Source organism: Bubalus bubalis, chromosome 13 (assembly GCF_019923935.1).
Source record: "Bubalus bubalis isolate 160015118507 breed Murrah chromosome 13, NDDB_SH_1, whole genome shotgun sequence".
Lineage (NCBI taxonomy): Eukaryota > Metazoa > Chordata > Mammalia > Artiodactyla > Bovidae > Bubalus > Bubalus bubalis.
The window spans coordinates 57,876,720-58,165,077 of record NC_059169.1 but is presented as its reverse complement, the minus strand read 5'-3'; the positions used below and the strand labels follow the sequence as shown (position 1 = coordinate 58,165,077).

Sequence of the window (288,358 nt, the reverse complement as noted above, 5' to 3'; positions counted from 1 at the left end):
GAATGATGATTTCAAAAGTATATTTTACTTATCATTTATGTTCCCTGCCAAAAGGGACATAAAGACTAGAATTTTGTCTCTGTATCTTTCATCTAGGGTAATGCCTGGCTCAGAGGAGGATTTTAATAAGTATTTGTAGAACAAGCTAATTATTGTTGAGGAAATTCTTAGAATTTTCAGTAGTCTCATTCTTGGAAGCAAAATACATTTCAAACTTAATAATTTTATATCCCAAAGAATATGATTCTTCAGGCCTATATATGTTTTTTTAATTAAAAGTTATATTTGTGCTGAGCAGGTCAATTTGTAATCTGCTTTTTTAAAAATCAATGACACTTAAATGTTTCTTTTATAGCATCATTTTTCATGGTGATGTGGATATATGATAGTTTATTTAACCAATTCCCTGTGGTACATGTATTGAGAAATTCTGCGTTAAAGGGCCATTGATAAATATCTCAAATTTCCCTCCAGAAAGACTGTGGCAATTTACATTTCTACAAATGGTATAAAAGAGATCCATTTATTCTGAACAGTTTCCAATACCAAATTTATCATTAATAAAATAAACAAAATGCTCATTTGATCAGTGAAAATGTATCCCATTGTTGCTTTAGTGTGCATTTATTTAGTTACTTGTGAGTTTAAACTGGTTTCCTTTGCTTTTTATCATGTTATATTTCTTCCCTATGAATTGTTGCCCCATCTGTGTGTGTGCTTGGAGGGCGGAGTTCATTGCTGTTACTGATTTTCTACTGTGGTGTTCATCTTTTATTGATTTACAAGTGTCATTTTTTTGACCTGGGAGATTTTTGCAGAAACTGTCTCCTGTGGTCAGTGATTTTTATTTTGGCCAGCTAAAATTTATTTCTGTTATTTTACTAACACTCTGCAGGTTATTGCATCCAACAGGTATGCCTGATACACCTGTGAAGTCTTCTCCAGCACTGTGCTTCATTTTCGATTTCTATATCAGAATCAATCACTAAGGTTGGTCTAATATTCACATCATCTGAATCAATTATCTTCTGAAGGACTAACATCTTAGAGTGTGTGTGTGTGTGTGTGTGTATGTGTTTAACTCAGACAATCAGAGAAAGTATCTGCACAAAATTTACCAAAAATTCTTCTTCACTCAAAATTTTGTGATACATCATTTTTGAAAATTTTATGGTAATAAACTTGCGTTTATAATGTATACAAAGTTGGAACAAAAACCTAATGGAGCAAAATGCGAATGATAGCGGCAATCATAAGTTGCATAATGAATCCTTTATCAATTTTAAGCTCTAACAACTTCACATGATGATTTAATTGTATTACTCTCTAAAAATGCATTGATACTTCTCCAGTGAAAAATATGTTAAGGCAATTAACCTTTATCACAAATTGCAAATATTTCCTCCATCTATTGCTTGCCTTCTAATTTTCATTTTGTTCCTGAGGCCATATAAATCTCTAGTTAGGCTTATGTCCCAGAACCTCAGCCAGCCAGAAGGGAATGTTTACCTCGGTGACACTTAAGTCCCAGTCTAGGAGGCCTGGCTCCCTGGACAACACCAGGTCGGGCCAGGGCATGTGAAGCATCAAAATAATTCAGAACTAAAGAACAGGGCTTTGCTGGTGGTCCAAGTAGTTAAGAATCTGCCAGCAAATGCAGGAGACACAGGTTCCATCCTTCCCCCAATAAGACCCCACATGCCACAGGGCAACTAAGCCCATGTACCGCAACTACTAAGCCCTTGCTCTGCAGGTACCGAAGCCCACAGGCCTGGAGCCCGGGCTCCACAAGAGAGGCCACAGTGATGAGAATCCTGCAACGCAGAGGAGCCCCTCTGTCCGCAACTAGAGAAAGCCCGGGTGCAGCAACGAAGACCCAGCACAACCAGAAAAAAATTAATTAGTTGATATCTTTTAAAAAAGATTCCCAGGACAATCTAAAACAACAGGCTCTGTTTACTTACTGACAGGCTTAGGGACTACCCTCTGCCACTGACCCAAGATATTTAAAATTTAAAATAGTAACTCTTAAAGATCCCAAGGAATGAAGGGATAATGATGAAATAACATGCAGTAGAATTTTATTTCAAAAATGTTTTATTAACTATTTTATCTACTGTTTTCCATAAAGCCATCTTCCTTTGGGTTTTCATAAGGCCAGTGTGCAATAGTGGCCAGATCTATGGAGAGAGGTTCCTGGTGAGGGATGTTCTGGTTGTGTGTGTGTGTGTGTGTGTGTGTGTGTGTGTGACGGGATAGGAGAGGACATCACTTTCCATCTCCAAATGCTAATTTTTGGCAAAATGCTTCTCCAATAAATACAACAGACATGAACGTCCTCACCCCGGTGAGACAGCCTCCCTGTGTAGGATGATTTCTAAAACCCTTTGCCCATCTCTTGTCAAAACCTCCAGCAAGACAGGTAAACCTTTTCTTAGCCCAGTCTAACTCCTCCCAGGATATAAATCTCTCTCTCATCCCCTCACCGTGGACAGCCCTCCCACTGCCCTGTTTTGAGTCCCCCCTGAGCCATCCCTCTTCTGGACCAAATGACCTTGACCTCCCCCACCTAGCCCAGGGCTTAAGTCCCAAACCTCTCCCTGGGCTGCTTCCTTTGTAACCTTGTATTCATGTTTTCTGGTTCTGCTCTGTGTCTAGAGTGTCACAGAAGAGGCAAAGAGATGAGTTAGAAGGTGCCAGGCGGGAGGAACTCAAGGAAACGAGCTGCCTCGGCCCAGGATAGAAGCTTACTGGTAGGATTCTGATGTCCCCAGCTCCCCGAGCTCTCACCAGTGTTTCAGGGAACCCCTGGGCACTCAGTGGGGGCCTTTCCAGGGCAGAAAACCTGGTGGCATCGAGACAAGGTGGGACCTCATGTGCCGAGGGACTGTGGCCTTTTCAGCTGCGTGAGAACACCTCGGGGGCAGCATCTCAGGCTAAACGTGGTCCCCTTCAGGAGGCATGGAGCAAGAGTCGTCAGTGCTTCATAAACAGGGTGACACGAATGCTCGACATGAATGTTTTATTAAGAACGTGCGCCGTGACGAGGCTGAGGTCTAACACGTGCCAAGAATGGCAGCATGCCTGCATAAATCCTTGTCCTCGCTATGCTGTTAACACGCCTACCGCAGCCAGCTATTTTAGGCTTGTTGTCAGATTTGCTGGGGTGCGTCTGCAAAGCAGGACCAGAGCTCCAGAACGCCAGACTTGTCATTAAACGATCTTTCCTCAATCACAAGAGTCATTTAAAAACACAGATAGTACTCACCCTTCACCATCCGTCCCCTCCTCTTACTTGTCATTTCCTATAGAATCCAGCCCATCAGCCCTTGTTTATTAGGTGTAAATGTGTTTCCATCCGTGGCCCAATAAAAACCCAATTCCAACACTTCATTGGCATTTGCTGTTTTAGCATCTGTCACTTGTGCCCTGGGGCATAGTGGCTTTTTTTTTTTTTAAAGGTAAAATGAGCTATGCTTTGTCTGCTCATATTTCTCTTTTAGCAGACACATAGCTGGACGTCTGGAAGAGAGACACAGGGACCTGATGGAGTCCCTCCATCACAAAGCTCTTCAGGGACTTCACTTCCCTAGCAGTCCAGAGGCTAAGACTCCATGTTCCCAATGCAGAGGAGCCTGGGTTCAATCTCTAGTCAGGGAACTTGATCTCATATGCCACAACTGAAGATCTTACATGCCACAGTGAGGATGAAAGATCCCGTGTGCTGCAACTAAGACCCAGAGCAGCCAAATAAATATATATATATATATATATATATATATATATATTTTTTTTTTAAGAAACGGCAAAGTTGTTCAGATCCCATGGAGCTGAAGATTTCAGAACAATCTTGAAAGTGAAACTAACCTTGCCCTCAAATGTACAAAACACCATGTCCCATGGCAGGAATCAAACTGAAGCCACCAGCCAGCACACACAACATCAGTGAAGTCAAAAGTCTTTTATTGAGAAACTACTGTGTGCCGATCATTAGTTGAAATTTCAATTAGCAGAAATTTGGCAAGAAAAGACAACCCTTTTCCATTATTCATCCTTTATATACGCAGATCCTACCTTTTTCAAGTTCTTTAGAATAAGAATGACCTGATATGGGCTTCCCTGGTGGCTCAGTTGGTAAAGACTCCGGTTCGATCCCTGGGTTGGGAAGATCCCCTGGAGAAGGAAGTGGCACCTCATTCTGGTATTCTTGCTGGAAAAATCCCTTGGACAGAGGAGCCTGGTGGGCTACAGTCCAGGAGGTCGCAAAGAGTCAGACATGACTTAACGACTAAGTCACCACCACCTAAGGGATAGTCCACGAATGTTTCCCCAGCCAGCCTGCCCTGCTTTCCAGATTTCTCAGCAGACTCTCTCATCTTCAGGGTCTGTCCAAACCGGGGGAAAGAAATACTAAGAGGAAGAAGAAACTCAGGCTCCAAATAGCACACTGTGCTGACCAAACCCCATCTGATGCCCCACTTTGCCTATTCTGTCCTCATTTCCTCTGTCCATTTTCCCTTAATCTCTAGTATGTTTTCCTCCTCGCGGCACTTCTAACAATTCCACCCCTCTTCCCTGCCAACAGCGTACTCAGTGTTTACAAGGTTGGCTGGTAATGCCACAAGGAAAATGAAATTATAAGAGTGTCTATCTTGACAAACCAAGAGATTTTGAAACCCTAGCCAACCAGACTGTCATATTAGAAGTAATCTTTGGTATTATGTATTTTAGGATCTCTCAGAGTTCACAGGGTTGGGATTTGACTTGTGATTGTCCTGGAATGCGGCATCAGGTTCTGTTTTATATCGTAAAATCCAGAAAATGAGAGACCACAAGATGTGGTTTTGGTGGCCTGCTTTCAAGAGTGACACAGACACTCAGGTGCTAAACGCATGCCATTTGAGGATTACGGTTCATGGGAAACTGGCTCAGATAATCTTTATTATAAAGCAAAACCAAAGACATCACTTTCCTAACAAATATCTGTACAGTCAAGGCTATGGTTTTTCCAGTAGTGATGCATGATGAGAGAATTGGATCATAAAGAAGGCTGAGCACAAAAGAATTGATGCTTTTGAATCCGAGTGCTAGAGAAGACTCTTGAGAGTCCCTTGGACTGCAAGGAGATCAAACCAGTCAATCCTAAAGGAAATCCATCCTGAATATTCACTGGAAGTACTGATGCTCAAGCTGAAACTCCAATACTTGGGCCTCCTGATGCAATGAGCTGACTCATTGGAAAAGTGACTCCTGATGCTAGGAAAGATTGAAGGCATGAGGAGAAGGGGACAACAGAGGATGAGATGATTGGATGGCATCGCTGACTCATTGGACATGAGTTTGAGTAAACTCCAGGAGTTGGTGATGGACAGGGAAGCCTGGCGTGCTGCAGTCCATGGGGTCGCAAAGAGTTGAACGCAACTTAGCGACTGAACAACAACAGCAACAAACCTTTACTCATCCTACTCTTGGTGGGTTAGTATAAGGAACTGTGTAAGGAAAAAGTACTTCCGTTCGTTTCTGAACACATTTAACACGAGCAGGGTTTCATAGTGACATTTAGCACAGAGCGAGCCCTTCAGAGACTGGGCTGTCTGCTGGGTGTTGACAGACCGGGAGCCTCAGTCCTGTGCCTGAGTGAGGACGGACTCGGGGCCGGAACACCAAGGTGGCAGGCAGAATGTAAACGACAGCAGCAGGAGAGGCCCCATAAGCTGGGCTGGGGAGGACCAGTTCTGCGGACGTGGAGGCAGGTCCCAAGCAGCGAGCTGTGAGGAGGTGAGCAGAGGAGGCCCAGAACCACAGAGGCCGAGCCTCGCACTGGAGGCTGGAGGGAGGCCTGTGAGATGACCAGACGGGACAGGAGCACAGATGGGAGGGCTGACCCAGGACTTGTCTGAGGACCCAATGCAGAACGAGAAGACCAGGGAGACAGCAGGACTCACTGAACTCAGCTCTCAGGAATAAGAACCATTGCAAGGACCCTTTATTGAATCTTTGATGTGCACCAGGCACTTCACCTTCCATACATTAAGTCTACACAAATCGTCCTGCAGCCCCAGGTGCAGGACGCTGAGGCCCCAGCCTCCCTGCTACAACACGTGCGAGCTAGGACTGAGTCTGCCAGGTCTGCCCCAGATTGTGTCTTCCTCACCACCTCCCATTGCCGAGGGACCGTCCACGTGGCAATTTCTGAGCAATGCTGCACCTGTGTTACAGCTGTTTATTCACACGTCCATTCCGTTCATCCTTTTAGGAATTCTCCCCAGCGATTTGGTTTCTGTGATGTTGCTGAGTCTCAGTGTCCTGTTCCTGCAGGTTGCCTGGTGGGCAATCTGAGCCCAGGGCTGCTGGCCCCACGCTGAGTCCATGCCGAAGTGAAGTGAAAGTGTTAGTCACTCTTTGTGACCCCATGGGGTTATAGCCCACCAGGCTCCTCTGTCCATGGGATTCTCCAGGCAAGAACACTGGAGCGGTTTGCCTTGCCCTCCTCCAGGGGATCTTCCCGACCCAGGGATTGAACCCAAGTCTCCTGTATTGGCAGGTGGATTCTTTACCATCTGAACCACCGAGAAGTCCATGCTGCTGTTCTCTTAACTGAGAATCCTTGCAGAGCATCAGCCGACACAACACGCTTTCTACCTTTTCCCAAGTGAGCCTGGGAGGTCTTTCAGTGCCAGGATTCTGCATCGTGGTTCCCACGTCCACTGAGCTGAGCGCAGGGCATCGGCGAGGCTAGAGCTCTGGCAGCAGGGCCCTGACGAAGGCTCTCTACTGTCCCCTCCAGCTCCCCTTTCTGTCTGCAGAGTGGACAGCCCCCCCGGGGATTCCCGATGGAGCCCCCGCTCAGGCAGGCCCTCTGATGTGGCCAGGCCCTCGCAGCTTGGGCGATACACTTTTCCTCGAGCCTGGATGGCTCCTCCTCTGTCCTCAGGCAGCGCCTGGCCGATTGCATCTCCTGGACACTGGGATGTACCCCCATCCTTCTATAATCTGGCTCCCCCCAGCACAGGAGCTCCTTAAGGGTTGAACTGTTTCTAATTTAGTTGAAAACCCCAGTCCCGGCACAGGCTTTGGCACTTAGCAGCATTCTGGGTATATTTGCTGGCAAAACAAGCATGGAGTGTTAGGTGAGGTGAGGGGACGTACTTGCAGGCTATTTGGATCTGGGCCATGGAACCTTTGGAGGGAGCTCAGGCCCAGGGATGGAGCTTTGCAAACACAAATATTGAGAGAACATTTGAACCACTGACGGGAAAGCGGGAGAGAAAACAAGACCCAGGACATCCCAGGATGGTACAGAGAGGGGAGCGGACACATAAACATTTCTGATGTTTTAGATTCAGAGGATTCCAAGGAGAGGACAACTTCAGGCCAAGGAGAGGTACTTTTTTTTTTTCCTAGTGAAATTCAGTGAATGTCACACTAGACACATTTGCTAGAGACCTGGAAATACAAAATGAGTTGGAATCCATGTGAGTCAGTGCTGGGGTGAAGGGGAAGTTTTTAAGTTCTTATTTCACCCCCTGACTCTTCCTGTGTCTCCTCATGTCCTCACCCTAACAACTGGGGGAGGTGACTCTATCATTCTCCTGTTCAAGACAAACAAATTTAGCCTCCAAGAAATTGAACGATTACCCAGCATCATCGAACGTGAAGTCTGGACTTCAAACAGTTCCATCCTCCGCATGTTAATCTCCCATCCGCTTGCTGTCTGCCCATCCCTTTGAGTTGCTGGAGAAATTCCAGCTCCTTTCAGCCCCGGAAAGAGACAGGACTTCAAAGTCCCCCGGGGACATTTCTCCCCTGCTCTTAGGTCAAATGCGTTCTTCCCATTATCAAAGCGATGTCAACTTGTGAGTCCGTTTTTTCGGCCCCAGCTGATGACTCTGTCTGATCACAGAGGGTCTGTCCCTGTATTTTCCGGGCTCCATGGGACTCTCAGTTTGCATATCCTGCTTCTTATCTTGGGCTCTGTAACGAGTGGCCTCTTGACCTTTCTCCAGTTCTCTTGCTTCTTGAGGGTGAAGCCATCCAAAAAAAAAAAAAAAAAAGGGCTTACTAATTTGAGGCCATATAAAAACCTCTTAGAGTAAAGTAGGTGCCTTTGATGAGTAGTCATATATTAAAAAGGAATTAATTTTATGGGATAGTAATTGCTGATAAGCTGACCTGGGGGTAACATAAAAATCAGGCCCACACGCCCCAACCACGAGGCTCTGTGGAGAGGGGCAGAAAGCCTGTGGTGCCGCAGTCCTGCTCACAGTGTGTGCACAGTTTGTCACTAACCAGGGAAGCTCACAGCAGCCTTGGTGTCCTGGGTTCTCACTAGGGGTCAGTCACTTTGACACTTTTGTTACCCGGGTCTTTGGTGTCATCACCAAGAAATCATTGCCAAAATCCATTGTCTAGTAGATTTTTTTTTTTTTCATTATTTTTGGCTGCACTGCATCTTCGTCTTTGTTCATGAGACCAGGCTTTCTCTAGTTGTGGTTCACAGGCTTCTCACTGCACTGGCTTCTCTTGTGGAGCACGGGCTTTAGGGTACGTGGTCTTCAGCAATTTTGGCTCCCTGGCTCCAGAGCGCAGGCTTGGTAGTTGGGGCACTCAGGCTTAGTTGCCTTGAGACATGTGGGTCTTCCCAGATTAGGGATCAAACCTGTGTCCCCTGAGTTGGCAGGGGGATGGCCACCAGGGAAGTCCGAGAAGCTTTTGACCTGTTCTCCTCTATGAGTTTTAGGTCCTTGATTTGTCTTGAGTTATTGTTTTTTCACCTTGAGTTAATTTTATATACTGAGTTAGAGAAGGCTTCAATTTCATTCTTTTGTGTATGGACATCCAGTTCTCCCAGCACCATTTGTTGAAAAGACTGTCCTTTCACCATGAAATGGTCTTGACACCTTGTCCAAAATCATTTGACTATAAATGTAAGAGTTTATATCTCGGCTGTCCCTGATTTTTATTTTTGCCTCTACGGATATGGAAATACACCATACTATGTCTAGTTCTTGAGTGGTTCTTGACCTTGAATGTGCACTGAATGTCCAAGAAACCTTCCCAACATACACGCTGGGCTCCTTGCCCAGAGTTTCCGACTTAGCAGTTTTGTGGGGGGAGGGACCTGAGAATGTGCATTTGTAATAAAGTTTTCAAATCATGCTGAAGATGCTTTCTCTTCACAGACCCTTGTTTCAGGGCAAAGATTTGTTAACCCTGGGGACTCGGGATATCTCTTGAGTTTCTGATGAAAACCCTTAAGCATCTCCCTCGCCAAACTACACTTACCCATACAATTTTACATTCAATTTTGAGACTTTGTAGTCCTTCCACTCCGAGGAAGGCAATGGCACCCCACTCCAATACTCTTGCCTGGAGAATCCCATGGATGGAGGAGCCTGGTGGGCTGCAGTCCACGGGGTCGCTAAGAGTCAGACACGACTGAGCAACTTCACTTTCACTTTTCACTTTCATGCATTGGAGAAGGAAATGGCAACCCACTCCAGTGTTCTTGCCTGGAGAATCCCAGGGACGGGGAAGCCTGGTGGGCTGCCATCTATGGGGTCGCACAGAGTTGGACACGACTGAAGTGACTTAGCAGCAGCAGTCCTTCCACTCAACCTAATCCATGGATATCTTGGAATTCTGGCGGACCTCCAGTTAAGATCCTCTCCTTTGGAGGCTGGTTGCATTATCAGGGGAAATGCTGGTATTAAGATGCAGGCTCTGCACTCTTAGAATGTTGCGAATAGAGCATGCAACTCTGTCCATTGATTGATTGATGTCAACCCATTCATTCATTGATATAGTCAGTAAGTATTTCCTGAGCACTTAGCATGTAGCAAGCACCATGTTAGGCAATGAGGGTAAATCCCAGCCACCACAGTGGGCACATAGGCAGCAAGTAGCAGAAATGTGTGATTGCCCATAGGCAATCACACCCCCTCGTGATCAGTGCAGCCTCAGGAGAGGGACAGGTTAACAAAGGCAGGGTCACAAATGCCTCAAACCGGGGCCCCACAAAGTCCGGGCCACCCATTAGGGGGGATGGCTGATGATCCAGTTCCCAGGCTGTGTGCTCACTGCAACCCTCATTCTAGGTGGGGTCTTATGGCTGGCTTTTCTGTGTCAGATTCCTTCTCTGTTTGATCTTGGTATCATGGGGTCAGATAAATAAGGTGCTCGAACAAGAGCCTCATGAGGGACTTCCCTGGCATCCAGGGACTAAGGCTCCATGCTTCCAATACAGGGGGCGTGGGTTCAATCCCTGGTTGGGGAACTAGCATCCCACATAGCATATGACACAGCCAACAACATAATTAAAAACAAAAAACAAACAAACAAAAAACCAAGTGAGTCGTGGAAAGTTTTTGGTAGAAAGGGTAGCCAAGACCCCATTGATGAGAATAGTTAAGCCAACGGATGCGGGGAGGGGGTGAATGTGCTCTGATCAGTGTGAATGGTGTGTCTAAAGGCCTGTGGGTAAAAGCCAAGCAAAAGCATTTGGGTGTTTTTTATTTTTCCCCTAAAGAAATGATGGGAGCCCCTGAAGGATTTGAAGGAGGGGAAGGAAGAAGCACAGCTGAAATCACAGACAGGTGTGCTCAGGATGGATGCACAGGTATGTACTCGGAGGGTTGAGTTTTAATGCTTTGCAGTGGCTGCCTTGGTAGGCTGCAGTCCATGGGCTCGCTGGGAGTCGGACACGACTGAGTGGCTTCACTTTCACTTTTCACTTTCATGCGTTGGAGACAGAAATGGCAACCACTCCGGTGTTCTTGCCTGGAGAATCCCAGGGACAGGGGAGCCTGGTGGGCTTCCGTCTATGGGGTCGCACAGAGTCAGCCACGACTGAAGCTGCTTAGCAGCATCAATGACTATCTGGACATCCTCAAGAACTTTGTCTTTGAATTGGTGTTCTGTGAGTGAGTGAAAGTTGCTCAGTCGTGTTCGACTCTTTGCGACCCCATTGACTATAGAGTCCATGGAATTCTCCAGGCCAGAATACTGGAGTGGGTAGCCTTTCCCTTCTCCAGGGGATCTTCCCAACCCAGGGATCGAACCCAGGTCTCCCACATTGCAAGCAGATTCTTTACCAGCTGAGCCACCAGTGAAGCCCATTCTATAAGTAAAGTTGAAGGAACTCTGGGTCTGAAGTCTGTAGCTGGTGAGTTCCTGCCCTGCCCTTTTGTCACAGGCAGAGGTCCTAATTGTGCCTCCGACTGCCTCAGCCTCCCCAAGTCTCACCAAGTTTGCATTGACTGCAGGCACCCGAATGTGACTGCAGGCACCAAATGTCCTCTGTTGGCCAGATCAAGGATTTCAATTCCCAAAACTCAGTCACGGAGCCTTCTGCAAAGGCTCATGGAAATCATTCCTTTGATCATTTGCTCTCTGGGGCCAGTATCCTGTTCTTTTCCAGACTGAGTCCCCTCAGGGTGCGCTATTGGGGATGGCAGAATTTTTCCCGTTTATTCTCGATTAACATGATTATTCTCAACCCTTGCTTAAGGCCCATATGGTAGAGGCTGTGCTGTGGTCAGATGCCCAGTCGTGTCTGTCTCTTTGCAACCCTATGGACTGTGGCCCGCCAGGCTCCTCTGTCCGTGGGATTCTCTAAACAAGAATCATAGAGTGGGTTGCCATTTCCTCCTCCATGGGATCTTCCCCATCTAGGGGTTGACCCTGCATCTCCTGCCCTGGCAGGGGGGTTCTTTTCCACTGCACCACCTGGGAAATCCTTAGGCTCCCTGCCGCCCTTCCTTACTCTCAGTCCCTCTTCTAAATGTTCCAAACAGGAAATATTTTGTCGGGCCTTATCTCCCATGCATTCAGATCGTTGAGAGCGTGCCCGTGCTGCCTGTGCTTTGAGAGCCACTCTGCCTCCTCCAGATCCATGCCTGTGCCTCCTGGACAGGACGCAGCATCCCTGGTAGGAAGCAGGCCGGGCAACAGGGCATGTGCCGCCGTGTCCCCTGCGGGGTTTAATCTGTAGAAGAACCATCAAAAACTTCCTGTTCCCAGGGGAAAGGATTTCACCCAACCTTCCCAATCCAACCTAGTAAATAGAGGCGTGAGTCACGTCATGGAGCACTCTGAAGAAACGGGCAATGAATAGAGAAGCTTTTGTGAGTCATGTGGCCAGATGAGAATCACCAAAAAGCAATTTCCACAAAGGCAATTCGGGAGATGCGCCCAGCACTTCCTCTTCCTTTAGAACATGTGTCAGAGGAAGTTCATGGCCCTGGTGTATGCAATGCCGTGGGGGAACCCTTGTTCCCAGCCCCACTGGGGCACCTTCATCCCTGTGGTTCCCTTCACTGTGTGGTCCAGGATCACACTGGAGCATCCTTTCATTCTTGGATTCTCTCTCGGCCCTGCAATGAGGCCCAAATTTACCCCTCCCACCTCCCCACCCATGCTTGACACATTGGGACTTGGTCATTAAATCTGGTTTGGCACCAAAGAGAGGAACCTAGTCATAACAGGGAAGTTTTTAAAAATTAATTTTTATTGGCGTATAGTTGCTTTATAATGTTTTCTTAGTTTCTGCTGTATGGCAAAGTGAATCAGCTCTACATATATTGTTTAGATTTCCTTCCCATTTAGGTTACTGCAGAGCCTGAGGAGAGCTCCCTTGCTATACAATAGGTTCTCATCAGTTATCTATTTCACACCTCGTATCAGTAGTGTATACATGTCAATCCCAATCTCCCAATTCCTTCCACTACCCCTTCCCCCCCACCCTTTGGTGTCCATATATTTGTCCTCTACATCTGTGTCTATATTTCTGTTTTGCAAATAAGATCATCTGTACCATTTTTCTAGATTCCAAATACATGTGTTAATATACAATATGTTTTTATCTTTGACTTACTTCACTCTGTACAACAGTCCAAAACATGTGTTTTTTTCTCTTTCTGATTTAATGTCACTCTGTACAACAGTCTCTACAAATGACCCAGTTTCATTCCTTTTTATGGCTGAGTAGTATTCCATTGTATGTATGCGCCACATCTGCTTTTCCATTCCTCTGGTGATGAGCCTTTAGGTTGCTTCCGTGTCCTGGCTATTTGTAAATAGTACTGCAGTGAACATTGGGGTACATGTGTCTTTTTGAATTACAGCTTAGGGTATATGCCCAGGAACAGGATTGTTGGGTAATGGGGGAGATTTTAAAGACACATATATATCTAAGGCTAGAACGGCCTTGGATTTTAATCTAGAGAGTGGCTAGGCCACATCTAGAAGGATGAAAATGCTGGAGTCAGAAAGAAAGGGAGCCTGAGAGAGAGGGGCTAAGAGAAGGACACTGCTCAAACAGGAGAAGATGCCAAGGCGAATGGAGCCAGAGCCCAGGAAAGAGCAGAAGCGCTGCAGAGCTGAGGGCGTGGGCTGAGGAGGAGAACGTGGCCAGTGCCTCTCCAAGGTGCGTCTCTATCCGGGTAGGGGCACGGCTGGCTTCACAGGCAAGCAAATTCACTTGCCCCAAGTCCCACACTTCCAAGGGCCTGCACTTGATTCCATGCTCTACTGTCATCTCCTTGCAATTTGGAAACAGGGGCCTGTCATGTTTATTTTGCACCAGGTCCCCCAAACAACAGTCAGTCCTGGGTGGGGGCCCTGAGGGTTTTGTCTGTGCAGAGGCAGAACAAGGCACCCTGACTTTCAAAGGGTGAGCTCCCCACCTCTCTGGTGAGCCAGGAAAGGGGAACCCCTCAGTGGTCACCATTCAAGCATGTCCTGAGGAAACATTTAATCGGTGAAAAGATGCTTAAAAAAGACACCACTTAAAGTGTTACACCATATCAAGGACCTTCTGGGAGTAAAGGATGTCTGTGTTGATGATAGAATCGATCTTCAGTCTAGATTAGAATGAGCTCATTTTTAAGAATTCCAAGGACTTCCCTGGCATCCCAGTGGTTAAGGCTCCGAGCTCCCAGTGCACGGAGCATGGGTTCCAACCCTGGTTGGGGAACTAAGATTCCACGTGCCAACGGCAACTAAGCCAGTGTGCCTCCACTAGAGAGAAGGCCCATGTGCCACAAGGGAAGATCCCGCTTGCCTCAACTAAGACCCAGTGCAGCCATAAATAAATAAAAACAAGCATTGCTCCTCTTTGGAATAAAATAACTGTATTCTCATAGGAAGTGCCAAACCTTTTCTTCCTTTTTACCTGCCTCAAATGAACTCAATGTAGTAGATTGCAAGAGACAGACAGAGAAAGAGAGACAGAAAGAGACACAGAGAAAAAGTAAGAAGGAGACACAGAGAGGAGCACAGGAAACTGGTGACTGATTTGACTGAAAAATCACATCTGACTTTCACACCCTCAGCAGTGGCTCTGTTCTCTTTTCAAAGGAGGACATGGCCAGGCCTTCATGAATCAAGGAATCAAGGCCGGGAGTGGGGTGGGGGGCCCTCATGGCTGTTTGACCACGCGGTTGGACCCTCGGGCCCAGTCCAGCACATTCCACCCCACCTCAATGGGCTCTGACAGTTGGACCTACATTTTAAATCAGTCTCTGGCTTGTCTTTTATCCTCAAGGTATAAGCTGCCAAGACAAGTCATCCTCTTGGTTTTGAAGGAAATGGCTGGGCCCAGCTGGCAATCGACCAACCAAGCCGTATTTATGGAGCCCTTCTGACATCCAAGGTCTCCCCATGCAGGGTCAGGGAGGGACACAGATAGAAAGAAGAAGAGCTGGCAACCCCGTGGGGCATCACGACGCAGGTAAACCGGGAGCAGGGGAACTGACTAGGAGAAACAGAGTCAGAGGCTCTAGCCTCTGCTGGGGGGGGGGCTATCTTTAGAGAACCATCATTATCTTTAGAAAGCAGTAAAATTTACTGTGCTGAAGACCCCACAAAGAAATGGTTCCAGATTTCCACTCATTCTTGGCTCGGATTTTGCATTTTATCTCAGGCAGTGTCACGGGGTTACTTTCAAATTATCCAAACAAGTAAATGACTTTAATACACAATGTGCACATGCTAAGTCACTTCAGTCACTTAGACTCTTTGTGACCCCATGGACTAGAGCCCACCAGACTCCTCTGTCCATGGGATTCTCCAGGCAAGAATACTGGAATGGGTTGCTGTGCCCTCCTCCAGGGGATCTTCCTGACTGGGGATCGAACCTGCACCTCTTATGTCTCCTGCACTGGCAGGCAGATTCTTTACCATTAGTGCCACCTGGGAAGCCCAATACACAATATGACATGTATGCAGATTTACTATGTGTATATTTACTTTCAAATTATCCAAGCAAGTGAATTACTTTAATACACCCTACAACATATACATATACTTTCTGTGTGTGTGTGTGCGCGTGCGCGCTCACCCATGAGGAAATACCTCTTTACCCCCAACAAGAATATTTTTCTTTGGTTGACATTGTCTCTTAAGACATTAAGAATCTTTACTTTGCAATTGTTGAACTTTACAATGCATATGTTTATCCACATTTCTCTTGAACGTATACATATGTGTGTGTATGCATAGTGCAGAGCAGTCATTACTCAGTCAAGGTATCGGTCATTATTATTATTTTAGATTTCATTATTTTAGATTTCCAACCTTTCCACCAGGAGGGGAATGAGTCCTCTTGGGAAAAGGTAATCACTGCCTTATAATCATTGCAGGGGCGTTCGTGTAGAGTTTAAATGTTATCGCTCTATTTTCTTTCTTTTCGTTTTTTCCATTTCCATCCCTCCCCTCTCCCTGTTCTCAGGTCCTGGACTTTTATCTATCTCATATGGTTCTCTCTCAATTTTCTGTTTAGACCCTTAATGTGAGATGAGAACAGGAGGCTGAGAGTATGTGTGTGGAGGGTGGGGTGAGAGGGGGTCTGGGAGGAGGGGACGCCGGGAAAGCTGAACCCTGACTCTGGCCTTGGGAACCTGGCCAGGGGAGCCCAGTGGCTGCTCCAACACTAGCCTCATTGCCGTTCAGTCGCTCAGTCATGTCTCTTTGCAACCCTATGGACTGCAGCATGCCAGGCTTTCTTGTTCTTCACCATCTCCCAGAGCTTGCTTGAACTCATGTCCATTGAGTCGGTGATCCCATCCAACCATCTCATCCTCTGTTGTCCCCTTCTCCTCCTGCCTTCAATCTTTCCCAGCATCAGGGTCTTTTCAAATGAGTTGGCTCTTCGCATCAGGTGGCCAAAGTACTAGAACTTCAGCTTCATCATCATTCTTCCAATGAATATTCAGAACTGATTTCCTTTAGGATTGACTGGATTGATCACCTTTCAGTCCAAGGGACTCTCAAGAGTCTTCTCCAACACCACGGTTCAAAAGCATCAATTCTTTAGCACTCAGCCTTCTTTATGGTCCAACTCTCACATTCATACATGACTACTGGAAGAACCATAGCTTTGAATATATGGACCTTTGTCAGCAAAGTAATGTCTCTGGTTTTTAATACACTGTCTAGGTTGGTCATAGCTTTTCTTCCAAGGAGCAAGTGTCTTTTAATTTCATGGCTACAGTCATCATCTGCAGTGATTTTGGAGCCCAAGAAAGTAAAGTCTGTCACTGTTTCCATTGTTTCTCCATTTATTTGCCATGAAGTGATGGGACCAGATACCATGATCTTTGTTTTTTGAATGTTGAGTTTTAAGCCAGCTTTTTCACTCTCCTCTTTCACTAAAGCGGAACTAAAATGCTCTTTATTTCTTCTTTGGTTTCTGCCATAAGGGTGGTGTCATCTGTGTATCTGAGGTTATTGATATTTCTCCCGCTATCTTGATTCCATCTTGTGCTTCATCCTCCCCAGCATTTCTCATGATGTGCTCTGCATAGAAGTTAAATAAGCACTAGCCTTAGGGCTCATTTAAGCTCATCTAACCTTCAGTTTTCTTAAGATCACGAGGCATCTTAAAAGCATTACCTGACCATTGAATGGGAGTTTTGATTCATAAAACTCAGAGATACAAAATCTGTATGTATAACTTAAATTTTTTAGACTGCATTTACTTTTGTTTTTGAACCCCTATTCTATGGGTGGCAAAAATATCATCACTCCAGAGTAAGCTGAATCAGGATTTCCTTGACTGATTCAGTTTCCCCCCACCTGCCCATGGACCTGGGATTAGGTCTGAGTGCTAGGGTGCCAATGCCACTCCCTCAAGGAGTCAGACCCTGGTGATCTTCATCTCCCCATCCTGGCATCTGCCAAGATGCTCCCTCTTCTTCCAGGTCCCTGGTTGCTGTCATCTCCCAAGGTTGACTTTAGCTAAGATGATCATATTTCTTCTGGTCTGTTGGTCCATATGGGTCATGCTTAGCCCTCACCTGCAGGTTTACTGACTCTTTCAATTATCTCTTCACACCTCCAGGAAGGAGAGATGGCAAATATTTGGATGCTACATACTGGGGACAGAGGAGGACCCTTGGTGGGGTTGTCTTAGGTCTTCTCCATGCATGTTGGCCAGGCTGCCAGTTTTACCTGAGTTGTATCTCATGCCATCAGCATGAGAGAAGTGAAGTGAAAGTCGCTCAGTCATGTCTGACTCTTTGCAACCCCAAGGACTATACAGTCCCTGGAATTCTCCAGGCCAGAATACTGGAGTGGGTAGCCTTTCCCGTCTCCAGGGGATCTTCCCAACCCAGGGATCAAACCAGGGTCTCCTGCATTGCAGCCAGATTTTTTACCAGCTGAGTCACAGAGGAAGCCCAAGAATGCTGGAGTGGGTAGCCTTTCCCTTTTCCAGTTACTGCATTGCAGGCAGATTCTTTACCAACTGAGCTACCAGGGAAGCATGGGAGAGCTTCACCCTAAACCTGATATCCTTGATATGGTAGCATATCTGTGTCTACAGTCACCTGGCATTCCTAGCGATTCTTTCATCCCCTTCCCTCCCCATGATGACTTCTCCCTTGCCCTCCCTGATTGGTCTGCATGACTCCTGTGGAGTGCAAAAACCCATTCTTATCTGCTCATTCATTCACCTGTGTCACTTATGGCACAAATGCTATATGCCCTAAATCCTTCAAGACCTTGCTCTTTTGAGACTCAAAAAATTTTTCTCTCTGCTGAGAGACTCAAGATCTATTTTGAAATCCAAAAGCTGAGTATGGTTTTCTTTGTTCTCTCCATATTTCTGCTTTAACCCCATTGAGTCCAAGGACAGTGAGAACAGAGCCTTTTACTATTGTCTGATCGGATTGAGGGGGTCACAGAAAATACCAGAGGAATAAAAGCACAAACAAACCCATTCAACAAAATGACCCCCTTCACACCATGATGATGTTGAAAGCTGCCTGTTGATGAACGCCTGTTGTTGTTGTTGATGTTCAGTTGCTGAGTTGTGTCCGACTCTTTGTGACCCCAGCAGACCAGGCTTCCCTGGCCTTCACCGTCTCCCAGAGTTTGCTCAGACTCGTTAATCAAAAGGAAACATTTAAATTAGTATATGAAAGATGACCAGTACTTTGAAGCAATCTTTACAGAAAATTCTAGTTTTACTGCTTGGTACTGAATGCTAAGGTTTCCACGTGTGTTTGTTCATTTAATCTCCTTTGATTTCTTTTTTTAAGCTAATATTTTTAGATGAGGAAACTGAAGCCCAAAGAAGTTAAGCGGCCGGCCAGAGGGACCCTGTGGTAAGGGAGAGAATAAGAACAAGGACCCAGGTGTGGTTTGGCACAGAGCAGCAGAAAACAGAAGTGATATGACATAATCATGTAGTTTAAAGGCTCTCTCAAAGCACAAAGTATCTACTTCAAATCTGCATTGTTTTGTTCCACTCTTTTCTCTGAGTTGTATGCATTTCATTCCTTCACACACATCATTTTTATGCATGTTATCTAAAGCATTTTGAGAAATCTGATACATTTTACCTGGTTGGGAAAGTTTATTTTTATTTCGGCTTTTTCGATACAGATATAATTCAACCAAAAAGGACTTTTTTTCACTAGATTGGTTTGGTTCAGAAAAAAAAAAAAGGCAAAATCTGGAAATGAGGATAGCTCAGATGTATCTACCAAATTGTGAGTACTTAAAATCATTATTAAAAAAAAATAAAACAGGGACCCAGGAAATGTCCTGGTTCCTATTCTGGAACCCCTCCATGACATGGACAGAGGAGCCAGGTGGGCTATATATAGTCCATGGGGTCACAAAGAGTCGGACAGGATTGAGTGACTTTCACTTTCACTTTCCCATGAGGTCACACACCCAGAGTGGGTGAAAGAAAAGAGGGATTGAAGTTGAAAGTTATTACTCTGGGGCAGCTCCCACAACTTGGTTGGCCGGCCTCATCAGAGCAGTAGTGAGGATGGAGTGATGTTTTTGCATTTTGGCAGTAGGACCACTTGCCTTCACCTGGGTTGTGTGTGACAGCTTTCGTGTAACAATTCCATTTCATGTGCAGAGCTCTGTCTGTAACTGAACCATGCGTGTGGGTGCTAAGTGCTTCCATTGTGTCCAACTCTTTGTGACCCTATGTACTGTAGCCCGCCAGGCTCCTCTGTGATGCCAAAATGAAGCCTCCTGGATGGAAATGTATGAGGTTAGAGAAGACAGCGCTAGGCAGCCAGACGCCCAGGAGACAGTCCTGAGGCTGTGACGCCCTCCAGGCAGGCCCTGCCGAAGTCAATCAACTGCATTTGGAAGGCAGGTCCCCTGAGCTGCACGGTTCAGAGGGAAATTCAAGACTTAGTGCAGTCCTGAACTTAACTTCTCTATTGTCTACTAAAATTAGCTGCTTCTGTGATCTTCAGATGAACCCAGAATCCATCCATCTTCTCCCAAGCTCAGCCCAGTCCCAGAGGGTAGTGAGGGGAATGGACAGACCAGATGACTCTTTCTTGGTCAAAGCTGGGTCTGGGCCGAGGCACTGGGGAGATTCTTGGTGTTGCTCTAACTCCACATTGGTGAAACTCCAAGCCCTTCTGCTGACCCCAGGTTAGCCCTGTGTGCTTGGTTGCTAAGTTGTGTCTGCTTTGTGACCCCATGGACTGTAGCCCACCAGGCTCCTCTGTCCATTGGATTCTTCAGGCAAGAATACTGGAGTGGGTAGCCATTCCCTTCTCCAGGGGCTCTTCCTGACCTGGGGATTGAACCTGGGTCCCCTGCATTTGCAGGCAGATTCTTTACCGTCTGAGCCGATAGCAGGATGGTGGCTTCTTGGCTAGGATGGGGTGGTTTGTAGGAGGAAGGGAAGGACTTGTTTGTATTTGCCCTGAGGCCAAGGGATTTGATCAAGAAAGCTTTCACCAGGCATGGAGGAAGGAAAAATGCTCTGGAAAACCGGTAGATCCAGTTACTACAGAGGTGGCAGGAAGGAGGACCCTGCTCCCTAAGGCAGAGGGAGAGTGAGTGTCACTGGGGGAGGGGGGGGGCCCCTCTGGTGTCTCCTGGGAACGAGAACCACACCTGGAACCGTAGGGAGGCTCTAACCAATGCCCACAACAAGCGGAAGAAGCTGGTTTCCAGTCCAGAAGACAGGACAGCAACCACAGTCTCACAGGTGTCAAGGGTAGTTGTGGGAGAATCTGGTGGCACGCTGGCAGAATTGCATCCAGTGAAGTGACCCATGGGAGTGGCCAACCACAGAGCATGGCTCCCAGATCCCATCCTGGGCACCTTAGAACCCACTTGGGCTTCCCTAGTGGCTCAGATGGTAAAGAATATGCCTGCAATGCAGGAGATGCAGGTTCGATCCCAAGGTCAGGAAGATCCCCTGGAGTAGGAAATGGCAACCCACTCCAGTACTCTTGCCTAGAAAACCCCATGGAAAGAGGAGCCTGGCAGGGCTATAGCCCATGGGGTTGCAAAGAGTCTGACACAACTGACTACCCTACACTTGTACTTTCTAGAATGCACCTGGCTGCAGTTGACCGCCATCTTCTTCCCGATCTCCTTGGATTCCCTGTCTTGAGGATTGTACCTGCATACCCTCAGTCTCTTAAGTTTCCTTTCCCCCAGATCTCCATAGCTGATCAGTCATGATGACCCATGGGCACCTCTTTGAATCTCCATCTGCATCCTCACAGCCATCTCCCTCCTTTCCAGACCTCATCATTTTTGGCCCAGGCATTGTTTCAGCCTCCAAGCAGGTCCAATGCTGGGAGCAGCTCGCCACACTCTTATTGGAGCCATCTTGTCCAAATGTCGAAGGGATCATTTCACTTCCTGCTTCAAACCCTCTGCAAGCCTCCTCACAGCCTTCAGGGTAAAATACACAAAGTGAAGAAGGAATTCACAGGGCCTGGACTCCATCTTAGGCCTGTTCATGCTAATCATGCTCAGCCACCTTTCCAATGGACTCTGAACTCTGTGTTTAGTGCCTATGAAAACAACAACAGAAGCATAAGACCCCCTCAAGACAGAGGAACCTTGAAGATTGTATCTAGGTTACTCATCACCTAAGAGAAAACATACACTAATCACCCCTTCCTCCACACAGGCCATAAATTGTTCTGTATCTATCAGAGTGTAACCTCAGGTTTATTGATTATTGGCTAATTGTTTGACTGTTTGAGCACATGAGCACATAGCACGTGAATAATGGGGTTATTGGGATTGTATTTTCCTTGGTTTATATAAGTCTCAAGGAATTTGGAGTGGTGGGTTCAGACACATACACATGGGGTATAAAAGATTTTCACAAATGCTGGTCGGGGTCCTTGGCTAAGAGGAGATTCTGCCTTGGGCCTGCCGGTGTAATAAACTGCACTCTGCTATCTGCATTGTCCTTCTGAGTGAGTTTGTTTCCTGGAACGTGTGGCTACAACATTTGATGCATTGGCTGGGAAACTCCTCACTTTGAGGAGACAGGTCTCATTTGAGGCCACCCCGCGGCTTTGTGGCTTGAATCTCCTAGAGGGGGGAAGGTGCCTTGCCCCTCTGGAAGAATTCAGCCTTTTAACGCCCAGTTTCTTCGCTTTGGCAGGTAGTGAACGGCAGAAAGGGAACTGAGCACTCAGGTGAGGAGGAACCCACCGGTAGGGTGGAAGAGGGGGCCTGATCACCCCCCTGGGAGGGATTAGAAGGAGCACGGACCCACAGGGGCCTGGAATAGGTAGGCAGCAGCGATTGCTTGGTATACAGGTCGACGAGCATGCTACGGTTTAGGAAGGAAATTTGTGAAGGTCATTTAGGAGGTGTGTCCACGCCGTCTCAGGGAAAATTGTTACCAGCGATCACCAGGGGATTTTTAGGATAGGAAACTGGTCCTTGTATGCTCATATTCTGCCCTCCCCCAGGAGGTGTCCCGTCTGCTGTGAAATTCTTGACTCCCTAGGAATTGGTGGGCTAGAAGGAAGGAGATACATAAGTGAGTATGAATTGGCTTTCCCAGAGATGGCCTGGGACATGGGATATTTAACCTATCTGTGTTTTCATCCGCACCTGATCAAGCCCAGAATGGACTTTAAGGGAGAAACTGCACCTTAAAGTCCGTTCTGCACCAAGGCAGAACGGACTTTAAGGGAGAAACAGTCTTGGACCACGTGGTGTTCTGGTTTGGCTGTGCTGACCGGCAGGTGAAGGCACGCCGATCCCCCTCCTCCCTCTGGGATCTGGCAGGTAAGGCTCTTCTCACCCCAATTAGGAAGGAGGCAGAATGGCTAGAAGGAAGGGGATACATAAGTGAGTATGAATTGGTTTTCCCAGAGATGGCCTGGAATGTGGGATATTTAACCCATCTGTGTTTTCATCGGCACCTGATCAAGCCCACCAAGGCAGAATGGACTTTAAAGGAGAAACAGTCTTGGACCACGTGGTTTCTGGTTCGGCTGTGCTGACCGGCAGGTGAAGGCACGCCCATCCCCCTTCTCCCTCTGGGATCTGTCAGGTAAGGCTCTTCTCACCCCAGTTAGGAAGGAGGCAGAATGGCAATTTAAGTGTCATTGAGTGGAAATATCAGCGGTACATAGGGTACTGAGAACTTCGTAGACAGAACGAAAAGGAAAAGTAGAAGAAGGTCCAAGAAGGTAAGCGAGATGGGAGGAAGTTAATCTAAGGCAACTGTATTGGAGTGCATGATTAAAAATTTTAAGAAGGGATTCAGAGGAGACTATGGGGTGAAGATGAAGCCTAACCGCCTCCACATACTCTGTGAGGTCGAATGGCCCCCTGTGGGATAGGATGGCCACCAGAGAACACCATGAACTTAAAAATAGTGGAAGTAGTCTATACAGTAGTCACAGGACAGCCAGGATTATATATGGACTCATGGCTAGGGTTAGCTCAAGACCCTCCTACTTGGACAAGGTTCTGTATCCAGAAGGGAAAGGGAAAAATATTAATGGCACAAAAAATGACTGTTGATAAAAAAGGAAATTCTACAGGATTTGGACGGGGATGACCTGACTCCTCCCCCATACTGGATAATGATGCTTCTGCCTCCCAGTGCTCCACCAGGACCGGAGGCCACCTTAATGCCCAATCCAGGGCCAGGTGAAGTCCTGCAGGAGCCGCTGCTCCTCCACCAGCTCTCCCCAGGGTCGTAGAGCCGCCACCTCGGCAGGCTCCGATCCCGGTGACAGAAGCCTCTGGCCAACACTTCCAGGATCCGGCTCCAGCCGAACCGCCCAAGCTATACCCGCCTCTCCTGGTGAGTACTGACAAGAAAGGGAGGGAGACGTTGGAATTAAGCAGAAACTGCACTCTGCCAGAGAGCCGGAGGGAACGAAAGAGAACAAAGAGATTTGCAATGCTAGCTGCTGCTCTGGGAAAGTCCATCTCGGGCCCTTCTGAAAACCTCCTCTGCCCCAGTGACAGGACAGTCCTTCAACAGGTCCCAACAGAGGCCCCGGGCCCTGTTACTGCCAAACCAGTGTACCCGGTGCCAAGCTTTTGGCCACTGGAAGAATGAATGCCCTAAGGCAAGGAAGGAAGAGGAAGCTCCCAAGTTGTGGGGCTTGCTGACTTGGAAATTAAATAGGGCTGCCGGGGCTCAGAGATATCAGGTCCCCAAGAACCTATGGTAACCTTAAAAGTGGGGGACCAAAACACTGACTTCATGGTGGATACAGGAGCAGAACTGTCGGTAGTAAAACCTATGGCACCACTGTCCAAAAAGACTACTGCTGTAACTGGGGTATCGGGAGAAGACATGATTAATCGTTTTGCCAGCCCAGAAAATGTCAGACGGGGGGGCACCAAGTGATTCATGAATTCCTCTACATTCCTGAGTGCCCAGTACCCCTGTTGGGAAGAGACTTGCTCTCCAAACTAGGAGCACAAGTGACTTTCTCCCAAGGAGAGGCCCACCTTCCAGATGGACACTATGACTTATTTGCTCTCTCTCTCAAGAACCCCCCAAGATGAGTGGAGGTTGCATGAGCCTCCGAAGGCAGAACCGGGTGGGCCAGAAGAGCACGAGAGAGAGCAAACTCAATTATTCCCTGAGCTCTGGGCAGAAGACAACCCCCACTCCCCGCAGGCTGGCTAAATATCAAGCCCCAGTGATACTAGAACTCAAACCAACACCATCCCGGTTAGAAAGCTCCAGTACCCGCTGCCGATAGAGGCCTGGGCCGGCATACTGCCCCACATCAATAGATTGAAACAAGTGGGCATTCTAGTAGAGTGTCAGTCGGCTTGGAATATGCCGATCCTATCAGTCAAAAAGGAAGGAGGACAGGACTATAAGCCTGTACAGGATCTCAGGCTAGTCAACCAGGCTACTGTGACTTTACACCCCACTGTTCCAAGCCCCTATACCTTACTTAGCCTCCTCCCGCCGAGGACTAAAGTTTATACTAGCCTAGATTTCAAGGATGCCTTCTTCTGCATACACCTTGCCCCAGCGTCACAGCCCATCTTTGCCTTTGAATGGGAAGATCAAGTCGGGGGCACCAAGCAACAGCTCATCTGGACACCCCCACAAGGGTTTAAGAATTCCCCAGCCATCTTTGGGGAAGCCTTGGCTTCTGACCTGAACTCATTCCATCCGGAAGAGTATGGATGTTGGTTCCTACAATATGGGGATGACCTGCTGCTGGCCGCCGAGACCAAGGAAAAATGCAGGAAAGGGACAAAAGCACTGCTCCAGCTGCTGATGGAAGCAGGTTACCGGGTGTCGAAGAAGAAGGCACAGATCTGCAAGGAGGAGGTAAGGTATCTGGGGTTTGTTTTAAAAAAGGACACAAGGTTCCAGACCCTAGTTGGGTCCTATATACTGATGGCACTAGCCTGATAAAGCAGGGCAATGGCTGTCAGGTTAGCCAAAGCGGAAGGGGCCATCAAGACTGAAAAGGGATGGTGGGAATTGCCAAGTGGCAAATTATTGGTACCAGAGGAGCTGGCACACAATCTGGTAAGCCTAACACACCAAGCGACCCACCTAGGCCATGCTGCCTGCTCACAGGTTAATGCTGCCTCTCGGGTATTCAGACAAAAACCTCCGGGTATTCAGCTGAAAGGCACGTTGCCCTTTGAACACTTGGGAGTGGACTTCACTGAAATGAAACCTCACCGACACTTCTGTTACCTGCTGGTCATGGTATGTACATTCTCGGGATGGGTAGAAGTTTTTCCTACCTGGACTGAAAGAGCATCAGAAGTAGCCCGGTGCCTGCTTAGGGAAATAGTTCCCAGATTTGGACTTCCTACCAGCATTCGTTCAGACAATGACCCGGCTTTTGTAGCTGATTCAGTACAACAAGTAAGCAAAACTTTAAACATCAAATGGAAACTGCACACTGCATATAGGCCCAGAGTTCTGAGATGGCGGAATGAACCAACCGGACATTAAATAGACTCTCCAAGTGGATCATAGAGACTGACTGCTCCTTGGTGGACTTGCTTCCGACGGCTCTGCTCAGGCTCAGGATGACCCCATAGTCCCAAGGCTATTCTCCATACGAAATTGTGTATGGGAGGCCCCTTCCCATAATAAAACAGGTGTCAACAAATTTGCCTCAGGTGAGGGGGAATAGGATTTCACAGCAGATGGAACTGCGTAAGGTTCCATCTAAGTTTGTACAAGAAAGGGTGCCATTCCCCCTTGGGGAACAGATTCATGAGTTTACGCTTGGTGACCAAGTATGGGTCAAAGATTGGAAACATGATTTGCTAGCCCCTTGGTGAAAGGGCCCTTATGTTATTCTAACTACCCCTACTGCAGTTAAAGTTGCAGGTATTTTCCCTTGGATCCATCATACGAGGGTGAAGAGACCCTACCACGCAGACCCAAAAAGCACTGAGTGGACTGTACAGAGAGACCCCACTGACCCTCAAGAGACTAAGACCATCCTTAAGAAGAAGGAAAAGAAGATCCTGGACGAGGCCCTTCAGGATGAAGCCACACAATCAACTCCTGCTGCTTGGCCTCATCAATGTAATTTTGAATTTAACTTCCGTTTCAACTCAGGACAATGTTTTCATCTCGTGGGCACATTCCTACGCAGACTTCCACAACACTTCCAACTGCTGGGTATGTAGGGCTATGCCTCTGTCAGTGATGGATGGACTTCCTTGGTGGGTGTCACCACTCTGCCAAGGAGATTTTAAACCACTCTGCTCTTTTCTGGGATGACAAAAAGAGACTTTCCTCTCTCTTGTCAATCATAACCTCTCCTTGCTCTCTTGGTGTAAGACCTACAGTCAGTAGACTCGGGTCATGGGGTTACATTTGATATAAATGCCAGTGTAACAAAAGCCTAACCTACTTGTTGTAAGTCTACCCCGGCAGCCCCGGTAAATCTACCTTATTTACATGCTAGGTGGGCAAGATCCGTGTTTCAGTGATATGAGTATATTGCTGCCTTATTTGTATCCTCTATAGGGACAACAGATATCATGATTAAAGTAGAGGCCTTGACTAATTTCACAAAACAGGCCCTCCTAAATAGAACAAAAGCCATCCAAGCCTTAAATGAAAAGCAAATCCAAATAAGAAAAGCGGTAATTCATAATAGAATGGCTTTGGACATACTCACAGCTGCTCAAGGAGGGACCTGTGCCATAATTAAGGTTGAATGTTGTGTATACATTCCTGACTTATCTGGCAATGTGTCGACTGCTTTAGATGACATGAAAAACCGGGTAAAAGTAATGTCAAATGAAAACATTCCTTTCTGGACTTTGATCCTATCTTAGGTGAAGGGCAATTGGTGGAAAACTATATTTACCACTGTTATAGTTGCCTTGATAGTTCGGCTTTGTGGACCCTGAATTTTACAATGTATTATGAACTTATTCACCCGACTCTAGTTCTCTTGCCTGGAAAATCCCATGGACGGCGGAGCCTGGTAGGCTGCAGTCCATGGGGTCGCTAAGAGTCAGACATAACTGAGAGACTTCCCTTTCACTTTTCACTTTCACGCATTGGAGAAGGAAATGGCAACCCACTCCAGTGTTCTTGCCTGGAGAATCCCAGGGACGGGGGAGCCTGGTGGGCTTCCTCTATGGGGTCACACAGAGTCGGACATGACTGAAGCGACTTAGCAGCAGCATGAACTTAGTAACCTGAAGGTTGATGTCATTCTCCCAAATTGGTGGTCAGAGAGCCAGGGTGCAATATATCCCTATGAATGATGCTCATAATGTGAGTTAAGAGCATCAAGAGGGGGGAATGAAGAAGGAATTCATAGGGCCTGGACTCCGTCTTAGGCCTGTTCATGCTGATCATGCTCAGCAACCTTTCCAATGGACTCTGAACTCTGTGTTTAGTGCCTATGAAAACAACAACAGAAGCATAAGACTCCCTCAAGACAGGGGAACCTTGAAGATCGTATCTAGGTTACTCATCACCTAAGAGAAAACATACACGAATCACCCCTTCCTCCACACAGGCCATAAATTGTTCTGTATCTATCGGAGTGTAACCTCGGGTTTTTTGATTATTGGCTAATTGTTTGACTGTTTGAGCACATGAGCACATAGCACGTGAATGATGGGGTTATTGGGATTGTATTTTCCTTGGTTTATGTAAGTCTCAAGGAATTTGGAGTGGTGGGTTCAGACACGTACACATGGGGTATAAAAGATTTTCACAAATGCTGGTCGGGGTCCTTGGCTAAGAGGAGACTCTGCCTTGGGCCTGCCGGTGTAATAAACTGCACTCCTCTATCTGCATTGTCCTTCTGAGTTTGTTTCCTGGAACGTGTGGCTACAACAAAGACACTTCCAGACTTTGCAACAGTCTGTCCCTGCCTCCCCGTCCAGGCTCACTCCCTACCTCTCTGCTGTGAATGCTGTGTGCTCTGCTCATTCTGAATGGTCTTCCATCCTCTCCTGCCTCTGCATTGGCTTTCACCCTGTCTGGCGTGTCCTACCACCCGCACCCCTCTGTTTAAAGTCCAAAACGCCTGTGGTCCTTCAGGACTCAGCTCATGCACCCTATCCTGCAGTCTAGGTTGGAAACCTCTGCTCCGGGCTCCCCAGCTTCCTGGTTTACCTTTCTAGGTACTCACGCAATACACACGAGATTCCTGGCCTTGACAACCCTTGTGGGTGTGAGGATCTTGGCACTGACGCCTGGTCCTGTGTTTTCACTGCAGACCCCCAGTACCAACTAAGTTCTACTTGATGACCATCCAGGGAGACAAACCCTTAATCGCCCCTAGGTATTACCGTCAGTGCCCACAAGCCCAGCTGTGGCAGAGACCAGGGATGGGGCCAGGCTCCCCAGGAGCCGAGAGGCCACTCAGGCTTCCAGGAGGCCAGTGACTGAGTCAGATTGCCCCTTTGAACAATGAGGACCTTGCCCTCTCTGGGAGGAGAGCTTGGCCTGGAAAATCCGCTGCTTGCCCAACCAGGTGTCTCCTTCCAAATCACTGACAATCTAGTTAACCACAAGTCACTCCTTCCCAGCAATGGGTAGGGGAATGCAGAGAAGTCAAACAGGCCTCTTCCTTCATTTCCTCCCTGGAAAGTGGAGGGCAAAGGCCCTCCCTTCTGGCGAAATGTGAAGAACAGCACTAAGTGTGTCTCCAACCCACCTGTGGCCCAGACCCTAAAAAATTTGCCGGCCATTTCAGGAGCCCTCGGTTTGATCCCTGGGCCAGTAAGGTCCCCTGGAGAAGGAAATGGCAACCCACTCAGGTGTTCTTGCCTGGGGAACCCCATGAACAGAGGAGCCTGGCAGGCCACAGCCCATGGGGTTGCAAAGAGTCTGACACAACTGATTACCCAACACTTGCACTTTCTAGATAGAATCTGGGTGCAGTTGACTGCCATTCTCTTCCCGATGTCCTTGGATTCCCCGTCTTGAGGATTGTACCTGCATACCCTCAGTCTCTAAGTCTCCTTTCCCCCAGATCTCCATAGCTGATCAGTCATGATGACCCATGGGCACCTCTTTGAATCTCCGTCTGCATCCTCACAGCCATCTCTCTTCTTTCCAGATCTCATCATTTTTTTCCCGGGCTTTGTTCCAGCCTCCCAGCAGGTCCAGTGCTGGGAGCAGCTCGCCACACTCTTGCTGGAGCCATCTTGTCCAAATGTCAAAGTGATCATTTCACTTCCTGCTTCAAACTCTCTGCAAGCCTCCTCTCTGCCTTCAGGGTGAAAGACACAAGGCGCTTCCAAGCGTTGCATGACTCTGTCCCTGCCTCCCCGTCCAGGCTCACCCCCTACCTCTCTGCTGTGAATGCTCTGTGCTCTGCTCATTCTGGATGGTCTTCCATCCTCTCCTGCCTCTGCATTGGCTCTCACCCTGTGTGGCGTGTCCTACCACCCCCACCCAGCTGCTCAAAGTCTAAAACGCCTGTGGTCCTTCAGGACTCAGCTCATGCACCCTATCCCCCAGTCTAGGTTCGGAACTCTGCTCTGGCTCCCCAGCCTCCTGGTTTACCTTTCCAGGTACTCACGTGTTACACGCGAGATTCCTGGCCTTTGGCAACCCTTGGGGGTGTGAGGATGTTGGCACTGATGCCTGGTCCTGAAATTTTAGTGCAGATCCTCTAATACAAACTAAGTTCTATTTGATGACCATCCAGGGAGAATAGACCCTTAATCACCCCGAGGTGTTCTTTCCAGTGCCCAGAAGCCCAGCTGCGGTCGAGATCAGACATGGGGCCAGGATCCCCAGGAGCCGAGGGGCCACTCGGGCTTCCAGGAGGGTAGTGACTGAGTCAGATTGCCCCTTTGAACAATGCAGACCTTGCCCTCTCTGGGAGGAGAGCCTGGCCTGGAAAACCCGCTGCTTGCCCAACCAGGTTTCTCCTTCCAAATCACAGACAATCTGATAAACCACCTCAAGCCACTCCTTCCCTGAAATGGGTAGGGGGATGGAAAGAAGTCAAACGGGCCTCTTCCTTCATCTCCTTCCTGGAAAGTGTAGGGGGAAGCCCCTCCCTTCTGGGTAAATGTGAAGAACAGAAATAAGTGTGTCCCCAACACACCTGTGGCCCAACCGTAAAGAATCTGCCGGCCAATGCAGGAGACCTGGGTTTGATCCCTGGGCCAGTAAGGTCCCCTGGAGAAGGAAATAGCAACCCACTCCAGTATTCTTGCCTGGAGAACCCCAGGGACAGAGGAGCCTGGCAGGCTACAGCCCATGGGGTTGCAAAGAGTCTGACACGACTGAGCACAGTACATCTGCACACCTAGGTACCAAGCACCTAGATTTTAATCCTCCCCTTATTCTCTGTATACCTGGAAGTCATCATGGTGCCAAGCATGTAGTCGTTGCTTAATAAATACAATAGTATTTACTTAGTATTGTATTTATTTACAATAAATACAATAGAATTTATTGTACTGATAGTACAATACATGAAGAGACAGCAACGTATGGAGTAAAGTGATTGAGAATGTGGAGCTCTGAAATCTGAGTACCTGAGTTCAGAGTCAGACTCCATCACTTATTGTGCAACCCAGAGCAAATTGCTTCACCTGACATGATGACTTTCTTACCTGAAAAATGAATTTAAGAACAGTGCCTATTGTTTTAGGGTGGTGAGAATGAAATTATTTAATACATGTAAACCAAGTAGACCAGGGCTTGGTGTGTAGTGCATACTCACGTGGTGTCAGCTTCCTGTAGATGTGTTGCACACAGGACCTGAGCTGATACCCAAGCCAGGCATTCGGAGAACTCCTCTTAACTCTTCTCAGTTCCTTAGTGAGAATTCTTCTTAGTGAAACTCTTCTCATGTGTGTGATGAAATCTACATGTAAACATACACACATAAGCAGATATATAGGTATGTGTGTATGTATACACATGTAATCAGATTTTTAATACTCTGATGTTAATGTCCTTTCTACTTTTTTTTTTTTTTTAATTTGACAGAGTCAGGTCTTAGTTGTGGCACTCAGGATCTTTGTTGAGTCAAGAGGAATCTTTTGTGGTGGCTCAAGGGCTTAGTTTCTCTGAGGCACCTTAGTTCCCCAACGAGGGATCAAACCCATTTCCCTGCACTGCAAGGCAGATTGTTTACCACTGGACCATGAGGGAAGTCCCCTCCTGTCTGCTATTTTGATATTAAAATGTTCCATGTTTCAGGAAATGACTCTGATAAGCAATGATCATTGTTGTTTTTACTATCTCGAAAAACCAAACTATACTTGGCTCCCCCAAGTGCACTTTGAGATGTTACTCCTGGTCTGTGAGTACAAAAGCCTGGGAAATACTTTGTCACTGGGGCGGGGGGAGCGGTTTCTCTCCCTCCTGATGCTGCAGACTTGATGAGAGTGGTTCCCAACCTTGGCTGCACAATTAGCATCGCGCTGACCCCTGGGTCTGGCCCCCAGCGTTTCTAACAAAATAGGTCTAGATGCCAGGACTTTACAAGTTGGCCACGGACAGCCAGGTAAGTGAGCTTGGACCAAGAGCCAAACAGTGACCATTTATTTCCTTTTGTTGTTCTCTAATCAAATACCCAAATACTTCAATACTTTGGCTGCCTTATGTGAAGAGTTGACTCATTGGAAAAGACCCTGATGCTGGGAAAGATTGAGGGCAGGAGGAGAAAGGGGTGGCAAAGGATGAGATGGTTGGATGGCATCACCAGCTTGATGGACATGAGTTTGAGCAAGCTCCGGGAAATAGTGAAGGACAGGGAAGACTGGTGTGCTGTAGTCCATGGGGCCGCAGAGTCAGACAAGACTTGGGGACTGAACAACTATCAGATACATGCTTCTTTTTCTTTATTATTCCCAGAGTGGAAAACGGATCAGATAAAAACAAACAGTAGTTTGTTGAAAGGGCAGAGAATGGAAAGAAAATGTCACAAAGCATTTGACTTATAATTGATTAGCATTTGGGAACCGTATCTCATCAACAAACTTCCCTATACTGCCTAGGTTTAGGAATCCCTTGATTCCAAATTGCGTTTGATAAGGTCTCATTCTCTTCCTTCTTGTTTCATTTGTAAACAACTTTTCTCTTTAAAAAAGTGAAACAACACAAAAAAGCAAATCTCTCAAAACATTGCCAAAGTGTCTTTGGTATTCCTCTTCATGCCATGATTCTGACATCATACATTTGGTCACCCAGAAATGTCCTTCCTCTCGGCTTTCAAAATGCCTTATATACTAAGATACATTTCTAATTATGTTTCAAATAAGAACCATATGTTTTAAACACTGTACATTGAAATCTCTTCCTGAATCTTGTTTAAAAACTCTTAGGAGTGGGTGGCATTTTTGGCTCACCCTTCCCTCACTCTTTCTGTATATTTCCCAAAGATTTTAACATCCTCAAATATTTTTCCTGGAAATTTGAAAATTTGCCTCTAACAGAAAAGCCTTGACATTAGTTGACTTTTCACAAGGCTCAACTGTGAGCATGAAGAAAAGAAAGCATTTATTTCTCCTTTTGCCACCAAGGTCCATATAGTCAAAGCTATGGTTTTTCCAGTATTCATGTACAGATGTGAGAGTTGGACAATAAAGAACTGAAGGTTTCAAACTGTGGTGCTGGAGAAGACTCTTGAGAATACCTTGGACAGCAGAGAGATCAAGCCAGTAAATTCTAAAGGAAATCAACCCTGAATATTCATTAACAGGACTGATGCTGAAGCTGAAGCTCCAATACTTTAGCCACCTGATGTGAAGAGCCAGTTCACTGGAAAAGACCCTGATGCTGGGAAAGATTGAAGGCAGGAGGAGAAGGGGGTGACAGAGGATGAGATGGTTGGATGACATCATTGACTCAATGGACTTGAGTTTGAGCAAACTCTGGGAGATAATAGAGGACAAGTAAGCCTGGCATGCTGCAGTCCATAGGGTTGCAAAGAGCCAACTTAGCCAATGAACAACAATAAATTTCTTAGGGAGCAGCATCACCTAGGGTTCACCCTTCTCAGAACCAGAAAATAGCTTGATGACCGATCCCCCACCTTTCTGCTCTGCAGAACCTTGGCTTTCATCTTTCTTGTAAATGGCAGAGGCCAGCTTTGTTTTAACAGTCTCTCTAACTCAGCCTTATCCTGCCTCAAGCATGCACTAGGCTGATGTCACAGGGAAGTGCAAAATAATATGGGAACAATTAGCCTCAGCTTAGAATACGAGATTCTTTCTCTCTTGGGATCTGGCCAAAACCCTACTGGCTGGAGATCATGTGTTGGTCTAGATCAAGTTCCCATGTTATGAACTATGTTGAGGCAGAGTGTCTAACCTGCCTGGGTGGCAATGGCTGGGGTCTGAGCATGAAGGGAGCCCAGCTAAGGAGAGAAGAATAGAAACAGAGGCTTCAGGTGTTTTCAGAGATCAAGGCCACTGCTGTGTTTCTTAGTTCCAAGGTTGCTGCAGAGGAGACAAGATCAGGCAAAGGGGTGGAGACCAATGGCCCTGACCTCTCTGGTCAGTTACTCTGCCAGAGGTGGCTACTCTGGGAGGCAGTCTGAAGAAGATGCTTTCATGTGGTCTTTTCCTTTATCCATGGGAGCGGCCTACTTAGAAAGGGTTCTGAAGATACACCATTATTCACTCCTCTGACTGGTGTGCAGAGTCAGGGAGGGTTGGGGGCAATGGTCAAGTTCAGCAGTAATTTTCTCCTGGCTGGACCGGTACCAAGTGAAGTATGGCCCTAAGGATATTTTCCATTTTCGTCTTCTGCCTGACTCCCTCTTCTCCCATGTCTTGTCATGGCTGGGATGTTCTGTACTTTTCCACCCCAGCACTGGTTCCCAAGGAAATCTAGAGTGACAAGGGAGTTCTGCTCTCATGAGTTGTGATTCTCTGTGTCTGCTTGTGTATCTTTCCACTTTGGGGAGGTTAGCGGTTTCCCTGAGTTCTCACTTCTCCTTCAGATTTAAGAAGAGTGCTTGATTTTTCAGTGTGTTTGGTTTTGTACTTGTTAGGATAGAGTAGGTCTTCTAAGGTTACATGCTGGTGTGATGTTTAGTTGCAAAATCTTGTCTGACTCTTTGTGACCCCATGGACTGTAGCCCACTAGACTTCCCTGTCCTTCTCTATCTCCTGCAGTTTGCTCAAACCCATGTCCACTGAGTCACTGATGCCATCCCACCATCTCATTCTCAGCCACCCCCTTTTCCTCCTGCCCTCAATCTTTCCCAGCATCAGGGTCTTTTTCAATGAGTCAATTCTGTATCAGGTGGCCAAAATGATGGAGCTTCAACTTCAGTATCAGTCCCTCTAATGAATATTCAAGGTTGATTTCCTTTAGGATTGACTGGTTTGATCTCCTTGCAGTCCAAGAGACTCTTAAGAGTCTTCTCCAGCACTTGGATTCAAAAGCATCAATTCTTTGGTGCTCAGCCTTCTTTATGGTTCAGCTCTCACATCCATACATGACTACTGGAAAAGACATAGCTTTGACTATATGGACCTTTGTCAGCAAAGTGATGTCTCTGCTTTTGAATATGTTGTCTAGGTCTGTCATAGCTTTCCTTCCAAGAAGCAAGCGTCTTTTAATTCACGGCTTCAGTCACCATTCACAGTCATTCTGGAGCCCAAGAAAATAAAGTCTGTTACTCATTACAGGAGATCGTGCTAAGTCACTTCAGCCATGTCCAACTCTTTGCGACCCTGTGGACTGTAGCCCACCAGGCTCCTCTGTCCAGGGCATTCTCCAGGCAAGAATACTGGAGTGGGTTGCCATGCCCTCCAATTGTCTCCAGTGGAGTTTTCTCCTGCCTGTTGTAGCTGCAATTCAGCCTCTGTACCCAGGTACCTAACTGAATCTCAGAGACAGAGTTTGGGGTGAAGTAGAAAAGAATAGCTTAATTGCTTCTCCAGGCAAAGGGGGCCACAGTGGGCTAATTCCTTCAAAACTTTTTGTCCCAACAGGAAGAGGGGGTAGCGAAGAATTTTACAGTCCTGGTTTTGAAGAGCAGAGCATGATCAGCCTGTGGATATTCTTCTGGCTGTTTGGTGGTGGGGTAATGGGAGTCACTGGAGAAGCCCCGTTGTCTATGAAGCCTCTGTTGCAAGATGGTGTCTCCTCTTTTCTTTGAACAGGTAAAGTAGACAGAAAACCCAGTTGTGGAGAGCTCAACTATTTTTATTCTTGGTTTTCCATTGCCTTCCTTCTGCAAGTATATTAGAGAACCACTGGAGAGAGAAAACTATGAAGCGTTGCTTTTTAGAAATGACTATGAAAGCTTTTATCACTGCTATAACCTTAAGAGCCTAAGCTCTATGCTTTTTGAAATTTTAGGGAAAGTGAGCCTGTTGCAGGAAGGGGGACCCCTTCCAGAGCCCAAAACTGGGCTCTTGTCTAACACTCAGAAATGAATTGTCCAAGGAGACACATGTGCTGACAAAGTAAGAGATTTTATTGGGCAAGGGTGCCCGGGGTGGAGAGTAGTAGATAACAGCTCTGCCACGTGGCTCGAAGTCTCAGGTTTTATGGTGATGGGATTAGTTTTTGGGTTGTCTTTAGCCAATCATTCTCACTCAGAGTCCTTCCTGGTGGTACATGCCTTGTTCAGCCAATATGGATGCCAACGAGAAGGATTCTGGAAGGTGTTCAGACATGTGGTGTCTCCTTTTGACCTTTGCCAAACCTTCTCGTTGGTGGTGGCCTATTAGTCCCGTGTTCCTTACCAGGACCTCCTGTCATAAAACAGCTCACGCAAATTGTTACTATGGTGCCTGGCCAGGGGGGGCGGTTGCAGTCAGTGTGCTTCCCCTAACAAGCCTGTAATTTCAAGATACGTTAAATAGGAAAATTTGAACCACGTCTTCCAAGTGCCCTTCTTCGTAAATCTATTTGGAATCAAGCTTTAAAATCACCACCAGCAAATCATTTTCATAGCCTATATGGCAACTGAACTTTCTTCTATTTAATTTTTCAGCACTGCTTTATTATAAGACATCAGTTGCAAAAAAATAATAAGTTATTTGTATTGTAAGCTGAAAAGAATGAGAATCATAGAGTAGATGTGCAGCAATCTCTTCTGAGGATGGCAAGAAAAACAGACATTTCAACTGCACCTTTAGAGTCACAGTCAGGTTGATGGAAACAAAGAGCCCCAGGTCATTCACCTTAAAACCTAGATAAAGAAACAAACAATCTGCCCACCAGAGGTATAGAATTTAAAGACTCAAGAGATACTTTTTTATAACAAGTTAACCTGGGGTATCCTCTAATGCACATTGATGAAGTCTCCTTTATGTATCATTGGGAAGGTCCCTTGGAGGAGGAAATAGGTATTTTTGCTTAGAGAATCCCATGGACAGAGGAGCCTGGCGGGCTACAGGCTATGGGGTTGCAAAAAACTGGACATGACTGAGCGACTAATACTACTAGTGGGAGTAGGCGTCATCAACCTGGTTCCAGCCTGTCTGGGGTCTGCGTGCTTGTGGGCGGCACGCAGTTAACCTTCTTTCACCTCATGGGAGTTTTAGTATCTGTAAAGCAGCTCAAAGATATTGTTATGTATATCCCTTGAGGGGGAACCAGGACCCTACCCCAAGGCTACACTATTGTCTTTTGATTGCCCCTCAAACCCCCTCCCTCCCCTGATTAGCAACTGTTTGAACCCGCCCTTTGGAACCCAGGGAAGGTCACAGAGGTGGAATGAAGCCTATTTCCTGCAATCAAAAAAAACGTGTGTGGGGGGATGGAACGCTCTGGGCACAGAAAGACTTTTGTGCCCAGGAGCCCTCCAAGGTCCTGCTCAGTTTCCCTATCCACAAAGCACTCTGAATAGACCCGAGAATTTGAATAACTGAAACTTGGTAGTTCACTTCAGATAGTCTTCCTGATCTTCAAGGTTCAGAAGAACTTTCTAGAAAAAGTTAATTGCATGTTTGAAAAGGGACTGAGTCCTCTAGGGGTTTGGGTAGAGATGAGGTCCCAGACAGGGGTGTGGGAAGACTTACTGGTGGTTGAACTTCCACTTGCACTGACTCCTATCCTAATTCCCACTTGGTGTGAGGAGGACCCCAATTCGAGAAACTAAGATGTTCCCTTCTATGCCCTAGGCCCTCAAATCCCAAATTCAAGTTCTTCTGGTTTGCCTTTGTTTTTTTGGCAACAGCAGCTGCAAGAGTCTCTGAATTTCTTCAAGCTCCACTTTCTTACAGAGTTCAACCTAGAAAATTCCTTCTAGGGTATCTGAGCTTTTAAGAAGATTTTTTTTTTTTTTTTTTTGGATGTACTTGGTTTTTAAAAAACGCATTGATCTGTAAGATCACATGGAAAAAACCCTAACGAACTTTTTTGGCCAACCCAATACTTGACCCAGCAGTTTTAGCTGTTATCCATGGAAGGGCTGTTTCAAATAGCCTACCCAACCCTGTTCCCGAAAGGGAAGGATATTCTTGGCTACGTCCATTCTTCATCAAGCCACAGGGGATTCCCTCTAGTTGTGTCAAGCAAGCTCCAGAGCACGTGGCCTCAGTAGTTGCGGTTCATGGGCTTAGCTGCACCCCTCCCCTCCCCCTGAATTTTGTTGTTCAGTCACTCAGTTGGGTCTGACTCTTTGTAACCCCATGGATTGCAGCACGCCAGGCTTCCCTGTCCTTCACTGTCTCCCGGAGTTTGCTCAAACTCATGTCCATTGAGTTAGTGATGCCATCCAACTCTCTCATCCTCTGTCGCCCCCTTCGCCCTCAATCTTTCCCAGCATCGGTCTTTTCCAATGATATGGGATCTTAATTTCCTGACCAAGGATTAAACCCATGTCCCCTGCATTGGAAGCCAGATTTTTAACCACTGGATCACCAGGGAAGTCCTTTGATTTTCATAGTACAATTTATTCATATGAAAATCTCCCTCCTCACTCTTGCTTATTATCTGATGACTCCAATGAGATTATCCACTCTCTTACATTCTGTCTTGACCCTCAAGGCTTGACAAGTGTTCCTGGCACATGTGGGCATATAGTAAATGACTGTGAAAGATGATGATAATGATATTAATAATTACAGTGAAATAATAATAGAGAAGATCTTACACATGGGACACACGCAGTGTCAGCTGCCGGCTCTGCACCACTTCAGATCATCTGACACACACTGCAGGATTTGACCTCTGAGAGCATCATATACCCTCAACTTAAAACTGGTCCGCATTGCCTTTCTCACAGAGACCATATTGCTTAGCCTGGTATCCACACGAGTCTGGCTGTAAACTAGTCTTTGTTCTTTTTGCATCCTGTGCTCTTCCTAAGGCAAATCTACTTGGTGTTTCCCAAACATGCCACACATCTTTGCTTTCACTAATTCCTCTGCCTTTGCTGCTCTTCCCACCACCTTTTGGAGACTGTCACGTATATATTGCTATATTTCAAATAGCTAACTGAGACTTCCCTGGTGGTCTAGCGGTTAATGCAGGGAGTGCAGATTTGATCCCTGCTTGGGGAGCTAGGATCCCACATGCCCTGGGGCCAAGAAACCAAAAAATAAAACAGAAGCAATATTGTAACAAATTCAATAAAGACTCTAAAAATGATCCACATCAAAAAAGCTTTTAAAAAAATAAAATAGATAACCAACAAGGACTCAGTGTATAGCACAGGGAACTCTGCGCAACACAGTGTAATAACCCAAATGAGAAAAGAATTTGAAAAAGAATAGATAGATGTATGGGGAGCTTCCCGGGTGGTGCTAGTGGTAAAGAGAACCTACCTGCCAAGGCAGGAGGCATAAGAGACACGAGTTCGATCTCTGAGTCAGGAAGACCCCCTGGAGGAGGGCACAGCAACCCTCTCCAGTATTCTTGCCTGGAAAAGTCCGTGGACAGAGGAGCCTGGCAGGTTGCAGTCAATCGGGTTGCAAAGAGTCAGACACGACTGCCTGACTGGGCACACATGCCTAGATACATGTATATGTATAACTGAATCACTTTCTGTACCTCTGAAACTAACACCACATTGTCACACTCCAATATCAAATAAAAGTGCTCCTTTCTGTAACTCCCCACACTGTTTGGGGTCTTCCTTATATCTTATCACATGCATCTTGCATTCAGTTCAGTTCAGTTCAGTCGCTCAGTCGTGTCCAACTCTTTGCGACCCCATGAATTGTGGCACGCCAGGCCTCCCTGTCCATCACCAACTCCCGGAGTTCACTCAGACTCACATCCATCGAGTCAGTGATGTCATCCAGCCATCTCATCCTCCGTCGTCCCCATCTCCTCCTGCCCCCAATCCCTCCCAGCATCAGAGTCTTTTCCAATGAGACATCTCTTCGCATGAGGTGGCCAAAGTACTGGAGTTTCAGCTTTAGCATCATTCCCTCCAAAGAAATCCCAGGGCTGATCTCCTTCAGAATGAACTGGTTGGATCTCCTTGCAGTCCAAGGGACCCTCAAGAGTCTTCTCCAACACCACAGTTCAAAAGTATCAACTCTTCGGCACTCAGCCCTCTTCACAGTCCAACTCTCACAACCATACATGACTACTGGAAAAACCATAGCCTTGACTAGATGGACCTTTGCAACTACTTATAATTTATTTACATGGATTCCCCTAAAACATTGATGGTGTAGACAATACATATAAACAGCAAAATGGATCATCAAAACAAGCTTAGGGACTTCCCTGGTGGTCCAGTGGTTAAGACTGTAGGCTCCCAATGCAGAGGGCCTGGGTTCAATCCTTGGTCAGGGAACTAGATCCCATATGCTGCAACTAAGACCCAGTGCAGCCAAATAAATAATTAAAAACAAAAACAAAAACAGGCTTACGTTGTAGACCTCAAACACTATCAAAACAAAGGAATCAGTCTACTCCAGACAGAAATACTTTATCTCTCAGGCTGAGATTTCTGAATATGGTCAAGTGGGGTCAGGAAGTTGCTTTATTTAAAATGATTATTCTCTGATGGTTGGACACCTTCTACAGAATGGTTGGGGAACCTGGTTTCCTTTTTTAAAAAACAAATTCGAAAGCACATGGAGAATTTCATCAGAGGACACTCTGTGGTGAAGGAGTGTAAAACTAAAAGTTAATGCTGGTGACACCCACACCGAATTGACTCTGACTCAGCAGCTCCTTTCTATCAGCAGTTCCGGTAACTTTCTATCAGCAGTTCCTGTAACCTTGTTGAATTTCTCATTTATACTGTTACTCCACTGAATGCCGTCACCCTGGAAAACAGGAACCCAACATAGCATTTCTCTTGCTTCTCGAAGCTGGGTTTTAAGATGGAAAATTCCAGGTTATAAAATTGAGTGAAATGCTATCTTTATCACTATGTGATACTTTTCCCTCTGAAATAGGAGTTGGCAGCTGTGTAACCAATTACATTAGTGCAACAAACAGATTGCATTATCATATTTGGTTGACTACTAAGGGTCTTCGAAGTCCTAGAATTCCCTGGCGGTCTGGTGGTTAAGACTCAGTGCTCTCACACCTGAGGGCCTGGGTTCAATCCCTGGTCAGGGAATGATCCCACAAGCTGCATGGTGCCACCAAAATAACAAAACAAAACTTCTAAGTCCTAGAAAAATACTTGTGATGGATGAATTCCCTCTGGTACTCTTTTAAAGGACATATAGAAACAGCAGGACTACTGCTGTATATATTCCTAATAATACCAGTACGTGATTTTATTCTATTTTATATTTAATTTTATTTTTGGATTTTGGGTTTAATTTACTTTTAATCTATAGTTTAATTTTATTCTAGAGTTTATTTAAAAATGTTGTGTTACTTTCAGGTGTATAGCAAAGTGATTCAGTTATACATGTCAGTTCAGTTCAATTCAGTCGCTCAGTCGTGTCCGACTCTTTGCAACCCCATGAATTGCAGCACGCCAGGCCTCCCTGTCCATCACCAACTCCCGGAGTTCACCCAAACTCATGTGCATCGAGTTGGTGATGCCATCCAGCCAGATCATCCTCTGTAGTTCCCTTCTCCTCCTGCCCCCAATCCTTCCCAGCATCAGAGTCTTTTCCGATGAGTCAACTCTTCGCATGAGGTGGCCAAAGTACTGGAGTTTCAGCTTTAGCATCAGTCCTTCCAAAGAACACCCAGATCTCCTTTAGAATGGACTGGTTGGATCTCCTTGCAGTCCAAGGGACTCTCAAGAGTCTTCTCCAACACCACAGTTCCAAAGCAACAATTCTTCGGCGCTCAGCTTTCTTCACAGTCCAACTCTCACATCCATACATGACTACTGGAAAAACCATAGCCTTGACTAGATGGATCTTCATTGGCAAAGTAATGTCTCTGCTTTTGAATATGCTATCTAGGTTGGTCATAACTTTCCTTCCAAGGAGTAAATGTCTTTTAATTTCATGGCTGCAATCACCATCTGCAGTGATTTTGGAGCCCCAAAAAATAAAGTCTGACACTGTTTCCCCCTCTATTTCCCATGAAGTGATGGGACCGGATGCCTGATATTCCTTTTCTGAATGTTGAGTTTTAAGCCAACTTTTTCACTCTCCTCTTTCACCTTCATCAAGAGGCTTTTTAGTTCCTCTTCACTTTCTCCCATAAGGGTGGTGTCATCTGCATATCTAAGGTTACTGATATTTCTCCCGGCAATCTTGATTCCAGCTTGTGCTTCTTCCAGCCCAGCGTTTCTCATGATGTACTCTGCATAGAAGTTAAAGAAACAGGGTGACAATATACAGCCTTGACGGACTCCTTTTCCTATTTGGAACCAGTACATCTATCTATTCTTTTTCAGATTCTTTTGCTATTTAGGTTATTACAGAATACTGAGTATAGTTCCCTGTGCTATCCAGTAGCCCCTTGTTGATTATCTATTTTGTATGCAGCAGTGTGTGTGTGTTCATCCCAATTTCCTAATTTATTCTCCCCCCCCATTTCCCCTTTGGTAACTGTAGTTTGTTTTCTATGTCTGTGAGTCTATTTCTCTGTTGTAAATAAGTGCATTTGTATCATATTTTTAGAGTCTGCATATAAGTGATATCCTATGATATTTGTCTCTGTCTGACTCCCTGTGCTAATCTCTAGGTCCACCCATGCTGCTGCAATTGGCATTATATTGTTCTTTATAGGGCCGAGTACTATTCCATCGTATATGTGAATCACCTTTTTCTTATCCATTCCTCTGTTGATGGACATTTAGGTTGTCTCCATGTCTCAGCTATTGTAAATAGTGTTGCTATGAACATTGGGGTTCATGTATCTTTTCAAATTATGTCTTCCTCTAGATATATGCCCAGGAGCAGGACTGTTAGATCATATGGTAGTTTTATTTTTATTTTTTTTAAAGGAAACTCCATTACTGTTCTCCCTAGTGATTGTACACATTTACATTCTCACCAACAGTGAAGGTTTCAACTGGTTATTGTTTTTAAACCTCCCTTTTGTTCAAAAGAAAAGTTTGAGGAATCAAACAAAATCCCCTTGGAAGAAGTATGATTTGAGTTAATCTGTCAACTGAGGGAAAAGAAATCCCATCAGAGAAACAGTTTTAACACATCACAAATGGATAGGGTTAGCAGAAGAACACTAAAGAGGACACACGAAAGATATTTGAAGTTAAATTTCAGAAGGAAAAACTCTCTAAGGCAGGAGTGCTGGGCCAAGAAATCTAAACTGTATGCCAGAAACCTGGGCAAGAGCCCCGGAGGTCCAAAGTGAAGGAATTAAGCGCTCCATGAGTGGGGGATGCTGAATGATGCTTGAGAGCCTGTCAGCCTGCTTAGAGGTTAAATCAGGCAACGTCTCAGGGGATCTCAAGTCTGGCATCTTGTTGATGATGTTGGAGGCATACTGGTGTGGAATTTGTTGTACTCAAATGAAGGCACATGTCTCAAATTCGTTCTTAACACAGCCACTGCCAGAAACCCAAGGCTCTGCTCGCCCAGAAGCACACCCCTGACTGCTCTGTGCCACCCTAGTCAGACCCAATCCCAGCCCCACCTCCCCTCCATCCTTCTACCCCTTCCCCCACTCCAAGGACACTCCACTTTGCCATCAGCAAACCCCGCAGCCCTATCCCATTCCTTCAGGAGCACCCAGCTCACCCCAAGAATGTTCCATGGCTGTCCTGGAAATGGGGGCTGTTGTGCTGTCTCACCTCTGGGAGCTCAGGACAACAAGCCCAAGCTGGGTTTTCCTGGGTCACCATCGCCACGCACAGACCACATCTCTCCCTCTCTATTGCACAAACCCCCTCCTCCTCCTCCTCCCCGCCGATGGCGGTCATGTACAGACTTCCAGAGAACCACCCCACCACCCACCACACACACTCTCACACTTGCCTCACATCCTGAAGGCTTTGGCTGCCCACTGCTGACATGCTTGGTCACTCAACTCGTGTACCATTTTTGGCCTCTTTCAATGTCAGTGGAGATGACGCATTTGCCTCGCTGGCCTCTCAGACTCTGATTCCTCAACATTCTGGGGGGCAGCCGCTCACCCCTGGACTGGGTCACCCTGTCCACCCGGGACTGTAACCCCACACCCCTGTCTCCCACTAGCCCTCCCTGCTTGCAGCTGTTCCAACACCACTTCCGTTCTGCCAGCACCAGCATCCCCGGGCGTGCGCTTACTTGGCAAGGACTCCATCCTGATGGGAACCTTGTCCCCACTCCCCCACCCCCGACTCTCCCACCCCCATCTCACCTCCCTCGTTTATGCTTCCTTTGTCCTGAAACAACACTCTGTCTCTCTCCTTAGGAGATGGTTTGCCCTGGCTCCTCAGAGCCAGTTATTAAGTTTTCAGGTATTTTGCAATCGTGTTGACATCACGATGGCATCTTTGACATCGTGTTGGTGGCTTGGAATTGGTCACGCAGAGTATTGTGTCGGTGTGCTCAGTCACCCAGTCGTCACCAGCTCTTTAGTAATGCCATGGACTGCAGCCCACCAGGCTCCTCTGTCCGTGGGATTCTCCAGGCAAGAATGCTGGGCTGGGTTACCATGCCCTCCTCCAGGGGATCTTACCGATCCGGGGATCGAACCCTTGTCTCAGGCATCTCCTGCACTGGCAGGCAGGTTCTTTACCACTAGCACCACCTGGGAAGCCCAGATAGGGAATTTATACCAAGTGAAGATTTTGGTTTCCAAAGGTGGGGGTTGTTAAGCACTTCCCAGCTCATCACTGGCTTCCCCAGCACCCTCCTACCACCACTGACATGAGATTCTCTGTTCTCCTCCGGCTTCTGCTCTCCTTTGAGCAAAATTTCTCAAGAGGTACCTCTCACTCACTCACTCCTCACACCCACTCCAACCTCACTTCTGTCCTTGTCAGAGTTGCCGGACTCCTCTTGACTCCCAATCCAGTGGACACTCTCTCTGTTCTCGTCTCACTTTGTCTGTGCATCCATCTTCCCGACCCACATCCTCATCTTCAAGCAGGCTCTTCTCCCGGTTCCTCTGAGGCTGCACTTTCCCGTTTTTATCCTGCTTCTCTGGCAGTTCTTTTGCAGAATCTATTACAGGCTTCTCCCTCCCCGCTTAGACTCATACACGACTTCTAAAGGTTGGCTTCCAGTGCTGTCCTAGGCTCTGCCCTCTCCTCTGTCCTTTCTCTCCATGTGACCTCCTCTTGTCTTGTGACTTACATACTCTATTGTTGTTGTTCAGCTGCAGAGTCATGTCCAACTCTTTGCGACCCCATGGACTGCAGCACACCAGGCCTTCCTGTCCCTCACCATCTCCTGGAGTTTGCCCAAGTTCCTGTCCATTAAATTGGTGATGCCATCCAACCGTCTCATCCTCTGTTGTCCCCTTCTCCTCCTGCCCTCAATCTTTCCCAGCATCAGGGTCTTTTCCAAGGAGTCAGCTCTTCACATCAAGTGGCCAAAGTATTGTATCTTCAGCATCAGTCCTTCCAATGAATATTCAGGACTGATTTCCTTTAGGACTGACTGGTTTGATCTTGCAGTCCAAGGGACTCTCAAGAGTCTTCTTCAGCAACACAGTTTGAAAGCATTAATTCTTCAGTGCTCTGTCTTCTTTATGGTCCAGCTCTCACATCTGTACATGACTACTGGAAAGACCATAGACTTGATATATGGATCTTTGTCGACAAGGTGATAGATATCTTTTCTCTTTTTAATACACTGCCTAGGTTTGTCCTTCAAACCTCTCCAGCTTCCTGACTCCTCCATCGCCCTGCCTACTTGAGGACCCTGATTGGATGCAGGCTCTGTTTTAAAGGTGACATGTCGTAGGGCAACTCTGGATTCCTTTGCCCTGGCAAACCAGTGCCTCTCCCAGTTTCCCCATCTTGGTACCTGGTGGTACTGTTCAGCCATCTGCTCAAGCCAGAAACATGGCCACCATCCAGGATTCCTTCATCTCAGCCCCTGCCTCTCTCCGTAACATGTTCTGAGCCACCCCCAAGTCTCGCCTGTATGTGCCCAGTGACCTTCTTACTGGTCTCATTTCCACTGCCACCTGTGCGTAAAATATTCTCTGCAGAACAGCCAGAGTAAAACTTGTAAGAAAGAAAATGCTGGTGATTAAAATGCCTTTTAACAGCTTTAGGGATACATGGAAAAACAATTATTTCACTATTGAAACTGTCCGTTGCAAAAAGATTATGGCAAATAAGTTACCCATACAACATTTTCAACTGCAGAGAAATGAACGAGTTTATATAAGATTTCAAGAAGGAAAGTATAACAGAAAACTTTGATGGAAATTAGTTTGATGGAAATTACTCATCTTTCAAATGGATAGAATTTGCATAGTCACCCTTTTATCTTTCATTTAAAGAATGATTTCTGTTATATTCATTTAGGCTTTGAAATAGTAGCTGTCATTTTAAAAACGGCAATATATGCAAGCAGAATTTCCAAATTCAAAGCTTAATGGTATTTTTGCCAAAGATCACCGAAGCCTTTTGCATATTATCTATCAAAATAAGCCTCCTGAATGTTAAGATCTGCCTGAAATTCTCTAATCAAATAAACATTGTTCAACTAATGTTCATCTTTCGCTAGAGTACAAAGAGAAAATTGAAATCTTCGAATGGCTTCATATACCTATGGACTTGGATCAGTTTACTTTTAAAATCAGACCAGCTACTCTCCTTAGCCCTTCCTGTACTAGCCTGGAAATTTAAATAGTTTTTTAAACAAAAATCTAATATTCATTTATTTGGCTGCATCGGGTCTTAGATGTGGCCCAATATCTTAATTGTGTCACACAGGATCTTTCATTGCAGCATGGGCTTAGTTGTTAGTCCCAGCCAGGGACTGAATCCACATCCCCTGTATTGCAAGGCAGATTCTTAACCACTGGACCACCAGTGTGTGTGTGTGTGTGTGTGTGTGTGTGCGCGCGCGCACACGCGCACTGAATCACTCAGTCCTGTTTGACTCTTTGTGACCTCATGGACTGTAGCCCGCGAAGAAAGTACCTAAATAGGTTTAACAATGTCAAAGATACACGGAAAAGTGCATCTCTTACCCTTGCAGTTGTCAATCATTTTTCTTTTGAACTTGCAGAAGCTTCCCTATTAACACAAGAAATTCCGGAATCAAATAACCTTATAAAAATGGAAAACAGATTGCGTTATCATGATCCCTAAAACCTTCACATTACATCTCAGATAAGATCCATATGCCTTTCCAACGAGGCCCTGTGTGATCTGGGCTTTACTTTCCTCTCAGCTTTACCCCATCCTCCTTTATCTGGGACTCCACAAGCACCAGGCACACTGGCTTCCCTGGGTCTCCAAGACACTCTGCTTTTCTGGTTAGTGTTGGATGCTTGGGGGGTTTTGGTTTTGCCTCAGAGCCCTTGAACAGTCTCTCTCCTCTGTCCAGGGACAAGTTCTTGTCCATCTTCTGCTGACTGCATCTCATCTTTCAGGGCTTATCCCTGACACACACACCTCTCTTCCTAAAAGAGCCCCGCAGGAAGAGGGTCTAATAGAGTAACATGGGTTGACAGGCAAACAGTCAGCAAATCGTCTCTCTTTAAAAGTAAATCAGGGACCTCCCTGGCAGTCCAGTGGTTAAGACTTCGTCTTCCAATGCAGAGGGTGCAGGTTCGATCCCTAGTCAAGGAGCTAAGACCCCCATATGCCGTTCGGCCAAAAAACCAAGACATAAAACAGACAGTATTGCAACAAATTCAAAAAAGACTTTTAAAATGGTCCATGCCAAAAAAAAAAAAATCTTAAAAAAAAAGGTTAAGCAATATCTTGCATTTCCTGTCTGGTTGATAAAGTAACACTTCTATACTGTCTCTTCATTGATCTCTTGTGAAATGGCTTTGGTTGAGCACCCTGGGGACAGTGGTCATTGGCAGAGACGCTCTGTGCAGACAGCTCACGTTCTTTCAGGGGCCAGGGCCTCGCTGGGTGTGGGTGGTCTTTCCAAGCTTTCTCCCCTTCGCAAGTATCAGTTAAGCCTGAAGTTGTGGGTCTGCTATCTGCAAGCAGAGCTGAGACGGGCATTCTGGTATAAGTGCTGTCTTGGGGGAAGACCCTGGGCAGGGGGAGGTTTAGGGGTGAGGGAAGAGGGGAGGCTAAGAAAAGATGTGCTTTCAGCTGAAGTCCCCCTCAGCCTCACCCCACTAGTGCTCTGAAACTAGAATGCCAGCACAGAATTGTCCTCTTTGAAGCAGGGTAGGTCCAGTCTCCTTTTAAAATGAGATGAATAAAACACAGATCATTAAAAATCATATATCTAATAAGGGGTTAATATCCAGAATGTGGTGCTAGAGAAGACTCTTGAGAGTCCTTTGGACAGCAAGGATATCAAACCAGTCCATCTTAAAGGAAATCAACCCTGAATATTCACCGGAAGGACTAATGCTGAAGCTGAAGTTCTGATACTTTGGCCAACTGATGTGAAGAACTGACTCACTGGAAAAGACCTGATCTAGGGAAGATTGAGGGCAGGAGAAGGGGACAACAGAGGATGAGATGGTTGGATGGCATCACCGACTCAATGAGCAAACTCTGGGAGATAGCAAAGGACAGAGAAGCCTGGCATGCTGCACTCCATGGGGTTGCAAAGAGTCGGGCACAACTGAGTGACTGAACACCACCACCCAGAATATATAAAAAACATCTACAAACTCAACAACAAAAACAACCTGATTTAAAAGTGAGCAGAGTGGACTTACCTGGTGGTCCAGTGGTTGTTCTTTAGTGGCTAAGTTGTGTCCAGCTCTTTTGCAACCCTATGGACTGTAGCCCACCTCTGTTCATGGAATTTTCCAGGCAAGAATACTGGAGTGGGTTGCCATTTCCTTCTCCAGGTCCAGTGGTTAAGACTCCACAACTAAGATTCAAGATTCTGTATGCCGCTAGGACCTAGTATAGCCAAGTAAATAAATAAATAAATATTTTTTCTAAAAAAGGATGGACAGGGAAGCTTGGTGTGCTGCAGTCCATGAGGTCACAAAGATTTGGACACCACTGAGCGACTGAACTGAACTGATGATATTTGTAGAGAAAGTTCAGTTCAGTCGCTCAGTTGTGTCTTACTCTTTGCTACCCCATGAATCGCAGCACTCCAGGCCTCCCTGTCCATCACCAACTCTTGGAGTTCACCCAGACTCACATCCATTGAGTCAGTGATGCCAACCAGCCATCTCATCCTCTGTCGTCCCCTTCTCCTCCTGCCCCCAATCCCTCCCAGCATCAGAGTCTTTTCCAATGAGTCAACTCTTCGCATGAGGTGGCCAGAGTACTGGAGTTTCAGCTTTAGCATCATTCCTTCCAAAGAAATCCCAGGGTTGATCTCCTTCAGAATGGACTGGTTGGATCTCCTTACAGTCCAAGGGACTCTCAAGAGTCTTCTCCAACACCACAGTTCAAAAGCATCAATTCTTCGGCGCTCAGCCTTCTTCACAGTCCAACTCTCACATCCATACATGACCACAGGAAAAACCATAGCCTTGACTAGATGGACCTTTGTTGGCAAAGTAATGTCTCTGCTTTTGAATATGCTATCTAGGTTGGTCATAACTTTCCTTCCAAGGAGTAAGTGTCTTTTAATTTCATGGCTGCAGTCACCATCTGCAGTGATTTTGGAGCCCAAAAAAATAAAGTCTGACACTGTTTCCCCATCTATTTCCCATGAAGTGATGGGACCGGATGCCATGATCTTCGTCTTCTGAATGTTGAGCTTTAAGCCAAAAAAGGGCTACAAAGTAACTGGTCTAGAAATACAAATGGGCATATTCTCCTATTTTCCTAAAGTCAGCTGTACTCGCACAGTACTTAGTAGTAGTATATTATTAATATTTAAATTAAGGGTTGTTTTATTACCTATTCTGTAATAAATTTTGAAAGACAGTTGCTAGATTAGAAACATAGAAGGAAATCTCGATCCTTGGGGGTGACATTTGCATTTTTAGAATCCTCGCCTGCCCTGCAATGGGAAGTTCTCCTGTGTGGGGCATGCCCAGCGCAGCCTTGTACACTCGGATCCTCCAAACAACATCTGCTTGTTTCAGTACTGGGTGTTTGCCAGATGAATGTTCCAACTCCAGACGAGTAAGACTTCCTCGGAAAGCTGACTTCATCCTCCGGGCGCTGCTTCCTCCAGAGGGTTGCAGAGCAGGCAGGTTCCTCAGGCAGAGAGCAGGGCACCAGAGGGAACCAGGGCACCTACTCTTTTCTACTTTCATTTCTGTACAATATACAGTGTAAAATGAAAGTCACTCAGTCGTGTCCGATTCTTTGTTGGAATTGGACTATACAGTCCATGGAATTCTCCAGGCCAGAATATTGGAGTGGGTAGCCATTCCCTTCTCCAGGGGATCTTCCCAACCCAGGGATCGAACCCAGGTCTCCTGCATTGTGGGCAGATTCTTTACCAGCTGAGCCACAAGGGAACTGTACAATATAACTTCATCAAAAGGCAGAACTTCCATAGAGACTCATTCTTTCATTCAACAAACATCTACTGAATGCCATCTCCCTGCGCTAGCCCCTGCTCATGGCTTCGATGGTGAAGAATCTGCCTGCAGTGCAGGAGAACTGGGTTCATTCCCTGGGTTGGGAAGATCCGCTAGAGAAGGAAATGGCACCCCACTCCAGGATCCTTGCCTGGAAAATCCCATGGACAGAGGAGCCTGGTGGGCTACCATCCATGGAGTCACAAAGAGTTGGATACAAATGAGCCACTAACACTTTTCACACTTTTACTTTCTTTTATCTCCCTGCAAGTCACTTGAAAATAACTATTAAAAATGAGGACAGAGCTTTTTCTGATCCCATTTTATTGAGGTATAATTTATATACAATAATATTTACCTTTCCGGGTGTACAGTTCTATGAGTTGACAAATGTATATTGCGTAATCATCACCACAATCAAGATCCAGGATATTTCTATCATCTCAAAGAGTTGTCTTGTGCCCCTTTGTAGAAAAACCCTCCCCTCACCACCAGGACCTGGCAACCATTAATCTGAATTTTGTCCCTATTTTGTTGTTGTTGTTCATTTGCTAAATTGTGTCTGATTCTTGGTGACCCAGTAGACTGTGGTGCACCAGACTTCCTTGTCCTTCACTAATTCCCAGAGCTTGCACAAATTCATGTTCATTGAGTTGGTGATGCCATTTAACCATCTCATCCTCTGTCGCCCCCTTCTCCTCCTGTCCTCAATCTTTCCCAGCATCAGGTTCTTTTCCAATCAGTTGGCTTTTCACATCAGGTGGCCAAAGTATTGGAGCTTCTGCTTCAGCATCAGTCCTGTTAATGAATATTCAGGGTTGATTTCCTTTAGGATTGACTGGTTTGATCTCCTTGCTGTCCAAGGGACTCTCAAGAGTCTTCTCCAGCACCACAATTCAAAAGCATCAGTTCTTCCATGTTCAGCCTTATTTATGGTCCAACTCCCAGTCCCTTAGTTCAGTTCAGTTCAGTTCAGTTCAGTCGCTCAGTCATGTCCAACTCTTTGCGACCCCATGAATCGCAGCACGCCAGGCCTCCCTGTCCATCACCAACTCCTGGAGTTCACTCAGACTCACGTCCATCGAGTTAGTGATGCCATCCAGCCATCTCATCCTCTGTTGTCCCCTTCTCCTCCTGCCCCCAATCCCTCCCAGCATCAGAGTCTTTTCCAATGAGTCAACTCTAGGCACTGCCCAAATTGTATTACATGAGATTTATTACTTTGAAATAAGGACTAAACCTAAAATCCAATTTCAGCTTATAGAGTGAGAAGTTTAAGATATAGTCACACATTACTAATGATATAATGATCGTGAATGTAACAGGTTTGAAGTAATTAAGATGTTGCTATCTGTGAAAAGCTTTATCTGGCCAGCAGGGGCGCAGAACAACTCGAACCTGTGTATATTGCTGGTAGGAATGCAAACAGGTACAGCATTTCAGAAAACAGATGGGCAGTTTCTTGTTAATTGCTGGTCTCCAAAGGAAATGGCAACCCACTCCAGTGTTCTTGCCTGGAGAATCCCAGGGACGGAGGAGCCTGGTGGGCTGCCGTCTATGGGGTCACACAGAGTCAGACTCGACTGAAGCGACTTAGCAGCAGCAGCAGCAGCAAATGACAATCCCACTCCTAAGTATTAATCCAAGAGAAATGAAAATTTATGCCCATACGAAGACCCATATACAAATGTTTGTAGCAGTTTTTTTTTCATAATGCTGAAAGCTGGAACCCACCCAAATGTCCATCACCTAGTGAATGGGTAAATAAGCTGTGATACATCCAGAAATGGAATACTACTCAGTAATAAAAAGGAATGAATTGCTGAAAAGGGCAACAATGTGGATGAATTTCAAAAGTGTTTGCTAGATGAAAGAAGCCAGACACAAAAGCCTCATACTGTGTGATTTACTTGACATTTGGAAAAGGCAGAACGATAGGGTCTTCAATATAAGGACTGATGCTGAAGCTGAACCTCCAACACTTTGGCCACCTGATGTGAAGAGCTAACTCACTGGAAAAGATCCTCATTCTGTGAAAGATTGAGGGCAGGAAGACAAGGGGGCAATGGAGGATGAGATGTTTGGATGGCATCACTGACTCTGGACATGAATCTGAGCAAACTCCAGGAGATAGTGGAGGACAGGGAGGCCTGGCATGCTGCAGTCCATGGGGTTGCAAAGAGTTCGACTTGACTGAACAACAACAAAGAGAATGATGGAAATATGGGTCTGAGGCTGGACTTAAGAGGTTCTGCTTGGGCTGTGGAGACTGGCAATCTAGGTGCTACCTGAGTTTTTGCAGGAAGAAGCGAGGAGGAGAAGAGGCCCAATGCCTTAGCACTGACTTTCAGAGGCCTGGACCTGGCTCCCTCACAGAGGGCAGTAGACTGTTTTGGGTACTTAAATTCCAGGTGGGAGAATGGTAAACCCTTTAGGTGTGTGTGTGTGTGTTTTTTTTTTTTTTTTTAAAAACTTATTGAATTATTTATTTTATTCTGTCAGAGTAGAGTTGATTTACAATGTTGTATTAGTTTCAGGGGTACAGCAAAGGGCTTCAGTTACATACACATTCAGTTACAATGCATATATATTCACTCTTTTTCAGACTCTTGACCCATATAGATTATTACAGAGTATTGAGGAGAGTTCCCTGTACTGCACAGTAGGCCCTTGTTGGTTATCTATTTTCATATAGTAGTGTGCATATGCTAATCCCAAGCTCCTAATTTATCCCTTCACCTTTGGTAACTGTAAGTTTGTTTTCCACGTCTGTGAATCTGTCTCTCTTTTGTAAATAAGTTCATTTTTTCATATTTTTAGATTACACATATAAGTGATATTATATGATGTTTGTCTTTCTCTGACTTACTTCACTTAGTATGATAATCTCTCAGTTCAGTTCAGTTCAGTCGCTCAGTCATGTCCAACTCTTTGTGAGCCCATGGACTGCAGAATGCCAGGCCTCCCTGTCCATCACCAACTCATGGAGCTTGCTCAGACTCATGTGTATCCAGTCGGTGATGCCATCCAACCATCTCATTGTCTGTCGTCCCCTTCTCCTGCTGCCTTCAATCTTGCCCAGCATCAGGGTCTTTTCGAATGAGTAAGTCCTTCACATCAGGTGGCCAAAGTATTGGAGTTTCAGCTTCAGCATCAGTCCTTCCAATGAATATTCAGAACTGATTTCCTTTTGGATGGATTGGTTGGATCTCCCTACAATCCAAGGGGCTCTCAAGAGTCTTCTCCAACACCACAGTTCAAAGGCATCAATTCTTTGGTGCTCAGCTTCCTTTATAGTCCAACGCTCACATCCATACATGACTACTGGAAAAACCATAGCCTTGACTAGATGGACATTTGTTGGCAAAGTAATGTCTCTGCTCTTTAATATGGTGTCTAGGTTGGTCATAACTTTTCTTCCAAGGAGCAACTGTCTTTTAATTTCATGGTTGAGATCACCATTTGTAGTGATTTTGGAGCCCCAAAAAATAAAGTCTGTTACTGTTTCTGTTGTTTCCCCATCTAGTTAACATGAAGTGATCGGACCAGAAGCCATGATCTTAGTTTTCTGAATGTTGAATTTTAAGCCAACTTTTTCACTCTCCTCTTTCACTTTCATCAGGAGGCTCTTTAGTTCTTCTTTGCTTTCTGCCCTAAAGGTGGTTTCATCTGCATATCTGAGGTTATTGATATTTCTTGCAGCAATCTTGATTCCAGCTTGTGCTTCATCCAGTCAGGCATTTCTCATGATGTACTCTGCATATAAGTTAAATAAGCAGGGTGACAATATACAGCCCTGATGTACTCCTTTTCCTATTTGGAACCAGTCTGTTGTTCCAAGTCCAGTTCTAACTGTTGCTTCTTGACCTGCATACAGATTTCTCAGGAGGCAGGTCAGGTGGTCTGGTATTCCCATCTCTTGAAGAATTTTCCAGTTTGTTGTGATCCACAAGGTTAAAGGCTTTGGCCTAGTCAGTAAAGCAGAAGTAGATGTTTTTCTGGAACTCTCTTGCTTTTTCCATGATCCAATGGATGTTGGCAATTGATCTCTGGTCCCTCTGCCTTTTCTAAATCCAGCTTGAACATCTGAAGTTCACAGTTCACATACTGTTGAAGCCTGGCTTGGAGAATTCTGAGCATTACTTTGCTAGTGTGTGAGATGAGTGCGACTGTGTGGAAGTTTGAGCATTCTTTGGCATTGCCTTTCTTTGGGATTGGAATGAAAACTGACCTTTTCCAGTCCTGTGGCCACTGCTGAGTTTTCCAAACTTGCTGGCATATTGAGTGCAGCACTTTCACAGCATCATCTTTCAGGATTTGAAAGAGCTCAACTGGAATTCCATCACCTCCACTAGCTTTGTTCGCAGTGATGCTTCCTAAGGCCCACTTGACTTCACATTCCAGGATGTCTGGCTCTAGGTGAGCAATAACACCATTGTGGTTATCTGGGTCATGAAGATCTTTTCTGTATAGTTCTGTGTATTCTTGCCACCTCTTCTTAAAATCTTCTGCTTCTGTTAGGTCCATACACTTTCTGTCCTTTATTGTGCCCATCTTTGTATAAAATGTTCCCTTGGTATCTCTAATTTTCTTGAAGAGATCTCTAGTCTTTTCCATTCTATTGTTTTCCTCTATTTCTGTGCACTGATCACTGAGAAAGGCTTTCTTATCTATCCTTGCTATTCTTTGGAACTCTGCATTCAATGGATATATCTCTCCTTTTCTCCTTTGCCTTTCACGTCTTTTCTTTTCTCAGCTATTTGTAAGGCCTCCTCAGACAACTATTTTGCCTTTTCCATTTCTTTTTCTTGGGGATTGTCTTGATCATTGCCTCTTGTACAATGTTACGAACCTGTATCCATAGTTCTTCAGGCGCTCTATCAGATCTAATCCCTTGAATCTATTTGTCACTTCCACTGTATAATTGTAAGGGATTTGATTTAGGTCATACTGAATGGTCTAATGGTTTTGCCTACTTTCTTCAATTTAAGTCTGAATTTGGCAATAAGGAGTTCATGATCTGAACCACAGTCAGCTCCTGGTCTTGTTTTTGCTGACTGTGTAGAGCTTCTCCATCTTTGGCTGCAAAGAGTATAATCAGTCTGATTTCGGTATTGATCATCTGGTGATGTCCAGATGATGGTGTAGAGTCTTCTCTTGTGTTGTTGGAAGAGGGTGTTTGCTATGACCAGTATGTTCTCTTGGCAAAACCCTGTTAGCCTTTGACCTGCTTCATTTTAATACTCCAAGGCCAAATATGCCTGTTACTCTAATCTCTAGGCCTATCCATGTTGCTGCAAATGGCATTGTTTCATTCTTTTTATGCTGAGAAATATTGCATTGTATATATGTACCACAGGTTCCTTATTCACTCGCGTGTTAATAGATATCTAGGTTGCCTCCTTGTCTTGGCATTTGTGAATAGTGCTGCTGTAAACATAGAGCTGCATGTATCTTTTCAGACCATGTTTTTTTCTGGATATATGCCCAGAAGTGCTTTGCAGGTGGTGCAGTGGTAAAGAATACCCCTGCCAATGCGGAGATGCAGGCTGGGAAGATCCCCTGGAGAAGGAAATGGCAACCCACTCCAGTATTCTTGCCTGAAAAATCCCAAGGACAGAGGAGGCTGGTGGGCTACAGTCCACAGAGTCATAAAGAGTGGGACACCACTAATCACTCAGGCATACAGGCATATCCAGGAGTGGGATTGCTATAGGTGTGCATTTTTAACAGCCATTTAATTGTACCCACTGAGCGTTTATAATTCTCTGGCCTGGATTTTGTCCCCATGTCAATTTTCCCCCCATCATATCCTCACCTCTGATTTGGCAAACTGTTTACAAAAAATCAAGATGGAGCCACAGATGCGAGGATGGTTTTGTAGCTGACAGCTCCAATCCTGAGGAGCAAACCTTGGGAAAAAAAAGTCGTTTCCTCAGGAAATTCTTCTTTGGCCTCCTCTAGAAAACCGAGGACATCTCAACCCCTGCTCTAGAAAGATTTCCTACTGTGCCCAGGAAACAGGCTCCTTACCCAGAAAGTGACAATTGCCAATCAGTTTAAAGGACAAAGTGCACCGTGTAGGGTTTATTTTGTTTCCCCCCACCCCCCCCAGAAGAAACCCCCATCAGGGAGTGCAGGGGGAAGGGCAGTGCATTTGATTTCTCTGTGGCCAAGGCTGGGGGAAACTCTTTTCGTTCTGTTGTTTACTTACTTCTCCCAGAGTTTTTATTCGGCCCCGGGAAGCTGCGACGCGGCTCCTCAGATGTTATTTATCTTTTCCTGCGAGGGACTTGTGACAGTCCAGGGTGTTGTGTATCCTGTGAGATTGTTTATCGCCCAGCCCATGCGGTGGCCGGAGCCGCCTCCTCGCCAGCACTTCACGTCCCCAAACCCCGGGCTACGTGAGCGGGCGAAGGGCGGGGAGGTTACATTTGGGCGCTGGGATGAACCCGCGTCCTTTTGGAGCCTGTAGCAACGTGTCCTCAGGCAGAGGCTCTGACCCCGGGGCGCCCAGGTGAAACTAACCAGACAGTGCGGGCGTCTTCAAGTCACCGCCGCGCCGTCCAGCCGGGGGCGGGGAGCGCCGGGGGGGCGGAGGGCGCCGAGCGGGGGCCACCCAGAGGCGCAGCACCCGGGGCGCGCCCGGAGCCCGCTGCTAGCGGGTCAGCGCTGCCCAGGGGCTCGGCTCTCCAGGGACATCTTACCTGAGAGTCTGCCCCTCGGCCTGGCCGCCCCCGTTTCGTTCTGCGTGGGATCACCCTAAGCTCAGTTGGCGGGAGGAGCGCGCTTGGCCTGGGGTGGAATTGAGTTGGGAGTTTCGGGGCTGCCTGTGACCCAGGCCTTGGAGGGTTTGAGATGAGCCTGTAGGGTGAGTTTGGGGTGGGTCTTGCCTTTTTCCTTCTCCTTTCCTTTCTATCGTTTTTTTCCTGTCTCTTTTTTTGTGCCCTGGGTGCTTTGAGGGGCTAGGTCTCTCTTGGCATCGTTGGAGACGAAGACAGGACGGAAAAGCGCAGGGCCCATCTCTACCAACCTAAGTATCTTTCTACCGCCCGCGCGCGCGCACACACACACGCTCTCACACTCGCACTTACGGGGGAAGATCAAACGCGCACGGCGGCCCGAGGTCTGTTTTCTCAGGCGTCCTCCCCCCATCACTACATTGTTAGCGGGACAATGGGCTCCTGTGTCAGTCTTGTTGGCACCAGTTTTGTACGATGCAGGAAACAGCATTTCCTCTCGGCGCTGGAAAATTAACTTGGATCGTGCTTTTCCCTTTTTATTGAGAATCCGCACACACCCCGGGAAACCCGAGCTCCCGGAGAGGGGAAGGAGCGGCCGCAATAGACACCCCACACTCCCGCCCGGTCCGTCCCCTTCCCGCTCGGCTCCCGGCTCGGCTCCGGGCCGCTGCCCAAGGAGGAAACTCCGGCGCGGAACAATGAGATGGGGCTGGATGTCTCAGCAGTGACCCTCCCGCTGGGGCTATCAGGACCCCGAGTGCCAGGCTGCCGGCCCTCCTGAGCCTCTTCTGTCTGGAAGGGGAACCTGGAAGAATTCGGTTTGTTTTCCGAGTACCCCGACTCCCAAGGCCCCAGGGGTCTGCTCCTAAGCTTGGGCAGTGGGATGCGTTGCCAGGTGGTCTCCAAATGTACAAATCTGAACAGTTGTTAGGCCCACAAAAAGTCTAGTATGCCTCACCCACTCAATACTTCTATTTGGGGGTAGTCCTCTCCCTCTGTACTGAATTGTGCTTCCCAGGTGGCACTAGTGGTAAAGAACCTGTGCAGGAGATGTAAGAGACGTGGGTTCGATCCCTGGGTCGGGAAGCTCCCTTGGAGTAGGAAATGGCAACCCACTCCAGTATTCTTGCCTGGAGAATCCCATGGACAGAGGAGCCTGGTGGGCTACAGTAAAAGGGGTGGCATAAGAATTGGACACCACTGATAGGAAAAGGAGTACGTCAAGGCTGTATATTGTCACCCTGCTTATTTAACTTATAAGCAGAGTACATGAGAAACGCTGGGCTTTAAGAAGCACAAGCTGGAATCAAGATTGCCAGGAGAAATCAATAACCTCAGATATGCAGATGACACCACCCTTTGGCAGAAAGTGAAGAGGAACTCAAAAGCCTCTTGATGAAAGTGAAAGAGGAGAGTGAAAAAGTTGGCTTAAAGCTCAACATTCAGAAAACGAAGATCATGGCATCTGGTCCCATCACTTCATGGGAAATAGATGGGGAAACAGTGGAAAGTGTCAGACTTTATATTTTGGGCTCCAAAATCACTGCAGATGGTGATTGCAGCCATGAAATTAAAAGACGCTTACTCCTTGGAAGGAAAGTTATGACCAACCTAGATAGCATATTCAAAAGCATTACTTTGCCAACAAAGGTCATGGTGGCTCAGACGGTAAAGCGTCTGTCTACGATGCGGGAGACCTGGGTTCGATCCCTGGGTCAGGAAGATCCGCTGGAGAAGGAAATGGCAATCCACTCCAGTACTATTGCCTGGAAAATCCCATGGACAGAGGAGCCTGGTAGGCTACAGTCCATGGGGTTGCAAAGAGTCGGACACAACTGAGCGACTTCACATGGTTTTTCCAGTGGTCATGTATGGATGTGAGAATTGGACTGTGAAGAAAGCTGAGCACCAAAGAACTGGTGCTTTTGAACTGTGGTGTTGGAGAAGACTCTTGAGAGTCCCTTGAACTGCAAGGAGATCCAACCAGTCCATCCTAAAGGAGACCAGTCCTGGATGTTCATTGGAAGGACAGATGCTGAAGCTGAAACTCCAATACTTTGGCCACCTCATGCGAAGAGTTGACTCATTGGAAAAGACCCTGAAGCTGGGAGGGATTAGGGGCAGGCGGAGAAGGGGATTACAGAGGATGAGTTGGCTGGTTGGCATCACCAACTCGATGCACATGAGTTTGGGTGGACTCCGGGAGTTGGTGATGGACAGGGAGGCCTTCTGGCCTTCTGGCGTTCTGTGATTCATGGGGTCGCAAAGAGTCAGACGTGACTGAGTGACTGAACTGAGCTGAACTTAACTGGCTACCCCTGCTACCATCTCCCACTGTTTGTAGCCTGGAAATACTAACAGCTGACTACTGAATGTACAAAGAATTTGCACATACAGGTAATTTACATGCTATTTTCTACACATTACACTGTGTACTGCAACATGCATTTAGTAACTGTAGTGCTCTTACCATTCAGCTCTCCACTACCCTCCCCTTGATGACCATCTGTAGAGAAGGAAACAGAAACTCCATTTCAAATCCATGAGAGGTACACCTCTGCCTCTCATTAACCTTTTGCAACAAACTCTTCAAACATTTGATGGGGTTTTTGAAAATGTTATTCCTCATCAAAATTTAAACTCTCACTTTTCTAAAATAGACTTTATTTTTAAAATCAGTTTTAGCTTCACAGCAAAACTGAGCAGACGTACAGATTTCTGGGACTCCTCCGCACCCCCGCCCGGTAACAACAACCCCCCAAGTGTGGTACCTTTGTTATGATCAGTGAGGTTACATGGTTGATCATCATCACTAAGGTCCAGAGTTTCCATTAAGGTTCACTCATGGTGCTGTACATTTTACAAGTCTGGCTGAATGTACAATGGCATATATCTACCGTGATAGTATCATTAAGAGTAGCTTGACTGCCCTAAAAATCCTCTATGGTACCTCTACTCATCCCTTGAACTGCTCAGTTTTTGAATTTATCATCATGCCTTGTTGATGTTAAGATTAAAATAGAGAATGTCTGTTTTGTGCTTTGAGGACTTTCTATCCTACATGAGCAGGATACGAATAAGAGTATTGGACTTATTGATCTACTGTTGGCCCTGCCTTCTAAACCTCCAGGTTTGAATCTGCTCTTTTCCTGACCACCATCTCTTCTTCCTCCTCCAGTTGCAAGAGTTAACGGTCTGTAAAACAGTACTTAAATATTTAAATCCCCTAGGGAAGCACTAAAAGGAGCCCTGGGACTCTTTGTAAAGTGAAAATCATCCTCTAATTGCTTTGCTCCTAGTTATTTCAATTCTTACTGTCCTCTGAGGTGAGCCAGGGCTGAAAGCCAAGGCTGCATTATGCTTCCTGAATGAATGAATGATGGATCATATATTCTATTCTATTTTTCATTTACATGTTATTCTATTTATACGCTTAGAAAAGGGATTTGTAGCTTGTGGTGTTTAGGAATAAATTTAGGGAGAAATAGATGGAGTGATCCCTGAAATGGGTGCTTCCAAATTGCTCAACAGTCTGTAATAATGAAGAAGTTGGCCTGTTCCTATGGCTAGCCAAGATGATGGAGTCCACTTCTTAGTAGGGTCCTCATGGGGGTCCACATGGCTTTCCCAAAATGCTCACTTCCCCACCCCCAACCCCACCCCCCACCCCCCCGCCGAGAACCGTGTTGCTGGGGCTTTTTGACAGAGTGTGTGCCACTCTGATTTGACCCTACCATAGTGGGGCTTCCCAGGCAGTGCTCGTGGTAAAGCACCCACCTGTCAATGCAGGAGACATCAGAGACTCTGGGTCAGGAAGATCCCCTGGAGGAAGGCATGGCAACCCACTCCAGCATTCTTGCCTGGAGAATCCTACGAGCAGAGGAGCCTGATGGGCTACAGTCCATGGGGTCACAAAGAGTCAGAGACGACTGAGCGACTAGGCACAGCGGCAGTTGTCACGTACCTTTATATATGTGTGTTCCCATTAGACCGAGAGCTTCTTAAAGGATCATCCTGAATCTACAGATCTATTTCTGTTTTCTGCACATGGACACAGATGAATAAATGTCTGACCATGACAATGAGAACAAGATAGTGATCCGTGTGAATCAAATGCAGAGGTCAAAAGTCATTGTGTAGCAAATTAAATGATGTCTAATGCCCTCCAGTGGCAGATGTCCAGTGGCATTCCATGGATGTGCTTCAGGGGACCAGGGAGAAGGGAAGTATCGAGGGACACTTCCTCTAGAGTGCTTTTATATTTGAAGGCCTGCTGCTCAGGACAGTTTTGCCAACATCCCCCTTAGAAGAATGACAGCAGCAGGTAAAAGCAGAACGCCACCCCAAACCTATGAATGGAGGAAATATTTAAGACTGAACTTTCCCCATCACCAACCAAAAGCCCAAAAAACCACGAAACTTTTTGGATTATGCGCCTCTATATTCTTCGAACTAGAAAGAAAAATTTTCAGAAAAGAAATGCTCCAAACTTGGAGAGAGTGAAGAAGGTTTTAATCCTCTATTCTCTTCGATAGAAATAGTTGCTGGCTCTCAGCAGCTCTGACTTACTAGGCCGCACCGATCCCCATGCTGTTGGACTGGTGGTGTTCCCACCTCACTTTTTTGCTGTCAGCAGAGAGGCAGGTGGCTCCCCCATCCTCCCTGTGCATCTCATAAAAGAATTAGCCTGAATTTAAACTAAACAAGTCAGGGGCTTCCTGAGTTGTGTGTCATCTTTGATAACCTCCAGTTGGGAGAATTTCAGGGCTCCTTGGCAGCTGGCAGATGCAGATGGTCACATCTCTTTCAATGGGCTGTTCATGTTGGCTTAACTTGTGGAAGTGAGTAGTGATGGATCTTTTCTTTTCTTCATGGATTGCTTAAACAGCCAAGCTGTTCCTTGGCTCCACTAAACGGAGTCTATCTGAAAGAAATTCGTTCAGGTTGCTAACACGAGCCCTCTGGCACTAGTGGTAAAGAATCCACCTGCCAATGCAGGATAAGAGAAGTGAACTGGATCCCTGGGTTGGGAAAGATCCTCTGGACAAGGGCATGGCAACCCACTCCAGTATTCTTGCCTGGAGAATCCCATGAATAGAGGAACCTGATGGGCCACAGTCCAAAGATGGGTCGCAAAGAGTTGGACAGACACAACTGAAGCGACTAAGCACACAGCACTCTCTGGCTCATACCAGGACTTCTGATCTGGTCCTTCCTACCCTGGGGTCCCGCCTGTGACCTTCTTCTTCTAGGACGGTTGCCAGGTCCCTTTACCCCAACTTGGGTCCCAATGCTGGGACCTGGCTGAGAGCCCCTTGCCCACTGCTTCCTATGAAATAGGTCCACCCTGACTTCCCCCTCTGGTCCTCTGCTCACATATTCAGGCATTCTTTCCCTTCATCCTAGGCTTCCTCCCTCTTTGCTGGCTAATTTCCTGGACTTGGACCAAAGATTACAATAACCTGTGGACGCCCCTCTCACGTGAGCATCCACGGCAGGTCAGCTCTCCTGGCCTCTGTTCCACCCCTTAGAGTGGGGCCTTCCTCTTCTTCACTTACTTCAGTTTATTGCAAACATCTGGCCATTTCTGCACTGGGCCCAGTGACAGCTCAAAATCTTTCTGAAAGGAGGCAGGTGTAAATTTTTTTAATTTTTTTTTTAATTTTGAGAAAGATCTTTATTTGCTTTACACAGCAATAAAAATTATATATTGCACATGTGCATAGTCCTTGTGTCTGACTCTGTGACCCCCATGTAGCCCCACCAAGCTCTTCTGTCCATGTAATTTTCCAGGCAAGAATGCTGGAGTAGGTTACCATTTCCTACTCCATAAAATAATTTTAGAAATGTCTTAACCTATTTATTTTATTTGGATGTGCTGGCTATTAGTTCCAGCATGTGGGATCTAGTTCCCTAACCAGGGATAGAACCTGGCCTGCCTGTATTGAGAGTACAGAGTCTTAGCCACTGGACCACCAGGGGAAGTCCCTGTACATTTTTAAAAGATTAATAGAGGGTCAGTGTTATGACACCCGAAAAAACAAGCAATATGAACCGCAACAAGACTTAAAAATACCCATGATGTTTGCAGTCGCCTTGCAAGTTTCAGTCTGCAAGCCTGGGTCCCCAGTGTGATGATTTTTTCCCTGGAAATTCTGCCTGCATCGTTAGCAAGCTGCCACCTGGTGAGCAGTGATGACTTCAATTTTCACATGGTTAGATTAGCCCACATTACAGTCAGTGAATCCACAGGAAATGTGGGCTTGATCAAGTCATGCATGTAAAAGAAGATACCTTTAATATGGAAATTCTTAGGGTAGTAAGCATTCTTTGAAAATCATAAAGAACAATATATTGACCTCCTAGGCTTCCCAGCTGGTACAGTGGTAAAGAATCAGCCTGCCAATGCCAGAGATGCAAGAGACTCAGGTTTAATCCCTGGGTCAGGAGAATCCCCGAGAGGAGGGAATGCCAAACCACTTCAGTATTCTTGCCTGGAGAATCCCATGGACAGGGGAGCCTGGTGGGCCACAGTCCATGAGGTGGTAAAGGAGTCGGACGCAACTGAGCAACTGAGCACATAGCACACACGTAGGAAATAAGCTTTCATTTCCAAATGGCTCTACCCTGTCCTAAGTAGTTGGGGATCTAGAAGTTAATTTAAACTTATTGTATTACTTTCAGCATGATTTAATTAAATAAAACATTTAGATAAAGATGGAAATAAATAAAATTCAGTAACTCTGACATCGGTCTTCAGCTGTGTTCAGACCCTGATCTTATGTATCTCTCTCTCTCAAAATCGCTTGGTTGTGTCCAACTCTTTGTGACCCCATGGACAGTAGCCCACCAGGCTCCTCCGACTACGGAGTTCTCTTGGCAATAATACTGGAGTGGGCTGCCATCTCCTCCAGGTGATCCTCCCGACCCAGGGATGGAACTCATGTCTCCTATGTTGGCAGGCAGATTCTTTACCACCGAGCCACTATACTTGATGTATATGTGAAAAGTGAAAGTGAAGTCACTCAGTTGTGTCCAACTCTTTGTGACCCCCATAGACTGTAGTCTACCAGGCTTCTCTGTCCATGGGATTTTCCAGGCAAGAGTACTGGAGTGGGTTGCCTTTGCATTCTCCAGGGGATCTTCCTGACCCAGGGATCAAACCCAGTTCTTCTGCATTGCAGGCAGATGCTTTACCCTCTGAGCCACCAGGGAAGCCTCAGCTGAGAACACCTTTTATCTCACCTGAAACCTTTCAGCCCTGTGCCTACCTTCCCACCAGCCTCTTCCCTGTGTTCACTCTGGGTTCTAATAACAGCAACGCTGTCCTTCCCCAAGAAAGATTGAACGTTTTATGTAAATGCCTCCTCCCTCTTTGTTTTCCTCTCAAAACCTCTGAATGAAGTAGCAGAAAAGGATGAAATGGTACATGCAGGCCAACAGTGTGGATACCATGGTCCTCGTCTTTCTAATCAGAAAAAAAATTTATACAGGGAACTATATTCAGTATCTTGTGATAAACCATAATGGAAAAGAATATAAAAAATAATATATGTCTGTATAACTGAGTCACTTTGCCGTACAGCAGAAATCAACACAACATTGTAAATCAACTAATTTCAATTACAATTTTTTTAAAAAAGAAGAAGAGTTTACATTTTGGCTACATTTCTTAACTAGGCCCTTTGCCACTGGAAGTCCGAGTTCACGCTCAGGCATCAAATATGCCAGTGCACACCTCTGCTCAATGGGCGCAGAAGTCCAGACACACACGGTCACACACAAGCATGTACACCTGTCACCTGGCCCAGGGTAAAACCAATCTGCAGGCTTGACTGAGCCGAAGAGACACAAGCTTGACAGTCTAGATCGTGCAGAGATGCAGGCAGAGAAGATCCACACGTGAGTCATTTCAGTGGGGAAGCCCCGCTGAGCGCAGTCCAGGAGGCTGAATCTGGCATAAAGCATCTCGTTGCCTCTCCAGTGCTAGGGCCTCAGGAGGCAGGCAGTCTCATCCCTGTCTTACAAACGAGGAAACAGGTTCAGAGCAGTTCTGTCATTTGCCAGGATCACGCTGCTGGCCGCTTCAGAGATGACCAGCTTCCTCCATCCCTGGTTGGACAAGAGAGCAAGAGCCACGCTCCGCTTTCTGAAGCAGACCGATCAGCTTTTCTTGGACCCTGGAGCTCTCTAGTTCCTGCCACCCTCACTTCCTCTACCTCCCTTTTTTGTTTTAACCTGATAAGTCATTTTGGTCTCAAAAGCATATGAAGCATACTTCACATCCCAGGAACAAAAAAGTATTCTTTTACATTCTCCTAAATTTTACAGAGAAAAACATTAAGCAAATTTAGGAAAGGAGCTGAATGAAAGGAAGGAGGTTCAGAAAATTCCCAAGATGAATGCGAAGGTGAGTAACTGTTCCAAACACAATGGAATTGGTATGAAAAAGAGCATGAATCAGGATTACTTCCGGGTCGCAGTGCATGTGCTCTGCACACAGAGCAGCTGTGTCTGTGGTGGAGTTGTCTTCCTCAAGTTGCCAAATTCATCACCACTTTTAGGTTAATGTTTTTCTCTTTTCATTTGTGTGACTTCCCACGTATGCCCTCTAATTTTTTTCTTTTTTACACGTAATGGCATTTCGTGACTTTTAATTATACAACAGTAATATCTAGTCGAACCTCTTTGTCAGACACCGGGAAATCTTGAGCAAAATTAGGCCTCAGATTTCTATGAATGCCAAAAATAGTGGAAACTCAATTTTGCAGTACTCACCAATTAGTGAAGCAAGAAGATGAAAATTCACTTTTCAAAAATAAGTTTAAAAATTTTAATAGGTTTACATTTTTTAACAGGCTTTATTTATTATTTATTTATTTTTAATGGGAAGATAATTGCTTTACAATATTGAGTTGGTTTTTGCCATGTATCAACATGTATCAGCCACAGGTATACATATGTCCCCTCCTTCCTCCTTCCTCCCACCTCCCACTCCATCCCACCCATCTAGGTTGTCATCAAGCGCAGGGTTGAGTCCCCTGCATCATACGGCAAATTCCCACTGGCTATCTATTTTATGTGGTGGTGTATATGTTTCAATGCTACGCTCTCAATTCGTACCACCCTCTCTTTCCCCCTCAGTGTGTCCACAAATCTGTTCTCTGTCTGCCTCTCCACTGCTACCCTGAAAATAGGTTAATCAGTACCATCTTTCTAGATTCCACATATATATGTTAATATATGATATTTGTTTGTCTCCGACTTACTTCACTCTGTATAATAGGCTCTAGTTTCATCTAGCTCATTAGGACTGACTCAAATGTGTTCCTTTTTATGACTGAGTAATATTCCATTGTGGGCTTCCCTAGTGGCTCAGACGGTAAAGCGTCTGCCTGCACTGCGGGAGACCCGGGTTCGATCCCTGGGTTGGAAAGATCCCCTGGAGAAGGAAATGGCAACTTACTCCAGCACTCTTGCCTGGAAAATCCCATGGACGGACATGTACCACAGCTTTTTTATCCATTCATTTGTTGATGGACATCTAGGTTGCTTCCATGTCCTAGCTATTGTAAATGGTGCTGCAATGAATATTAATGGGCTTTACTTTTTTTACGAGAAGTTTTAGGTTCACAGCAGAATTGGGTAGAAATTGTAGTGCTCCCACTACCCTGAGCCCCCACTGTGAGCATCCCCCACCGGCAGTACTGCTGTTACAACAGGTGAACCTGCACCGCACATCACCATCACCTGAAGCGCCCGGCTTACATCAGAGTTCGTTCTTGATGTCGTGCGTTCCATGGGTTTAGACCAAGGGGTGATGCCATGTAGCCACCATTGCAGTGCTGCACCAAGTAGTTCATTGCTCCAGACGCCTCCGCCCTCCACTCTTCACCCCTCCCTCCCCAACACCCGGCAACCACGATCTCTTTACCGACTCTATAGCTTGCCTTTTCCAGCATAGCATACAGTTGGAGCCATATGTATGTAGCCTTTGCAGATTGGCTTCTTTCACTTAGTCAAGGTTGACTGTTTTAAACCAGCAAAGGAGTTTCTTCAAGTCAAGCTTTTTCTCAAAAGTTACAAATAGAATTTTAAAAAACAAGGTATTAGATATACTGTGTCTTTAAAATTACATTAAAAAAATTTTAGGCAGTGTCAATGGACCCCCTGCCATAAGAGTATCTTACTTCCTGATGCTTTTCTTCCCCTCCTGATTTTTGCTTCCATTCACAACATTTACATTTTACTAAGGAGTGTAATTCTCAGAGTTATGTGAGTGTATGTATACATATACATGTGTGTGCTCAGTTGTGCCTGGCTCTTTGCAACCCCACAGACTATAGCCCACCAAGTTCCTCTGAATTTTCCAGGCAAGAATACTGGAGTGGGTTGCCATTTCCTTCTCCAGAGGATTGTCCCGACCCAGGGATCGAAACTGAGTCTCCTGTGTCTGCCACATTGGCTGGTGGATTCTTTACCACTGTTCCACCTGAGAAACGCGCGTGTGTGTACATATGCCTTCAAGTGGCTTTAGTGTTTACTTTACATCTTTTTACCATGGTTTCTTCATTCCCAAGTTCTTATAGTTGGTTAATTTTTTGATTGGTTGGATTTATTGTCAAGTCATGTGGCTTTCCCATGCAGAGTCATGGCTTTGTGTTCTCCGGATTCTTTCATGTCTGAGAGATGCCTGTCTCTGCCTTCCAACCTCAGCAATGTCCTGGCCTGGCCTAGGATCCTTTCCTTTGAAACTCACTCGTCTTCTCTCACTGAGGGAGAAATGTGTGGCCAGTCTAATTTCTCTCCCTTGCAAGCAATTTGCTTGGCTGCCTGAAAGTGAAAGTGAAGTCGCTCAGTCGTGTCCGACTCTTTCTGCCTGAACACCTGACAAATTCTTTCTTTATCCTTAAAGTTGCATAGTTTAATTAGAAGATATCTCCTCAGTATCATACTGTATTAAGTTTTCCTGGTATACAATTTGTTCTCGTGATCTGCACAGTCAGGTCTTTCACAGAATTTTTCTTTCATATTTTAATAAATATTCTCTTTAATTTTTAGATTCTTTACTTCAGGGACATCAATCATCTTAAGTTGGAATAACTTAATCTTTTTTCCATTTCTATTAGTATCTCATTAGTTGCTTTCACATCTTTGTCTTTTTCAGGTATGTTATTTCTCAAGACTTTCCTTTATGTCAGTAGTTAGATTCTCAGTGGTATCTGCCTGTTCTTTCTGCTCCTAATTAAAGTGTTCATTATATAATGATGTTGTTTGGAAGTTCTATTAGTTTCCTTATGTCTGCAAAGTCTTTAAATTTCATTTTGTTGTTTCAATATATTAGGATGGGCTAGGTTTTGCTATCAGGCTTCCCTGGTGGCTCAGACGGTAAAGCATCTACCTGCAATGCGGGAGAACTGGGTTCAATCCCTGGGTCAGGGAGATCCCCTGGAGAAGGAAATGGCAACCCACGCCAGTACTCTTGACTAGAAAATCCCATGGATGGAGCAGCATGGTAGGTTACAAAGACTCCGACATGCCTGAGCAACTTCACTGGGGAGGTCTAGTACTGGGGAAATTTTGCTACAGTAATTAGTTAATTACAAATTCCCAGTGGATTTTCACATATGGGTTTATTATTTCTTTCCTCATGCAGTGTCAGTTGAGGGCTCACTGAGAATTTCCAGGGTAATTTCTTTCCAAGAGATAATTCAGAGCCCAAGATATTTGCAGCTTCTTTTTCCCTTCAGTTATATTGAGATATAATTGACATACAGCACTTCACAAGTTTAAGATGTGTGGCGTAATGATCCGACTTACACACACTGCGAAATGATGGCCACAATAAGTTCAGTGAGTGACCATCCATCGTTTCCTAAAGATACACAGCATTAAAGAAATAGAAAAAATATATTTTTTTGCTTGTGATGAAAACTCAGGATTCATTCTCCAAGATACTCGCATCTTAAAGTTCTACCACAGGCTTCTAAGTTGCCGTGGCAGGAGGAAATGACACTGTAACAAACGCATACCTGCTGACCTGAAATTTTCTGGAACTGGCCAGCAATTGTCACACACCGCTAACATTTATTACTAGAATGTCCACTTTTTGCCCCGAAGTAGTCAGATGGTTAGTATTAATCACAAGGAAGGCAAAGAAATGCAAAATGGCTATATGTGCAGCAACACAAGATTTGTCTTTATTGTTTAATTCACTTTTAGTCAAGTACGCTATTGTGCATGTGTGTGCTCAGTCAGCAAGTCGTGTCTGACTCATTGTGACCCCATGGATTGTAGCCTACCAGGCTCCTCTGTCCATGGGATTTTACAGACAAGAATACTGGAGTGGGTTGCCATGCTCTCCTCCAGGGGATCTTCCCAACCCAAGGATCGAACCTGCATCTCCTGAGTCTCCTGCATTGTCAGGCATATTTTTTTTTTTTACCACTGAGCCACCTGGGAAGCCCAAGTATGCTGTTGCTTGCAATCCAAAGTGCGCCTAATTGGCATAGTCATTATTTTTGTTTGTCAAACAAGCACTTAAATGCCTAAAAACATCTTTTCAGTTCTCTATAGCATCTAAGGAGAAGGCAATGGCAACCCACTCCAGTACTCTTGCTTGGAAAATCCCATGGACAGAGGAGCCTGGTAGGCTGCAGTCCATGGGGTGGCTAAGAGTCGGATATGACTGAGCGTCTTCACTTTCACTTTTCACTTTCATGCATTGGAGAAGGAAATGGCAACCCACTCCAGTGTTCTTGCCTGGAGAATCCCAGGGATGGGGGAGCCTGTTGGGCTCCCATCTATGGGGTTGCACAGAGTCAGACACAACTGAAGCGACTAAGCAGTAGCAGCAGCAGCACAGCATCTAAGCAAGAAAGTACAAGAGAAAAATGCAGAACTGTACATTCTAGAGGTGAGCAGGGGAGAGAGGTCTGGCTGACTGGCATGCTTAGGGAGTCTTCAGAGCACTTGTGGCACTTGGACCAGGACGTGCATAGTGGGTGAGAGCTGAACAGGCAGAGGAAGGTGTCAGGTGCCTCTCGGACAGGTGGAAGGTCCCAGCAGGAGTGAACGATGTCAAGTCCTTCACGTGCCTTACAGAACAGGATTGCAGCCTGCATTTAAACTCCTACCACTGCTGGGCATACACACCCAGGAAACCAGAATTGAAAGTGACATGTGTACCCCAGTGTTCATTGCAGCACTGTTTACAATAGCTAGGACATGGAAGCAACCTAGATGTCCACTGGGGGATGAATGGATAAGGAAATTGTGGTACATATATGTGGTGGAATATTACTCAGCTATAAAAAGGAACGCATTTGGGTCAGTTCTACTGAGGAGGATGAAACTGGAGCCTATTATACCGAGTGAAGTAAGTCAGAAAGTGAAACACCAATACAGTATATTAACACATACATATGGAATTTAGAAAGACGGTAACGATGATCCTATATGCAAGGCAGCAAAAGAGACACAGATGTAAAGAACAAACTTTTGGACTCTGGGAGAAAGCAAGGGTGGGATGATTTGAGAGAATAGCACTGAAACATGTATATTATCATATGTAAAATAGATGACCAGTGCAAGTTTGATGCATGAAGCACTCAAAGCCGGTGCTCTGAGACAACCCAGAGGGCTGGGGTAGGGAGGGAGGTGGGAGGGGCATTCAGGATGGGGGGACATGTGTACCCATGACTGATTCATAACCATCACAATATTGTAAAGTAATTTTTCTCTAATTGAAATAAATAAAAAAAAGAAAAACTCCTGCCAGAATGTGGCCTGTTTCCCTGATCCCATGGAAAGTCATGCTCTCCATCTTCCAGGAAGCCCTATGGATGGTGGGTAATACATGGATGGTGGGTGATAGATGGATGGTGGATGTTGGATGTTGGATGCTGGACGCTGGATGCTGGATGGTGGTTGGTGGATGGTGGATGGTGGAGCCAGCCCAGGCAGAGGTTTGAGGCTCTGCCGTGGAGAAGCACCTAACACCAACTCTAGGCTTTGAGATGTGGCTTTGCTCTTCACTGGGATCCCTGTCTTCCTACTATATCTTCCTCCTGAGACTGAGATCTTTATCTCCTTTCTTAATTTTGTGTATTCTTTTTTTTTAATTTAGTTCTTTTTGGTCCTGCCACATGGCTAGTGGGATCTTAGTTTCCAGAATCGAACTGGAACCAAACCCGCGCCCCCTGCAGTGGAAGTGCCGAGTCCTAACTACTGGACAGCCAGGGAATTCCATGTCATTAAAAAAAATTAATGTATTTTTAAAATTAATTTACGTTTTATTTTATTTTTGGCTGCCTTGGGTCTTCGTTGCTGCTCGATGGCTCCCTCTAGCTGCAGAGAGCAGGGGTCACTCTAGTTTCGGCATGTGGGCCTCTCACAGCGGCCGCCTCTCTTGCTACACAGCATCGCTAGGGTGCCCCAGGCTCAGCACTTGTGGAGCAGGGGCCCAGGCGCCCTGTGGCATGTGGGGTGCTCCCGAGCCAGGGACCAAATCAGTGTCCCCTGAATTGTGAGGGGAACTCCCAGCCACTGGACCACCAGGGAAGTCTCTCCCTGGCCATTCTTAATTTTGGTATCAGGGGACCAGGCTGAGGGTCAGGAAATTTTCTTCATAGTCCTAGAGAGTCTCTTAAGCTAATGGCACTCCTGTTGTCCTGTTGTGAATGTCTCAGTTTCTAGGTGTGGTCAGGCTCCTCAAATCACCTAACTCTATCAATGACGGCAGATACCACACACGACAAAACATAAAACCATGTTTTCAAGTGAGTCTTCATCTGCGAGGCCTGACACCGTCGCTGTGGATGGAAACCCTGACTCTTTCTCTTGTACGCCTGTCCTAGGCTGAGTCCTAGGGCCTTAGCTGGATGCATCACCTAAAACTTTGAGTTTCATTTTCTTCATTTGTAAGGACTGAGTCACTGGGGCTTTCCTAAACTGAGTTCATATTTGAAGGGCTTGTTAATTATAACTGCTGTTCTTTCTAGATACTGAAATCACCGGATTCTTTTATCCTCCTCTTTGCCATTTTTAAAGGGGGATGTTTTAAGCCTAGAGAACAAATGTGGAAAAAAAAAAATTATCACTCAATCGTGTCTGAGTCTTTGCAACCCCATGGACTGTAGCCCACCAGGCTCCTCTGTCCAGGCAAGAATACTGGAGTGGGTTGCTATTTCCTTCTCCAGCAGATCTTCCCGACCCAGTGATCAAACCCAGCTCTCCTGCATTACAGGCAGATTCTTTACTGTCTGAGCCACCAGGGAAGCCCACAGGCAAAGGCAAAAGCAAGCTGCAGTTTGCCCAGTCGAGCAGAAGGAACGGTGGTCACTGGAGGGCCAGGCAGGCCAGCAGCTTTTTTCTAAGTCCCTTCCCTATGATTCTTCCTAGTCCTTGAGCTCAGCCAGGTCACATGGAATATCAGCATGGACAGGAGAACATCCTGTGGGGGGCTCAGGAGGGGGCCGCCTCTGCCATCATCTTATCCGATCCCTTCGTGGGGTCCCAATAACACTGACAGCCATTTTCAGCTCAGCTCATGGCAGGTAAGGGAAGCTTTTATCCACATGTGTGGGACACTGCAGGGCAGCGCTGGGCCCCCAAAGACCAGCTCCATGGTGGTAGTGGAGATTAATGGAAAATTCAGGAAAGGAGATCTTGGGATGAAAGGAGGAAGGAGAGGCTTCACCAAGATGTCTCCCATCACTGCTGACCTTCATGGACCAAGATTTTTGCCTATTAAAGGAGAGGTTTTCTTATATGAAGTTTAGGGGGTTATGCCAGAACTTCTGTAGCAGAGGCCCATGGAGAGAGGGGATGGGCAGGCCAACCAGGGCAGGATGGAGAGGAAAGAAAGCAGTGGAATGTGATGATATGAGCTGGGCCTAGGAATGGCTATGAAAGGTACCACTTACTCAGCAGGAGACTTTCCTGGCAGTTCAGTGGTTAAGACTCAGCACTTCCAATGCAGGGGATGTGGGTTCAATCCCTGGTCAGGGAAACTAGGATGCCACAAGCCGAACAGCATGGTAAAAAAAAAAAAAAAAAGTTTTTTAATTATAAAAAAACAAAACAGCTACTCAGCAGACAGGCATCTGAGAATCAGGCCAGCAACTTGAGGCCATCAGCATCAGAGGACACTTGAAGTCAGACAGGAGACAAGGTCTCAAATGATCCCCTAGGGTCAGACGAAGCAGGTTTGCCCGTTGGGACAAGCCTTGGACGTGTGGCCCGTGTGGTTGGCCATTCAAGGCCCAATCCCGTGGGAGACCTGGAACTTAGCAGGCGTGCAGTCCACCCCCTGGGGATACGTAGTAGAGGACTAGGGAGACTGCAGGGGGCATGCCAAACAAACATTACCCATGTCATAAGAGCTAGCACTTAGTGTTTATTTTGGTCTAGGCACTATTATAAGTGCTTAAAAGGATTTCTCTTTTAGTCATCATGACAACCCCATTATATCATCAGCCCTGCTGACATCCCAGGATAAGGGACTGGGGCCCAAGGAGGTTAAGTGGTTTTGCTCAAGGTCATGGGTCCAGGCAGAGGCAGAGCACCCCTGGCAGGCTTGCCCCAGGAGCTGCCCATTGCCCTAGACTAGCAGAAGTGCTGGGCTTTCTGTTTTAGATTGCTTTCTGAGTGCAGGTGGCCATCTGCCCAAAGGTGGTGACGTTGACCTGACAGATCTGAGCTGACCTGCAGGCAGGTCCTTCCTAGCATCAGCTGATTCATCAGATCATCTCATGCTCATCCAGGGGATGGAGCAGTGGGTCTTTAGGGACCAGCACTCACCTTCCATCTAATAGACTTGGTATTAAGAGACCAGAAGGGCTGGGGACTAGGGAAGAAGCCGGGGGTGGAGTCTAATCCATAAGCCCAAGGAGGTCCTGCAGATTCAGGTTCACTGTAGGCAAAGCTCATCACCTCTCTGCCTGTTTCCTTAAAGAGAGATCAAGTGTGTGGACATGATCTTCTCTGAGGTTCATTTGTACTTTGAAATTTTATGATTCCATGTTTTATCTTCTTCAGTCTTCTGGAATCTTTCTTTTTCCAACCTTTGCAGCTTCTTCACGTGTTCTAGAAAAAAATCGGCCAATTGTCTTACAGTATTGTCTTTCTGTTCCTAAATTGCCTAGGATGCTTGCCAAGAAAGCCTGTTTTATTTTGCATCTGATGCCAGCTTTGCTAGATTTTGCATCTTTGGAAGTTCCAGGGCCACTCTCCTGCCTTCTGGCTGACTTTTGGTTCAGATGGTCCCACGGTCCAGGGTAGAGAGTGACTCCTTGACTTCTGCTGCTGCTGACACGTATGAGAAGGACATCTGGGAGGAGTCTGGAAGAGATGCAGGAAGGAAAGGGATGGTCTTCCACGGAAGTGGCCAGCAGACCTGCCCAGAGGCTGTGTCTGGGGAAGGGGAACTTTGGAAGACGTAAGGGCTGAAGGAGGAGAGCTCTGCTGCTCACCCAGATGTGGGAATCCAACTCATGGCTTTTAGTAAACTTCCTAATTACAGCCTGGCCATTGCATAAAACTCAGACATTCTGAGTAAATAAGATTTTGGTCCAGCATTAGGATACAGCAATCGGATGATGAATTTCTACTTCCTTAAAATGTCTGGACCTGAGCCACTGGATCACTTTAAACCCTGTCTTGGCTCAGGCAGGAAAACAAAGTAGTCTGCTTTCAATTGCCCACTCACCTCAACCTGGCGGAAACTAACAAGTCTATCCCTGCATTTCCCACCCCCGCCCCTGCCCCCATCACAACAGCTTCCCCTTCCCAGCAATGTTCAGAGATCTTGGAGTCCTCCTTGGAAACTTGGGGTTCTCTTGGCTCCTCTGTCCTCTTCACCTCAACCTCGGTGTTAATTTCTCTCTCCATCCCGTCTCCGATCTACTCACCAGAGCCACCTGTCCTCTTGGTTTGTCCTTTCCATAACTGTTACAGTTCTATCCTATTGTTTCTTTTTAAAATTTATTTTAAATTGAAGGATAATTGTTTTACAATATTGTATTGGTTTCTGCCATATTCCAGTATGCATCAGTCATAAGTATACATATGGCCCCTCTCTCTTGAATCTCCCACCCGTCTAGGTTGTCACAGAGCCCTGGCTTGAAAGATGGTACCGATGAACCCATTTGCAGGGCAGCAACAGAGACACAGACATAGAGAACAGATCTGTGGACACAGAGGGAGAAGGAGACAGGGGGACGAATTGAGAGTAGCATGGAAACATACTCAGTACCGTATGTCAAACAGATAGCCAGTGGGGATTTGCTGTGCGATTCAGGGAACTGTTGCCTCTTAATAGCTTGTTTCTTCATAGGTTTATTTAATAGTTTATTCAGTTCATTTCAGTCTTATTTCCCTTTAATCCCCTATATGCTAGTCTAACCATCCTAAACCATCCCTTCCTAGGACTGGCAGGATGGGACACATTTAAATTTACCTATACAACTGACCCGGAGAAGGCAATGGCAACCCACTCCAGTACTCCTTGCCTGGCAAATCCCATGGACGGAGGAGCCTGGTAGGCTACAGTCCATGGGGTCGCTAGGAGTCGGACACGACTGAACAACTTCACTTTCACTTTTCACTTTCATGCATTGGAGAAGGAAACGGCAACCCACTCCAGTGTTCTTGCCTGGAGAATCCCAGGGACGGGGGAGCCTGGTGCGCTGCCGTCTCTGGGGTCGCACAGAGTCGGACACGACTGAAGCGACTTAGCAGCATACAACTGACCACACACACCGGGTGGTCCAGGTCCCTCAGCCTTACCTGCTGGAGCTTGTCTCCCCATTCCCTGGTCCTCTCCCTCCTCCACTGGCCACCCCTGCCCCACACAGTCCCCCCATCGGAGTTGGGTTTCTTCCCTTTTCTCCTTGTCAGGACGCCTTCCCATCTCTGCTAACACAAATCTGATACTACCATCAAAACCGTTTCCCAGTCCAGTGATCAGTAATTCCTTTTGTGCTCACAACTGTATCTTGTTCTTGCCGTAGAATTGCTTTAATTGCAGTAAACTGTTTCCTAATGTTTCATGAAATCTGGCTGTCTCAAACTGTAAGGCCTTTGAGGGCACTCGTTAAATCTTCTACGCTACTGTTTTCAACAAGACTGGCCCAGGATTGTGTATGGGTGCAAAAAAAAAAATTTTTTTTTCTCATTACTGAATGAGAAAATACATTTTCTGGATTATGCACCACAACACAAAGCTTTTCCTTCTGATCGGTTGCCAGATCACTGTTGGACTAAGCTGGTGCAAGTCTCAAGTGAGGCGAGAATATTAACTTGTGTGTGTGTGTGTGTGTGTGTGTGACTGTGTGTGTGTTTGTATATGAAAGTGGCTTGTAGGGAGGAGAGGAATGGATACGGAGTGTCTGTATGTGCCTAACTGACTAAAAAACATTCCAGTGTCAGATTAAATTCATTTTGGAATTATTTATAATGGTGAAAGTGAAGTGTCCAGCGGAAGGATAGTATTTCATAGCTATTAAATATAATAATTATGAAGGCTCTATAGAAACACAGAAAAATGCACTCTCTGAGAAAAGAGTAACATGAAATATACCAAAGACATCACAGTAGGTTTGCTGAGATGATGGGGTTATGATTCATCCCCCAGCCCTCTCATCTTTGCATTTGTCTAAAATGTTTTATAATTAAGAGTATATTAAAAGTGAAAATCAGTTGTGTCCGACTCTTTGCAACCCCGTGGACCATAAAGTCCATGGAATTCTCCAGGCCAGAATACTGGAGTGGGTAGCCTTTCCCTTCTCCAGGGGACCTTCCTAACCCAGGGATCGAACCCATGTCTCCTGCATTCCAGGTGGATTCTTTACCAGCTGAGCCACCAGGGAAGCCCAAGAAAAGTACAGTGGGTAATCAATCCCTTCTCCAATGGATCTTCCCGACCCAGGAATCGAACCAGGGTCTCCTGCATTGCATTTGGATTCTTTAGCAACGGAGCTATCAGGGAAGCCCTATATTAAAAGTAATGTCATTAAAAAAGATAAGTAAAAATCAGTAGCCGAAAGTTATAGACTGAGATAAAACTAATCTTTGGCAAAAGTTGTTCAATCTACTGAATAGATAACCATTATGTAGGCTTCCTTAGCCAGCTGCTTTTCCTTTAGGTATTTGTCCTTTTTCTGTTTTGCCTTTTCTCCTGCCCCAGTCTTCTCTGATTATCTCCTTCTGAGCTTTTTTTTTTTTTAACTTTCCTAAAATACCTTGAATAAAACTCACCTGTTTTATTACCTCTTGCAAGGACCATTCCTGAATAATAACATGGTAAATGGTTAAAAGCTAACACGCAGCCTCCCATGGTGAAGATGCAGCTGAAGATGCCTGCATGAGTGCTCAGTCTTATCTGACTCTGCGACCCCATGGACTGCAGCCCACCAGGCTCCTCTGAATTTTCCAGGCAAGAATACTGGAGTGGATTGCCATTTCCTTCTCCAGAAGATCTACCCGATCCAGGATCTCCTGCATTAGCCGGTGGATTCTTTACCATGTGCCACCTGGGAAGCTCACAGCTAGAGAAAATGACACAGAATACTTTGGTTTACTTAACTTCTGCAGACTCCTCCCTCTCTCCATTCATTGAACTTTGCCTTAGGCAGTGATTTTAATGATGAGACAGAAGGCACATTTATCCTATTTTTTGGATAATGTGAAGCAGGACGTATAGAAAATGCGCTTAATGGCGGAATTGGAGATCAGAAAGATTTCAACAGGCCAGAAAGATAGACTAAATGAAACAAGAACATTTAAAAAACTGTGTCAAAGTGTCTGCAATATGGGTCATCAAACACTATGACTGGCCCAGTATAGGGAGACCACACGGCTCCCGATGAAAAAGCCTTGGGTCTTTTAACCAAGAGCATGTCCCGAAAGCCTCCAGGGTACAAAGTGGCTGACAGAAAGGGCTCCTTTGATCTTAGGCTGCAGTAACAAAAGTATAGTGAGCTGGGAGACACAGGCGCTAAAAGAAGCTGCCTGAATCAGTCAAAATGAGATAAACAGCAGCAGCACCAACCTAGGTGAGGAACAGGTGGGCAGGGATGGAGTGAAGCAGGTGGAGCCAAAAGAAGAGTGGTGGGTAGGTGGAGGTTCCTTAAGGAACTCCATCAGAACTTATCAGCATTGGAGAAGTACCTGCCTGGTGAATTCAGCAGTTTCCCTACGGAAGATTGTGAGCATGTGCTACTCAGATCTCAGAGGCTGAGCTGTGAAGCAGAGATGTGCTGGGAGATGGGTTTGTTTTTGTTTTTTTTTTTCATATAACACAGAAGGGTTTTAAAAAGTCATTTGGTTCTTGTAACCAATCACACATAAGTATGCTACACAGTGTGTAGTGTGGAGCAGTTTTTCTTTGCTCTGAAGCCACCTAACCTACGAGGGGATGAAGAAGTCCTGACTGAGCCTTTGTGACTAGAAGCTGATTGGCTCCACACTTGGTCCACTGAAGGAGGACGAGGCCCTGGGTCCCCTCCTGCCTCTCACATGATGCTCCCATATCATTGTTCGGTCTTGAATATTAAAGCTGTTGGTTTTACCAACAGTCTGCCTCTGAATAGGAATCCTCAAGAGAATGTTTGTAGCTGATAACAAGAGAGAGTGTCTGGTTTTGCAGGAGATGAAATGTTCTTTTGTATCTGAGCAGGAAGCAAGCAGATAGTGTATTTCAATAGCTTTTTATACCCACCAGGCACATTGAAATTGATCTTTTCCATCACTATTATCTATAAAACCCCTTTCCTTCGTGATTTAGTTGGAAGAGCGCTGCAGCCTATTTTCATTCAAAAGTATTATCTGTTTTCAGTGGGGAGGGCTGTGAGCCATACCTTTATTTTCCATCATTTTAGCTTAGCTATTTGTTTTTCTCAATGCTAAAATTTATGAGCTAGAGTGAAATGAGAACAAAACCTTGTGACAACTTGTAGCATCTTGAGTTCTCTGTGAGGAGGCTAATACAAGTAACAAAATAAGAAATAGTAAATAAATTGCTGACTACAATTAGTTAAGTCGCTCAGTCGTGTCCAACTCTTTGCGACCCCATGGACTGTAGCCCACCAGGCTCCTCCGTCCATGGGATTCTCCAGGCAAGAATACTGGAGTGGGTTGCCATTTCCTTCTCCAGGGGATCTTCCCAACCCAGGGATCGAACCCAGGTCTCCCGCATTGCAGGCAGACGCTTTAACCTCTGAGCCACCAGGTGGCCATCAACTATAATTAAAAGCCTGCAATTTTCAAAAGGATAGTTGGGAAATTTGTGTGAGATCATTCAATGCAGAATGTTTTTGGTATAAATTAAGTTAGATTCCACTGGGACTCTTTAACCTTAAATCGCTGAGCAATATTCCAGGCTTATATGGGCTTTCAGGTGGCTTATGGGCTTCCAAGGTGGCTCAGTGGTTGCTGAATCTGCCTGCCAATCAACGCAGGAGATGGAGGAGATGCTGATTCCATCCCTGGGTGGCGAAGATCCTCTGGAAGAGGGCACAGCAACTCACTCCAGTATTCTTGCCTGGAGAAGCCCATGGACAGAGGAGCCTGGCGGGCTACAGTCCATGGATTTGCAGAGTGGGAACACGACTGAGCGACAGAGCATGTACAATATACTAGTATTGTTGATGGACGTCTGAGGTTATGAAATTGTTTCAGCTGTCCATCAAATAACCCTTCTGGCTTCACAAATAAACTCGACGTAGATTCATTTCTGGCAGCAGGCATGTGGAGGGCTGTGTCTCAAATAGCATTTGAAGGGTTGTAATAAACTTTTATATTGTCCTATGGACTGCTCCCGCTCCCCGCCGCCGCCACCAACACACACAACCCCACCCCGGAGTCAGCTAAGTGTCTTTCCTAAGAAACATTCCTAAGCTCTTGGAAAGACCGCCTCATCTCTGTGCCCATCTTGGACTCAAGCTCCCTCCAGCACTGGCATCCTCGAACTGTCATGTCGTATACTCTTGACGCATCAATCTCCTCTCCAGAACTAAGCCCCTGGGAAGACATCTTCCCATCTCAGCGTTTGGGGCCCTAACACGATGCTCGGCTCCAAGAGGCGCTGTAGAAGGGCGATGCGGAGCCTCTTCTGGGGATAGAGCATGGGACGGACAAGCAGCTCTGAAGTGAGGCAAGGGGGACACCTTGGCTCTGCGGGTGTGTCCCAGACTGTGACCGAGGGTGGAGGGATCAGTCGCAAGAAAGATCAGTTATCAGCCTCTAACCCTGCGATTCGTAATTAACGAAGTGTTCGCGGAATGATACTGCGGTTTTGAAGGAGTCAAGCTTGAGGGAGGAGAGAGAAAGAGCCAGGGAGAGGGGAGAGGAGCCCCGGAAAAGCAGCAAAAGTGGAGAAGCCGATAGGCGCGCCCAGGTTCCGCGGGGTCTTTCTCTCCTCGGAGCCGCGTGGGGCTCCGACTCCCGCGCCCCAGCGCTCGGTGCGCTGTTCCCGCGTGGAGCGCCCGCGGCGGGGACCTCTCCTTGCACTGCCACCCACAGGTGTGGCAACTCCAGGTCTGCCTAACCTTGCCAGGCGGGAGGCCGTCCAGTCCTTCAGGAAGAGTCGCTGGCCCCGGGTTTAGGAGCCTTCACACTCCTTTTATCGTGACTATCTGGCAGTTGCAATAGAAGTATTTTTCAAACCAGCGGTATTTACAGGGGCAAGACTGGGCTGCTCCGTGGAGCCTGGGACCATATCGGCCTATGAGGTAATGGAGACATAATTGGGGAACAAGGTGGAATTAGTGTCATCCCGAATGATTTAGTGCCTCATGTTAATTTCACTGGGTTTTGTTCGAAGAGCAGTGGAGTCACTCGCCTTGCGGAGCAAGCTGCCGTCAGAAAAGATTCTTTTCGAGCATTTAATCAAGTTCAAGCACTCGGCCCTTGAACGTTGCAGGAGCAGCTTCACGTTTCGGCCTTTGAAAAGGTATCGTGATGTTATTGCTTGTTTTGCTTCTAGAAGCGGCGGGTTTAGGAAATGACTTGGGCGGGTTCATCTGTGAGGCCGAAAAGACACTGACGCGCTCCCCAGGGACCCCGGCGGCTTCGCGGTCATCTCGAAGGTGCCAGCCAAGCGTCGGGTCCCGCGGGCGTTCCTGGCGCGGACCCCTGTGCCCAGGGTGTCCGGCGCCGTCCTAGACGTCTGGGGACAGTCGGGGGAGTCGCGGGCGCGGAGGGGGCGGGCGGTGGGACGGCGCGGTAAGAGCATGGAAACGGGGAGGGAGCCTGCCTGCGCCTCGCCCCTCCGTGCCAAGGACACCGTCTCGGAGGCGCGGCTCGCTTCCCAGGGTCGGACTTTCCGCCCCCGGAGCCGGGCAGTGGAGGGCCAGCCCCGTCCCCTTCCCAGCTTCGGGCGGCCCCCAGAGCTGAGTAAGCCGGGCGGAGGGAGACAGCAGGGATTTCCTGAGAGCGAAGGGGAGGAGGAGGGGAGAGGGGCGAGGGGCAGGAGCCCGGAGCCAGGACCCTGAACCTGCAGGTCGGTGCCCCCGGGGCGCCGCCGCCCGCGCCTCCCCACGCGCGCTCCCGCCCCCGCCCGCCGCGGCCCCCGCCCACTCCCGAGCCGTAGGGAGTCAGGTCCCGGAGGAAGAGGGTAGGTGGGGAGGCGGATGAGGGGTGGGGGACCCCTTGACGTCACTGGAAGGAGGTGCCGGGGTAGGAAGTGGGCAGGGGAAAGGTTAAAAATCGCCCCCGCCCTCGGCTCCTCTTCATCGAGGTCCGGTGGAGGCTCGGAGCGCGCCGGAGCGACACTCCTCCTGGCTCCTCCCAGGCGGCGGCGGCGGCGGCGGCTCGGAACCGGCTCCGGGGCTGGAACTCAACGGCCAGAGAACGCCGGGCTCCGAGGATTACCGGGGGAAGTGGCTGTCTCTCGCTGGGGCTGCGGAGAGGGGCGCCCGGGGAGCAGGGCCGGCGGCGGCGGCGGAGCGAGAAGGAACCGGCTGCGGTGGGCGCCAGCTAGGAGCGCGGGCACCGGGCGAGCAGGCCGCGTCGCGCTCACCATGGTCAGCTGCTGGGACACCGGGGTCCTGCTGTGCGCGCTGCTTGGCGGTCTGCTGCTCACAGGTGAGGCGCGGCCGGCCCCCCCGCCCCCGGGGGGGGGGCCGGACAGGGCTCCGAGGGGATCGGGACACTAGTTGCGGTTTAGCCGCCTGGGGCCGTGATGTCCTTTCTCCTCCCGCAGGCCGTCGGGGTGGGCGCCCCCGGAGAGCCGCTATTTGGGGTCCGCGAGCATCGCCGCGCTCGGCTCCGCGCTAAGGCGGCCCCTTGGCGCCTGGAGACCTCCCGCAAGCCAACTGACCCCCACCCCGGTTCTGGGCTCAGGGAGTGCCGTGAGCTCGGACCTGCCAGACATCCAGAGCCTGTTCCCAGAGGGTCTGGCCGGGTCCGCGGGGGTCCCCCCGGAACAGCGGCTCCGAGGATGCCTGCGAGGCTGCCCGGGGGCTGGGCGATGTGGGGCACTGACGGCGACGTAGCGTCTCCGAGGGAAGGAGGTGAGCCCTTGGGGAGGGGATCGCGTGCCCGGCGGGAGCACACAGATCCCAGGAGATGGCGACAGCTGGTACCCTTCGAGCCACTCAGGGCTCCCGAGCCCGCGCGTCTCGGGGAACGTTCCCCGGCGTCGACTCCTCGCCGCCGCTAGTTGCTCGCGGGGCCTGAGCGCGCTGCGCGCAGCCAACCGGAGTGGAGACTCGGCCAGGGGTCTACTCGCCCAGGTCGCTGACCTGAGTGACCTTGACCGCCGACGGCAGTCGAGGACCCAAATCCCGTTAAGTTTCAGAATTGCAAGTCTAGTTTTTTAAGTTCTGAAAGGAAACGATTTGGAACAAAAGATGCGATTTGAGGAATCTGTGAGGTCCGCGCCTTTGCCCGGTGTTGGGGAAACTGGCGGCGGGACCCGAAGGTTGCCCCCGGGTTAGTGTGGAGGTAGCCCCCAGCGGGGCGCCAAAACTCGAGGGCATTTAGGGGCTCGAACTCGCCGTTTCGGCTCAGTGGCCAAGATCCCTAGTTCAGCCTCGGTGGGCGCAGGGAGCCAGGTTTTGGAGCGCCTGGCTTTTAATCGTCCTGGGGCAAAGATATAGTATGAACTAAAATGCAGTAACATAAAATAAGTTATTGCAAAGATTCTTGAGAAGGAAAGCGAGAGGGCTGGCATATATATTTTTTAATGTTTGTTAAACTCAAAAGGTAGTAACAGTTAAATATTCTTTCTCAGTGGGAAGGCTAGTAATCCTTCAGTTTCTAAATAACAAGTAATGCTTCCAGTTAGATGGATGAAACTGTTAAACCGAGAGGCAAAACGGATTCGTAATTGGAGAGAACGCGCTCTAAACTGGAAGTGTTGCTAAAACAACTATATTAAGTGGAGTACTGCTTTTTTACCTCAAAAATACATTTGGGGGTTTGCAAAGTCACGATATTTTGAAATATAATTGCTTGGAGCATTTTAATTACATGAAGTCCATCTGTCTATTATGTAAAAGTAAATCTAGGTAAATTACTGTGAATCCAAAACATGGAGGAAAATGTATATGGTTTATTGGATTTTCTGCTTCACACAGATTTATTTTGTTTCAAAAACTAGCAAAGGATAGCTCGGTTCATGGTTAAAAGCAGCTTAGATCCGTGGAAGCTTTTCCGAACCGCAAGTGAGATTCTCTTATGATTCCTCTTCATTTTACTTAAATGAGGCAGAAATCTTGGAACTCTTTTGTGAATTAAAAAAAAAAAAACATTTTTATACATATGTGTTATAGGGAGAAAGCGGGAGAGAAACATTGGCATGGTGAGAATGTCTTCACCTGCGTGTACCGGAAACGTTTTATCAGCTGCTGGGGTTTCTAATTGCTAATGGGGACTTTGCAAACCTCACAGGCTTCTCCCCAGGGTGCACAGCTGTCTCCCTGTAAGATAATCAGCTACCTAATTTCTAAACTTCATCAGGGCTTTCAGACTGACGAAGGGGCTCCTGTCTAGGGAACGGTGTCTAGATAGGGGCCAAGTTTCTGTTCTGTGGATTTTTCAGGTCCCAGCTCTGCTCACTGTTGGGTGCTATGTAATTTTATGAGTTATTAATAGTGTGTGGGTGTGCACTGAGATATAAAATAATCAGAGGTTCTTTAATACAGAAGAGAACGGCCTTCCCCTGCAAAAAATATATTTACCTTCTTCCAAATATCCTGGGAAATAAAAACACATCAATAATTCAGATACTTCCAGGTCCTCTTTATTGCAAATTCTTCCTCTAAAGAGGATACTAGTCTTCATTTCTCCAGCTCACAATCTCATTTTCATATTTTAAGGCACCACACCTTTGCGAAAGCCACAGACCCTTTTGGTCAACTCCCCATTTTTCTTGCATTTTTGAGCAGCTAACATGTACAACTTGCTACAACTAATTGGAAATACCTCACTCGCAAATTCCTGAGGGGAGCTAATGATATAAAATCAAAATGTACATGACAAAAATTCTCATTTCCAAAATGAATGTAACCTTTCAAAAGCCAACTAATTTGCATAGCAATTTTTCTTGTTTTCACCAAAGTTTATGAAGCCACACTTTCTTGGTTTTGTTTTCCCAGAATTGCACGTTTGGAATGTTAATTACATAGCACCTTTGGTGTTCCAAATGATGGATCACATTGCAGATAAATTGTAGGTGGTCGCCTACTCTAGTTCCTGAATACTTTGACCTTGTTTATTTACTATTTTAAGTTTTTTCTTTCCCTGTTAAATTCTGTGATAGGCTATCCAGTTGCTTTTCCAGTGTCAACTACAAATTGGCACATGCCCTGGGTGCTCACCACCTACCTCCATAAGGATTAAATCATGTGCTAATGCAGCTGCTGACCTTCAACACCCCCTGAAGGAGTTCAGGGTGGGAAAGCATGAGTGAGGCACCCTGTGCTGGGGGAGAGACCGGCAGGACAGGTCTTCAGGTAGTTAGATATTCTCAGGAGCCGATTTTACATTCCCAATTCTTGTATCTCTCCATATCTAGGTAATTACTAAAATCCTTCATGCTGATGACTGTTCCTCGTGACCAGCAACAGCTTCGTGAGACTAGTCGAAACCTTCTGGAAGAATATGTGGCTGGTTTCATGTACTCCCCTGTCACCAAAATTCCATATATACTGACCTTCCGCCCTGCTTCTTGGGAGCAGTTTCTCAGAGCTGTCTGAGGTGCTGTCTCCCAGGCTGCAGTCCTCACTTTGTCCCAAATTAAACTTAAACTGGCAACTCGCATGTAGTGCATTTTTTAAGTCGACGTTAGCAATAAGTCGGTTTTGTGTTTTCCTATGTAAAATTCAGATGTTAGGATAGGTGATTACTTCTAGGGAAATTTCGCCAACTCTCAAAAATCAATGAATGATTCCAGGAAATAGACCAAACAGTGTCTCTTTTTCTCCTTCCCTTAACTACATTGCCTGTAGAATGGGTGATAAGCCCTGCGATGCCAGAGCTGGGGCTGAAAGGACGATCAGACTTTACTCTGCTGTTAGTAATCATGTTGGATTTGCTTAGTCACTAGTGAAACACACCTGATTCCAGCTGATTAGCTTTCTCTTTATCAGGTTTCAAAGAACTGAGCTGTTTAGAGGATGCCCAAGGCCAGTACTGATCATGATCTTGGGTTTTGGTTTTTTTTTTTTTTTCTGGCACTAACAGAATCTTAATGAAATAGAGTCTGATTCATAACTCTAGTTCCATGATCTCTTCTAAGGAGACCAGTCATTTAAAAACCCATATATATTTCTTGGCTTTTTAATTAATCCTATTTGCTCCCCAAATAACTTAAAAAGAGTTTCTGATTTCAACAAGGATGCTAAACCTCTTATTTAAGCATGAACCTATTTTATATGACTTTTTAGAACAGACCAAAGAATCGCTTGGTTTTTAATCAAGGAGATAGTCTAAATCTCCTTTGAATGTATACAGTATAGAAATTCAAAATGATATTGCCCCCAAAACAGTTTTATATCAACAAATGGTGTCCTTGAGGAAGGTTACCCAGTTGATCACAAAGTTTTAACCAGTGTTTACTCTGGCTTGGGAATTCTGCACAGCAAGAACAAATAACAGTGTAAGTAGCTTCTGTAGAGCTTTAAATTGAGATGTACATGCGAGTAAGTGTGAGAACAGAATGAAGGAAACTCTCTTGGCACCAGGGTGTTAAATGCAGAGCTGGCTGGCATTAGTCTGGTCTTGGTTCAATTGCACAGGTTAGGAGTTGGATATCAGGTAAATATCATAATTTTTCATTGTGGCTACGGGAGGAAGAACATTTGAAATAACACCGGGCTTAATTTTTGTTAAGTAAAAATGTGTCATCAGGAATGGTTAAAAACATCTGCTGGGTTTGGTTTAAAGGACCTCGTGGAACAGTCCGTTCTGTTCTGTTGGCCTCAGTCTTCTGGGGCGGCTTGCAAGGAATGACAAGATCTCCTGCCAGATGCTTTCCAGGTTCATTGTTGATTCCTCACACACTTGGGTGCCTTGGAAATTGCATGCTGCTGATGAAAGGACTGGATTTTTATACCAGATTGAGGGAGGGGAAGGAAATGGGAGGAATGGGGTGATGGAGGGAGGGCTTGAAAGGAAAGCCTCTGGCTTAGTATCTGGGACTGCAGGGGGGTTTCATTAAGGAAATGGTCCCATTGAGTCTGCTGAAGATAGTGGACTAGATTTCCTGCATTGCTGCTGGGCGGATGTGGGGGGATGTCAAGAATTCCTGGGGATTTCCCATCAGTCTTGGTAAAGCTGGCTGCCGGAGAGCCATGTCTGATTATTGCTCCTTTCCTTGATTTTGAGCTCCTTGAGAGATCTGCTCTCACTTCACAAATGCATGCACTGTGAGTGCTCGGTGGGACCATCTCTTTCAGAGATGAGCAGTTTAATGGGTTTTTTTTCAAGGTCAACAGCTGGCTGGTGGCATACCCAGGAATAGAACCTAGTGTTCAACTGACATATAACATTTCTTCATTTTTGTATTTCCTCTACCCCAAACAAAGTAGAGATGGTCAAATATGTGTGTGCTAAGATTTCTTTTTAAACGTTGGCATCTTTTTTAAAAACCTTATTTTTTTCTCATTTTATCAAATGTATTTAAGTCTTCTTTCCTATTATCAATACATGAATACATATTTTTACTCACATAAAATTAGGATCATATGAACATATTGTAGTGGTAGATGTGTGTTTATATGCCTCCCAGTGGGAAAAAAAATCTATTTAAATTGCCTTTTAAACTTAAAACATCATTCATATTTTAGCGCATCACCATTAATACTTTACAATAGTAGTTTTAATGACTGTGTAGCGTTTCATGGTATGGCTGTGCTGTAATTTATTAAACTAAGCTGGCATCTTTTTTTTAATATGAGAAAACTTTCAAGTCCCTAAGGAGTTTAATTAAGAATATCAACATGATGGCTGCTTATAGTAAACTGAAAGATTTGGTGAGAAGACTCCTGTTCCTTGTGAGCAGTTGGAATCCCCCTTTTGAACTGCTGCGGCTTGAATACTTGTGGCTGTGGCCCTGGCTTCATCTCTCACCACTTGCCTCCACACACCCCGTGCCCCAGCCACACAAGCTCCCCTCATCAAAGAACTAACTCACCGTTCTTTTGATGGGCTTTCCACTTTTCGTGCTGTTTGCTGGAAAGACCCTTTTTTCTCTCTCTGCATCTTTTCTTCCCCTGCCTTCAAAATTCAGCTGAGAAATTCCTGGCTCAATGAGCTCCTTCCTGTAGCCCCAGACTTAAGAACTGGTTTCTTCTACTGTTTGTAGTCTCTTCTTATAGCCCCTGTGTAAGCCCCTCCTCCTGTTCTCATCTTGCATGGTTAGTATTCTGTTCATGTGTCTGCCCTCGCTCTTTGGAGTGGAGAGCCCGTGTCCTAGCTCTCCTTAGATCCCTGGTGCCTAGTTTCATGCCTGGCATGGATGTGCTTAGTAAATGTTGGAATAAAGGAATGAATGATGTAGCCACAATATCATTTCAAAGAAGAAATTTCTCTGGCCAGCTATGAATTTATTCCGGGTCATCAGTACCCCTGCCTTTCGTGGAGCTCAGTTAACAGTGGATTCCTTGAAGAAGCTATTTCTCAATAGACAATATTTGAGTAGCTAAGATCTGGGAAATGAGTTGGGATGTTCAATTCTGAGATTGAGATGCCTGTGTCCTGTGAGCTCACCGGTTCAGTCACGATGCTTCCCTGAGGCCTCTGGGCCGGCAAGGCTGGGTGGGGGGGTCCGTGCAGCCCTTCTGTCCCAGCCTCTGTGAGAGGCCAAGCCCTCCTTTGTCTTTGCCCCACAGTGCTCGATACCATTTTTACTGTACTACAAGCCACAACTATTTATTGCTTTAACTTACTTGTTCTTGGATAGACTCAAACCTGAGTCACTGGGTGCTGCACCCTGTTGCAGATCTGAATGACAAAGACACACTCAGAACCAAGCCTCTGTTTTGAAGGAGCCTCTATGCTAGTCGCCTAGCTTCCTCTTTCCTTAGAATAGGTCTTCCTCAACCATTGACGCACATGGGATCCTGGCAGGATCAGCCTACTAGGTGTGAAACGTGTTCTGAAAAAATCCGGAATGCCCTGATCCAGCCTCAAGCTGGTACCTCCCTTCCCCAGCTCCCATTCCCAACTCCATCCTCTGCACATGCCCACAACATGCTTCTCAGAGTGTGGTCCATGGCCCAGCATCCCCTAGGAACCTAGTGAATCAGAGCCTGCGTGTTAATAAGCTCCCCAGATGTGGTTTTGCACATTAGAAATGGAGAAATACTGATTTTAGTAAAGGGTTCTTAGCTCTGATGTCAGAGTCTCACTCTTCTTCACCAATATCTTAGTGATGATCTTGACCTGTGTGACCAAGCAACGAGACCCGGGCCTGCCAGGAGCCTCTTCCAGGTCCCATGCTGTTCTTGGGCCCTGTCTTCTGTTGGGACACCTGTGACCTACTTCAAGACTTCCCTCCCGCCACAAACTCTTAGATTTAGCTTAGACCTGTCATCAGAGCAAACAGGAATACCGCTGTTCACCAGACCCTGGGTCTTAGAAAGTAAGGGCCTGGTGAAAAATACTATATAATACAATTTTAAAAAGGCATTAAATAGCTTTGACCACAAATAAAAGTTTTACAAGGCCTTTGCTTCTGAAACAAAGTCACTTGGTGTAGAAAGCTGGGACGGTGGGCATCGCTCTCTGTAAGCTGTTGTCAAGGGCACGTCACCGGCCCATCATGCTGTCCTGCAGAAGATAATACACCTGTGTGCATCCTACTGGCTTGAAATGCCAGCCGCTTGCCTCCTTCCTCGCCTCATTTATTGCAGATCTTGGCAAACGCTTTTGCCTTCTCACAGGTTACCACCATTGCTTACAGGTCCTTTTCTTAGCCAGGCTGTCTGTCCTTCCATTTAACCAGTGTGAATGTGTTTCCTTTCAAACCACAGACCCACCACCCATGTGGTCAACACAAGCAAAGTGTAACAGTGATCAGGTTCTTTTGTGAAAAAGAGGCCTGAAGTGAACCTTGTACAAATGAAAAGCCTTGGCTTCCATTATATGCAGATGTGAAACCCCTTAAACTCAAGGCCTCCTTTGGCAGGCCTTGATCAGTAATTAGGCTTCCAGCAGTTTTGTGGAAACCCTTTTCTCTAGGGTCCCCAGCCTTGACTCAACATTAGAATCATATGGGGAGCTTAATTTTTAGAATCCTCTCGTCGTGGCTGCACTTCTGACCAATCCGATCGATCATGAGTTTTTGAGTGGGACCCAGGCATCAGTCATGTCAAAGCTCCCAGGTGATTCCAGTGGGCGGCGAGGTTAAGGGCATCATACTATCATGATTCAAACCACCTGGAAAGCTCGAAGGGCAGTGCTGGGCCCTGATTCAGTAGGTCGGGGTGGGGCCCACTATCTGCACTTCTAACTAGATCCCTGGTGGTGCTGAGGCCTGAGGCAGAGACCACGCTTTGAAAGTCTGTCTTTTCTGACCAACTTGACTCTGTGTAACAGGCTGTAGGTTCTTCCACCTCACTGCAACTGAATATAGCCGATATTAACATGTGATTGTGGAATCTAGAAAAATGGTATTAATGAGCGTATTTGCAGGGAAGGAATGGAGACACAGATGTAGAGAGCAAACTTGTGGACGCAGAGGGGGAAGAAGAGAGTGGGACAAATTGAGAGAGTAGCGATGACATATATACACTCCCATGTGTGAAATAGCTAGCTTGCGGGAAGCTGCCTGTACAGCACAGGGAGCCCAGCCTGGTGCTCGGTGATGACCCAGAGGGGTGGGAGGGGAGGAAAGCTCAAGAGGGAGGAGATATATATATATATATAATTTTATATATATATAAAATTATGACAGACTTGCATTGTTGTACAGCAGAAACCAACACAATATTGTAAAGCAATTTTCCTCCAATTAAAAATTTAAAAACTCCCCGCCCTAGGGGTCAGGTGAGAGGCCTGGCCACCTTGGAGGTACCTGCTCCAGGGCCAATCTGGAAAAGGCACTAAATTAAATCATTACTGGACATCTAGCAGGGCTTCCCAGGTGGTACAGTGGTAAAGAATCCACCTGTCAATGCAGGAGATACAAGAGATAGATGCAGCTTCGATCCCTAGATGGGGAAGATCCCCTGGAGGAGGAAAGAGCAACCCACTCCAGTATTCTTGCCCGGAGAATCCCATGGACGGAGGAGCCTGGGAGGCCACAGTCCATAGGGGACTCGCAAGAGTCGGACACAACTATTACAAGACACCTAACACAAGGTGAGGAAACTGTATCTATGAGGAAGAGTACATGTTAGCAGAGGAATTCTGGGATACAGTGCTTGGGGTGAGCAGGTCTGTTTTGCAGAGCATCGTATGTGAGTTAGGAGCCAGGACTGAATTGCTGGTCTAGACAGTGAGATTACCATAGTCTTCCTTCTCTGACTCACACCATGGGACACTCAGCCTGTCCTCCACAAAAATGTGGGTGCATGCCTACAGAGTTCTTGGAAAGATACCATGCTATTGACTTGACCTCCACCCACACACCGTGGTCCAGCCCTGCTTCCCTCTAAGAAACCCTGCACGAGATTGGCAGAAGCCTGGCAATGCTTTGTGTGTCTGACCGAGCCCCTGCGTCTGAATTCCTCTGCTGGGACCAGCGTCCCCCTTTGGGTGGCTGAATGGTTCCCTGTTGGAGCAGTATGCTCTGCTGACTTTGGGACATGCCAGGGGTCTGTTCCCAGGGGTGAGCGAAGTCGCTGCCCTGTTACAGACAGAGCTGCCCTCGTGCCAGGCAGAACCATGGGTGCAGGGACCCTTCTTGTGAAAATCAAGAGGGTAAGCTGCTGCTCCTCCCCCAGGGCATCTCGGGCCACCTATAGGGCATTTTACGACCCAGTGTTGTGTGAACTCTGGACACTTTCGGATACAGAAAGAGCATACCCCTTCCCCGTGGGTGAATCACTGCTTCTCGGGCCTGAGTCATGATAGCATTTGTATCTGTCATGTCTTGCCACATAGCAAGCTGCCCCCAAACATTACAGTGGGCTACAACAAGAATCCGTTAGTTCTCATGAGTGCGTGGGTTAGAAATCTGGGTGTGGCTCAGCTGGGTCATTCATGCAGTCATGGTCCCCTGGCTTTGCAGCTGGCCCCAAGGCCCTGGCTGTCATGGGGCCTCCCTCCTGCACGCAGCCTTTGCTACCCAGTCATCTAGCCCGGCCTCCTTCCTGGGGGCGGGAGCCATCTGAACTGGTGACAAAGCCTTGGAACCCCTACAGTGCCATTCCTGCCACACTGGGATGGTCAGAGCCGTCCTAGGTCAGAGGGGTGGGGAATTTGATTCTCTCTGGACGGGAGTTGGTGCTGAGGCTGTGGGCGCAGTCCTCAAGGAGACAAAGGACAAGAAGCTGCTGCTCTACTTCAGGCAACTGATGAATGAAAATGTGGATTAAGCAAGAACTTTTTAAACAGTGTAAATTTGGAAACCTTCTTTGTAGGTTGGAAAAATCTCAAGTATATCCTGTATCCCTCCTTACAGAGAGGTCTCATGTCCACGTCTTCCCAAGCCCGTGAAATATTTTTATATCTTTCATAAATCTAGTTCATTAACTTAAGGTGTATAGAACCTGAAATGATGATAACTTGGATTGTTAGCTTTAGATATGAAAGATTAGTTATGTGCCTGGAGTTGATAAAATTATATCAATGAAGGAGGGGAAAGTGCTGTTTAGTGCTTAGCCCTTCTTTTTAGTCTGCTAAGTCGCTTCAGTTGTCTACAACTCTTTGTGACCCCATGGACTGTAGCCTGCCAGGCTCTCCTGTCCATGAGATTTCCCGGGCAAGAATACTGGAGTGGGTTGCCATTTCCAATGAGAAAACTGAGGCTTAGGTAAGTTAAGTACTTTTCCTAAGATCACAGAGTGCCTAAGAATTAATACTTAAATAAAGTAAAGATGGGCCTCTCTGGTGACTCGGTGGTAAAGAATCCACCTGCGAGTGCAGGAGCTGCAGGAGACATGGGTTCGCTCCCTGCGGTCGGGAAGATCCCCTGAAAAAGGAAAGGACAACCCACTCCAGTATTCTTGCCTGGAGAATCCCATGGACTGAGGAGCCTGGCAGGCTACAGCCCATGGGGTCACAAAGAGTCAAGCATGACTTAGCGAAATTAAATACTTCCCCTGAATTGGAATCATTTCAGTCTGGTTCTGTCAGACCCCAAACCCCGCTCCTCTTAGCATGCCTTACAGCCCAAAGAAAAGGGGAGAAGGGAAAGAGCATGGCTGAAACTGTGCTAGTCTTTCTCCTCCTTCCAAACCATTCTCTCCTTGGAGCTTTGCCAGCTCCAAAGAATGTGAGACTCCACTGCGACTGTGGCCTTTGGTGGCCCTGGGAGGTTCTACTGCTGTGTGCAGCAGACTCCATTAAAGGCTCCTTTAAGACAGAATTTGCATTATCTGGGTTTTCTTATCATGGGCTATTCAAGGCCCTTCCAAAAAATTCAAGTCAGAGAAGGATCTCCAAAGCCATTAAGAACATGACTCTCTATAGGCTCCCAAACTCCTCCCACATGGAGCTCTAAATGACCTGAGCCTGCACAGGGGGACGGCTGAGGCCGGTGGGTGCTTTGATTCCTTTGCATCAGGTTGGTCCCCGGACAGGCCGGGCTGCCCTCTGCCGGGTTGTTTCTGGGAATGTCTGCTTTTTGCATTTTAGATCCCAGAAACCACAAAGCCTGGAGCTTTTTCTTAATGAAGCTGCAGTCAAGGGAGGACCCTGATGCTTCATGAGCTGGGGCTGGGGAGAACTCTATCTTTGGGGGCGGAATGTGCATGTCACCATGAATCTCTTGAGAAATGTCCATCCGTTTGCATACTTTTAACTTTGTTTTATGAATGGAAACCACGGATGTTACATTCTGATGGAGTGTCCGGGCCAGGAAACCTAGATCTTTCTGATTTTGAAATCAGTACTCTCACCACCAGCAATTATCTGGAAGATCTTGAATGATGAAATCTAGGAATTAAGGAAAAGCAAGGAGTTTGGTTTTCAGTGTTTAGAATAAAATGTTATTGTTTCCCTGTGGCTCTGTCAGTAAAGAATCCACCAGCAATGCAGGACACCTGGGTTCTATCCCTGGGTCGGGAATATCCTTTGGAGAAGGAAATGGCTACCCACTCTGGTATTCTTGGTGTTCTGTGTTAAGATTAAAAAGCTGTTATGGGGCTTCCTTTGTGGCTCAGCTGGTAAAGAATCCACCTGCAATGTGGGAGACCTGGGTTTATCCCTGGGTCAGGAGGATGCCCTGGAGAAGGAAATGGCTACCCACTTCAGTATTTTTGGTGTTCACCATTAAGAGTAAAAAAATTGTTATGGCCCATGAGAAAAAGACCACTGTCCAAGGGCATTGTGCTAGAGCAAGCACCCATCAGTCTGGGATGGCCATGACCCCAGCTCTGCAGTCCCTGTTTGATTGACAGTCCTTGTCCGGTTAGCAAAATGGTAGTGTTTGTTTAAGGCCTGAGTCTCTTCCTTAGATCATTTCTTTCAGACATTCAGACCTGCAAGAAGGCAAGGAAAAGAAAAGCACATTTTACTTCTTTTTGATCTTTACTTAGGGATACTGTTGTTTTTTTTAATTAAAGTATACTTGATTTGCAATGTTGTGTTAATTTCTGCTGTAGAACAAAATGATTCAGTTATACATATGTGTACATTCTTTTTCATATTCTTTTCCACTATGGCTTATCCCAGGATATTGAATATAGTTCCCTGTGCTATACAGTGGGACCTTGTTGTTTATCTATCCTATATATATAATAGTTTGCTTCTGCTGACTCCAAACTCCCATCCTTTTCCTCCTCCAACCTGCTCCCCTTTGGCAGCCACCAATCTGTTCTCTGTGTCTGTAAGTTGGTTTCTGTTTTTTTAGATAAGTTCGTTTGTAGCATATTTTAGATTCCGCATATAAGTAATAGTTCTCTTCCTGACTTAACTTCACTTAGTGTGATAATCTCTAGTTCCATCCATGTTGCTGCAAATGGCTTTTTTTCTTTTAATGCTGAGTAGTATTCCATTGTGTATATGTACCACATCTTCTTTTTCCATTCATCTGTTGATGGGCATTTAGATTATTTCTGTGTCTTGACTATTGTAGATAGTGCTGCTATGAACACAAGGGTGCATGTATAATAATAATTAAGTGAAAGTGTTAGTTACTCAGTCATGTCTGACTCTCTGTGACCCCATGGACTGTAGCCCGCCAGGCTCCTCTGTCCATGGAATTCTCCAGGCAAGAATACTGGAGTGGCTAGCCATTCCCTTCTCCAGGGGAATCTTCCCGACCCAGGGATCAAACCCAGGTCTCTCGCATGGCAGGCAGATTCTTTACTGTCTGAGTCACCACAGTGCTGCAGTGAACATAGAGGCACATATCTTTTCAAATGATAGTTTTCTCTGAATATGTGCCCAGGAGTGGGATTGTTGGATCATATGGCAATTCAATTTTTAGTTTTTGAGGAACCCCAGCACTGTTTTCCTTAGTGGCTGCACCAACTCACCTTCCCACCAAGTAGTGTAGGAGAATTCCCTTTCTCCACACTGAGAGGGATATATTTTGATACCAGAATATGAGCATGTTTACTCGAATCTGAGGGGAAAAAAAAAAAAAAATCCTGTTCTGCCACCTAGAGAGGAGTTTTATCTCCTGTTCCAAGGAGACAGTAGAAAGTGTGATTGAAAGACTGCATGGCTTGGATGAAAGTTGTAAGGAGGGGGACCTATATACTGTTGGATTTTTAAGATGGTTTTCTTTTTCTAAGTTGGCATTAGAGAAACTGAAAATATATGTAAACAGGCAGAGAGGCAGCCATATATTGGAGGGGATTGCAAACCATCTTAAAAGGCAATGTAAACCTATGTTACATTATTTCATCTGTGCTTAATGGTATTGTTTTCTTCCTGGAAAACTCCAACTCTCTTTTCCACTTATGGTCTCCTGCTGGATCAGATTTTTGTTCTCTGTTGTTATTTGGAAAGTTTTATAGCTTTGAAATCTTCTCCATAGGGAATTCTGCTAGAACTAGAGAAGGGGGTGGGGGGAGAAGTATGGGAGTTGAGGAATTGTATCGCCCTAGAATGGAATTTGTGTACCTACAACTTTTTGCAGTGAAGGAATATTTGACACATATTGTTGGTGTATAGATTAGACGTGGTTCTACCACTCACTTCCCTACCCCATTTCCTGTTCTCAAAGCTGGTAAGTGAAAAATAGATTAAGTCCAGCATTTGCCACACAAAGCCACTTTGAAATACAGGAAACTCCTATGCAAGCTAATTTTCAAGAATTTCAACTTTAGTCCTTTTGGCCTGGATATTAAATGTAGTGGTTCTATATCCATGTAGAGAGGAGTAGTAAAATTCTAACGAGTAGAAACAGAGTTGTTGATTTTTAGTGTGCTTTATGGCAAGCAGATGGCACGGGATCGCTTAGCTGGACTAATTCACTCACCATTTTGGAAGAGTAAGTCCAAACTTGGGAGGGAAAATTTCTTTAAAGAAACATGTTTTCTGACAGTGTCTTGGAACACTATCTCTTCTGCTCTAGTTTCACAAGGGAAAGCACGGACCATATTGAATTTAATTCTCCTGATGTCTGTTTCACCGCCAGTCATCATTTGAGGTCCATGTCAACCTCCAGCATGAATTTGGCGTCCGTGGAGGACTCTTTTATTTTAGAGCACTTTTAACATACTCAAAATCTGCTCAAGTGATTATCGCCAACTAACCCATTACATTTTATTTCAAGATAGGAACATGGTTGTATTTATTGTGCTATGTATTGACCCTTGAGTAAGTGTGTCATTTTGTGATGTGAACTGAATTTTACTGAAATCACTCACTTATGTTAGTGAAGAATTCGTGACTGTCTGTACTCAAAACGTGTCCTTTAAAAACAAAGGGCACCTAGCTTTGAGATGATCTCTGTTTGTTGACTTAGATAATCTTGAACACGTGGTGGTGTTCACCTAATCCATTTCTCAGTGACTCATGTCCTAAGGGGCCACTCAGCGCTGAAAGCCCTTCAAGAAGAACGGCTGGTTTCTGCTTCATCTTCACAGCTGTGAATCTTAGCTGGTCAGGCTTCCCAAATAGCACAGAAGACAGTTGGTCGGGAACCTTAATTTGTAGGTACATTAGATCAGATCAGATCAGTCGCTCAGTCGTGTCCGACTCTTTGTGACCCCATGAATTGCAGCACACCAGGCCTCCCTGTCCATCACCGACTCCTGGAGTTCACTGAGACTCACGTCCATCGAGTCAGTCATGCCATCCAGCCATCTCATCCTCTGTCGTCCCCTTCTCCTCCTGCCCCCAATCCCTCCCAGCATCAAAGTCTTTTCCAATGAGTCAACTCTTCGCATGAGGTGGCCAAAGTACTGGAGTTTCAGCTTTAGCATCATTCCTTCCAAAGAAATCCCAGGGCTGATCTCCTTCAGAATGGACTGGTTGGATCTCCTTGCAGTCCAAGGGACTCTCAAGAGTCTTCTCCAACACCACAGTTCCAAAGCATCAATTCTTCGGCGCTCAGCCTTCTTCACAGTCCAACTCTCACATCCATACATGACCACTGGAAAAACCATAGCCTTGACTAGGCGAACCTTTGCTGGCAAAGTAATGTCTCTGCTTTTGAATATGCCATCTAGGTTGGTCATAACTTTCCTTCCAAGGAGTAAGCGTCTTTTAATTTCATGGCTGCAGTCACATCAGTGCAATCTAAACATAAAGGTGATGCTATGATTGCTGCCATTGTTTTCTCCATCTTGGATAAGAACATTTGTGTTGAAAACCATTTCCCCATGGCTCTGGATCATCCATGGTGTAGGCTAGGAAAAGAGATGAGGAGGGACGAGTTAAGTCCTGGCCAAACTGATCCAGGAGGAGAAGCGGGTGGCAGAGGATGAGATGGTTGGATGGCATCACTGATTCAATGGATGCGAGTTGGAGCAGACTCCTGGAGAGAGCGAAGGACAGGGAAGCCTGGCGTGCTGCAGGCTGTGGAGTCAGAGAGTCAGACACGACTGAGCAACTGAACAACAATAAACTGGCCATATCCAGTCATTTTCTTTTATTCCCCTTGTTTAGCGTCCATCCCATGTCTCTTCCATGATTTCAAAAAGCACAGTGTGACCTAGGCATATCTTCCAGTGAATGTCCACTTGTGCCTTTTTTTCCGCAGTAGCAAATGAAGTCAAGTAGACCCCAGACTTAAAAAAAAAAAAAAAAAAAAGCCTAAACCAGGGCATTGGAAAGAGACAATAGGGTTCTCTCTTCTCAGCAAAGAGGTCAAGGAAAGCAGAGCTTTAGAAGCAAGAGAATTAAGAGTAGTTGATAAAAGAGAACAATTGTATGCAAAGTAAAGATGGGTTTCAGAGGGTTTGCAGATTGGGAGGAGAGAGACCCTGGTGTTTCCTTCAGCAAATACACACTAATTCTTCTGGTCTTAGCTTCAACATCATTCTTCTGAGAGAGTCCTTCACTCCCAGGGCTCGATGCCTTCCCCCGACTCTGGTACACTTCCCTCTAATCATCCACTAAGATAACGTAATTTTACATTTGTAAAAAGCTATAAGTACAAAATTATATGCATCCATATATACTTAGTTATCTGTTATCTATCCTAAGTTATAAACCCTTTAAAGAAGTGATCTTGTTCTTACTTTTTATTGTATCCTTCTCTTAGGGTATGTTGCTGTTGTTCAGTCTCTGAGTTGTGTCTGACTCTTTGCAACCCCATGGACTACAGCATGCCAGGCTTCCCTGTCCTTCACTATCTCCCAGAGCTTGCTCAAACTCATGTCCATTGAGTTGGTGATCCCATCCAACCATCTCGTCCTCTGTCATCCCCTTCTTCTCCTGTCTTCGATCTTTCCCAGCATCAGGGTCTTTTCTAATAAGTCGGCTTTTCACATCAAGTGGCCAAAGTATTGGAGCTTCAACTTCAGCATCAGTCCTTCCAATGAATATTCAGGGTTAACTTCCTTTAGGATTGACTGGTTTGATCTCCTTGTTGTCCAAGGGACTCTCAAGAGTCTTCTCCAACACCAGTTTGTAAGCATCAATTCTTCAGTGCTCAGCCTTCTTTATGGTTCAAATCTCATATCCATACATGACTGCTGGAAAAACCGTAACTTTGACTATACAGATCTTTGTTGACAAAGTAATATCTCTGCTTTTTAACATGCTAGGTTTGCCATAGCTTTTCTTCCAAGGAGCAAGCGTCTTTTAATTTCGTGGCAGCAGTCACTCTCTGCAGTGATTTTGAAGCCCAGGAAAATTAAAGTCTGCCACTGTTTCCATTGTTTCCGCATCCATTTGCCATGAAGTGATGGGACCAGATGCCATAATCTTAGTTTTTTGAATGTTGAATTCTATGAAGATGTATAAGACCTTTTAGAACTAAATTCAAAAAAGATGCCTTTTCATCATAGGGGACTGGAGTGCAAGTAGAATATGTTAGAAATATTCAATGGAAGAATAAACGCTGAGGTTGTAGAGCAGAGAGAGCCTCAAGATGCTGGGGTGAGAGGAAGGGGGTGTCTGGGGATAGAAGTAGGGGGAAAAAACAAGGTTGGCTGACTGTAAAAGGGATGAGAAGAGGACATGAATGAGGGTGATGCATTGCCAGCTTCCTGGAATCGTGGATGGGAGTCTGACCCTTAACTTGCTCAATCAGTTTCATGTCCCAGCTGGTGGTTTCACTTTGTGGGGGCAGCTCCAGTTTTGGGGACCTTACTCCCTCTCTTCAGAGTTCTCCCCCTGGTTTCATGTAACTTCTGCTTCTTGGTTTTGGTCTTGTCCTTCAGAATGAGCTGATTCATAAGTTATTGTAAAGCCTGTTGGCACAGTGGCAAAGAATCCACCTGCCAATGCAGGAGACGCAAGAGATGAGGGTTCAGTCCCTGGGTTGGGAAGATCCCCTGGAGGAGGGCATGGCAACCCACTCCAGTATTCTTGCCTGGAGAATCTCATGGACAGAAGAGCCTGGTGGGCTCCAGTTCATGAGATTGCAAAGAGCTGGACACACTGAGCACCAATGCATATGCACTTAAAGTCTGTTAGGCCAATGGCCAACGGGTGATAGAAATTGGTGTTTGGTTTTATTTTTTTCCTCCATCAGGCGTGTGATATCTTGGATGATCGTAAAGATGAAGATTCTATACCAACTAGTGCAACTGTATGAGTGAAAATGCCCCAAGAATGAAAACCAATTTTCTTCAGGTTTTAGATGCAAATGACTTTAAAATCTTTCATGGATATTTGTAAGGAAGACTCTAATATCACATATTGGAGTGAAAAGCCTTCAGTCAATTATTTCTTTTAAAATCGAGATACTTCCAGTGGCAGCATACTGCTTTTAATTGGTTCCTTTTCCTTCCAGAAGCTTGGCTGTCAGCAAAATTTGTATAACACTAATTCCATCTGAGATAAAGAATTTTTTTTGAAGTTTGTAAAATCTTAGGAAGGCCAGCTATTACCCATACTTCCTATGTAAATTGAGTCGTAAGAAAACATGAGAATTAAAGCAAAGCAGAATTGAAAATAACTGTTCAGTCAATGTACCCATCACATTGTCTACGTAGGATTAATCTTCAAAATATGTGTAATGAAAGGCAATTGTATTCCAAATTGTTTAATTTAGAAGGAAACTGATTTTGACAACAAACACAATGGTCAGGGACAGTGTTTAATGAGCCTTAGAAAGTGTGCTAACAGCTTTCCAAACCTCCATTCCCCTGTGATGGATAACTTTATTGCACACTCTTGGCCATTTAAATCTCAAGGGTCAGAGGGTTTGTATATGTTATTGGTAACAAAGACAGAGATCTCTCAACTTTTCTCTTAGTGAATTTATAAAACACCTCCTTTATAGACAGTCCAAAGAACTCCAGAAAAAAATGTGTTTTGTGTAGTTTAGATTTGAGAAACAATCAGAATAAGCTTGAAATTAACATCAGGACTTTATCACACTCAGCCTTCCAATCTCATTTTATTTCTCCCCTGTTTTTATATGAAAAACAAGTGGTGGTGTGTCATTATTTGTAAGAAAGTAGAAAGTCAATGTATAAAAAGCATGGACCAAACTTTGAGTTAGGGATAACAGCATTTTCTGCTTTTTCAGCTCGAGTTTAAGGTATACACTTGCCTGCCTTTCTTCATTTTATAATGTAGTTTTTTAAAAATTATTTGGCTGCACCAGGTCTTAGTTGGGGTTCACAGGGTCTTTGTTGTAGCACATGGGCTCTTTTAGTTATCGCACTCACATTCTTAGTTGTGGGATGTGAGATCTAGTTCCCTGACCAGGGATCAAACCCAGGCCCCCTGCACTGGGGACACAGAGTCTTAGCCTCTGGACCACCAGGGAAGTCCGTATGATACAAAAATGTTAAGGCATCATTTTGGATTTGAAATTAAAACGTCAGCATGATATATATATATTTTATAGTTAGTAGCATTCTTGGGCTTTCCTGGTAGCTCAGCTGGTAAAGAATCCACCTGCCATGTGGGAGACTCCGGTTCAATTCCTGGATTTGGAAGATCCCCTGGAGAAGGTATAGGCTACCAACTCCAGTATTCTTAGACTTCCCTGGTGGCTCAGCTGGTAAAGAATCCGCCCACAATTCGGGAGACCTGGGATCAATCCCTGGATCGAGAAGATCCCCTAGAGGAGGGCATGACAACCCATTCCAGTATTCTGGCCTGGAGAATCCCCATGGACAGAGGAGCCTGGGAGGCTGCAGTCCATGGGGTCGCAAAGAGTCAGACAGGACTGAGCGACTAAGCAGCAGCAGCATTCCATGATATGTTCTGTTTTTTCCAGAAAGACCTGTGTATGAACCTGAGGATTATAGTGTTACATAATAGGTTATACACAGTGGCTCAACTAAAATTTAAAGTTCTAATTCCCGTCCTTAAACTTTAGTTATTCTATGGCAAACTCCTGCATTGAATCAGTAAGATATTTCCCAGATCTTCTCTGTGATGCTTTCCTTTCTAAAGGAACCCAGAGGGATCCATGTAAATAATATGCCCTTGAATTCAGGGACCCTGCAGCCATTGCCTGCATAGATGCCCAGAACTTTGGCACTGGACAGTAATGCACACAGAGTATTTGGTAAAACGTTTGGTGGTAGACCAAAGCATAGTCCTAATGCCACAGGGAATAGGGAAGACTCTAGATCTTACATTGTGGGTTGCGTGCATACTGTCCCATGCTCCCAGACTAGTAATTGTTTGTTTACAAAGAATAATATGGAGGATACCTTTAGCTGAACTGAAACTTGTAATCCTAAACCATTCAGAGGTTAGAAGGCTAATATTAGGGCCTTTTATTAATATGATAGCTATGCCTAATGATGCAACTTGCTCCCTGTGCTCCAGGATCCACCAACTGATGAAAGAGGAACAACAACAGGAAAATCTTGGTTGTTTCCAGTAAGCCAAGTATTTGTACATTACATGAATGTTTATCGAATTATGGTCCATATATAATGGAATATTACTCAGCCATAAAGAAGAACACATTTGAGTCAGTTTGAATGAGGTGAATGAACCTAGAGCGTATTGTACAGAGTAGAGTAAGTCAGAGAAAAACAAATACCATGTATTAACACGTGTCTATGGAATCTAGCAAGATGGTACTGATGAACCCGTTTGCAGGGCAGCAGTGGAGATGCAGTGGAGATGCAGACAGAACAGACTTGTGGACACAGAGAGTAGCGTGGAAACATACACACCATATGCAAAACAGCCGATGGGAATATGCTGTATGACAGTTCAGACAGGTGCTCTATGACAACCTAGATGGGTGGGATGGGATGGGAGAGAGGTTCAAAAGGCAGAGGACATATATATACCTATGGCTGATTCATGTTGATGAATGGCAGAAACCAACTCAATATGGTAAAGCAGTTATCCTCCAATTAAAAATTAATACATCAAAAAAAAAATTGCACCTCTACTGAGCCTTCTGTTTTTCAGGTGTTTATAACCTGAAAATTGATATAGTCTGGCCTGAAATAACTTGTAAATCGACATGAATGATAGCATAATATGACTGGTGCTTGTAAGCACCTTTTGTGAGAGGTGTCATCCCCAGTTTTCCCAGTCTCTGAACGGTGACATTGGGTAAGAGCGGAGGCTGCCGGGCTGTCTGCTTTACATGCATTTCCAGCTGCTGGTAGAGCTACAGCTGTGCTGAGCCCTCCCCCTAAACCTTCCTCTCTGCATGCTCAGGGTGTTAAGAGCATTGGTTCTGTTCATCTCCTTCTGTGTAAGCAGAGGAAAGCCCACCATCTTCTCTGAGTGCTTTGCGAGCTGTGTCTCGTGCCCCGTCCACCAGATTTTGACCCTTGCTCCAGGCCTCTCAGATAACTCCCATGACATCGAATGGTAACTGGAAGTGACATCTCGTTAGACAACCCTGGGGAGGCAGTGTGTGGGCTCCCTCGATGAAAGGACATCAGTGTGGGAGAGCGTTTCAGGGGAAGAAAGGTAACTCCTCGGCCGGCAGGAGATTTCTCACTGACCAACCTTCATTAACTCTGATGTCACATGAAAAGGAGGTTGGCCTGGGTACAGGTCATGGGGAGGGTAGACTCCTGATGGTAGCCGGTGACAGGCTCTATGATAAATGAATGCACCCTGTTAAACCATGACCCTCCGAGAAGCCAGTGTCAAGTAAAGAGCTCAGAGAGGTACCCCTGAAGACGTGCCCCTCGTAAACGCTGACGGTAGGAATGTCCATGTCAGTAGAGGACTTGGGTCAACGTCTCAAACCACACAGAATTTTTTTCTTTTCTGTAACGTTTATAGAGTTTAAGGAAAAATGAGTAAAGTCCATCAGCTGTGCATGGATGGAATGAAGACCTTGGCCACCTAGGGGCTAATACTATGGGGTGCTTTGTGCCTTGGGCTGGAAGGCTATTTATGGGTTTTGTTGACTGACAATTAAAAACTTAAATTGTAAGACAGCTTTAAAACAAATTATTCAAATAAACATCTGTATAAGGTTGTGTCAGTGGTCACTACTGAAATGAAATTATTTTTTTCACTTGTCTTTTTTTACACTTGAATTCAAGACATATAACCTCAGATATGCAGATGATACCACCCTTTTGGCAGAAAGTGAAGAGGAACTCAAAAGCCTCTTGATGAAAGTGAAAGTGGAGAGTGAAAAAGTTGGCTTAAAGCTCAACATTCAGAAAACGAAGATCATGGCATCTGGTCCCATCACTTCATGGGAAATAGATGGGGAAACAGTGGAAAGAGTGTCAGGCTTTATTTTTCTGGGCTCCAAAATCACTACAGATGGTGACTGCAGCCATGAAATTAAAAGACGCTTACTCCTTGGAAGGAAAGTTATGACCAACCTAGATAGCATATTCAAAAGCAGAGACATTACTTTGCCAACAAAAGTCCGTCTAGTCAAGGCTATGGTTTTTCCAGTGGTCATGTATGGATGTGAGAGTTGGACTGTGAAGAAAGCTGAGCACCAAAGAATTGATGCTTTTGAACTGTGGTGTTGGAGGAGACTCTTGAGAGTCCCTTGGACTGCAAGGAGATCCAACCAGTCCATTCTGAAGGAGATCAGCCCTGGGATTTCTTTGGAAGGACTGATGCTAAAGCTGAAACTCCAATACTTGGGCCACCTCATGCGAAGTGTTGACTCATTGGAAAAGACTCTGATGCCGGGAGGGATTGGGGGCAGGAGGAGAAGGGGACGACAGAGGATGAGATGGCTGGATGGCATCACTGATTCAATGGACGTGAGTTTGAGTGAACTCCAGCAGTTGGTGATGGACAGGGAGGCCTGGCGTGCTGCGATTCATGAGGTCGCAAAGAGTCGGACACGACTGAGCAACTGAACTGAACTGAATGCTATAGAAATGACTCTTAGATTTTCTATTAAGGCATGGAGATCAGATCATTTGTATTTCAAATCTGATGATCTAGGGATAACATTGGGTAGCAGAAACTCTAAAGCAAGAAGCCAGTGATTTCTTTTTTGTGGGTCCCTGTGATAAAATAGTTTCATGTAAAGATGAAAAAGAAAATAGTCTCTGGGATTACCAACTTTCTACAAATTAGGTGTATCATTGCTGGAAGCAGCTCCCTAACCCAGAAGATCAATAACGCAGTTACTGTAATCTAAAATATCCTGTATTTGTCCATCTAAAAGTCACAGTCCTATCTCCGCCAGGGATTAGTCAGCAGTGAGTGAGAGCTTTGGCTGTTGCTGAGCACATGTTGGTTTCTGACTCCCAGCATGAAAGGAGTTCTATGTGCCTAAGACTGAAGGTGCAGTAGCCGCACACACCCTGACCCCTCTCATTTCTACACCAACCTCCCACCGCACCTAACACAAACTTCCCAGAGAGAGACGCGTGTGCATATGCGCAGATGGCTCTGTATGTGTGCACACACTTTCATAAACATCCTTTCATTTCTTTAGATCCTTCCTTGATTTAAGGCCAGTTGATTTGGGGAGAAAAATAACATTTAAGAAACCAATATTGCTTCTCACTGTGGGACTCACTTGAGTTATTCTGCTGTTGTACAAATTCCCATGCCATCCCCATTTTGATATAGTCTCTAGGCAGATAGAACAGAAGCCCTCTGGTCTTTCCCCATCATGCTAGAGGTGACAGAAAATGTACTTTATGATGCCTCCGGTAGCGTGTGTGCCTGTCTGCTACCCCAGTGCTGTAATCTTTAAGAGTCATTCTGACTAGTGTGATCAGTTATAAAGGACTCCTCGTATTATCTGGCAAATACTTTATGAGAGGCAAGACACAGAAATTAAGACCAAGAGTTAACTTTTTTAACAATTATTAGAGCCCTGTAGGCATTAGCATCTCAAACAAAAGTTTTGGAAGTTTCTAGAAATTTTGGTTCATTTGCAACTGCATTCTTCACCTTTTTCCCACCCCTGCCACCAACCAAAAAGATTCTGAGATTTAGTCTATGAGACTTAAGCTTTTAATAAGCTACATCTTGAGCAAAGAAAGTCTTCTTTTATTATGAATTATGTTTAATTAACCTCATACAACCTTGGTAAAGGCTCATGATCTTAACATCAAATTTTAGAAACATGATACTTGGGGATTCATATTTAGATAAAGAGGTCATTTATCATGTAGGATTATGTACTATTGAAAATGTGGTATGCAGAATCAAAGACAGATGCATCTCATTTGAAATGAACTTGATATACGAAGCTTTGCATTAAAAACAAATACATTAGAAATCAGTCATTTTACTATAAAAGGAAATACCAGTAGATTTCTTCCAAGAGCTCTAGCGACATAATTTTGTGTGACTCAATTTGTTAAAATTACAATTTAAATAGTTAAGATTCCATATGCAATTTGAAGCGATTTTAAATTAAAATTAAAGAATTGCAATTTGGGGAAACAAGCTGTGTTTTTTGCCGTATGTTTGTAAATCTTCTAATACATAAGTAATGATGTTACTGAACAAGAAGGAAAATTGTTTTTCTAAAATTAGCCTTCTGAAGTTGTAAATTGGAGAAACAAAAGTTCAAAATTTAACACTGATGAGGTTATATGTAGCAAAAAAGTTCAAAATAGTGCAATGGTCAGCATAACTGTGATTATTTCCGTCATAAGTTTTTTTTGTTGTTGCTGTTGTCGTCGTTTATTTGCTAAGTCACGTCTGCCTCTTTGCGACCCCGTGAACTGCAGCATGCCAGGCTTCCCTGTCCTTCACTATCTTCTGGAGTTTGCTCAGATTCGTGTCCATTGAATCAGTGGTGCTAACCATCTCATCCTCTGCCCCTCTCTTCTTTTGCCTTCAGTCTTTCCCAGCATCAGGGTCTTTTCCAGTGAGTCGGGTCTTCACATCAGGTGGCCAAAGTATTGGAGCTTCATCTTCAGCATCAGTCCTTCCAATGAACATTCAGGGTTGTTTTCCTTTAGGATTGACTTGTTTGATCTTGTAGTCCAAGAGACTCTCAAGAGTCTTCTCCAGCACCACAGTTATTCAAAAGCAGCTTTAGTGAGATAAAATTCACATACCATAAAACAAGCCATTGTAAATTGTAAGTCAGTGATTTTTAATATATTCACAGAGTTGAATGACCATTACCACTATCTAATATTAGAATGTTTTCACCCCATAAAGAAGTTTCCATATTAGTCACTCCTGTTCCCTTCTCCCCCAGCCTGACACCTGCCTTCTGTCTTTATGGATTTGCCTGTTCTGGACATGTGATGTACTTGGAGTCAAACAATATGTGGGCATTCATAACGGGCTTCTTTTACTTGGTATAGTGGTTTTGGTTTTTAAACAAGAGGATTGATTTTGTCGTGGTTCTGGAAGCTGGAAGTCTAACCTCAAGGTGTCATCAGTTTTGGTTTCTCCTGAGACCTCTCTGCATGCCTTGTAGACGGCCACCTTCTCACTGCGTCCCCACCAGGCCTTTGCTCTGTGTGAACCAGCTCCGCGTTTTCTAGGGTCATGTATGTTGTAGCATGTCTCTATACTTTATTTCTTTTTATTGCCAAATAAGGTTTCGTTGTATGGATTGACTGCATTTTGTTTATCCATCATTGGGGTTGTTTCCACTTTTTTGGATATTAGAAGTAATGCTGCTATGGACATCTGTTTACAAGTTTTTATGTGGACATATGTTTTTAGTTCTTGGGTAGATACCTAAGAGTGGAATTGCTGGGTCATAGGTTTAACTTATGTTTAACCTTTTAAGGAACGGCTGTCTGTTTTCCAACACGATTGCATCACTTTATAATCCTACCAGCAATAAACAAGGGCTCTTATTCCTCCATATCTTGATCAACACTTCTTACTATTTTTTTTCCCCTAATTGAAGCATCCAAGTGGGTGTGAAATTGGTACTTCACTGTGGTTTTGATTTGCATTTTCCTCATGGATTCCAGCATCTTTTCATCTGGTAACTGGCACGTGACATGTCTATTCAGATCCTTAATCTATTTTTAAAATGGGTTATTTGGTTTTCCAGAGGTTATGTTTTTAAATGTGGTTTCTAACTTGTACATCGCTATTAATTACTGTGGATATAAAAATCACTGGCTTTTTAGGCCGGAAGGGGCTGTCAGAATCTAACTCCAGCCTCCTCTGTGAGCTGATGAAGAATCTGAGGCTTAAGGTGACTTGCTCTTGGCCACAACAGAGCTAGCTAGTAGTAGAGCTGGGGGGATTCATGTTCTCAATCAAAAATGGAAAAACATAGCTGTTTCATGATTCCTGTTTGAAAAAGGCCCCTTTCTTACAGAGAACAACCCTTTGATTTCAGTATAGTAGGGGTAAGGGGGTGTCTGGAAGGAAGAGGGGCTAAAGAGCTTGTCTAGAAGTTGCATTTAACCCATCAGAGCACTGTTATTACTTAGATAAATAAAAAGTGGTGTTCTAAAGATACTTTTTGGCCACTTTTTATATAAGAACCGTCTCCCAGTCTTAACAGTGATGGGCAAGGCTGTCGGGTTCATGATGACCCGAGGTCGGTGTTCCCTCTTTCAGTGTCCATCATGGTAGCTTTGAAGAGTTTTGAAGAAAGAGTCTCAGTCATTTGGGCTTTGATTTGGTTGCAAAATAAAGCCTTTTTATTTACTTGGAATTTTATTCACTCTTCCTACTGAGATCAAAGAAAGCATCCCATCTTGCCAGTGAAGTACAGGCGGGAAAGAGGCAGCATCTTAGGACCGTCTATGCATGAGCTTCCTCCCAGAGGTCATCATGTGGGGAATGAAGGGGTGTTTGTTTAAGGGCCATAAAGGTCTCTTCTCTTTCTACCTACCTGATAATACGGAACAGACAAACAATGAAGGAAACTATTCAAGCAAGGACAATACAAAGTGTCAGTGGTCACATAAGAGTATATATACATATCAGCTTTTTAATGCTATTAGCCCACTCTGCTTGACCTTACTAGTTTTTCCTGATAATGAAGCCTGTGACAAAAGTCCATTTCCACAGTCTGCATTTAGTTTGTTTTTGTTTTGATTTTTTTTTTTGGATTCCACATGTGAGATCATACCATACTTGTCTTTCTCTGACTTATTTCACTTAGCATAATGGCCTCAAGGTCCATCCGTATGGAATCAGATGACAAGATTGCATTCTTTTTTATGGCTGAGTAGTACTCCAGTGAGTATATAGACCCATCCATCTTCTTTTTTCATCCATCAGTGGAGCTCAGGTTGCTTCCATGCCTTGACTATTATAAATAATGCTGCAGTTAACATGTGAATGCATGTCTTTCCGTGTTTTCATTTCCTTCAGATAAATATTTAGACATGGAATTGCTGGACCATATGATAGCTCGCACCCCACTCCAGTACTCTTGTCTGGAAAATCCCATGGACGGAGGAGCCTGGTAGGCTGCAGTCCCTGGGGTCGCTAAGAGTCGGACACGACTGAGCGACTTCACTTTCACTTTTCACTTTCATGCATTGGAGAAGGAAATGGCAATCCACTCCAGTGTTCTTGCCTGGAGAATCCCAGGGACGGGAGCCTGGTAGGCTGCCATCTATGAGGTTACACAGAGTCAGACACGACTGAAGCGACTTAGCAGCAGCAGCCGATGAGAGTTCTATTTTTAACTTTTTGAGAAAAATTCTTTCTGTTCTCTGTAGTGGCCGCACAGTTTACATTCCCATCAACAGTGCACAAGGGTTCCCTTTTCTCCACCCTCTCCGCAATTCTTACTATTGCGTGTCCTTTTGATAATAGTCATTCTGTGTGTGAGGTGATATCTCACTGTGGTTTTGATTTGCGTTTCCCTGATGATCCATGATGTTGAGCATCTTTGTGTGTTGATCATTTGTCTTTGGGGAAAATATTCAGATCCTCTGCAATGGCACCCCACTCCAGTACTCTTGCCTGGAAAATCCCACGGACAGAGGAGCCTGGTAGGCTGCAGTCCATGGGGTCACTAAGAGTTGGATATGACTGAGCGACTTCACTTTCCCTTTTCACTTTCATGCATTGGAGAAGGGAATGGTAACCCACTCCATTGTTCTTGCCTGGAGAATCCCAGGAACGGGGGAGCCTGGTGGGCTGCCGTCTTTGGGGTCGCACAGAGTCAGACACGACTAAAGTGACTTAGCAGCAGCAGCAGCAGCTGCCCATTTGTAAAATTGGTTTGGTTTTCTCCTATTGAGTTGTGTGTGGGTTTTTTAAATATACGTTTTGGATATTAACCCCTTAGCAGGTATATGATTTGCAAATATTTTCCCCCAGTCAGTGGAGTGCCTTTTCACGTTGTTGACTGCATTTTTTGTTTGAGTTTTCTGTTTGATTTTATTTAAAGAGTTATTTTCCTGATATAAGGAGATCCCTTGGACCCCCATGATTCTACTGTCGTTAACTTTGATGAAAACAATGGTTCACAGACCACCTAGTTCTCTGAGGGGACAATAACTTTTAAACCAGGCTTCTAGGCTACCCTGGCAAACAGTGAAAAGTCCTGATCCCCATCTGAGCCTCACAGTGGGGGACCATTGTAAAGTCATAGCACTCCACCCTTTGAAATGAAGTATCCTGTCGATTTATTTCTAAATGAACAATGTGACTCTGACCTACTCATGAGCAGAGCAAACAGAGTCTTCCTTGGTGGGAAGATGTGGGATCTTGGAATATATGCATATTCACGTCCTTATACACATCATGATCGAGTTGGGGAAAATGTCTGACGTGCCAGAGATACTCAAAAAACATTAGTTAAATATTTCATTACACAAGTAGGTGTAAGTGCATTAAACTGCTTCAAAGAAATGTTTTAAAGCCTATTGAAATTTCAGAATAGTTGATGAATAAGTGTCTCACTTTTCCCTTGTCAGTTTTCCTTTTGAACTGTAGTTTTGGCATCTCTGTTCATCTTTATGAGATTCTAGTTTCCTATTAACTGAAGAATGTGATGTCCCAAAGTGTCCAGTTACTTCAAAATACCATTTCCTTATACCTCTCCTTTCCTTTCTTTCAATCACCTACTTTTTTCTAGCTTCCTCGTTCCAAGTACAAAATTCATTATGTTGGTGGAAACAAGTTCTATAGCAAAATATTTCTATCAACATTTCTCTCCCCCCAAACTTTCCCTTAATGCTGTTTTTCTCTCAGTGTCTTAGCTAATCACTCAGGTTGGTTGTTTTGTGTTGTTTTTTGGTTGGAGGCTGAAGTGGGAGAAGCAGAGAGGGACGTGCAGAGGGCATATTTTTTAAGGGATCTTCTCTGCATGATGCTTCTCTCTGGTGGAATTTGGGTGGTTCTTTAAGGCTTATGGTTCTCTCTGACAAGGGTCAGGAGTGCTGGTGTTCTAGGCACTCACAGAGCAAAGAGTCACACAATTTGGAAACCAAAATAGCAACTGAAAAAAAAGGAAGGCTCACGTCCCGCCAGGAGAAGGAAGGCATCTGCCCCTTGGCTGCTCCTGGATGGGAAAGCTTACTATGTGCACACAAACCACAGAGACACCTACCACTTATTGCCCAGAATTTTCCACAGGAAGCTTGGGTGGACCTGCTACAACCCACGAACAATTGCTCAATGAAACCCTCAACATTCCATCCTCTGGCCTGGGTGTTTTTCAGGGCAGGCATTATCAGTTGCTGGCTGTGGCTTTAGAAAGACCTAGTGTTCTTCTGGGTCATGGATTTTGAGCTACTTGTTGCCTCAGGAAACTCAAAGGTGAGGAAAGGACAAAATTTTTCTTTAGGTACCTGAATCCGTTGGCCTGTTCTGTGAGGTTATTTAATAGACCAACTGGATCTCAATGGTACAGTCATTTGAACTTAAGTCTAGTCAATGGCACCCCACTCCAGTACTCTTGCCTCGAAGATCCCATGGACGGAGGAGCCTGGTAGGCTGCAGTCCATGGGGTCGCTAAGAGTCGGACACAACTGAGCAACTTGACTTTCCCTTTTCACTTTCATGCATTGGAGAAGGAAATGGCAACCCACTCCAGTATTCTTGCCTGGAGAATCCCAGGGACAGAGGAGTCTAGTGGGCTGCCGTCTATGGGGTCGCACAGAGTCAGACACGACTGAAGCGACGTAGCAGCAGCAGTAGCAGCTAGTCAGTACTGAACCATTTGTTCCCGTTGTATTTCAATACCAGGGCCTATTGTATATAAAAGTGACTTTGGGGACTTCCGTAGAGGTCCAGTAGTTAAGACTTCGCCTTCCAATGCAGGGGGTACAGGTTCGATCCCTGGTCAGGGAGCTAAGATTCCACATGCCTCGCAGCCAAAAAACCAAAACACAAAATAGAAGCAATATTGTAACAAATAAAGACTGAAAAATGGTCCACACCAAAAAATAATCTTTTTTTAAAAAGTGACTTTAAAAATATTTAATAAAACAGCAACACCAGGAAAGCAGATAATGTTAACATCTTTGTTGGAGTTACATACCCAGCAAAACATTCTCTGATGGGAGTGGGGCAGGGGCGTGATTCTGCCAGGTATCGGTGACAAGGGTGTCTATCTGTCACATGCCAGGCAGCATGCCTGCCACTCAGGTGACAGAGAACCAAGTCCCCAGGCTGTGCCTGGCAGCTTTCCGATTCACTCATGAGTATACCAAGAAACGGCCTGCTTAGGAGTGCCGAGGGCATGCCTTCAGGACATGGCGACGTGAAGCTTCCCATGCAGGTGTGCCACCGAGTCTCGTTTTCTTTGCACTATTAGAACCAGAGAGCAACACTAGGGAGCATTGCTAGACTTCCCCATGGAACCTGACATGTGCAGGTCTGTGGTCCAAGATCCCATTTTCTGCTTTGGAGTCCATTTTAGAAGGCTTTTTTTTTTTTGCATTATTTATTTTATTGTTTTGATTTATTTTTTAGTTGGAGGAAAATTGCTTTACAATGTTGTGTTGGTTTCTGTCATACAACATTGCACATCAGCCATAATTATACATATATCACCTCCTGCCTGAGCCTCCCTCACCTCCCCCATCCCACCCCTTTAGGTCATCACAGAGCTCCAAGATGAGCTCCCTGTGTTTTAGAGCTGGAAACTGATTTTTTTATGTGAAAATATTCCCTAAGATCAGCTCCACATATGTAACTTCGCTCCCTCTGAGAATATCTTTTCTCCTTCCCCCGAGCATTTTTTTAAAATTAATTTTTTTGGAGTAAAGTGACTTTACAGTGTTGTTTTGGTTTCTACTGCACAGCAAAGTGAATCGGTTCTGTGTATACATATATCCCTTCTTTTTTGGATTTCCTTCCCATCCAAGTCACCACAGAGCACTGAGTAGAGTTCCCCGTGCTATACTGCAGGACCTTATTAGTTTATCTATTTTATACACAGCATCAATAGTGTATATTTGTTAGTCTCAATCTCCCAATTCATTCGTCACCCTCCTTTCCCCGTCTTGGTGTCCATATGTTTGTTCTCTACATCTGTATCTCTATTTCTGTTTTGCAAATAAGATCATCTATACCATTTTTCTAGATTCTACCTACCCTCCCCCAACCTTTATCCCTGCTAATCCTGAGCCCCAAACTCCTGCTTTTACCAGGAAAAAGCTGGTTAAAAAAAAGGGCGAAGAGGAGAGAGAGAATAGGGGAGGAGGAGAGAGCTCCTGATTGAGGTGTCTCCTGATAAATCAACAAGAGCTTCAGCAGAATTTCAACTTCTATGGCACCAGTGGCTCAAAGAATCCTGGCTCTGGGGATGGCAGAAATGGACAGAGACCCGGAGTCATCTAGTCCAGTCTCCTGCCTTACGGATAAGAGAACTGAGATCTGGAGAGAAGTGACTTGGCCAGGGTCTCATAGCAGATCCCATGGATGGATATTGTGTTGTATAGAGATGTTGTGTTGTAAAGGGACATCATGTTGTAAAGGGATATTGTGTTGTATGGGGATACCGTGTTGTATGGAGATGTTGACTTCAATGCACTTTTTCATAGCTGATCTCATGGTCTCATAACGATTCCCACAAAATATACTTGTCAAGTGTCACGTAGGAACGGACAGTTCCCTCTTCTCTGTTCCACTAAAGAGGAAACTTGGAGATTATGTAAGATAAACAAAGTGGCTTCTAAAACTGATTTTGATTCTATAATTAGTTTTCCACATGAGGAAACCGGTTCAGAAAGAGAAATGAATTGCCCAAAATACCATGACTCAATTAATGACTGAACTATGTCTAGAATCCAGGAAAAGTATTCAGAAAAAAGATCAGACAGGCCTGTATAACCAAATGACTCATGTTGGTTCAATATTAGAAATATACTTTGGATGACATTGATATTTAATCCTGAATATTTTAATAAGTTACGATATAGTCTTAATATGGTTGTTTTTTGAACCATAAATTGAACTTATTAATGTTCTAAGTTAATGGGCTTTTGAATATTTTTAGGTCATTTGGCATAGTAGGATATATAATACTTGTAAGCAAGTCTTAGATTACAAAAATTTTGTGAAATGAAATATATTTGTATTAGATGTACTTTTTTGCATATGGAATTTATAGCTTTCCATAAAAGGAACTTATAGGAATTAACTTAAAAGAGAAAAGAGAAAAAGACGAGAGGGCAATTTTCAAAAAACACATTTCAAGGGACTTCCCTGGTGGGCCAGTGGCTAAGACTTCATGATGTAAATTTAGGAGACCTGGGTTCAGTCCCTTGCCAGGGAACTAGATCCCACAAGTTGAAACTCGAGAGTTTCTAAGACCTGGAACAGTCAAATGTTTTTTTTGAAAAATAAATAATACACTTCAACTTTTATTTTCCAGGATCTAGTTCAGGTTCAATATTAACACATCCTGAACTGAGTTTAAAAGGCACCCGGCACGTGGTGCAAGCTGGCCAGACGCTGAATCTCAAATGCAGGTGAGTGACTGTATTGGTTTGGGGACCATCTGCTTGTCCTTCCTAAGGCAAAACCCTTCCCCAGGGGAGTAGAAAGGTGGCCTCCTAGAGCAGACAGGTAGATGGCCATGGTTTCCTGCCATCTGCCGAGTGCAAACCACATGCATCCAGCCTCCCACGGAGGGTAATTCATTCGTCTACGGGAGAGATGAATTACTCACTCACAAGGAATCAGAGGAAGGGATGCCCTGAACATTTTGAGTTGTTTAAAAGTTTTTCTAAATGTGTTACTCTTCTGTAAAGCAGATGACTGGACTTAGACCACCCCCCCCCTATGTATATATAGTATTTATATAAAAATCAGATGTCTCCAACTCTTTGTGATCCCATGGACTGTAGCCCACCAGGCTCCTCTGTCCATGGGATTCTCCAGGCAAGAATACTGGAGTGGGTTTTCCTTCTCCAGGGGATCTTCCTGACCCAGGGATTGAAACCAGGTCTCCTGCATTGCAGGCGGATTCTTTTACCATCTGAGCCACTAGAGAAGCCCAAGACCTCAGGATAGTGCTTCGTAATGAAATGAATGCTTTGGCACTGGCCCTAACCCTGACAGTGTTTTGTTTTCTCTCTGATTGCAGAGGAGGAGCTGCCCATGCCTGGTATCTGCCTGAAGCTGTGAACAGGGAAAACCAAAGCGGGAAGCTTAACATCACTAAATCTGCCTGTGGAAAGAACCTCAAGAAATTCTGCAGCACTTTGACCTTGAACGCGGCTCAGGCCAACCACACTGGCTTCTACAGCTGCAGATATCTCTCTGCACCTGCTTCCAAGAACAAAGCAGAATCTACCATCTACATATTTATTAATGGTAAGAGCTTCATTTTCCACATTGTCTTTTCTGTAGCTGTGCAGCAGGTCATCAATCCACCTGGTCCATGGAAAGGGTGCTTTTCTCATGAGTATGAATGAAATGGGCCAGGAAGGAGATTCTACCTAGCTGTCAAAACTTGTGGAGTACATTTTAATATGTTTCTTGAGTGTTAGTTTCAACCAGAATTTTCAAGGACCAGTTGGTCAACTGCATGCTCCCTGATGGGAATGACTCTTGTCTGTTTTGTATGTCTGTTTTCTTCACTACTGTATCTGTGTCTCCTAGAATACTGTCTGGCACATCACGGTATGAATAAGTGAATGGCAAGATTTTAGTTCTATTTCTTAAATGAGAAGCCCAAAGTAGAATACAAGATTTTTTTGTCCTTTCACACAACTGCATTCTCTGATATGCTAAACTTGTAAAACATTGTTCTTTACTAAATTCCTAAGTGTAGTGTTGCTAATGTTGCTTGAAGGTTACAAAATTAATTCCGTTCATGATACAGTATTATTTCACGTTCACAAACGAATATTGTAATGATATAAGAGCTGGCACATGTCACTGAAAGGGCAAAAGACAAAATTGAATCATTTTCTGGTTATGATTTTTGTAGTGTAATTTTTTTAAGCTTGTCCCTCCTTGGCGAATGAAGAAATGAAACAATGTTCAGAGGGAAGAAATGTAAAATTCTCAAAGAAATATAAAGTGACAGGAGAAATGGATCCCTGGAAAGAATCAGGAAGATGACTTGTCCCTTTGTTCTTCCTTGTTTCATTCCAGCCAGTTTCCAAAACTTGCACAAGACTCTAGCCTTAGAGCGAGAGCTCTAAGAATGCATAAATCAAAATTAGTAGGCACTTCAAGACACACACACAGGTTAAAAAAGGAAACAACCAACCGTCAGTGTCAATAGCATCGTGGATCTTCCTCCCAGTGAGTTAAAGAACTGCATCTTTGCATTGAAGGCAGCACCTACATAGATTTAGGCTTTGGTGGGAATCTTCTTTTTAAAATAAGGCAATGAGACAGTGCTTTACTGGAGCCTAGTATGTAATTTTCCAGAGTCAGGGTTAGTTTTACAGACAGTAGAACAGTAAGTAGTATGATATTAGCAGTAGTATCTTTGCTCTTATCAGCTTGATTTTTTTTTGAAGGTTAATTGCTTTACAATGTTGCGTTAGTTTCTGCTGTAGGACAGAAGTGAATCAGCTGTGTGTATACATATATTCCCCCTTTGACTGAGCCACTCTTCTGTTCTGCTCCGCCAAACTCACTATTTGTACATTTTGCACTTTTCTGGGTGGGTGGAGAACTGGAGGAGACACCAGCTTCGTAGCTAATCCCCACCATAGGAATGCAACCAGCCTACTTAAAAATAAGAGGAGGAAGGAGGCCAGGGAGCTCTGCTTGGGGAAGGCAGAACCACCTTCCCCAAGATGGAAGAGAGGATGGTGGGCGGGACAGGAGGGCAGGATGAGGAGAAGACACACCAAGTGTGGCGGCGGCAGTGGATCGTGTCACACGCTCAGCCATCTGATCGCTTTTCCTAGCTCCACATAGTAGGTTATGTATGTTCTTTCTGCCCCTTGCAGAGGAAAGAAAACACTTCTGTTCCTGTCTCTCTAGTGGAAGTGGAGGCAAAATTCATTCATTCTAAAATTCTCATGAAACTTTCTCCTGTGGCTTTATTGGATCCACAGTAGAAATGGATCCCTGGAAGGAATAAGGAAGATGACTTGTCACTTTGTTCTTCCTCATAAAACATGACTTGTAAATCAAATACTTAAAAATGAGTGAAAGAAGATCATCTCTTATTTTTTCCCCCTAAGAAATAACACTGTTATTACCCAGCTGCTACATTCCTTGGTAGATCTCATGATTTATGGAGCCAGTAGATAGGGGTGCAGAAACTGTCAGCTTCAATCCCCTTTGAAAATAGAAGAGACACTTAGCTGTTTAGAACTATCTCCACTTCCACTGTACAACAGAGCGGATCTGGCAAATAACCATCACTCTGAGTGTCAAATCAGTTGTCAGTGTGAGCCCTGTGAGGGCAAAGCCCATGTCTGCCTTAATTACTTGTATCTGCAATCTGCCTCCCAGGTACAGTGCCTGGCTCGTAGCAAGAGCCCAGTGATATTTGTCAAATGAATACACACAGCAGTTAACAGGGCTGTGTGGAATACTCTGTTGAAATTGACATTGAAGATGAATTCTAGGCCAAGTAGGAAAGAGCACCATCACTAACTGGTGTGAGGCTGGGGGTGTGAGTACTGGTTGTGATATCATGTGTGTATTATGTCTGCTTTCTGGTAGAAGTCCACAAATATTAGCATAAAGTTACAAGTCCCAGGATCTCAAAGCTCCCACACAGTTTGGTTGGACAGAAGGAAATTCTCTATCCCAAAGACCATATTCTTGGAGAGGGAAGGGCTGCAAAATGTACTGTTTGTGTTTCACAGGACATTACTCTGGAATATCACGAGTATTTTGTGTGTTCATTGGGAAAATCTTGGAGTCATTATTTTTAAATAACACTAGTAAGAAAAATTATATTTGAGTCAATAGTAGTAACCATAGGAGAGCCTCTGAATCTTTGTTTGTTAATCGATTTGATGAGCAGATATTTAGGAAACACTTGCTGGGTGTCTGTAACTATACCACTCTGAATAGTAACATGGATTTTGTTGTCTGTTTCCTGGTAGAACAATTTTGGTCTCACTTTACTAAAATCCAAGTTAGTGAAGTGAGTTAAAATCACTCAGTTGTATCCAACTCTTTGCGATCCCGTGCACTATACAGCCCATGAAATTTTCCAGGCCTATCCCTTCTCCTCAGAGAAGGCAGTGGTACTCTACTCCAGTACTCTTGCCTGGAAAATCCCATGGACAGAAGAGCCTGGTAGGCTGCAGTCCATGGGGTCGCTAAGAGTCGGACACGACTGAGCGACTTCACTTTCATTTTTCACTTCCATGCATTGAAGAAGGAAATGGCAACCCACTCCAGTGTTCTTTCCTGGAGAATCCCAGGGACGGGGAAGCCTGGTGGGCTGCTGTCTATGGGGTCGCACAGAGTCGGACACGACTGAAGTGACTTAGCAGCATCCCTTCTCCAGTGGATCTTCCCGACCCAGGGATCAAACTGGGTTCTCCCTCATTGCAGGCAGATTCTTTACCAACTGAGCTATCAGGGAAGCACAAACCCAAGTTAGCTGTGATGTAATTCATTAAGCAGTTGTAACTTTTCCAAGTAGCCTAACATTTTATGCATTTCCTACTTGCATTCTCTTACTCATTTTATTTCTGAGAAAATTTGGCCTTAGGCTTCCATTTTTATTGATATTTACAACATTACAGGTTTAATTTTGTTCAGGGGCACAAAACTTGTCTCTGGAGACTCAGGATTGTCCCTGGGACTAGTAACTCAAATTGGTTCCTAACACACAACTGTGATTACTTACTAGATATCAATGGGTTATAACTTATTTGTTGTTGAATATTTATTCTAGAACATGTGATTGCACGATTTCTGCCCCCGGTAAGCATCTGCAGATGTGTTGGCATTTTGTTTTGGTTTTCTATAATGATGAGAAACACTATTAGACACATCTTTTGAAAAGGTATAGATTTGTGGTCTAATAGAGTTCCGAGAGGAAAAATCAGGACTGCATAGCTTTTTCTACATAATGTCAAGTGCCATATATGTATTATAAGCAAAACTATTATTTAGATGCTTCCCACTTAAGCACTGATTTGGCCATAACATCTGATATTGTATGTGTAATGTGAGGAAAATCAATATCACCACTTTAACATTATAGCTTGTATAAATCCATCATACCTCTGATATAATGCATTAAAATCAACTTAATTACTTGAGTAATTTTAGTTAGCTAATTTATTAATTACTGATAAATTTAAATTCCCCTTAATATATCTTCTTGGAGGAAAAGTTATGACCAACCTAGATAGCATATTCAAAAGGAGAGACATTACTTTGCCAACAAAGGTCCATCTAGTTAAGGCTATGGTTTTTCCAGTGGTCATGTATGGATGTGAGAGTTGGACTGTGAGGAAAGCTGAGCGCCGAAGAATTGATGCTTTTGACCTGTGGTGTTGGAGAAGATTCTTGAGAGTCCCTTGGACTGCAAGGAGATCCAACCAGTCCATTCTAAAGGAGATCAGCCCTGGGTGTTCTTTGGAAGGACTGATGCTAAAGCTGAAACTCCAATACTTTGGCCACCTCATGCGAAGAGTTGACTCATAGGAAAAGACCCTGATGCTGGGAGGGATTGGGGGCAGGAGGAGAAGGGGACGACAGAGGATGAGATGGCTGGATGGCATCACTGACTTGATGGACGTGAGTCTCAGTGAACTCCGGGAGTTGGTGATGGACAGGGAGGCCTGGCGTACTGCAATTCATGGGGTCACAAAGAGTCGGACATGACTGAGCGACTGAACTGAACTGAACTAATATATCTTCTTATATTTGTGGTTTCACTTTATTTAAACAGATGGTTTTATTTCCATTATACTGTCTAATTCTTACAATAATCCTATGAGGTTTTCTTATCGTCATTTTATTATTCAAGCAAAGGGCCTAAAATCCACTTCACATGAGGCTACATGGGGAGTGATGGAAAAGTGTTAGCAGCAGAGTAAGGTGGTCAGATTCTCAGTGGTAGGAGGAGATCAGAGAGGGCAACATAAGACAGGAACAGCAGGCAGGGGCTGGGGCCAAGGTCACTGTCATCATACTGTGGGAAAGGAGAGAATGTGATGGACTGGGGGGATTCAGTCCACCTTGGTGAGCTGGTGGGTTGTGGTGGAAGGGAGGAGAGATGGTTACCCTTGAAATCTGTAGAGGCACTGGGGCAAGTGGCCCTGGTCCCACAGCCAAGGAGAGCTTTTTCTCACTACCTTAAACTGATGCTAATTGACATCCTCTCCCGTTACACCCTTGGCTTGATCCTAACAGATGACTGTTGAATGAGAGTAGCTGAAAAACGCTATATATGTATTTTCAAAAAATTGCTTTTGAGAAAATGAATGGAACCCCCCAGCAATTATAGCTACAAAAATCTGGGTCGTAAAGAAAATTTTAAAGTACTCCTCACTGTTTTGCTGATTAAAAAAAAAAGATGTTAGCTGAATGGTCATGCCAGGATTGGGCTTCCCAAGTGGCTCGGTGGTTAAAAAAAAAAATCTGTCTTCCAATGCAGGAGACACAGGTTCAATCCCTGGGTCAGGAAGATCCCCTGGAGAAGGAAATGGCAACCCACTCCAGTATTCTTGCCTGGAGAATCCCATGGACAGGGGAGCCTGGTGGGCTACAGTCCATGGGGTCACAAAGAGTCAGATATGACTGAGCATGCACACGTGTGTGTGCATACACACACACATATGCTAGAATTACTTGCACATGCATGCACATGCACACACACACACACACCAGGGCTACTTAGGTGGTTGGTGGTCATCCCCCTGGTAGAGGAAAATGAACATATTTGTATTTCTTTTATAACTCTGGTACGCACAAGAAATTGGCTCCAGATCAGCCTTTTCTAAGTTCAAGGATTTCATTGCAATTAGTATTGTAATATATGAGTTGTGACTGTAAAATAAGGAAACTGACCAGAAGAGATTTTAATGGCATCTCCAAAGTATTTAATACTTGGTCAGTGTCTCCAGTTTGGTTAGAAAACCTTGAACTTAGCATATTGAGTTCCCCATGCTTTGAAATCAGCCTGAACCCCTCCCCTCTCCAGGCACAAGATTTTCAGGGCTCTTGAAGTATATCATCTTCTCTTGAAGAATTATAGTTGAAAAGGCAAAGAGGAATGGGGACCCATGTGCTGTGGTTGAGTGGATATCTTCTCGTTCTTCCCTGTAAAAGAAACTCACCTCTTTCTTCTGCTTCTCTCCACTTGATTGTTTTTCTCTCTGTGTCTAGTAAAGCAAATGGTTTGCAGCATTTTCACAACAGATTTTTCTGTCTTTGGTTCTTCTTTATGTATCAAATGAATGAGATTTACCTCGCAGCTTCATTTCAGGCGGAAAAATGATCAGATGCGCTGGGTATATAACTGAAAAGTGGTCAGTTCAGTCGCTCAGTCATGTCCAACTCTTTGCGACCCCATGAACCATAGCGCGCCAGGCCTCCCTGTCCATCACCAACTCCTGGAATCCACCCAAACCCATGTCCATTGAATCGGTGATCTGTCGTCCCCTTCTCCTCCTGCCCTCAATCTTTCCCAGCATCAGGGTCTTTTCAGATGAGTCAGCTCTTTGCATCAGGTGACCAAAGTGTTGGAGTTTCAGCTTCAACATCAGTCCTTCCAATGAACACCCAGGACTGATCTCCTTTAGGATGGACTGGTTGGATCTCCTTGCAGTCCAAGGGACTCGCAAGAATCTTCTCCGACACCACAGTTCAAAAGCATCAATTCTTTGGCACTCAGCTTTCTTTATAGTCTAACTCTCACATCCATACATGACCCCTGGAAAAACCATAGCCTTGACTAGATGGACCTTTGTTGGCAAAGTAATGTCTCTGCTTTTGAATATGCTATCTAGGTTGGTCATAACTTTCCTTCCAAGGAGTAAACGTCTTTTAATTTCATGGCTGCAATCACCATCTGCAGTGATTTTGGAGCCCAGAAAAAGAAAGTTAGCCACTGTTTCTACTGTTTCCCCATCTGTTTGCCATGAAGTCATGAAACTCTAATATCCCAAGTATCCAGGGGGAGAATGATCGCTGTGCCTTCACATAAATGTATTTAGTGGGAAAAAGCTCTGCATGGCTATGGACCCTCAAACAAATATGAATATTCAACACTAAAGGTACAGACACTCTAAGACAGATTCAACATAATCGCTTATACAGCACTTCCAGTTTCCCTTAAGAGCTTTTGCATAACTCTGAGATAAATCACATTGGTGTTATTCTTCCATTTTATGTATAAGAAAACAGCTGCTGTGATCCGCTCAAGACAGAGGGAATGAAATGACTAGCCAGGAAGAGGATCTAGGTCAGACCCCAAGGTTAAGGCTGTTTCCACTACACTGGGAGATTCAGTTATTGACTTCAAACTGTAGACCAGCAGTTACTTTTGTCTTTGGGAATAGAGATTATACAGTTACTACGTTCTATTAAATTTCAAACTCAGTGTTTTTCTCTTGAGGAATGATAGGCTACACTGGTTTCAGGCTGTTTTTCTGAGTGATCGGCCTTAGAGAACCAGACCCCAGTCCCAGAGAGCTTTGGGTTGTTACCTGATGGAGTCAGAACCTGTCGCCACTGTCCACACACACAGTCACCACTGCGTTCCAGCTCACAGCACAAGGTGAAGAGACGTTTCTATGTACTAAGATGAGCAGGGCTCTTAAACACCCCAACTGTTAATGGGCTGTGGAATCAAATTAATGGGTTGTGGGACTTCCCTGGCAGTCCAGTGGTTAAGCCTCCACACTTCCACTGCAGGGAACGTGGGTTCGCTCCCTGGTCAGGGAACTAAGATCCTGCATGCTATGCAGCATGGCAAAAAAAAAAAAAGTGAGTTGTTATCAGCATTTAAAAAAATAAAGCAGAGTAAATGGAAACTAAGTTTATTGCAAAAAGCAAGGGTAAGTATGATTTAGTGAAACTTTTTAAAAAATAGAACTTGTTTCCCAAACACACGCACACATATACACAATAACCACATAAATGTAAAATACGTGTGTGTGTGTGTGTGGTTTTGGGTCTAAGGTGGAAAGTGCTTCTTATTGTGGAACTCAGCACAATAATTTTAAAAGTTTCAGTCTGATAAGTAAGGTAAACTTATTAAAATTTTAACAGGTGTGGAGGGGTCCTCTCTATGCTTTGTATTTGAGAAAGCAACTCCCGTTTTGAGCACCATGGTGGTTTTGGCTCATCGCTCCTGAGCCAGAGAACGTGGTGATGAAAATAATCCCTCTCCTCTAGTTAACGTGGCTCCCACCCTGGTGGGTGCCTGTGTGCAACACACACTCATCACGTTCCTGAGACAAAGCGGGTGGGACCCAGGAGGTGCGGTCAGCAGGTGGCGTTCGTCTGTGGACGTGGATCACACACCTACTGACTGCAAGACCCTGTTATTCGTTCTGGGGGAGGCACGAGCAAAGTTCTGGCGTCTTAGGGTTTTGGAGGCCCCTGGTCCCTCTCTAGGACTACGACTTCTATAGATTAGTGAGGCTTTTAAAATGCACAGGTTTAACTTGGTGAGATAATGGCTGTTGTCCAAAAACGAGGCTTTCCAGGGAGTGAAGAGGATGCCTCCAAGAGTCCTGACTGAGCCTCCTACCCCCAGTAGAACTTACTGAGGTTCTGTGGATGGTTCTGCCCCGACACCGTCTCCCCTGGACTCCTGCCTGGTCTGGTGCACCTCAAAGCATGCACGAGGTGCTGGGGCAACACTGCGTAGCTGGATGACAGCTGAGCAGGGGGAGTTTGTTGCCCAGCTGGCCATAGTGCATGGCGATTCCAGTCAGCATGACCATGAAACAAGCGGGAAAAAACCAAGCAGGGATGTGAGTGAAAGAGTAGCAGTCTGCAGAATTACTCAGTCTGCTTCCACTTTCTTTTCCAGATTTACTCAGCGTTCACTTCACTTTTCTCCAGATTTACTCCACTTCCACTTTTTCCTGGCTGGTGATGACATTTCTAAACTGGGGGTGCAGCAAGGGTGTCAGCCCTCCAGCCCACACCGGAAGATCCCTCACAGTGCTTAAAATAGTTGACATCTTGTAGCAAGAAAAAAAAAATTTAAGAAATCAACTTACAAAAAAAAAAAAAAACAAAAAACACTTAACTACAGGTCAGCTGAGTTCTTTAGGTCTGGATTGCTTTACCAAATTTATGACGTTATCTGTTATTGCTTGGTTACTGTCCAGGGTCTTGTCTGGTTTTCACAGTCAGTTTTCAGCAGGTACACATCACCCTTCCTGCTACCTGCCCAAAGAGCCGCTCACCTCGTCCCCCTTACTCACTCCATGTCTATCCTCACTCAATGAATGGCTTCTTCCACTTACTTTCCGAAACCTCTGTCTATTCTAGCATGAATGCTCCCGTAAGAAGGGGTTCCCAAATCTTCTGTCTCAGGGGCTAAGACTGATGGTGCTTGAGCCCACAGGTATTGAGAAGAAAGTGTGCCAGACACCTTGTGCCCCAGGAAGCAGCCAGTGCAAACAGCTCAGGTGATGGCTCGTGTTTGCCATCCTTCTCACATCATTGCCTGATGTATTTGCCCAGGAGGTGGAGGAATATGTTGGGGTGAACAGAGTTTGAACTCAGCCTCTGGATTACTCATCTGGAAACCCCCGGCGGGTTTCCTAAAATGGCAGCAGCCTGAGGCTGACCTGCATTAGCAGAATTCTACTCCAAACCATCCTCTGTAAAGAATTCCTAGAGGGAACTTCCCTGGCAGTCAGGGGTTAGGACTTCTCCTTCCAATGCAGGGGATGCAGGTTCGATCCCTGGCTGGGGAGCTAAGATCCCGTATGCCTCACAGCTGAAAAAAAAACCAAAACATAAAAAACAGAAGCAATACTGTAACAAATTCAATAAAAAGTCCACATTAAAAAAAAATCTTTTAAAAAAAATCTTAGGTATTTCCTGGCTTGCCTTTGCATATAGCTTCACCAAAAATCTAGAACAAGGTCAGGTTTTCCTGGATTTTTTTTTTCCTCTCATTTTGATGAAGTGGTGAAAAAGAAGAAACAGACCGGGCTAGGATTTTAAATAGACTCTGATGACATTGCTGGTTGGAGTTTTCCCTGGGGACAGACCCCTCTCTCTACAGCCTGGCGCTGGGCTCCCTGTAAGGCTGAGGCTTGAAGGAGATTATCTGTTCGATCCATCACGGGGGACAGCTGATTAGGACCACATGGCAAGAGTTTAGAGTAACTTAACTCTTATCCACTCTCCTTCCAGCTACGTGAAAAGTTGATGGAAGACATTCTTGATCTCATTAAGCCCTGCCATTTCACATTTCCCTTCTAGAGACACTTTTGTTATTAGATGCCACAGGGCTTTGACTCGGGGAAACACTGAAAAACGGTTGGGACAGAAGCCACTTGTGGATTTGTTGGAAGTCAGGGGTGTCACATCTTTCCGGAGCCCTTGCCCTGAGCCCTGTGTTCACCCAGCATGTTCCTAGGAATTTCATTTTTAGCTCTTGGTGCATGTGTGCTTGGTCGCTCGGTCATGTCTGACTTTTTGCAGCCCTTTGAACTGTAGCCTGCCAGTTCATGTCCATGGAATTCTCCAGGCAGGAATACTGGAATGGGTGGCCATTCCCTACTCCAGGGGATCTTCCCGACCTGGGTCACCTGCATTGGCAGGCAGACTCTTTACTGCTGAGCCACCAGAGAAGGCCTAGCTCTTAGTGGTACCTGTCAATTAAAAGTTTGGTCCTTCCTTCAGAGGAAGAGCATTTCCTGACACTCACTAGGCTCCACACCAGAAAAATGGGGCAGACCAGGTCTTAGGAAGCACATAGCTAAGCTTTGCTCACAATAACAGTGTTGTGTGTCACCAGGCATTGAGTAGAACTACATAAATGCTTAAAAGTAATCAGAATGAGCATTCTCTTGACTGAGCCACTTGGAAAAATTAGTGATTGAGGTGGAATTATGAAATCTCAAGATGGCAGTGAAGTCTAAATGAAAATCCCATAAAATTGACCATATCCTCTCATGTTTCCCCTACAAACAAGAAGGGTGGAAAACAGTCCATCAAAACTTTATGGTTTTGAAGGATTTGAAAAATGTCCGTCATGTAATTTCATTAAGAAAAGTGAGCAAGGGACTTTTTCCAAGAGAAATCCCCTCAAGCTGAAAAGGCTTTAAGTTTCTGAGATTTCATAACTTTCTTTAACAATGGCAATGAAATGCCACCCCGCCTGGAGACAAGGAGGTACCCTGTTATGATCTTGGTGGTCCTTGCAGTTCAGACACTACTGAGTTTTCCTTTACTGTTTGAAATATCCATTGTCTTGTCGTCTGAGGCATTTTGGCCGGGTTGCGTTGGCGGTCGTCGTGGCTGACTGTGCTATTCCTGATGTAATCAGTGCAGTGCCCTTCCTTCCTTCATCAAATCCCAGCTGACATACTGTATTCATTTTTTATCTTGTTTGATATTTACAATGTTGTTCATTTCAGGTGTACAGACAAATGATTCATTTATACATATTCCTATATTTTTTCTTAAAAAAATTTTTTATTGATGTGCCGTTGATTTACAATGTTGTGCCCATCTCTCCTGTACAGCAGACTGACTCAGTTATACACATAGGTATATATTTTTTAAAATATTCTTTTCTATTATGGTCTATTCCAGGAGACTGGATAGAGTTCCTGCGCTATGCAGGAGGACTTTGTTGTTCATCCATTCTAAATGTAATAGTTTGCATCTACCAACCCCAAACTTGCAGTCCATCCCTCTCCCTTCCCCTCTCACCCTTGGCAACCACCAGTCAGTTCTCTATGTCTGAAGCCTCTTTCTGTTTTATGATTGGTTCATTTGTGCCATGCGTTACATTTTGCATATATGTGCTGTCACTTATATAGCACAAATACCAGTATTTGTCTTTCTCTTTCTGACTTACTTCACTTAGTATGATAATCTCTAGTTGCATCCGTGTTGCTGCAAATTTTATTTTATTCTTTTTTATGGATGAGCAGTTAAGTCCACTGTATGTATGTACCACGTCTTCTTTATCCATTCATCTGTTGATGGACATTTAGGTTGCTTCCATGTCTTGGCTATTGTGAATAGTGCTGCGATGAACATGGGGGGGTGTGTGTCTTTTTGAATTAGAGTTTTATATGGGTATATGCCTAGGAGTAGGATTGAGGTGTGTGCGGGCTCAGTAACCGAGGTGTGTCCAACTCTTTGTGACCCCAAGGATTGCTGTATCACTTGGTAATTGTATTTTTAGTTTTCTGAGGAACTATTTTTTTTCCAAATTCTTTTCCCATTTAGATTATTACAGAATATTTAGTAGAGTTCCTTGTGCTATACAATTGATTCTTGTTGGTTGTCTATTTTAGAGTGAAAGATTATCTATAGAGCGAAAGTGAAAAAAAGTGAAAGTGAATGTCGCTGAGTCATGTCCAACTCTTTGCGACCCCATGGACTATACAGTCCATGGGATTCTCCAGGCCAGAATACTGGAATGGGTAGTTGTTCCCTTCTCCAGGGCATCTTCCCAACCCAGGGATCAAACCCAGGTCTCCTGCAGTGCAGGTGGATTCTTTACCAACTGAGCCACCAGGGAAGCCCTTATATAGGGTATTATATATATGAGGCTTCCCAGGTAGCACTAGAGGTAAAGAAAGTGAGAGTGTTAGCCACTCAGTCATGTCCGACTCTTTGCAACCCCGTGAACTGTAGCCCACCAGGCTCTTCTGTCCATGGGGATTCTCCAGGCAAGAATCCTGGAATGGGTTCCCATGCCCTCCTCCAGGGGATCTTCCCAACCCAGGGATTGAAACCAGGTCTCCCGCATTGCCAGTGGATTCTTGACCATCTGAGCCATAATCAGTCGTAATTGCTGTGGTGAAAGGCAGTGAGCTGGGCAGAATAGAAACTACAAAGATAATCCCCTCAGTTTTCAAGGGCAGCAATTAGTCATGCACATAAAACAGGTTACAACCAAGCCTATTGCAAAGCCCTATGGGAAGAGAGCAATAAGAGGGGCGTGGAGGAGCGATGCTCCACCAGAGATGGCACCAGTCTTCTTGTACTCATCTTTTAGGTCTCCAGTTAAACATCACCCACCCTGGGAAGCTCCTCAGGCTCCCCCAAACTAGGTTTGCCCTCCCCTCACATAGGACTCATCTCACCAGCTCTGTGAGGACCAGGAGTGACTGTCTTGCTCACTCTTATGGCTCCAGCCCAGGTGTGCCAGGGAGGAGGTGCTCAGAGATGTTTGCTAAATGAAAGAAACATGGAGTTTTAAAATTGATATTGGTCTCACTGGTCCTCCTGGGCATTGATGAGGAAATGCAGGGCATACAGAACAAAAGAGCCACAATGAGGGCAAAAACACACATGTCACATGACAGAATCACCATCCCCAAAATATCCAACTTACCAGAACTGTGACCTGGGATTAACCAAATGAGATCTGACAGGAGTAAGTGTAAAGGACTGTATTTGGCTGGCAAAGCCAGCTGACTGCCCTAGGACTATGGGGAAGGAAGCAGCTGAGACAGCACATGTGAGAAAGATTCAGGCTTTTAGTTAACTCTGTTTAGCCAAGAACCCAACCTTGAACACCATTAACAGGTGGATGGGGTTTGGGATGAAGGTGGTGCCAAGTCTTGTTGTTCAGTCACTCAGTTGTGTCCAACTCTTTGCGACCTCATGGACTGCAGCACACCAGGCTCCCCTGTCCTTCACCATCTCGGGAGTTTGCTCAAACTCATGCTCATTGAGTTGGTGATGCCATCCAGTCATCTCATCCTCTGTTGCCCCCTTCTCCTTCTGCCTTCAGTCTTTTCCAGCATCATGGTCTTTTCTGGCTCTTTGCATCAGGTGGCCAAAGTATTGGAGCTTCAGCATCAGTCCTTCCAGTGAATGTTCAGGACTAATTTCCTTTAGGATTCTCTGGTTTGGTCTCCTTGCTGCCCAAGGGACTCTCAAGAGTCTTCTCCAACACCACAATTCAAGCATCAGTTCTTTGGCGCTCAGCCTTTTTTATGGTCCAACTCTCACATCTGTACATGACTACTGAAAAAACCATGGTGGTGGTGATTTAGTCGCTAAGTTGTGTCCGACTCCTGCAACCCCATGGACTGTGTAGCCTGCCAGGCTCCTCTGTCCATGGGCTTCTCCAGGCAAGAACACTGGAGTGGGTTGCCATTTCCTTCTCCAGGGTATTTTCCAACCCAGGGACCGAACCCGGGTCTCTTGCATTGCAGGCAGATTCTTTACTTACTGAGCCAGAAGGGAAGCTCATGCCAATATTTAGGGCATAGTTATACTTAAAGATTTTTATTTATACTTATTTGTTGTTTATCTAAAATTCAAATTTGAAGGAATGTCATGCTTTTATGGGCTTCCAAGGTGGCGCTAGTGGTAAAGAATCTGTACGGATGTACTGGAAAAACCATGACTTTGACTATACGGCCATTTGTTGGCAAAGTGATCTCTCTGCTTTTTAATACCTTCTCTAGGTTTGTCAAACGTTTGCCAGGTCTTACCATTTAATTTACATTTCAAGAGGAACAGGAATTACAAGTACATTCTATGATCCTGCCCCCATACTTCATTTTCCTCATCTGTCAAATGGGTACCTGCCCCACCGGGTTGTAAGCATTAAGTAATCTGACGGTTTTGTTATTGTTCACTGGCAAGGAACAACAAAAGGAACAGAAATGTTTTGAAAAGTAAAGAACTGGGTGGAAAAATATCTTCTTCCAAGTTTTTCGCTGAGGCAAAGAGATCAAACTTCATCTTTATAACCCCTGACGGTACAGCTACTATTTAAGAATGGAAGAAGTCAAGACAGGCAGATTTCATCTTGATAAGCAAACACTCTCTAACATCTAAAGCTCTCTGGCAGTGGAATGACCTGTCTTGGGAGGTGGTGAGTTCCCTGTGTGTCCAGGTATTCAAACACAGCACAGGTGCTCACTTGGTGGGACTGGACAAGACACCCCAGCGCCTTCCCACTGTTGACACTTGAGCAGGACCGAGTGTGCCTCTCTATCCTTTATCGATATCTGGCTGAGGTTCATTACCGTAAATCATATTTCATCCTTGAAATCCAATGGGATGAATTCCATTGTCAGTCTCCTTGGACAGGAAAGTTGGAGAAATTTAATACTGTGTTGAGGGTCACATGCTGCATGTAAGTCCCAAGTCAAACTTGGGACCCAGATCTGATAGACTCAAGGCCCTGCTCTTGCCAGTATGTTCTTGCTGGGCTTTCCCTCAATCCCCTTGGAGGTTTGTGTGCAGGACAGAACGGAGTGGGTTGGGGGCTGGGGGCCAGTGCAGACTTGCAGGCCAGGAAGTGTTCGGGCCAAATGCCGCTGATATACGTTTTGACTGGCAGGCGCAGTGCTTTTGGCTGCCAATGTTTAATAGTTGGAGGAGTTCACATAAAAATCTGATTTCCTACTTATCTGGAAAAACTGGAACTCTAGCCATGCTGGCCTGTATTCCCACTTGGCAACAATGGCTGCAGTGACCAAGGACTGGCCCGCTCCAGACCTTGCCCCGTGCTCTCAGCTGCCACCACCCCTGTGACCTTGCATCCGGTTCCTTCCTCCTCCTCGCCCAGCACCCCCTAGGAGATGTCCGGGTGCTACTCCCTGCGTGAACATTTCACATGCATGCATAACACGTCACAGGTTTGGGGACAGGAAAATGCCTGTCATATTTTCTAGAGAGAACTAAGCCTCAGAGAGTCACAGGGCAGCTGTGCCCAACCTAAGCAGGACCCTGGCCTCCAATGCCAACAGTACAAGACCCTGGAGGGGACGTTCTCCTGAGAGGGTAGCTGCCCTCAGGGAGAACCCATGTCCCAGGGACGAAACATCCCTTGCACTGGAGGATGACTGTCCCCTGGAAGGACTTTGATCTCTAGGCTCCATAAGATAGAACTTTATCTGGTTGGACAGCTCTTGGCCCTGAGGTGGTAATGACAGAGACCCCAAAATGTCCCCAGCACCTTATAGCAGAGAGAGCTACGCAGGGGGTCCAGTGACTCGAGCTTGATGTTCACAGTAGGAATTTCTTATCAGTCTGTCCTTTCATATTTCTGATCTCCTGCCAGAAGACCCCATGTCCCTGGGCCGTCTTTCCTTCCCTCCACCCTTCCTTCCTTCCGTCCCATCTGTCGGGTATTTGAAGGTGTGTTTGTCACTCCTAAGTCATTCTGAGAGTCTGGGCTAGATTTTGGTTGATGCAGAGAGGATGGTCTAGGACCAGGACGCCTGGATTCAGGTCTGGCTCAACCATTCATGCCATTCCTGGGCCTGTGGGAAGGTCTTTCCTCATCTCTGGGACTCAGCTTCTGCTTCTGTAATGTGAGAGGCTGTGTTAGGGTATCACACAAGTCCCCTAGCAGTTTTATAATCTTCCGATTCAGAGGCAGAGCTGGGAATAGTAGGATTTGGGACACGGTCCCAAATCTTGGCAGTAGAAGAAGGAATGGTTGTTGCCCATCAGACCTGCTTGCTTCCTTCTTCCCTTTCTCCTTTATTCCTGTTTCATTCCTTTCCTTCTTCCATCTTTCCTTTCATCATCCGTCATCCCTCTATGTCCATCCTTCCTTCTCCCCCCACTTTCTTCTTAGCTTTTTTCTCTTTTTCTTTCTTTTCTTTTGAGATGTTTTAATTGATCAAGATGAAGATCTGACTTTGTGAACATAGAAATCAACCAAGCATCTTGTATGAACACCCAGTGAGCAAGGTCCTAGGGAGCCCGAGAAACTGCGCCCTGTCTGCATTTCTGGACTTAAAGTCTAATCAGGCGTACCATCCCCCTGGCACTCCACTCTTACTTAGATCTTCAACTAACTTACTTAGGTCTTAGATGTAAATTAAAGAGAAATTATTCTCCTTCAAGGCAGAATTTAGTATCTACTTTTTCCCTCTAATCAAAAGGAAAGTTTCTGAGCCGGGGGGAGAGGTATGTGTGAGGTCCATACAGCTAGAACTGGAGTGCATGGAGTTGCTGTGTGCACAGGACCATAATGCGTCCTGATTTCACCTCGTTTCTTGCTTCTTCTGGTATCTTCTCAATAAACATCAGTTGGCCATGCACCATGTGCCCAGCCTCTGCTGGACACTGGGTTGAAATGATCGATTACCCCAATTGCCTGGCTGCTAGATATGCACATTTCAAGGAGCAAATTCACAGAAGATGCAGGAAGAAGGCGAGGGGCTGAACCACTCTTCCTGTCCTCCTCTCTCCTAAGTCTTGGTCTTTTGTCTTCTCCTAATTCATGGGGTTGCAGAGAGTCGAACACGACTGAGTGACTGAACTGAACTAAATGTCCAACTTGCCGTTATAAGTGCACAAATGGGACTTCCAAATAAGATAAGGCAAAACTGTGTGCTTCTCTTTTGAAGGAAGGTAGGCAGTTAGGAAAGAGCTTTTTTGATTTTGTATCACACAAATAATATATTCATGTTTAATTTTAGGATGGCATCTTGAGTCTGAAATACAGTGCCCTCTCTCTGCTTACCTTGCTGTAATAGAAACATTTGTGTATGGTCTCATGTAGATGGCAGAGCCTGGCACTGATATTCCTAGGTCAGCCATAGAGGGGATTACCTCACTTCTGAATCTGGGTGGGTAGCGAATTACAGCTGAGGTTTTACTTGTTCACTTGGATAACCAGCATGACTCACTAAGAAATACTGTGTAGACTTGGATAGATACATTGGTCAAGGAACCTCCCGGCTGAAGGAAGACAGAGATGTTTCACTATGTTCCCCCCCAGACCTGGGACTGCCAAGTGGGAACTAAACTAGGTGTTTACAATCAGGATGGTTTTGTCATGGGAGAAAATTTTTTGTGAGTGGCTTCCTCAAATGCAAAGAGGAGTGGGAGAGAAAGGTTGGAGGGACTCTATAAGATAAGGTAATCGGCACTGAATGATCTCTGGTTACAATTCCAGCTTAGAAAACAGGGGGTCACCAATCCTGAGATAGACCCCAGAGTCCTGTTCTCTTTCAAAATAAGTGTTTTGAGATATTCATATACCATATAATTCACCCATTTAAATTGTATAATTTAATGGAAAAGATGCTGATGCTGAGAAAGATTGAGAGCAGGAGGAGAAAGGGGCAACACAGGATGAGATGGTTGGATGGCATCATTGACTCCATGGACATGAGTTTGAGCAAGCTCTGGGAGATAATGAAGGACAGTGAAGCCTGGCATGCTGCAGTCCATGGGGGTTGCAAAGAGCCAGACATGATGGAGCGACTGAACAACAAAAATGGTCTTTCACACATAGACAGACATATGCAACCATCACTACAGACAATTTCAGAACCCTTCATTATCTCAGAAAGAATCTCTGTACCTTTTGGCTGTCACCCTTTACCCTTCTATACCTCCCCGCTCTAAGCAAACACTAATCTACTTTCAGTCCCTGTAGATTTGCCTATTCTGAGTATTTCATATAAACAGAATAATAAAATATGTGGCGTTTTATTATTAAATATATAAGTATGTGCTGTCTTCTTGCACTCAGCATAATATGTCAGGGTTCATTCATGTTGTACTAAGTATAAGCACTTCATTTCTTTTTATTGCCAAATAATCCATTGTATTGTATGGGTCTCCCACATTTTAGCCATCCATTTACCAGTAGATGGACATAATGCTGCAGTGAACAGTCATATGCTAGTTCTTTTGTGGAACAAGTTTTCATCCTCTAGGGTACATACCTAAGGGAGGAAGTACCAGGTCATATGTAAGCATAATTGTATGTTTAACCATTTGAAGAACTGCCAGACTATGTCCCAAAGTGGCTATCTTACGTTCCCACGAGCAGCATATGAGAGTTCCAGTTTCTCCAAGTTCTTGCCAATCCTTGTTACCCTGTCTTTTCATCACCGTCCCAGTGGATTTGGGACAATATCTCATTGTGGATTTGGTGTGCATTTCTCTGATGGCTCATGATGCTGAGCATCTTTGCATGTGCTTATTGATTATTTGTACCTCTTCTTTGAAGAAATGTCTTTTCAGATCTCTTTTCCATTTTTTTAATTGGATTATTTGTTACCAAGTTGTAAGAGTTCTTCAATTTTTTAATTAGATTATATATTAATATATTTTATGTAGTTACATATTCTAAATATGTATTATAAAAATATTTTTATGTTCTAGACATAAAATTTAGAGGTATCAATGTTAAGATGTGCTGTGCTTAATTGCTTAGTCCTATCTGACTCTTTGCTACTCATTGGACTATAGCCACCCAGGCTCCTTTTTCCATGTGATTCTCCAGGCAAGAATACTGGAATGGGTGTCATTTCCTTCCATAGGGGATCTTCCACACTCAGGGATCAAACTTGAGTCTCCTGTGTCTCCTGCATCACAGGCAGCTTCTGTATATCTAGATTTTAACATATTCTAGATATATAAATATTTCTGTATTCTAGATACAAATCCTTTATCAGATAAATACTTTGCAAATATTTTGTGCATTCTTTTTTCACTTGCTTGATAGTATTCTTTGAAGCACAAAAGTTTTAACTTTTGAGGAAATCCAATTGATCTACTTTTTTCTTTTGTTGCTGATATCATGTATAAGAATCCAGTGTCAAATCTGAGATCATGCAGATTTACCTCTATGCTTTCTTCTAAAAGTTGTATAGTTTTTGCTCTTAAATTTAGGCCTTGTTTGAGTTCATGTTTACATATGGTTTGATGTAAAGGTCCTCTATTCTTTTGTGTGTAGAGTTGTTCCAGCATCATTTGTTGAAGAGACTGATCTTTCCCCATTGAATGGTCTTGGCAGCCTGGTTGAAAACCAACAGACCATGGACTCAAGGGCTTATTTATGAACTCTTAGTTCTACTTCACTGATCTGTTTGTCTGTCCTTATGCCAGTACCACACTGTCTTAATCATGGTTGTTTATAGTTTTAGTAGTAACTTCTGAAATTGAAAAGTGTGAGTCCTCTTTCTCAAGGTTGTTTTGGCTCTTCTGGGTCCCTTTCAGTTGTAAATTTTAGCATCAGCCTGTCAGTTTCTACTAAGAAATCATCCAGCATTCTGACAGGGATTGCAATGAATCCATAGATCAATTTGAGGAGCACTGCCTTCTTAATATTAAATCTTCCAATTCATGAACATAGGTGGTATTTCCATTTATTTACTTCATTTCTTTCCACAGTATTTTTGCGGTTTGCAAAATATAAGCTCCACACTTCTTTTGTTAAATATATTCCTGAATGTTTTATTCTGTTTTGATGCTGTTATAAATAAAACTTTTTTATTTCATTTTCAGATTGTTCATTGAAAGTACATAGAAGTATATAATACTTTTGCATATTGATCTTGAATCCTGAAATCTTGCTGAACTCATTTACTAGTTCCAATTAATAGGTTTTTTTTTAGTGGACTCCTTAGGATTTTCTATATACAAGATCATGTCATTTGAAAACAGAAAATTTCTTCCTTTCAAATCTGGATGCCTTTTATTTCTTTTTCTTGCCGAATTGCTCTAGCTGGAATGTTTATTGTAGCATTATTCATAATAACCATTGAAGCCCTAGTACAGTGCTGAACAGAAGTGGTAATTTTAATTAGATTATATATTAATATATTTTTTGTATATAGACAAGGACAACCTTGTCTTGTTCCTAATCTTAGGGGGAAAGCGTCCAGTATTTTACTATTAAGAGTGTTGTTAGCTGTTAAGTTTTTTTTGTATATCAGATTGAGGAAATGCCCTTCTATTCCTAGTTTTTTGAGTGTGTGTGTGTTGTTTTGTTGTGAAAGGGGTTTGGATTTTTTAAATTTATTTTTTAATTAAAAGATAATTGCTTTACAGAATTTTTTTCCTGTCAAACCTCAACATGAATCAGCCATAGGTATACATATGTTCTCTCCCTCTTGAGCCTCCCTCCCATCTCCCTCCCCATCCCACCCCTCTAGGTTGGTACAGAGACCCTGTTTGAGTTCCCTGAGACATACAGCAAATTCCCATTGGCCATCTATTTTACATATGGTGATATAAGCTTCCATGTTACGCTCTCCATACATCTCACCCTCTCCTCCCCTCTCCCAATGTCCATAAGTCTGTTCTGTATGTCTGTTTCTCCATTGCTGCCCTGCAAATAAATTCTTTGGTACTATCTTTCTAGATTCCATATATATATATATGCGTTGGTATACGATATTTATCTTTCTCTTTTTGACTTACTTCACTCTGTATAATAGGCTCTAGTTTCATCCACCTCTTTAGAACTGATTCAAATGTGTTCCCTTTTATGGCTGAGTAATAGTCCATTGTATATATGTACCACAACTTCTTTATCCATTCACCTATCAGTGGACATCTAGGTTGCTTCCATGTTCTAGATATTGTAAATAGTGCTGCAATGAACACTGGGGTACATGTGTCTTTTTCAGTTTTGGTTTCCTCAGGCTATATGCCTAGGAGTGGGATTGCTGAGTCATATGGTGGTTTTATTCCTAGTTTTTTAAGGAATCTCCATACCGTCTTCCATAAGGGTTTGGATTTTGTCAAATGCGTTTCCTGTACCTAATGAAAGGATCATGAGATTTTTGTTTCTTATTCCACTGATACTGTATATTAATGACATTGACTGGTTGTTGGATGTTAAATCAATCTTGCATTCCTGGAACACCCACTCTGGCAGGTGCATAATTCTTTTATAGCTATTGGGTTTGCTGGAAATTGAGCTTTTTTTGCATCCACATTCATAAGAAATATTGACCTGTTTATCCTTTGTGATGTCTTTGGTTTTGGTATCCGAGTAGCACTGGCTTCATAGAATGAATTGGGAAGTTTTGCCTTTTGTTCTTTTAGAAAAATTTGTGAGGAATTGGTGTTCATTCTTTAGATATCTGATAGAATTCACTTGTCTTCTGGGCCTGAGTTTTTCTTTGTGGGGCAATATTTTGATGACTGATTCAATCTCTTTTCTTATAGGTATATTCAGTTTGTCTGTTTCTTTTGAGTTAGTTTCAGTAGTTTATGTCTTTCTAGGAACCTGTTTATTTCATCTGTTATCTAATTTATTGGCATACAATTATATTATTCCTTTATAATTCTTTTTAGTAGTGTCGATAGTAATATCTACTGTTTCTTTTCTGGTCTTATTAATTTGTCTTTCCTCCTCTTTTCTTGGCTTGTCTGTCAAAGGTTTGTCCGTTGTGTTTATTTTTTCAAAGAACTAGCTTTTGGATTCGTGAATTTTTTTCTACTGGTTTTTTGGACATGACTTAGTGACTGAACAACAAGTTTCCTTCACTTACTGGTTTCTAATTTCATTCCACTGTAGTCAGAGAACATACTTTGTCTTATTTCTATCCTTTAATTTAATTGAAGTTTGTTTTATGGCCTAGTGTATAGTTTATCCTGGGGAGTGTTCTGTGTGCATTTGAGAAGAGTGTGTATCCTGCTGTGATGGGTTCTGTGTATGTCTGTTACGTCCTGTTGGCTATCTGCGTTGTTCAAGTTCTTTATTTCCTTTTCAGCCATCTCTCTAGTTGTTATGTCCATTATTGAAAGTAAGGTATTGAAATCTTCGTCTATTATTGTTGAATTTTCTATTCTTCAGCCCTGTCAGTTTTTCCTTCCTGTATTTTGGTGCTCTGTTGCTAGTTGCCTATATATTTATAATTATTATATCTTCCTGCTAAACACTATCATTATTACAAAATGCCTTCTTTATCTCTAGTAATGTTTTTTGTTTTAGTCTATTTTATCTAATATTTAGCAACCGAACAACAATAGCTATTTATCTAATATTACTATAGCTATTTCAGCTTTCTTGTGGTTGCTCCAAAGCTCTGGAGCAACAAAGCTTTGCTCCACAAAGTTTTGAATTCTCAAAACTCAAAAGCTTTGGTGGGCAACTAAAGTCAAAAGTGCGATGTGAAAACTCTCATTTCTAGATAGGATCCTTTTCATGGTGTTGGTTAATTACCTTCTTATCCTCTTCACTTCATCCTCAGTAAATTAAAATCACATCCTCCTTGAAAATAATTAGGAGTCCTCATGACCAGGACTTAAGAGTTAAGGTAAATGAAATTAAAGGAAAAGGAAATCAAGAAAAAGTTTATGAAAATCATGGGAATGAACAAGTACTCGGAAATAAGATGTTTACTCTTTTTTTTTTTTTTGAAGATTTTAAATTTTATTTTATTTTTAAACTTTACATAATCCGCCACAGGTATACATGTGTTCCCCATCCTGAACCCTCCTCCCTCCTCCCTCCCCATTCCCCAGAGGGATGGAATGGGGAGATGTTTACTCTTGAACTCCTCTTCAGTCTGAAAAACCCCCTAAAATCCTTGGGCCATTCACTTGCTCCACACTCCACAGACGAGCTCCTAGGTGATGCCCTTGGGAAATAGAGTGGCATGAAGCCTGCCATGCTGGGACCTCTATGTCTGTGTGCCCTGATATGCCAGAGTGATTACAGATTTCAAAAGGAAAAAACACATTGAAAAAGTAGGTATAATACCACTCTGAGCAAGGGCCCCTGTTTGATCTTCCCCTGCGCCCAAGTCTGCCCGCTGTCCTGAAGGATGACAGCCCAGCTACTCCTACTGGATGAGAAAACGTCATTCTGTGCCAGCTTCCTGTCGCTGCTTTGAGTTCTGAGAGTCCAGCGAGGGAAGGGTGCTGTGACCCCCCTGCCTCTGGGTGTGGCCTGAGCCCCTGGTGACGGTGTGTCTGCACCACGGGTACACCGGCGGTCTCCGGAGCAGCTCTTCCTCACTCTTTCAACAACCAGCCACTTTGGTCTCAGGAAATCACTTCACGGCGCTGGCTGGGTTTAGAAGTCGTTTTTAATTTTGTGACGAAGACAAATGCGTCCTATGGGAATAGTAAGTGGTTTTACTGGTGATATTAATGGAACCGTGACCTCTTCTGTATCTGTGGTCATACAAAACAAAAAATGTTTGTATTATAATATGTCAGGCAAGTTCATTCTTAGCCCTTCCTTGAAGCAAATTGCAGAGGAAATATACTATTAATAAGCCTGGAGAATAGAGTGTGTGTATCTGTAGGCATAAGTTCATTTGTAAACATAGTGGATTTATAATGCCACTGTTAACTGTGCTACAAATGGTGTGTTTTGAATTATGCTGGGACGGACACCAATCACTGAAGTTCTGATATTTTTTGAACAGTGGGCCCAGTGCTAAAATTGGCATTGACTTATGAAATTCAAGTGTTCGAGGGATCCAGAGTGAACAAGGACGAGATGAAGTTCAAAGGCATGTCGCGTTAGCTGTTTTTGTTTTCTTTTGGGACTGGCATTCGTTAGACTAAAAATGACTACACCAAGGTTTACTGTTTCCTCAGGAACATTTTATGCCAGTGTCCTTTGTTGAAAATGGTTGCTTAAGGAGACAGTAAATTAAATGTGAAGGATTTACAATTTAGTTACATGAATTCAACCATTTCCTGGTGTTTGTGTTTACCTTGGGACTCACAAAGGAGATAAAAATATAGACTCACAGGAGGAAGGAAAGGAATTGATCGAATCCCAGTAGTCCTGCCTGGATGTCCAGCTCAGCAGTTTTATTCAGGGGAGGAATTTTGTGCTGATAAGTGAATCTTTGTCTCCGTATAATTAACTCTTCCTTTCTACAGATGCTACTACACTCACTGAGCCTTCCTAATAGACATACAACTATTAATGTGATAGTTAATGTCTCCTTCTAGTATACTGGACAAAACTGATGTAAATCACATGCAAAATTTATAGTTTCCCTCAAGTAAAAATGCTTTAGACATTGAGACTTACATGCAATGATTTAAAATGTTATTGTAAAATCATACATGCTTATTCTAGAAAATCTCACAAAAACAGAAGGGCTTTTCTGGTGACTCAATGGCAAAGAATCTGCCTGCAATGCAGGAAACACAGGAGACTCGGATTCGATCCCTGGGTTGGGAAGATCCCCTGGAGGTGGAAATGGCAACCCACTCCAGTATTCTTGCCTGGGAAACCCCATGGACAAAGGAGCCTGGCAGGCTACAGTCCATGGGGTCACAAAGAAAATAATAACAACTCATAATACTCAAAGGGAATCATGGCTAACATTTTAGTGTATGTTTTGCCTTTTTTTATGCCATTATATGAATATAAATTTGTACTTTCTGTAGTTTAGATCTTGAGTATAATTTATGATTTTCATATACCCTAACCCTCCTTTCTCAAGTTCAGATTTCTCATAATGAGAAAATTAATTGCTAACACGTACACGTCTACCAGGTACCATTCTAAACATTTTATATGTGTGAATTCATGTCACCCTTGAGGTAAGTATTACAGATGAGGGATGGAATTGGCAAAATGCTTTGGCCACATGGCTCAGACGGTAAAGCGTCTGTCTACAATGTGAGAGACCTGGGTTCGATCCCTGGGTTGGGAAGATTCCCTGGAGAAGGAAATGGCAACCCACTCCAGTGCTCTTGCCTTGAAAATCCCATGGACAGAGGAGCTGGGTGTAGGCTACTATCCATGGGGTTGCAAAGAGTCAGGCACGACTGAGCGACTTCACTTTCTTTACTTTCTTTCACTGCTAGTAAGGGGCAGAGCTAGGATTCGAACCCTGGCTGTGAAGTGCATGCTTTTTTTTTTTTTTTTGTGGTCATGCTGCTCATCTTTCCTGGACCAGGATTTGAACTTGTGCCCTCAGCAGCAATGAAAGTACGAGTCCTAACCACTTAAGTGAAGTGAAAGTCACTCAGTCGTGTCCGACTCTTTGTGACCCTATGGACTGTCCAGTCCATGTAATTCTCCAGGCTGGAATACTGGATTAGGTAGCTGTTCCCTTCTCCAGTGGATCTTCCCAACCCAGGGATCAAACCCAGGTCTCCCGCATTGCAGGCAGATTCTTTACCAGCTTGTGACTACAAGGGAAGCCCAAGAATGCTGGAGTGGGTCACTGGTCAGCCCTAAATTCTCCTAACATGTACGGTCTTAACCACAGTCTGTTGTCCCGCTCACCCCCCAGCTCTGAGCCTTCCTGAGGCTGTCCCAAAGGCACCCCCACCCCAGCCCTGCCCCTCAGTGAGCATCCTCGTCTGGGAATTCCTCCAACACTAGACCGTGTGACATCGCACACACTTGCCCCAGAGAACTGTGACAATCAGCCTGTCTCTGAAAAACAATTGCCAACAACAGTGCTTCCTATGACGAGGGAGCGGGCTCTGATGAGGGGAGGTAGGGCAGGGAAGGATCCTTGGACTGGAGCTCAGGAGAAGAAACTGGCCTCTGGGGTTTCTGTTCACAGCGAGACAACTCTCGGCACCTGTTCACGCCTCTCTCTCTTCTCATCTGTAAAATGACAGGGTTGGAGAGTAGTTCGTTCACTGGCTCATTCATTCATTTCCTATGAGGCAGAGATGAATACCATCTGTCTCCTCTCCTAAGAAGTCATCATCCCACGTGTACCCAGGGAAGTCGTGTGTTAGGTGCTATAACAGGAGAGTTCTGGGGCTGCTGGCAAAGCCCCTGAGGTGGGCTGGGATGGGAAGCAGGAAGGGCTGGCCCAGGAAGGCTTCCCAGGAGACCAGGAGGAATCATTCAGGGGTTTCTGATCATCCAAGATGGGCTGTATCGATCAGGTCCCTCTAGGGCCCCCTCTGGTGTATGTCACACACCACCACCTTCAGCGGGCTACAGCAAGGTCCCTTTTTTCGTGGTGGTGGAGTGGGTGTGTGTGTGTGTGTGTATGTTAGAACTACAAAACTTTATCATTTCACATTCTAGACACTCAAGGTGGCGGCAGGGCCGTGCCCCGCTGAAGCCTGTAGGGAGCCCGTTTGCCTCTCCTTACCTTCTGAGGGGGGCTGGTGATCCTCGGTGGCCCTGACCTCCAACTGCATTGCTCCATCTCTGCTTTGTCTCCATATGCGTTCTCCCTGGATGTCTCTCCTCACATGGCCATCATCTTATATGGACGCCAGGCCTATTGGACTAGGGCCCCACCCTACTTAACTGAAGTAACTCTATTGGCAGTGACTCTATTTGACCCTAGTGAGGTCACATTCTGCAGTGCTGGGGTCAGAACGTATCATTTGTGTGGGGGAGGGGCGGGGGGAGACACAGTTCATAACAATGTCTGCAGCCCCCAATCAGTCCGGGCAGCCATGGCCCCCATCGTGCCCATGTTTTTTCTCCCTTCATTCTCTGTTCGGCATCCAGGATTATTCTGAACGGCGAGCAGGTGGGGCCCTGGGGGAGAGTCTGCACAGGGCTTCTTTCCATCTGGGCAGGGAGGGCTGGGTCCAAGGGGAGAAGTTAAGAGCAGTGTTTCCTGAAGAGATCACTGTCAGGGGATTCCAAGGGCGAAGTGGACTACGAGAGTGTTTCTGAAAGAATGTTCAGTCCTGTCCCTACAGGAACTGCAGGGAAGCCCAGCAAGTGGTTTGAGTCCTTCTGATCTCTGAGGTGAACAAAATGCTGTCGACTGGGGAAAAAAAATCATAATGTGAGAGTTGTGAGTTAAGTTTTATTGGGGGCGAAATAAGGACTATAGCTTGGAAGACAGCATCTCAGATAGCTCTGAGAAACTGCTCCAAAGAGGCAGGAGATGGGTGGGGAAGGTCAACATATATGTGATTTTGATGAAGGGTAAGTATGTGCAATCAAGCATGTATTATTTTTTTGCAGAAGATTTCTGCTTGTCTTGAGGAGCAGATGTCACTAGGAGGGATTTTAGTGCTTTTTTAGATATGAGGAGATGCAAGAATTGGGCTCATAAAGTCATCTCCTGAGAATATCTAACTAGCTGAAGACTGACTGTCCATTTTTCCCAGAGCGCCTCATTCCTGCTGTCCACCCTGAACTCCCTCCAGAGGGTGTTGAAGGTCAGCCCTGCAGAGGCACCTGATTTAATCCTTGTAGAGGTAAAAGGCAAGGCCGATTTGTAGCTGACAATGCCATGGTTTTAAAGGTGATCTCTTGGTGATTAGGTAAAGCCCTTTCCAGGTCTCTTTGCGTGCACTCGCGCGTGCTTTACTGTTCGTAGTCGTGCAGTGCAGGCTAAAGAACTGGACACACGTGCTTGTGAAATAAATGCCGTGTTCACCCTGCTTCTCCTGCCTTCACCCTACCCCCTCCCCGAAGTAGTTCAGACCTTCTCATTTTACTTGTCGGCCTTTAAGCTGCAGAAAGTGGTGGAGGCGTGTTTCTGTCATTCAGATGGAAATCCTCTCTCCAGCCTGACACCTTGGTCCCCCACTCTCCGCTGTCGTTGGTGCTCCTAAGACTGTGGACCTGTGCACCCACCTCCTCTGACTTCTGACAATGGCTCAGGAGGGCGCTTCCTGAGGCCCTTTGCAAAGCTGTGGGAAGGTGTTTATGCAGAATATTCACCTTACTCTCACTCTGTACTTTTATGGCTTTTTCTCTGAATGATCTAAACACTCCTCACCCCATCCCCCAGGTCACAATTTGCAAAGTAGGGACTGGGCCTCAGGGTCTGCTGATTGAAGGCCGAGACCTGAATAAGGAATTCGGTTTCCTTAGAGAAGCTTTCTGTATCTGGGCAGAAACACGGAGGGCCGGGTGAGAGAGAAGAATACGGATGTATGGGGGTCACATGAATGGGAAGGTGTATGGTGGTCCCCACATTGCCGTGCCAGCTTCAGTGTCTGGGTGTTCATCGTACAGTCATTTATGTGTGTGTGTTTTCATTTTCTTCTCATTCAGATACAGGTAGACCTTTCATAGACATGCGCAGTGAAATCCCTAAGGTTATAAATATGACCGAAGGGAAGAAGGTGGTCATCCCCTGCCGGGTCTCGTCTCCCAGCATCAGTGTTACTTTAAAAAAGGTAAAACTTCTCTCACCTGCTCTTTACCACAAGTGAGCAGAATGTATTGTTATTTTCTGTCTCTGGAATAGTTTGCTTACATACTTTTCTATAACCGCTTTTTACTCAGAAGTCTGAGTGCTAGATGTTATACCCATGTGTGTATTTAAATGGAATAAGAGGATAATGTTCTGGGCATAAATCTATGTGAATCACAGAAGAACCAAAATCATGAAAATTTTTATGCATTGCCACAAATTCAAATGTCTGTAAATGTCAGAAAAACCAATTCTGTGGCGTATACAAATTAATTCTCCAGATTTTGGCTGAAGGCAGAACTGCCAGGCAGGATACCTGACTCTCCAGGCATCTGAGAACTGTTGCTTTGGTCTGAGTTGGGAATTCCAACAAAAGGCTTATCTTTTGCCGAGCATCTAAACTTAATCTCTTAGGGGAAATAAAAAACTATAAGTGTGAGTTTTCTTCATATTATGTTGTAAATTGTGCATGAAGAGAAGGAAAATGATTTCAAGTAAAATCTAATAAAGACAAAATCCCTAAAATGTACCAAGTCAGGTATTTCAGCTGGTTACTTTAGGGGTAGTGCTAAGTCTGAGAATTAGATAAAAACTCCCCAGATGGAAAACTGCAGTGAATCCTGGGTGCTTAGAGCTTAGGAAAAATGAACACTGTCTAAGGCATCTCCTGGCACTGCCATCACATAGAGGTTAGGACTCAGGTGGTGACGGTAGTCAAATTGGAAGAATCCAGAGTGATTTTCAGTATCACCTATTAACCCTGAATCCTGAAATGTGATGAGGTATCTCCCTGTCTTCATGCCTTGCATTCACTCCCCTACGTTGTGGAGTTACATCTTCAATATAGTCCATCAGTGACAGGTCATGGCTTCCATCACACTGGGTACCATTGCCAGGAAATAGAAAATCGTGGTAGACGAGGTAGAAACCCCAGAGGAGTCAAACTCAGTTGGTAGAAGAAAAAACTGAGGTTCTCAGGGAGTGAGGGGCTTTTGGGGCCACACAGAGCATTATAGCCCACATTCCGTCTTCTGCTCCCGTGCTCCTCCATCCATCCTTTGCGGATGGTTTTGTTTGCGTAGGAGGAGGACCAGAGTGGTTCAGAGCAGAGGCTGGGATCATACAGCCTGGATTCTTCCTCCCCTCACTGTCCACTTACCTGCCAGATAGATGGGCAAGTTATGAGACCTCCCTCCACAGCAGTGTCCTCACTGGAGAGATGGGAGAGTTACAGGAGTACCCCTTCACCGGACTGTCAGGAAGGCTACGCGAGGTGCTTGGAAGACACTTAGGACCTCGCCTGGCATAGGCAAGCCCATTCACAGCTTACTATCCATGTTACATACCTAACAGTTTAATGCCCAGTATAGGACCTCGCCTGGCATAGGCAAGCCCATTCACAGCTTACTATCCATGTTACATACCTAACAGTTTAATGCCCAGTAATCAATGTATTATCAAGTGATGTTTTCAAGAGCCTGGCATTACTCCCCTTAGTCCAAGATGATATTTGCTCTGTGATGAATATGGAGCAAACCATGGGGATATGAAACTTATCATTTCATGTAAGCCCCTTGCCTTCTGGCCCTAATGCAGGTTGCTTGTCTGTCTGAGGAATTTTCCCAAATTCTCACCTGCAAGCATTTCGGGAAGGAAAGCTTATTTTCTCTGTTTTCCCACCCAGCTCTATGATACAAAAGAAAAGCAAGTGAGAGAAGCGTAAAATTCTAACAAGGATTTTGGTTTATCATATATATGTATCGAAAATATTCTAACCTATTACATATATATGCTGACATGACATTATCATGAGGTCTTTCCCTTCCTCTTCTCTTCCCATCCTTCTTTTCCTAACTTGCTGCCCCTTCCCTCTCCTTTTTCCCCCGCCTACTGCAGTAGAACCCTGGTCAGCTGGTGACAGCTCCCTGGGCCCTACTCTTGCAAGGTTGCCCACCTTCCTGCCTCTTTAGGACACATACAGCGATTGCCACAGCTGATGAGCTTTGTAGCCTTTTGCTGTTTTAGCTCTTGTCAGCTAGACGTAAAGCGGCTTTGTCAGTGGACTACAACTAGTGGCAGTCATGGATAGACGAGAGTAAGAGACACGCTTCAGAGGAAAACTGAATGTGTTTTTTGGTGGCGCAGAGAAAGTCCATCAGCCAGCCTTTCCCTTAGATTCAGCACATACTTGTTTTCTTGTGTTTTTAAAGCATTTCTCATGTTTTCAAGCATTGATAGATTTCAATCCCAGTTGTAAATTTTTCTGAGATTTTCCTTTTAATAGTTTGCACCAAGTTAGAAAAGAAGGTTCTTTCTCCTCCCCACCCTCCCAACTCCCCTGCCAGAGAATGCAGAGCATTCCCAAGTTTACAAGTAGCCTCCTAATGTACTAAAGCATGAAATGCATCCTTTAATTGCTTTCAGTTCTTCATAAACAGGATGCAGTTCATCGCAAACCCATGTAAGGCTCTGGGGACGTGCACCAGGGTGGACATACACTCCCTGGGAGAGGCAGCTAGTGCTTTTGAAACAGAAATCTCTGCCATCAGGTCACACATCCCACTCCGATCCGCTCCTTCCACAAGCAGTATACTTGTGGATCGACGGATAGAGCGGTGGAAGGTGGTGTGTACTTTTAAAAAGAAGACAGAGAAGACTTGAGCTTCTTTATGGCAGTTAATGCTATGAATCTTTATAATCTGTTGTGAGAAGGTGATTTGATCCCCCCGCCCCACCTTTTCCAACTGGGGATAAATAACAGTAGTCATCAGACCATTGCCTCTGAAATTGGCTGACAATCTGGCATCAGGGAATTTGGCTCTGCTGCTCTGTAAAGCTGGAGAAGGAAGGCAATGGCACCCCACTCCGGTACTCTTGCCTGAAAACCCCATGGACGGAGGAGCCTGGTAGTCTGCAGTCCGTGGGGTCTCTAGGAGTAGAACACGACTGAGCTACTTCACTTTCACTTTTTACCTTCATGCATTGGAGAAGGAAATGGCAACCCACTCCAGTATTCTTGCCTGGAGAATCCCAGGGATGGGGGAGCCTGGTGGGCTGCCGTCTATGGGATCGCACAGAGTCGGACATGACTGAAGCGACTTAGCAGCAGCAGCAGCTCTGTGGAACAGTGACCCTTTACTCAAAGTAGAGGCTTTAGATTAACTCTCTGGTGTGCAGGAACCGGCATTAGGGGAGAATCAAATGGTGGGTTCTTTTCTTCCGTTTGGACTCGCTGTTTAGCAGTACTTCTAGGAATTCACAAGCACGTCATTCCTGACTGTCTCTGGCCTCACATCCTTTTTCAGCTCTCTTTCCTCTCAGGAGCTGCAGCATCTGGGAGTTGCCCTCCCTGGTGCAGAGTCAGTACCCTCAGTTTCCCCAGAGTGATAATAACCCCAGTGAGTGCCAAGTTAATGCTGTGAATCCTGGCGGACCACCAATGATGCACAGTCCTTTTAAGATAGCCAGCTCCTTAACGAATCACGCAAAATGAGATGACAAGGTTTGGCTTGTTAAGGGCTCCCGGTGATGAGACCAAGAAGATAACCAGGCAGCCCTAGTGGGAAAAAATTCCTAATTCATTTTCCTATTGAGCATCAGGCCAGTTTGTTACAGAGACTCCCAGAGGCTTGAAGAGACACAGGGTCCTGTGAGAATTCTGACAAATGACAACTAGGTATTCCCTAGGTGGGTGCAGCTTGCTGCTGAGACTAATAACAAATTATGTTGTTGACAATAATTTATCATGGTTAACATATCATTTGTTACATGCAAAGAAAACTAAAGAACCAATTGTGACAACCTGGAGTTTCTACCTGCACTATTCTCATTTGAGATAAAATTTGTATTTCAACAGTTACAAACTATGAGTGAAGCTCTCACCATAGCACTAATACGATTTTGTGAACACACATTTCTTCCTTTTCCAGTTTCCATCTGGTACTCTGATCCCCAATGGAAAAAGAATAATCTGGGACAGTAGGAGGGGTTTTATAATACATAAAGCATCCTACAGAGAAGTGGGGCTTTTGACCTGCGAGGCAACAGTCAACGGATATTTGTACAAGTCAAACTATCTCATAATTCGGCAAAGTAAGTGATGTTCCGAAAGCGTGAACGTACGCCGGGATGCTCAAGGCTTTATCTGCTTAATGAAACGTTGATTTTTTTTTTTTTTAACGTGACTCCTTATGCTTACAGCCAACACAATCACAGACGTCTGGATAAGCACACCAAGCCCAATCAGACAACTGAGAGGCCATACTCTCACCCTCAACTGCACGGCTACCACCCCGTTGAACACAAGAGTTGAGATGACCTGGAGTTACCCTGGAGGAGTGAGTGACCTCCTTTTCTATTTCTTCTATAGGACAGTATTTAGTTTTTGCAAGTGAGATGCTAAACTGAGTTTTTGAAGTAAGGGAGAAAAAGCAGAATATTCTGATGCCTCTGGCAGAGTCAATAAAGGAGCTTTGGGTTTGGTTCGGGTGCTTCTCTTCCCTGACGTGTTGTGAGTATGATCTGCAGAGATACCGTCTTTTGATGTCTGGAGGTTTTGTTTGGAAGTGTATAGCTGGTATTTCTATTGCATGATTCTGGGTGGAAAAGGGGATTGTTTCATCCTTGAAAACGACTCTCTAGGATTTAGAGATGAGAAAGAAATTTATCACAACGTGCTAGGCAGGGGCTATCTTTTGTAACAACAGCAGCAAAAAGTTGTTGTCGGCGCTTTAATTGAAGAGACCGGCAGACAGGCAGGCACCTGATTGGAGCATGTTTGGGAAAGATAGTACAACCCAGCCACCGAATATTCCGTTTGTTAAGGGACAAAGGAGTGATTCTGTCTTTCAGAAAAATGAAAAGAATGAAGCCTGAGTTGGGTTCCCTTGTTCAAATTAAACATCCTTGCAAACAATCTTTGTTTTAAATATGTATACAGGGGGAATCTCTGATAAACTGTTGAGAATCGTCCGACAGTGAGTCCAGCACCATTTCTTACGTGTCTGTATGATTTATGGTTCAGATCCCAGGTAAACCATTGGTTACATCATTCAGGTGGCCCAGTCACAAAGTTAGCTTATGATTAAATTATGTATACATTACATGGCACGTATTAGATGGCATTTGTAGAATTAAGATGAGTGCCGCAGTCCCCAGCCACTGTTTTATTTAATTGAGGTACAACTGAGTTACAATGTTAGTTTAGCTTCAGGTATGCAACATAGTGATACAGAATTTTTATAGATTATGCTCTCTTTACAGTTATTACAAAATACTGGGCTATATTCCCTGTGCTGTACAGTATACATACTTCTTGCTAGGAAAACAGAATAAACTGGCAACAAAAGGTACCACAAAGACCCCATAGGGACATATTAAAGACTCATCAGTCATAAGGTATTTTCTAGAAAATGGTTGAAACAAGATTGCTACAACTTGTGGCAATATGTTCTGGGTTTTGCTAGAAGCCATATATTCTTAATACGTGGAAGGAGGGAAGAAATTTTTATCCTTTTAGTGTTGCTGCTGTGAGAGTATGGTGATACATCTGTTGAATGTCCATAACTTTGAAAGTGGCCCTGTTCAATAGACCTTTCTGTGATGGAAGTGGTCTAGTACATTACACATCACAACATATGCCTTACAGCCTGGGGAATGCGGTTTGTGGGACTAAAGATCTAAGTTGTTAACTGGGTTTCATTTTGACTTAAATAGCCTGTGGCTGCTGACAAGATTGTTGTAAAACCCAGAGGCAGTTTTAGGATACCAAGGCAGAAACAATGAAGATGTTACCAAATTGGGAAAGAAGAGCAGCAACAAGCACAAAATTTCTGATCTAGCATCGTATCCTGCCATTTGGATGTCCTATTTCTTTAGTCTTCTTTTAATCTGGACTAGTCCCTCAGTGTTTTTACCTCTTTTGTTGTGTTGATTTTATCAGACCCCTTCCCTCTCTTCCTGGAAGTGAAGTTGCTCAGTCGTATCTGACTCTTTGTGACCCCATGGACTGTAGTCCACAAGGCTCCTCTGTCCTTGGGATTTTCCTGGCAAGGATACTGGAGTGGGTTGCCATTTCCTTCTCCAGGGGATCTTCCTGACCCAGGGATCAAACCTGAGTTTCTTGCACTGCAGGCAGACTCTTTACCATCTGAGCCACCAGGAAAGCCCTCCCTTCCTTGAAATACAGCAGTTATTTTGTAGAATACCCGTTATTTTGGGATTTTTCTGGTCTTTTTTCTAATTATTAGACTCAGGCCATGCCCTTTGGGCAGGTGCGCCATAGAAGTGATGCTGTGTCCTTCTCAATGTCACATCCGGAGGTGCATGATGCCATCTTGGTCCCATGGTTAAGGTGGTATATGCCATATTTCTTCATGGTAAAGTAGGAGATTTTTTTGAGACTATAAAAACATCTCATTTTTAATCATATTTTTACCACCCATTGATGCCAAAGGGAGAAGGGAGAAGTAATATCAACACAAATAGAATTGCTGAAGGTCCCCCAGTCTGGCACATAGGGACCAATTCTCTTATTTTTGATGGCAATGACTGACATCTTCTCTGTGGTTGCTGCCAAGAAGGGAGAAAATTGTTTAACACATCTGTGCCAACAGGTAGGTAGAATTGATCCAACATGGCACAGAGGGAGAGCTAAGGTCAAGACCCAGAGACTAGTCTGGCCAACTTCCAGAGTCTTTTTCCATGCCTCCTCACGGGGACAAAACGAGAGGAGGAAATAACATATTATGTGTTATAAAATGTAATGCTTAAAAAAAAAAAGTAAGAAAAAGAAAGGAGCGAACAATGAAAGGAAAAGACACTGTGACCTCATCTTCGCAAAACCAGGAGTGGATCATTATGGCCGGGGTACAGTGCTGAGCCTGAGGCCTGCAAACATGGGATCAATCCCAGCCCTAGATTGTTGGCTAAAACTTGCCAAGGGCTTTGCAGGTCCCCAGGCCCTTTTCGTGAGGTTTAGCAGAAATTGGCAAGCCTTGCTCAAATAGTGAAATAATGAAACATGGATCATTAAACCCTAATAGGTGTAGCCAGGATTCATCATCTTTCATTTCTAGAAGGAAGCAAAAAAAAAAAAACCCCAAAAAAACTCACATGGTGATTTATTAGGAGAAAGCCTGCCATGAATCCACATACTGAAGACAGTCCTTGCCTGAGTTTGTGTCTGATATTGCTGCCTCAAGAACAGGTTACTGCTTAGAGAGGGGCTAGAGGAAAGAATCAGATTTGTACTCAGAAGACCCGAGTTCCCAGGCTACTCTGGTCAGTGTTTTGATGCTTTGATTTCTTCATCCACAAAAAGGCAATAACCCCACCAATCTCACTGGCTTGTTGCGAGGAACTGTTAAGATAGTGTACATATGAAAGTCCATTTGAAGAACCTGAAGTGCTGAATTAGGGCGCTATGGCACGTGTTGGAAACATGTCCAGACAGAGCTGTGGTTCTGGGCAGCTTGCTCTGAGTGGGTTTGCCTCTTAGCAGAAAATTACAGATTGTAGGAATCATTTTAGAAATGCTGTAACTCATACATTTTCTTTCTAGGTAAATAAGAGAGCCAGTATAAGGCAACGCATTGACCAACGCAATCCCCGCAATAATGTATTCTACAGCATCCTTGTTATTGACAAAGTGCAGAAGGAAGACCAAGGGCTTTACACTTGTCATGTGAAAAGCGGGCAAACACTCAAGTCTGTTAACACCTCAGTGCATATATATGGTAAGCAACCCTTCCCTGCTTTCCAGTCACTGCAGATTTAGGGGCGGGGGTGCAGTTCTATAAATCATGTAAATTTTCTTTTGGACAGGAGTTAGTCTGTCATGAAAAAATACAACTTTGTCTCCCTTCACCCTCTGCCCAAGTGCAAATCACATTAAGTGTTCTTCAACTGTAATACTTTTGCACTGAGTCAAGTATCTTTCCCTTACAAATTTATTGTGGATAGTAAGTCAGTTAGATCATATTAGAATCTATACAAAGTTATTTGTTTAGTATTGCATTGGACTTCCCTGGTGGCTCAGGCAGTAAAGAATCTGCCTGCAATGCAGGAGACCCAAGTTCAATCCCTGGGTCAGGAAGATCACCTGGAGAAGGGAATAGCAACCGTTTCCAGTATTCTTGCCTGGAGAATCCCATGGACAAAGAACCTGGCGTGCTGCAGTCCATGTAGTTGCAAAGAGCTGGACACAACTGAGCGACTTTCACTTCACTTTACATGAACAAAACAGAAAAATACAGTTTTACTTTTAACTTCTGGAAGAAATTTCTGAGATCATACTGATTTAGAGAAAGATATGCTGTGATAAATTACTTAGAATTAATGTTCTTTTATCCCTGATTTTATTCCCATGAAATCCTAATATTATTGTTTAATTCTAATAGGCAAATTCTGTCAAGAAAATACTTTAACCTCTTCAGAAGTCTTAAAAACCTAATTTTATTGCTGCCATTGAAAAGATAACCTTGTAAGGAGCAGAAACTGGAGGACAGTTCTACCAATGCCTTTGATATTCTTTTGACTTGCTCCACTTGATGTTTTATATCAAATCAGTTGTTCTAGAGCACATGGAACAACTTTCTCCCACGGCACTCATATTGGCCAAGTTGATTTTTTTTTTAGAAGATTCTTTATATGTTTTTGTTATAACATAGATGTTTAAGGTGTTTCTGTTGCCCTGCCAGTGGGCTTTTATGTCCCAGGGACCATTTGATTTTGCAAATATTTCACTTGTTTGGGTACTTCTAAATGGTTTTATTCACTGATCAGTATTTGAGCATGTGTGTTAGTCGCTCAGTCATGTCTGACTCTTTGTGACCCCGTGGACTGTAGCCCACCAGGCTCCTCTGTCCATGGGATTTCCCAGGCAAGAATACTGGAGTGGGTTGCCATTTCTTTCTCCAGAGGATCTTCCCAACTTAGCGATCAAACTCAGGTCTCCCACATAGTAGGCAGATTCTTTACCATCTGGGCCACCAGTAATTCAGTTCCATTTACTCCCTGGCTGCACCCTCCTTGAATGGGGCTTTGGTTCGGTTTTGTTTACATATAGTCTTTTCTAATGGATTTCTCCCTTCTTTCGTAGACAAGGGATTCATCACCATGAGGCCTCAACAGCAGCAGGCGTTTGAGGCTGTAGCTGGCAAGCGGTCTTACCGGCTCTCCATGAGAGTGAAGGCGTTCCCCACTCCAGAAGTTGCCTGGTAGGATCACAATCATGTTCCTTGCAGCTTAAGACATGTTTTGTCAGTAGGAAGATGCAGGAGCCTTGAGAGACTTGAATTCCTGAAAAGAAACAATATACATTTCCCAGACAACAGTGGAAGACTAGGGTCTGGGCTGATTTCTAGGCTCGGAGCGGAGTGAGTGGGAAGGGCTGACGGGGAGGACAAATAATGACACAGGACGGAGCAAGGGTTAGGGTGTTTTGAGTGCTCATGCAGTTTAGTCATTCACTCCCTGCGACTAAATTTCTGCCTCTCTAAACCTTCCTATGATGTCAACCTCCTCTGAATGGAGTATGTTGAGCAACGATTAGGAAGCATCTTGAGTATGTAACATGCTCTATTAACCCTGAAGAAGTGGGCCCTTGTGATGAGGATAATAATTCTCTTATAATCGGAAAATAATTCTTTTAGGTACAGCTGGGCTGAAAGTTCCAGTCTTGTTTTAAAAATAAACATTAATAGAGACAAGACTGATTTGGTGGCAGGGGTGCACCCATGGCCCTACTTGAACTAATTACAAGGTTTTCTGGCTGGAAGTTTGCATATTCAGAAACGCTTTAAGCAACTTTTTTTTTTAATGCGAGCCCAACACCTGATGTAAAACAATGTAATCTGTTGATAATCTGCAATCATTTTGTGAAATCATTTCTAAATGCCAGGATCTTTGGCCCAAGCCATTGCATTCCAAAGAGTATACTACACAACTGATTAGGAAAACAACCCACACAATATAGAATCTCAACCAGAGCTTGTTTTGCTTTCAATATCAAATGGGTGTAGCATTTTAGTTTTCCTCTAAATCATTAATAGGACATTAAAGAGAAAATGAGACTTTGTGCTCTGTCCCTTCTTGTCGTTGCAGTAGAAAAGAGGTTTTGTTTCATAATATCTAAAAAGTTTAATAGTAAATTTCCTACGAATGTATGTTATTCCAATAGAAATATACACTCCACTCTAGGAAGTACATAGCCCTCTGTTCAACACTGCTAATTTCTCCAGTAGCTAAGTAGCAAAGACCTAAAACAAACAAAAAAACCCAATTTTGAAAGTAATGACTTGTTCATAAGAAATAATTTAAAGTAACACTAAAATGGGATTTATAATCACAGCAAAATGCGTGGTTTAAAGTCACACATTTTGCTGCTTTGGAAATGAGACCTACTGGGAATTAGAATTTGTTTGCTTGCCTATGAACCAATGCCATTGCTAACATTACAACTTTATGCAGAACACAATAAATTTCTACTTGTTGTTTAGTTGCTCAGTCATATCTGACTCTGTGACCCCATGGAATGTAGCCCACCAGCTTCCTCTGTCCATGGGATTCCCCAGGCAAGAATACTGGAGTGGGTTGCTATTTCCTTCTCCAGGGGATCTTCCCGACCCAGGGATCAAACCTGCATCTCCTGCACTGACAGGCAGATTCTTGACCCCGGAGCCACCAGGGAAGCCTATGAAAAATGCCCGTTGAAAGAACTGTGCCATTTAATGAAATCACAGAGTTTTACAGTTAAGAGATCTTTGAGAAACTTGGAGAAACTGAGAATCCATGACTTAGTCAAGTTCACGGCGTACAGTGGCAGAGCCGGGGTGAGCCTTCTCGCCTGACTCTCGGTTCTGTATGTAACTGAGTGATATCTAGGCGTTGAGTCTGTCTCTAAAGTTTAAAAAAAATTATTTTTAAGTTTATACCTTTTGTTTGTGAGTTTTGTGCCTTAATCTTTCCCAGAGGAAAGAACCTTGATAATCTTGATTTCACTGTAGCTTATGAAAGGGACAACTGGTGTGACCATTTGTATAACTAATAAGAACTCCACATGAGGCCACAATGGGAAAGTCTATTTTTGTTTTTATCTGGAGAAGTGATCTAGTTGATCTGACTTACAATGACCCTTGTATTGCGATGGAGCCTCATGGAGAACTCTGAGAAAACATCTCAGATGGAATCAGCCCGTGCCTCTGGGTTAATACTTAGGTCACAGTAGCAGCAGCATCCATGTGGGTACATGAAATCATCACTTGTCTTTCTTCCCTCAGCTTGCTTCTTCCTCTTTGCCGATCAACAAAGCAGTGTTTCCCAATCTAAAATTCCCCCACTGGGCTTTACTAAGTCAGTGTCTAAATGTTTTAAGTGGCTGTTGAGGAATCCAGGGCTCTAGATGTCTAAACTGGAGCACACATCCATACATGGCAATGTTGACGTGTTATCTAAGAGGTGGTATGAAATAACTTACTAATCATGCGCTTAACCACAGGTTAAAAGACGGGTCACTGGCCACTGAGAAGTCTGCCCGCTATCTGATTCGTGGCTATTCATTGATTATCAAAGATGTGACTCCCGAAGATGCAGGGGACTACACCATCTTGCTGGGCATAAAGCAGGCAAATGTGTTCAAAAACTTCACTGTCACTCTGATTGTCAATGGTAAGTTCACCGTTCACACTTTTCAAACGTTCTTTTGGTTCTGGTAGAGGTGACATTAGTGACCATTTGTGTCAAAAGCCAGTAAATAAAATAGGTAATGGATGAGAACCTGCTGTCTGTAATAGGGAACCCTATTTGGTGCTCTGTGCTGACCTAAATGGGCAGGAAATCCAGAAAAGGGGGGATATATATATAAACATATAGCTGATTCACTTTGCTGTACAGTAGAAACTAACACAACATTGTAAAGCAACTGTACTCTAATAAAAATTGATTTTTAAAGTCAGTATAACAAAGAAAATTAAAATTTTTTCAATTGTTTTAAAAACCATTATGCCCCCATCCCAACTATTTCATGGTTGCTTCTTGTCTCCCATAGCAATGTGATTTTTTTTTTTTTATCATTGTGATCAGAACATACGTACCATGGCATCAAGTTTTTACATGCTCTCAAAACACACCAATGCTTTTCAATTGACGTTATGATGACAATTACACAGGTTTGGTTTTCATCCATGTGTTTGTCTCCTTGACATCAGAACCAGCGAGAACATGGTCCTTGGTGTTGTGGTCCAGTCATTGGACCAGTTCTCAACCTCTGTCCTGTTCTCTCCTTTCAGTGAAACCCCAGATTTACGAAAGGGCTGTATCATCGTTCCCAGATCCAATCTTGTACCCACTGGGCAGCAGACAGATCCTGACCTGCACCATTTATGGAGTCCCCACGCCTGCCATCACGTGGTTCTGGCACCCCTGTAACCATAATCACTCCAATGCAAGGTAGGCACAGTTTGTTTCTCAAATAACTTTCGAATGCTCTTCAATATCTGGACTCCAGGGTCTTTCACGGCCACAGATGGGAGTTGGCACTTGGGATGTGCGGTCCACAGCAGGCAAGGCTTCCCCTGCCCTGGGAAAAGGTAGGCAGTCTACCTACACTTCTTCCTTACCATGTCATAATTCCAATAGTTCTAGACTAGGAGCACAGGGACAGAATGAGGGTCCCCCTCTGAGCCACTCTTTGGAACTCGGGTTGGAACTCCCGTCTCTTGTTTTCCAGCCGGGCACCCCCGGACTTCGGCTCCATCACTACATCAGTTACTGGACCCCCATTTAGCACTCCAAAAGCATTGAGCATGACATCAGATCTTCCCACCACTGGTGATCATTGCCTTGCCTAGGCTCTGTGTGTGCTCTTACACTCGTTGGACATGACCTTCCACGTGCTTTCTCCCCCCTAAGAGGTCCATCTTTATCTTCCCAGGCTCATCAGTGGGGTCACCTTCTCCACAAACCTTCCTGACTTTCTCAGGCTCTCCTCTCCCTCCTCAGCATGAACAGCCCTTTGCTGACTCCACTGTCACATCCCAAGGTGTGGGTACACTCGTCTTCTCCGAGCTATGAGCTGATTCAGCATCCTGTCTGAATACACCGACGCTCGGGGTGTATTTGCCCTCTCTCAACCGTGCAGTGTTTCCTTGCTTCCTGTTGATGACCAAGCCCTGTTTGCTGTTTTCCATTACTGTTTAGTCTGGAGGATTGACACATGGTAGTTCACGGGAGTGAGTTTGAAGGTACACAGATAGAATTGATGGGTGCAGTAGTCAGATAGTAGTGAGACTGCGCAACGATTAGCTTAAGGCCAAAATGTTTTCTTTATTGCTTTTCGTCCCACTTGTAGAGTGCTTGGGAGAGTTGCTATTATTTTAATTAGCTTGATAAAAAAATAAACACGATATAATTCTAGCATGAACAGAAGAGGCTACTTGGTTTTCTAGATACTTCCTGCAATTTCAGCCTGTCTTCATCTCGTGTTTTAATCTTTTAAGGCATATTATCCTGATTGTGAAAGTTCCTGGGTGAGTGTGTAATTCCTGAGAAGTGACTGTTTTCACACATCTGATTTCTCATATGAGTGAATCCTTTGCTAAGAATAGAAATATGAGAACTCACAGATCTGGAATACCTTCTCTACCACTGTGATGTTTCAACCCCAAAGAAAGTAAAATATACTGAGATTTTATTATTTTGCTGATTTGGAAATAGACATCCATATTTATGGACTCTTTAAGGCCTGGATGTTTGTGCTAACCTAACTTACAACTGGGGCTTCCCAGTTAGCTAGGTGGTAAAGAATCTGCCTGCCGGTGCAGGTGTCTCAGGTTTGATCCCTGGGTCGGGAAAATCCCCTGGAGAAGGAAATGGCAACCCACTCAGGTATTTTTACCTGGGAAATCCCATGCACAGAGGAGCCTGGTGGGCTACAGTCCATAGAGTTGCAAAGAGTTGGACACAACTTAGCAACTAAACAATAATTACTTGCAAATGCATTTAGAATAACTAACTTAAGCTTTTAGGTTTGGATAAAGGTATAGAGTTGAATTTTTATAGAATAACATAGCCTTTTAAGAATATTCTTATTGTGATTTGACAATAGAAAATCTAAAATTTCATTTCTATTCAGGATTAGAGCTAATGGCTATGTTAGAAAATAAGAATTATGAGTGACAGAACACAATATTATAAAGTTAAGTTTGAATAATGCTAATAAAATGTGGTTTGGGGAATTAGGTCAGCTGAAGTGAAACTTTATAAACATTACCTTTTTTCCCAATTTCTCTGTGGTAAGGAGGATCCTTCTCCCATTTTACGAAGTATGCTTGCCAAGGCCTAGAAAGATATCTTATTCCTCTTGGAACTCTCAAAGATTGAGAGCAGTACCTTAAATCTTCTGTAAATGTTTCTTGGCCGTCTGACGTATTCTCTTAATGCTAAAGGCTTTCTTTTCTTTCTTTGTTCCTATCACAAGACAGATCACAAATGAAAGTTTTCACTCTTTCAGTGATGATTCACTTACAAATGAATTGTTGCTTGAAATGCAGAAAATGTGTGTGTCCTTAAGAGTTTCTCATTTTTTTAAGTCAGTAGACTGAGTAGCTTACCTGTGTCAGGTCCAACTTTGATGCTTGTTGGTTGAATCAGTACATTTAATGTAGAGATATTTCAGAAAGATACATGGGACCTTTGTACACTAGAGAGCAAATAGAAAAACTTGATTTCATCCTGCAGAGAGATCAGAGTTCACACTGACAGACAAGCCCTCTTTTACTACTAAAATTTTTCAAGTATGACTTTCTATGAACTATTTTTATATACTTAGATTCACTTGCAGGCAGGAATTTTAGATAGTGACATTTGAATAATGGATGTTCTAGTGCATGGACTGTAAAAATCTTACTTATTCTGGGTTACACAGTACATATTTGCAGAATGTTATCTGTGCCTCTTTGTCAAAAGAGATTACGTGATAAATATATACATATTACTCTTGAATATGTAGAATAATTCTTGATATTTAATTTTTAGGTTCTAGTTAAAAGATATATCTATGGACCACACAAAGCATTAGTTTTGAGGTTAGAATGTGTATAAGTAGCTCAAAACTATTCATTAGTTTAAAGTGGCCAGCTGGTTAATGAGTCTAAAGTAAAAAGATTCAGACTTACTGTATAGTTTCCTGGAGTCCAATAAATATAGTTTTAAAAATGATCAGAACTGTTCAAGTAGTTCATCTTTGTGAAAACTAAGAGCCTTAAATAAATTTAACAAAAATTGCCTCCTTTAAAAACAATGTGCTAAGCTGCTAAGCTATGCTCAAACTGAATGACATTGCGGTTGTTGATTCACCTAGAATTTGTCCTAAGACATTAAGGATAGGGGAAAGGTAGTTACTTTTGAGCTCACATACATAATGAGCTGAGGGAAAATACAGTAGAATCTTCCCCACCTTTTAATTCTCTGCATATCTGGATAGTAAAGTAGTAGAAGCAGCAGACTGTTCTGAATTTTAAAAAACATTGTTATTATTGTGTGTGTGTTTAGTCGCTAAGTTGTGTCTGACTCTTTGCAACCCCATGGACTGTAACCCCCAGGCTCCCTGGTCCATGGAATTTTCCAGGCAAGAATAGTAGAGTGGTTAGCCATTTCCTTCTCCAGGGGATCTTCCCAACCCGGGGATTGAACCCATGGCTTGAGCCACATCTCCTTCATTGCAGGCAGATTTTTCTACTATAACACCAAATGAGGTGGAATGTGGGATTTCTTTCACCTCCAGCAACTGGCAGAGACTTCTAAATCGATTGTCCTAACTTGCCCCATGTCCACCTAAGCATAAGGAGCACACAGAAGGGTGGTGAGCTTATAGGGCTTTTCACATGTGTAGTTTACAGCTTCTGTTCGTATGAAATAGGAGTGATCACATACACTTCATAGGGAGTATGTAAGGCTCAAATAAGGCAGTGTGTTTGAGAAAGGTACAGAGTGCCATGGGAATCTTGCAAGGTTGTAATTATTGCTTGCATTAGGGTAAATGTCTCCATGTAAGGCTCCAAAACTTTCAAGGAACTTGGAAAACATTGTTCTCCCTACTGCAAAGCTAGTTTCACAACTGTGAGAACTTTTACCTAATATGTTTCTGAGAAACGAGCGCTAAGACTATGGAAAGTAAAATGTCATTTTGCTGTGCTTTAGAAATAGAGATCTAGTAGGGCTGGGTTGTGGAATCAAGGAAAACAGAATTTATGATTTTTCAGAAGCAGGGAAGAAGAAGAAGGCAAGATAGATGAGCTAGGCAAAAGTAAGAATGAACGCAAGTGTATAACTGGGGAGCTGGGGCCAGCCCCATTCATTGTTTCCAATCATGGGAGGAAGTGGTTCTGACTTGCGTGCTGGCTGAAGCTGGGGTGGGGTACACTGGAATGTATGAGAGCTGACTCCTGCCAGATTTTTAGAACTTCACCCCCACACACACACCCTCCAACCCGGGTTGTGAAGAACTAAGTAGAACTATTAACTACCCACGAGGTGAGCTGGTTGCAATCTCATGGTCCTTGGTGAGCTCTGTCACAGTGCTGGTCCAGTCTCATAGAAAAATTGCTCAGATAAGGCCGCCTGCTCCATGGAGGATGCTCTGTAAAGGAACAATATGGGCCTGTTTGGAAGGGGCCCCTCTTTGGGGAACGGGGAGGATGAATTTGAGGAAGCCAGGAGAAATTGCAGAAGGGCAATCTGGTTCTTTTCAGTCTTGGGTGTTCATTGGAAGGACTGATGCTGAAGCTGAAACTCCAATACCTGGGCCACCTCATGCGAAGAGTTGACTCATTGGAAAAGACTGATGCTGGGAAGGATTGGGGGCAGGAGGAGAAGGGGACAACAGAGGGTGGGATGGTTGGATGGCATCACCAACTCGATGGACATGAGTTTGAGTAAACTCTTGGAGTTGGTGATGGACAGGGAGGCCTGGCATGCTGCGATTCATGGGATCGCAGAGTCAGACACGACTGAGCAACTGAACTGAACTGAATCTGGTTCTTTAATGTAAGGAGGTTCAAGGCCAGCAGCCTTTAAGGATGGCGGTTTGGGTTTTAGAACAGACATTCTTTAGATGAGAGACTACTGTAATTCTCCCCTTCTCAGCATCACAAATTATCATTTCCAAGTCATCAGCAACACTAATAGATTACAATAGAGTTGCAACACATCTGTGTCATCATGCTTTGATGGAAAATGTTAGGTATACTGGGTTCTTGTGAAAGTCTCGTTTCCTTCACCAGCTATCTGTGACCCATAAAAATCTGTAGAGAGAAATCTGATACACTGTGTTGACATTGCCTATATCTTACGATGCATTGTGCGCATGGTCCCTATTCAGCCTAAATAGCCTTACCGTATCTACCGATTGAGCAAAACAAAGATACATACATTTTGTGTTTAGAATTTAACGATGTAAAGTCAAACCCACTGGGTGATTATGTATCCTCTCTATATACGTACCTGCAGCGTCTCTTTTGCACAGTCTTGGGCATGGAGACCTGGGAATGAAGGAAGTGGGTTCTATTCTTGGCCCTGTCCCTGACTTTTGTGTGACCTTGGCCAGTTATTTAATCTGGGCTCCAGTTTCCCCTTCTGTGAATGGTAACTGCCCTGCTTCCCCTTTCCTATAATACCCAGTGAGTTAACGAGTGAAATGAGACAACCACTTAAAATGACGTTTTCTTCTTTCTGAAGAGCTTGAAATAATTTCCTAGTGGTTGCACACTATTTCCCTTCCACTTCTCACAAATTATAAAGCCACTGGACCTCAGGATTAACTCTGAAGGTCAGGGCCAAATGAACAACAACAACAACAAAAAAAAAAAACTTAGGAATGCAGAGCGGTTGTTAAGAAAAGTCTTACATGTAATGGTGTATGCCGTGGTGCAGAATTGACTCTAATTATAATGTCGATAATCACTCATTAAGGAAAAAAATGTAGCAACTCCTCCACTGCTGCTATTTTCCTCTGTCAGCCCTGTCCAGCCCATACAGACTGGCGTTCTTTGCCCAGTTAGCCCTAAAACCGTGCTTGTTCCGTTTGGTCTTCAGCCAGTGCAGTCTTTCAGAACACATGCAGTGTAACTGGATTCTCATCTCGTGGAAGGTGACATGGGTAGAGTACTCTCTATTGCTTTCTTCGTTAAAATGGTGGGTTTGCTAAGAAAACCTAATAGACATCCATGGAATCTCAAGGAACTACTTCCAAAGGTTTAAAGCAAATCAGATTTGGAGTTTCAAATAATTCTGTGTTTAGGTGTTTGATAGAAAATATTGGGTTGGCCAAAAAGTTTGCTTGGGTCTTCCCTAAGATATTATGGAAAAATCCAAACTTTTAAAAAATTTATTTTAAAATTGGAGGATAATTACTTCACAATACTGTGCTGGTTTCCACCATACATGAGTATGAATCAACCATAGGTATACATGTGTCCCCACCATCCTGAATCCCCCTCCCACCTCCCTCCCCACCCTACCCATCCAGGTCCAAACAAACATTTTGCCCAGCCCAAAAATGTTCTCTGTAACACAGCATTGTTCAGACGGCAAAGAATCTGCCTGAAATGAGGGAGCCCCGGGTTTGATCCCTGGGTCGGGAAGATCCCCTGAAGAAGGGCATGGCAACCCACTCCAGTATTCTTGCCTAGAAAATCCTATGGACAGAGGAGCCTGGTGGGCTACAGTCCATGGGGGTCACAAAGTGTTGGACACAACTGAACGACTGACACACACGACATTGTAAATCAACTCTACTTCAATTTTTTAAAAAAGAAAGGGAATTATATTCCCTTCTACATGGTTTGACATTCCATTTCTGAAACACTCTTGCAGGGGCAGTGGAGGGGAGTGTTTTGTGGGGGAGGGGAGACGGGGTTGGCCTACAAAATACGGAGGCAGAGGCCTCTAGGAACTCTGAGAAGTTGCCTAATTGCATTTCTCTATTGTTTACATCACCAAATTGGCAGAGAAAGGAAGGCCTGAATCATTAAGGATGTATTAGGTCTAGATCATTTGGGAGAAGCAGTTTTGTGCACCAGTGGGGTATGTAAAATTAACAAGGCAAAAACAAAACAATCATTAATGGTAGTTAATGAGAAATATATTCAAGGACCCAAATTTAATTGACTACCAGCATGGCTGTCTATTCTTTTTATGCTGAAACAATTTTATGTCCCGTATCTGATTTTTCTAGCTAGAAAATACAAGTTTTACCGGTTTAAGCACTGCAAAAGCCAACCTCTCCTGGGGCTAGATGTAGGTCAATGTCAGAGAGAAGCTGTAATTTAAGATGACCTCATCTTTTGGAAATTTGATCACATACTTCACGCTTTAATATTTATCACACTGCTTCTAAGTATACAATTTGTACCCACGTCTCATGTGGGTATACCTAGGCAGACTCAAATCAGACAGGCTCCAGAGAATTTTAACTTGGCACACGCAAAACCTCAAATGAATACAAAGACTTAAAAGATGACCACTTCACCCAAGCCCACCTGAATAGGACTTTGAGCTTTAACAACAGCAGTGTAAATCTGGCTGCCCCCAAGAAGCTTTCATCACAAACCAGAAGTGGCTGCTCACTTGGGAAACGTCTTGCTTCTGTTATATAATGATGGGATAAGGAAGTCCTCGCCACCCATGTGAGTCTTCCAACAACAGCCCTTATTAATATTTCATGCAGAGATCTCAACAGAGCGAGCTCATTTGCCAATGCCTTTTTGCCACTTTCCTACGCTTTGTGAGATTTTCCTCATTCCCCACTCTTCCTAGGAATACAGGGAGTCCAATGAATAATTGTTGCTAATGAATTAACTGTCTCCTGTAATTCCTATCAAACGTTCCATTGTGTGTTTAAATTGAACCAAAAGGCTGAGTCATAGGAAGTCTTGCTGGGTGATTTTGAGAGGGATCTTTTGAGCAAAGTTCAATGTTAGCTTCCCCGGAGTAGGAAGACCAAAAGGTGGCAACCCACAATTTGGGGAGATTCCTCCAGAACATTGACAGAACCGCCCCAATTGTCTTTGGCCCATGTTCACAGATTTTTTTTTTTTTAATTGAATGGGCATTTTCATGACCAAATCTAGAAACTCCTATCCTGACACAAGATCCTGAGATAATATGTAAACAAATCCCTTGTAAAACATGCACCTTTTCTTGGAAAGGCACATCTTAGTTATGTATCCATGGGCTGGAGAGACTGTTTCTTGAAACATGGGCCTTGGTCTGTGGTTTTCATGTATTGGGTTAGGCCAATACATCTTTCCATAAGATATTATGGAAAAAGCCAGATGAACCTTTTGGCCAACCTGATCAACTTCACTGCCCTTTTAAGTGAAAAAGCAGAACCTGGTGGACTGGACTAGAAGGAAGCGTGTGATCGATTTAGACTGGGGTCCAGGTGGTACTTCCTAATGAGCTTCAATAGTCACTTCTCCGTACCATGTCTAGAATCCTCATGGGATGTTTTGTCACCTTGAATGCAGTTGACTACTTCATGATGATAGCTGTAAGAGATTGAACCAGTGATCTTCTAGGGCCAAAGTTGTGTGCGTTCCATTCCATACATTACCCCTAATCTGTGCAACAATTCTACAAGATGGCCACAATTTCCCCATAAGGAAACTGAAGCTCAGAATTTTCTCTCTCATGTGTTTTCAGATCTGGGATAGAAGAGGCTACGTAGGTTGGCATTTCAGAAGGTTACTGTTAGTGAGCCACGGTGGATCACTGTGGGTTCCTAGAGGAAGGAGCAGAAGTCCTCGAGGGGACAGGTTTGGGAGAGCATTGGCCTCACTTTTTGGGTTTACGCTTGTCACCAGCGATCTCAGAGTCCACTGGTTGGGTTAAAGTTGAACTGGGGTTGGGGGAGGAAAGAAGAAAGAACTTAGCAGCTGTAGGGGGAATCTGACTCCAATCTCACAATGTCTTTGGGAACCAGGGATGATGTGAATGAAGCTGGTTCAGGCCCCAAACCTGCAGAGGGAGTAGATAGACCCTTTGAGGGGGTAGAGACCCCACGGGGACAAGCAAGCCTATATAGGACCAACCTCAGGAGGACAGCGAATCAAATAGTGAACTGGCATGCTCCACGAATAGTGCTGCCGGCTCTGTGGCTTTCCCACCACGCAGGCCTGTTTCATCTCCTACAGGGAAGTCCCGTTCCCTCCCATTCATGGTTCAGGATTAATTTTCTGGGTCAGGATTCAGCAAACACTCAACCCTCAGCCCGCCTCACGAAGCTCATGGAAGATTGATAAAAGGAGATGAAGGAGAACGCATAAGGGTTTACAGCTGATGGAAGGGGATGTGGAGGTGCGGGCCTCAGCCTCGACGTGCCTGGGTCTAGTCACTGTGAGTGATTCATTCACGTAGAATTTAAGACATTCTAAATATCATATGATATTGTGGACTCTTAAAAAATGGTATAAATGAACTTATTTACAAAACAGAAATAGAGTCACAGATGTAGAAAACAAACTTATGGTTACCAGTGGGGAAAGGACAGAGGAGGGATAAATTGGGAGCTTGAGACTTACGTATAAATATTAGTGTATATAAAATAGATAATGACCTGCTGTATAGCACAGGGAACTCTACTCAATACTCTAATGAACTATGTGGGAAAAGAATCTAAAAAAGAGTGGATATGTGTATATGTATAGCCGATTCACTTTGCTGTACAGCAGAAACTAACACACTGTAAATCAACTATACTTCAAAAAAAATTTTAAGAACTTAAGATATTTTAGAGATTAAAGAGAGCTTGTTTTATAAATGAGAAACTGAAGCTCACAGATAATTATTCTTCCCCTCATAGCTAGATGATGGCAAGCCCAGGACTAGACCCAAGTCTCAAATTTCTGTCTGCTTATTATTCCTGTTTATTCTTTTTTAGATTATGAAAGTATGGTAGCACATTTACAGGGGACTTGGAAAATACAGAACAAAGTTAAGTGCATTACGATTATTTTTTAGGTAGATAAGATTTTTAATTGTAGTTTCAAAATCAGACTCTCAAAAATTAATAGAATGAATAGACGGAAAAGTAGAAGGATACAGTAGACCTGAGAAGCAGTATGAACCAATTCAACATAATTAAGATTTATACAATTTTAACACAACAGCAGGATACAAGTTCTATTCAAGTTCCCATAGGTATAAAACAGGAGACACTGGCGCATATTCAGGGACATAAATCAAGGTGCAGAAATGTCATGGTCTGAAGGTATTGAAATCATACAGAGTCTGTTCTCTTATCCCTGTGGAATTGTTAGAAATCACTATCAAAAGATGTTTGAAAGTAACCCACGTATTTTCAAGTGCAATGTGACATTTACCAAGAGAGATTCTTTGACTTAGCCATTGAAAGCCTCGATAAAATTAAAAGACTGAAAAAAACACTGCAGGTGATTGCAGAAAAGAAAGCATTTAAATGAGAAATTAATATCAAAGATACTTCAAAAACCCCATGTATTTGGAAATGAACTGTCCACTTTTAAATAATGAGTGTATCTAAGAAGCCATAACAAGGAAAATTAGAAAATATTTGTAATTCCTGTTATTCTTATTTTCACTACAACATTGTATTGCATCCTGCTGAAAGGTGTTTATCATGCCCAGTCGTGTCTGACTCTGTATGACCCCATGGACTGTAGCCCGCCATGCTCCTCTGTCCATGGGATTTCCCAGGCAAAAATCCTGGAGTGAGGTGCCATTTCCTCCTCCAGGGAGGTGCTTATACTCTGGTTGACTAAACAAACCCACATGGTTTCAATGGACGGCAGTTAAGAGGGAGCACCATGGTGAGGCAGGGGAGGAAATCTGGGTCCTAAGGTGATGGGAAGTCCTGGGGGGATCAGATGGGAAGGGAGAGGACAGATCTGATAGAGGGACTCAGGGGAATGATGGGGAGGGGTTGAAGATGAGATGCTTAGAGAGTCATTGGCTGGCTCACCAGGACGAGGTAAAATGAAAACCAAATCTGGGAAGGGAGGTTTGGACCCAACCTAGGACTTCTTGAATGGAGGCTAAAACCTTTGCCAGCCAGTCATTCTGCTCCAGCTCGTCTTCCCTGGCCACCACCCAGGTGTCCTGCTTTCTGGTTACCCCCCACCCCCATGGCACTTACAGAATGATGGGCTTGTACAGACTCAGTGTGGGGGTGAGAGGGTGTCATACTCCCGTCCTTAGCCCATGTCACGCACGTTATGGCTCCAAAGCTCGCCTTCCATGTCTGAAGATCAAAGTCTTAGGTTTGCACGCAGGCCTTTTAAAAAGTTGTGTGGCTGCTTATTATCCCTTTTTCTTAGGCCTTTCATGTTCTACATGCCTTGTCCTCTTCACTGAAAACATGTGAGATAATCAGAGATTGCTACCTCTTTGAGAAATCCTCTTTTGTGAGTGTGAAAAAGTCTTTGGATAAGTGAGGTGAGGAAAAGAGAAATGGTATTTAGAATCTACTTACAGCCAAATGAAAGATTATGGCCAGTAGACTGTATGGCCTGGGTTGGTTTTTTTTTTTTTTTCCTTATTATTGAAACTTATTAAGCACCTAACTTTGGCCACCTGATGTGAAGAGCCGACTCATTAGAAAAGACCCTGATGCTGGGAAAGATGGAGGACAGGAGAAGGGGGCAGCAGAGGATGAGATGGTTGGATGGCGTCACCGAGTCAATGGACATGAATCTGAGCAAGCTCCAGGAGATAGTGAAGGACAGGGAGGCCTGGCGTGCTGCAGTCCATAGGGTCGCAAAGAGTCAGACATGACTTAGCAACTGAAAAGCAGAGGATAAGTGTTTTATATGTACTGGCTCTCATTTAACTCTTACAGAACTTCTATGAGACAAGGACTGTAGTTACTACCATTTCAGAGATGAGGCCCAGAGAGTTCCACGGATCTCGTTGGGAAGCCAGTCCTGGCTGATATGCCAGAGACTGCAGACGAGTGGCCTTCTAGCACATCACCATCCATGCACTTCATCTGTCGTTATGCATGTAGACATTAAAACGAATATTTTTTGCTCAAAAACTCATGATCCAGAAAGCAAGTATGTTTTGAAAAGCCTGTATTATGACATCAAGAACAATTTTAAAAGGCATGAGAAGGCAGAAAGGCAGTGTAGCCCAGAGTTGAAGGTCATGGGCTCTGGAGTCTACATCCTGGCTCCTATCACCTGCTGGCTGTGTGATTCTGGGCAAAGTGAACCACCTCTCTGGGTCCAAGTTTCCTGACATCCTAAGGTTGTTTAGGGGGATTAAATGAGATAAAATGCATAAAAGTACTTAGCCCAGTAGTGGGGCTTCCCAGGTGGCGCTAGTGGTAAAGAACCTGCCTGCGGATGAAGGAGATGTAAGAGATACAGGTTTGATCCCTGGGTCGGGAAGATCCCCTGGACAACCCACTCCAGTATTCTTGCCTGGAGAATCCCATGGACAGAGGAGCCAGGCAGGCTATGGTCCATAGAGTCACAAAGAGTTGGACATGACTGAAGCAATTTAGCATGCATGCACAGTCCAGTAGTACTTAGCCCAAATACTTAGCTCAAATCTGTTTGCTTATAGTTGTTTTTGGTTGCTCTGGGGCCGCCCACTGCAAACCTATTTCCCTAACATCAGATACACACAAGTGTCCAGTGAATGCTGACAATCTGACAAAACAGTCCCTGACGTTGGGTTTATGTTCCCCCACAAAACATGCTTGCACCTTTGGACAGGTCTTCTAACCATGGTGATTTACTCCAAAGAAATTAATTTGTAAGATACTCGGTGCAATGCCTGATACACAGCAGATAGGTCGTTCATGTTAGCGGTGATTATCTGACCAGACTGAGGGCTACTTAAGAGCAGGGACTAGGTCTTACTCATCATCATAACCTCAGGGCTTAGCCCAGCTACCTGGGGACCAGCAGAAGAGTGCAGTGTCTCTCACTAAGTGATGGCCCAACAAGAGGAGCCAGTCTTCTTGGCCCACCAAGAAGAGCGGACTAGACATGGACTCAATCTCACATGGGTGCCAACTCAGCCATCCATCACTCACCTCACACATATTGAGAAAGGGGCACTGCTGACCCTCCAGTGACCTCACACCTCCCCCTCAACCCAGTGCCGTGTTACCACCATCAGGACTGTCCACTCCCGAGGAGGAGCATTAATGACCCAGGATGGACTCATCATATCGGGATCCACATCTGACAAGTAAATAGTATTGGAGAATTTCTACCCAAGCAATGGTGCTGACATGTGCAGAAGCACCTTCTAGGCTAATAGAAAATAACTAACCAGCAGCTAATAACTACTAGCACCATTTGATTCAATAAAAATTAGTTTGTTTACACATACTCCATGTAAGGCAATGGCACCCCACTCCAGTACTCTTGCCTGGAAAGTCCCATGGACGGAGGAGCCTGGTGGGCTGCAGTCCATGGGGGCGCTAGGAGTCGGTCGTGACTGAGCAGCTTCACTTTCACTTTTCACTTGCATGCATTGGAGAAGGAAATGGCAACCCACTCCAGTGTTCTTGCCTGGAGAATCCCAGGGATGGGGGAGCCTGGTGGGCTGCCATCTATGGGGTCGCACAGAGTTGACACGACTGAAGTGACTTAGCAGCAGCAGCAGTCCATTTAAGAAGTAGAATCATGTCCTCTGAAAGAAGTACAAGATTTAGTTCCTTCTGTTATTGAGGATATGGTTATTGAAAAGTCAAATGCCTGGAAAAGTATCAGAAGACAACTGAACACAAGCCAGTAAATGTCCCGAGCCCATGTGCCATGGTAGGCTGGACAGGATGTGGGGCAATGAGGGTTTGAAGAGCTGAGGCAGAATTCACCAGTGTAGCCAGGTCTAGGATATTACAACTCCTCTAGTCAGTTCAGTCACTCAGTCGTGGCTAACTCTTTGCGACCCCATGGACTGCATCAGGCCAAGCTTCCCTGTCTACCACCAACTCTTGTAGCTTGCTCAAATCCATGTCCATCCAACCATCTCATTCTCTGTTGCCCCCTTCTCTTCCTAACTTCAATCTTTACCAGCATCAGGGGCTTTTCTAATGAGTCCGTTCTTTGCATCAGATGGCCAAAATATTGGAGTTTCAGCTTCATCATCAGTCCTTGCAATGAATATTCTGCACTAATTTCCTTTAGGATGGACTGGGTTGATCTCCTTGCAGTCCAAGGGACTCTCAAGAGTCTTCTCCGAAACCACAGTTCAAAAGCATCAATTCTTCAGCACTCAGCTTTCTTTATAGTGCAACTCTCACATCCATACATGACCACTAGAAAAACCATAGCTTTGATTAGACAGACCTTTGTCAGCAAAATAATGTCTCTGCTTTTTAATATGCTATGTGGGTCATAGCTTTTATTCCAAGGAGCAAGTGAAAATCACTGCATCCAAAATCACTGCAGATGGAGACTGCAGCCATGAAATTAAAAGACAAAAGACACTTGCTCCTTGGAAGCAAAGCTATGACCAACCTAGACAACAACTCTAACTTCCTGAATAATCTGAAGATTTTGCCATTTTCCACCCCATCTTAACATTGCCAACAAAGGAAGCAGCCCCATGTTACCACATCTTACTAGTTTTCTTACAGGGATTAAAAAACAGAAAGGAAATAATTCAGAGACGGTCCTTTTGCGTTAGCAGACATGAGGGTGATACTGAGTTAAGAACACATCTATGCCCAAAGAATTCGAGGTGGTTCGTGAAAAGTGCAATTCATTATTTAGCAAATCTGGATGAAGATGGGGTAAGACAGAGATATGGCCCACATGCTTTACTTGCTAGCTGTCAAAGAGAGACATAAAATAGACATTTGCAAGAAGAAGGGGCCCATGAGATAAAGGCAAAACAAGAGAAATATAATTTTTCAGGGAACTGAGATCTGAGAAAAGTGATTTCTTCTCTCCTCCTCTGTGGGCTGTAGGCAACGAATTCCTCAACCACATTTCCACTCCAGACAGTGAGTGGCACAGTGCTGGTCATTACCACTTCCTCCGTGGTCACTGGTGGCATGACACCAAGCCCAAATTTATTAAGAGTAACTCCTTGGGCTGACGTGACCCAGCGATTTCAAAAGTATTCAAGGAATTAGAAAGACCAGTCAAGGCCTCTGATCCATTTCCTATGACATGATTCTCCCCACCTTGTCATCCTGCCTCCCATGACCAGAAGGTTGCAAAACCATGATCCAGACTCAGGTCTGACTTGGTCTAGAATTTCTACTTAATGTGATTCCCCACCATCTAGCCCTGAAGGCCACCTGGACATCTCCATGTTGACTGTGATATAGTAATCTGCTCTCCTTATGCAAACGATACATAGCCATAGCTTGACATATGCTTCCTTGAGCAACTGGAGTCAATACCTTAAGACTCCTTGAATCTTCTGGAATTAAAGGAGGTTATTTGTAGTCACTCCTGCTGTTGCTGCTGCTAAGTTGTTTCAGTTGTGTCTGACTCTTTGCAGTCCCATGGACTATAACTCGCCAGGCTCCTCTGTCCGTGGGATTCTCCAGGCACGAATACTGGAATGGGGTACCATTTCCTTCTCCAGGGAATCTTCCCAACCCAGGGATCGAACCTCCGTCTCTTATGTCTTCTGCATTGGCACACGAGTTCTTTACCACCCCGAACATTTCCCTAAAGACTTTTTAAATAAAATATCTCCAATCACCCTTCCTCCGCTGACCAGCCTTTTACTAGGAAGAAAAGTGAATGAAGAAAACGGATGACTTCTCTAAGGCTTTCTATCGGGGTGTAGCTGAGGAGGTGACCCCCTCCCAGCTCCATGGTCACCCCAATGTAGGGCTGTCAGTCAGGACACCCTGGCCCCTATTCCCTAAAAGAGAGAGAGAGTCAGAGCCAGAGTCGGGGGGGTGGGGGTGGGGCGGATCCCGGGGGCCCCTTGGTGGAGGCAAGCTGGGGTGAGAGGAGGAAGGAAGACAGAGGCTGGGAGGACAGGCCTTGCTCCGAGTGTGAATGGACCGTGGGGCCTCAAGAGCAGGAAGTGCCACGGGCCAAGATGCTCACGGAAAAGCCCTTATCTCAGCAGAGCTGGCCAGCCCCCTGGATGCCCCCCGCCATTGTCCCTGCCGCTGACCCCAGTCTCCAGTCCCCAAAAAGCCTCCGCTCCCCTCCCCGCGCCGTTCAGACAAGAAGTAGTTTTCACTGTGGGCTCCAAGGCGGCACGAGGTCCTCTGGCCGTGTCAGAAAGGCCCCCCGATGCCCGCCCCCGCCCCAGAATCCCCCCAGCCTGACCCCGTGACCAGCACGGAGGCCCAGGCCCTTTTCCTGGAGCAGAAGGAGCAGGAACCGTTCTGTCTAAACACTCCTGCCTGCGCTCTGCCGCCCGCCTTCTGCCGGCATCCTCTCCTCTGTATTGTTTTATTTGTTGTAAGAGAATGTGAGAGAAGGGGAAAAGATAGTGTTTGCAGATTCTGTTAATCTGATGGCTCAGACACACGCGCACCAGCGTTTGACACGACACCCTCAGTAGCACAGGGAAGTTTACACGAGGCCCTTCTGCAGGAGGGCCGGCGGCGATGGGGAGCCGCCCCTGGTCCTGTCCTTTGGCAGGGATCCAGGTGGTCCTTTTATTTTTTTTTTTCTTCCCCTTTCCACTTTTTAAAAAGACATTTTACAGCCTCGATTTGCTCTTTACTACTGCCCTCCTCCTTTGTTTCCTCACTTGAAATGGTTCACTGTTCTTCACAAACAGATTCTAATCACAGTGAGCATGGGCGGTCAGACCCCAAACAAAGACACAGACTTTGCACCAGAAGCCCTCAGCTTCCATCATCCGGAAGAGAATAAAAGGGAGGGAGATTAACCTGCATCTTGGGACTCTGCAGAACTTTTAGAGCCCTTTTCACCCCAAAATTAAAGGTGCTTTCATTGTACATTAGTATGTACCATCTTCCTAAGCATGGCTCAGGCTCAAATAAGGTAGCCACTGGATGTTGGGGTGCTCAGCTCACCGCCGTGTATCCCCCAGCCCACCCCAGAGGTCCCTTCTAAATCAGTTGCCTGCCATAAGTGTACTGGCGTTCCTAATAAAAGACTAGCTTCATCCCAGAGCGTATTTAGGACTCATGCAGACAACAGTTTTAAGTTACCAAGGGGAAAAAAAAGATTGCCATGAAAGTGGGGTCTTTCTTTTGCTGCAAGATTTTTTTCTAACGATGAACTTCATCAGCCAGCAGAAGGCCAAGATTTCCTATAATTTTAGCATTTTAATGATGAAAACTAACCAACTAAAAACTGTAATTATAAACTATTCCTCTGCTCCTTCCCCACCCCTCACCAAAGGACTCGGGGCTATATCTCCCTTCTGAAATCTAAGATTTCTCTTCTCCGGGTGTCTGACTGTGTACCAGTTGGCCTCAGAGGACCCCCAGAGTTTCCTAACATGACTCTGAAGCATGGTGGTAAAGTTTGGGGTGGGGGTGGGGGCGGGGTGGGATTCCTTTGGGAGCAGAATTCATCTCGTGGGATGGACTGAGTTCTGGTGTGGTGGAAAGAGTTAGGAATATCTGGGTTCTAACTCCAGATTTGTCTGCCACTTTCTCTATGAATCTGAGCAAGACATTGGATTTTCCTGAGTCTCAGTTGTCTTATTTGCTGGTAAAGGGAATCATGAAGTGGAGATCGTAACACCCACTTCACTGGTGACCACTCGAGTTAGTTCAGCTTAAATGTGTGCAAGGGCTGCCTCAGACTTGGTGCAATAACAGCAGCCCACTAGAAACTGGTTCCCTTCAGCCCAATCAAGAGCCCGACTTAGCAGAACAGAGATTTTTGAAAGAAAGGTCAGCTTAATGTCATTTGTCACAGGGTGAAAGGGGATCCTAAAAAGACAACAACAAAACCCAGCTATCTTAAGAAAGATTCAGGCTGTAGAGCAGACCTTCTAGTATTGGGCTGGTGATTAAGTTTGCTAGAAATCATTTACAAAATGAGACTGTTTAGGTAACTATAGGAGTCTTAGGTACCATTACAGGCACTAAAACGAGCAGTTTCTCGAAGGGCTGAATGAAGGGCTGAACCACCTCACCTGGTTCTTCAGAGAGTCGAAAACACAGACACTAACCCTCAGTGGGCTAAAGCTCATCTCTCCCCTCTGATTCCACCAGATGCAACAACCCATCCTTTAGAGAAAGAGCCAGCTCTGCATTTGGGGTGGCGGGGGAGGGGAGAGAAAGGCAGGAGGACTGCAGAAAGTCTGACAGTCAGGACTGTTAAAGCCAGCTCCTTAGGAAAGGCACAGGCAAGCATAAGCAGGCGCACACACTGCACTGAATTTCCTGTGATGGATCTGTAAAGGTGAACAGACCTGAGGTCAGAAATCAGGGGATGCCTAACGGAATGTAGACTGTCATTGCAGACCACGTGCACGGCGGGCACGCAGTACATTTCAGCTGTGTATCACGAGAGCTGTTTGTCAAATCTTGGGAAAAGCAGTTGACTGGGTTATTAATACCAAAAGGGCTAAAAGAAAGAAAAGACATCCAGTTCCCAACACAGTAATGGTATATGTGTAGTGATTATTTGAGAAGTCTTTCCTCCCGGGATACAAAGAAACACTGAAGTATAACAGTTTCTTTTTAGATGATGATAGAACATGGACATGTTACATGTGGCACACAGGTTAAATGCATTGATTCTGGAGTAAGAATCGATTACAAAGTCCGCCTCTGCCGCTTACCAGCTCTTTGTGCATGCATGCTAAGTTGCTTCAGTCGTGTCTGACTTTTTGCGACCCTATGGACTGTACCCACCAGGCTCCTCCATCCATGGGATTCTCCAGGCAAGAATACTGGAGTGGGTTGCCATGCCCTTCTCCAGGGGATCTTCCCAGCCCAGGGATAGAACCTGAATCTTATGTCTCCTGCATTGGCAGGCTGGTTCTTTACCACTAACGCCACCTGGGAAGCCCTACTAGCTCTTTAGTAGGTAATTTAGTGGGTAATTTACTTAACCTCCTTAATCCTCAATTTCCTCATCCATTCAATGGGGGGATAAGAGTTCCTACTTTTCAGGATGTTGTGGAGATCAATGCAATAGTGTATATAAATCACTTAGCACAGTAGAAATTACTTAGCATGTAGAAAATATAATCCTTATTAGAGTAGACTGTGATACTGCATAGGATCTATGGTAATTACAACAGCCCATAGTGTGCCTGTAGGGACCAGCAGTCAAAATTGCCAGTATTGCAGGTTGGATCCCAGCATTGGCTTTGCCTTTCTCTGTGAGAAAGGTGGCTTCTGTCTTTGGTCACAAAGCAGCCAAGTGCTTCTGAGTGTGCAGGGAGAATCTGTCAGCCCCACAGGAACAAACCCAGAGCATGTAGGTCAGTAAGGTCATCTGCGTAGGTGTAGGTGGTGTTTCCCTACTCTGTGTCAAGCAAAGCCGCCTGGTCACTTGGACCAGACCAGAGAGCCCTACAGGCCTCTCCTCCTTGGGAGGCAAAGAGACGGACGTGCCCCATGGAAGGTCCCTGTTCCATGTGTTGGATCCATAATTGGCTGCTTTCTTTTAATTTATTTACATCGGTCTCTAGTCCAAAACTAATTTGTTTCAGCTCCAGGGCAATCGACATGCAGTACACTCTTACCCCGGAAATTTTTTTTTTCCTGTGGATGGTTATAAATACCTCCACGCTATTGTACTTGGCATGCTGTATGCAAATAGAGGTCGGAGTCCTGAAGCTCATTAGGAAAGGGACAGGGGGCTTGGGGCTCAGGGAGGACAGCGTGGAGCTGGAGCTGATAACGGTGGCCTTGTCCAGAATGTGCCTGGGAGCTTTCTTATCTCCCTTTGGCAGGAGGTGCGGAGGGCTTCCTGTGCGAAATCAGGAGCGAACGCCGCTTTCCTCTTGTTGTTCGGCTTCCTCCCCCCTCAAGACGGTTCCCAGCACAGCGATTATCTTTGCATCTTCAAACATGGCACAATCTACTTCCTTAAGAGCTTGATGTATTCTTAAGGCTCAGGCAGACCCCCCCTCCCCCCGACCTCTCGTTTCAAGTGCTGTGTTACACAGTCAGCCTCAGAAAGACATTCTATTTTTAAGGTTCCAGTGACAAAGAGGAAAAAATCACAGTCCCCAGTATGGAAAACAGCCACAGAATCTGCCCTTTTTTCATCTGGAGGACCTTGCAGCAAGTCTAGCCTGTCATTTCCATGCCAGGGCTTGTGCTGACGGGCGCTGTCCTAGAGGGGTGGGGTGGGTGGGGTGGAGGGAGGGTGGGTGGGTGGGGAGGAGCCTGGCAGCCCCAGTGAGCCCCTGAGGCCGATTGTGCTTCCTTTGGGGAAATGCCTCCTCTTGCTTTACCCTAATGTATTTCTTTACATTTCCCGATGACCGAGAGTATGAAATTAAGACCTCTAAGGCCTTTATCTTTTTTACTTCTTTGAGGAGAAAAGAATGAAATCATAGGTTTCTCTCTCAGATGCAAGAAAACTTCAGCTTTTCAATGTCACAGTGTCAAGTACATATACACGTGTCCAATACAGGCATACATATGACAACCCCCATATCCATGTTATACACACACACATTATATAAACCCATATATGTACCCTGTGTGTGTGAAATCTGAGAGCAAACAGTAGTTCAAGGTAAACATGTTATAAAAAATAGGGCAAAATGATACATGGCTTTGAAACTTTATCATTAGCATATGTCAAGTAAAGGAGAAGGTATAAAATTTTCAGTTTCCTCCGCTAGTCGATAAGTTAAAATGTTCACTTATTTTACCTGATAATAAGGAACAGTTAGTCAAAAATCACAGAAATGATACAAATGAATGTATTTACAAAACAGATAAAGAGTCACAGACTTAGAGAACAAACTTATGATTGCTGGGGGGAAGGATGAGGGAAGGGACAATTAGGGAGTTTGGGATGGGCATGTACACACAGCTATATTTAAAGTGGATAAGCAGCAAGGACCTAGTGTATAGCACATGGAACTCTGCTCAATGTTACGTGGGAGCCTGGATGGGAGAGGAGTTTAGGGGAGAATGGGTGTGACTGAGTCCCTTCCCTATCTACCTGAAATGGTCACAACATTGTTAATCAGCTATACTCCAAAACAAAACTTTTTTTAAAATCGCCGAAGTTCCTTAAGGAATAGTCAGTCCTTATGAATTCTTTTTTATTTTAAATCTTATACTCTAACTATAAAAACAGTCATTTGAAAAACATTTGGAGAAATCTGATACTTGGGCCTGGTACAAACAACACCATGGAATTATGGCTAATTCTATTAGATAGGATCACCGCGTTGTTGTTATATTGGGAAAGGTGCATAATTTTTAGACAGGTACTAAAATGTGTGGGGCTCACATGACATGCTGTCTGGGATTCACTCTACAATATCTCTCAAAAGGAAAAATAAAAAGAAATAAGGGGACAAATGAAACAACTGTGGCAAACTTGGATAATTATTAAGTGTGGGTGATGGGTGTATGGGGGGTTATTATATTGACACTATGGCTCTATTCATTTATATGATTGGAGATAATAAACACTTAAAACCAACAAAAACTCTTACTACAAGCCACACATCAGTGCCTCATGCTGAATGTTTACAGAGGCTTGTGGGGTGCCAGTTACATGCGTGGCCCTGGTGTAACTATGGAGACAGGGCAATCACATGGAGGTGGTCCGTGTCCCTTGCAGCTGCCTGAAGCACTGAATGCACGCTTAGAAAGTGATGAGTGCTTCTGCGGATGGGGCAGGGGAGAGGACATTAAGGGGCAGCATGCCCCCCAGGAGGGGAGACCGCCCAGAAGACGCACCAGTTTCACATACTAGAGTTCTTTCTCAGCTCCAGCACCAGAGAGGAATAATTACAGAACTTTTTCATCACAATTCCTTCTCTCTCACCCTTTCTCTCACTGGTTTCATCCTCTTTCTTCTCACATAAGTAGCCAAGGGCAGCAATGACTTAAAACCAACCACTCATTCTTTCTGGAAATGGGGCTTTACACTCCCTCCTGGTTTGAGAATCTCCTGAATCTGCCCAATCCATGAACAGAGTGTGCTCACCACAGATTTAAAGCCAGAAGGAAGGAATATGACATGTTTCCCTGGAAAGTTCACAGTGCAAGTAATCATAACAATAACTACTTCCTTGCCTCACTCATTCGGCTGGGAGATAGGAGGAAAGACTGCATTCAGGAGAGGCATGAAGAAATGAACAGCTTCAATTCATAAGGCCACCAGGAAGCAGCCAAGGTGGCGCGGGGGCTGCAGGCACACATGCCAGTTCCTACCCACACTCGGCTCCTAAGCTCCCCAGGCTGGCAGAGAAACACACCTCAGGAGCCGACAGATTATTTATTTATTTTGAGGCACAGAAAATACCTCTTTGTATATTTGCATCATGTCCCCAATAAAATCCATATTTAAATCTCAAAAGGCTACTGTGAAGGAGCTGGTGTTCATTCTGTCATAAGTGGTAGAAAGCAGGTCACCTGCAGTGTCCACTTAGCACCTGCACTCATCAGACGGGGCAGCGCCATGCTAGGCTCTGGGCAGGACGTGCAGATAGAAGTCACAGCACAAGTAAGGTGGTCCATCCTCAGGATCACCCAGGGGTTCTGGTCACGAGTGCCCATGGTGATCAGAAACAGCCGCTTGGAGGAGACCAGGTTGTGGGTGGTGAGGGGGCGTCGAGGCCCTGGTAACTGGTGAGTGAAGATGAAGGAGTCAGGTGTGTACACCCCGAGACAGGAAGATTAGTTCCCAGGTTTTCTAGGTGGCTTTCATTGACAAAACCTCCCCAAGTAATTTAAGTCATTTAACGTGTGTATGATCCCATGAGATTAATGGGGCAGATATAATTGTATTCTTATTTTTCAGTAGGAGAAAACGGTCATAGAGCTAGGGGAAGTCAGGGCAAGTAGAGGACTCAGGTGTTCTTTGAAGGAGCTGAACCAAACCGTGGTTTGCCCAGGAGGAGGGGGTCTGCAGGGGTAAGGTCAGAAAGGCAGGTAGGGAGTGGACTTTGGGTGGCCTTGGTTGTCAATTATAGAAACCTGGGCTTTCTGCAGTACAGCTGTTGAAGCTTTTGAAGCAACGAAGATCCCATTAAAACCCAAAGTGCTCAGGGGTCTGGTCTGGCAGTGACTCCGTGGGTGTTGGCTTGGGGACAGGCAGGTTGAAACGTTACTGCACTGCCGGGGTCAGAGTGGACATAAGGGTCTTTTTTGGTTGTTTGGATTTTTTTATTCATGGAGAACCTACAATACATGAAACATACTAAATGATCCAAGTAACAACGAAAACACGATGGTCCAAAAGCAGTGGGATGGAGCAAAAGCAGTTCTGAGAAGAGAGTTGATAGCAATACAATCTTAGCTCAGGAAAACAAAAAAAATTGCAAGCAACCTAACCTTACTCTTAAAGCAACTAGAGAAAGAAAAACAAACAAAACCTTAAAGTAGTAGAAGAGACATCACAGAGATAATGAAATAGAGACAAAGAAACATAATGAATAATTAGTAGATATTTACACTGGTGATTTGGATAGTAAACTGATAGAAGCCTGATAATAAGGTGTTCAAAAGAACATGCTTACTTTCAGGTGAAGGTTGGAATCTCATCAAACTACCTGGTACTCTACTAGCTGGGCTTCCCAGGTGGCACAGTGGGAAAGAATCCGCCTGCCAATGCAGAAGACTCGAGATGTGGGTTGGATCCCTCGGTCAGGAAGATCCCCTGGATAAGGAAATGGCAACTCACTCCAATATTCTTGCCTGGAGAATCCCATGGACAAGGAGCCTGGTGGGCTACAGTCCACGGGGTCGCAAAGAGTGTGACACGACTGAGAGATTGAGCATATACTCCACCAGCTAGTTTAAGTATTGAGAGAGAGATTTCATGCACTTTTAGAAGCCAAAAAGATCTTAAAAATCTTTAACACACGTATTTTATAATTAAACACTTGAGGCCTGAGAGGTTCAAGAACTTGCCATGATACTCCCAAACTTGAAAAGAAATAGACTGAAATTAATAACTGCTCCATGATGTGTGTTTCCATATACACTTAATTAGCCCTGGAAAAAATTAGCTGTATAACGGAATATTCTCATTCAATGCCAGCCTTTTATAGATGTGAAATGCTGTTATTTCCTTAAGGTTTCCATTCATTAACATAACTTTTTTCTCCTGTGTTTGCATGTTTTCTCCACTAGGAACTAATTAAAATCTAGATATTAGATTGTTGAACTTATGCATTTTTATTTAGTATTTAACATTTAGAACAGGAAGTATGTATGAAGACACATTGGTGGTCTTTTTTTTTTTTAGAGATAAGGCAAAATCTATCTGCTATTTTAAGTTTTGAGGATGGATGCTGGTGGGGATAGGGGGTGGAATCTAAGGAAAGTAAGAAAATGTGTGATTTTATTATCTGAGGGCTTAATGGTTTTCACATCACCAGCCACCGTGGGCTGGACCAGGTTGCAAAGCAATATAGTGATGACTCCCTTTTTTTTAAAAACAGGTATAACTCGTGCTCCACTAATGAAGAGGCCTTTATCCTGGATCCTGACAGCACTATCGGAAACAGAATTGAGAGCCTCACTCAGCGCACGGCAATGATAGAAGGAAAGAATAAGGTACTGTTTATCAGAATAAGCGTGGGGATATTTATTCTAAAAGCACACACTCATTTCCTAGTTATGGGTTTATTAGAGTCAGAAGGAATTCAAATGCTCACACAAAACTTCTGAGAGAAGAAAGGCATATGTCTTCATGGAGAGATGCACTGAGGTGACTCAAACTGCTGCATCCCCCCAAATGACCACCAGTCCCAAGGGAACAAGTCCTTGTCCTGATGCCTGTTGAACAGGAGACTGGCCCCCATCCATGGTTCTGGACCCTGGCTGCATAGTAGTCGATTATTACACTATATAATATACATAGTATATATTATCCTGCTCCACCAATTACTATTCCATGTGAATCTTCAGCATGGAACCCAGGATGCACAAAAGTTCCCGGAGAGATGCTAGCTTAACCAACATGGAGAGTCTCTGACATAACTGAAGTGGGATGTCAGTAAGCAAAAGCCAGTACCAAACTTAGGCTAAGATGGAATGTTTCCCTTTCACAAAATATCTTGTTTTTCCCCTACGTTTCTGCACTGGCAAAGCCTCAGTTGGGATATACAAACCCACAGTGAATCAGATATCCTGACCTAAGAAATGCAAGTCAAAACCACTGTGAGATATTTATCACCTCACACCTGTCAGAAAGGCTGTTGTCAAAAGACTAGAAATATATGAAACTGTAAAGCAATTATACGCCAATAAAAAATAAATAAAATCACACATAGAATAAAAAGACAAGAAATAAAAAATGTTGGTGAGGCTGTTCAGAACCCCTTATGCACTGCTGGTGGGAATATAATTGGTACAGCCGCTATGGAAAGCAGTCTTGGGGTTCCTTAAAAAATTGAAAATATAACTACCCTATGATCTAGCAATTCCGGTTCTGGGTACTTGTCTAAAGAAGACAAAAACACTAACTCAGAAGATATGTGTAGCCACACATTCACTACAGCATTATTTATAGTAGCTAAGACACTGAAGCAACCGAAATGTCCATCGACAGATGAATGGATAAAGATAATGCAGTACACATATACAGTGGAATATTACTTGGTCATAAAAAAAAAGAATGAAATCTTGCCATTTGTGATATTACTTGGTCATAAAAAAAAGAATGAAATCTTGCCATTTGTGACAACATGGACAGACTTTAAGGGCATATGCTAGATGAAGTAAGTAAGAGAAAGACAAATACCATATAATCTCACTTACATGTGAACCAATTAAAAAAAAGCTCATAAATTGGAATTGTGTACCTTTTGATTCCTTTTTCCATTTGCCCACACCCTACCTCCTGCCTCCGGCAACCACCAATTTGTAAAGGAAATAAATAGCCACTGGGCTATCACGCACAGACAGCACTGTGACAATAGTTAATACTACTGAATTGTATACTTAAAAGTTGCTCAGAGAATACCTCTCAAAATTTCTCAGCTCAAGAAAAACAACTTTTTACCTGTGCACTTGATAGATGTTAACCAGACTTAATGTAGTGATGATTTTGCGATATATACAGATATTGAATTGTTATGTCATACACATGGAGCTAGTATTTTGTCAATATACTTCAATTAAAAAAGAAGTTTCTCTAACCCAGTCAGGCTCTATAAACCATCTTTTCTGCTCTTGCACATGCGTTCTTCATTCTTCTAAACTCCGTTAGCCTGAGAACTAGCTGACACCTCGTGAACTAGGCAAATCTCAGTGCATCTCAAGCCTGATGACTTTTTTCTCCTGAATTAGTGAACAATACACTTAAAAATCCACTGTTCTCAGGCACAGAGATAGTGATGCTTTACAAAGAGAGGAAAACATATCACATCACCCTTTGCTGGAATATCTACTCCTACATGCATATTCAGAGTGTCTGTTAACACGGATGTCATCTGCTCACATGCTCCTGCTGTCTGTTCAGCTATATTCTTTGCATTTCAAAGCAACAAAGTAGATGGCATCATTGTCCCTGCAGGACTTCAAAATAACAAATAACATCTGAATTCTTCATCATGGAAAACTTTTTGACATACACTCATGTCAACATCACTCTTTGGCAGGTCCAAGTGGTTATCTCCATTTTGAAGATAAGAAAAACTGAGGTGATAAGGTGATTAACTCAAAGTCACAGCATAATAGTAGCTTATGAGAAACTCAAACCAAAGTCTTCCTTTGCCAAGACCCAGGGCTCTGACAATTAAACCAATACAGAAATTGGTTAAGATGCTGATGGCTCGCACAATAACATCTGCGATCACTTGTCAAGGACTCAGGAAGAGTTGTTCTCATCACTGCAGTAGCTGTAGGTGGTTTACACGTCTTCTTCTTGAACACAAATGAACTGTAGTTTAAAACATTCCATGATGTGTAGCGACTGATGACAGAGCCATTTAATGAAATACTTAGAAGAAAGGAAATTCTGTGAACTGGAAAGTTTAACTCAAGTGACACTACTTTTTTTAAACAGGAAATTGCCTCAGAATGGAAAGCAAGTTAGTTGTCACAAAGTACTAGAAAATTCCAAGATGCCATTGAGGGTGTTGAATCATTTTGCCTTTTCTTGACCCTATCAGGTGCTTGTACTGTGAACCACTGGTTACTAAAGCACGAATTACGATCTTAATTTCAAAGGAACTTCTAGTCTGGTTTTGGTGTTCTATCCACAAAATATATATGATAGAAAAGGAAAAAGCCAGGTCAGGTTTCTGATTAGGCTGAAACCATGAAGTATCCACCTGCCTCCATACAGAATGCCTGTGAAAAAGGATGGAGGTGGAGGAGCAAAATCTGGGTGAGATAGTCTTCCCTGATTTCTTCCATGTGTGCTCTAAACAAATGCATTGTCTTATAATTCTGTAGTTATCAGTTCAGTTCAGTCGCACAGTCGTGTCTGACTCTTTGCGGCCCCATGGACTGCAGCACGCCAGGCTTCTCTGTCCATCACCAGCTCCCGTAGCTTGCTCAAACTCATGTCCGTCAAGTCGGTGATGCCATCCAACCATCTCATCCTCTGTCACCCCCTTCTCCTCCTGCCTTCAATCTTTCATCAGGGTCTTTTCCAGTGAGTCAACTCTTTGTATCAGGTGGCCAAAGTATTGGAGTTTCAGCTTCAGCATCAGTCCTTCCAATGAATATTCAGGACTAATTTCCTTTAGGATTGACTGGTTTGATCTCCTTCCAGTCCAAGGGAGTGTAGTTATACTGAGGCTTTAAATAGAGACCACCAGACACAGTTAGCTCTGGAGTCATCCAACCTGGGGGCAGGATTCATGGTTAAGCTCTGCTCTTTCTATTATATATAACCAACTGCAAATCAGTTCACCTCTCTGAACCTGAGTTCTCCCCTCCAGGAAAAAACAGAGCTCCTAACATCTGGCCTATCTCATTTGCCCATTATCAAAACGATTGTCATATGTACCCTAATGCAATCCCCCAGATACTAAACATATGCTATCAAGACTATTGGGCTTCTCAGGTGGCTCATCAGTAAGGAACCCACCTGCCATTGCAGAAGATCCTGGTTCAATCCCTGGGTCAGGAAGATCCCCAGAGGAGGAAATGGCCGAACATGACTTAGCAACTAAACCACAACAACAAATGAAGACTGCTGCTGCTGCTAATTTGCTCAGTCATGTCCGCCTCTGTGCAACCCCGTGGACTGTAGCCCACCAGGCCCCTCTGTCCATGGGATTCTCCAGGCAAGAATACTGGAGTGGGTTACCATGCCCTCCTCTAGGGGATCTTCCCAACCCAGGGATTGAACCCGTGTCTCTTACGTCTCCTGCATTGTCAAGTGGGTTCTTTACCACTAGCACCACCTGGGAAGCCCAAATGAAGACTATTTGTTAAAATAGTTTGCATTGAAAAAAAATTTTATACTCCTTCTTAACAAAGTATACACACACACAAAACCCACACACATCCTATTAGTAACAGTAACACATTAGACTTTAAGAGAGTTATTAATTTCACATCTTACCTTTAGAAGAATTTCCTAATTTGGCTTTTAGCGTCTATTGATGTTTCCTTGTGTGTCTGTGAAAAACATCAACCTTTCAGATGACAGATGGAAGTTTTGCTGTCTCAGAATTCTTTGCATAGTCTTTCCTTTACAATTAAAACTGCATTTCTTTTCTGTACATGTTAAGAAAGCAAATGAAAGTCCCAGCTTAGAACACACCAATACGTTTCCCCACAGTCATGCAGTCAGCATGTCCAGTACCCCGCTTCAGCCATCAGTGAATGAGGTCCTATTCGAGCACCTGCCGGATTTCAAGGACTTGCTTTTTTCCCCTTTCTGTTGTGTTTTTTGTTTTGTTTAACCCAAGGAAGGGTGCACAAGACAATAAAATTCAGTTTCCTTATGGCCAAGTTTTGGCCCAGATTTATGAAAAGTGAGTCATCAATTGGAGTTGCTAATGGCACACGAGGAGCTTTGGTATTGTTTCCCCAGAGTTGCCAGACTGTTGGTTTGTAGAGTTGGAGCAGGAAGTAGAAGGAACCTGGTGTTAGGGAAAAACAGACAGGAAATGCGTTTTACAGCATTGATTCTCTGAGGCTGGAGGATTGTGACAACTTGTCTTAGCAACATTTCCATTGAAATCATTTTGAGATTTCATTGAGAAATGTGTGTGCCATACGAGACACATCCATGACGGAAGCCCGAATGCCTCATCTCAGAGTCACAGTGTGGGCTCCACCCCCTACACACTCCCCAGCTTTGTCTAATTCTCACGTTCTATTTTCCCATCAGTTGGCTCAGATGTGCCACCCTAGGATAATTTTAGATTCTTCCCTGACCTTTACATATCTGCTTTTATTTCTCTCTGAAACACTTCAAAGGAAACTGTATTAGAAACATCCCGAGATTAAAATCACTGTTCCATATATAGATTTTTTTTTTTTTAAAGCAAGTGCTGGAAATTAGACTGACTTACACATCGTCCCTTCCATTCTGTTCCGTGAGGTTCAAACGCACTGAAGTAGTGAATCACTAATGCTTAGTGGAAGGGAAGGAAGGAAGGAGTGTGAATAAACTCCAAATTGACAGAGCCTGACGACAATCTTCAGCAGTGTTCCTGGGTCACACAGAAGAATCCAGAGAATGGACTTTAAGAGCATGTTTCAAATATCTTAATCCTGTGGTCCTCCAAGAGCAAATAGAGGCAAAGTGTGGGTTCAGAGCTCAAAAAGCTGTGACAAATGGAAACTAATTCTAGAACAAAGGCAAGCAGACAGCCTTGAGAATTTCTTTTGGTGTACCTTATGAAATATGATCATTTCAAATAGATGCTATGACTCAAATTCTTGAGTTTGAAATACTTCCTCTTTTTAACTACAAAGTTGATATTTGCTAATGTATAACTTAAAAGTATACTCTAGAAAAATAGGTCCTCTAGAAATCAGATAATTTTTAATAAAGTTACTCACATGATATAAGTTGTATCTTATTTTAAAATTTTCTTCTAAGGACTCCCCTGGTGGTCCAGTGGCTAAGACGCCAGGCTCCCAATACAGGGGGCCCAGGTTTGATCCCTGGTCAGGGAAACTAGATCCTTTGTAACTAAGATCCCATGTGCCGCAACTAAGACCCAGTACAGCCAAATAAGTAAATATTTTTAAATAAATAAGTAAATTTTTCTTATAATTTGTCCATTATAAATCATATTTTCAAACCATATAACACTTTATCCATTGGAAAAATAGCTTGCAACTTGTATAAAATGCTAAAAGAAACTAGTATTTCTGTACCGAGTAGTATTGAGCTTGTAGGGACCCATATTTGCTTATTAAAGGAGGTATTTTCCAGGGGAAACCCAATTCAAAGAGTAGACAACTCTATCACCAGATCTGTGCTGTGAAATTTAAAGAGTTTTAGTCCAGGAAGCGGTTTTGTGTAGATTAATAGCTTAGGCACTGGAGTCTGACAAACCTGGGCATAACTTGAGCAAATCGCTAAACCTCTGTAAGCTCGGTTGCCCCTTCTGTAGATCAGGTAATACACCCATGTCCTTGAGCTACAGGGAGGGTTAAATAAGGTAAATGCCTCCCACACTGTCTGGCACACAGCAAGGGCTACATAAAGCTACCCAGAAACAAAGAAATAATGTAAACTCCATCGATGTCATTTTCTAGATCAATTTTCATAGGCACTTGGGAGAGGTGAGTTCTGGGGCAGGCTTGACTGTGGGTGAGGAGTCTGTTTTGGAAGAGGTCATTTAGGCAAAGTGAGAGACTCAAATGGACCCCTTATCTCCAGGGTACCTGGTGTGACCTGAATTCATTCATTTCCCATCTATGGACCTCAGTTTTACACTCTGGTTATACAGAAGTTCTGAGCTACTAAGAGTCTTGTAAAATAGCCACAGCTATCCCCAGGTTCCCACCCAGGCCTTAAACAGGGCAGGTGCACACATCTGAACTGACATGCCCTCGCCATGAACCTTAGGTTCTCAGCTGGCCTGAGTTCAGAGAAATCAGAGTAGTTTTAATAGAAACCCAAATGCAACTTTCAGATTCAGGTAATCACTGTTTATAATTTCAAAGGTTCCAGCCAAACAGCAATGAGGTGTTCACTTATTTATGGACCAGCAATACATCTGAGAATCCAAACAAGGTTCTACTGAGGCTCATTCGGATTAACACTGGAGCCCTAACTTCACCAGGAAGGCTGTGCTCGAGCCTAGAGACAAACAGCAGAGGGGCTGTGAGGCTCTGAGCCTGTTCTTCATCTGCCTCTGCCCCAAGCACATGAGCGCGTCTCCTAAGAAGATTACGGCAATCAGACTCTTACTCAGTGCTCTCTCTGGTCCTTCTACCTCTCATCTACAAGCTCCTCTTCCAGCTGCTTTTTCCTCTGCGACTCTGAAGTGTTGGGTGCAACAACTATAAAGAAATCGCTATCCAGAATTTTATGTCCCACCTCTTAGAATGATAATCAAATAGAGAAAGAGACATTTGAGCTCTCATTCTCTCTCCATTGGTTATTTGCCTTCATGTGAGTGTTTCTCTATGAAAGAGAGAATAGTATAATATATATACCTGATCTTCAAGTAGAGACATTCTTCTCTATTACCTTCAAGTAGTCCTTCAAGTTAAGAATAAGGGTTGTGTTCTTATTCACCTCTGTCTCCCTTGCAACATTTGGGCAGTGCCTTAAATAATCAGTTATCAAGAAGATCCCCTGGAGGAGGGCATGGCAACCCACTCCAGTATTCTCGCCTGCAGAATCCCACGGACAGAGGAGCCTGGCAGACTGCAGTCTATAAGGTCACAAAGTGTTGGACATGGCTGAGTGACTTAACACATATATACACATATGCTAAATTGAATGAACATGCCACAAATTGCAAACAGTTTCATTTCCCAGAATCTCAACAATACACAGAGGACATATGAATAGATGTAATTAAACACATCCAACAAACAGATCATGAAATCATCATGAAATATGGACTATACCACAGTGACAGTTACAAGGAATTTGGAGCAATAGAGTTGCTGGCTAAAAAAAAATGAAGAATTTAGTTTTTAGTCTTCCTGACCTGTAGATGAAAGACAGACATACTTCAATTTATTGGAAGGAATATGAGAACATGGGTAAAATGCCTACCATGTGACTGAACAACTTGTAAAATTGTTAAGACCCTTTATAGACTTTGTGTTATCATCTTAGAAAGCCCAATGTCAATTCACTTTGCTGTACAGCAGAAACTAACACAGCATTATAAGGCAATTATACTCCAATAATATTTTATTTTATTTATTAGAAAAAAAAAGGTCTACTGTCACAGTTCAGCCTTTATATCCCTTTAGCCTGTGAGTGACTGGATCATTTTACTCCAGTCAGGACACCCCATTAGTCTGAAAGCACCAGCTCCGTCTACAATGTCAGAGCCTGTGACCAGACCTTTGTGCCCTAGAGATAGGCTGCAGTGATCAATAAGCAACTGGATCAAACTTTTTTGTAATTTTAAATATGAAAAACTTACTAGCTGTCTCATTGTTTCATGTATAGTATGCGTTACTTTTTTGCAAGGTCAGGTTAAATTTTTAAATTCTCAACAATGCATTTCATACTACTAATTTTTATCCTGAAGACCGCAGGGCAAATCCTTAAGCCATGTGAGTTGGTGTTTCACTACTTTTTTTTTTTTTTGAGGCATGACTTTTTGTGACGTCACAGTTTGGAAAGTGCTTTCAAGTCTACCCACTTTTGACTCGTGTTTCTTTAGGGGCACACTCACCAAACAGCAGCGCTAAAATCTAGTGAAATGATATTGTGGTATGCATTCATCACTTATATCTTCATTTTCTAGAATAGGAATGAACAGACTGAGAAATTAAGTATTGGGTTGGCCAAAAATTTCATTTGGGTTTTCCATACCATCAGGAAAAACCCAAATGAACCTTCTGGCCAACCCAATAATTTACAAACACATGGAAGGGTCTTAGGAAGCGTCCACTCTTCCTCCTGGGGCGTCGGGGCTGCAACACCACGTTCCAGAAAAGCAGTGGTTCAGCCAGACTTTCTCCTCTGTCCTTGCTCACTTAGCACTCCCGTGTGAGGAAGGCTCCTGTTAGCAAGCCGTGTTCGTGATCACAAGTCATCCAGAGAAAAGAGACGGGCCAGGCTCCCCTCTAGCCAGCGTGGCGCTGACCACCTCTTAGGGTAGGACGTGCCGTGCCGCATATGGGCTTCAGGTCTGTAATTGTTACGCCAGCAGCGCGAGGTAAATAAGCCTGAAGCCCTCATACGAGTCGGATGTCATAGCCCCCGGTCTCCTGAGGACCTGTTTTCCTGTTGTTTTTCCACCCTTTCTGGGCTGCAGAGATCCTGGTAACAAGCATACGTGCAGTCCCATTTGTGTCGAGGCCATGGGGTGGCGGGATCACGTCCCCCTCAGAAGCATCTCGGGGGTGTCCGAGGGTTCTCTGTCCCGTCGCTAAAACTGCCTCTCCTTTTGCAGACGTCTAGTACCTTGGTTGTGGCTGACGCTAGAATTTCTGGAATCTATACTTGCATGGCTACCAATAAAGTCGGGACTGTGGAAAGAAACATGAACTTTTACATCACAGGTAAGACACATGCCCTGCACTTAGGAAGACAGCCCAGTGACCTCAATCTCTCTTCTAACCTTGTCTGCTTTTAATGTACTTGAGTGATTTTTATTTAAAAAAAAAAATTCCATAGAATTGTTCAACTCTTGAGTACCTTCATCCTTGCTCTCAGGAATCGTCTTCTACAACATCGTTGGGTCTCTTGAAGAGTTACTTCCCTGAATTCTCTTTTAGAGCTATTTGTGGACATCTTCCCAGGCTGGATTGTGAATCTGGGATCTTGTCTTTTTTTTTTTTTTTAATGTGGACTTTTTTTTTTTTTTAAGTCTTCATTGAATTTGTTACAATAGTGCTTCTGTTGTTTTACATTTTGGTTTTTTGGCTGTGAGGCATATGGGATCTTAGTTCCCTGACTGGGGATCAAACCCTCACCCCCTGTATTGAAAGTGCGGAGTCTTAACCACTGGATTCCCAGGGAAGTCCCTTGTCATGTTTATTTTTGAACATCCCACAGTCCCCAGCACAGGGCCTGGCACACAGCGGTGGTGCAGGAAAAGTCAAGGAAACCATTTACATTATGTGCGATGACATTTTTGTCACCCAAGAGGTGAATTGTTTCACAGCATTTTTTAAACTGAAATATCATTGATTTGCAATACTGTGTTAATTTCTGCTATACAGCAAACATCTCACAACGGAATTTCAACTTTTTGAGAAATGAGGCTCTCCTAAAGACATCTGAAACTGAGCTTCGCTGAAGGTTATTCATGTGCTATTTTTCAGTAGCATTTCAGAATTTCTAACTTGAAATATGATGGCGTCTGCAAATCTTCAAACTTGCAAGGCACACAAGTGGCACTCCCTGTGTCCCAGCATGGTACAGGAAGGAAGTCAGCAGCTCAAAGTATAAAACAATTGCCTGGCTCCACGCTCCCCCGATTTTCTGAGGAAGCCTGGGCAGTTGGCCAGTTCCCTGGAAACTTCATGCTGTCTGGGGCAGGCTGCCGCCATTACTTTGAGTTCTCCTGAAAGAAATAGGTAGGTAGGTCCAATTTCATGAAAAGTAGGTGCTACCAGAGCACAGGGAGCCGTCAGACAAGTTAGCCGACAAAGCGGTGCCATGGGACACATCCCTTGGTGGGTTCCCACAGGCTGCCAGAGCCAGAAGAGACGCTTGGGACTATTTGGTATGATAACCCTGTGTTTTCTAGATGAGCAAGTGGGATTTAGAGAGGTGGAGAGGCACCCAGCAGAGCCTCTGAAAACTAAGCCAGTCCCTATCCAGTCAGTATTGGAGAAGTGGAGACAAAATCATCTTTGCATTCATTCCAGGTAGGGAAAGGCCTTTGTTTAGAGGATTCAGATAGCTGTTTTGCACATACTGATTCTCAAAGCAATCTCAGATGATCTGAACTAATGAAGCTCAAAGATTTGTATTGTCCTTTTTATTTCGGGAGAAACAAGCTAACCCATCTGGAGGAGGAAAGGCAACCCACTCCAGGATTCTTGCTTGGAAAATTCCATAGACAAGAGGAGCCTGGTGGGCTACAGTCCATGGGGTTGCAGAGTCAGACACAACTGGTTAGGGTGAGCACAAGCTCACCCTAACCATCCAAGTCCAAGGCCACTATCTGTGTGATTTAGAGTACAAAAGATCGACCCATTCCTTTTCTGTGCTGACTATTCAATACGTTTGTTCAAGTTTAATGAGCAGCAGCTGTTAAACAGTACAGGTCGGCTCTGTGTTGAGCACTCCAAGGGACAGCAAGGAGGCCCTGTCTTATTAGGAAGACAGGCTGAACACCACAGACACAAAGAAGAAATGTTGTCTGTATTCTAGTATCAAAAGGAATGAGCAGGGCTTCCCTGGTAGCCCAGTGGTAAAGAATTCACCGACCAACGCAGGGGACACAGGTTCGATCCCTGATCTGGGAAGATTCCACGTATCATGGGGCAAGTAAGCCCATGCACAGCTACAGAACCTGCGCTCTAGAGCCCAGGGGCCACAACTGCTGACCCCCACGTGCCCTCGAGCCTGTGTTCCACGAGAGAAGCACCACAGCGAGGTTGCACCACAACTACAAAGCAGCCCCCACTCGCTGAAACTAGAGAAAAGTCCGACCAGCAGCAAAGACCCAGCGCAGCCAAAAATAAAGACATTAAATTCTTTTTTTATAAAAGATGAATGAGCAGAATTAACATGACCAATGAATTTACCAATGGTAAGTCAATGCTACCAACAGAAATATAAAAGTCACATGTGTGATTTCACATTTTCTAGTAACCATTTTTTGAAGTAAAAAGAAAAAAGTGCATTTTATTAGACCCAACAGATCCCAAATCTATCATTTTAACATATCTTCAGTATTTTTTAAAATATTACACTGCTTTGGCTTTTAAAATTGGAATCGAAATAAAATCGAATGAAATTCAATCCAGTCCCACTGGCTACATTTTCAAGGCTCGGAAGCCACAGGTGGTCCTGTATTGTACAGGGTTGCTCCAAGCCCCTGAGAAGGAAGCAGAACTTGGGGTGATCCTGGACCTAAGGGGGAGTCCTGAGGGGCCTAGAATTTGAATCAGTCGAAAGAAGAGAACATTCTGGCCTTGGCATCTTCAGAATCAAGGCAAGAGGACTGACAAAGAGGCCCACAAACTATACATCTAACCACTTGCAAGTTCTAAATCATGCAAATAAGCTGGTAGATATATTTTAGCCTCTGGTGGACAAATATACTTTCACGATGACCTGAAAGTCAGGTGCAAATCAAGAATTCTGGGTCTGCTAGGAGGGGCGCGTGGTCGTGCCGGAGGTGCAGGAGGAGCCAGCCAGCACTTGGCTCTGTCCCCACCGCAAGGGGCCGTGGACTCTGGAGATGGTCTCCCCAGCCACACCTCCAAACTCTGTTTCGCCTCCCCCATACAGTCTCCCTGAGCCCCTCAAGTGTGCAGACCACCCAGCAGTCTGACGTCAGGAAGGGGAGGAGGCCTGAGACTGTCTGGAAGCAGCCTTGGGATCATCTTCCAGGGAATTCCAGGACCCCACTTGGCCCCTCCATTTTGGGGAAGGGTAGAGTCAGAACAGAGAGCCCTCTGCCTGGGTCCACAGGAAGTACTGGGAGAGGATGCCCTGACCGAGGGGAGCTCCTCTCATTCCCTCATTGATCAGCGTCCCCAGGGAAGGTTCATCCGTGCTCAACATCCAGCATCAACATCCAGCCCACACATCCCCCTGAGTTCTCCATGGCTCCAGCCTACATCTGTGCCCGGCACTGCTGCTGAAAGGACCCCAGCTGACAGAACGGACCCCCTCCTGAACCCAGACAGAACTCCCCCTTCACCTTCTCCCTACCACGTGATCCACTTTATAACCGTGGAGCACTTGAAACCTTTTCTAGATCCCAAGGCTTATCCATGGAAAGGACCAATGGGGATTCTATTCCAATATACCTGACTGGAAGCTCACGATGTCTTTCCTCTACAAGTTTAAGAGCTTTACTCTTAAAACTGAGCACGAATTCATTCTGATCAAGTCCCCATTGTTTGGCATATCATTCTCCTAAATTCTTTGCTCCCAGTTTTGAAAAATTATAGTTTTGACTGGTAATTGGACATTACTGATGTTCATTATTTCTAAAACAATTCTTTCTTACTCAAATCTCTGTCATGAGATTTAGCCTCACTGCGTGGTTTAGTCGCTAAATCGTCAACTCTTGCGATCCCATGGTCTGTAGCCCACCAGGCTCCTCTGTCCATGGGATTTTCCAGGCAAGAATACTGGAGTGGGTTGCCATTTCCTTCTCCAGGGGATCTTCCCAACCCAGGGATCAAACCTGGGTCTCCTGCATTGCAGGCAGATTCTTTACCGACTGAGCTATGAGGAAAACCTAGAGATGAGACTAAATACTCTTAGGAATGTTGCACCTTCCATGACTATTTCCTGAAAAATGAGTGTATATTTGTCCAATGTTTATATTTGACCTACTGCAGCTCATGCTTTAAAAGAGCTGTCTAAAATTTAACTGCTTGAAACCAAAAGACCTAGATCTGGATCTTACAGATCCTCATTTCAATCAAGGTTGGCCCCGCCTTAAAATACAACAGAGTTGCCTTCCAAACTAATGAAAACTGGTTCTGTGGCCATTAACATCCTTCATGGCTTCTCCACACTTTTGCCATTCACTCCAGTGTTCTCGCCTGGAGAGTCCCAGGGACTGGGGAATCTGGTGGGCTGCCGTCTATGGGGTCGCACAGAGTCGGACACGACTGAAGCGACTTAGCAGCAGCAGTAGCAGCAGAGGGATGAGATGGGGGAGGGGTTGGGAAGGAGGTCCAAGAGGGAGGGGATATATGTATACCTATAGCTGATTCACTTCGTTGTACAGCAGAAACACAATACTGCAAAGCAACCATGCCCCAATTAAAAATAAAAATAAAATCAGAACCTTTCAGCACTCTATAAACAAAAAACACCATAGTATCTAATTAAAACAAGCAAAACTTTCTAGTCACCACTCATTATCTAGAGAATGCTATTTCTGTTCTCCAATTGAAGTCAAGTCTTCTTTATTGCCACCTGCAAAAGGAGAAGACACCTTTCATCGACTTCTAACTTCTATACTTGTCTCTTGTCATGAACGTCATTCATTGGTTTGATCCAATTAAGTCAAAATGGCTAGCCCCAAGCGTGCACCTTTGTAAACATAGTCCTCTATCATCTAACCCTGGGTAGAATGTCTGCTATGAGCGAGGGTGAGTCTTCTCCACGCCACCTCCTAAGATGCCGTGGATGTGATCACGCATCAGATGCATGAGTATGAGTTGGTTCTGCTGTTGAGTGGACTGATTCCACTACAGATCCTTAAGTGTGGGAAGATTGCTTGTTTTCACTTTGAGAGTCAGAAGGCAGACCTGCCTTCTTAGGTCTGTTTTTGTACTCAGGCTGAAAAAAAAAATTGACATGAATTAAGGGGAGAAATCCCTCTGGATTCATTAACTAGTTTAGGACATCTTATTTACCATCTCCCATGCGTCAAAAAAGAACAGCAGAGGGGCTGTCCTGAGAAATAGATCATTTCTAAGCGCTGTCTGACAACATAAACCAAACCAGCCTCTCAACAGGGTCTCTCTCCTGAGAAACAGACCTGAAAACTGCCTTGGTGCTTTTCTCTTCCTCTGTGTGTGTTTTTGCTGTTTTGCTGGCACTCAGCATGACTGTGGGTGTGTTAGCAATTACTGAGGCTCAAACAGGAACAGCCCGGCCTTATCTCCCTGGCTTCCCAATGTCACTAAATGCATTTTATTTTGAGATTCCTGGTGGTGCTTGGCAAAGATAAACAAAATCTTCCATCAGGAAACCTGTGAGCTATTTCCACAGGAAGTTTCAAATCACTAAAGTAAATAGAAACTCTCGACATGATCTCAATGGTGTTACTTCGGCCCTCTTGGGTCCTAACCACAAAGATGAGGCTTGGTAAATGGACGCCTGCCGTCTTTTGAGAAATGAGTGGGTCGCAACCAGGGCATGAGACTTCTGCCCTGGTATATGTGTAAAAGTTGATGGCTGATGGTTTACTCCTCATGCTGGGAAAGTGTCCCAAATATAAAAAGATGCTGAATTCGAGGGGCTATTTCTGATACCTTATTGTTATGTTAAAAAAAAAAAAAAAAAAGGACTGTCAGCTGCTTCTGCCTCTTCTGGCAAATTCTTAGGTTTTTTTAATTTTAAAAGCAGACAAACCCATGGTGCCTCCTCTCTCTCCCTTCATTGACGGCTTCATAAACCACTGCTACCCCCACCCTGGCTCCCAGGTTTCAGATGAATACTTTGGCATTTCTTCAGTCGTGACACTTTATAATGAAGCCAAAGCCCAGAAAAATCAGAAAAACAAGCAAAGTGAGATTTAGGAAAGAGTTGATATGATATCTAATTTTGGACTATTGTCCCCTTAAGGTTTAAAGGTTTCTTTATAGCTTTGTGTGCAAAGGATAATAATAATAATAGCATAACATAGTGCTTTTCATCTTCAAAGTTCTTTGTGAAATGTTGGCGACAATTCTTTGCTCGAATGCAGATATGCTGCTAGTCACAAGCAATGGACAGGTTTTGAGAGCAGGCCAGTTCAGGGCCAGGAACCAATGATTTTCTAAGGTTGTCTGGTGAGATGGTCCAAAAGGAGATGAAGGAACTGTCAGCGTAGAAGCCAAATGATGGTCCAGGTTAAGAAAGCTGAGGAGGGAAGCTGTGAGGTGTGGCTAGAGGGGACAAGAGGATGGAAATGAAGGTTCGCTGGGAATCGACATTGGAGAAAATGCCTTTTAATGATGTAGTCCCTTTAGGAAACTGTGTAATGTTGTTTTCTTTTTTTAAGTGGATATATTGTATGTGTATTTGGTTCAAGACTTTTTTTTTTTTTTTTTTTTTGACCACAACTTGGCATGCAGGATCTTAGCTCTCCTACTAGGGATCCAGCCCATGCCCCCTGCAGTGGAAGTGCAGAGTCTTAACCACTGGACCACCAGTGTGTGTGTTAATTGCTCATTCGTGCCCGACTCTTTGCAACTCCATGGGCTGAAGCTCGTGAGGTTCCTCTGTCCATGGGATTCTCCAGGCAAGAACACTGGAGTGGGTTGCCATTCCCTTCTCCAGGGGATCTTCCCGTCCCAGGGATCGAACACGCATCTCCTTGTGTTGCAGGCAGTCTGAGCCACTGGGGAAGCCAAAGAAGTCCCTTAATATGTTTTTGAGAGCAAATCTGATTTAGAAACCATCCTCCCCCAACTCTGTGCACTCTGGCAACTTTCCCAAATTAGTTGTCCGCATTTTCAGAAGAACTCTTGCTCTTTTATTTTAAGTAGAAGTGAAGTGATGACCAAAGTGAAGTGAAAGTTGCTCAGTCATGTCCGACTCTTTGTGACCCCGTGGACTATACAGTCCATGCAATTCTCCAGGCCAGAATATTGGAGTGGGTAGCCTTTCCCTTCTCCAGGGGATCTTCCCAATGCAGGGATCAAATCCAGGTCTCCCACATTGCCGCAGATTCTTTACCAGCTGAGCCACCAGGGAAGCCCAAGAATACTGGAGTGGGTAGCCTATCCCTTCTCCAGCGGATCTTCCCGACCCAGGAATCAAACCAGGGTCTCCTGCATTGCAGGTGGATTCTTTACCAACTGAGCTATCAGGGAAGCCCCTAAGTTAAGTGGAACAATCACCATAAATGGGTACCTGAGCAGGATAGCTGGCTCCCTTTGGCCCCTCGGTACCAGCAAAGAGTAGAGGAATGATGCGCCAGCAGCTAGGGAAGGATGCTGTCAGTCCAAAGTGTAGGATTAATGTGTTGACTGGAGTCTCCTAGCTCCAGCCTGGGACTTCCTGTCTCCTTCACAACTTGGTTAAGTAAATTTGCCTATCAAAACACCTGTGGTTTCTTTTCTAGCACAAACTCCTCTTAGATCCCTTCACTATCTTCCCCATTTGCCAGGAGGAGTTCTGTACATGATAGAGCAATGGGTTATCATCCCAAGTTATAATAAAGCATTCCACCAAGCAATGTTTGGTAAATAAACATACCCTCCTAAGAACATCTTATTTTGCATTTCCTGCCACACTTTGATGGAGCAAATTGAGTTGGTTCCTACCTGCCACATCCAATCAGTTCCCTTTAAAAAAAAAAAAAAAGAAAAGATAAATACCATCCTTGTAATGCTGATGCTGAGACCATTTGTGCAGGGACAGTTCTTAAGATCTTGACTATCTTGTGATGAGATACGGTCTCAGGTTGAGACACTGATTTTCTGATGAACTCAAGTCCTTTGTTCTTATTTTCCAGATGTGCCCCATGGATTTCATGTGACTTTGGACAAAATGCCTGCAGAAGGAGAGGACCTGAAGCTGTCTTGCACAGTGAGCAAGTTCTTGTACAAAGACATTACCTGGATTTTGCTGCGGACAGTGAACAACCAGACCACGCAACAGAGCATCAGCAAGCAAAAGACACCTGTCACGAAAGAGCACTCCATGACGTTCAACCTCGTCATCAAGAACGCCTCCCTGGAAGACTCGGGCACCTATGCCTGCCGAGCTAGGAACATATACACAGGGGAAGAAATCCTCCAGAAGAAAGAAGTGATCATTAGAGGTGAGCACTGCAACAAAAAGGCTGTTTTCTCTCGGATCTCCAAATTTAAAAGCACAAGGAATGATTGTACCACACAAAATAATGTAAAACATTAAAGGATTCATTACCAAGTAACAGTTGTCTCATATCATCTTGATTTATTGTCACTGTTGCTCATTTTCCGGCTCAGAGGAGAAGCTCCTCCCAAAATGAGTTTGGCGATGATAGGAGTAACAATGAGCCCGCCTGGGGCCCCCAGCTTGGGGCACCCCGTTTGGGCCAAAGGGGTCCGCTCTCTGGGGCTGACCCAGTGCACGTTTGGATTTGGAGGTTCTGTTGTGTTTTGCTTTTTGCTGTCTTCTCCCGCCTGATAAACGACAACCGGGGACTGACCCTTTCCTTCCACTTTAATGCCCGCCCCTTTTTATGTTCATGTTTCCAAGCTGCCAACCTGAATAATTTAAACAGATGCTGGTGTCTACCAAAGATGGACATGGATTGGTTCACTGGCCAGCCCAGAACTAGGGACACTTGAACTGGAGACTCTGACGGACCTCTGCCGGATTTTATTTCCTGCTGTTGCCTCTGCTCTTTGATTTGTAAATAGCACCTGGATGATAGCAAGTTATAATGCTTATTTATTTGAAGATGCTTTTTTTTTATATGTTAAGCACATTAATTTTAAACTGGAGTGTCTAAGATGGGCCCCAGAGGTGCAAGGTGTTGGGATAATTCAGAGGTCTTGAAGCTTTATCACAGTGTGGATTACAAAAGTCCACTCAGGCCAAGCCCAGTTCTCTCCTGCGATCCCAGTAGCTAGTCAACTAGTCCAGTGGGCTCCCTCCTCACTGCCCCTGAGTGGACCACATAGCCATTGACAGCACCTGAACAAAAAGTGGATCACACCTTCGTTTTCAATATTCTTGTTCCTGGTTAAAGAACTTCACCCTGTTCGATGGATGCCATTCAACGGTGTACCATAATCAATTTATCAAGGAAATAAAGGCTATTGTGACCAGAGGTTTAATGCATTTTCTTAAACGTCAATCTCAAATTTGTCCATCAAAAAAAAAAAAAAAAGTCCACTTCCCTCATATGCAAATGTTAATAGGGTTTTTTTTTCCCTGGGGATTAATGGCAAAATTACAGAAGCAGGACTCAAGAGTCATTTTAAAATGTATCCCATTTTCTAATCCAGAGAGATTTGTAATCTCTTGTTTTCAGCTTGCATTTGAGGGGAAAGTGACTTTTTCACCAATTTCATATGCATTGTTCTGTTGTTTTCATTTATGATTGATCATTGCCTGTGACTTGCCTGAACTACTGGAAAGCAAATTCTAATGACCAAAATAGCCAAGGCTGAGAGCAGCGGTGGCTGGACTGGATAGTAAGTGGGAGGTGTCAGCATGACAGCTCCCGAGGCTTGGGAACTCACCAGACTGTTTCCTCCTTTAGGTAGCAGGCTCTGTCCCACGGCTAAACTTGTCTTTCACGTGGGAATTGCTTTTGTCAGATGTGAAGGAGTAAACAATAGCTTTTCCCCAGATTGCCACTTTCATAGAGCCCCAAATGCTTTGAAAACAATTAGCAACCTGGAAGTTGTCAGCCCAAAGGAAAGAATAATCAATTGTATCTGGAAATTGTACCTATGGCTCTTTAGCCTGGCGAATTGTTCATTATAAGTCAGTGTGTTCCTCCAGGAAACAGTGCCTTAATGCTGTAGGACTTGGGGGAGGGCGGGCGCTCAGTTTTTTTCTAATAAAGCTGAAAAAGCAAATGAAAAAACAAGGTGAATTGGACATGCAGAAGCTATCATTTCCCGAGTAGGGGAAGGACATAGTATTTTACAAAGGATGATGTCAAGAATCCCTTAGAGTAATGAATCCTTCCAGAGAGTTTCAGAAAGAAAAAATATGATTGGGTGGGTTTTGACTTTTGTCCATTTGTCTTCTGGGTGTGGCATAAGCGTAGGGGAGAACAAGAAAGAACAAGGAGCCTGCTATGGAGAATGACTGAGATGGAGTAGAGGGTGTGAGGCTGGTTCCTCAGGCCCATTTCTAGATGGAGAAGAGAAACCACTTATTTGTGGGACCCAGCAGATCTCTGGGGCACAGATGCTGAGAAGGAAAAGGACCTGGTGGGGTGCTATCTTTGGCTACTGATAACCAGCAGAAATATTCTTTTCATCCTGGTTTTCTCCATTTGAAGGGATCTTCTCCCTTTCATTAAATTTTGGAAAGCAGCTATCTATTTCCATCAAATAACTCAGGTTTAAAAATATGGGTGCAATGTACCTTTTCTCTATTTAAAAATGCTGAAATAGATGACTGTAAAGTGGGAATTGATTTAAAAAAAAAAGATTCCTTGGTTGATTTAGGCCATTTAGAAACTTGCCAAAAATGAGACTTTGCACCTAGGAGAACTTTTTTTTTTCAAACATGGGTACAAAGGAAAAAATCCTCATACTGTATGTTTCAGACATGTTGATATGAACTCTGTATTTAACTGAGATTCCTCTGTTCATTCTTCAGTCCTTGTGCTACTTCTCGTCTGATGTTCGTGTAGTTGAGAGAGGGCTTTGGGGAGCTGTGCGTGACGTTTATGTTAAAATGTTCTCTTTCATATAAGCATTGTTTTCGAACACACCTGTCAGGGAAGCCAAATCCTGTCTGTGCTGTTGATGGTTCCAGTTTGTAGCCATGAAAATAATCTGGGTGTGACGGGCCGTGTATTCAGGCTTCCTTTTTATAATAAGACCTATGGGCAATGGTGGATTATTTTTTCATATTTAGTGCCTGGGAAATAGTAAATGTGCTAGAGAAGCCACTAGAGTGTAACCCAGTGAACTGGGTCTGTTCTGGGTTTTAAATGAGATGCGTCACACTTGGCTGTAAAATATGTGAAATAGTAATATGATGCTGTTCTTTATTATCTTGTCATGTTTCACTGATATGTCTGGGGTCCTGACTGTAAAAACGTCAAAATTGTAATGATCGAGCATGTAAAAGTTATCAAAGTGGAAGAGTTTGATACATGGCTGCGTTTTCAGTTAGGAAAAGCTACTTGACAGAGCGGACAGAATGTAAACCCAGAAATGTTAAAATGAGTCTGCACAACAGACTAGGGAACTACACTAAAACAGGTCAAAGGATGGTTGCTGTTACGCATTTCACACTCTATTTGAAGAGTCGATACATTAGCACTCCTTCAGATCTTTTTGCCTTCAGATTTCATTTTGTATAAAATGAGAAAAGACTAATGATAAGCTATGGAAATCCAAACTGAATGAGAAATCTGTTTCTTCTGACAGCCACCCTGCCACGTCATGCTATGTCAACATGTTATCAGAGTCATATAGTAACATACTTTTTAACCTGAGGTTTGTCAACTGCTCTAACGAATGCTCAGAGAGTCTCCCTGCAGGAATAAAAACAGAAAGGAGTGGGGACTCAGCAGAGTCCTGCAGGGACATGGAATCAAAGCCATTCATTGCAAGGTGTTATCTCTTAGAACATTGTGGGTCAGGAAGATCTGCTGGAGAAGGGATAGGCTACCCACTCCAGTATTCTTGGGCTTCTCTGGTGGCTCAGACAGTAAGGAATCTATCTGCCTACAATGCGGGAGACCTTCAAATCCCTGGGTCGGGAAGATCCCCTGGAGGAGGGCATGGCAACCCAACTCCAGTATTCTAGCCTGGAGAATTCCGTGGACAGAGGAGCCTGGGGGGCTACAGTCCGTAGGGTTGCAGAGAGTCGGACATGACTGAGCGACTAAGCGCACACACATACAAGCTGCTTTCACAGTGTTAGTTCAATGAGAGGAGGACATCAGAAATGGGCAGAGTCCGCTCAGAAATCAGTCACACAGAATGATGCCAGAACTCTTGATTTATCTTCCCAGATGGGCAACGAGTGGTAGGGAGGATGGTTTGAGAGAGTGGGAAAGATTATAGGAGCCAATTTTATCCTTCTATCTTGCAAGCTTGACTTACCAATCCAGCACCTGTCCAACTAGAATGTATACACATCAGCAGGACTGACTCCATTAAAATAGAGACGCTGTACTCACGGGGCCTTGGGGTACTGCTGTTTCTGTGTGGGATTTTAGTGTCGTAATGTATTGCCTCCTAATGTATTAAATTCATTTTGTTGTACTATATTGGTTGGCATTTTATTAAAATAAATTGTATTGTATCATATTTGTATGTTTTAAGAGAAAGTAATATAAAATACAATATTTGTGCTATTATATAGTACAAAAACTACACATCTGTGCCTCTGTCTCTTGAATTAATCCTCTGGTCGTTTGCATTGGGGAAGGGATTAGAGGAAGGAAACACTCCTAATAAAAAGTTTTCAAAGTTCAAGAAATTCTCCTGTTTGGTCTGCTACCTCACAGTTTAGGTTACTGACTGCTGAGAGACACAAGCATGCCCTCCCATGTTAGTAAGATGCAAAAATGCAAAGTTAGATTAGCTCATCACTATCATGTGAATAAAACACAAAAATGCAAAATTCAGTTGGCTCATCACTGTAACTCTCTGCATCTATGTAAAAATTCACTACCAGCCATATCCAAAATCATGTCCGTTTCCTTTTTAGTTCCTAAAATATCATGCAAAAATCTGTAAATTTTAGAAAAAAAGCTTCTCTCAAAGAAAGGAAGGAAACTAGCTGGCCAGGCAAAAACCTTGATACTGAAATCTAAAAATACAGAACTGAGTTCTTGATTTTCCTCTGTGTTCTAACAGATTTCGGTTTATTGCAGTAACTTAAGAGGAAGCGGTAGGCTAACCACAGAGGAAAAATGGAGGGAACAAAATATGAATGAACACTTACAGTTGAGTTTTGCTGCTTTTCTATTTTCAAAGTGTCGATATGCATATATAATGAAAGAATGAGTCCTACAAGTAATAATAATTCCCTTTCTTTATCCACTAGATCAGGAAGCACCCTACCTCCTGCGAAACCTCAGTGACCTCACGGTAGCCATCAGCAGTTCGACGACTCTAGATTGTCATGCTAATGGTGTCCCAGAGCCTCAGATAACCTGGTTTAAAAACAACCACAAAATACAGCAAGAACCTGGTAAGAGACTTTTTTCCGTTGAGTTTCCTCTTTCTCCTCAGCCTCTTAAAATCCCTATAACTTTCTTCCAGGAAGTCTAAAACTGCTGATAGAACTGCAAAAATCATATTTGAGCTCTGATTCATGGTTAAGCCACTTCCAGGGAAGGATACTGAAGTCAGTTCTTATATAGACCATATTACTAATCCTGTAGAAAGAGCCTTCCAGAGTCTGCTTTAAATCAGGCATTCGGGGGATTACCTGGTGGTCGAGTGGTTAGGACTCAGCTTTCACTGCCTGGGGGCCTGGGTTTGATCCCTGGTCTGGGAGCTAAGATCCCACAAGCTGCCAAAAACAATAAAAATTAAAAATTGTGCATTCAGAAAATAGTAAGAGCCACTCAGAAAATGTTTCAGTTCATCTGGACAACAGGGAAAAGTAAGGAGTCAGTTCCTCCAGTTTGAGGTAAAACAGAGCTTTGAATGCCGCATAGTTTAAGTTCAGAGTAGATTTATAATCTCCTTAGTTCACTGATAGTGATTTCAATGATTTGGTTTAAAAAATATTTAAAATTATATTTTGGAATACTGATAAAAAAAAAAACCATTTAAACTGATGGTCATTTTTTGATCTTCTTTCAACAACAAAAAAAAACTAGACTTAAATTCACAAGTATAAACTTTATCTGTTGTATGTCTTGTGATTCCCTAGTTAAGATTTGTAAAGACTTTTTTATGTGGACCCTTTTTTTTTTGTCTTTATTGAATTTGTTATAACGTTCCTTCTGTTTCTTTTTTTGTTTGTTTTGGTGTTTTGGCCACAAGTCCTGTGTGATCTTAGCTCTCCAGCCAGGGCTCGAACCAATACCCTGGCATTGGAAGTACAGAGTCTTAACCACTGGACTGCCAGGGAAGTCCCTTAAATAAAATTAAAATGAACTTATTCTAATTTTGACTAGTAATTACATTTATAGTAAAGATAAACTTGCTATTTATTTGCAACATCCCAACAACCTAATTGAAATATTGGCAATGTGGAATCCTCCTTCCATGTGAATCCTCTACTCAAAATGAAATATGTTTGTGTTTGATGCACAGAAAAAGGTTCTGGTAGAACGTCACCAATTTTAAGACATCTACAAATATCGTAGAGAGGCCGGACACCAAGCAGGTCCAAAACTGATCACATCACGTGATTCTTCCCCTCTTGTATAGACACCATGTATCCATCATCCACACCAAAGGTGGTCCACCTTCTTCCCCCTCTTCCTCTGATCCATCAGGCTGAGCAGGTTGTACAAAATCTGAACTGTTTCTGCTTCCCTCTTGTCAGTCTCCTGATTCAGGTGCTCACTATCTACTCCTTGGACATTTGCAGGCGTCTCCTAACTGGTCTCCCTACCTCTCTTCTCTCTTTGCATCTTTTTGCCACCCAGTTGCCTAAAATGTCACATCTCTGTTCCAAGTCCTCCATTGGCTCTCCATCGCAAGACCAAGTTCAAGCATCTGACAAGGAAGGCCCTCCACAGTGGTCCCTGCCTACTCCATACAGCTGTATGCTCCCCTGCCTTGAACTCTACGTTCTAGCAATTGTCACGCTCTTGTAGATCACGGCATGTGTTACGCTGCTTCAAACTCTATGCTTTGTTTGCTCCTGAGTCCCCTCTGCCTGGTGTGTCTTCATGGAAGACTGACCCATCCCTTCAGATGCAGACTGGGTGTTTTCCCACCAGAAAGCCTTACTCAACCCCTGCAAAGAGAAGGCAGGTCCTCCAAGAGTCTTTATTATCCAGGAGTATTTCTGTTCTCTTACTGAGCCATTTTACAGTCATCAGTTCACGTGAGTCTGTATTATCCACGCATGTTGCTACTGTCTGCTTCCTGTACTGTATCATGCTGTCTTCCTCTATGTTGATCATCATATCATGCCCTCATCCTGAAGACAGTGTCTTTCATGTTATTTGTATCTTGTCTTTTTGTCCTCCAAACCTGTCGAAGTGGTTGGCAATCCATAAATGTTCCATGAATGAATGAATGGAGTGGTTTTCAACAAATCTCATTCTATCCTTAGCAAAGCTCACTTGGTAGCACAAATACCTAGACTTTGGGTGGTAGGGAGAGAGGCTTTATGATAGAATTTTTAAAGCTAAAGGGACTTTCGGACTGTCTTGAGTTCCATTTGCAGAATAGAAAATGTAGGTGCAAAGAGGCAAAGTGACATGCTACTGAGAAGGATAGTTTCACATTTACATTACCATGTGTAAAACTAGATTAACCAGTGGGAATTTGCTGCATGACACAGTGAGCTCAAATCTGGTGCTCTGTGACCACCTGGAGGGGTGGGATGGGCTGGGAGGTGGGAGGGAAGTTTAAGAGGGAAGGGACATACATGTACCTATGACTGATACATGTTGATGGAGGGCAGAAACCAACACAATATTGTAAAGCAATTATCCTCCAATTAAAAAGAAATTAAAAAAAAAAAAGAAAAAGGATAGTTTCAGAAAAAATTCATCCCTTGCAGTATTCTAACAAAATAAAAAGATGAATGAATATGTGAATAAGCAAGCAACTTGAGAAGCAATGTCTGTATAGGCTCTCCTTAGAGATTCAGTGTTCACATTAGTATTTTATTAAGGACCCAAAGAAGTCCTATACTGAAGAAATCCGGTAGGATTGTGGTTTCAAGTTCTGTGTTCCCCAGAGTGACTTGATCACAAAATATATTCCATATTTTATGAAATGTTATGAGATGTTGGATGATTCTTTGAAAGTAGTGAATTTGACTTAAATTCAGTTTTTGTATTTTGGATGTGGGTTAAAGAATTAGAGTTGAACCAATTTGAAAGCCCACAACCATTCTGGGATTAGAGGAGAGACAAGAAATTATTACAAACAGAAAATATGAAGAGGTGTTGAGAGGGTTTGAACCTCCTGGGTCAGAGAATTTGGGAAACTAACTCACATATACTTACTCTTTGAGCCTCTCTTTCCTTATTTATAAAATTGAGATAATACCAACCACATAGGAATGTAGTATGGTTTAAATGAGTTAATATAACTAAGTTGACCCACATCACGGCTTAATAAATATTACCTTCCCACACATCTCATTTATACAGAAATTGGCCCATGAGTTGTCAGAATTTCTTGAATGGTATCAGAGGGTTAATTAATGTCATCTCAAAAGTCAAATAACTTAACAAAAATATATTCCTCACAACTGCTTCTAATCTTCTGAGGGCCAAAAGAAGAATGTCTATTAGTATAAACAGTCTTACATAAATTATATGAAATCTTTCCTAAATATCATTCTAATATGCTATTGGGTGGTGGGTTAGTCACTCAGTCATGTCTGACTCTTTGTGACTCCATGGACTATAGCCTGCCAGGCTCCTCTGTCCATGGGATTCTCCAGGCAAGAATACTGAAGTGGGTTGCTATGCCCTCCTCCAAGGGATCTTCCCAATCTGGGGGTTGAACCCATGTTTCCTGCATTATAGATGGTCTCCTGCATTGCAGGCAAATGCTTCGGTGCAGAGCCACCAGGGAAGCCCAATATGCTATTATGAGCGTTTATTGAGTTCGGCTACACTACGTTGTCGATTTTCTCTCTCTCTTCCTTTTATTCATGCTTTAAAACTACTATAGCTTTTTGGAGAGGAATTTCTTAACTTTTCTGGGGATAATCTCTTGCTTACATGTATATGGTGTTTGTAAAGTTTCATATGTAAGATTCCCATTTGAGACAGCAAATTCAACAGCCAGTGCAACACATTCTTACGACTGTGACCCTTTTGTCCATGTGTATAGAGAAGTGAAGATCACTGATAACCAGAGTGAACATCCTTGACTCACTGTTTGTTCGAAAGCTGATATCGAAAAACATCAAGATCACAGGCTGAAAAAGACTTGAGAACTAGTCCATCATATCCTAAGCCTTTGAAAGCTCAAATGAGTTTTAGTAACCTGAGAATAAACTGTACTTCCGTTAGACACTTGAGATGCCTCTTTTTATACCAAGCCTGGCAACTCAAAAAGAACTCATATACCAAGAGCATTTCGGTGACTTTGGATCACTGACGGGATCCAGCCCATTATCACTGTTTTTTGTTCAATGCCAACTTACTCGATTCCAAAAACAACAGAGAGTTAAGGCTCTAGACAAGTGGGGATGAAATAGCTGGTGAGAGAATTTAGGGGAGGGTAACTTCTTCCCTAAGCAGGCAGCCCAGGGAAATGTGTTTTCAGGGGGCAGGAGGCTCTCTCCCTGGGGTGCCCACGGGCGGGCTTCCCACTGCCAGCTGCACAACCCAGCATGATCACAGGCTTTGCGGGGCCTCAACGGCACAAGCCAGCCTGCTAACTTCCATCTACCCCCTCAGCCCCCGGCGGCTGACCCCGGCTCCCTAGCCTAAAAGACTGCCCCGGCCTCTGGCCACCAGGGCCCCCCTTTCACATTCTGGGGCACACAGCATGCTGCTTTCTCTCTGAAGTCCGAGTTTATTCACAACCCATGCCACGTCGTAGAGCACATCACTCAGCTGTTCTCTGGTTTCATGTGTGATGGTTAAAACCTTTGAAGATATGCTATCTTTATAGGCCTTCCTTATCAAAAATAATAATAAAAATGTACTGAGTGCTCACCAGATACCCAAGGAGCAGTTAAGAGTTTACAAAAGTCTCATTTACCCTCCACGGCTGTCGACCGGCATCTGAGGCAGGTGCCGTTATCAGCTGCATTTCCAGATCTGTTTTGACTTGACACCCTCTTGTTAGGCGCCCGGTCCTCGTTGAAGCCTCTTACTAATATTGCTTTGTTTACTCCTCCCACCAGTTCTATGGGGTTTGTTAAATTATCATGCCTGTTTGATGAGCTAAGGGATGAGGAAGCAGAAACATGGGAGAAATGACTAAGTGGTAGGGTTAGTGGGTAGCAGACCAAGCGTTAAACTAGAAGAGCAACTCTGACACCCAGACCCTGGATACAGATATACCATGTGGAGCTAAACGCTAGTTCCCATCACTCAGAAGAGAATAGACAGACACTAGTTTTAAATGATCTTGTGGGCATAAATCAGCATTGAAAACAAGGAAGATTTTCTCATTTCCAACTCTTAAAGTTTAGGCTTCCTAAAAACCTCACTGGGGAAAAAAAAAACACCTCACTGAATTTTTAAAATCTATTTTTAATGCTAAGCATATTAAAACCATTTAAAGCATTTTTTTAAGTGGACGTGTCATATATAAAATTAAAAATTATTTTGAACCAAAATCCAGTTACTTTTAAATCTCAAAAGGTCCAAAATTTATTCTGTATCAGCCTTACAGTCTTTTTACTCATGTAATAAATATCATTAAGGCTCTGTTTTGTGTCTGGTGCTCTGCTAAGCTCTGTGAATATAGCGCTGAATGAGAACATGAAAATCGGAATAAGCACACATCAGACATAATAGTGTGTGTGTTTGAGTGACTACAACTCCTTCAAGCAGCAACCATGTGTGCCCTAACTCACTATCATAGGTCAATAGGCACCAGAGTTAATGAGTCTAAAAACTGGAATAAGGTAAACTATTAAATGAAACAAGTAGAAAATGTGACTCCAGCACAGGATTAAAAGATCTTTAATACGTTAGATAACTGGAAAAAAAAATACATCCTTTGTGCTTTTAATTAAAATATTTTCATTTTAATTCCTAATGCTGAGCATACAGCAGGTTCTCAATCATCCATTTTTAGTGGAATACATAGAATGGAAGAGAGATAAAGAGGAAATAAGAGAAAATATGTGATAAAGCTTGGAGAACCTCCGAACTAGACCCAAGTCAGGAAGCAGCTGGGAACAGTTAGGAGGGATGGTAGGGTACAAAGTGTTGAAAGCAGGTGATTTGAGACATATTTCTTTTGAAGGGACAGGTGACCAAAGAATGGAGCTGCTAAAGTGAGTATAATATAAAGGACCAAACATGAAAGAAAAATGTCCTGAGACAGGACCAGCACCAGAACATCACCACGAGACCTCTAGGCTGGAGACACGTTCTCTTTGGCAGTGGTTCAGTTCTTAGCAGTCTACAGACAGGGAAGCTCCTTTAAGAAACATTCTTTCTGCTAGGCCCACCATATTTAGAGTTTGCGCCCAGACTTGGAACAATGTTACAAAGTCACCTTGGAGAACTCCTGGTTCCCCCAGAGTGTCCTGGTGACCCCTCCACCCGCCTGCCGATGGAACTGGCAGTTACCCCAAATGATCAGTAAGTCCGCTTTCTAGCTCACACTCTTCCCAGATTCTCCAGTGAGGTTCTAAGATGTTTCTTGACAGCCAAGTAAGCACAAGAAGAGGGGCTGCTGGCCGGGGGCTTCGGAGTAACACAGTAAGGAATCAAGGTCGGTTTGCAAAGCAGAGGTGGCAGGAGGCAGGCCCAGCTTAGGGCTACACCCGTGTAAGCAAGAACCACCTCCCAAATGGGGGTGCAGAGAAAGTGGGGTTCCTGACAAGAGCCATGAACTGCTGAAAAAAGTACTCTTCTCTAAAAATATTTCAGAGAACAGAAGGTGATAGTAACCTGCGATGCTGTTAGTAAAGCCTGAGAAACCATCATCAAAATCTCTAGGACGGCAAGGCATTTTCAGAGTATTTTAAGATTAAAGAAGTAGGGTTCGAACCACAAAGAGTTTCAGTTCAGTTCAGTCACTCAGTCATGTCCGACTCTTTGCGACCCCATTGACTGCAGCACGCCAGACTTCCCCGTCCATCACCAACTGCCGGAGCTTACTCAAACTCATGTCCATTGAGTCGGTGATGCCATCCAACAATCTCATCCTCTGTCGTCCTCTTCTCCTCCCACCTTCAATCATTCCCATCATCAGGATCTTTTCAAATGAGTCAGTTCTTCACATCAGGTGTCAAAGTATTGGAGCTTCAGCTTCAGCATCAGTCCTTGCAATGAATATTCAGGACTGATTTCCTTTAGGATGGACTGGTTGGATCTCCTTGCAGTCCAAGGGACTCTCAAGAGTCTTCAACACTACAGTTCAAAAGCATCAATTCTTTGGCACTCAGCTTTCTTAATAGTCCAGCTCTCACTTCCATACATGACTACTGGAAAAATGATAGCTTTGACTAGACAGACCTTTGTTACTAAGAGTTTAGGGAGAATAAATTCCATCTTGAATGGACAGAGGCTGGAAGAGGAATCACTGATCAATATTCCTTCCTAAGTGAGATCTTGGTCACTAGAGTTATTTATCTAATGATCTATCATCACTATGTCACTGATGCAAATCTCTGTACCCGTAAGCAATTATTCAAATCAAGGTGACCTACTGTCCTAGTACCCAGGGGGCAGAATTACACCTGAAGCATAAAGTGGTTTTCATGGATCTGGGAGAGATGCTGAGGAAAAGTAGAGGAGAAAGGTGAACAAGAATGCTGATGCCAGGGGATGATAAACTGACTATCACTCTCAAGCTATTTTTGCTTTATTTCCTAGAACAATAAAATTCAGAAATGTCTATTAACCTTCCACAAAACTTACAGAGTAATTGCCTTTTCTTCCTCATGGAAATGTACCCTTATGGTGCAAAATAGGTTAAGAAACACTGCAGGAAAGAAATGAGGCCACGCTGCCCAGGCACACGGAAGGCAGTGAGTGGGGAGTGAGTAGGCTCTGTCACCTGACCTGAGCTAATCAGTCAGTTCACGTGATCAGTGAAGCAGCCATTTACATCATCCCTTCCTCTTCCACCAGTGTCTCTAAGGTAAGGGGGTCCAGGTACCCAGACAGAGAAGGGCCAAGCCCTATTAGCAGACACCCCAGTAGCTCTTCTCTGAGAAGAACTCTTCTGCTAGAATCTTCTCAGGGTTTGGTTTAGTTGTATCTCTGACAACAGTATAAGCTTAAAGGACATCCCTAAGATTGCCGGGAGAAATATCAATAACTTCAGATATGCAGATGACACTACCCTTATGGCAGAGAGTGAAGAGGAACTAAAAAGCCTCTTGATGAAAATGAAAGAGGAGAGTGAAAAGTTGGTTTAAAGCTCAACATTCAGAAAACTAAGATCATGGCATCCAGTCCCATCACTTCATGGGAAATAGATGGGGAAACAGTGGAAACAGTGTCAGACTTTATTTTGGGGGGCTCCAAAATTACTGTAGACGGTGATTGCAGGCATGAAATTAAAAGACGCTTACTCCTTGGAAGGAAAGTTATGACCAACCTAGACAGCATATTCAAAAGCACAGACATTACTTTGCCAACAAAGGTCCATCTAGTCAAGGCTATGGTTTTTCCAGTAGTCATGTATGGATGTGAGAGTTGGACTGTGAAGAAAGCTGAGCGCCGAAGAATTGATGCTTTTGAACTGTGGTTTTGGAGAAGACTCTTGAGAGTCCCTTGGACTGCAAGGAGATCCAACCAGTCCATCCTAAAGGAGATCAGTCCTGGGTGTTCATTGGAAGGACTGATGCTGAGGCTGAAACTCCAATACTTTGGCCACCTCATGCGAAGAGTTGACTCATTGGAAAAGACCCTGATGCTGGGAGGGATTGGGGGCAGGAGGAGAAGGGGACAACAGAGGATGAGATGGCTGGATGCCATCACCGACTCGATGCACATGAGTTTGGGTGAACTCCAGGAGTTGGTGATGGACAGGGAGGCCTGGCATGCTGCAATTCATGGGGTTGCAAAGACTTGGACACGACTGAGCGACTGAACTGAACTGAATGTGGCAGAGAACTAAGGCTCAGCTCTTTCCTAAGGATAAACTGGCATTTAGAAGGTGAAAGGAGTAGAGTTGGGGGTAACAGCAGAGAAGACGATTGGCTGGCACTGCCAGAGTCCAGAGCCAGAACTGAAAACCCTAGAGAAGAGAGGATGCCCAACTCCAACCACAGCTCTAAGCTGATGAAAAAGTGGAGAATTACTTCCTGCTAATTACTAGCTAACATTCAGCTGCTTCAGTGAGACTGACACATGTACAGCCATGGAGCTGTAGGGTTTACATCGAGAAAAGTAACATGACCTGTGAGTAGAGTCCCATTTTGAACTGGAAATCAACAGGAGTTATTATGGAGACTCAGTCCTGACACCCTCAAATCTCTCTCTTTATCCTCAAGTTCTACCGTATTTAGCTCTTTCTCATATATACCTAGCATCGTGTCATATCCTAATGCTTGGCCCAAGGAAGACGACTTGGATGCCTCTTCCAGCCCATATCCTCAGCCCCATTCAGACCAGAAAAGCCTCCTGACAGCTCTCGGCCACAGCAAGACCCAGCGGAGCACTCACACAGGAGCCGGCACAGACTCACTCTTGTGAACCAGAAGCCCCTGCTAGCTGTTTACCTTTGGTTGGGTGCCTCTTTTGAAGCCCTCTTGAATGTTCAAGTGAAAAATTTGCAATGCAAGAAATGGGAAAAAACTTGCAAATGTGAGCATCACTTTAGAACAACCTCTCCCTTTAAAAAAAAAAATGTGGTGAAATACATGTAACAAAAATTTTACTTTTTCCTTTAAAAGTGCCAAGTTCAGTGGCAGTAAGTATATTCACAAGCTTGTACAACCATCACTGTCTCATTTCAGAACTTCTGCAGCACCTCAAACGGAAACCTCATACCATTAAAGCTCTTCCCTTCCCACTGTGAATTAACCTCCTCTTTTGATTCTTTCTGTGACCTCTTGGGACGCAAGGAACTGTACTTTGAGCATGGCCACAACCGGCAGCTTGTTTTGTCTGAAGAGCAGGCAATGTTTGAGAGACCAGTAGCAGAGAAAAAGGAAGGGGGAGTAAGAAAAACAAAGAAGAGAGAAAGAAAGATGGATGGGGGTGGAGAAGGACAGATTCTCCCAGAGACCGGGAGGGGGCTGAACCTTGTCCAGGGTCACTAACTCTAAAACTAAGAGCTGTGGTCTGAGCTCTTGGAGTAGAAGGGGGTCTCCTTCCCCAATCCACATTTTCCCGCTTACATGGAAGCCTAGGTGATTATATAGAAGGAAAACTCAGACACTACCTGCCTTAAGTTTACTCCTCCAGCTCTTGGCAAACTAATGAGATGAGGCTTTTCTACCTCATAAGTCCAGTATTTGCATGGAAACGCCTCCTTCCCCCAAGGAGGAACTTGAAACAGCTTACCCAGGATCTAAAGTGACACCCGGCGATGCAGTGGGGGTCACCACTCTACCCAGTACAATTAAGGAAAATATGCCAACAGATACATTCTCGGATAATCTAATCTGTGAGCTCAGCAGGATGAAATCACTGCTGAAAACACCAAATCAAGGAAGTTCATTCCTCCTCCACCCACACTCAATCAAAACTTGATTTTTGCGTAATCTGCTACTAAGACATCTTACACAATAAGATTGTGTATTAGTATAAGTAGCCATCTCATTCAACTCATTCATAATTCAACTATCATGAAAACTCACACACAGAAAACATACTATAAGTCATGCCCCAACCCTAACACACACACACACACACACCCCTTCTCTCTCTCTCTCCCCTTCCCTCCATAGGGACCAGTCTCCTGATGGAATAAATTTTGGTTGTCCTTTTATTGCTTTAATCCAAATTTGTAAATTTTGGGAACTTCCCTTGTGATCCAGTGGTTAAGACTCTAGACTTCCACTGTAGGGGATGCCAGGTCAATCCCTGGCTGGGGAACTAAGATCCCATAAGCCATGCAGCCTGGCCAAAAAAATTTTTTTTAATTGTAAACTGTAGGGAAGCATAAATCTGCTTTACTTGCTTCAAAAATATTTCATTATCCTATCCATAGTCAGTATCATAAAGTTTTGCAAATGTACAAGTATTTGGATCTATATAGCTTTTAAACTTTCATTCAGTGGTTCTTTGCTGATAGTAAAGAGACCTACACCATTTCATTTTTGTAATAAAAAATTACTGTTATTTAACTAAATAAGTAGTACATGAATACTTTTAAATTGTAAATGATCACATAATACCAAAATAGAATACACTATAAAATTGTCTCTTGGGGGAATTAACCCATGATAACTGTTTGATGTGTATTTTGTCAGATTTTTCCTTTTCTTTACTTATATATGTGCCTTTATGCAAATATGTATGTGTGGGTGCTAAGTCGCTTTAGTTGTGTCCAACTCTTTGTGACCCCATGGACTGTAGCCTGCCAGGCTCCTGTATCCATAGGATTCTTCAGGCAAGAATACTGGAGTGGGTTGCCATGCCCTCCTCCAGGGGATCTTCCCGACCCAGGGATCAAACCTGCATCTCTTATGTCTCCTGCATTGGCAGGCGGGTTCTTTACCACTGAGCCACCAGGGAAGCCCATGCAAATATGGGGCATAGATATTCATGGGCAAAAGATAGCTGGGATTCATTCATAGCTATACACTGAGAGCCAGCCCTGTACCAGGAATACACTAGGTGCTGGAAACAAAACAGGGACCTTGAATTTATATTCAAATGAAAAAGTACAGGTAATAAATCTAACAAAACTATAAGCATATAGCATACAATCAGATGGTAGTAACTTCTGTGGTGAACAAAATAAGGTAATGGATTACAGTAGGGTGATCTGGGAAAAGCCAACATCTCTAAGATAAATCTGAGTTGAGCTCACACTCTGTGTTTTGTTTTATGACTTGCTTTTATCACACTTTATTCTGGAGATCTCTCTATGTACATATCATCTGCCTAATTTTTTAAGCAGTCATGCCCTATAATATGGTATGTGTTCCCATAAGTTATTTAGCTATTCTACTGATGGAAAAATACCTTCTTGCCTTTAAACCCTTGTGCAATGCAATACTATTTCCTGCCTGAAAATGGTCATAGAACTATACTATACTACCCACAGAAAGGCCACTTTAGGTGACTGTATCCTACGGTATAAATTCCTCCAACCACATGGAAGGGGCTATGGCAAATCTGGACACACCATAAGAATTTGTTGGGGCAGGGACAGGGTGTGTGTGTGTTACATGTGTGAGCACACATGTGTCTGTGTTTATAATTTATAGACATACATAGTGAGTAGCTAAGGTTTTACAGCTCATAACCACAGAGTTAGCACCACTTGACACCTTTTTTTATGTGCCCAGAGCATCTTGAAATACTTCATTGGAACAATAGTAAAATTTAGTGAAAGAGCAGGAAAAAAAAGTGCTTTTCACTTTAACATGTTTAGAAATACATGTGTTTTAGGCACAGTTTCAAGGTGCTCACTTCAACCATAACCCCTTCAATGCATCTGGTTTACAATTTCTTAAGAGCTTTTAAAAAGTATTCTGTTATCATAACCCACTTCGGAAAGTCAAACTAGTGAAGCAATAGCCATTATCCCAAATGAAAGAACCTTTGTGGACGGCTTTTCCCTTATTCAGTGGTTGCATGGAGAAGAATATTATACAGCTTTTTTTTCCCCCATCACTGTCCTTAATCTAATTCTTTTCTAAAAGCTTCTCTTCTTTATCTTTTTCAAGGCTATAGAGCAAAGAGTCTCACCATGGATCACATTGCCCATCGGATTGCCTTTAGACTATATGTTTTCAACATTTCACAACTCTCTTCCCACTTAGCACATTATTATAAGGCTGCCTTTCACTGTGTCTTAGATTATTCCGTACTTCACCAACATTTTTTTTCTTACATCTATAAAGGCTTTGCCACAAGGCTTGATCTTAGAGTCAAATTTTCAATTAAGGAAGAAGCCGCATGGTAAACATTTGAAAACATTGGAATCATTCATCTTTTTAGTATTACTTAATGAGCCATCATCCTTCATGTCTGAATTTTGTCAGCCTTTGAAGTTTACTAAACTTGAGTTTCTCTTCCCCAGATATAATTTTCCAAACCCCAAAAGTTTGACTAGATATATAGTGTCTCCTTTGTGGTATTTGTGGGAAATCAATCAGACATCTAGTTTTCTTGGGCCACCTTTAACCATCCTGAATCTATATTTTTGCTCTTCTGATCCTTAATTCAGATACAGCTCTTAGTAAATGAATTCCTATGAAATTGAAAGTCGCTCAGTTGTGTCCGACTCTTTGTGGGTCACTATATACAGTCCATGGAATTCTCCAGGACAGAATACTGGAGTGGGTAGCCTTTCCCTTCTCCAAGGGATCTTCCCAACCCAGGGATTGAACCCAGGTCTCCCACATTGCAGGCGGATACTTTGCCAGCTAAGCCACAAGGGAAGCCCAAGAATACTGGAGTGGGTAGCCTATTCCTTCTCTAGCGGATCTTCTGGACCCAGGAATCAAACCAGAGTCTTCTGCATTGCAGGCGGACTCTTTGCCAACTGAGCTATGAGGGAAGCCCATGAATTCCTTTAAGAATGGCCAATCTAAAGGTGTGATTATTTACTAGGTACCTAGAATTAGATACATCATCATCCTAGCTACCATTTATGGAAAATTTATCATATGCCTACCTCAAAACATTTATCATTAAGCTGGCAAGCCAAGACCATCATAACAAAAATTACTTTTTATTTTATTAAGCGTAACTTTCATTCCCTATCATCAGTCAGACATTTGTTATATTCTAGAGAAAAGGAAAATGAGTAAAACTTATTCCTTACCTTTGAAAAACACACACATAATAGGTACAAAGTCAATTCAAAAATATGCAACATGAAGGGCATAAAATTCCATCAGATACAAATCAGCACCTCTGACAGGTGATCACAGGACACTTCATGGAGGAAATGTCATTTGAGTCAAACTTTGATGGATGAAGAAGAGAGTTTTGACAATGATAAATTGTAAGTTTCCACGGGAATTATCATGATTTTTGTGGTTGGAATTTATGTAAGCAATCCTTCTAGAAAGAAGCAGGCCTACAATTGAATTATCTCAGGAAGACATAGTACAGCATCATGTTTCTGAGTTCTGCTTGTTCATTCTAACAATGAACACCCAAAGGGGAAAGAGAATATTCAGATAAAGTGATTTGTCAAAGATCCCAATGCCATTTTGCATAATAACAAAAATTATAACTTTATCTAGGAAAATATAACTGAAAAGCAACATATTTAAAGAGAAGATCCTAAAGCTATCAAATGATGTAAAAGAAGACCTAAGTAACACAGAGATATTTGGTATTCTTAGAAGGGGACATATATTAGTAAGTTGAACCACTTGTGAGCCATTTTTATAGGTCAAAATATTGACAGTTTCATTTGTTTCAACCTAAAAATAAATAGGACAGTTTCTCCCAATGTACTGAATTACATAAATTCAGAGAAATTCCCATCAACGTTCCAACAGTGCTTTTTACAGAATTTGACAAGCTAAACCTGAAATCTGTATTGTAGTGTAAAAGGGCCAAGACAATTTTGAAAACAGCATCAACTCATACCAAATATTAGGAAGTGTTATCAAGCAATCCTAAATTAATCATGGATTCACTTGTGTAGGATAGATAGGTCATTGTGGAGCCTAAAAACAGAACAAATATGTGGAAACTTGGTATCTGACAGAACTCGCTTCACAATTCAGTGAGAAGAGAACAGATTATTCTATAAGCCTTGCTGGCATAATTGGCTACAGTAAAAATACAGTAAAAATTAGGTCCCTATCTCACACAATATACATACTCCCTTCAAAAGGAAATCTCGATGTATTAAAGACCGAAATGAGGGAAAGCAAACTGTTGAAACAGATTTTGAGGGGAGGAAAGTATATAAGGGAAATGATTTATGGTATCGGAATAGGAAATATTTCTTTAACAAGTAACAAAAAGCACAAAGGATAATGGAAAGATTGATGCATTTGACTGCCTTAGGATTTTAAAAGTCTTTATATTAAAAACATCATAAACAAAGTTTAGAAGACTGCTCGTAGAATGGAGAAGACTTTAACAGATTGAACCAACAAGGGCTCAGTATCTAAAACATATAAAGAACCCTAAAGTCATTGAGAACAAGACAAATAGGGTAAGAGGAAAATGTGCAACGGACATGAACTGGTAATTCGCAGGAAAAGAAGCCCAACTGGCCAACCAAACTGAAAAAAGATATTCCGCCCAATAAGTAATCAGGGAGATACAGATTAAACCCATATCAAGATGTTTACACCCCAAATACTGCCGATTAAAGACACCTGAAAACACCAAGTATTGGTAAGTAAGTGGGAAAGGGGAGTGCTTGCTCACTGCTGGTTAAAGTGTAAATTGGTATATTTTCAAGAGACAATTTTGTAATAATTGATAGAGTCGAAAATGGGTATACTCTACAACCCAGGACAAGGAGATATAATATAGCAATGCACACATAGCTATGTCATCTGTTCATTGTGGCCTTCTTGGTAAAGATCAAAAAAGTGAAAACTATCCCGCAGTAGAGAAGTGAATTTTTTAAAAATCTGTGGCTTTTTTATACGAGGGAATATTATATACATCAGTTAAAAATTAACTGCATCTGCATGCATCAACAAAGATAAATATTAACACATTGTAGAATAGAAAAATATCCAAGTTAAAAAAGGATATGTACTATATCATACAATTTATTTGGAATTTTTAAAACCACAAAACAATATTATAGTCTATAGAGATAGATATTTATGTGGACAAGGCACCAAAACCTGCATGAAACCAAGATGCACCAACTTTAGGATAGTGGTACCTCTGGAGAGAGGGGAAAAGCATCTATAAACTTCATTTATATAAAACAAAGGTGGGAAAATGTTGACATCTGGTTATCTTAATGGTGAGCACAGGGGTTATGTTTTTCCTGCACTTTTAAAATCTCTGAAATTAATCAAAATTTAAACTAAAAGGGGAGCCCTCCTTAAAAGGTGAGCTCCACAGCAGAACAGAGCCTGTATCACAGAGAATAGGTTGTATAAAGGTAGTAACAGGTTAAGACGTTAAAGAAACTAGGAAAGACAATCATAGTCAAGTATGGGCAGAAGATTGGAGGAATGGGGGAAAAGAATGAGGGGAGTAACTGGCCTGTTTTTGTGAGAAGGGAAATAAGTAAAAGCAGAGGAGGAGAACAGTGCGATGAGGCTTCAGAGCCTGATGATCACACATCCAGGTCCCTGCCTTTGCTGTCATGCAGCATGCGGCCAAGCCAGAAAGAGGAGCTGTGCTTGTTGACTTTGGACACTGTCTTGCCCCTTCTCTCCTCCACGTGGTGGGAAGAGGGACCCGGGCCAGATGATGTCAGCTCGTCAGCATCTCTGGCTTCATCCACTCACCTCTCCAATTACACATCTGCCTCCTTGGGTGCAGTCCAAGTCCTCTAGCTTTATTTGATCATGCCCTGTGCCTTAATTTGGGATCAGAGTGATAGGAACTTGGTTGAGATGCAGGTCAGCTGCAGTGGAGACAATCGTGGGTAACCGGCTCGCTGCTCTTCCTGACGTCCTTTCCCCCGACCACCCACCATCCAGCCATGCTTTCTTTTTCTGGGATCATCCCTTACACCATACCTTACTTTTCAAAGCTTTCACTTAAATTATTTCTACTGATTCTCATAGCAAATACCATGGAGTAGGTACAACAGAGGGTTTTTCTGTTTGTTTGTTTCACAGATGGGGAAATGGCCCCAAAGGGATTCAGTGATCTAGCCAAGGTTACAGGGGAAAGCTCTTTTTTTCCAGAAGCACCTTGGACTCATCCCTGGTCTATTCCTGGATCCAGTAAAGCACCAATCCCTGTGGCTTGTTTCTGCAAAGTGTCTGCTTCCATTTCTTCCCCTCCACTTCCTTTCCCACCATCCAGACTCGGAGCCTCATCGTTCCTTGCCTGAATGACCACTTGGTGAGCTGGACTTCCAGATACCACTTTTTCCTCATTCCAGTCCATCCTGCATTCTCCTTCTAGACTAAACTTCCTTAAACACAGCTCTCATGTCATTTCCCTCAAAAGCCTTTGTGACCCTCTCCTTCTCCAATGCATGAGAACTCCTCAGCCAGGATTTCAAAGCTCTCCTTCATCTGAACTCACCTTCCCAGTCAACGACTCAAAACAGGTGCTTTGAAAATAAAAATGGCTAAGGAACACATGAAAGAATGTTCCAAAACACACACACACAGAGATTAAGACAACTCATTTTTTCTCTATCAAACCAACAAAGTTTTGTGTTTTGTATTTTTCAGATGTTTCTGCTCAGTCCTGGCAGGAAAGTGATAAAATTGTCTCTTACCCTCTGCTGGCCCAAGTGTTAACTGGAATAATGTTTTGGGAAGGCAGCTTGATTATGTGAATGAAGAGCCTTTGACCTAATAGATCTGTTTCTGAAAAATCTAGCCTAAGGAAATAATCTGAAATTAAAAAACAAACAAACCTTTATGCTTAAAAATGTTCTTGCACTATTGTTTATAGTCATGAGTGATTAGATGTAACCTAATACCAACCAATAAGTTACACGCACAGAGGGGTCAGTGTTTAAAGCTGTATACGCATTAGGAAAACCTTAACAGCATTTCACAACTGGATTTGTTTTCTTTCTCTGCCAGCACCCTATTTCACACCTTCTTCTCTTGCTTCAAACTTCCAAAATTCCTTCCTCCTCCTCAATTTCAACTGATGAGTACCTCTTGTTTACTGAGAAAATGTATCACCAAATTGTCGGATCTACCTGTCCCATCCTGAGCTCTCCGGATTCCTGCCCAAGGTCAGTTTGGCCGCTGAGTTCCATTCCCTCTCGCTTCTCCTGGTATTGTTCCTTCTGTGTCCTCTCTCCTCCTCTCTCCTCTTTCTCCCTCAGTATCTTTTCCTCCCTCCGTCCTTCCCTCCCAGATTATTCCTATCAGCACATGAACATGCTATAAAATTTCACATTTCAAACAAGAATTCACTCCTTGACCTCATGTAGGTCTCTGGCACACTCCCTGAAAAGTTAACCTTCACCCCCATCTCTCCTCCATCACCTCCTATTCTCTAAGTCATCACGCTTCTGCCCCAGACGTCTGAAGCAGTTCATTGTCAAATCCAGCAGTTCGTTATCTCCCATCTCTATCTTCCTAGTTTCTCAGCTGCTCTGAATGCAGCAGATCCCTGTTCTCTGTGAGCTCTCTCCTCGGATCTAGGACTCAGGCTCTCCTGCTTTTCTTGCAACCTCCCGGATGACTTCTTCTAAGCCTCTGCTGCTTCCTCTTCCTCTAATTTCCTGGGGCTCAGGCTTCAGACCGGCCGGACTCACTTCCCATGAGCTTTGTTTCCATTCTCCTGGCTGTCCCTGCTTCCCAAATGTTGATTCCACTTAGCCAGCTGTAACCCTGACCTCCCTGATGCTGGGAAAGACTGAAGGCAGGAGGAGAAGGGGGCGACAGAGGATGAGATGGTTGGATGGCCTCACCGACTCAATGGACATGAATCTGAGCAAACCGCAGGAGATAGTGAAGGACAGGGAAGCCTGGCATGCTGCAGTCGGTTGCAGTCAGACACAACTGAGCGACTGAACAACAACCCTGACCTCTTCCCTGGGCCCCAGTGAAACCTCCTTTAGGATATGCCGCGGGCCCCTCACAAGACAGGACTCTCAATTTTTCTCCCTCAAACCTGCTCCCCCACAGGAAAGGTACCACTACCCTCACAGTTGTTCAAACCATCAGCCTTGAAGTCACACATTTATGACTTGGCATTTCAAGTACCACATGCTAACCCATTAGCAAGCCTTCACAAAGATCCCCGATACCACCAGTTCCTACCACTTGCAACAAACACAGTTGCTCCAGGCATTTCCCCTGGTGGTACAGTGGGTACGAATCTGCCTGCCAGTGCAGGGTACCTGCGTTCGATACCTGGTCTGGGAAGATCCCACAGGCTGTGGAGCAACTAAGCCCGTGTACCACAGCTACTGAAGCCTGAGCACCCTAGGGCCCGTGCTCTGAAACAAGAGAAACCAGCGCAGTGAGAAGTCCGCACACTGCGACTAGAGAGCAGCCCCTGCTCCTGCAACTAGAGAAAGCCTGCATATGGCAACGAAGAGCCAGCGCAACCCAAATAATTACTTAAAATTAAACATTACTTAAATTAAAAATTAAATTGCTTAATTGTAAAAACAACCACAATCGCTCCAGAACAAAGCCACCGTGTCTTTCCCTAAACAAGCTCCTTCCTGCCCCCACGGGCTTTCAATTTCCTGTCCCTGAAATGCCCTTTTCCATGTCTTCACCTGGTTCACGGTAGCCCACCTCCCTGGTCTCTGCTCAAACAGCCCACCTAAGATAGCTTCCTCACCCTCCTTAACCTGTGACCCTCCTTAACCTGGCTAATTTTCTTCACAAACTTTATGGCCACTTGAAATGACATTCTTTGTTTGTGCTTCTCCCAAAGTATAACTGAAGCCTCGCGCAGGCAGGGACTGATTTGCCTCGCTTATCATTGTACTGCCAACTTGTAGACTAGTGTCTAGGACCTTGTTGTTGTTTAGATGCTAAGTCATGTCTGATTCTTTTGTGACTCCATGGACTGGCCCTATAGCCCGCCAGGCTCCTCTGTCCATAGAATTTTCCAGGCAAGAATACTGGAATGGGTTGCAATTTCCTAAACCCGGGGATCTTCCCCACCCAGGGATTGAACCCATGTCTCTTGCATCTCCTGCATTGGCAGATGGGTTCTTTACCATTAGTGCCATCTGGGAAGCTCAAGCTTAAAATATGATGTCAATAAACAAGCTGTGTAAAAAGGCCACTTTAAAAAGACTAAAGGGGGACTTCCTGGTGATCCAGTGGTTGAGACTCTGTGCTCCCAATGCAGGGTGCACAGGTTCAATCCCTGGTTGGGAAATAAAGATCCCACATACTGCTTGGTATGGCAAAAAAAATAAATAAAAGGACAATTGACTGGGAGTGAGACCACAGGTTTGTTTGTATTTTTATATTCTTTATGCTTTCCAATATATTTCTCAAGTTTTCTATATCGAATGTTATTCTTTATAATCAGGAGAATACAAACTATTTCAGCTAACAAAATACAGCCTCTGGTCTGGTCAGGCCCAATTTATTCCAGAACCAGCACTCAGCGCATGTTCATTCCAGGGTCCTGCTTCTTCTCAATGCCCCCTCTTTTTCCCATCACCTCTGATAATGGTTTAGACCTTAACCCAAAGCCCACCGCCTCCGTGCTGCCTCTGACTTCCCTGTTCTTAATGAGCTCCTCCCTGCCCAGACTTTGCATTTAATTGGCTCAGCTATGCTACATGTATTGATTCTCACTCAAACATTTTCTGTTTGCTGGTGTGTGTGTGTGTGTCAGAGAGAGAGTGTGTGTGAATGTGTGTTGTGCCTGGTATGAGTTAACTGTCCCTCAGCAGACGCCACCCCTTAGCCTGCCCCTTTCCACCATCCAGTCTCAGCCTCAGACTAAGCATCAGTACTCAAACACAGGGTGACAGTACTTGGTACTGAAGCAACTGGGTCAGGAAGCTGGATCCCCCTCCCTCACACCCGCTCCACAGTAACACTTCAACTTGCATTTACCGAGCGCCTACTGTGTGCTGGGCACTTGCTGTCCATTTTTCCGTTATCGAGTAGGAGCTGTTTTCACTGTCACCTTAAGGCGAAGGACACAGAAAAGAAAGGTGAAGTAACTGGCCTAAAGGGACAGGCTGCAGGTGGTGAAGCCTCGTTCAAAGCCCAGCCCACGCTCTTCACCACCGTGACCAATGAAACAGGCCTGGCTTTGACCCCTGCACCACAGGGGTGCCTTGCACGCTCTCAGTTGAGTTCCTTAACCTCCCTGAAGCTCAGGGTCCGCGTTTGGAAGGAGACAATAACCCCTTACAGGATGATTGTCAAGACAGCAATGGGGACTGGGAGGGAGGCCCCACAGGGAGGGGATATATGTATACTTAGAGCTGATTCACGCTGATGCATGGCAGAAACCAGCACAACACTGTAAAGCAATTATCCTCCAATGTAAAAAAAGACAGGGATGGGGTCTCAGTCTTGCCTGGCACACAGCAGACATTGAGGAAATGGTTGTTGTTATCAGTCAAAAGGAGAAAAAGGTGGCAGAGGATGAGATAGTTAGCATCACCGACTCAATGGATATGAACTTGAGCAAACTCTAGGAGATAGTGGAAGACAGAGGAGCCTGGCTTGCTGCAGTTCATGGGGTCGCAAAGAGTCAGACATGACTGAGCAACTGAACAACAATTGCTATTATTATTATTATTATTATTAGATATACTCCTCCTTTGGGGCTTCCCAGGTGGCACTAGTAGTAAAGAATCCGCCTGCAATGCGGGAGCCCTGGGTTCAATCACTAGATCGGGAAGAGCCCCTGGAGGAGGATATGGCAACCCATTCCAGTATTCTTGCCTGGGAAATCCCATGGACAGAGGAGTCTGGTGGGCCAGTCTATAGGGTTGCAAAGAGTTGGACACGACTGAGCAAGTAACACACACACACTTCCTTGACATGTGCTCTTCCAAGGTTCAGGCAGCTGCCCCACCTTTCTCTCTGGCCTGGGTCAGACCTGCATCTCCCAAGTAGGGGCTCAGAGCTCCAGAAGGTGCCACGAGACAGCCTGGACAAGACCAAACAAGCAGTGCTGGCCCAGGTGAAGCAGAGCTTGGATTTCCTCATCCGAAGGCATAACGATAGGAAGAGGGTTGTGTCACACACGTGGCTGTTTTCTCTGTCATCCAGGCCCACTAATGTAAACATCTCTCACTCCTCAGGAATTATTTTAGGACCGGGAAGCAGCACACTGTTTATCGAGAGAGTCACAGAAGAGGATGCAGGCGTGTATCACTGCAAAGCCAGCAACCTGAAGGGCTCGGCAGAGAGCTCGGCCCACCTCATTGTGCAAGGTAAACAGCTGCCCAGACACCTGCTTCCCTGTTTGGTGAACTTGCCAACTCCCGATCCCCCGCTGTCCCTCCAGTATGTTCCTTTCCCCGACTTCCTTCTCCCATCCCCGTCCCACTGGGCTAGCCTGTCTGGTCCCTCCCCGCAAGGCCAAGGGGGAGGACACAGGCCGGCCACCCTGGAGAGAGGCTGCTGTCAGAACACAGGCTCCGGGAGGAAGTAGACCCTGGAAGATGGGAGAGCCTGTCAATGCCAGAGCCGTGACAGAGAATGGCCAGAGTGGCCACGCCTGTGAGAAAGAAATCCAAGAAGACAGAAGCCAGGCATAGAGAGAGAGAGGAAAAAACACACACATGCTGGAAAGTATTCATTCTTTTCCCAATCCCATTCAGTACACATCCACTGGCTCTTGCCCGTGTTGTCATAAGCCTGTTTTTAACATGAAATAGGCTACACACTGGGCGTCCCAGGCGGTGCAGTGGTAAAGAACCCCACTGCAATGCAAGAGACCCAGGTTCGATCCCTGGGTCAGGCTGATCCCCTGGAGAAGGGCATGGCAACCCACTCCAGTAGTCTTGCCTGGAAAATCCCATGGACAGAGGAGCCCAGTGGGCTACAGTCCATGGTGTCGCAAAGAGTCGGACATGACTTGAGCACAGCACAGCCTGCAAAATATGATCAGAGAGAAGCCACACATGGTAAACAGACCCCAATGAAGAAAAGTATTCCACAGGCTTTCTCAAACAGCTCTGTTGAGCAGCAAAACCCAAAAAGGCCACATCCTAGCCTGGGCTTTGGCCGCGTGGCTTCCATTCAGAAAAGAGATTAGACCTCGATTTTAATTCTCCACTGCCAAGAATCGTCCAAAAACATGACATTTACAGCATCATAAAGTCTTCAAATTGGCACCTCTAGGGTGTACACATCTATGACTCACTGAGGTTTCACATGTCATTCAGCAGCCTATTTGCAAATGCTCCCAAGGAGACTTCAGAGTATATAAGAATTTCCTAAGGAGGAACTAAGGGAGAAGGCAAAATTCATCAACTTTTCTGCCCTGGAAACTACACTACTTAAAGATGGTAACTGAGAATTTATCATCCCCATTCTTTTTTCTTTTTTTTGGCTGCACCTTGAGGCTTTCCATATCTCAGTTCCCTGACCAGGGACTGAACCCAGGCCATGGCCGTTAAAACGTTGAATCCTAACCCTAGACCACCAGGGAACTCCCCATTAATCCCAGTCTCTTACAAGGAAATGATCCTGGAGAGTCTCCTGAAAAATCTGAAACTACCAATTTACAGTTTCAGAAAAAAGTCGAGGGTAGCATTTCCCAAACCCTTTAAGTTAGGGTCCTATTTGTCTCCCCAGTCATCCTTGTTTTAAAGTATCAACTCATTTGCTTACACATGGAGATAACGCATCAAGGGTACCTCTCTCTTTAATACCTCCTTCTGTAAAGGACTGTTCATTGATACTTTAACAAGGACCCCAGACTGCATCAGGGAGGGTGGGGTGGAGATCTGAGAAGGGGGTGCCTCCAGAGAGTGAGGGGGTCTCCCTGATCCTCATTCCTGGGCTCTGATGGATTGGGAGAAGCCCTTGCCTGAAGCAGAGATATTTACACAAGTTCGTAGATGACCACTTCCTGACCCTTCCCCTCTTCTGCCAGGCTGCTCTGAGTTTCCTAGAAGCCCCACTGCTTCATGACATCGCTGACCCTATCCCACCCACTGGCCGTGACCACCACTCTTCTAGCTGCCTCAGTCTGCTGGCACCCCTTCTGCAGCTGTGGCCAGAGCAGGGGCACTGTGGAGCCCCAGGCCGGATCGGGGGCTGATGAGCCAGGGTTCTGGCCATCAGTCAGCCTGACTCACAGCAGAAGGCTAGGCATGGCCTGGGTTAACTGAGTTAACGCAGCCTGGAATGCCTTCTGTCCAGGCACCTCCCTGTTTCAAGCGAATCCTCCTTATTCTCTAGGGCCAGTTTAGATGCTTTCTGCTCTGTTACATCCTCTGGGATGAAAGCTGAGTCAGATATACATCCTTTTCTCTCCTCACCCACACCATTTTTCTTCAATGAAGAAACTTGAATCAGAACTTACTCTATTCTTCCTTTCATGAATAGTTAGGAATCGATATGCTTCTCTTTGGGGGCTTGCCTGTGGCTCAGGAGTAAAGAACACACACCTGCCAATGCAGGACATGCAAGTTCAACGCCGGGTCGGGAAGATCCTCTGAAGGAGGGCCTGGCAACCCACTCCAGTATTCCTGCCTGGAGAATCCCATGGACAGAGGGTCGGATAATGACTGAGCACATACGTCTCTTTGCTACTGAATTACAAGCTTTTTGAGGCAGGAGCTGTGTCAACCAATTGTCTGCATTCCCTCCCCAGCACTTAGTAGGAGACTGGTATTTACTTAGTGCTTTTATTTAGTACCTTTATGTGCAGGCGCCAGGCAAGACACTTGACAAACTGGATCCCACTAACTTCATGAGAATCCAAAGAAGGAGTATTATGCTCGGTCTAAAGATAAGAAGATGGAGACTTGAAGAGATTAAATTACTGGCCCACAGTTGCACCACGAACATGCAGCATGGCCAGGACTTACTTGAGCCTAGGTCTTTGCAAACTGCAGAAGGAAGGTTTCCATTCTCCCGAAGCACCCCAGGAGCTTGTCTGCAAGGCCTTAGGGTGAAACTGAGCCCGTGGACTTCTCCAGCCCCACCCTGCTCCTTGTTGTCCTGTCTCCCCGCTTCTAGATGGCTTCCCCCGATTCCTCCTCCCACAAATGTCATGCTTTTCAGCAAAGTCAGGCAATGTGGTCATCTCTCCAAGTTTCTATCAACCTGGATCATTTGCTGTTGAGGAAACGGGAAGTGATTTTTGTTGAATGGCCCACATCAGCTGCCATTCAGCTGAGCTGACCCCTGTCATCATCCCTTCCCTCTCGGACAGCATTTCTCCTTTTTCTCTCGCCCTCCTCCAATCCATGCCCAAGTCTAGAGTCATCTTTTTACAGGACTCATCTTTGTAAAAAAAAAAATTTTATTAGAGTATAGTTGATTACAAGTGTGTTAGTTTCAGATGTACAGCTGAGTGAATCAGTTACACATACTCACTCTTAGATTCTATTCCCAGACAAGCCATTACAGAGTATGGAGCAGAGTTGCCCATGCCATACAGCAGGTCCTTATTGGTTATCTACTTTATACAGAGTAGTGTTAAATGACTGATCTTTGACCTGTTTCTCCCCTGCTTCAGATCCTGCAGGGGTTTCTGGTCACCATTCTCATCCCAGTGCATCAAGTCCTCCTCCAGTCTCAGCTCTCATCCCCCTCCCCACGCCCCAGCCCCTCAGCTGGACTAAATCAGAACACACCCCCTCGCCCCTGGTCCTCTGCCCTTACACATCATTCTCCTTTGGTCTGAACAGCCTCCCTTCCCCACTTGTTCTCCTCCAGACAATCCTACTCTCACCTTTTATTCTTCATTTTTATTGCTGTCCACTCAATTCACAACATTGTGTTAGTTTCAAGTAAACAGCAAACTGATTCAGTTCTCTCTGTATATATATATTCTTTTTCAGATTCTTTTCCATGACAGGTTATTGTAAGATACTGAGAATAGATCCCTGTGCTACACAGTGGGTCCTTGGTGTTCACCAATTTTATATATAGTAATCCTAGTGAAGTGAAAGTTGCTCAGCATGTCTGACTCTTTTGCAACCCCATGGACTATAGCCCAGCAGGCTATAGAAATACATCACTATACTGTTGAGGGCAACAGAGAGGAGCCAAATTAAATTAGCTGTTAACTCAACAGCTTATCTATTTGCTCAGGACTGTGCAGGATATGGGGGGCTTCCTTGGTAGCTCAAACAGTAAAGAATCTACCTGCAGTGCAGAAGACCTGGTTCGATCCCTGGTCGGGAAGACGCCCTGCAGAAGGGAACAGCTACCCACTCCAGTATTCTTGCCTGGAGAATCCCGTGGACAGAGGGGCCTGGCAGGCTACAGTCCAGGGGGTCACAAAGTGTCGGACACTACTGAGTGACTAACACTTTCACTTTCATGCAGGATATGGGCTTTTGAGAAATGCTCGCTAACCTCCATGTGCTTTGAAAACCTCACTGAAAGGCAAATAAGGGGGGACATGAAACCAGGAGAACCAGATCAGTAGACATTTTGAGCTCCTCCTACAGGTAAAATAGAAACACTAACCGGTAGTAAACACACTACACAATGCCGGTGATAAGGGCTAACGGACTTCATAGAGGCTGCAAACGATAGGGAGAGTGACTTGACCTCTGAACGAAGCCTTGCAGGATGTTGGATTAGCCAAGTGAATGAGGCAGGAAAGAAGACAGTGAGTTATGAGTAATTCTGGACCCCCCACATCCATATCACCCTTGGCAATGACAAAGTCTAAATAATTCTCAACAGTTCCTATTGACTAGTCCATTGACTTCTGTGAGAAACTGGTTACTTTTTCAAACATTTTATTCTGTTGAAGTACAGTTGATTTACAATATTATGTTAATTCCTACTATACGGCAAAGTGATTCAGTTATACATAGACACACATTCTTTTTCACATTCTTTCCATTATGCTTTGTCACAGAATATTAAATATATTTCCCTGTGCTATACAGTAGGACCTTGTTGTTTATCCATTCTACATGTAATAGTTTGCATCTGCTAATCCCATCTGCTTATAGCCACATAGCATTATTTTTGTTTATGCAGTCAGTTTTCATTTAGAGGTAGGTAACTTCACTTTTACCCTGAGGGGGGTTGCTTTCTGGCATGCCAGCCTTCAGTTCAGTTCAGTTCAGTCGCTCAGTCATGTCCAACTCTTTGCGACCCCATGAATCGCAGCACGCCAGGCCTCCCTGTCCATCACCAACTCCCGGAGTTCACTCAGACTCACGTCCATCGAATCAGTGATGCCATCCAGCCATCTCATCCTCCGTCATCCCCTTCTCCTCCTGCCCCCAATCCCTCCCAGCATCAGAGTCTTTTCCAATGAGTCAACTCTTCGCATGAGGTGGCCAAAGTACTGAAGTTTCAGCTTTAGCATCATTCCTTCCAAAGAAATCCCAGGGCTGATCTCCTTCAGAATGGACTGGTTGGATCTCCTTGCAGTCCAAGGGACTCTCAAGAGTCTTCTCCAACACCACAGTTCAAAAGCATCAATTCTTTGGCACTCAGCCTTCTTCACAGTCCAACTCTCACATCCATACATGACCACAGGAAAAACCATAGCCTTGACTAGACGGACCTTTGTTGGCAAAGTAATGTCTCTGCTTTTGAATATGCTATCTAGGTTGGTCATAACTTTCCTTCCAAGGAGTAAGAGTCTTTTAATTTCATGGCTGCAGTCACCATCTGCAGTGATTTTCCACCAGATATCCCTCCCCTGTGAGGACTCTGAGTTTCGTTTCCAGTCCCCCACACTCTGGGAAGCCATGAAAACTGAATCTGCTGTTTATAAGGGTCTGTAAAAACCCTCAGAGTATAAATGCCTTCCCAATCCTCCTCAGCCCTACTTCATTCCCACTTTCATGCATATTTTGGCCTGTTGTGTCAGATTGCTTTAAACTTTTATGAAGATTTTTTAAAATATCCAGTTGTTTTAGATAATTTCAGCGGGAGAGTTGATTCAAATCATTTATCCTTTTGGTGGGGTCAGAACTGATTCCTCCCATACCCGGAGGAATTGGTCCTTTTGATTCATGACCTCTTTTTCCTCATGAGGCATCAGTCTTCAATTTCACTTAGAGAAATGGTGTAATTTGCAAGGTAGCTGCAGCTACTTTGTACATGGCTCCTTACTTTCACCCTAATTGCCCTCAACAGCCATGCTTTTTTGAGTCCTTATGTCTGCTTTTTATAGTTCTCTTTCCTCCTCCTTTGCTGTCTTTTGCAGCTTTTTTCCTGCTCTCACAGTGACTGCTGTATCTAGCCTCTCTGCTGAAAAATCATGGTTAGCTGAGAAATTACCTGATCAGCCATCATCAAACCACACCTGAAATATCCATACCCATTTCTAAGAGAAGCATAAACAGATGAAGCCATATCCTAATAGGGTAATGATAAGACAGCACAAGGAAAGGAGGATGTTTAGTCTAAAAATGAGTCAACCTGGAGAGAGGGGGTGACACGACTGTTTTCTTCAAATATTTAAGGCATTATCAGACAGAGGAGACACTGGCCTTACCCTTTAACACTCCAGAAAAGAGAAGCAGAACCAAGAGAGGGAGATGGTGGCAACGTTTCAAGGAGGCAGGTTTCAGCTCCCTAGAAGCAGATAATCTTGAATAGGAAGAATTTCTGAAAGTTGATATTATGTGGACCTTACAAATTAGATGCAGTATCTTGACTAGAAGTACTCTGGGCTCATGGAATAAAAATCTGATCCTTGAAAAAAAATTTTTTTTGATCCTTGGATGCTGTTCAGAACAATTAAAGGCGGTACCTGCTTAGTAATTGCATCACTGAAATGCGATTCTTGCGTCTGGAGTCTAAATCACTGCTTCTCTCTCTGGTGGCTATGAATTAGGTGCATCAAGCTGCAGACTTGGCTTCCTAATATACGCAACCTAGACCCTCCCCCTGACCTGTATCTTGTCAGGTTGAGTTTAGGAAGTGAAGCCGGGCAAATAAGTTGTGTCTGTGGCTATGTTTAACAGATTGAAAGAGGTTCACACATTAGCCAGGAAGGAAACTGTCTGCTCTTTTTATTTCCTTTGAAAAAGGATTCTTATACTCCTAGATAAAACAATGTGTTATTTTTGTATCTGAAAAGGATGAGCGGACTGGGGAATCAAAGTGGCTTCTTTAAATAATCACAGGTCTTGTTTGGTTTGGACTGCCCAGAAGCACATGTGGAGAGCTCAAAGGGGAAGTGCTAATATTAAAAACAACAGCAACAAAACTGTTACTAACTAGAATAGTTTCTGAATTTAACAGCCCTCCATAGTCCATGGAACTCAAGGGGACTGTTACAATGCAAGGGGGGCACATTTTCATCTGAGGATTTAAAATAAGCTGTATTTTATTACTCTAAGTAATAACCACTATATCGATATACATATATGTATGTGTATATATGTTGGGTTGGCCAAAAAAATTCATTCAGGTTCTTATACAGTGTCACTGAAAAACTTGAACTTTTTGGCCAACCCAATATACATATACACACATTCTTCTAACACATTTAGGCTTTGCTATTGAAATAATAGCAAAGCATAATAATAGCATTTGTAATTATGCAAGAGAAAACAACTTGAAGAATAGCTACCATTTTTAACATTTGTTAAAAGCTTATTTATTTTGGGGGCTTGTGTCAGGTCTTTGCAGCACAGGGAGCTCAGTAGTTGCTCTAGAGCATGTGGGATCTTAGTTCCCTGACGAGTAATCAAACCCACATCCCCCGCCTCGCAAGGTGGATTCTTAACCACTGGACCACCAGGGAAGCCCCTGTAACGTTTTTTGAGGATGACTGATGGATGCAAACAGGTGTGGTTTGTGAATTTTGTGCCACAATAACCCCACAGTGACACATTTCAGGAAAGGACGCACACAGCAGGAAGGATACGCTACGTTCCTTAACAAAGTCCCAAATGTAAAGAGAAGGAAAAGGTTGGAACAGACTCGTCTTAGGGACTAGCCTCTCCCCTCTATCCTTCTGAGCCTCCTCTGACGCAGCTCTCTGCCCTGGCTCTCCTGGCACTAGGAAGGGTGTGATAAACTAACTCACACGGAGATGCTGGTAACTGGTGTCACTCCTCTCATGGGTTTCCCCAGGAGAGGAGGGAGACAGTTGAGCTGGCAGCTCCCCAATTTCACCCTGGAGGGCTGGGGGCAGGCTGTGCATGCCTTTGCACTGAAACCTAAACAATGACAGAAAGCTGGCCTTGATCGAGAATGCAAAAAATGGTGCTGGAATTCAGTTAGAACATCTCACACTGTTGACCGTTCAGTGCACCATTTTAAGCACGTAATATGTATCAGTCTTCTTCACGTTTGCAACAATCCAAGGAGGGTTTTTTTTCCTACTTACAAGTGAGAATCTGAGGCCCCAAGAGGGTGAGGACTCTGTCCAGGGTTACAAAGCTGAAAAGTGGCGGCACTGAGAACTGGATCCCTATTTAACCACTCCGCTCACCCACCCCTCCACCTGGTGGGGAAGAGGCCCCGTTCTGAAGTCAGGTATGTCCCTGCCCATGAGCCATGCAACCCTGGACAGATGATTTCCCTCCTGGAGCCTCAGTTTGCTCATCTGCAAAATGGGTGTGAATTATGGCATGCCAACCATACAGGGTTGCTGGAAGGATGAACAAACTTAACAGTGCATATGGCATATGATAAAAGCTTCTCAAATATATGAGGAGAATGGCAGGCTACAGTCCAGAGGGTCACACAGAGTTGGACACAACTGAAGCAACTTAGCATGCACGCCTTATTTGTTAATATGATACATTGAATTCCATTTCAACAAAACTTGCTGTATTATACTTTTTCTAGACTTAGCCAGTAAGTCACACAAATGGTGTTCCAGGCCACAAAATTGCTATTTGACCTAAGGCTTTAACTTACTGTGATAAAAATGTGTTACAGAACTGATAGAATCGCAATTTTAAGTATCTTTACCTAAAGTTCCTCTTGAAATGTACTTCAAATTTAATCCAAATACAGTATGTCCATACCTCACTTCCCAAGTTGGTGTCTGTATACCAAATTATGTAGTATACATATGCTGCTGCTAAGTCGCTTCAGTCGTGTCTGACTCTGTGCAACCCTGTAGACGGCAGCCCACCAGGCTCCCCCATCCCTGGGATTCTCCAGGCAAGAACACTGGAGTGGGTTGCCATTTCCTTCTCCAATGCATGAAAGTGAAAAGTGAAAGTGAAGTTGCTCAGTCGTGTCCGACTCTTAGCGACCCCATGGACTGCAGCCTACCAGGCTCCTCCATCCATGGGATTTTCCAGGCAAGAGTACTGGAGTGGGGTGCCATTGCCTTCTCCAAGTATACATATAAGGCTTCACAATTCGTATGTATACCTTAAAGTAAGTGTGTGTACGTGTGTGTGCTCAGTCGCTTCAGTCATGTCTAACTCTGTGTGACCCCATGGACTGAAGCCCACCAGGCTCCTCTGTCCATGGAATTCTCCAGGCAAGAGTACAGGACTGGGTTGCCATGCCCTCCTCCAGGGGATCTTCTTAACCCAGGGGTCGAACCCACATCTCCTGCTTCTCCTTGGCAGGCAGATTCTTTTGTGTTGTGCTACCAGGGAAGCCCTCATAATCAGCATGACAGTCAATCTAAATGTCCAATAAGCCTTAGAGAAATTATACAATAAGGATAACTGGATTACTGGTTACTGGATTTTAGGTTAAAGGAGGTGTAGCCTTGCTTGATTGACTCCCATGGGCAGCCAGGTTCAGGTGTATTGATTGATTTTCTTTTTATCCATATATAAACATCTATTGAGTCTTTCACTAGGCCAGTGCTTGAGATGCAGAGTGAATAAGAAACACACCCTTCTCTTGATGTCCCAATAGCATAATGGGCAATGAACCGACATGAATGGTTCCCTCAAATTAAAACAACACCAGAACCAGAGAATAACTCCTAAGCCATGCTGAATGTTAGGCCAGTTTCTCAGGGAAAGTAACTCAGTGGTTTACAGAAAATGGTCAGTACTTGGGTCAAAGTCTGATTAGTTTTAGAAGGAAAAGCAAATTGTGTTTTACATAATATATTTGGATGAAAAAAAATTATGTTGCACTTGAAGTACAAAAAGTAATAAGAGGAGGACTTCCCTGGTGGTCCAGTGGTTAAGACTCTGTGCTCCCAATGCAGGGGACATGGGTTCGATGCCTGGTCAGGGAACTAACGTTCTGCATGCTGCATGTGTGTGTGTGTGTGTGTTAGTCATTCAGTCGTGTTTGACTCTTTGCGACCCCATGGACTGCAGCCCACCAGACTCCTCTGTCCACGGAATTCTCAAGGCAAGAATACTGGAGTGGGTAGCCATTCTCTTTTCCAGGGAATCTTCTCCACCCCGGGATGAAACCTGTGTCTCCCGCATTGCAGGCAGATTCTTTACTGTCTGAGCCACCAGAAGTCCACATGCCACATAGCATGGCCAAAAATAAAATAAAAAAAAAATAAAAACAAAAAGTAATAAGAGGATTTTTTAAAAGGAAAAGAGAGTGAAGCCTCCAAAATAACACCTAGTTTTATCCATCTCCCCTGTGAGGTGGGGTGCTGTTGGCACGTCCACACTTTAGGGATGGGGCTGGCGCGCAGAGTCCCCGGCACTCACATCTGTGTACAGGGTCAGGGAAAGACTTCCTTCTCTGGAGTCAAGGCAGGCCTGGGGCTGGAGCCCTGGCCGCTTGCTGGGGAGTTGCCCTCACTTCTTGGGAGGCACCACCCGGCTACACCGCATAAGTTGAGCTACCCAGTTCTGCTGCCTGTTCACTCAGGTGGTCTGGGGCCACAAAGAGCCACGTGTCCCAGCCGGGATGATGCTGCCATGTCACACAGCCTGAGTCCCATGCAGACAGCGCTGCCCACCACCGTCAGAAAGGCTCAGGGCAGGACGGCAGGACACAGCCCAGCTCTGCAGACTCTAGAAAGACACGCCACCTTCAGAACTCAGCCCTTCCCCTGCCTGCCCGTCCTACCCCAGCAGGGACGGGCCGGAGCCCGGGAGGGTAACTGACATGGCACGTTCTGGGCAGCCCGGTCCGCAATCTGAAATAAGAGGTACAAATACCTGACCTCTTTGAATCAGCCACCTTCTTGTCATTATCCCATATAAAAACATCCTCATGCCATGTCCATGCGGCGCTCTCACACCCATCAGACATGAGGGACAGCCCTGAGATCCAGTGCCAAGTCCTGTTATTGTCAAATCCACCCATGTTCCCCCGCCTCCTACGCCCGCCATGTACAGCTGGGCTGTTTCATGCACATGTTCATCAGCTGACACCAGCGAGGTGAAGCTGGGTCCAGGGCAGGCCAGTGTGTGGATGTCTGACCCCTGAAAACACAGCCGACAGTGGATGGGAAGAGATGCTGCTGACTTAGGTCAACCTACAGCGGATGATCCTCATGGTTACTTTCCAAGCGAAGATGAAAATCAAGTTACCGGACGAGACAGAGGCAGAGCCTGGATACCAGGTCTCACAAAATGAGTTCAGTTTTCAAAAAACAGTAACAGAGTATTAAATAGATCTTTCCCTTCTAACCAGTGCTCATCGAAGATGTTTTTAATGAGCTGATTCCTTAAATGCCTAAGTGCACCCGGACACATTCAGTCCCACTGCAAGGAATCTGCCTGAGTAAGGACTGTGGAATTACTTCGGGGGTCAACTTCCTGCCCCTGGGAATGCAGTGGGAAAGTTCCCACCGTGGGCGGGGTCTCTCGGGGTCAGTCCTTGCAGAGACTGTATGCAGACCGTGCTCAGTCCCAAGATGTTCTCGGCTCCTCCAGCAGCCAAAGGCCACTGTGTCCCAAGCAGGTCCCAGTCTGGTTTTTGGTTACATAAAACATATCTGCAGCATAAGCAAAGACACGTGTGTGAGAGAGAATACTGAGAGGAAACATTAAATCTCTCACCTCAGGGGCTCATACATGCTCAGTTGTTCAGTCTTGTTCAACTCTTTGTGACCCCCTGGACTGCAGCCCACCAGACTCCTCTGTCCGTGGGATTTTCCGGGCAAGAATACTGGAGTGGCTTGCCATTTCCTCCTCTAGGAGATCTTCCCAACCCAGGGATTGAACCTGCATCTCTGCATCTCCAGTATTGCAGGTGGATTCTTTACACTAGTGCCACCTGGGAAACCCAAGGAAACCCAAACTCACTAACTTGCACTTATTGTCTTCCCATCGAGAGGACCCGTACTGAGAGAAGAGGGGGTCATGCCTGGAAATTTCTCAGTTCATCTCATGAGATTCAGGGAAGAATAACCACAAGCTGCCAGAGCAGCAAATGAAGCCAAGTCCACTCATTCATTCAACCACCACTTTCAGGATGCCTGCCTACCGCATGCTGGGCACTGTCCTGTGCACCAGAGGCATGACTGAACCAGAGAACCGCCTGCTGCTGCTTCACTCAGAGCTCTGAACACACCTGTCCATTCATACCTCAACACCAGACCATGAGCTCCTTTCCGTGCCCCTTCATTTACCACCACATTCTAGCCCCCAGGGCAGAGCCTGGCACTTGGGTGATGTTCTATATGCTTATTGGGTGAATATACGGGAATGGGAATTTGGCCTGAACCCTTTGAAAACTTCATGAAACTCTCTAGAGACAAATCAAAGTATGACTTATCCACTCAATTGGTGAGTGGGGACGAGTAAGGTGTGACCTCACCCCTGGGAAGTTGATATCCTGGTAGAGAAACAGTGAAGGCAGAAGCACAGAGTTGGAAGGGCTGGTCTATTAATGAAACTACAAGTATTTTGATGTAGAGCATGTGGGGGGATGGTTGGGCAGCAGGAGATGAAGAAACAGGTGAGGTTGGGCATACAGGATGTAAGAGCTTGGGTTTCTCTCCTGACAGTGCTGGGGGTAGGCAGCAATGATGGAATTTAAGGAGCCCCATCACTTTGTTGACAAAGGTCCATACAGTCAAAGCTGTGGTTTTTCCAGTAGTCATGTACAGATGTAAGAGTTGGACCATAAAGAAGGCTGAGCGCTCAAGAATTAATATTTTCGAATTGTGGTGTCGGAGAAGACTCTTGAGAGTCCCTTAGACAGCAAGGAGTTCAAACCAGTCAATGCTAAAGGAAATCAGTCCTGAATATTCATTGGAAACACTGATGCTGAAGCTGAAGCTCCAATACTTTGGCCACCTGATGCGAAGAACTGACTCACTGGAAAAGACCCTGATGCTGGGAAAGACTGAGGGCAGGAGGAGAAGGGGGCAGCTGAGGATGAGATGGTTGGGTGATATCACCAACTCAACGGAAATGATTTTGAGCAAACTCTGGGAGATGATGAAGGACAGGGAAGCCTGGCATGCTGCAGTCCATAGGGTTGCAAAGAGTCAGACATGACTGAGTGACTGAACAACAGGATGGAATCTGTGATTCGGCAAGATCGCATGGGCTTGAGCAGAGGAGAGACTGGGGGCTCGAGGCTGGCTAGGAAGCTGCTGCGGTCATTCAGAGGGACTGCAGGGGCCTTGACTTAGGTGGTAATCCTGCGGTAGGACAGGAGGAGAGGATTTCATGAGCCATGGAAGCAGAATGAACAGGAACTGGGGGTGGGCTGAAAAGAGAGGAAATGCCAGAGTCCCCTCCAGATAAGAAGACACACTGTGGCGGGGACCGTGGCCCACAGGGACTGTTCGTACATGAGAGCTGAATGGAGAAGAGGAAAGAGGCTCCAGTTTTTAGCTTGTGTACTTGCTCCTGTTCCTGGCAGAGAAGCTGCAGTGGTTCCAGCTGCCCGAGGCACTGAGTTGAGACCACAGGGATGCTCAGAATTCTTTCCCTGCCTCTTGCCCCACCTCCATCAGAGCCCTACCATTTCCCAGTTCTGGGTCATCACTCACACCTGCCCTTTGCCTATAGTGCCTTCCCCTGCCTTCACCCCTGCAGATCAAGATCCATTTCAAGTGTCACCTCTCCCTCAGCCTCCAAACTCTCTGCACCTCATTTCTTTCCATTTGCCTTAAGCCTCCTGGTTGGGTTGTAAGTGAGCTCCTGGTAGCAACAGCTTTCCCTGAGTTACCCACCCATCTCCTTGCCTGGAGTCGGATTCAATACATCCTCACTGAATTAAAACAAAGAGCCCAGGGACTTCCCTGGTGGTCCAGTGGCTCAGACTCTGTGCTCAAAAAATGCAGGGGTCTCCAGTTCGATCCCTGGTCAGGGAACAAGATCCCACACACCACAAGGAAGATCAAAGGTCCCGGATGCTGCAACTAAAACCCGGCACAGTCAAATAATTAAGTTAAAATAAACCAAGAGCTCCCCCGCCCACCGCCGATGAAGCCCTTATCCATGAAATGGGGATATTTCTCGCTCCCCTGCTTCATAGGCAGGTGTGAGGACTTGATGCATAGTAAGTGCTCAATAAAAAATACCATCATCCACATCACCATGTCTTGGGGGTTGCGGGGGGCAGTGCGGTGCAGGGCAGGAGGTGCCATGGAACATAGCATACAGGATTTTAGTTCCCCAACCAGGGATCGAACCACAGGCCCGCCAGGAAATTGCCTCACCATTTCTAAAGGGAATAAGTTTCACTTGATCTTGGCCTCACTTGATACTAAGTCTCTGTCTCCCTTTAATGGGCTTCCCTCATAGCTCAGTCGGTAAAGAATCCACCTGCAATGCAGGAGACCCAGGTTCGATTCCTGGGTCGGGAAGACCCCCTGGAGAAGGAAATGGAAACCCACTCGAGTATTCTTGCCTGGAAAATCCCATGGACCGAGGAGCCTGGTGGGCTACAGTCCATGGGGTCGCAAGAGTCGGATACGACTTAGGGACTAAACCACCACCCATGAAGGTCAAGGACAAGGGCATCCCTTTAGAGCTCCCAGGACACTGCCCTGGCATCGAGAAGCAGGGAACCTCGGTCCTGGCTCACTGGGGCATTCCTTTAAATCCCAAGGAGGATCCTCTCTGGAAGCTTCTCTTGGATACCTTGGATCTTTTCATTCTGGTCGTGGAGAAACAGTGCTCAGCTTTCATCTCCAATTCTGAGGAACAAGAATCATGGGGAAGAATCAGCTCCAGCAGGTCCCTTGGCTCAGCTCCGCCTGAGGAGGAGCCTCGGACATGAGAGACCCAGACATGAGTGGTCAGACCCGGAGGGTTGGCCTGTCTGTTCCAAGAGGAGTGAGTGGGTGATTGTGTCAGTCCTGGAGCTTTATTTTTATTTTTAAAGTCTACTTTGAAGAAGTTTGTGATTCCCCAAGGAGACTTTTTATGTCCTTTTTTTTTTTTTCTTTTTCTTTAGAATTTCCTCTCAAACCCATTAGGGAGATTTCACATCGTCCAGATTTAGCACTTTAATGAGGTCTTGTTCCTGCCTTAATCTTTTTTCCCATTTTTAATTTCTCCTCTGACTTTTAACTCACTATTTCTGGAGTTGTTGGCAAACTCCACAGCAACATTTCTGGAAAGTCTTTTCATTTCCATGTGAGTTTATGACGATAATAGCGTGAACCCTGCCTGACCCAGAAGGTGAGAGGCTCTGTGCTGGGAGCCGATTGTGTTCACCCTGATGAAGCACTTGGGGGCCACTGACCTTCTTCTGTCAAATCACAGACCCAGGGGTTGTGAGCTGCTGTTTAGCGGCCTCTTGGTGTTTTTATCTCTCCAGGGAGCTCGGACAAGTCCAACCTGGAGCTCATCACTCTGACGTGCACCTGTGTGGCTGCAACCCTCTTCTGGCTCCTGTTAACGCTTTTTATCCGAAAACTGAAAAGGGTAAGAATATTTCAGATGAAATTCTGTGCTCCTTTTGGCAAAAATCTGCCACAAGGCCCAGGGGCACTGCGGGTGTAGTGGCATCACGCTCGATTTCCCCAAAAAATGCCTGCTCCCCCAAATGCCTGACGTCCAGAGCAGGCCCTGAACAGGTGAACATGCCAGATGAATCATTAAACCGTCTCTCAGGACTTCCTTCCCTGTTTGTCTGGCAGTTAAGACTCCGCGCTTCCACTGCAGGGGGCAAGGGTTCAATCCCTGGCCAGGGAATGAAGATCCCGCATGCCTGATGGCCAAAAAAAAGAAAATCCAAAAAACAAACATCTCACCCTAACGTGGGGTGTTCAAAAAATAAAAAGCTAGAACAATGAACAGATGACTGTGTCCCACACACAGAAGGAACATCTTCAGTGTAAAATGAAGTCTGTAAAGTCCACACAAGACCTGAGAAATATTCATTTTCTTAATCTCACTCTCTGCTAAGAGACAAAAGGGAAAAGGCAAAATAAAGACCCCCCTCTGTCTTATCTCTGTCTGCTGTTCCATACTCTGAGCCCCATGTTAAAATTAAGTTCTTCAGCGTGTGAGGCTCAGGTTGGAATTCAAGACATCAGATTCCTATCATTAGGCCTGTTAGCATAACTTGTGCTTCTCTGAAGTTTATTGGGTGGGGAAGGAGGGGGCGACGAGCCAACAGTCATTCGTTCATTCATGCCTTAAATATTTCCCAGGCGCCCATTCAGGGCAGAGGCCAGGCCCTGTGTAGGGCTCTCTGGTGACAGAGCAGAGGAGAGGCTGCTGTGTGTAGTCTGGGGAGAGACTGACTGTAGCACATGCAGACGTCAAGTGGTGACCGGAGTCAGCCGACTACATGGCATGTAAGGGAGGGGAAGTCTGCAGGCAGAGGAGATGCGGTGAGGAGGACAGACTGACCTGGGCAGAGGTGGGGACGACAGACGAGGGGAGGCAGGAGAGGAGAGGCTGTCCAGGCGGGCCCTGTAGGCCGCGGGAAGCAATTTCCTCTGTGTTTTAGAAGAGGAAGCCTTGGTGGGGGGTGGGGGGGTGGTTAAGCAAAGGTAGGTGATTTTAAGTGTGAGAGACCTATGTCTAGAAAGACGATTTCAGGCTATATGAGGAGAAAGAACCAGAGTGGACAAGAGTGAATAGAGAAGAACCCAGTGAACAGAAGAATGCAGTCCAAGTCAGAAATGACGGTCGCTTAGTCCAAAGGATTAGACTGGAAGGGATATTTAGGAGATACAATCAACAGGACTTGTAAAGTACCAAGGAGAGACCTCCTCAATAGAGCTGTATTAGTCCTTATTAACATGCAAGTCTTTTTTTTTTTTAAGCATGATTATACTATTTTTATTTAAATTTTTTAATTTATAAAGACTAGTTTTGGTTGCTGTTAAAAGATAATACATTAAAATAGAATATATAGAAGAAAAATATATCAAAGAAACAGTTATCTTTAAGTAGTTCTGAATTAGAAAATCATTAAATAACATAATAAGCTTCTCATCTCTTATGCTTTAATTATTTTTTTAAAAATCCCTTTAAATCACTTTCACCATTTTATGTGCTGAGTATTTGTGGCACATTTGGGGAGCTCTTTATGTCATATCTCAGTTAGTCCTTTAAAAAACACAAAGATATATTATTAGTCCCATTTTAAGGAGAGGGAAACTGAGGCTCAAAAAGGTAAAATAACCTGCCTAGAGTCACTCAGCTAGTTAGAGTCGCAGCTGAGTTTTGAATTCAGGTTCTGTGACCTTAGACTTGCTGTTCGAAACCAGGAAGGTTGTACCTTCCAGGGTTGGTATGTCGACTGGCAGCCCCTCCTGTGTGGTGAATAAATAACCTGAGGCTTTTGCTGCGTGGAGCGACTGGCTTTAAGACAAGGAAAGCCACTGCTTTCGAAGGAAGCAAAAGTTAAACAACGGGATTTGGAAAGGGGAGGTACATCATATAGGAAAACACATCTAACAACAGCGGGACCTGCCAAATCTGCAAGGGCGGTACAAAGACTGCAGAGTTCAAAGGAAGAGAGGGCAGAGAGACTTCAGAGAGCTCCGTTTAGAGACAGACTTTGAAGGTTGCGGCTGGAAGGAAAGCAGTAGGAAAACAGCCCACCCTCACTCTGGCCCACTCCCCAGGTTAGGGACAACGTCTGGGTACTTTGCATACGGGAGCTTAGTGGAAATAACACTGGAAAGGCACTCTGGGACTCAATCGAAGAGGTCCCCTGTATGTCTAAAAAGTTAGAAAATTTGAATGTCAATTAGAAAGGATGAAGGCAAGAAATGACCATCTCAATGACAGAATGCCTATAGGATTTGAAAAGTAATTGGTTTGGGAAGGCAAAGAGGAACAAGGCATCAAAAACATATCTCCAGCTGATTTCTCTAACCGCTGTGTAAATTCCTCACTGATAAGGACTGTATTTTCTCTTTTCATCCTCACCCTGCACAGGCCAACTAAAGCTAATATTTATTCATGCTTACTATACACTGGGCCCCTCGAATAGCTTTTCATAGACTATTTTGCATGATTTTCACAGCAACTCTATGAGATAAGTACCACCACTGACACTGCCTTACTGATAAGGAAACTAGGCTTAATAAAGCTAAGTAACTTGCCCAAGGTAATATGTAGGCTCTGATTCAACCCAGGCCTCCACGTCTGGGCTCTGAAGCGCCTGACCAAGCAAGTTCCATGCCTAGCACCCAGTGGGTGCTCCATGATTTTGTCAGTTGAAAGAATAAGCATTGGTCAACCAAGATTCTACCAGCAGGCTCGTCTCAAAGCCCTTCCTGAAGGTCTGTTGGGTATCTCCTCTCATCTGCCTTAAGACAAACCATAGGACTCCTCAGGTGCCATGTAGGCAGACTGTCTTCCGTGGGCTGCTCCCCTGGCTCAGTCACTACCCCTGCCCACCTCTCTCAGCTCCCACAGGACCAAAAGCTGTCCCTGGCTGGGCTGCAGCTCTTCCTCTGCTCTTGGAAGACTGGAGATCGTGTCTCATGGCCTTGGCTATTGCACACTCTGAGAACTGGAGTCATCAAAGCTCCTCCATCCATGCCACTCATGAGCACCCAGGACCCTGGTGTGGGAAACAACACTCCTGTCCAGCCCTGCAGCTTCACACTAGTGTCTTTAAGTGCCCCCCCCCACACACACACACACACACAGTCTACCATGCCGGCAAACGCAGCTCATGACAAACGTGCTCCCTATCTGTCTCCATTTTCCACTCTTTGTGGAGGCCAGGCAATCTTCCTGCCCTGAGCTATCTGTCACACATTTCAGTGATAATTTTTGTGAGAAAGAGGCAGATTGCGAGTGATGGATGAGGTGAGCTGTGACGGTCCAGGACGGGGTGAGTCAGGGCCAAAGAATGTGGGCGGGTGTGAAGTGGAATGGATGGGGAGGTTTGTCTTCTCTGCTCAACTCTGATCCTGTTTAGGGAAATGCACAGAAAGGAAGGGCCCTAAACGCATTGAAATGAAGTGTAAGTAACTTCTAGACAAGAGTTATCAAGACCCAGCCTCTATGGGCAAGCATACTTCTTTTCTGTCCTGCCTATGGAAATGCAGCCAATTCTACAATCAATTAATATGAACAGGGTATATTACCCATGAATGTGAACCCGACACACCAAATGTAAATCTGGTTACATATGATCTGAAATAAAGGGTATGTTCTGGGCTTCATTTGCATCACCAAGATAAAACAAGCACTAGAAGGTAGGTGCCACCTCATTTATTTGACATCTTATACCAGTGGCCAAAAGAACTTGGAATATAGCTGGGTATAAATAAGTCTCACCCCTTTGCCTTTGAAATAATCAACTTCTATTTTTTTTTTTAATTTTGTATATAGCAAATATTTACTATTTCTTAACTTCGATTTCTCACTGAAGACAAATCTATTTTATTTTTGTACATTTTTCATCTTTTTCCTGCCTGTGAGTCACAGCTATGTATGCTAAATATATAAACTTGCAATGTGCTGAATAACCTTGCATTTTACATGAATTTTAATGTAAATACTCAAACAGTTCAGATGAATCCAGTCCATCTGAATAGGGACTCACAAAATTTTGGTCACCAGGAAACTTGAGGAGCCTACTTGCTGGTGGATTCCTTTATATTATTCTTTCAGAAGGGCTGACTGTTTGGTGTTTAAGTTCTGAGCTCAGAACCCTTTTTCTCTAACTCCTCCAGGTAAATCTTATTCTAATCTCACTCTAGACTTTTCAGGTTGCTGCGGCAACCAAGGGGGCTTCTGGGTGTCTTTAACCACTTCACATGAAATGCGCTTCTCCACTGTCCCAGGGACGCTGGGTTTACTTGGCCACTTTAGCCTTTCTTACAAATGCAGAAAAGCCACAACCCACTGCTGACCCATCTGCCATTCGTATTCCTGGAGAATGACCGTGGAAAGTTATTTATAGTCATTGTTTGGAATGATTTTATTAAAATACTTTGCATATTTTCAGAGAAGAATTATTATGTGATCACTGCTTGGTAGTGGTTTAGTCGCTAAGTCCTGTCTGACTCTTTGTGACCCCATGGACTGTAGCCCATCAGGTTCCTCTGTTCATGGAATTTCCCAGGCGAGGATACTGGAGTGGGCCGCTCTTCCCTTCTCCAGGGGATCTTCCCCACCCAGGGATCAACCCACATCTCCTGCATTGGCAGCTGGATTCTCTACCACTGAGCCACCTGAGAGTTTCTGATCACTGTTTGAGAAAAAGCATTAAGGTCACTGCAGAATCTGGGTGCATTTGGTCCGAAACAGGTACCAGAGAAACGCACTGTGAAATGAGTAAGGAGTGGCTTGATGGAAATCGCATGCTCGCGTGTGATGCATCTACGTGCATGCAGAGGGCACGTGCTGCTCCTGACCATGTGGTTTCAACCCAACGAACCAAAACAGGAGCTGATGATGCCAAGTATTGTTTTACATTACATATCTGGGTTTAAGTTGTTCCCTGGTTGGTGACTCTGAGATCTCTTTATTCCTTAGTCGTCTTCTGAGATTAAAGCTGACTACCTGTCAATTATCATGGACCCGGATGAAGTTCCCCTGGATGAGCAGTGCGATCGGCTCCCTTACGATGCCAGCAAGTGGGAGTTTGCCCGGGAGAGACTTAAACTGGGTAATGTATTTGTTCCCTGGATTCCTAAACCTGCACCAAGCACCCACGGCCCACAAAACACTGTGCTCTGAGGGAAGCAGAAGTAACTAGATGCAGGATTCTACCCTCTAGTTGCTCAAAAACCAGCAAGGGAGATGGACACAGAGATAAAGAATTCTCTGGAATGGTGAGACAGCAAGTCAAAGGGACAAGGCAGCACCTGTCCCTTCTTTCAGCAGTCATCAGGCATCTTCACCGAGCAGCTGACACCCATCTCAGTGGTAGGGATGCAAAGGTGCTTGAGTCCATCCCCTCGAAGGGAGAAGGACACAGACATGAGAGCAGATAAAGTGAAGGGGAAGGGAGCGATTAGTTTCAGCAGCGTCTTATAGGCACTGTTAAATAACAGAACTTCTGTGGATGAGAAAATGGTGAACATGTGCCCCAGTGTTCATTGCAGCACTATTTACAATAGCCAAGACATGGGAGCAACCTAGAGGTCCACTGACAGATGAATGGATAAAGAAGTTGTGGTACATACATACAATGGGATATTACTGAGCCATTAAAAGGAATGAATGAGTCAGTTCTAGTGAAGTGGATGAACCAAGAGCCTCTTACACAGAGTGAAGTAAGTCAAAAAGAGAAAAACAAGTATCATATATGCTAAGTCACTTCAGTTTTGTCCAACTCTTTGCAACCCTGTGGACTGTAGCCCTCCAGGCTCCTCTGTCCATGAGATTCTCCAGGCAAGAATTTTGGAGTGGGTTGCCATGTCCTCCTCCAGGGGATCTTCCTCACCTGGGAATGAAACCACGTCTTTTACATCTCCTATATTGGCAGGTGGGTTCTTTACCCCTAGCCCTACCTGGGAAGCCCCGATCCCATGGACTTTAGTCTGCCAGGCTCCTCTGTCCATGGGATTTCCCAGGCAGGAATACTGGAGTGGATAGCCGTTCCCTTCTCCAGGGTTTTTCCCAACCCAGGGAGCAAACCCGTGTCTCTTGCACTGAGGGCAGATTCTTAGCCATCTGAGTGAGGGAAACCCAAATACCATGTATTAACACATATATATGGAATCTAGAAAGATGGTACTGATGAACCTGTTCACAGGGCAGCAGTGGAGATGCAGACATAGAGACTTGTGGACACAGCAGGGGAAGGAAAGAGTGGGACAAAATGAGAGTAGCTGGAAATCCATATATGACCATGTATAAAATAGACAACTAGTGGGAATTTACCACAGGACACAGGGAGCTCAACCTGGTGCTCTGTGACAACCTAGAGGAGCGGGATGGGGTAGGGGCTCGGAGGGAGGTTCAAGAAGGAGGGGACACGGGTACATCTATGGCTGCTTCATGTTGATGTATGGCAGAAACCAACACAACATTGTAAAGCGATTATTCTCCAATTAAAAATAAATAAAATTTTTTTAAAAATTAGAAAGTGGTGACCTGGAACACAATTCAGAATGGGGAGGTGCAGGGAAACCGAGTACTTGGTGAAAAAGCTGGTGCTTGGCACAACTGCGGATCAAAAAGCCCCGTTGCACGAATCTATAAGTTACATACTTTGAATTTCCCTGGGTGTCTGAAATGGCCAACACAGAGAAGAAAGCCCTTCTCTTTCATGTTTATGCTCCACTGACAGAAAGGGAAGATTGCTGTTTCCCAGGTAACAGGGATGCTGTCAACACCAGGTAATGTGCTTTCCCTCCAGCTCAGCCCCCAAGTCCCTCCAGCTCAGAGGTCACAATGCACGTTACTCTTCAGCCCAGGAGCTACAGAACAACAGGAGCCGCCAAGACTCCAGATACTCAGACAGTGGCTTCTGAGGAATCATTAGTATTTGGAACTAGGGAGAGATCGTGGAGCCAGCGGCGCTTGTTACTCGGTGCAGAGCTCTTGTTACAAACGCAGTCGCAAAGCCGCCCCTCCCCGACACACAGACTGTATGGGGGGAGGGGAGGGGACGGAGGGATTTTCTTGTCGTTCTCTTGGGCTGCGATTCATGGGGTCGCAAAGAGTCAGACACGACTGAGCAACTGAACTGAACTGCACTGAACTGGGCTTGATTCCACCTTTATTTCTCCCTATATGAGAAAGAAGACTTGGTTGGCCCCAAGAATGTGTGCTGTTTGGCTTGGGGGAGAAAATTGGAAATCAGTTAAAAAAAAAAAAAATCAGTAAAAAAAATGCTGGAAAGACAGGCGAAAGCCAGCAATGACTGCTGATGGGGACAGTGTGGGGGTCAACTAAATTTAGAGTAGTTCGGGGCAGGTGGTATACCAGATGAGTTCCTTCTGTAAGTCTAAATTACATGGCAGCTGGCCCAGACCCCCCCACCCCCACCCCCAGTGACCTTGGCAGGAATATGTGATGATTTCCCCACAACTGTAAGCCATTCTCAGGCCACACTGCTTTCCAAAGGTATTAGTCACAAGCAGACATGCTTCTGTACAGGATGCAAGAGCTTTCCGTCCCATTCCTTCATTCCTTGGCCTAGGACCACTATGATCCTTGATGGCCCATCGAGGTAGACTGTGAACCAGAATTCCCCCCGGGGCTCTGTGGGTTTAGATAAGCCCATTTCAGAAGATGCTCCGTGCTAGAGATCTTATAGTTCTCTTCCCTCCCAGAGTTGCCAGATGCAATAATTCAGCTGACAGGCATGCGAGTGTCTCTGATGGGTGAGAGTAAGTGTGTCAGACAAACCAGCTTGGCCTTTCAGTGCCGAGTGTGGCTCCAAGGGCCAGGGGAAGCCTCACCCCACTTCTATGGGAGCAGAGAGGCCCAAATGTGTTTCTTAAGCCAAGTAGATAACAGAACAATCTGAAGTCACGTCTGACAAGTGAAAGTAACCAAAATGATGTCTGGATGGATGAAGAGGAAAAGTTGGTTTGATGCGAGAGTAATAATGGGTTACAAATATAGAGAAACACACAGACCAAATGGCTTCTGATTTCAGCTGTGTCTTCCCTCTGGGTTACGACCGCAGCCCTGGTGAGAGAAGCTGGAAGTGATAGCATCTGAGAGACAGACAGGGCTGGGGTTGGGTCCAGAGTATTGCTACCACTGAAATTCCTGGAATCCAGAACTAAAGAAACTTATTTTATTAGTGATTCCTCACCAAAGCTGGGAGAAAATTCAACTCCTGTATATTTATCACAGAAGTTGAGATCATGTCAAACAGGGGATCTTCCCATTGGAAGATAAAGTCAGAATTACCTACCATGGGAAAGCACACAGGATGTCTGAAATCTGGTGAGTGGCTTGAGCCTGGGCTGCTTCTGCCTCCTGGAAGACCAGCCTGGATGCCAAGAAGGGCTCAGCTCCAGGCTGCTCTGCTCTCCCCAGCCACCCTCCATGTCCAGGGACCCTAACCAGTCCCTCTCACAGGAGATCCCGGTAGTATTCCATTCCATAACAATGACCCAGCACTTTTCCAAGCTAGCTAGTGGCATCCAGGTAGCACCAAGGAGGATTAAGGGAAAAGAAGGACAAAGCGAGGTCAAGTCCAGCGTGGCAGGGCTCCCCTGACACTGGAATTGTGGGTCCGCCAGAAGACCGCGATGTATCAAACGATTAAAGAGCCTGTAAGAGCTTCAGGCTGTTTTACGAGGTGACAGTCAGCTTCCAAGAGAATAAATGAAAAATCTGAAGGAAGTCAAGTGAGAACAGGTTCGTTCTCACCGGTCAAGGCAAAGTCCTCAACCCACAGAAGTTGACATCATGTCCGACAGGGCACCTTCCCATTGGAAGACGGGAAGTGTTTTGTGCTGACAAGGAAGGGAATGCGTGGGGGCTGGAGGTGTGGGGATGAAAAAGACGCGGCCTGCCCCAGACAAGCAGGAGTCTGTGGACAGGTACCCAAGACAGAGATGCTCTTTATCTGTTTCAGGCTCAGGACAATTTTCACAGGAGACAATAGAAGGTGATGCAGAAGAAAAGGTGTTCTTTTACCCTATGAAAGCAAGGATTAAGCCTCTAATCAGAAAACACCAATTTTTACAAATCTGGGGAAGGCATTTGCCAGCGTGCTTCCCGTATCCCATTTCAGGGTCCACTTGACACTCTTGTATGTAAGAGAGAAGCCCTGATTTCGCTAATTATTGGACACTTTGATCTGAAGAAGGAAGCAGAGACTGTATCCTGGCCCATGAGCATGCCTTGGGAGGAGGATCTCTGTCAGCATGACAGGTACCCCTCTGACACGGGGAGGAGTGTCATCTTACCAGCGTCCCCGTGAGACCCAGGCAGGGAGACGCCTCTGATGACACGTGACAGAGCTCTTCCCACGTCCTTACTGGATGCTGGGGGGTGGGCAGTGGAAGACTCTAAGTTGAGGCAGGTGAGGATACTTTGATACCGAGGAGTTGTGCATGCAAGTATAAAGGTTCCAGTGGGATGAGGACAAGGAGAGCTTCATTACAAACTTTCCAGGAATCTTAACAAATAACAAACTGTGTCCTTTGGGAAGGAAAGGAGGGAGAGAGGAAAGTTAGCTCACTGAAAACACATTATCAGAACAGACCGAGAAAGAAGTGGGGCCAGAGGTGCTGTGTTAAATTAACACTGACTACCAAAAACATTACTTTGCCAACAAAGGTCCATCTAGTCAAGGCTATGGTTTTTCCAGTAGTCATGTATGGATGTGAGAGTTGGACTACAAAGAAGGCTGAGCACAGAATTGATGCTTTTGAACTGTGGTATTGGAGAAGACTCTTGAGAGTCCCTTGGACTGCAAGGAGATCCAACCAGTCCATCCTAAAGGAGATCAGTCCTGGGTGTGCATTGGAAGGACTGATGTTGAAGCTGAAACTCCAATACTTTGGCCACCTGATGTGAAGAGCTGACTCATTTGAAAAGACCCTGATGCTGGGAAAGATTGAAGGCAGGAGGAGAAGGGGACGACAGAGGATGAGATGGTTGGATGGCATCACCAACTCGATGGACATGAGTTTGAGTAAACTCCGGGAGTTGGTGATGGACAGGAAGGCCTGGCATGCTGCAGTCCATGGGGTAGCAAAGAGTCAGACATGACTGAGCGACTGAACTGAACTGAACCGAACCAGGATTTAATTTTCATCAGAAGCATTTTGTTGGCTTCCCCTACTCCACAGCTCTGCCCCCAAAGAACAACAGGTGACTTCTTTGGCTCACTCTTTCTTCTGCCATACCACGATTGAGGGGTACTGGTTTCCTACTGGACAGGTTGGAGTCATCTACCTGTGTCCTGGAGATGAAGAAGGAAGCACTGATCAAAAAAGGGGAGAGATGCCCTCCTCACAGAGCATTGTTCAGCTGTGCATCCCACGGGCCCCTCCAGTTAACTTAGGACTGTAAGAGACTTGGTTTGAGCATCTCACAAACTCCCAAATGCACCTCTCCCTTCTGTACTAATGCACAGGGACCCTGATGCCCCATGCACCAGGTTCTGGGAAGATTCAGGCATGGTTCTTGCCCCTTTGAGTCTAGTGGTTTCGTTCAAGGGTGAAGGAAACAAACAAATGTGGTAGCAGTCATTAGAACATAACATACCACGGAAACCACGAATGAAACCTCAAACTTTGTTATTGCACTTGGCAACCACCTCTCCTGTGGTGAAACAAATTGCTACCCGGGGTTGAGGGGCGCATGTTTTGAACCACAAAGATTTGTAATCATCATGTAAAGACACGTTAAAAATATTCTGCCTGGCAAGGAAGTCTGAGAAATGCCTTAAGTGATTTTTTGGTAGCTCTGACGCATCATTATAGCCAATAGCAGTAACCACCCTTGTCAGTCTGTTCCCTTTGCTGAAACACGGGTCAGAAGAAATAAGCTTAAGTGGCAAGAAAAGGGGTTTAGTTTAAACATAGGGGAATTTTTGTGGTAATGATGTTATCAGACGATGGAAAAAACCAACTGCAGATTCTGTAGCCTCTCCCCCTGGAGAGGGACTGTGTAAAAGAAAACGGGCCATACAGCTGCCCCAAATGTCCTGGAAGGTCCTAGCCTCGCTGTACAGGGCAAGGGCCACATGGCAGTGCAGTAAAGAGTTGGAAGGAAGATACCACATAAATGTGTCCCTAACCCATTTGGGGTCTGTTCATTGGAGATTCCCTTCAAAGCTACATGCCACACATACACACATAGGGAAAAGACCCTTTCTTCCTGAAAAAGACTTAAACCGATACTGCTGCCTTGGCAAACAAACCATCTTCTTTCCATTGTAGGCAAGTCACTCGGAAGAGGGGCTTTTGGAAAAGTGGTGCAAGCATCGGCGTTCGGCATCAAGAAATCACCCACCTGCCGGACTGTGGCTGTAAAGATGCTGAAAGGTATGGATGCTCTAACTGGGCTTTCAACTTCCCCATTACGTTCCCTGTGTGTTGGTACTAGTGGAATGTGGCCTAGCAGCAGACAGAGGCCATGTCTGCTCTGGCCACATAACTTTCTTCTGCTGGAAGACCCTTGACCTCTGGAGCTTTCCATGAGGCCACCAAGAGCTCAAAATAAACCTTGTAAGTGAAACAGTCCAGCAGTATCCATGGGAAAATGATTTCCATCAAAGATGTTTCTCCTACCACGTCTCAAACTCTTCTAGGCTACCAGGGACCTAAGCTCACAGTAACCACAGGTATGAATTTTTGGAGCGGTCCCCTATGACATTACAATGGAAACTTGGCTGTATGTCTAAATCTCAAAGGCTCAGCTGGGGCTTGAGCTCACCATAAAGACAATGAAGCTAGAACGAGTGAGTTGATCAGAACGTCAAGCTATTTTATAGGATCAAGTCCTGTCCATAAAACATTTCCTCTTTAGAGATTTAAAAACAAATAAACAAATTATCTTTCTACGTTGACAATACTATCACTCTGTGAAGCACTGGGAGGTGGGTCAAATGACAAAGCGATTTACAACCACCACCCTAAGATGGAGTGAAAATGAAAACCACTGAAAATCTCATAAACCAAACATCTCCAAGACACACAGCTCCCCACTGCAGGGGTCCCCAACCTCCAGAATCTACCATCTGATGATCTGAGGTGGAGCCGATGTAGTAATAACACAAATAAAGTGCATAATGAATGTGATGCACATGAATCATCCTGAAACCATCTCCTCCCCTTTCCCCCAGTCCATGGAAAAATTATCTTCCACAAAACTGGCCCCTGGTGCCAAAAAGGTTGGGGACCTCTGCTTTAAAGTGCAGAAAACACTTCTTCATTGTGATGAAATGGTCATGTTACTTCGATGCATTTTAAGGTTCCCAAACCGAAAGAATCCCAAACCGAAAGAAACAGGACTGAAAGCCCACAGGGCAGTTTTCAGCTTTCCAGCGTTGCTGACACATTGCCAGGGGGTTTTCAGGCACAGGAAGCTCTGCTCTCAGCCAAGCAGGTAGCTGGCAGAGTCCAGCTGAGAGACCCACTCGCTGCGGGGGGGATGGCAAAGCCTTCACCTTCATCCAGCGCTGACACCGTCACTGCAGAAAGCCCCATGTGGTGATATTTTCCATTTCAAAAGCCTGTCGAGTGACGGCTCTGATAAAGCTCTACAAAAAGCCTGAAGGTAGCCAGGAGAAAGGAGTTTTGCATCCACGAAACAGGAGGATTTGTTCAAGGGGAACTACCCAGATGATCACAGGCATTTCTGAGATCATCCTGCATTCCAGCACCCCACCCTGGACACCCCCAATCCCAGGGTCTAAAGAGAAAAGGCATCAACACATCTTCTATGCGAGAAAGCACCAGACTAGGTATTAGGTTATGGAAAAACCCAAATGAAATTTCTGGCCAACCCTATATACTTTAATATGGTAGCTTGAATTGCATGAAATTGTCACTTTTCTTATTTTTCTCTCTAGAGCTTCTGTGAGGTAGATTTTATTATCTCAGTTTGCAGAAAAAGAACCAACACCCAGAAAGGTTAAGTAGCCTCTGCAAGGCCACACAACTCAACCATGCAAAAGTAAGAGTTCGGGTGCAAGGCTCATCCCCCTGACCACACACACACACACCTCAGTGCTACAGAAGGGCTGCCTTCTAGAAATGATCCATTGCTCCAAAATCCTGAAAATGATTCTGGTCTGTGTTTTGGAGGCAAGCTGGTATCCAGCCTTGAGATAAGCTGACACTAAATCTGAAAGCATCTTCTTCCTTAGCTAGTTTTGCCTCCCTGCTTACGACCACACACAGGGAGACAAAACTAGCTGAGGAATAAGATGCTAGAAGGGGCAAATCAGCTGCCCATGCTTGTCTATTATAGGCCCAAGATAAAAGCCATGACCCTGCCTATAAATGGAAAAATCTGAGCCAAAGAACCTGGTTTTCCCTCTGTGCCAAAGGGGCATCAGGGCGTGGAAGCATGAATTTGAGGGGGAAATTCTGACTTGAGATTTTCTTTAAAGGCCCAGAGAATCTGTTCTATGCAATACAAAAATAGTGTGTATAATATCTTAATAAAGGCTTATCATTTTTTTAAGCCAGCAGCCTTGACTGCAAGAGATTGCCAAATCACCCACTATATAACATCACTAAAACACTATTTTCATTCAAGCTTTCTTGTTTAAGTTGGTTGGCCATCTGTTTCTAGGAGACACTGGAAAGGCAGAAGGTCAACCAAAGGCCATGACTCAGAAGCTCTTTCCAAGTGCCCTTGAGCAAAACCTTTAACCTTTCTGGGCCTTAAGCCCATGTCTGAGATGAGAAGAGTAATCATGTTGTTTATTTGTCTAACGAATATTTGTTGAGCATCTACTCTGAGCCAATCCCAACTCCACTGGGAGGCTTCTAGTGTTTATCTGGTTATTATTAAAAAATGACTTGTGCTTATGAAATTCCATTCCAATATCCACCACAATGTGAAACGCACAGCCTTCCACTCACTTCTAGGACTGTCCTACAGAAACACACACGAGCACAAAGATCACAGGCTGTTTATTAAAGAATATTTGTAATGGCAAAAACAAAACACAACTGTAGACCATCTAAATGTCAGGAATGCCATTAATCAATTTAAAAGAATGAGAAAAGTCCATCACATTTAAAAGGGGGGAAAGCAAATTATATACATCACATTTGCTTTTATATTTTAATATATGATTCCATTTATGTAAACAAACAAAAAAGACTTTTGATTGGCTACATATATTTATAAATGCATAGAAAATGGTCTGAAACTCCAAGTGATTAACAGTGGTTACTTCTAAAAAGGTAACTGGGTTTCTTTTTTTAAAAAAAAGGTAACTGGATTGGGATGACTTTCACTTTTTACTCCATAAACATCATATTGTTGAAATATTTTAAAGCAAGCCAATATGACTTATTTTAAACTTTAAACATAATTTGAAATTTGTTAATGCTTTATAAGTTAAGCAATAAGAACAGACAGACAGGACAAAGTTAATCTAGGCCTTAGACTCTGCTAATTCTTAGACTGACGTTGTTTATCTCTGAGAATGAAGCTGAAGTCAGATGCTTACGGACCCTCCTGACTTGAGATAACCTTGAGGAATCCAGGGAGGAAGAGGTTACAGGGAGAACATAACACACAGAAGAGATGTTTACAGCAGGGGCCTCTCTGCCCTTGCAGGCCCCTCTGTGCCTCTCCTTTGTAATTCTCAAAGTGGGGAAAGTGAGAAAAAGAGGAGATGTGGGCGCATACCTGCCTGGAAGCTTCTAGCTGGGCCTGGTTCTGACAGAAAGAAGCCTTGGGTGGGCGCTCCCACAGGGCGCTCCCACCAGGTGCCCAGCTCCGAGTCAGCACCTGACCCTCGGGACCTGGTCCACCCAGAGCGATGTCCAGTAACTGACCCCACACCACTCCAGCCTCACTGTAGCCCAGAGGATGCTGGCTCAAGAGGGTGGAGGAGTGAAAACAGGCTGGAGACCAGCCTTTCTGCAGAGCGTGGGGAAGTCCGTGCAGTGAGAGCTGAGAGCCGCTCACCTCCGAGGGGAGGAGGGCCGCCCTCGAGGAGAGAGCCCCACTGTCCCGTCGTCCTAACTCTCCCTTACCCCTCACACAGAGGGGGCCACGGCCAGCGAGTACAAGGCTCTGATGACCGAGCTCAAGATCCTGACCCACATCGGCCACCATCTGAACGTCGTCAACCTGCTGGGAGCCTGCACCAAGCAAGGAGGTAGGTGGGAGGGGGGGCTGCTCTTCTCCGGGTTCACACGCCAGGGCAGCTTCTCTGTCCTCCTACCCTTCCCTCCACCCCCTGGAAGACGGCCTCCTGTGGTCCGGAGCAGTCTGTCCCAGGATGGAAGGGGCTCCCATCCTGGAAATGCCTTCCCTGGATGTTTACCTTAAAGGTTCCAAACAGAAAGACTCCCTTTGAGACCTGTCTGGTTCTGATGAACCAGACCCAGAAGGACACCCATGATGGGAGCCGAGGTAAACTCGCAGAAGGTGGGCATTCCAGAAGCTTCCTCCAAGGGAAGGGATGGCTCCAGGAAGGATCCCAAGAGAAGGAGGGGCCAGCCATGGCCTTCAGACAGGCCTCACCCACCCAGGCCAAGTGCAGGGACTGGGCTGTGTCATGACCGAGGCTCCCACAGGCCTTTCCAACCTCCCCCAGGGCAGGGCCCGCAGCCAGGAGCCCCTCTGGGGCCACGTCTTCTTTGATCCAGAGCCTGATACTGTTCTTCCCCCAGGCCTTGAGCCTGGTTGGATGAGTGGTGGGGAGGACCGAGGGGCCTGGGGGAAGACTTCAGGGCACCCAGGGACCCGCAGTGCAGCTCTGGGGTCTCCTCCCTTCCCAGCCCTCTTGCTTCTTTTGACCAGAAGTTGGCAAGCCACGGCTGGTCAGCCTGTGGGCTACATTTGACTGTTTGAAACAGCTGGGGGATGGGGCAGGGTGGGGGGGGGGGTGGGCGGGCGGGCAAAAGAAGTATATTTTGTGACATGGGATAATGTTATGAAATTCAAATCCCTGAGTTTGTAAAGTTGAAACACAGTCACTCAAGGGTGTCATCCAAGCCGCTCTCAGGTTACAGAGGCAGACTTGAGTAGAAGTGTGGCCTGCTGCTTAGTCACTCCAGTCGTGTCCAACTCTTGGCAACCCCATGGACTGTAGCTTGCCAGGCTCCTCTGTCCATGGGATTTTCCAGGCAAGGATACTGGAGTGGGTTGCTATTCCCTTCTCCAGGGTTGTGTGGCCTACTGAGCCTCAAATATTTATCTTCTCTTCCTTTATAAATTGGCTGATCCCCACTTTCGATCTCGAAATCCCCAAGGCAGTCTCCATGCAGACACCCCAGGGGAGGGGAGGGGGAGAGTAGAGAAGTCAGGCCAGACAGGACCTGGGAGAAGGGGTGATGTCCCGAGGCTGGGGGCAGGGAGGGTGGTGCCAGTCACAGGCAGAGCCCTGACCTTGCCCCAACTGCCCTCCTCAAAGTTCTCTCTCTTCTACTACTCTTCTTTTTTTTCTGCTTCTTCCCCATACTCCTCCCCCATGTCTACTCTTGTATTTTTAAACTCTTTCTCAGGTTCAATTGAAAAAGAAATCTCACTCCTAAGTTGCATCTCCCAGAAAATGTTAGTCACCAAATCATGTCTGACTCCTTCGTGACCCTATGAACTGTATCCCATCAGGCTCCTCTATCCATGGGATTCTCCAGGCAAGAGTACTGGAGTGGGTAGCCATTCCCTTCTCCAAGGGGTCTTCCCAACCCAGGGATTCCCCCAGAACTTGCTAACATAAAAACAAGCCAGTGTGAGACCTCCAGGCCTACCGAAGCTGGCAGATGACTGGCTGAGCTTGTGTTGCTTTGGTTGCAGGGCCCCTAATGGTGATTGTTGAATACTGCAAATATGGAAATCTCTCCAACTATCTCAAGAGCAAACGGGCCTTATTCTTTCTCAACAAGGTAAGGAACTTCTGGGTTGGGGATTTTTCAACAAAGAATTGAGTTTCCATTCAGGCTATAGCAGCATAGTCATGTCTAGTAGTCATGTACAGATGTGAGAGTTGGATCATAGAGAAGGCTGAGCACCAAAGAACTGATGCTTTCAAATTATGGTGTTGGAGAAGACTCTTGAGAGTCCCTTAGACTGCAAGGAGATCAAACTAGTCAATCCTAAAGGAAATCAACCCTGAATATTCATGAGGAAGACTGATGCTGAAGCTAAAGCTCCAATACTCTGGCCACCTGATGGGAAGAACTGACTCATTGGAAAAGACCCTGATGCTGGGAAAGATTGAAGGCAAGAGGAGAAGGGGGTGACAGAAGATGAGATGGTTGGATGGCATCTCCGACTCGATGGACATGAGTTTGAGCAAACTACAGGAGATGGTGAAGAACAGGGAAGCCTGATGTGCTGCAGTCCATGTGGTTGCAAAGAGCTAGGCACAACCAGAGCAACTGAACAACAAAAATAATAGCATAAAACAAGAAAATGTATTTTTCCATTGCCAACTAAAGAAATGTTGCTAGCTTTCCATCTGGCTCTATAAGGACCGAGTCATCAGCCACTGCAGTCGCTCACCTTTGTTCTCAGTCGCTCAGTCGTGTCTGACTCTTTGCATCTCCATGGATGGTAGCCCACCAGGTTCCTCTGTCCATGGCATTTTCCAGGCAAGAAAACTGGAGTGGGTTGCCATTTTCTCCTCCAGAGGATCTTTTGCTGACCTTTAAAACACTCTGAAAGGAGTTCAGGTGGAGATTAGAAATAAGGCAATCTGTGCCCTGGGAAAACTAGCAGAACAGGCCTTCAGATAGTCACATATTTTCACAGGAGAAATTTTTTAGGAACCTGTATTTTTTTTCTCTTTCCTAGTCAGAAAAGCCCTGAAACCATTAACTAAGGTATCTGTTCCCTGGGACTAGCAGCAGCCTTCCGCCTGCGTATGTTCTGGGTTGCACGCACTATCTTGACCAGAATCACGTGTAAACGGACCTCCCCTAGCACCTCAGAGCTCTCTGCAAGGCTACTCCCAGACCACAGTCCTCAGAAAGACCCTAAATAAACCTGACTCACGGTTCTGAGGTTGTGCTTTTCCTCAGTCAACACCGTCAATGACTAAGCTTAAAACACAGTCTCTGCTTTTTCCTTTAAAAGAAGTTGTTGTTGTTGTTGTTTTTTCCCAGAAATTAATTTAATATTGTAAAGCAATGACACTCCCATAAAGCCGAGAGACAACAAGGAAGCAAAAAAAAAAAAAACCTCTTTCTTTCTGTGCTAATATATCACACTCTTTTTGTGGCAAGCACAGAGACTATTTGATCCCACTGTGTGCAGTGATAGAGATTAAATCTACTAGCCATCTATCTAAATGTCAAGTCATCTTGATAAATTTCTCTCTCCCCATCTCTCTCTCTCTCCCTCCCCCTCTCTCCATATAGACCCAGACATGCACAAATCACTTAGTCTCTCGTATCTTAAAAGATGATGGCAAGGCAGATTCTTTACTGTCTGAGCCACCAGGGAAGCCCAAACCCAGATGGCATATTAAAGGGCAAAGACATCACTTTGCTGACAAAGGTCCGTCTAGTCAAATCTATGGTTTTTCCAGTAGTCATGTACAGATGTGAGAGTTGGACCATAAAGAGGGCTGAGCGCTGAAGAATTGATACTTTTGAATTGTGGTGCTGGAGAAGACTCTTGAGAGTGCCTTGGACTGCAAGGAGATGGTTAATCCTATAGGAAGTCAACCCTGAATATTCATTGGAAGGACTGATGCTGAAACTGAAGCTCCAATACTTTGGCCATCTGATGGGAAGAACTGACTCATTGGAAAAGACCCTGATGCTGGGAAAGACTGAGGGCGGGAGGAGAAGGGGATGACAGAGGATGAGATGGTTGGATGGCATCACCGACTCAATGGACATGGGTTTGAGCAAAGTCTGGGAGACTGAAGGACAGGGAAGCCTAGCGTGCTGCAGTCCATGGAGTTGCAAAGAGTTGGACACGACTTAGCAACTGAAAAATAACATGATAAGAATCTTAAAGCCGAAAGGGATCTTTGTGATCAGCTAGTCCATACTCACATCACAGACGTGCCTAGAAAGTCCAGCAGTTGCCTTAAGGACATGAACTTGGCAAAAGATAAAGTCAAGGAGAAAGAACCCAGCTCTTCTAATGTCCCTTCAATACTTTTTCCATGCACTGTCCTGGGTAAGAAGAGGGGAAAAAAACATAAGAAAAAGTGGAGAATGGTACCCTGGACTGAGAGTTGTACAACTTCTCTTCAGTCCTGAAATCCTGGGCTGGCTTCAGGAAGAACTAAGCCAGCAAGAATACCCCAGGGACCTGGGCAGGATGGAACGTTTGCGTTCGTACCTCCTTTGTTTGAAGAGCCTGCTTCCTTCTCAGGCTATATTTAATGATTCACCTCCCTGTTGGTGGAGCTCAGTGTTTTCGTGGAAAACACACAGCTGTATTTCACATTTGGAACCTAAAGACATATAAAGAGAAGGTGAAGGAAAAACCGAAAGGCTGAATCGAAATGGGCTATTTCATTTTCCAAATAAATTCACTAGGATCTTTAAATATTATTTGTAATAAATCCAATGGATTCTGTCAGAGTCCCAAAAGTTCAGTAAATCAACCTTTATTTACCAGAAACAGTTACCAATGAGCAGAGCTAAATATACCATTTACCAGGAGTGGGGAAGCGGGGGTGGGGTGGGGGAGTCTGAGTTACGGTCCCTGGAGCTTTGCCAAAGAGTCAAGAACTTTTCACCCCAGCACCTTCCCCTGCCCACTTCTGTCCTGGAAAGGGTCGTGTGGGAAATAAAATTTCAGTCCCCAGCTGAGCAGAATCAAATCTAACTGCCTCAGGGCCATACAGTAACCAGAGTTAACATTCTTTACCTGCTCTCAGGTGGGTCACCTGGATGGCAGCGGGGGTTCACTCTGAGGATTAACTCCCTTCTGCTGCAGGCACAAGAGGGTCTCTTTCCAGGGGCAGGAGCCTAGAGACCCTCTGCGCTTCCAAGGTTTTGGGGGCTGAAGCTGTCGTGTCTGTCCTCTGCTTGCTCCCACTACGCCCTCTAGTGGACGGACCACTCCCACGTAGTGATGCTTCCAGGAAAAACCAAGGAAGGATGGGGAGCCAGCCCGGCCACAAAGCACAGGTGGTTCAGGGGACGCCTTTGAACCCCAGTCCCCCGACAGCCACCCCTGAGCCAGGTACACGGTGGACTCACGAAGCCACTGAGAGTGCTGTTTCTAGAATCACAGCAATTAGATGAATTACTAAAGATGATACCCATCTTTTCTGGTTCCACCCAAAACCAACAACTCCTGTGAGTCCATACATAAGACGATAGAGCTTTTCAGATGTGGAAAAGGAAATCTCAGAAAAGCAAGGTGGTTCGCTACTCAAGATCACCCACTTAATGAAAGAGTTGGATACACTCCAGGGCTCAGATGCCCAGTTAAGAATGAAAGGCATTTTCTGCCTTTGTTAGGATCAGGCTACATCTTTGAATGGAGGGGAGAAGAAGAAATGGTCACGTTCCCTCCTTCTCCAAGGAAACCAGACACATTGGTAACTGCAGCCTCCTCTTATTACTCCCACTGGGGATTATAAAGCGTGGTCTCGGGTTGACTGGGGACCCTTTTCCATCATTCCATATCTTTCCCAAGATGGCGCACAGGATGGAAAAGTGCTTACAGGCACAGAATGGAGTTGGCCAGACCTGGGTTCAAGCTTTGCCGTCTATCAGCCGCATGTGACTTTGATTATTTGACTTCTCTGAAATGTATTCCTTCATGTATTGTAAGAGCTACTTTGTAAAACTGTTGGAAAGATTAAACGAGAAAGCGTACCTAAGACTCTTAGTGTGCTGGCTCGCAGAGTAAGTGCTCAGTAAACAGCAGCCGCTGTGAATATTCCTTTATCCCACCTGAGATGCTACCCAGAAGCCCAGGCAAGAGTGGAAGACTTCCCACCCCCAGGGGGCAGCCGGCTACTAGTTCACTAGCCCTTCTCTCAGAGGACATCCTCCCAACACAGGCAATCGCTGGCCTGAGGGCCCAGTCTCCCTGCTGCTGTACCGTCCCTTTCATCACTGTCTTCCTTGGTCTCTTAAAAGGATGCAGCCTTACACGTGGAGCCTAAGAAAGAAAAAATGGAGCCAGACCTGGAGCAGGGCGAGAAACAAAGACTAGACAGCGTTACCAGCAGCGAGAGCTTCGCAAGCTCCGGGTTTCAGGAAGATAAAAGTCTCAGTGATGTTGAGGAAGAGGAGGGTAGGTATTAATTCCTTCCTGTCCTCCAGTCTGAGATATTTTTACAACACACTGTGCATCTCTGAAATTTTTTTCTTATTTATCACCCTAATAAACATCCGTGAGAGACTCGAAGGCTAATGTCCTGGGGAGATAAGATTTGAATTTAGATTATTTCCAGAGTTACTAATTTTGACAGGGAACTGTACAATTGTCTTCCCCCCAGGCCTTTGTGTCTTAATGGATCATCCTCCTGCCCCCTGTCCCCACCCCCCAACACTTGGGCAAACCGGGCTAGAGGCCTGGAAAAATGTTGGATATTCATGTGGAGACTGAAATGCTCTCAAAGATGAACTCTGATCTGTTTGTTGGTTTGTTTTATGTTTTGCTAATGCTGTTCCAATAAACTGGGATTTGGTGGCCTGACAAGAGCCTTTACAAACAGCTTCGGTTTTAATACTTTCCAGATTTTGACGACTTCTACAAGCAGCCCATCACTATGGAAGATCTGATTTCTTACAGTTTTCAAGTGGCCAGAGGCATGGAGTTTTTGTCCTCCAGAAAGGTCAGCTCTCACTCTTCACTGTTTTGCTTCTTTGCTGGGCCTGGATGTGTGGATATACACACGGGCAAGCACAAACCTTCGCTATAAGTTCACTTTTCCTCATATTTGCTAGTATGTAGGCCCTTAAATGGGCTTCCCTGGTGGCTCATTGGTAAAGAATCTGCCTGCCACTCAAGAAGACGTGGGTTCAATTCCTGGGTCAGAAGATCCCCTGAAGGAAAAAATGGCAAGCCACTCCAGCATCCATGCCTGGAAAATCCTGGACAGAGGAGCCTGCCAGGCTACAGTCCATAGGGTCACAGAAGAGTGAGATACAACTTAGTAACTAAACAACAACAGGTCCTTAAACGTAGAGTGAACTTCACAACACACTCCTTAGTCTGTCCTGATGTGAGGGAGGAGGTTTGAGAAATGACTCTTGGGTACCAGTGAAAGTGTTAGTTGCTAAGTCATGTCCTAGTCTTTGCAACCTCTATGGACTGTAACCCACCAGACTCCTCTGTCCATGGGATTCTCCAGGCAAGAACACTGGAGTGGGTTGCCATTCCCTTCTCCAGGGGATCTTCCTGACCCAGGACTCCTGCATGGCAGGTGGATTCTTTACCGTCTGAGCCACCAGGGAAGCCTTGTGGGTAGGGTACCAGTGGGTAGATCTTAATTCCAGGAGAAGAGCTGCTTTGCTGGGTTTCAGACTAGATGATCCCAGCATCCATGCTCCATGTTTTCCCCTAGCATGCCTCCAGAACTGGTCAGAATCTCAGAGTACACGGCCCCACATCTGTTAGCTCATCCCAGGGGAGTCCTCCTAGGAAACTCCAGCTGGGTGGTGATCTGGTCTCAGCAGCTCAGGATAAAAGGCTATGGGGAAGTCGAACTCCCTGGGAGAATGGACGGCCAGCTCTGTTTACCTGATGCCATCCTGCAGCACCAGGGCAGAGAGGATTCGGGGCACTCCTTGACTTGGGGGCCTCAAAGGGGTCTGAATTTGTAGAGAGAAGTGCTTCATGTTTGGGGCGACGCCATGTGCACAGAGAGCTGGTCCCTTCATGTAAAGGAAGCATGTGACATGAGTCCCCGAGTTAAGAACAGCAAGAAGGCGCAGGAAATTCCTGGATGAGATTAAGACAGCATCGATAATGGCACTGATTTTACTCTAGTGCATTCATCGGGACCTGGCCGCACGAAACATACTTTTGTCTGAGAACAACGTGGTGAAGATTTGCGACTTTGGCCTTGCCCGGGATATTTATAAGAACCCCGACTATGTGAGAAAAGGAGATGTAAGTCCAAAGTTTGATGTTTGTTTGACTCATTGGGGCCCTATCATTCCTAAACCATAGACCAAAGCCCTTGGTAAATATTTACATTTCCTTGGCAGAGGTCCCCAAACAACAGCCTGTGCAGACAGGCTGGCCCCACGGCCTCTGGACCCAAGGGTGCTCGCACAGGGCTGAGAGAGGCCCTGCTCTCCTCCTCCGGTCCTTCCCTTGGCCCCAGCCCAGCTCCTGTCCCTTGGACCCTTGACTGCTGGTCAGTAGCCCTGCCGAGCCCATGTCAACCCCTCCTCTGCCCCCCCGGAGGGAGTTCCCCAGGCAGCTGGGAGAACAGCCTGGACTCTTCCCCTCAGATAAAGCTGGGTGATGGATTCGGCAGGTGTACACGTCTCAGGAAAGGGTGGGGGTGGCCGTCCACATGACCTCACTGGGGAGGAAATCACGTCCCCCTCGGGTCCACCCTCCTGCCCAGCATCTCTGCTGGCTCACACTGGCCTCTCCTCCCTCCCGTCTCTGGCAATAAGTGTTATTTCCACTTTCAGAGCTGACCTCCTGTGTCCTCTCCCCTCTGGCCTTTACCCTAAAGGCTTCATTATGTCTGGGTCTGGGCCCAGACAACTACTCTCTGCTCCTGGCTCTCAGAGCGAACACACAGGTCATCCAGAGAGCTTGTTAAACTGATTCCAAAGTCTTGAGTGGGGCCTGAGAACGTGCCTCTCTCTAACAACTTTTCAGGTGCGGCAGACTCAGCCAGTCCCAGGATTCTACTCTGAGAACCACACTCCCCTGTCTCTCTCCTTTCTCTCTTTCTTTAACCTCACTTCCAGGCATGCAGGATCTTAGTTCCCTGACCAGGGATGGAACACATATCCCCTGTGTCGGAAACCTGGAGTCTTAACCGCTGGACCCCGCTGGGGGAGTCCCCCCCAGATTCTTTAAAAGGAAAACAACAACAGGCTTTCCTCGAGAGCCCTGACTTACAAAGCTGGCAACTACCTGGGTGTCTGTCTGTGCTCTTTCCTATGCATCATTCAGCCTCTCCCCAGCCCTCCCCGCTCTATTTTTCTCTGTCCCCAACTCATCCCAGGGTCCCTGTCAATCTCCATCCCTATGAAGCCATAGGGCCGGACCCACTGGGACTCCCATTTCAAAACCAGTCACACGGGGCCCTAAACACTGTCTATCACCTTCCTTCTTTTCTGTGCCTTTGCCCACACCTCCCAGTCAATGACTTAAAATCCTGTGTTTTATATCGGAATGCCTTTCAAAACTCCTCGTTAAGAAAAATTCCTGGAAATGATCGATTTCCCAGATATCTTCTATCGGGTTGGTCAAAAAGTCTGTTTGGATTTTTCCATTAGATGTTACAGAAAAACCCCAAGGAACATTTTGGCCAACTGCATAATTCGCAGGGCTCTTTCCCAGGTCCACGTGGAGTGCAGGCTGTTTGGGGAAGGAGGCTTTCTTACAGACTCGGGTGCTCTGGGCACAGAGGAAGGGCTTACTAAACAGTTACTGCCCATCATAGGGATGAACACAGCACACTTTCAGGGCCACACTTCGGGCTGACGCGCAGTCTCCGTCCTAGGAAACCGTGCTGCTCCGGGAAATGATTTAAGGCCAAGCGTTATCTGGGAGGTGACCCCTGCGTGCTCGGGGCAAATGTGCTTTGCTTGCATGCCCTCCTGCTCAAGGCCTCCCTTCACCCTTTTCCAGACACGACTTCCTCTGAAGTGGATGGCTCCCGAGTCCATCTTTGACAAGATCTATAGCACCAAGAGCGACGTGTGGTCTTACGGAGTGCTGCTGTGGGAGATCTTCTCCTTAGGTGAGTCTGGCGGCAGGAGGAGAGGGGACAGCTGCCCAGAGCTGAGCGTCCGCCTCCTCTAGGTAATCACCTGGGCTGCAGCAGCCGCTAAAACCCATGCGGGGGCTCAGAGCGGTGTGCCCATACGTGCCTGGACCGCAAAAAAACACGCAGGGGGCTGCAAGAGAGGTCCGACTAGAATACAATCTCCAGTCCCACTTACCTCCAGCCAATCTGGCTATCCCTTCCCTGTCTTCCTAATTCCCTTCCCTTGTCCTAATTCCTCAAACACCCAGACTCTTTAATACCCATACCTCTCTGCTCCCTGCATCCTTCCATCCAAAACCCTGCAGAATTTCCCAGGAAAGACCCAACAAGCTCAGCTCACCCCCTGCCTCTGTTCAGCAGGGCTGGCCCCAGAAGACAGGTCACACAGGATGAATGGCAGAAATGCTGGTTGTGTGCGGGTGCACTCAGCTTCCACCACCATGCACTGCGGTGGCTAAAAACCTGGTCCCAGGCCCGCGCTGCCAGATGCGTCCGGCGCCCACATCTGGCTGCAGACGCGCAGCTGATGCTCCGAGGCCTCCCTCGAACGGCCGGGTCTAGCCAAGAGTCTTTCTAGACTTTGCCAAAAACTTGCCTCTCAGAGCAAATAAAAATCACCCAGTAACATCCCTGGCTTCCTGTAATGTGGGAAAACCATTCCCCTGCTTTCGATGACAGGCACCTGTTGCCTGCAATCTTTGAAAGCGGCTTGGCGGCTGCAGTGGCCCCGCGGGGACACAGCGCCAGCGCCGCACGCACCCAGCTGCTTCCTCCCAGCTGCGGTCACTCCAAGGTGCAGACAAACAAACGCTGAGAGAGACTAGCTTCCAGGTCTGGGATGGGGCCGATACGGAGGTCTGCTCACCCCCAGCCACAAATCCCTCCAAGAAGGGTTGTTCCCTGTGATCCTGCCCAGAAAATTTGGCAAAAGGCAAAGTCCCGGTTCCTCTGGCCCTCCAGGCCCGTGGGCAGCCCCCCAACCTTCGCATCAGCCCGCCCAGTCCCGGCTCCCAACCCTCCTCCCCAGACCCATCACAACTGCCCCTCCCCCTGCTCAATGATGTATAAGGTTTACAGGAAAGTAGGGAGTTAAATGGAGAAGGCAATGGCACCCCACTCCAGTACTCTTGCCTGGAAGATCCCATGGATGGAGGAGCCTGGTAGGCTGCAGTCCATGGGGTGGCTGAGGGTCAGACACGACTGAGCGACTTCACTTTCACTTTTCACTTTCATGCATTGGAGAAGGAAATGGCAACCCACTGCAGTGTTCTTGCCTGGAGAATCCCAGGGATGGGGGAGACTGGTGGGCTGCCGTCTATGGGGTCGCACAGAGTCAGACACGACTGAAGTGACTTAGCAGCAGCAGGGAGTTTAAAATCCCAACGAATGAGTCTCTAAAGGATGGGATTTGTCTAGAGTTCCTTCTCCGGGTTGGGGGGGTGGGGGGCCCTCAGACACCAGCCTTTCTCCTGACCAGACAGACAGGAGCAGCCCTGGGAACCAGGCAGGGGGCATCAGACACCCAGCACCATGGGGCCGACCCAGCTGCTCTGTGGCCGTGCTGTGTGCCAAGGGCCCTTCCCGTCCCTGGGAATTTGCCACCAACCATCACCTCGGAGGAGCAGACAGACACCGAACTGGCCCGCACGTGCCCAAGGCCGTAACACGCCCTGTGCTCTCTCGTCCCTGCTGCAGGTGGGTCCCCCTACCCGGGGGTGCAGATGGACGAGGACTTCTGTAGCCGCCTGAAGGACGGGATGAGGATGCGGGCACCCGAGTACGCCACACCTGAAATGTGAGCGTCCCCCCCAGCCCCTCCACTCCCACCCGGACCCCCATCCCCCATGGTTCCCCCCAACACCAGGCCTCCTCAGGAAGAGGACGCTCTGTTGAGTTTCAGAATCCCCTGTCCTGGGAGATACAGGCCAACCCTTGTCTCCAGGGATGCCCCTGAGTACCCCCATGGGGACCCAGCATCTTCCAAAAGTGGGACTTTGGGTCCTGAACCATCCCTACCTGGGTCCTCCCTCCACCCCGACACAGCATCCAGGTGTGAGCCTAGGAAACCCTGAACAGACCACCCAGGAGCTGGGGGCCAGACCTTGGGGGTGGCTCAGACTGGGAACCAGTGGGCTTGCAGGCAGCCAGGGTGGAGGCCAGCAGGGGAGCAGTGCTGACCCCTGTCCACAGCAGGGATCTGTAGGGGGCTGGTCTGGAATGCAGGGGAGATGAGAGGGAAAGGGGCCTCCTGTTAGGACCTGGCTGGGACCTGTGAGCCCAGGACCTTCCTGACAGCTCTCCCCGGTGGACAAGTGCTCACTCGCCCCGCAGACACTTTTCCCTGAAGCTCTGGGCCTGTTTTGCACTCTGAGGCCTGGGCAGGAATGTGATGACCCCAGCAGTTTTGTGTCCAGCTGCCCTCAAGGACTCAGGGGAGCCCCACCACCACCACGTCCCCCCACCCCACAGCAGCACCGCCTTTCCTGCAGGGCCCTCCCATCCCACCCACACGGCGGGGGCCTGCTGGGAGCCCTGCGATGGCCTTCAGGAGGAGCTAGAGGGAACGAAGGAAGTGGGGCTTGGCCAGAGTGCAAGGCCGCTCTCTTTCCTTCACGGTCCAGAGACAAGCTAGGTCAGACCTGGGACGAGGTGGCCCAAGGACTCAGGCCACAAGGGCAGGGCTGGGAGCAGCCCAAGCGCAGAGGGAGAAGGGACCCGGGCTCGTCAGGTGCGTGTGGTGCTTTGGCCAGGAAAGCACAAGGCCCTTCTGAGACCTGGGGAGACAGCCAGGTGAGCCCCAGGCCTGGCCGGGCTGCAGAGAGAGAAAGGCAGGAGGGCTTTCTCTCATTTAAAATGAGAGGACTCTGCACTTCGCGATTTAAGTATTTCCCCTGCTACAATCTTACTGGAAGACCCCAGACGGCGTTGGGGGCAGGTGGGCGGGAATCGCCATCTGAACTGAATGAGCGATGGAGCTAGCCTCTAAGAAGTGTCATGACTAGTTAGCTACGTACAGAGGAGACAGACAGAAAGGTGGTCCTCCAGACTCCCTAGACCACAGGACTGTCAAGTTAGGAACATACCCCATGTTCCTTAGAAGAAATATCTCTGACATGTTCACTCATGCTTTGAATTAAATATTTCTGCCCACTTTCCATATAATCTGAAAGTCACAAGAGCAAATTCCTAGTGACTAACAGTAATAATTGTTGGTGTGCAGTTGCTAAGTCATATCCAATTCTTTGCGACCCCATGGACTGCAGCACGCCAGGCTTCCCTGTCCTTCACCATCTCCCAGAGCTTGCTCAAACTCATGTCCATTAAGTTGGTGATGCCATCCAACCATCTCATCCTGCCGCCCCCCTTCTCTTTTCACCTTCAACAATAATGACAATTACAGTCATTAACAGGTTTATTATTTATTAGTTACTTAGTGCTTATGAAGAGTCAGGCACTATCTTAAACACTTTAACGTATACCCGTTCACCTCATTCTCATAACAACCTATGCAGTGGGTGCTATTATTATCCCCATTGTACAGATGAGAGAACCAAGGCATAGAACACAGAAGTGGTTTGCCACTTTGCTAATTAGTTATGCAAACCAAGTCTGAGTCCAGAACCCCCAGCACCACACTACACACCTGCAGGGTGTGTTTCCAGTTCTTATACTTACTCTGGTCCAAAACAACTCACATCAACTTTGGGCCCCAAATGGCCTTGGACTTTATGAAAGCTTCAAATCTTTATATATGAAGAGCACTTGTACCCCAGCTTAGAGCTAGAGAGAAGGGTGGTTCCTCAATTCTAGGGAGTTTCTTATAGAAATTATAAAAAGCAGCGGCTTTGGGAAATGTTTGTGAAGTCCAGAATTCAAGAACGTTCACAAGTATTCGTATGGCTGAGTTCCTTCACTGTTCACCTGAAACAGCCACAGCATTGTTACTTGGCTACGCATGCAAGGTTGTTTCAGTCATGTGTGACTCTTTGCGACCCCGTGAACTGTAGCCTGCCAGGCTCAGGTCCATGGAATACTCCAGGCAAGAATACTGGAGTGGGTTGCCATTGGCTATACCCCAATATAAAATGCTTTCAGTGTTTAAAATTTTCTTTTAATTAAAAAAAGAAGTCCAAAATTCAAACCTTTAGCATTTGAAAGCTGATGGAGCCATTTCCATGTTGCTTGTACCAATAGCGGGAAGACGTGGGTAAGAATAACGTGCACTCTCAGAACTTGGGTCCTGTGACCTGAACTTGACCTAAATTGATGTGCTCTTGGGAGCCTGGGTGATAGCTTGGACAGGAAGCTCCCTCCACAGGCCCCCTCATCCCTAGCTTGCTTTGCGAAGGCCTGTGGGGTTGGGTGTAACTGGTATCTCTTTTTCTTATTAAACCTATTTACTTAGTGATGTAAAACGGTTTAATGTTGAGTCATTGGTTCCTCGCCCACAGCCTGTTTGATCAGATGTCTTTCAATGAGGAGGAGAAGTAATGAATGTTTTGATTTTTTTCTTTTCCTTTGGTGTTTGCAGAGATGATTCGCATTGAATTTTAGGCAAGAGGATTGGAAATCAGAAACCAGGGATCAAAATAAAAAACAGCAATAGTTGTAGGTGGTCCCTTTGGCTGGTTTCAGCAGAGAGGAACTTGGGAGCACCCTGCTCACAGCTCTTGCATTTCCTCCACCTCCGCCTTTCAGCAGTGAAGCGATGCTAGTTGAGATAAGCCTGCAGCCTCTTCTTGACCAAATGCTGCCAACTCTCAGACCTACCTCCCTTTTTTTGCCCTGTTCAAGCCTTTCTTGCTTTGGCTACTTTTCAATAGAACATCTATGTATCTTTTCTGGGTGTCCCTGGTGGCTCAGTGGTAGAGAACCCACCTGCCAATGCAGGAGATGCAGGTTCAATCCCTGGGTCAGGAAGATCCCCTGGATAAGGAAATGGCAACCCACTCCTGGAGTTGCCTGGAGAATATTCTTGCCTGGAGAATCTCATGGACAGAGGAGCCTGATGGGCTACAGTCCATGGAGTTGCAAAGAGTTGGAAACGACTGAGCAACTAAACAACAACAAATGTATATACAACTGTGTGTGTGTGTGTGTGTGTGTGTGTGTCTGTGTGTGTCTGTGTGTATAACTGCTCTCCCAGTAGCCTCTGAGAGTCTGTTTCTTGCTAGAGACCAGGGAGCCTTAGACAAGATAAGGCAGATTCAGGCCAGCCTCTGCCTCAGCCCCTATACCAGAGCTGAGGATCCAAGACTCGAGTCTGTGACCACCTGCCTCTGCAGAATTTCTGCACCTGTCTCAACAGATTAGTTGGATGGTATTACCGACTTAATGGATATGAGTTTGAGCAAACCCCAGGAGATGGTGAAGGACAGGGGAGCCTGACGTGCTGTGGTCCATGGGGTCGCAGAGAGTCAGACATGACTTAGCTACTGAACCACCACCTTAATGTGAGATCCACATGGGACTGTATTATGTTCCTCTAGGCCATTGGCCACTGGCAGGCTGGCCCAGGTTCCCTGGATGGGGCACGTGCCTGGAGCCCCCACTCTAAGGCATGGAGAGGTCAGGGAGGTCTCTCAGGTCAGGGAGAGTGAAGGAACCTTGGGCACGGCAGCCCCCATCCTGTGTGCCCAGGGAGCAGGGAAAACACCCCAGAGTTATAGTCCCCTTCCTCACTCCCAGCTTCCTCCATGTCTATAAGTTCCACTCCTAGCAAGACCTGGCCCAAGCAGCCTTTTATGTATCACACTGTGTACCCACAATTTAAACAGAGTGAACACTACATACTGCAAAAAGCATCATCTTTATACACATGACAACGCCCACCCCTCTGCTGACATGTATGGTAACCCATGTACCCACTACCGCCTCCAGCCGTCTCTACTTTCCTCTCACCCAACAGCTACCAGATCATGTTGGACTGCTGGCACAAAGACCCAAAAGAAAGGCCAAGATTTGTGGAGCTTGTGGAAAAACTAGGTGACCTGCTTCAAGCCAATGTACAACAGGTAAATTTATCTAGACTATCAGAAGGCCAGATGCCTTTGATGTTAGTCAAGGGGTGTCTTCCTTGTCTGTCGTTATTTAGTGGCTATTAACAGCTGAGATCGGGATTCCCTGGTGGCTCAGTGGTAAAGAATCCAGCTGCTAATGCAGAAGACAAGGGTTCTACCCCTGAGTCTGGAAGATCCCCTGGAGGAGGGAATGGCAACCCACTCCAGTATTCTTTCCTAGAGAATTCCATGGACAGAGGACTCTGGTAGGCTACACTCCATGGGGTTGCCAGAGTCAGACACAACTTAGTGACTAAACAACAGCAACAATAGCTGAGATCACCAGCAAAAACACAAACAAAAAAGTGCATATATGCAGAAGTATCATCTCAAAACACAACCAAGATTATGGAAATGACATAGTTGAAGTAAGACAGTGCTGCACAGAAATAGGCTGGAGTAGAACGCGTGTGATCAGAGCTACACCTTTGCTGTTTCAGGATGGTAAAGACTACATTCCGCTCAACGCCATCCTGACAGGCAACACTGCGTTTACGTACTCGACACCTGCCTTCTCCGAGGACTTCTTCCAGGAAGATATTTCTGCTCCAAAGTTTAATTCAGGGAGTTCTGATAATGTCAGGTAAGATCTTTTCTTCTCCAACTTCATTTGATAAGATTTTCAAACTTTAAAAAAAAAAAGTTCACCTCCTAAACTCAACCGTAACATGTTCCCTTAGTTTGTCTGTGGGCTTTGCCAATGGCTCAGTGGGTAAAGAATCCACCTGCCTATGCAGGAGACAAGAAGTCGCAGGTTCAGTCCCTGGGTCGAGAAGATCCTCTGGAGGAAGAAATGGCAACCTACACCAGTATTCTTGCCTGAAAAATCCCATGGACAGAGGAGCCTATATTCTGTGTGTGTGTGTGTGTGTGTGTGTATGAAAGAGGACATACACCATTGTAATGCTTTGCCTCTAAACACTTTGGTATACATCTTGTATGGAGAAGGAAATGGTAACCCACTCCAGTATTCTGGCCTGGAGAATCGCACGGACAGAGGAGCCTGCTGGGCTACAGTCCATGGGGACAAAGAGAGTCAGACTTGACTGAAGCAACTTAGCATGCACATATATCTTGTAAGGGGTGTTCTCCTGTGCCAGCACACCAAAATTATCACAAAGAAACTGATAATCTCTTCCTCTTATTAAGTTTTCAAGTTCCCATTATTGTCCCCAAATGTCTTCTGCACCTTTTTTAAAAACACCATCCGATCAAGAATACCTTGCATTTCCTTCCATTTCTTTAGTCTATCTTCCTCCCGAAGAACTCTTCCATCTTTTCCTCCTCGATGACCTTGACTTTTTTCATGATACCTTCAATACAGTGAAAACAAACTGGATTTGTTTTCTTACCTGACAAACTACAGTATCTCTTGTTAGCGCGAAGGAAACTGGAGAAGGGGTGAGGGGAGGCAGATACACCAAGTGGCCACGCTGGATAAGGTCAGCACCTTGGTGCCAGTAGTGACGTGTATGTTCCACTCACTACAGTAAGTCCCCTACATACAGACGAGTTCCATTCCAAGAGTGTCCAATTTATTAGTCAGTCCAACAAAGTTAGCCTAGGTACCCAACCGACACGATTGGCCACGTAGTACTGTAGTGTAATACAGTCATACTGTATTACTAGAAACCTATTACAGTAATACTTGACTGTAATAGGTTTATAATACTTTTCCCACAAATAATACATAACAAACACAAAAAGGAAAACATTTTCAATCTTACGGTACCTAGTGCAGTAGAAGAGCTGGCACATAGGGGCTGGCATCAAGTGAACAGGCAAGAAGAGTTCCTGGATGGAGAAGGGAGAAGAGGTGGGAGATGGTAGAGCTGAAGGGTCATCAGCAGTAGGAGATGGAGGGCCAGCTGCAATGTCACACTGATGGCAGTTTCTGATTCCTTGCTGGATTCAATTCTATCTACCCTTTTGCTTCTGGACATCCTGGGCTTGATATAAGATAGTGTACTACTGTGCTCTACCAATGGAGAAGGCAATGGCACCCCACTCCAGTACTCTTGCCTGGAAAATCCCATGGACGGAGGGGCCTGGTAGGCTGCAGTCCATGGGGTGGCTAGAGTCAGACACGACTGAGCGACTTCAGTTTCACTTTTCACTTTCATGCATTGGAGAAGGAAACGGCAACCCACTCCAGTGTTCTTGCCTGGAGAATCCCAGGGATGGCGGAGCCTGGTGGGCTGCTGTCTATGGGGTCGCACAGAGTCAGACATAACCGAAGCGACTCAGCAGCAGCAGCGCTCTACCGAACAGGAGTGTTTAAAGCACACAAAAGCACAGCCACTTGTAGAGGAGGCACGCACACAGCAACGTACGCTAGACAGGTAAACTAACTTACACCACTGGACATGCGAACACACGTTCGTTATCTTTGAAAACTCATAACTTCGCATGCAGGGAACTTACTGTACAGTGAGACACATGCTTTGTGGTCTGGTACAGCACTGGGCTCTTTGCATACATCACCTCCTCAAGACAGTCCTAGGAAGGAGTCCTATGACACAGATGGAGACATTCAAGCTCTACAGAGGATAGCTTTCCACAACCATGCAGTCGGAAAGTGGCAGAACAGAGTTTCTAACCCAGGTGTTCTGATGCTCTGTCGCTGTCCCTTGCAATCGGTCAGAACCAGAATTAGGACTTTCAGGCTATTCTATGGGCCTCCTAGCAATTTTATCTGCAGTGGGCTTCCCAAGTGGCGCTAGTGAAGCAACTTAGAATGGATGGACAGAGGTATCCTCCTAGACCACCAACCTCAGTCCAGCCACGCTTGGCAGGTCAGGGAAGAACTGGGAGGACTGATGGTCTGGGACAGGCCTGGAAGAAATCCAATGGCCAGCGCAGATTTGTGGGGTTGGGTCACAGGTCAGCGACCGATTCATACTTCACAGACCAGCCCAGATGAGTCATCCATTGTTTTAAAGAGGAGACAAGTAAGCCTGGATAGAATAATAAATTAGCAGAGGCAGATCAGGTCAGACACGGGGGAGGGAAGTATCAAACTGACGCGGGCCCTTCCAGCCTCTTGCTTAGCCTTCGCCAGACAGGGCGCTTGCCTAAGAGATGGGCCCTGTCAGTGGTGACAGGGTCTCAGATGAGTGTGTGTATAGTGGGCCACCGAGCTCAGCAGGCAGTCACAAGGACGTCATCCAGTTACTACCGCTTCCTCCCGATCTGTAATCATAGGGCTGGATACACCAGACCAGCCCGGGTGCTTGGATATACACCACTGAATCGGCCGTGCGGCCCTGATGGGTCATGGCCTTTCAGAAGCAGCCGCTGTACACTGATGAAGCCGCATCACCTCTCTGGGCATCGTCTCCTCCCTCCGTCACATTCAGACCGGACGACAACTCAGGGTTCTTCTTGGCCTGACGTCATCTGGTTCCCTGAGGGACCAGAGGCCTGGCCACTGCTGAGTCCCTCAAGGGTCCCTGTGGGGTTTTGTTCACAACAGTGCAGTGAGGGCCATGAGTGATTAGAAACCACTGGCCGGGATTCCCGGGGCACACAGCCAGGGACCTGCAGCTTCAAAAGGTGTGAGGTCACTCCTCTGGCATTCGGGTTCATCTTAGCTGGGATGGGGTGCCTGTGATCTCCTGACTAATCAAAACTAAAGGCGTTATCCTGACCTGATTATTCTTTTTTTTTAATCAGCATTTTTAAATTTTTTATTCATTTTTTAAAATTTATTTAATTGGCGGCTAATTACTTTACAATATTGTAGTGGTTTTTGCCATACATTGACATGAATCATCCACGGGTGTACATGTGTTCCCCATCCTGAACCTCGCTCCCACCTCCCTCCCCATCCCATCTCTCCGGGTCATCCCAGTGCACCAGCCCTGAGCACCCTGTCTCATGCATTGAACCTGGACTGGCGATCTGTTTCACATATGATAATATACATGTTTTAATGCTCTTCTCTCAAATCATCCCACCCTGGCCTTCTCCCACAGAGTCCAAAAGACTGTTCTATACATCTGTGTCTCTTTTGCTGTCTCGCATATAGGGTTATCGTTACCATCTTTCTAAATTTCATATATGTGCGTTAGTATACTGTATTGGTGTTTTTCTTTCTGGCTTACTTCACTCTGTATAATAGGCTCCAGTTTCATCCACATCATTAGAACCGATTCAAATGTATTCTTTTTAATGGCTGAGTAATACTCCATTGTGTATATGTACCATAGCTTTCTTATCCATTCGTCTGCTGATGGACATCTAGGTTGCTTCCATGTCCTGGCTATTATAAATAGTGCTGCGATGAACATTGGGGTACATGTGTCTCTTTCAATTCTGGTTTCCTCGGTGTGTATGCTCAGCAGTGGGATTGCTGGGTCATATGGCAGTTCTATTTCCAGTTTTTTAAGGAATCTCCACAGTCTTTTAAGGTTCTCCATAGTGGCTGTACTAGTTTGCATTCCCACCAAAAGTGTAAGAGGGTTCCCTTTTCTCCACACCCTCTTCAGCATTTATTGCTTGTAGACTTTTGGATAGCAGCCGTTCTGACCGGCGTGAAATGGTACCTCATTGTGGTTTTGATTTGCATTTCTCTGATAATGAGTGATGTTGAGCATCTTTTCATGTGTTTGTTAGCCATCTGTATGTCTTCTTTGGAGAAGTGTCTGTTTAATTCTTTGGCCCATTTTTTGATTAGGTCATTTATTTTTCTGGAATTGAGCTGCAAGAGTTGCTTGTATATTTTTGAGATTAATTCTTTGTCAGTTGCTTTGTTTGCTATTATTTTCTCCCATTCTGAAGGCTGTCTTTTCACCTTGCTTATAGTTTCCTTCATTGTGCAAAAGCTTTTAAGTTTAATTACTGACCTGATTATCCTTTCTGCTTCTTTAGATATGTCAATGCTTTCAATTTCATCAGCCTGGAAAAACTCAAAACCTTTGAAGAATTCTCACCGAATGGCACCTCCCTGCTTGATGTAAGTAACAGAATTAACTTACTCAGCACACCCCGGGCAGCCCCCCATGCAAACACAAACCCCAACTGTCCAGTTGCTCTAGGTCACCAGGGGCCAGTCATCAGTGGTGGCTGAAATGACAATTCCAGGGGAATGGCAACAAGACATGGGACATACAGAGCTAATCTGAAAGTAGTTCTGTAGTCTGAAGATGACCCAGAGCTCACCCCAGGGCCCAAGTCCTTGGCTGGGCATAACCTTAGGAAGCGTCCTTGGGTGTTTCTAAGCATCTTGGCTATCAGGGATGGAAGCCTGCTATCCCAGCATCAAAGCAACTCAAAACTGTGTGAGGGGCGGGGCCTCCCCTCTGAGATCCTGGCACAATCTCTGAGACCTCTTGCTCCTTCCCACAAAGTTTCCAGAGCTGAGCAGCCAGGCTCCCACCCAGCCGCACAGAGGGAAGCGATCCACACAGCCCTGGCGAACAAGAGGCCTCAACTCACCTGTCCCTTTAAAGGTCTGGACAAGGGGCTGAGAGATTAAGGGGAGGAGACAGAGAGCTGGACCAGAGCGTGGTCTCCAAGGACACAGTCACTGGATCCAGGACCACCCATGCTCACAGAGCCATGACCCAAAAAAGGCCTGGAAAGCCTACTGTGGTGAGAAGGTGGTGACCTCAAATGCTGTGGTCACCGCTGGAAAATGCCCAAACCCTTCAAATACACCAGATAGAGAGAAAAAGATGACGTGAACATTAAAAAATAAAAAAAATTACAAATACGCTGTGACTACAAAGACAAAGTGCTGGAAATGTTGCTTTGCTGCTTAGAATGCTGGTTTTAAGTCCAAGGAAATGGCACTGAATACAACATGCAAGATTTCTTTGACCCTTAGCCCTCCCGACCCTGATGCACTGGGTGCTAGGGCAGTATCCTTGCTTAGGTTCCTCCCTGATGGTCAAGGACACACACAGAGCCACATAAGAGACCCAAAGGGTGGCAGGAACTACGTGTGGGGTCCACTCACTGGAAACACCATTTTGACAGTATAAGGAGGGCCCTGCGTAAAACTCCGTGCTAAATATGACCCAGTGAGTAAACGGAATTGCTGGAAACTGTAACTCAGTTCAGTTCCATCGCTCAGTCGTGTCTGACTCTTTGCAACCCCATGGACTACAGCACACCAGGCCTCCCTGTCCATCACCAACTCCCAGAATTTATTCAAACTCATGTCCATTGGGTCAGTGATGCTATCCAACCATCTCATCCTCTGTCGTTCCCTTCTCCTGCCTTCAATCTTTCCCAGCATCAGATCTTATCAAATGAGTCAGCACTTCGCATCAGGTGGCCAAAGTATTGGTGTTTCAGCTTCAGCATCAGTCTTTCCAATGAACACCCAGGACTGATCTCCTTTAGGATGGACTGGTTGGATCTCCTTGCAGTCCAAGGGACTCTCAAGAGTCTTCTCCAACACCACAGTTCAAAAGCATCAATTCTTCGGCGCTCAGCTTTCTTTATAGTCCAACTCTCACATACATACACGACTACTGGAAAAACCATAGCCTTGACTAGATGGACCTTTGTTGGCAAAGTAATGTCTCTGCTTTTTAATATCCTTTCTATGTTGGTCATAACATTTCTTCCAAGGAGTGTCTTTTTATTTCTGACAAAATGTGGTCCACTGGAGAAGGGAATGGCAAACCACTTCAGTATTCCTGTCTCAAGAACCCTATGAACAGTATGAAAAGGCAAAAGGATAGGACACTGAAAGATGAACTCCCCAGGTCAGTAGGTGCCCAATATGCTACTGGAGATCAGTGGAGAAATAACTCCACAAAGAATGAAGGGATGGAGCCAAAGCAAAAACACCACCCAGCTGTGGATGTGACTGGTGATAGAAGCAAGGTCTGATGCTGTAAAGAGCAATATTGCATAGGAACCTGCAATGTTAGGTCCATGAATCAAGGCAAATTGGAAGTGATCAAACAGGAGATGGCAAGAGTGAACATTGACATTTTAGGAATCAGCAAACTAAAGTGGACTGGAATGGATGAATTTAACTCAGATGACCATTATATCTACTACTGTGGGCAAGAATCCCTTAGAAGAAATGGAGTAGCCAGCATAGTCAACAAGAGAGTCCAAATTGCAGTACTTGGATGTAGTCTCAAAAACAACAGAATGATCTCTGTTTGTCTCCAAGGCAAACCATTCAATATCACAGTAACTCAGGAGGGTCTCAAACCTCCATACAATCTTCAAGAAAGAAAATTAAACCGTGTCTTTATTATTTCTCACTCAGTTGTGTGCAACTCTTTGTGACCCCATGGACTGTAGCCCGCCAGACTCCTCTGTCCATGGGGATGCTCCAGGCAAGAATACTGGAGTGGGCTGCATTCTGTTTTCCAGGGGATCGTCCCGACCCGGGGATCAAACCTGGGTCTCCTGCATTGCGGGCAGATTCTTTATTTTATCACTTGAGCCACCAGGGAATCTTTACATATCACTGCCAAGTCAGCTGCCCAATTAGCTTTAACATATTTACGCAATAGTTTGCATAAAATAGCATAAAAGTTGACTACGAAAAATGCTCACCTGTTACCTGCAATTTCCCATTTTGATTATATTTGCTTTCTTCACCTGCAGGAAGAAGGGTCTCTGAGTCACTGGACATAGTGGCCTCTTGTAATTGACAAGGTTTAGACTGTCCAGTTGGAGAAGGCAATGGCAACCCACTCCAGTTCTCTTGCCTGGAAAATCCCATGAACGGAGGAGTCTGGTGGGCTGCAGTCCATGGGGTCGTGAAGAGTCAGACACGACTGAGCAACTTCGCTTTCACTTTTCACTTTCATGCACTGGAGAAGGAAATGGCAACCCGTTCCAGTGTTCTTGCCTGGAGTATCCCAGGAATGGGGGAGCCTGGTGGGCTGCCATCTATGGGGTCGCACAGAGTCAGACTCGACTGAAACGACTTAGCAGCAGCAGCAGACTGGCCAGTATGGAGAAAGTGCTCTGTCCACACAGGGAGGGAGGCCAGATGCTGGAGTGACCTCAGACATGCATCCCAACGTCACGAACCCCTCTGGTTCAAGCAGGAGCTGTAACTCTTCCTTCTTCCCTGCAGGACTACCAGCTGGATAGTGGCACCCTGCTGGCCTCCCCCTTGCTGAAGCGCTTCACCTGGGCAGAGAGCAAACCCAAGGCCTCACTGAAGTGAGTTAGGAAGCCGGGGGCGGGGGGCTTTTCTCACTTTCTGGAGGGGCAAGAGGGACGATGCCCGGGAGGAGGGTTTCATGGCCATACTTGAGCACTGCCTGCCCTACTAAACTGCAGTGTCCAGGCTGTGCAGAAAGCTCTTTTCCCTGGAAGGAAAGTAAAGAGGGCATAAAACCAGACATATGGACACGGCTGGGGCGGGGGGAGGAAGGAGAGAGTGGGAGGCATGGAGAGAGTAATGTGGAAACATACATTACCATATATAAAATAAAGAGCCAATGGGAATTTGCTGTATGACTCAGGGAACTCCAACCGGGGCCCTGTGCCAACCCAGAGAGGTGGGATGGGGAGGGAGGTGGGAGAGATGTTCAAGTGGGAGGGGACATGAGTAAACCTATGGCGATTCATGTTGATGTTCGGTGGAAACCAACACAATCCTGTAAAGCAATTATCCTTCCATTAAAAATAAATGAATTATAAAAAATCATTAAAAAAAAAACAAAACAAAAAAAAGCAGACACCTGAGCACCATGCTCTGGAAAGGAAGAGTGGGATTTGAGAGAAGACAGAACACTCCAGCAAAGAGAAGCACAGTCTTTCGGCGGAAAGGAGCCGGACGTCCTCAACCGTGAACAGTGTACAGTCGGGACCAGAGACCTGTCCGAGGGGGCGGGGAGATCGAACACACACCCGCTACCCGCCGGGGGCCTGCAATGAGGGGACAAGAAGGGCCCTGGGACAGTCGTCTAGTCCTAAGATGCGCCATCCTGAGACCCCAGTTCTTCCAAATGAAGGCTCGTTTCCTGTTAGAGCCCGCTCTCCTGCCTCCACCGGGCAGCCAGTGACAACACTGTCAGAACTACCAGGGCTCTCGCTGCGCTCTGCACGGCCGGCTCCTCTCCGCCCAGCGACATCGCTGGGCAGGGCAAGGCCCACCAGACTTGCCTTCCTTTCCTGGTTCAAACATCTGCCCTTGACCCTCCCCGCCATGTGGAACCGTTCTGCCCCTCTTTTATCTCAATCAGGGATCTGCAAACTTCCCCCACCCCTTAAACAGAGTTCCCAAAACACTTGGGAGAAGTTGGGCCTCCTTCGGTAAGCAAAGGACCCGAAAATAAGATTTAAAAAGTGAACAAAGTCTTCAGTTCCTCCACAACACAGGTGGAGTGCTCCCTTCTCTTTTCCTCAAACTCTCAAGCACCCTATGTTTTCCATACAGTTGAAGAGCTAGGAGAACAAGAGTACTTTGGGGGTGGACCTGTTTAAAAAGAGAACCGTGCCTAGGGAAGTCAGGTGACTTTTTACATCTTTCATGATCAATATTTTTGGTGGAGTTGAAATGCTGTTTTCATTCTGCATTTGTGTAGTTTGGTGCTATGTTCAGAGTTAAGTGTTTTCAGAAAAGTATGTTCTGCATGTGTTTTTTTACAGTCTAAATTCTGACTGCCGAGAAGTTTCTATTTTACGAAACTTCACTTAGATGGTTTTTCTACTGAATGCAGACCCATTCGTAAGAGGCCAGTTATAAAAGCAGCTGACAGACGAGCAATAAAACGCAGCTGTGTCCAGTCAACCATACTCACAAGAGCCGGTGGCCCTGGCCAGGGAACACGTGAAAATTAGCTTCACCTCATCGGCTATCAGGGCAAATGCAAATCACATGAGCCACCTCTTCACCCCCACCAGGATGGTTTGAACCAGGGACGTGGTTCTAGAACTCTGGTCCTCACTAACCAGAGTCAGTGTTGATGAGGACGTGGAGGAATTAGAACTCTGGATGCTTGCTGGTGGGAACATGAGATTACTGCAGCCACTTTGGAAAACAATCTAGCAGTTTACAGAGGAAAGCAGTCCTCAGAAGGTTAAACAGAGTTACTCTGAACCAGCAATGCAACTCTGTAGGTATACATATACCCCACAGAAACGTATATGCAAATATTCATAAGAATCAAAAGTAGAAACAACTCTAGTGTCTATCAGTTGGTGAACCGATAAACAAAATGCATATATCCGTACAAGAGAATATTTGTCAATCAAAAGTACGAGGTACTGATAGGCGGCTACAACATAGATGAACCTTGAATTAAGTGAGAGGAGCCAGTTGTATGATTTCATTTATATGAAATGCCCAGAGTACACTTTAAATAGGTATATTGTACAATATGCAAACATGTCAATAAAACTATTGTTTTAAAAAACAACAACAAACCAAACAGGTGGCCAGCTCACAGGCTAGTTTGCAGACCCTGATGTAAACCAAAGGGTGTCCGCAGACACCTCGGAGCAGTGGGGCCCCAGCTCATCAACTACAGAGGACTGGAGGGCTGTGAACGCTCCCCGACGGACACCTGCGCACCTGTGTCCTCTCCACGGGCACCCAGGGACCCCGAGCCCAGTCCTGGGCAGGTCACAGGACACGGAGTGAGGGGGAGAAACGGGGCCCACATGTTCTTGTTTCCTGCCTTGAAACACTTCCAGACCTTTGTGGGAAAAAAATGGTCCACTCCGAGACCAACATACAGAACATGGTTCAAAGGCCGGGTGCGCCAGTCTCGAGCCAAACGGCCAGTGGCACGCGGGGTTCTCACTCCCACCGGTGTTGCTGAAACTATCAAATACGGAGGACCAGACCAGCTCCCCGCCCCACCTGCACCCAACCCAAAAGCTAGTCTTTTCGCCCTGGCCAGCGACACACTGCCCGGAACCGAACCAAACCGAATGCTTCTCTCCTCCGGAGCACAAACTTGAGAGGGAGAAACTTACAAGTTTCTGTAGCACGTCCCAGGCATCGCTCCAGGCGGCCGCAAGAACTTTGCATGAAGTCGGTGGCTCAGAATGGGAGAAATGGATCCTCTTGCAGTTCCGGAGGCCGGACGCCCCAGAACGAGGTGTCGGCAGGGCTGCATCCCGACATGAGGCCCCCTCCCCCACAGGACATCCCTGCCAGCGCCTCCTCCAGCCCTGACGCCCCCGGCACTCCTCCTCTATGGCCGTGGCCCCGCTCCTCCTGCAAGCGCTGTGATGCCCCCGCCCGGACGGACACATGGGATTGCATTCAGGGCCCACCTGGGTGATGCAGGAGGCGCCTCCTCTCAGGATCCTCTATTTTAATCGCAGCTCTCCCCTTAGAAGATGTTGTTCACAGGTTTAGCATCTTTCAGCCAATCCCAGGTGCTAACGGACCCGCGGAGGGGAGCGCTGGACCCAAGCCTGGGAGCTGTTTTCCACCAGGAATTCTGGATTTGTTTTAACTAATCCCACCCTCCGTCCCCGGCCAGTGGAGGAGAGGCCGTGGGCAGCTCCAGACACCCCAGCCTAGTTTGAGGTAGGACTCAACAGACTCACTCTGGATGGGTTTGAACAAGTGTTAATCCTCCAGTCGAGTCCAACTCTTTGCGATCCCATGGGCTGTAGCCCACCAGGCTCCTGTGTCCATGGGATTTTCCAGGCAAGAATACTGGAGTGGGTTGCCATTTCCTTCTCCAGGGGGTCTTCATGCCTCAGGGATCGAACTCGGGCCTCCCACAGAATCTGCAGGCAGATTCTTTACCAACCAGGGAAGCCGCTGGGCTTGAACAAAGCGCCCAGTAGAGTGGACTTAAGTGTTTCCAATAAATCCATTTTGTAGAATTGATTTTTTTCTTTCTTTTCTGTCTTTAGCTTGAGAGTAACCAGTAAGAGTAAGGAGTCGGGCCTTTCTGACCTCAGCAGACCCACGTTTTGCCACGCCAGCTGTGGGCACTTGGGCACAGGCCACCGCAGGTTCACCTATGACCACTCGGAGCTGGAGAGGAAGATTTCCTGCTGCTCACCTCCGCCCGACTACAACTCTGTGGTCCTGTACTCCACCCCACCAGTCTAAAGCCTGATTCTGCACAGCCTTCTTTCTAGAACCATGTGTGTATTTATAAACCCCAGAAAACTAGCTTTTGCCAGTATTATGCGTATAGAAATCGACACCTTTTCCTTTCCACAGGAGCCGGCTGCTTTTTTGTGTTTTTTTTTTAATAGTGCTTTTTTCTCTCTTGACTAACAAGAATGTAACCCCACATAGAGGAATAGTGACAAAGAGCGCCACTGCCGACCCTCGCAGGACTCAGCGGGGAGCAGAAATCCTGACCCCGCCCTGGACTTGACTCTCCCCTGACCCTGGAGACCCCCACGGCCTCCGGGCTCCAGGTGGCTCAGGACACACGCTGTCACCTGTCACTGCGGGTCGGACTCTGGGCCAGCAAGGCCTGTGCTGTCAGAGGCATGGTTCTGGGGTCTCCAGCAGGCTGTGTGTGTGTGTGGGGAGGGAGAAGATGGGGAGAGCACACAGGGCAGGGGCAGGGAGGGGTATTGGGGCTGCACCTCGTGGGGCGGGAGTGGGTAGAGGACAGTGCCACCAGGTCCATCTTGGAGAATCCATCCAGGGAGCATACAGGACGGAGGGGTGATGGGAGGTTTAAAAAAAAAAAAAGCCAAACATAATTTTTGGAACTATCAAGCAGATTGTAAAACCTTAGGTGGGCTCACCCCAGTGAGTCTGGTCTGTCATGTCACCTCTTAGGCTTAAAGCCACGTTTTCACAGATAACGTCTGCTTCTATGTTGAGTATTCATATATAGTCCATTTAACTCACTTCTTTGTTCTAACATGTTTCAATTAGTAATCAAAGGAAGCTGAGGAGAAGGGCAACAGTCTTGTGGAGGTTTTCTCTAGACCCAAACTAGGATAGATGGAGAAAAAGGGAAGGCAGAGTGAAAACCCCCTCTCTGTACCAGACCAACTGCCTGAGACCGAGGGGACTGGAGGACAGGAAGGCAGCCACGTGTCCTTCTTATTCAGTGGGGACCCCAACTCTCTCACGCTTGTCTCCTGGACAGAAGAGCAGTAACCAATGTCTATGAAGCACTTTATGCTCCTTGAGGAAAAAGGTGGTGTGTGATTTATGCAAGATGTTTCTAGAACTGGGACTCAGGATATTAGTTAATGAGCCGTCAGTAAGAGAAAAGCCTCTTTTCACCTACTTTGGGCCCTGCCTCGGGTCTGAGTTGTGACCGAAATAGGGACAGGGTACAAAAGGGCGCCCACTTCTTGGGGCCGAGAGGCCCTGGGTCCGCCACCATCTCTGTGTGATGCTGTGTGTTTAGGATGTGTGTGCACCTTCTGGGGCCAGTCAGGGCCGGGCAGGCCACAGGGATCACTGCTCCTGGTGGAGAGGAGGATGCTTACCTTGACGCAGGTGATGTAACCCTAGAACCTGAGACAAAGGTGATAGATAGGCCTGGACATCCTGCCCTGGCCAGAAGGCAGGGGACAGGTGGAGGCGGGGGTGGTCACAGTCTCGTTTCAAGGTTCTTGGTGTGAAGAGACGGGAGAGTTGGCTTGTCCCCAGCCAGAGAGCTGCTCCTGGGGTGGTGGTGGGAGGGGACCTCTGCTGGAGGAGCCTCCAGCCAGTCTCCACCAGGAGCCGAGTGCAGACAGCACGGGACCAGGGACCAAAGGCGGGGAGAGCCTTGCTCTTCCTCTTTACAGGCACAAGAGCACCTGTGACCACTGGCAAGAGTAGCAATCAGGTAACCGGGAGGAGGTTAAACAGGCAAAATATAAGAAGCTTGAAATTGAGTCTCTGGTTTTTTCAAGTCAGTTAAGGATCCAGCAATTAGGGAAAACAAAGAAAAACCTTAGCTATACGTGTATGTCTTGATTTCAGTAATCCGTTCTTTAAGAGGCCTTAGTAATACCATCTTTCCACAAGACAAAGAACCCTTTAGACCGTGTTAATCTGGCTTCCTCAGAGACTCAATGGAATCAGAGACTCTGTCCAGCAGTCCAGCTCCATCTGGGGTCTCAAAATAGAACAAAAACTGGAAACCGGGAGGAAAAGACGCTCTCCAGTGGGAAAGGGCTTGTCACAGGTAGGTGCCCTGAAGCAGCACAGAAAATTAAATCACTAATGAATCGATGGTATTATTAGACCCATTTGTCAATTTTGACAAAAATGTTTGGCATGAACAATTATGGGGCAAGGACCCCCTTTCCAGGACTTGTGAGATCACATAACCCGAGTATGGTGGGTGGGAGGGGACTGAAACCACGCACAAGCTTGTCTCTAGTTGTTCTCAGAATGACGCTCAGACCCGAGGAGCAAGTGTGTTCAAAATCCTGGTAAGGTTACCTTCGGATGTCAAACGGGAAGAACACACTTGTTGGCCTCTTTTAACTAATTAAAGAAGGAGCGCGCCTTTGACTGACAGTGGTGGTAACTATATGTATATTTGTGTGTGTGTGTTGTGCAGAACTATTTAAGGAAACTGGAATTTTAAAGTTACTTTTATACAAACCAAGAATATATGCTGCAGATTATAAGTGAGACAGAATTTTGTCCTACATCTCTAGTCACTATGAATGTATTTTGTATGTTATCTTCATATAATAAAATTAACTTACAAAAACATCCATATATTTTCAATTCTGTGTGAAAATGAAAAAAGGGGTCTTGGTTTTCTTGGGGCTGTTGAGGGGGGACAAGCATAAAAATGCTCGTGAAATATTAACTGCTAAACCAGCACAAGAAAGAGACAGAAAATGCAGCTCAAGACAGGCAGAGATCATCCATCAGCCCACAGAGTGGCTGTATTAACAATCAAGACACGCGAACAGTATAACAAAAGCTAGAAAAATGGTACAGAGGAAGTGTTTTGCAAAACAGAAATAAGAGACACAAACATAGGGAAGAAATGTATGGACACCAAGGGAGGGGGAAGGAGCGGTGGGGATGAACTGGGTGACTGGGATTGACATATACACACTATTGATACAATGTGTAAGAGAACTAATGAGAACCCAGTGTAGAGCACAGGGAACTCTGTTCAGCACTCTGTGATGACCTAAATGGGAAGGAAATCCATAAGACAGATATGTGTGTGCTGTGTCACTCAGTCGTGTCTGACTCTTTGTGACCCCATGGACTGTATCCCACCAGGCTCCTCGGTCTGTGGGATTCTCCAGGCAAGAATTACTGGAGTGGGTTGCCATGCCCTATCCAGAAGAAAAAGAGATATATGTGTGTATATATATATATATATATATATATATATATATATAGCTGATTCACTTTGTTGTACAGCAGAAAATAACAGGGCACTATAAAGCAACTATACTGCAATAAAAAAATTTTTTTAAAAGTCTAAGATCAACATGATCACAAGTAAAATGTACAGACTAAGGGTGAGTGCTGGCTACAGATCAAAGTCCCCTCAATTAAAAATGAGGCAGGCTTTCCCAAACAGTAGTATTACCATAATGAAGAATGTATGTGTTTGTAAAAGATGCTTGCTCCTTGGAAGAAAAGTTATGACCAACCTAGACAACATGTTAAAAAGCAGAGACATTACTTTGCCAACAAAGGTCTGTCTAGTCAAAGCTATGGTTTTTTCAGTAGTCGCGTACGGATGTGAGAGCTGGACAATAAACAAAGCTGAGTGCCAAAGAGTTGATGCTTTTGAACTGTGGTGTTGGAAGACTCTTGAGAGTCCCTTGGACTGCAAGGAGATCAAACCAGTCCATCCAAAAGGAGATCAATCCTAAATATTCACTGGAAGGACTGATCCTGAAGCTAAAACTTCAATACTTTGGCACCTAACGCGAAGAACTGACTCATTTGAAAAGACCCTGATCTGGGAAAGATTGAAGGCGGGAGGGGACGACAGAGGCAGATGGTTGGATGGCATCACCAACTCAATGGACATGAGTTTGAGTAAACTCCAGGAGTTGGTGATGGACAGGGAGGCCTAGTGTGTTGCAGTCATGGGGTCGCAGAGTCGGACATGACTGAGCAACTGAACTGAATAGAACTGTGTGTGTGTATTAGAGGCTGTGTGCAGGAAAGCATACAAAATAATTAGGCAAAATCCAGAGACACAAGAATTTCCGTAAGAAAAGGACACTAGCTAAGTACTCAACTTTGTTTTGTGGGTTACATCCTAGAAAGAGAAGGACATAGAATAAGCAACCACCAGATTGTCTTAAAAAGCGCTCACACCGTCACATTCCTAATAACACCATGAGCAAACCAGATTGGAGAAACATTTTCGAGAAAACAAGCCTACTTTCTTTGGGATAAAAGCAAGAAAAGGGGATGTGACTAATCTCAATTAGCTCAAGAGGGCAAGAAGCATTATGAGAATCTGAAATCCTTTTAAAATATTACTGGTTTTCTTGACTCAGAAGTCACTCATATAAGCAAACAATTTGAAGAATGCTCAAGGAATTGGTGTCATGTCATTGTTTGGAAGTTTTCTCATGACTTTAGAAATTGACAGTACATTTGGGAATAGTTTTGTTTTTTTTTTTTTTTTCTTTACTCCAGCAGAAGGATGGCCCAGTAAGGTTTATTGAACCCTTCAGTGTTAAACATGTTATCAGACTTTTGGGTTCCAAAGGCCAGAAAATACTTCAAAAATCTCCTGGGTTCCAACACAGGAATGACTAGCCTTCTGTTTTTTGAACTCAAGACATCTAAGAGAAAACAAAACAAAACAAACCAATCAGATGCCATAAAGAAGGTTCTATTTCTTGATCTGGGTGGGGTAATAGGTGCACTCATTTTGTGATCACTCACTGAGCTGTCCACTTACTTGCAAACCTGTGTTTGTATTCTTCGATAAAAGATATGCAAAAGGAAGAAAAAGATTAAGTACCACAACTTTTCACACAAGAAAAACCCATTTTAAAAAGAGTAAGGGCTTAGGCTCAGACTCTAACACAGCAAGTGAATTTTCTGTGCCAGCAACTATTCCAAGTGCTGTAAAAAAACAAGGAAAAACCATTTAATTTTCAGAACAACCCAACATGATAGGTACCATCAGTTTTACCCTTCACATTAATGGGAAAACTGAAGGAATCATGAAAACTTCAAAATCCCCTGGTCACATTTTCTTACCTACCAGCATCTGCCTGCGAACACTGACTCAAAACACCCGCTGGTGCACTCAGCCCCCAACCAAACTCAACCCAAGGGCACTGTGCCAGCACCTCACCACCCCCAGCCCTGCCCACTCCCCACTGGATATGATGAACACGCTAGTACCTCTCTCATCCTGCAAAACCAAACACCCTAACCCTAACCATCCCTACTTTCCCCTCCAGCTACCACTCCATCTCTCTACTCCTCTTCACAACAAAATTCCTTGAAAGAGAGCTTATACTTCTTGTTTCTGGTCCCTTTCCTCCCACTTGAGCCAAGCTTTCCTTCTCACTGAATGCAGCTGCTCTTGACAAGATTATCCACAATGCCATGTTGCTAAACTCA

At 45.1% G+C, this 288,358-nt stretch overlaps 1 protein-coding gene and 2 long non-coding RNA genes across 7 annotated transcripts; 1 reads left to right on the top strand and 2 right to left on the bottom strand.

Moving 5' to 3' along the window:
• Positions 1 to 73,246: 73,246 nt before the first annotated feature.
• Positions 73,247 to 78,916, bottom strand: LOC123328997. The gene is made up of 2 exons (XR_006544079.1): positions 77,116 to 78,916; positions 73,247 to 74,199 (listed from the first exon to the last, which is right to left on the bottom strand). It is a non-coding gene; the product is annotated as an uncharacterized LOC123328997 (long non-coding RNA).
• Positions 78,917 to 79,396: 480 nt separating this feature from the next.
• On the top strand, positions 79,397 to 285,502 carry FLT1 (fms related receptor tyrosine kinase 1). Of its 5 annotated transcripts, XM_044927306.2 has the most exons (32): positions 79,397 to 80,588; positions 80,681 to 80,809; positions 81,596 to 81,942; positions 114,197 to 114,293; positions 114,911 to 115,140; positions 143,573 to 143,697; positions 147,644 to 147,806; positions 147,915 to 148,051; positions 151,276 to 151,450; positions 152,815 to 152,932; positions 155,212 to 155,381; positions 156,002 to 156,161; positions 180,270 to 180,384; positions 189,342 to 189,450; positions 197,262 to 197,570; positions 202,490 to 202,636; positions 224,245 to 224,376; positions 239,738 to 239,844; positions 244,879 to 245,011; positions 251,208 to 251,312; positions 255,002 to 255,115; positions 256,759 to 256,847; positions 261,021 to 261,177; positions 261,624 to 261,721; positions 262,879 to 263,001; positions 264,712 to 264,823; positions 266,546 to 266,645; positions 270,759 to 270,864; positions 271,350 to 271,492; positions 275,782 to 275,866; positions 278,969 to 279,057; positions 282,721 to 285,502. In XM_044927306.2, the coding sequence occupies exons 1-32, from the start codon at positions 80,584 to 80,586 to the stop codon at positions 282,920 to 282,922; spliced, it is 4,431 nt and encodes a 1,476-aa protein (XP_044783241.2). In that variant the 5' UTR covers positions 79,397 to 80,583; the 3' UTR covers positions 282,923 to 285,502. The 5 variants fall into 5 exon arrangements, with proteins under 5 accessions (XP_044783241.2, XP_025118675.3, XP_025118674.3 ...); XM_006078571.4 differs by lacking the exon at positions 79,397 to 80,588 and having other exon boundaries at positions 80,646 to 80,809; XM_044927307.2 differs by lacking the exons at positions 79,397 to 80,588; positions 80,681 to 80,809 and adding an exon at positions 80,818 to 80,945.
• Positions 235,818 to 239,911, bottom strand: LOC123328996. The gene is made up of 3 exons (XR_006544078.1): positions 239,663 to 239,911; positions 239,056 to 239,111; positions 235,818 to 235,949 (listed from the first exon to the last, which is right to left on the bottom strand). It is a non-coding gene; the product is annotated as an uncharacterized LOC123328996 (long non-coding RNA).
• Positions 285,503 to 288,358: the final 2,856 nt, after the last annotated feature.

What these genes read in the sequence shown, in the direction of transcription:
- FLT1 (XM_006078571.4), top strand. Translation starts at nt 80,652, where the DNA reads ATGTTAATTTCACTGGGTTTTGTTCGAAGAGCAGTGGAGTCACTCGCC. An exon ending in CATAATCACTCCAATGCAAG is followed by an intron (nt 156,162 to 180,269) that starts GTAGGCACAGTT and finishes TTTTAAAAACAG; the next exon opens with GTATAACTCGTGCTCCACTA. An exon ending in CCGGGAGAGACTTAAACTGG is followed by an intron (nt 245,012 to 251,207) that starts GTAATGTATTTG and finishes TTTCCATTGTAG; the next exon opens with GCAAGTCACTCGGAAGAGGG.